The 261,213-nt window shown below is 36.5% G+C and overlaps 1 protein-coding gene across 1 annotated transcript; it reads left to right on the top strand.

Moving 5' to 3' along the window:
• The first annotated feature begins 111,280 nt into the window (after positions 1 to 111,280).
• TLL1 (tolloid like 1) lies at positions 111,281 to 242,056 on the top strand. Its single transcript, XM_027893081.1, has 21 exons — positions 111,281 to 113,081; positions 169,938 to 170,048; positions 173,773 to 173,853; positions 175,617 to 175,769; positions 177,798 to 177,915; positions 187,608 to 187,786; positions 189,630 to 189,735; positions 192,577 to 192,701; positions 199,561 to 199,676; positions 205,068 to 205,170; positions 206,171 to 206,287; positions 207,298 to 207,443; positions 213,513 to 213,708; positions 215,485 to 215,610; positions 218,054 to 218,214; positions 221,078 to 221,258; positions 227,753 to 227,878; positions 229,185 to 229,312; positions 233,576 to 233,789; positions 238,884 to 239,134; positions 240,057 to 242,056. The coding sequence occupies exons 1-21, from the start codon at positions 112,922 to 112,924 to the stop codon at positions 240,189 to 240,191; spliced, it is 3,033 nt and encodes a 1,010-aa protein (XP_027748882.1). The 5' UTR covers positions 111,281 to 112,921; the 3' UTR covers positions 240,192 to 242,056.
• Positions 242,057 to 261,213: the final 19,157 nt, after the last annotated feature.

The raw sequence follows: 261,213 nt of genomic DNA, 5'->3' as shown, positions 1-261,213 counted from the left end.
GGAAGGATCTAACTGTGAAAGCTTGTCCAAGCTTTCCACAAGATGCCTGAGCATTCAGCACCTCAACATGTCAGGACCAGAAATGGGAAGAAAGGGGAAATGATTGCTCCTCATGACTGCCAAATCTCTGTATTTACAAAAATCTGGCACTTCATAAATAGCAAGCTATGTCCTCCTAACAGTTTAATAAACTATAAACGTTCATTACAATGTTTTCTAATCTAAATGTGATGATTAGTTGTTGGTTTGTGGGTTTTGTTGTTTTCTTTAAAAAAATGAGACAGACATTCATTTGTAAAAATCTTGATGGAAGTAGCGAACTATTTCTGTTTATGTCTCCTGGGAAATTGCCCCATTATTTTTCTGCTCCCATAGAAGGGGATACAGGAGAGTTCCCAAGGATTAGACTTGGAGAGCAGACTGTGGTGGTCCCTCTCATCCTACTTAATGCAGTTCACATGTAGGAGGTTACACCTACTCTAAAAGATGATTAGCTTCTAGTGATTTTCCATAACAAGCATAATTTAAATGCTGTGCAGTATTGGTCTGCAGTCAAATGTTTCTGCTAAGGAACTGACACATCATATATCACAGTGTATGCGTGAAGTAGAAATTTGTTTCTATCTTCCTGTCTTTACTCCCTTCTCTAGAATTAAATTTTCAGACACACTGAAGTTTACAGTGATCCTTAAAAAAACAAGCAATTATGTTTAAAGGAATACAGAAAAGTTGTTCTATTTTTATCTGATTCTTTGACACAGACTGTAGGGGTAATAAGCTCTGAGGAACTGTTGTGTGAGTCATCCCAGCAAGAAGATTTGTAATCACAGGGTATCTTATTAGTTAATTTGCATACAGGACCAAAGTTTCTTCAAAAGTTTATAGCAGCAAAGGGATGTGTCTCCCTTAGGCACCCAGCTCAGGAGAATCTGAAACTGGAGAATTAAATGGCATCTGTCAGCCCTTAAGCATTTGTTTGCCTCAGTATGGTTACTACATAAAGTCATCACAGTTTGTATTACCTTAAATTGATTGCAAAACGTTGCCATCATAGAGTTTTCAGATTTCTTCACAATGTGTCCAAGTATGCTAGTTCACATGATTTCAATGCAATTAACTCTTCAACTTATCTGGATCTAATGATGTGCCTGTATTATCTTTTTCTTTTTTTTTTTTTTTTTTGATCAAACATATCCTTTCAAAGTGAATCTTCTGGCAATCCTCTCCTTTCAATCGATTTTGGGTTGTGTATGGGAGCATATGAGTTAGACTGTGATGACTGGCCAGTATAAGCATCCCAAAACCCATATAGCATCCATGGCAGGTCCTCTGTCCAATGCATAGATACCTTGTATGTATGCTGAATCAAGTATTTGCATACCCCAGAGCAGTTTTCTATTCTCCATAATGACTGATGGTATAGTCTGGCTGGCTGGTCCATGGCTCCTAATTCACTTAAGGCATCCTCCTTTGTGCAAGGATGGAAGAATGAGGTGAGCAAGCCTGTGCTGTACAGCACACAATGTGCTCCTCCCAAATCCTGCTGATACTCTGTGTTCAAGGGGTGTGGTGACTGCTGCCACAAAAACTCCTTCCGTGATGACCTGTGTCCTAACTCCCCTATTTTATAAGCAACCTATTCCACTTCCAGAATATCCAATCACACATTTGCCTTAATGAGTAGGACAATGCAAGAAAGTTGGTAAGTGAACTTCTGTTTGTAAGTGTGAATTACTTTTTTCAGTATACATTAAAATAACATCACTATATCTTCGATTACCTCCATTAAATTCAGTTTTGCAAGTAGTCTCCCAAGCGCTATGTTAACATCCACCTGAGAAGCTCCTGGTGATAGTGATGATTTCCTTCTCCCCTGCCCAAGCAGTTTGCTGTATTGAATCTGAACACTGAAGGTAGTACAGATGGAAAATAGAGAATGGGGAATGTGAATATGTAAGAACCAGTGAAATGAGCATTGCCAAAGTCCTCTGCAGAATGCAAAAGGGAGAAGCTTGGTAGTCATCAGTGAGCATTCCGTCTTACAGAACTGAGCACTCAGAGGTTCCTTTCATTTTTTTTTCTCCTTTGTGATACTTCTGTTCATATCACTCTGAGATATCTTGGGGAAACCATTAATTAAGGACCAGGGGAACTGACTGAGTAACCAATCACTTCACTGGCTTGCTGTGTGACCTTGTGTTGTTTCACTTCTCCCTAAATTTTCTTTAAAAGTAAGTTTTTCTTGAAGGATTCCTTAAGTGTAGCTTACATTTGCAAGGGATTTTGTCTCACACAAAAAAGCAGTGTAACAACACCATGACATGACACTTATTACTTGGCTTTATACATTTATTATTTTTCCGCAAATAGCTTTTTGGCTCAGCCAAAAGGAGTGCTGGATGCAAAAACTCAGTGTCAGCAACTTCATATCCTCTCTATTGCCTTATTTAGTTTTCTTGAAAACTATCACTTGTGTTCTTAATTTTACTGGGCACTTGCTAATCAGTTTTCTCATCACAGCAAGACAAATTGTGCTCTGCAGACAATATTCACATTTGTTGGTGGCAGGGGACAAACCATATTGTTTAATCAGATTGGCAAATGTGATCTAGGAGAACATCAGTTTCACTTCATAATCTCTCTTTTCCAATTATTGTTTTATGTTTTCTAAACGGATCTTTTAAAGAGCTGCCTTTCCACACACTTTGGATTCTGTCTTGTCTTGTTTATTTATAGAGCTAGTAAAGCTAACAGAAAAAAAATCTGTTGTAAGGTTCTGCTCTGGTTGGCATTGCTGTATCAAGGAGTGAGGATGGTTCAGTACTGGGCTCAGAGAGGGTGCTGTATCCCATTGTCTCTGAGATACAGAAACATTGCAAAAGTCACTGGATGATCTTCAAAACATCAACAGCAATGTCATTTCAAGACCTGCCAAGTGCAATGACTGGAGGACTTTGTAAAACAAAATGCTATTTTAGGATTAATGGAAATTTCCATGAAATGTGGGGGATATGAAAAAAACCCCACACCCACCCAACCCTTAAAAATATTGCAGGTTTTAAGCTAAATTTACTAGCAGTGTTTTATCAATCTACAGGGATCACAGAAATCTGAGGGAAGATTTCTACAGAAAGAGTATAAGATGATGCTACAGCATCTGATGTCTGAAATATAGAAAATAGCTGGGGTTTTATGCACAATTATATGTATGACATATGTATGTCATTTCTACTGCATATAATGTTTCAAGTGTAAACCGGACAGCCTCCTTCATTCCAGATAAGAATTCCCTTTATTTTAAATATAGCTGCAGCAAAGAAAAAAGATAAGAACAAACATAGGGTTTGGTACTCCAGTAGAAAAAGGTTTTGCAAACCAATAGTAGTCATTTGCTTAATGAGAAACTAAGCAGAATATTTTTGTCAGCTCTGCTGGTGTAAGGGATTCAGGAGCAGTGTGTGGCCAAGGAACATAAGGAAGAGTGACCTTGGTATCTTTAAATCTGTTTCTTTGTTTTTCTTCTCTGCTTTAGTGAAACTGTGCTAATTTGGGGAATTTGTCTTATTGTGATCCAGATGAGAAATAATGTACTAGCCAAAGCTGCAAACCAGAAATTAAATACTTTTGAAGTTGTTAAAATTGTTTTAAATACAGTTTGGAACATGTTTCTTAGTAGTTTTACCCTAAAGAATAAATCTTGAATGTGGTCAAATTGAAAAGGCACTTTAAATCCAGATTTGATAACACTTTGTTTGTTCTACTTACTCTCATCTGTCTTTGTTAGTTTTATGCTGATGTTATTTTCTGCTGTAATAATGTTACATTATCTAATAAGGTTACAATGTAATAATGGGCTGAAGCTATTTCTATTGTCTGCTGCCTATGCAGCTTTTTAATACTTGGTCACTCCTGTTTTCCTTTTGATTCTTTCTCCTGTTGATTTTAGGTCTTTTTCCTTCTTGCATTCTTTTTCCTTCCTCTATCTCTTATACATTTATTCCTCTTTCCCAATAGTTGGTTTTTTTTTTTTTTTAATTTCCCTTTATCTGGAAACTCCTAAAACATAACTATTATCATTGTTTTACCTTTTAAACTTGCTTTTAAAATAATTTATTAATGTTATGTATAGCTATGTATAATATATAGAATTATGTCCATATTTTGATTTAAGTGAAAAATTAAATAATTTCTTTTTGATATGATCTAACAGGATCATATCAATTAACAGGAACAAGTTAATTGACATGATGTAAGACGGTCAAGCATGGGGTTTGCCAGTACTTACAGTATTAGCAGTAAACCTGAAGATATTTTTTTTTCATCAGGGATACTGGATATTAATCCAGAAGAATGCCTTAACTCTTGCAATCAGTGACAGGACTGAAGCAAATGGCATGAAGCTGAGTCAGAGGAGGTTTAGTTTAAATGTCAGCAAAAGGTTTTTCACCCAGAGGGTGGCTGAGCACTGGAATAGGCTCCCCAGGGAAGTGATCACAGCACAAAGCTTGACAGAGTTAAAGAAGCATTTGGACAATACTCTTAGGCACATGGCGAGACTCTTGGGGTGTCCTGTACAGGGCAGGCGTTGGAGTCAATGATCCTTGTGGGTCCCTTCCAACTCAGCATATTCTGTGATTCTGTGGTGATGATAAAGCTGGTATCTATCTTTAAATGGACTGAGAAACAATTATGATCAATGAGTCAGCTTTGCTTCAATGTATGGAAAAATACTGGAACTAAATATCAAGCCAAGTATTTGTAAGTACTTTGAAAAAGGAGAGTAACAAAAGGAGATAAGTTGTACCTAACACAAACCTGTCAAAAATATATTAAATATAACTGGAGCAGATCCACTCCAGATCTGCTAATAGCTCTTGTCAGTAGGGCTGTGGATATTTTCATTAGCAAAGGAAATGCAGTCTAGACACAAGATGAATCATTAGAAGATGAACTCAAAGACTATACTCAGCAGTTTTCTGAGGTCCACTATGAACTCTTTTGATATAGCTCTCCGGATACTATGTTAGAGAGTGTTATTATCTTTGTAGGCAGCATCCTCCTGGGAGAGTCAGCAAGTGTTTTCAGGCAGGGGTTGTGTTTTGAGATAAGCATTGGAGTGGGGTGGATCATGGCAGGAGAGAACCACTATCTTTCACAGGAGGTCAGTTTGGCTGCTACTGACCACAAATGAGCCTGGTTTACAGCTGATGTCCTGCTGAAATCTGTCAGAGGGGAGTGTTGTAGGTGTGACCAGGTATGCAATAGGTTAGGCTCAGAGATGTGAGAGCCTTGGACCTGGTTTGTGGTTTCCATTCTTTCTGCAAGGATGGGCTCATGGAGATGGTCAGCGGGTGAGCAGCCAAAGTTATTAGAATTTGTGAAACTGAGAAACCACTGATGAATCTAGAGGAGGTGTGGTGGTTTTAATCTGGACCTTCCCTGGTTACCAGTTTGTAACCAAGGAAGGGGCAGTGTTCCCAGTATTCCATACAATTTTTATGTACATCGTGGTATAAATAAGAGGGGAGGAGCGGCCTTCGTTCTTCTTCTCTTCCGCCGAAGTTCGGGAACAGTGGGTCCCTGCATTGGTCTCATTTATCTAAGGCTGAGGCCTGCAGCATCCACTGACCTGCCACGTGGAGGCTTGGGGAGTGCTGGCCATGTCTGCCAAGCCTGCTTTCTAAGGGATGTGGTGAGATTTGTTTTACTAGTTATTTTACTAGTTCTCGGGTTTGATTGCGCATATCTATTCGGTATCCCTTTTTGTTTCCTTTTGTCCCTTTTTCCCCTTTCCCTATCCCTTCGGGGGGTGTTTGGATTCCCGTTTGCTGTGTACATAGCATCTTAACTGTAATATACATAAAATATATTTTTTATATAACTAGCTTGGTTTTCTGGTTCTTCAATTTGCATAGTTTTTTTTTTTCCTTTGCCCTGGGGGAAGTAGAAAGGGAGGAAGAGAGGGGTTGCTACTGGGGGTGTGGGCATTTGGTAGGGAGCCAAGTTCGAACCGTCACAGGAGGCAAGAAGGAAGCATGTCAAATAATCAAATAAGTAAAATATTTCTACTAAGGCTGGATAGACCAAGAAGAAAGTGATTAATTGTGCCATGAAAGATTTCTGTTAGATTTTAGCAAAATGGGATGGCTAACCATAAGGTTAAATAAGTATTTAGATAGATTCTTGGAAAAGGCTTTCATTACTAAGGGCTTTAACTATTAAGTTAGAGAAGTATCTGCCAGGAACATCTGACATACCGTTTGATCCTGCTTGGTGGAGGTAGAAAGCTTAATGAATGACTTTTTTATTTCCCTTCCAGCTCTATGTTTTAAGATTTTATGATAAGAAAAAAAGGATTCCAGAGGAAAAAGATAGCTTTATATTTCAGTCAGTGGAGAATGTCCTAAAGAGCTGAAAACCACATTTTGAAAGTAGGCACATGTGAAGTTTGTTTGACAAGATATAAGAAAATTTAAAGATGGGCCCATGCAACTTTTAGAAGATCTCTATCTCCTTTTCTCTAATATGCTAGAAATTAGAGTGGCTGTTCTCCTCCATAATACCATAGCATTGCTTGATTTATAGACTGGCTGATGTTTTACGAAGATGTTTTTCCCCACTTCATCTATAAAAATAGCTCCCTTGGAGGTTTTTGATTAACATGTAACAAAGAAATATTATTTTACTTGTGAGAATATTTTTGTGGTACTAGAAATATTCTCAAGAGTGTGAACTTTATGGGGAGTGTTTAGCAACACAGATTCCACCTATTTTCCCACATTTGCTTTGTAATTTGAAGTCTGAGTTTAAAAAAAAATCAAGCATTTCCACTCAAAATTTTTCCTAGTAAAACCCTATTAAAACCATATTTCTGAAACAAAATTACAGTATGACCAAAATAGTTGGAATGTTCTCACTAAGGCATATCTGCAACACTTGATAGTTATTGGCATTTTAGATTTATGAAGGGCCAGCTGTGAGACATGCACAAACAAGAACTTTTGATTGATTTATTAATTAATTAATAATAATGAGCAGAAGCCTGCACTGGAAAACAAATTGCACCATGTGACAAGCTAAGGAAATGAGTAAATTCCTTGTGCCAAACATGTGATTGTGCATTTGCACACTGAATTCATTTTCTCTCAAGTAGTCAGAAAAAGGTCCATCTCCCAAGTAAAAAGTATTTCTTGCTTTGATTTTTTTTAAAAGTTTGCATGACGAATAAACATGATGAAACTGCCTTTAAGCATATACCAGAAATTAGTCTTGTTGTTTGCTAGTAATCCACCGTCAGAAAGCCATCAACTGATTCATGTGATCTTTAACTTTGAAAATTATATTACTTTTCTTTTTTTCCAACATGCATAACTAATTACTGTATAATTGTTTACAGAACTACCAGGGGAACTACTGAAATTCGTTTTGTTTTTCAAGACAGTTTGCCAGGTCATGCACAGATATTGATATCCATCCAGTTTCCCACTCATAGGGAGTTTCCTTTCTATTTATCACTGGTATTTAGTTCTACCAAATATCTACCTGACTCCTCTTTCAGGTTTGTCTAAAAAGTTAGTGATACTATTTTAAAAAAACATAGCTACACTTTTTTTTTTTAAGTGTATCTATGGTTAATATGAAAAGTAACATTTTATAACATATTGTCTGTTTCTGTGCATGTGAAGACATTATTCCTGGCAGACGAAGTAAATAGTTATGTATATATATACACATACAAATCCACTTTTTTTAGGGAGGAACCATTTAGACGACCAAAGTACTCACAAGTTTCTGTTTCTTGCAATGCCACTGGCTGATGCTGACAGAGTTTTTATAATCAGATTTATCCAAGTGTCCTTTTTTTATTGAAGGAGAAGATACATCTGATCCAGTGCCATTCTACCAAAGAACCAGCCCAAATCATGCCTTATTGAATGTAAAAAATGGATTCCATTGTTTGACTGTAGGTCAAATTCTGAGGCAATATATCAAAAAATCCTCAGGTTTCCTACATAAGTTATACAAATTATAAAACTGGATTATATATTCAAAATATCTTGTTTATCAGAGCATTCTGTTTAAAATTGTGATACTTCAGAATAATACTGTCAATGGGTATACAACCATTTATGATCGCAAATTTAGTAATTAATAAAAATCGCTGTGGATTTGTAGTGGGACTTAAAAGAGTACTATTTTCTGCAGTAATTTATTTCAATCAGTAATAGGTCTGTTTACTTACCCTTAGTGTCCAGTGACACGCTCTCTCATTCTTTTCTTACGTTTCTGATCTAACTTTAGATTAAAAGTAGGAACCATGGTAGGAACCATATTGTTTATGTCAATGTTCCCCTTGATGTCAATAATTCCATACTCCGTTATCCTCATATGTCTGTCTCAGGTTCCATGGGTGTGTGTAATTTTATATAGGTAGTAATCTCACATAGGGCTATGCTTGTTAGCTACGAAAATGTAAGCTTAGAATATAAACAGGTTTAAAGTATAAACTTTTATAAAATAAATAATACCTATTTGAAAAAAAAAATTAGAACTATAGCCTAGAGGACCATCTTTTCAAAATTGGTATTCTAATATGGCTTTCTAAATTTGAAACTGCAACGTGAGTAAAAAAATAAATCAGAACTAATTCTGAGTTTTATCCGAAACCATTTCAGTTAACAAAATGCACCTAACGAGATCAGTGGGCTGTGGTTCATACTCTGCCTCATGCCTATAGTGGTTGAGATATGTAAAATAGATGAACATATATTTAATGGACAATGAGGTTAGAAAAAGTCACCCTGCACGGTTATCAACCAGCTATCAATTTCAGACTTATGCCGTCTTAAACCCCTCAGAAGGTGCTGTGAAAGGTCTAAAGCTTTCCTTTCTGAGTGTTTCAGAAAAATGTTTAAATTGTTTAAAGCTGAAAAATACTGTCTGACAGTTTTGAAGCCCATTTAAAAATCTGTGTATGAATTTTTCTTATTGATTGGCATAACAGCAATCAAGGCTGTTTACTGTAAAATGGACAGAAAAGTCAAATTTCATTTAAAAACAAACCCTCACTCTTCAAGAAAGCAGGTAAAGCAGTAAACTCAACTCTTTAGGATATATTTAGTAAGAAGTCCTGAAATTTAGATAAACAGAACAGTCATAAACATTTAGTTTTGACTGGTTTTCAAAATCCAATATCCCTGTTGCTTGAGGAAAATGTACCAGGAATACTTTTACATTCTAGGTCCTTAGCGTAAAGTGCTGAACATGCCTTCTTTCGTCTAACAAACCTCTGAACTTCTTGCTTAACATATGACAAACCAATCAAGATGTCATTTCTCATAGGACTGAGAATTTCCTTACAGTTCACATGTCTACCAATAAAATAATCCGTTCTTTCTAGTATGGGTCAGATTCTGCACTAGTGATCAAATAAACAGCATGTGATGATGGTGGTTTTTCAAAGATAAAATTGTGATTGAAATACTGATGAATAATTATTATAATAAGTTGTCTTGCCTGAAGCAGTATTAATAGTTGTATGATTCAGAGTTATTTCTGTAAAGAAAGATCCACTCTACTTCAAAATCCCTTGAGATTTTGGGAAATTAGACATCTCTCTCTGTCTCTCCATTTGCTGCCTTGGAAAAAGTTGTCTCAAACAGGTCTGTACTGTTTCTATGCTGGCAGAAAAGGAATATACTGGGGAGCAGGAAACATTTAAAGTATTTGGAAACCTACTTTTCTAGACTCACTTCATTGTGGATGAGGAATAGCTTGAGGCTACCTACCTACTCGTATATTATGGTTATCTAAGATAAAATACAGATAAAAATACGTTATCATCTTATTTATACTAGAAACTATAATCCAAAAATTTTGTTGAGAGAGGTAACAAAGGGAAAGGAAACACCACCATTACAATCTGCTTAGTGATAGATCAAACCAAAAAGCTGTCTCATCAGGTCTGATTCTCTGCTAGATGCTTTCTGGCCATTTGGGGTTGGGATTCTCTCTTATCCCTTGTCTGCCTTCCACAGGAGTGTTCCAGTCCCTATGAAATGAACTTACTTTTATAGGCAAAGTCTTTTTTGGAGCCTTTCAGGGATCCCAGTCAGACCCAGATTTCCCTCCTATTTATCTCTAAATTTTTGGTGGAAAGTTTTCATATACGTCCCAGTAAAGTACTAGGAGTCTGCCCTTCCTTTGGACATAAAAGTCATGTTTGCAGACCAGTCTTTATTCTATGCGTTTGCAAATGACTCTGTTTGGAAGGAAGACTTCATCTTCTTGTCACTGTCTGAAGGTATTGTCTCTTTCAAGGGAAAACTGATGTGAGAGGCTTTGGTTGGTTAACAGAATCCTTCAAATAGGGTTTTCATTTTGCTGTCATCTCAGTTATGGTTATAGGGTTTTTTGTGTTGATGTGTGGATTCACAAAATAATTCAGGTTAAGAGTAAACTCAGGATGTTATTATTCAACAGCATCATTTCTTTATAAACTGCATATGTTCAGGGTAAAGTGCCTCCATCCTCTGAAACTTGTAATCAATCACCTATAAACTGTAAAAGAATGCTTCATATATACATATAAATGAGATCAATGCCTGCACCCCACAACTTGCTGTTGACTGAGCCTAAACACATCAGTAATTAAACACCACAGGACCATAATGTGTATGAGGCAACCACAGTCAAAATCTGTATTGGAGAAAGAAAAAATGCTTGGATAATATTCTTTTCAGGTAAATTGTAACAGTGATTACCTATGTGCTGTAAATCTAAGACCTCTGTATATACAAGAGAACCACATATCAAATAAATCTGAATAAAATATAAATAATATTAGGTTCTCATTAATTTGGGGTGGTTTTTTTTTTTGTTTTTGAGCATCAGTAGACTTTTCATCAAGATATGTAAATAATAAAAAGAATGAAATCAAGATGTGATAAGAAATCCCAGATAAAATTGCTTTCAGAGCCTGGATAAGCTTTCTGCATTGCTTTGGTCTGTGGGTCTGTGGGTTGTTTTTTTTTCCTTTTTTTTTTTTTTTTCTAGTACACCCACATATCTAGTTCTGTCCAACTTCCAAATCTTGTACAGTCTCAGAATAACATAAAATCAATACACATCCAATATTATTGCATTTGCCTCAACACAAAAGAGCTAATGCTGCTGACAGTCTTTGAAAAGCTTTCCAGTTGGCCCAATATGGAATAAATTATCCTGAAAAAGAAGTAGAACTCTTTTCCAGCAATGCTATTATTGTAGTACTTTCCATCAGCAGTACCTTTAAGTATTTAATAATACATTACAGTATTATAGGCTAATGGAAGATACCACCTTCATTACAGAAAAACTGGCACATACTTTGTATCTCCAACTTTTTCTAAGAAAATTACTCCTCAAAGCAGGAACTGTGATTTTTCTATTGCAGCTTCAAACATTGAGTCTTCAAGAAGTAAACAAATTTTATGTGAAATGCCTGTGTAACCTCCTTAGGAAGTAATTTAGGAAGAATAGGGAGTGTAGCATTATGTTCTGTTTCCTAAACATAGGTGCTGTGACTTTGTTTCAAGAGGGTTCTTAAGCACGTGTCTCATTTTAGTTCTTTAAATCTATTGATGCTAATATGACTTCTTATGTAGTAGCACGACACACACATGTGCTAAGGGATGTTCTCTTGTCACATAAGGACAAAAAAAAATCTAGTTTTGTGTGTCTTGTTCCTTCTTCCGTGTTCTGTTTTTTCTTTGCAAATGTCCTTACCTTTTGATCCTCTGCCTCACAGATTTGACTTCTCGTCTTCTGCCCTTCTGGTACTTATCTTCCCATTTACTTCTCCAGACAGGTCATCATACACATTTTGGTGATCAGAGGTATTAGAGGCAATATGAGCTTGGACAATATCTATTACCTCATTATTGTCCCCACCTGTCCTGCGTTTCTACCTCTTCAGCAGTGCCAACACGTTTGTTTGTAGTGAAACACCTCAGGGTGAAAGAAATTTAATTGACATTATTTAATAAATTCTGTTTGTGGGTAACTCACTTGCTTCATAGTGCAGCCTCAGACATGGCTGATTGGCACAACTGAGTTGCAGTTAACTGTAGTTAACCACTGTACAGCAGTGGAAATAATTGGACAGTCATGGAAAGGGTCAGAGCAATCTTGGGTAATTTTGACAGTGCTCTGTACCTCAGAATAAGGCGTGAGAGCAACACTGCTTAAGAAATGAACACTCCCTGATTTCCAGATAAGTTGTAAAGTCCGTGGGATAACTAGTGATGTAGCTTGGGACAGCTTGACCTCTTTCATTTGGGAGAAAACTATCTGTACAGCGGTCAAAATCCAAAAGGTTGAGTCTACTGATGATCATAAATGGTTTAAAAATATTATTAAATTCATAAAAATGCAGGCTATCAACAGATGGAGTTTGCTTGCTCATCACATCTTCACGTTTTTTTGCCTATAAAACACTGAGATACATCCTGTATTCACAAGCCCCTTTTTGAGATCCCATGTGAAGTCAAGCCTTAATGTGGTGATTCCAAGCTACAGAATTGCACTGAAAAGTCTGAGGGACTGTTAGAGATACTGTAGATCTCATACTAGGGTGAAAACTATCATCTTATGTGACTCTTTAAACACGCAAGTTTTATTCCTACTCTTTTTGGACTTTTTTCTAATGGTATAGGCAGTGATTGTGAGTGTATATATCTGAGTGTGCCCAATGGTATTCACCTGAAGCTTTTGCTAATAGTACTGTCAGCACTGAAGAAGGATGGAAATTCCTGAAGTCTAACTTTTTAGAGTGAAACTCACCAGGTAGTTACATAAAAAAATATAAAAAGGGATTGTGCCTGTTAAGAATCAGAAACTTTTCCCACCAAAATGTATGATAATTTTTTAATAGAATTATTTTATTATTTGTATGTTATCAACAAAACAATTATTTTCAAACTTTTATTTAGTTTGGATGTTTAGAAAGAAAGACAGCCACTGGATCAAGTATTTATTCTGGCCAATTTTCAGCAAATGTTCTTCTACATATTTTTTAAATAAGAAAAAGATTTTTGTAGATATAGTGGTTTATGTTTTTAAATGCTCTTGGCAGGAAAGATAGGCATGGAAAAGACATTCTATATGAAGCTGTTTGCTCTCAGATTTTGCCATTTGTTCTCAAGAGCTAGGTATACAGATTGGGAGTGCAAAAGAATAGCAGGAAATAAATTAAAACCCCCAACAAAGACACAAAAAATTATGCCATAACAAGATAATTTGTGGGAATTGTAGATCAGATGGCTGATGACTATTACCAAAGGGCTATTATTCTTTGTCAGTTAGTGAAAGTCAAACATTTAATTTCCACTTATCTAGCATTGCTTTGATTTTGGTTTGCAACCAGAGCATGGCTATACTTAACAAGATTAAAATTCACCTGGGTAGTTACACACTATGAGGTTAAAAGGGCATTGAGAAAGAGATAGAGAGGGAGAAATAAAAAACATCAGTGGTATTTTAGAACCAAGAATGGATGGGAAACTGCAATAAATTTACAGTGAAATTGGAGCATAACCAGAAAGATGAAGACAATATTCTTTCTCTTTTTCCTTTTCTGGGGTGAATATAATTATTTTTTTCCCAGATGCATTCTTCTTTATTTTAGGAAATTCTGGTTTGTTGCACTCACAGAAATGTTGATTATCTTTTATCAACTGCTTTTATTTCAAAGTTATTATCCTATATGGTCTTATATGCTAGTATATTGCATCCTCTTACATTGCAAGTAACTGGAACACTTAAGACCTCAGACCAGGAGAAGTTTAACAATTTTCCTAATGTCAAATATGAAATCCTTTTTGGTATTTTGGTAAAAGGAACCTTCTATAGCCTTGATTTGAGTTATTGATTGATTTGGCTGTCTTGCCTATGAAACTCAGCTCTGCCTGTAATACTGAATCAGGAATGAATGACTGCAATGACTGGTATTAGGAGAAGAAGAAAGACATGGATAATGCAGAGGTATTTTCTATGATTTCCTTTGCTATTGTTATATATTATTATCATACACAGAATGAATGCTTTAGTCCAGAGGTCTAGTTCTGTGTCTATATTGTGGTTGCAGTTTATTGTTTGAAACTGAGAACACAGAACAGGTTTCCCAGGGTGCCCAATCTTTGCATACAGAAAAGGTGGCTCCTCTAATGAGCAAGCTCTAATTATCCAAGTGTTAGAGGAAGAAGATTTCTAGCTGAGATGCCCAGAGGTCCGAAGAACAGCTGTTCTGTAATGAATCAATTTTAGAATTGCCATATTTGAGATTTTCCAAGTTTGGATCTAAATTTTCTACAGTCTTTGGATTTTTAAAGAGTTCTGTTTCTACCAAGGGTGTCTGCATACTTTCTCCCAAAGAACATAAATTTCCTTCAATAAGCTAGCTATTTGTCAATAGCAAAATATATAATTTTTCTCCCAGCATTTCTAATTCCTTCCATTGTTATAAAATTTCTGAAGATTAGCATCTTCTTATGGGTTATAATATCAAGGACACAAAGTATTTATGTTGTGGTTGCTTTTTACTTATCCGCTCTACCGATTCCTCAGTTCAAGATTGTATCGTTTATTCTTCCTGATGGCAAACGGATTCATTTATTATGTACTTGGATTGGTAGTTTAGGGCAAGGATGCATGAAATTGTTAAGAATGATATCTGAGGGAAAACTAGCTATATCTATTTGGCCGTCGACCTGTAAATGACTAGACCTGTTTATAATTTGTCGAAATACTTGGTAAAATTTCTGCTTAACCTTTTTTCTTCCTGTTTTGTAAAACAAACCCCAATCTAAAGAAAACAAACTACTTTTGACTAGCAACAAAGAACTGTAGTCAATGAAAAGTAAAGGAAAGGAAATATAATTGGAGAGCTGGAAGTGAAGGGCTGGAAAAGCTGGAACAGGAGAAATCTCTGAATATTCTTACTCATGAAATTCTCTCAGTTTACAGCTTTCCACCCAGATACTTTGCAGAAATGTGATCACATTGGTTTTGATAAGACATATGCTTGCTATTTTCCCTCATCCATTTTATCTGCTTAACTGTTGATAGGAAGCACAACCCATGTCCTCTGTATTTGGTGCTAAAGTGAAGCTGCAGATCTAGCTGATATTGTTTAGCTTTCTGCTGATGGCTGCCTTCCATTTCACCCAAGGGGAGTTCATCACACTGTTCTGATAAATTATAGTTGTTGCCAATGGATCTTTTCCATCCCTTTCTTCAGCACTCCAATCCAGTTGTCAATTGAGCATAGGGAAAAAGCTGACTGCCCAAGGTCAGGACATTTTCCTCTTGCTGGAGAACTGAGAGTGATCAGAATAACTCTGCCTGAAGAGAGGAACTTACCCAAAATACTATTATTAAAAGATCTTTTCATTCCACTTGACATTTGTGCATCTACTGGTGGTAGCTAGTGTATAACTCTGAATCCAAAGAAACCATTTTGAAGCAAATTACCTCTAGTGGAAACTCAACATTTTCCTGACATTTTGGACATTGCTTTAAGTCATGTGCTTGCCTTTAACAGTAAACTATTAGATACCATTTTGCTTCAAGAAAAAAAGGTTTTTGTTAAAGATGGGTACAGTCAAGTGTTTTCTCTGTAACAAACCAGTGTGTCACCTTAAAGACAAATCTGAGATTAATGCTGTTGAAATAAATCTGAAGTATGATTCCTATCCTATCATGTAATCCTCTCAGCTTGGGGATCTTGTCATGAAATGTCAGACTTTAATGAGCCAGAAATTCAGTTTAAGTACTGAATAGCAACACTATTAGATACAGAACTCTAATTCAGACTTCAGTACCTCAAGACACTGTTATGTATCTTTTGAGTTGTAATAAAGTCTCTAAAAATAATTATTTAAATAGCAAAGAAAATTAAAGGGTCACCAAATACTTGCTCAGTATTATTTCAGCCAGTGAATTTCTGGATCCTAAGCACTTGCCATAGTTTTGAGGTAGTGTTAATCTTGAAGAGTTTTGTCAAAAGAGTCATAAATATCCTTTAAATGTCAGAGCAATCAAGAGTCAAAGGAAAGATTCCAGGTGATTTCTCAGAGAGTTGCAAGTAAGAGTAGCCTCCCTTTGTGCCACTAACTCAACTATACCCTGCTGCTGGCCAGCTTAGTAGAAGTTTGTGCTTTATTGATCTGCAGTCACAACTTTCTGCTGAAGATGAAGAGAGAAAGAGTTACTTTCCAACATTGTCATAAAGTTTTCCTGCATCAGACCTATGCAAGCAAGTTGCTTTGAAATTTTTAGTTCTGTTAATGACCTTCCTATCAGTTTTTTGGTCTAAGACCTTAAAGCTTCTGCCAGAGCCAAACCACAAATTTTAGCAATTTCACATGACATTTTCCTTTCTTTTAATAAAAATACCGAAGTGAAAAAAACATTTTTGCTTAACTCTACTACTGCCATATGCTGAAAACATGTGAAAAGTTAATGTGAAAAGCATAAATTTAAAGAAAAGCTTTTTAGGATGGGATTCAAGAGCGCACCAGCTAGTGAAAAAAGGTATTAATATGGAAACAAGGTCAGAGCAATACTGATTTCTTACAGTGTACTAATAAACCTTTTCCTGCTCTCCCAGTGGTTTAACATGAGGTTGATTTCAAGATTAGCATCCACATCAAATTGAAATTTGACCCTAAACTTATGCTTAAACTTATGTCTGTGGTATTTGCTTGCTAGTGCTAGACTTGAATTCAATGCCAAGTGACACATTAGTTGTAAAGGCAAATAATATAATATTTGAAAGGTAATTCACAAATGTAGAGAGTAAATCAAAATAGCAGTCCAGTAAAACTTTCTGCGTGATTTTATTATTCTCAGAATACACCTTGCTAAAGCTGAAGGATTATAAAGGTGATGTTGGAAGACTGGGTGTTACCTTTACACTGAAAAAAAATATTCCTTTTACAGACTGAATTCTAGTCTTATAGGGCTTTAAATTCTTGTCTTACGAAGAATTTTAAGCACAGTTTTAAATCAAAGCTGATTGTTAAAAAATCTCTAAACAGTGTTCTATGGGTAGGGATTGTGTTATGAGGAAGCTTTCTGCCAGCAAAGTATTGCTTTTACCAATGCTCTTGAGATTATTTGGGACTGACTCTGCATCAAGAATATATTTCTCTAAATCTCAGTCCAATTTCTATTACAAGTTAAAAATTGTTAAGTATCTTTTTCCTCCAGTTTCAGTGAACAATGGACCAAGCACAATTGTTACTCTTGTATAGATGCCATTGGATCATACTTAGTTTCCTTCTAATTTTGAGTAGTAAATCCAAAAAATGCAACACAATACAACCCTTACAGTTAAAAATTAATTCCTTTTGTATGTCATTATCATATTTCTTGGCTGAGTTTTTAAAAGGTAAGCCAGATTAAGTCAGAGAAGGTTAAAGACTGAAGTCCTATGTCAGAAGAACTGTATGTGACTCTTTGCAGTAGGATGCTCTCCTTTGTCCCACAGCTATCTGTCTCCACTTAAATTATCTGCCAGCAAATGCATGCAGCTCATATTTATTACCATGAAAATTGGTAATTTCCAATCCCTTGCCTGAGGCTCAGTAAGCATATCACATTGCCACATGCCACTTTTTCTGACCTTGTATCCTGGAAAACTTTGAACATCTAAGTGGCTAAGTCAATCAATCAAGAATCAAATGCTTCTGAAAATAAAACTGTTATGGACAGTGAATAATTTTTATTTAGTACCATTGGTATTGATTTTTCATAAACCAGCTGTTGTCAGTTTTGCACACTCAAAGATTGAGCATGCTAATGGGGTTAAGCACACAGCAAAATGACTAGGTATACTGTATTTTAGAAATGCAATTTAAAAAACATTATAATGAATCCTTAAATCATGACAGAGGCATAAAATATGAGTGAGTCTGGCTGCTGGTTGTGAATTGTGGCCCATGTACAGGAAGATGTGGGTAACTAGCTTAAAAATTGAATTACAGTTTGAGACTTTAAAAGCCCAGTAGATGATTTCTGTCTCCCAGAGAAATAATAAGAAATCCTTCAGCATTTTAAATGCAGATTCAATCACCAAGGACAAAATTTACATGGAAAAGCTGCTGTTTTCTACTTTAAGAGAAGAACTCTTTTCCCGAATGGGTACTAATGCCCAGTGATCACTCTCTGGGATAGTAAAGCCAAGCAGTTTTGTCTGCTCCCCACCCCTGTGTCGGCACAGGAGACAGGTATAGCTAAAAGCAGAAAGAAAGTCTCATGAAGTAATAAAAAATCTAGCAAGGTCCTGGACCTGGTTTCTCCAAGCAAGTCTTGTGGGTTCAGTGCAAATTTCCCTCAGTTGCTCTATGTTGGCCTAGCCCATCTACATCCATCCCTTGTCCTTTTCCCAGAGTGTGACTGTGCTGCTCTCAGTCTCTCATGTGTGACCTGTACCTGTCTGCCACGACAGGCACTGGTGTTGAGTTTGTGAGGAACCATCACGACCACTCCTGCCCTTGTGGGGCGGACATGCCAGGGGTGGCAAAGCACTAAGGCGCTCCCCACAGCAAAGCTCTAAGGGAAACGCTTTATCAAAAGAGTGTGTTAAAGTGACTATGGTTTTACCTGTTTCTCCCTGCAGCCTTCTCAAACATTTAAGCGCTCAGTATGAAATAGTTTTACTGTTATCTGTATCTTCTCAACAGGATTGATTATTATAGAATCATAGAATTATTTTGGTTGGAAAAGACCACTCCCATGATGGGGTTAATTGCTTTGAAGTGTAAATTTTTTATATTAAAGTCTTAAAGCTAGTAACAGTAAACACATTAGGTGTTTATGTAATTACAGAATTTCATTGCAGAAACAGCAAGTACATTCAAGAAACTTTTATTTCTTTTTGCATTGAATACAAATGAATATACAGCAAAACGTTACACTAAACCAGTGTGATTTGTTCTTCCAATTAAGTTTAGTATCTTATAAGAAAATAACACTTTTGTTATCTTTGTATCCCTTTCTCCTTTCATATGAATTTAGGCTTAGTTCCTTAAGAAACCAAAGAATTTAAAAAAGAACCAGTTACTCCATGATGCATTCTCTATTTTGTACTTTTATTCAGTACAACAAAAGGGCTTAGGAAATTTCTTTCTTGTTTTAAAGTCCTTCGTGCTGTATAAAAAGGACAAGCATGTTGCTACTTAGATTTTAGCAAATCAACTAATTTTCACTTGAAAAAAATTACATTTGGATTTGATTGTATATGCTGGTTTTACTTAAAAAGCATTTTAGAAAAATTATTTATTTAAACAACCTTATTTTTACTTAGTCGTTCAAAGAAATCTACTATTTATTGAAGGTGTCTATGTGGATAAAATCAACAATTTTATTATTAAGATTGTTCACAGAAAACCCAAGTCACAAATGCTAAGTGAGCTCATGCTTCTTCAAATACCTATTCACAAAGCTTTACTCTGGACCTTAAGGCTGCTGCTCATGTCTTATCTTTATTTAGCCTTTTCAGAAGAGGTGAGGGGAGAAAGATCAAACTTTTCCTGCTGAGAGTATAGGCTTTTTTCATCTCACTACCTTTCACAGAACTGGCAGGAAAAATCCAAACTGGTGAGGAAAAACTGCTTTTGATATTTCTGGGTAAAATCTTCTGTGTTGTCTATCTTGTTTTTTCATCCAATGCACTTTTATTTTCAAGACGAATAACTGTCACAATAAATAATCTTCACAAGTTTCAGAGAGCATTATTTGCTCCGTTGAATCTTCTCAATGATCTTCACTCAAATTTCAAAAACTTTTCACAGAGGTGGGGAAACCTTTTGATTCCCAAAGCAGGGGAACAGCATTGCTGGTATAGCAATCGAGCCAGCTTCACTATAGAAAGGAATGCAGTTCTCCAGTTGCTATGATGGAAAAAACCCCTACAAGTAATTTCTGCTGTCATTCTTGGGGCTGTGGTTTCTTTTCCATGGTTCTGTTTCAACCTCTCTGACCTTGCAGCTGCTGCAGCCATGTTATTTGGTCTCAGAAATGAGGCCTTAGAATTTTTTTCCTTTATGCTGTGAAGACCATGACCCATTGACTTGTTATGATTTCTTGAAAGCTCTCCATAGAATTTAATCCAGTTCTTCACATCTGGAAAATAGAAACAGAGCTGGCTGAATTTTCTTTTTTTGGGGGGAGGGGGTGTTTTTTTTTTTTGGTTTTTTTTTTTTTTTTTTTTTTGTTTTGGTTTTGTTTGGGTTGTGGTTTTTTTTTTTTTTTTGTTGTTGTTGTTTTTGTTTTGTTTGGATTTTTTTTTTCAGTGGGGGAATGAGGAAGGGAGGAGAGGCAAAGGAAAGGATCAAGATCTGGGTTTTAATTACTTCTACTGCTTGCTGAATTACAATTATCGATTTGTAGAAATTTAACCTAGACAGAGAGGCCCTGTTTTATTCTTCAGGAGGTTCAGGACTAACAGTAGGAAAACAGTTTTAGGATTATTTTACCCGCTCGGATGTGGAAGCAGAAATGCAGAAAACAGACAAAAAGGTAGCAGAAGATTCAGGGGCCAGACAGGTCCTTTATGAGTAGCAGCACAGCAGTGTCTGGTCGTTGGAGAACATCCCTCTTCCCAATAGAGGGGTCAGCCTTTTCAAGCTACCCCTCTGCCAGGCTCATTTCTGTTTCCTAGGAGGGTCCAAGGTAATAATCACTGCGAGTTTATTTGATAGGGCTCAGTGCAGCCCTTTATCTCTTCCATCAGTGTGTCTCGATAGAGATGTGCAACTGATGAAGCAGGAGGCGGTGCTCCAGTGTCGGTAACTATCTAATCCAGGAGGGAAGCTGCATTTCAAGCAGAAAGTACAACAGGAGAGTTGAGACACAATTATCATAGTGAAGCAGAGTGAAATTCAATGAAGATGAAAAATAAATACCCTTTAATAAATATCTCTTGACGTTTCCTTAATGATAGAAGTAACTTTATGGTACAAAAATCTTCTTAGCAAGACACAATTATATGGCTGTCAGCTGAAAAGAAAATAGCTCCACATTAAAATACCCCTTCATCCAGATTAAACACAATGTTTTGAGGTTTCTAGAGGTTTCTGCTACAATAAAATTACTCTGTCAAAAGTAGTATCAAGATCTCATTAGAAACGTTTGTTGGTGGGAATAGGCTTTTCAGGTGGCTGCATTCCAGTCAATCTTTCTCTTTCGGCTTACTCAGAATGGATTCAGACAGGTAGCAGGAAAAAAAGCTTTGAGGTTTGTGTTTGGGGTTTTGTTTGTTTATTTGTTTTTTTAATGATTATTTTTGGATTATTTGAAATCATTCATTCATCTAGCACTTTTTCAATATCTTCCCCCAGTTCAGCACACATTCCTTGGGGACAAAAACTAGTTGTAGTGGAAGCCAGATCACATATTTTACAGTCTAGATGTTTCCATCACACTGATTTGAATATGAGGCTTGCAACTGCATTGCTGCTTGACTGTGTGTAGCAGCACAGGACACCATCACATACTTCTCCAAGTATTAAAATAACCAGAAACAAGAGAGGGAGAAATTATTTACAAAGGAGAAATCTCATGTGGTTGATGTTTATTAATGCTGTCTACAAGCTGAAGTAACCTATAAATCTACAATGTTGATGAAAGTTTATTTATTACTGTGCAGTCAGTGAAATTATAATGATCTGGGCAGTAGTTTTCTTTCTGAGGCAGTAAGAAAATTAGATGTTTTACTGGCAAAAAACCTGGAGCACTGGGGAATTACACAATGAGATCTGGGAAATTTAACAGTTTGTTGGTAGTATAGAGGTGGTGGAGCTAGTCTGGGAAAATGAGAGTCAAGAAAAACATTTCTAGTGAAAGAAAAAATTATGATACCACATAGAGTTTAACGTCCACATAAGACCTGAACTTTGACTTGTGTTAAGAAAAGACAGGACTTAGCTGCGATGAAGTGATATTCATTTCTGTATAATTAGACGTGATAATGTTTGCATGAATACATTTGGTTCTGAACACCAGAAAAGCAGAAAAATTCTGAAGAAATACTTTAAGAAGTAAATGGAATGGTCAAACACAAGAGGAAAAAAACCCAACTGTATAGAAACCATTTTACAGGGCCAGAAACCTTGATCATATGCTGATTACTGCTTATTGAGCAGCAAATAAGGAAGTATGTAGGTTCACTGGTTATTCCAGAAATCCAAATCTTATTAGTATAAAGTGGAAATAGAAACAATTTTGAAAAGACAGAACTGAAGTAAATGGAAGGAAATTAAAAGCCAAAAAAATTTTTTTAACTAAATATATTTTAGTTTTCTTACTTACAAAAAAAGAAGTAACTAAGTTTTATATCAAGCAGTGTGTTCTACATGTTAACATTATTAGGTATTAATATTCAATCTATTTGGACAAGAAAAGCTCAAAAAATTATATTTCTAACCTGACTTTCAAAATCATATAAGGATTTTGTTGATATTTTTGTTCTGTCACTTTCTACCTTTTCCAGTAAGTTGGACATCAAAAGTAGTGTAGCTGAATAAACGTTAGAAATATAAGAAAAATATTTTAATTTCCTTTAATGATATCAATAAAAAGTGGGTTACGGGATATGTCTGGATATATCTTAGGGAGTTTGAATTGTGTTTTAATGTATCATACTGGGAGTATGGATTAATTAGAGAGCAGAGAATTTCTCAGGCAAGCCATCTATTATTTTTATATTGTACCTTTATTAATGAGAAATTTTCTGAGTGAAGATTTTCAACAGAGCTTATTTAGCACTGTCAGCGGGGATGCCTCTTTCATTTACCAGTGGTATAAGTAGCAGGTTTAGTTTTTGGGGTTTGTGTTTTGTTCTTCACTGATTTGATCAGTTCTTATTCGAGATACTCAGAGTAATGCTATAAAAATACAAGTGTTGTTAGAGGTGTCTCTGAAATATCAGATGATCTTAATCAGATATGAATAAATTTCTGAATATTAAGGGTAGAAATATTTTCTCTAGAGACAAGTTTGTGAACAGCCATTGCATCCTTTGTGGTTTGAATACTTTAAACTTCTTGAAAATTTTGGCTAATCAGCACTTTTTCATAACAGCAAATTCAGGTTTAGTAAACTTATTGTGCTCAATAATTGCATGGAATCTGCCATTTCTGAGGCAGAAGGATAGGAGCAAGCTGTGCTGTTGGTTGCAAAAGTACATTTGCTTTGTGTGGTTTTGGAGCACAAGAAACAAAACATTAGCATCATGTCTGTGATGTGATAAGGCTAATAAGCAATTCTGCTTATTTCAGGCAGTTCTAGGCCATTACTTCCCCCTAAATAGAAAAGAGCAATGTGATTTAATTGGTACGGAGCTAATAAGTGAAATTCATTTATCTGGGAAAGCATTTTGCTCTGCATTCGATTTTGCTCAATAATAGCAGCGGACAATTCTAAAGGGAAAGGGCTTGTTTTCTTTTGTCCAGAGTTCTCTATATTTTTATTTTGGTAAAGGAGTACGTTAATGAGTGTTTTATGCAATCCACAAAAGTGAAGTTAAAAATGAAATTTTAATCTAAAGTCTATAAAAGCAAGCACACTTCTGAGATTCAGTCCTACAGTGAAAACTGTTATCACTAAAACGAATAAAACTGAAATTATTGTTGCTAGGATTATGGTAGCTTTTGCCCTTTTGGAGTTTCTAAAATACGTGCAATAAGGCAAAGACTTGTGCAACTATTTCTGTATAAAGTCTAGCATCACTTTAAAACATACGCATGACTCACCCTGACTTTTTCATCTCACACAAGTATTATAACTGTGTCTTAGGTGATCAAATTCAGATGTAATGAGGTGATTTGCTAATAGTATTGTAAGCGGCCAGAAAGAAGGGCTTTTTAACCATTTGTGGCACTTGTGTCTTTCCGTCACTTTACAAGGAAGATGGATTGTGCTTTTCATGCAGAAGGGTTGGTGACAGTGCTCTAAATAATATTGAAGAAGACTGCATTATTAACCCAAGCAGGTAAACTGATGTGTTGCAACTCCTCCAGGATGATTCTTGCTTAAAAAGAGAGAAGAGCTATATTATAAAAGTGTTATAGTCTCTTTACTGTCTCCTGATTTTTGTGAGGCTTTATGGTTTCTAGAATTTTTAACTATGAGGACTAGGATTGAAAAGGGTGGTTACATTTACTTTGTTGTTTTAAATAAAATCTCAGATTCTGCTACGATTACGCACTTCCTGAAGAAGTTTGTTTGCCAAATGCTGACCACTATTGCAACACGGCAACAGAAAGCAGGAGGAAGCCCTCTGCTGTGAGGGGTCTGCAGTCAGAGGAGGTACTGAGCACTGCTGAGAACTTTCCTCTGGCTGGGAATGAAAGTGCTCCCCTGTCACAGAAACAGGGGAAATATTGCTCTCAATAAGTGGAAGACGTTGCAGGAAACAAAGTGACATCTGCATCTTTTTGGTACTGATTTTGCATACACAACAGTAGACAGTCCTCCAAAAGGTGAAGGAAATGCTTCAAAAGTCTCACTGTTATGGATGGAAAACGAATTAGCTGAACTGAGTCCTTCCAGTCTGCAGTTCTCCCATGACTAGATAAATAACAATAACAAAATTAAAAACAGTGTTGCCCTGGGGACAGTAAGTCTCTCAAGATTACTAGTTTGTATTTTTACTGCGTCAGCAAGGATGTAGATTTGTAAATATCCCAGACTACCCAAAAGGGCAATAAGTTATTCCTCTTTTGTTGTTTTCTTACGTAATATACTTCCTTATTTTCATAGAGAAGGAAACATAATGCTGAGAACCAGTGCTAGAAGTTGCCTACTCAGAGTCTTTCTCATAAATATGAGTGAGTCAGAAGTTGCCAATTTGTCCAGGAAAAGCTATGTAACACCACCACACAGAGATGAAAGAAATGTATTTTCTTAGGGATGCCTTGTACTACTAGAGTTTTAAGGGCTGATTAATTACAAAGGTCAGAAGTTAATCTTTGTTTTCAGGATAAAACCTCTGCTTTGGGAAGAAACTTGAGTCATTTACTGTCAGCAGTGAAGGCTTGGATTGCATTAATTTATAGTTTGTATTCTGCCACGCTCTGCGGTGAAAAATACCTCCAAAGTGCTATTATATTGAAGTGACAGTGTCTGAGGAAAAGATGTGTAACGAAGTCTGAGCTAAAGGATGTAGGCATCATTCTGGACTCATTAAAGTCAAAAGAGTTCTACTGTTAACCTCAGTACAGTTATGATTTCCACCCACCCCACCTCTACTTGACAGCTGCCAGTCTTAAAATGACAGATCAGGCTGGGTTTTCCAATACAATTTTTCTCAATTTGTAACTAAATTCCTTCTGTGTGTGTCTTGTTTATGACATCATGTTAGCTGTAATATCCAGGAAGCTTTTCAACTGCCTGACACTGAAATACTCCTTTTGTGCCTATGGGACTCTGTGGACTCAGTTTAGTTGCCTAAACTTCCCTATTTAGTGTCGTATGGACTGCTCTGATGTGTCTGAAGCACTTGTGCAAAAGAGATCGAAGGAAAATGCAAGAATATATGGAAATTTAGTTCAATGAGCCCTCGATTACAGAGTGTGGGTAATGTACACTAGAACGCTATCCCACAAAATTATGCAATTTCAGTAAAGCCTTTGTATTTATGATGCCTTTTTTGATTTAGAGTCTTTCAAATATTTGTTTTGAAAGTACATTTTTCTTTTAAAATGAACACAAATTATAGCAAATAAAAAGGCAATTTAAAGTCTATACATAACATTGAAGTCATGGAAGACAAATTCTGGTTTTAGTTTTTTAAAAATTAACTTCAAAAATATTAACTTAGTTTCTGTCTGATCACATTTCTCACATGTTGCTCTTTAGTTGAGGGCCTGAATTCACCCCTTTTTCAGCCTTTGACTTTCCTACACAAATACTGCTGCAAGATTTCTTTTGGAGTAATTCTCTTACACCTTCTTCCAATTTGAAGGACTATTTTCCTCTCTGTCTTGTCAAGTTTGAAGAAAGTAGTTTGATCCAGAACATTGCCCCATGGGGTTGTCAGACTTCTGTCTTGTCTACAATATTGTATTATTTATCTGGGCTTACGGCAAGGAGAAGTGGATTCCAGGGGCTGCCGAGTAGTGGAATATTAAAAATAAATCTGCAAGTGGTATATCCAACACCTTTAGCTCCTAGTCAGATCTGAGTACTTGGGCTTTAACTAGATGGAATGAGTCCTGAGCTTTTGTCAAAAAGTGAACATCATGCTAAAATAGATATGCTCTGGATAATGACATTTCAGGTTTTATGGTCTTCTTGTGAAGTTCTGATGCCTTTTAGCAATAATTTTGTCTTCAAACTAACAGATTCGAGGTTCCCTCTTATTTTTTTCTCTTGAAACTGGAGTTTTATCAGGTTGTCTATGTTGCTCTTACAGAAACTTCTGTCAGATTTTTGCCAAGATAAATAATTCTCTTAGTAATATAAATTGAAAAGATTTAGTCTCATTCTAAATGATATAATAATCTGTTTGTCTAAACAGCCCACTTTCTTTCAAATCTGTTGTATTGATGTGAATTTTAGCCTGTTGTGTGATAGATTAAACTTAAACTAACTGCCCTCTAATGCTTCTCAAACTTCCCTCTCTGTTTCTAACCTACAAAAGACGTTTCAACAGGGGAGTTTAAAATGACCCTAGATAGACATATTATTTTTTAATTCAAATTTCCAAACTATTTCCCATTTAGTGAAACTTCTCTCTCTAATAAATATCTCTGTAAAATTGAGTTACTTTTTGATCAGTGCTTTCAACTGGTGATACTATTTTGTAGAAATGCCAGCACTGTTAAATATTATATCCAGATGTTTTTATTTAAAACAATTCTTATCAATTTTATTTGCAAAAATCAAAAACATAGCACTCAAGTCAATCTTGTGGGATAAGACAAAGTTATAAATTCACCAAAAAAAAAAAAAAACCAAAAATGCAATTTACAGTGAAAATACTGAATTTTCTCAGTGTAGTTTTACCACATATTATTCATACTTTGTCAAACTTTTAGCTAATGTGTGTTAACTGAAGTGACCCAGAGTTATTGTCCAGTAGATACAATCATTCTTATCATCTATTTCTTTTTTTTTTTGTTCTTATTTTTATTAGGTTCCTTCTTTCTGCCTACTTTGCTGTGCACCATATTAGCATGATCATCCTCCTAGAAGTTACTCACATAGCTAGTCACAGTTTAATCCTTCTAAACTGCCAGAATCCCATTGTATTCAAAAGTTTTCTGAGTCGGAAGTGGGTTTTTTTAATATTATTTTTCCAAGGAAGTAAAATATCTTCATCAGGAAAGGATAGCTCTTTGATTAAAAGATGGTGTGATTATCACTGTGATTCATCTAGCCTCTGTAATATGTTCTTACATCATCTTCAGCCAAATCTGTTTGTTTTGTTTTCTTTTAAGAAATAGATCTTTTTTCGATTAGAAAAAGTAAGTGCTTTACATTCTTTTTTTTCCCCATTTTTCTATGACAGCTCTGTAGGAATCTGTATATTCTGGCTCCTAATCACTCGGAAAAGGGAGAATCGATTCACTGAGGCAGTGGCAGAAAAATTTCAAAGAATGAGTCCCTAGCACACGTTAACTGAGAAAATCATGCTTTTTGAGAGATTTCAGTCACAGCCTGGATACTGGCATCTGTATTTACTGTTCTTAGTGGGCCTGTATTTATTTTTTCCATATAAAATGGAATAATAGTATTAATGTGTAGTATTAATATTAGCAAGAAATCATGAGATGAAAGAGTCCATAAAACTGAAAGCTTCTGAGTATATTTAAGTCCTGATTTTTATTTTTTTTTTCCCCTTTGGAGAGGAGTGAATTTCCCTACTAGACTGAAACTAGGTCAATGAGCAGATAATTTATTCACATGACTATAAGAATTCTTTTAGAGTTGTTGGTTTTACAGTTTTTCTTGTTTATCATGATATATAATAATGATATTGTGACATGTTCAGCTAATTTCCAGTGCCTACTAGGTATGTAACAGTTAACCACCATGCATATAGAAAAGAGGGAGCAGGTCTTGCAAGGTGCTGTATAGTGTAAAATTTCCTTGACGCCAGTAAAGTTCAGCACTTTTGTTGCCTCCCAGGACTGTAGTGGAATATATGAAAATATTTTATTGCTCTATTTTAGTATTTATAGTTTTGTCTTTCATGTGATGGGATTTGAAACCACACTACAAAGTGACAATGAAATGTGAAACTTTCAAGAGGTTGATTTTCATTTTCAAGGCATCATAGTGTTCCCATTTTAAAAAGTGGTAATGCAATGCAATTAGTATCTGGGCTGCAGAAAAGAAACAGAATTATTCTTCTGAATACAGAATACTCATAAAAAATACACAGTCCAAGGAGTTTTTATTGGTTGGCAGCCACAGAACTTGGTTTTGCCTGGATCAGAACTATGTTGGCTTTCTGGTATTCTCTCTTAATACTTAATACTTAAGTTCAACCTAATCTAATTTTGATGTTTAATATTCCTTTGTTTAAATAGTATCTTATTTTAAGAAAAATATTTAAAAGGGTATAATTGCACCCTCAGGTTTACATTAATATCCTGTGAAATAAGATACATGTTAAATTAGTACTGGTTAGAAATTAACTACTACCATGAGGCCTCTGTATTTCTCTGTTAAACTGCTAAAAAGGTAAAATTCGAGAAAATAGCTAACTTCCACCTGTTCTTACCAACACAGAATTTGTAAAACTTTCAGCAAACCTGATGCTATTCCAATGAAATGGAATGAAAGTATTCCTGAAAAGGAGTACTATGTTTACTGTGATTAATAGCAGAATGAAATAATCTCTTGTAGAAAAGCTACACACGAAATCAGACTCCATCTTCAAAAACACTGCACCTAATATCCTTCTGTCCAGCCCCTTGGATTTCTTCCTGGAATCTCACTGCACCCTATGAGAAAAATTCAAAAACTGAGATACCATATGAAAAATCAGGCTCTAGGTTTGTGCTTGGTCACTTAACTCCGGGGACACCTAAGTCAACCACTGGTTTATTTGTTACTGACTATATATTTACATTCACAGCATATCACACAATCAGAGAATAGTTTGGGTTGGAAGAGCACTTTAAAGGCCCAAACTCTCTGCAGTGAGCAGGGTCATCTTCAAGTAAATCAGGTTGCTTAGAGTACCATCCGACCGGACCCTGAATGTTTCCAGGGATGGAGCATCTACCACCTAGAGAGGCAATGTTTCAGTGTTTCACCACCCTCACTGTAGGAAAATATATTCCTTTTATCTAGTCTAAATCGACCCTTCTTCAGTTTAAAATTATCCCTTGTCCTATTTCAACAGGACCCTCCAAAAATTTTGTCTCCATAGTAATTTTATACTATCCTATCTAGCGACAACTGACCAAACCTTACTTGCCAAACCTGCCTTCTCTCCCTCACCTTCTTTCTATCCCCTAAACTAAGTAATGCTCTTCCAGAATGCTAGAAAATATTTCTGAGTTATTGGAGGAGAGTGTTGGAGTAAAATCAAAGCCAAATAGGAAATATTGAAACTACTTTGGTTTTGTCCAACAGATGTTTTGATTTTTTGCCTGAAATCACAAAGGAACTTAAGTGCTGTTCACAAGGTGAGGCATAAGGCATAAGATATACTTCTTAGGTAGTATATAGGCCAAAATAGATATCTGAATACAAGTGTGGGAGGAAGGTGTTCCAATTTTCAGATTTTGGAGTAGTACAACAGTGCTGTTTCTTCTATAACAGTCCTCCACTCTTCAGTGATTTAGAATTTGATTTTACTTTCTAAGAACATGTCTTCTCTTTCAAATTAGTATTCTAACTGCTTTAACTCAAACCCGAGTTAATGATGAACATTTTACCCTTTTCATAGGTTATGTTGCTAGATAAAGAAGCATCATTCTGACCTTCATCCTCTCCTATTTTCCCTGTATGTTCACAACAGGACAGAGAGAACATCCAAGCCTGGATCTCTTTAGTAAACACACTCAATATTTTCCTTTCTGTGCTCTCAGAAAAGAACTACATTTAAAAAAAATTAATTGGGCTGGCAGGCTGATTTTACATTCTTTAACATGGGCAATTTTCATTGGAAACATAGTAATTTTTTAACATAATGGAGTTTAAAACCCAAATTAAAACCATTCAAAACTAATCTCTCCATAGCAAGCTGTAAATCCTCTTCTTTTCCCACAGTGTATAAGAAAAATGTTTGCAATTTTCTATGAAATAAGTACTTTCAAACAAAGTAGTACTATTTTTGATCTCATGTACGTGACATTATATGTTTTTAATTGAAGAAAGAAAGGTAATAGTAAACTTACTGTGTTATGCAAACCAGACCCTTTATATATGCAGAACAATTGTAACTTGAACTTTAAAAGTGTAGAAAGATCCCTTGCTTTTTATTTGAGCTTATTAAAGAAGTCAGTATCTATAAAGTGGACTAAATGCTCCTCTGGCAAGAAAAAAATTGTCCTCATTTTAGGCTTCTCTTGTTTCATTAACTCTTACAGTAAATGTTTGGAAGATAAAAATCACTGAATTCTTCCATTCCTACCTGATTTGCTCAATACAGTGTTACACAGAATAAAATTTTCTACATTACTTTTACAAAGTAATTTCTCACTTTTTTACAATAACACTTCCCTTGTTTTAATTATTACTGACTCAAACAAACTGATGAAAATGAAATTATTGGGGATACTCCATTGCTAAACAGGCTATGTTCTTTGTGAGTTTGAAGGCTAAAGTGTTGCCAGAGTGAAACTTAAACTTGTTTCTTCTAAACATCTGTGCACTCAGAGTTACCAGTTTTGTGTCCCTTTGACCTGTTTCATTTGAACTTTGCTGGAAATGAATTTTCAAACTACTCAATCAAACTTCAGGGTTTGAATCACTACTGGGTGATGATAGGTAATTGGATGGTGAACTTACCACAGGCATGAGAGTACCGGAGCTTGTATGTTCTCGAAAGAAAGGACCAAAAAATTACAGTTTGGGAATGAGTGATGGTGGAATTTCTCTCTATTATAAAGAAAGCAGATTTTGCAATTTGTTCATTTTATAACAGTTAATTTTTATATTAACAAGTGAAGTCTTCTTACATGTCATGAATTAATATAAGAGATGATAATACAGAAACATACTGGGATGGATGAAACTTTCTTATTTTTAGCAAGTAAATAAACCTATCTGAGCAGAATTTTTGAGCAGACAAGCATGAACTTATTCTGCTCTTTCAGGACTTGTGACATGCAAGAGACAGGACTTCTGGATGGCCTGACCTGGGAGAGGGCAATCCTTGCCCACAGGCTGCTTGGCAGCTCATCAGTTATTGTGTACTCAGTGGTGAAAATAGCAGTGTGGGATAGATGATGTAATATACACAGACTCATCTTGAAAAGATGAGCTCTGCTAGTTCTGCTACATTTATTTCTATGTGATAGAGGCAGGATTTGCCTTTGCCTTAACAAAATCTGCTTGTAAAATCATTAGTACTGGAACTATCCAGTTCCACTAGGAAATAGTTTCACCTATATTTTCTGAAACTTGGGAAACATCATCAGCCTTGGGTTTCCCCAAGGTTACAGTAATTATGTCAAATTCTCCTGGTAACAGTCCTACTTATGTGATGGGTTTGCCAGTATTTTGAAAGAGGTACCCAATCTGTCATGTGTTTGCAATCTTGTTTCCATCTAAAATGACTTGTGTTAATTATTTGCTGCCTGATACGACTCTCAGTCTTCTTCTGGGAATGCATTATCAGTGTGTTTCTGTGTAGATGTAAGTTCTTAAGTAAAGTGTGTATTGCTCCACAGGGAGCAAGACGGGTGAGAAGTGGGTGAGGTTTATTGTTGCAGTGAACTATACTAATGGGGATTCAAAACATAGCGGAAAATGACACTTTGGGATTCATTCAACAACATGCATAACCTTGGCACTGATCCCAGTGTATCGGTGTTGAACTGAATAAAGCAAATATTGGATGCTGAACGGAGCTTTCTGAAGTGCCTTGCATGTGTTTCTGCTTTCCATGATAAACATTTGTGGATCTGTTTTTAGTTAATATTATTGACACAGATTAGGTGAGGAAAAGAGACCCAAACTCAAAAAACATTCAGAAGCTTGCTTAAACTATTAGTTTATCCCTTCTAATGCTCTGAGATACTACTTCAGTATGCATTTATTTCTGTGGAAATACCAGATTGTCTGATATGTGTTTCTTAACCCAAGCATGTGTAATAGCACTTCTGAGAGAAAAGCTTGCTGTGTGATTGATATATTTTTCTGAAGATCATGAAAAACAACAAAAAGTAAGAAAACCCTTTATAACTCAAAATATAACTTTGAATCATTTTTCTTTAATGTTGTATTGCTTGATTAAAAGAAAAGGAGGATGTGCAACTGTTTCCCGTGTTCTAATTAAAACAAAAAAGATCTAAACGCTGCAATGTTGCACTGAACCTCCTTTTTAGAATTCTTTTTGTTCTTCTTTCTCCCTCCCCACTGAAGAAGTCCACTGCACTCCAGTCTCTGAATGTTAATGTCAGTGCAGGTTTTCCCATTATGGAAGCCCATCTGTACAGCTTTTCATCCAGTAACTGTGTGTTCTTTTCTAACTGAAGCAGAATGGCTTTGCTCTCTGTTGCCTTCTCCCACACAGGCACTCTGGGCTGCGATAGCATTTGGCAGTTTTTTCAGATGTTTCTCCGTAATTACTTGTGCCTGTTTTCTTTCTCATGTTTGCCTCTGTGAGAATGGCTTACAACTATGTTTATAGGAACAATGCTTTGTAGAAAAGACCCAAAAATAACTTAGATGTGATATTGCTAATTTATTAGCTGCTATTGTGAATTTGGTGGTAGAGCTTTAGTAGGAGCATTTGTGCAAACAGTTCATAATATGAAACCTGAATCACAGTGTCTTCAAACCCCCTAAATATGAGTGGCACTGGTCAACCTGTCATTGCAGACCATCCTTGGTAGGTTTGACAGCAAGTGGCTTTTAAAATTTTCTTACTATGGACATTAAGATAGCTAATAAAAACACTCACCTCAGCCCTTCTTGCAGAAGAAAATTACCTCCAACGCTAAGCAGAGACTAGCATTTAGTGTGTCCTGCCTTACTTTCCTCAGCAGTCTCCGTGCAGCTGTGGAATTAGCATTGTTGCAGTGCTAGTCCCACCTGGACACCAGTGCCAGTAATAGTTTACAAGGGGGATTTGCAGGACACAGAAGCAGCCATCCCTTCTCTGTCTCTGGGCTTTCTCTGCAGCAGCTGTTTTTGATAAGAGATTGCTGTGTAAATGGAGGTTGAGCAAGGATTACAGGTGATGACTGAACATCTCTCTGGAGGGATGTACACAAGAGTACAGTTGAAACATGACCTCTCCATTACAATACCTCCTGTTTGACAGTTTAAAAAGAATCCCTTTTCAATCTTGTTTTCAAACGTGCTGTCAGTACATGAGCTGATCAGTGAGCTGCCAGCCTATGTTTCACTTAATTGTGCCCTTGCATCTTAGAAAAGCAAATCCCTCCTAATTTTATGTCTTAGGTGAAAAGACTATTCCTTTTGTATTGTTTTCTCAGCTGAAAATATGCAGAAAAATATATAATAATGCATAGAAATCAGAACCATCTTTGAACACACTTCTTTCTCTACTGAGAATATCAGGGAAAATACATGGCAGAGGGAAGTCATGTTAGAAGGTGCTTACATAAGAGTAAATGTTGAATATAAACCATATTCTCCTCTCCACTTTTCTAAAGCTGCTAATGAGAAACAGCTGCTGATATGAAAAATACTTGAAACGCATTCAGAATTATTTGCTCTGTATCTATATTTGATAAAATACAATGTTCTGAGGTTTAGAGTCTAGAAACAAAGTGTCCTGGGAGACATGCAGTTTTCTGGAACAGAGCACAAGCAATAATCATAGGAAGGTGTGTCTCTGGAGTAGAAGAAGAAAAAGCTCATGAGGAGAAACAAACAAGTAGGGTAGACATATGTGGCAACCTATATGCATTCACAACACCTGACCTCATCAAACTGTGGTCTCTTTAGTGGAAAACTTGCTAAAATGAAAGCTATTTTTACAGTTCAGTTAGATGTGTGTTATTGCACCTTTAAAAGATGAATATTTACTGGTTTGTAAGTTGATTAGTCTTTTGATGGTATTTGAGTATTGAGCAGCAGACAGGGCATACTAATGGTTTCTAGCCCTACTCAAGCTGTTATTACTGACATGTTCTTTCAGCAGTATACATAATCATTTTGGCAACCAGAGTGTGGCCAATAGTGATTCTGGCTAATGGGTGTAGGAAAAGTTCATCAGCTAGCTAAATCCTGTCAGAATTTCCATTACACATAATTTTGCTGATATTAGTTTGAGTACTGGTTTGTAATAGTTCCTTTTGCACCAAATTATGCCATGGATGACTCTGGTTTTGTTTACAATTAAAACCAAGTCATTTGGGATCTGAAAAACCATGTTTCATGTTTCAACTTCCATTTTATATCTACACAGTCTGATTTTTTTTTATTTATTTTGTACTTATGAGTTTTGGTTTTGATTGCAATTTGATTTTCTAGAACCACTCCAACTAGCCAAGACAGTAATATTTATTTTCCTATTCTGTTTTTTCTTTTCATCTTCTTTAAAGCTCATCCCAAAGTAATTGTAAGATCAAATTTGAAAGCTTAGTAAATCCATTTTCCAAGTAATTTGTCTATGAGGAGGTCATTCATAGAAAAGTATTAGTCAAATGCAAGAGTTATGTGGGGAACTGTTTTCTTGGTGTAGTACCTTTCCTCATAAGGGACACCATCGCTCAGTGAAAATCAGTATGCTTTTGCATGAAAAGTGAGAAATATATCCTTCCTCCCCTTGTTCCTGTGGCCCCACAACAGCACCAACAGCGCTGGAGATCCTTACCTGCATCTCATCTGAGTCTGGACTGAGCGGTGCTTGCCTTCAGTAGGCTGACCAGGACACTGAGAGCTCAAGGCTGTGTTTGAGATATATATCTTCAGGTCCTGCTGAGCCTGCAGAGACTGCCAAAGCTGTGGGAGAGCCCAGGCAGTCTCTGAAAGACTCATTTTTGAAGGACAGGATCCAGCCTCCTCCAGATTTCTCATAACTTTCCTGTGAGGAGTGGGGTGGCTGGAAGGCGGCTTTCTACCTATGGAAAAATGCATCTTTTAGTTCATTGGTGAAATACTCAGAGTGTCCTGGCTTTTCAAACTCTGGTTGATATATGGACCTCTAGCCTCAACACAAAGGATCATGGATGATCAGAAGCTGTATCTCTAACATAGGACTGCATGGAAATTTTGAGCTGTACCCCCTGCTGATTGCTATCCCTTGCCCTATGTGCCCTGCATGTGGCTTTCACCTTCAGACTTGCACCAACATTGTTCCAGTAGCTTGTGTGTGTCAGCTCTGCTGATGTCTTCTCATCTTGCCACTTGGAAATGCTCTTAGAATAAATTCTATAGATTTAGTTAGGGCCTATTGGGCAGGATTCTGGTCTGCCAGTCATGGCACACAATGCATGTAAGGGGAGGGACTGGGGATGGATCTTTGGTTGCGTTCTGTTTCACTGGGACATGAAGGACACACCACATTTTAAGACACACTGGCATATTAAATTTGGGCAGGCTGAAAAAAAAGAAATTGCAGCAGGTTGTACTGATAGGTTCTGTATTTTTGGCACACATGTTGACTTCTTGATAGCACCTGCATTTCCTTTATACAATAAGTCTGTATTTCTCCTTAGACTGAAGTCCAGATAAAAAGGAATAGAAACATACTGGATGGCTGTGGAGATGGGCATGTGATACACCACTGTGGCAGTGTAAATGCAGCTCAAGGCCTCTACTGCATTTCAACTGCAGGCACAGGTGGCAGCTGAACAGGCCAGCACTTGCAGGATTCTGCCTAGTTCTTTTTTCTTTTGTATCAGATGCTCAAGAAAATTTCATAGTTGTTAAGCTACTGAACCTGATTTCACCAGCCATTTGACCATAAACTGGAGCAAATATCAAGGAAATCAGTCTGACCGTAAGCATTTGGTCCCACAGCATAACAGAGCAAGGTCAGTGGGGTAGTCAGTCAGAGGCAGGTAGCTGTCATGAAAATCATATGTGACATGCAGGAACACCAGGATACACTTCTGGAACCAAAATTGCTCAAAGGGTTTTTCATCATAGAGCATTATGCAGTGCAGATATACTCAAAACATCTAGGTGCAGGCAGGCAATGTTTAGTAAATTAGTCCCTCTGTGTTTTGACCAGTGCAAAAGTACTTAAAATGCTTTGAGTCTTTTGGGGTTTATTGAAATATTTAATCCTATAAAGTGTGTTCATTGAAGATTTTGTTGTCATCTCTACAGATGCAGTTCTCATCAGTATAATACTGAAGGTTTCTCTTGGGAGTAATATCTGAATGTTTTACCCTTACCTTCCTAAGCAGAGAGGCAGCAGGATTCAACCCCTCTCATTTGCATTTAATGTCTTTAGACTCTTTGCTATCACATTTTTAAGGACATCACATGTAAGATGAATACTCAGTGACAATTTCTGTATTTGTGTATTCCCAAGCTTTGAACACACTTGGAGCTAACCTTGTGCTTCAGCATCCAATCCGTTTATAATGTATTTCACAGTCTTACTTTTCTTGATCAGAAGTATCTAGCTGCTGCTTGAGGCATTTATAAATTATTCATAGAAACACATACAAAAATTATATTGGATCAATATTCACAACACAGCAAGGTTTCAAATAACATGTAGGCATTTTGCTCTAAGCTATTAAAGTCTGTTCCAGTTTTGAAAGAACTATTACTTTAAAATCCTCATAAATTTGTGGGAAATGATAGTATTGATCCTTTTATTTTTGTCTTGCTGCACATTCAATTTGTATCCTAGAGAGTGCACTGTGTGACTTTTCCTGAAGCAAAAAAGACAGGATCATTTATACAGAAAGGAGCTATGATATATTGCATATATAAAATAGCTTTATAGTTGGACAGTGATTAAAAATAAAATGTGCATTGAATTAATCTCATATTACTTTGTTCCTACACATTGTCAAGAATCCCTAAGAAATGTGCTTATCAAGAATTGACGGAGTATTATGCAAACATTGACTTTTTATTGCAACTCCAGTCTGGATTTATGCCAAAAAACCTTTGTTATATTGTTATTTTGAGTAACGAGAGGCATTTATAATGCACTGAAGCATGAACAAATTTTGGAGGCAACTTTTATATCTCTCTAAGGTCTTTAGTATGCTGAGACTGTGCAGCTGAAGTCTTCCAGGCCCAAGGATTTCCACAGCAGTTACATTTCAGATTTAACATATAAATTAGGGATTTTTTCACTGTATGGAGACATATTTTAAGCACTCCCAGTAACTTTAAAATGGTCTAGGATTCTAGGTTGATTTGGAACCTGAGCCACAGTTTCCTGGAAAACTAAAAATTATACAAGCATGCACAAAAAATCCTTCTAAAACAGAACCATGAAATAAGGTGGTAGCATTTCAGTGGAGTAGAAGGTCGAAAATTTTATTTTGAGGAAATCATAGCCCTTTTTCATCTGCTTTTGCAAGATTTTGGTAAAACAGGAGCAGTACAGGAGAGACTTGAACATTGGTCATTCTAAAGCACCTGTGATGTTAGACAGCTCATTTTTGAGCAGGTTTGCATCCTCAAAGCTGGAAAATGATTTTCAGACTTTTCAGTCTCAAGCAATTTGCCAGAGGAATTGTGGAAGAACTCATGTGGTAATTTAGAATGAACCCACATACATCTGTGTTCAGTCCTGCCTGTTTTTCATAGGAATTTTGTTGGAATTGACATATTCCCAGGAGGCAGTTAATTTTCAAGGAACTGGCATTTTTGTTGTTAGGCATTTAGCTCATCGTTTGATAAAAGTTTGACCATAAGTTGTGGTTAACAGCTTACTCTTTCTCTCTCAATATGTATAAATAGTTCCAGAGATGCTGATGGCTGATTGCCATATAGCAATAACTGTTTTTTTAATTTAAACCTGCTGCACAAATAATGGCAAATAATGTCCTCTTTTAATAGAGTTCTCATTTTTAATGACAGAATTGTGGACAGAAAGAAAATGAGTGGGCCTAGGCTGGAAAGATGGGATGGTCTTTTGCTTTCTTGGTAATTCTAATATCAGTTCATTTGATGACTGTAAAGGATGTTTCTCTTTTTCCTCAACACAGCTTTAATAATACCTTGACAAATTTGAAATTGTTTACACCAAAAAATTATCTGCATTACTAGGCCTTTAGGGTAGGATCCATATAATTTTTGTGTATTCACGCTTGGGTACTTGTGATATCCAAACAGCAAATACTGCATCTGTAACAGTATGCATGTGACACATCTGTATGTGGTGTCACAGTAGATGAGTTATCAAAATTCTGTGCTCTCTCTTTTGAATAAATCTCAGCATAAATACTTCATTGCAGAGTGGACTGGTCACAAACTAAAGTTCTTTACTAAATTCCTGTAAAAAAGAAATAATGGTTTTGGCACTGGAAATTCAAATGCCTGGCAGATGGACTGTGTTCAATTTTCAAGCCAAAGGATGGGTATTTTCTTAATTGTCAGTAGCGCAACTGAGGCCAGTGCCTAAAATTCAGGAGGAGCCATAAGGGGGCTGCCCTTAGAATTAAAATAGGGAATATTTTATGTACAACTACAAGGAAAACATTATTTTCTGTTAGAGTTAAGGAAACATTAATTGGCTTATTTTTTCATCTCATCATTAGTTTAAGCAAGTGAGAGCTGACATTCAAATGGTGAGGAGATCAAGGGTTCCATTTGGTCAGTTATCTGACTGACTAGTACCTTCTTCACAGATAACCACTGCATTTTGACACTGACATTGTTGAAATTTTCAGTTTTGCTGGTGGATGTGGTTAGTTTTCATAACATTTCAGGAATATTTTTCTGATAGGAACAAATAAGGAATACTTGAGTCTAAATTAGATCAAGTTGAAAAAGTAACTGCATGTTCTCACGAAATAGTACAGGCTTATTTTTTAGAAATATCATTATAAATACTACTTTCAATTCTATTTTTTAATGGGTAACTACAGTAAAATGAACAGAATTTTTGTCTTTTTTGTTGTTATTGTTTGTTTTGCTTGGTTTTTTTGAAGCCCTACATCTTCAGTTTTGACTTTAGTTTTTGCTTTCTTCCCTCATTAAAAAAAAGAAGGAAGTATGTAATCTGGGACTTTTGGTATATATGTTGCCTTTATTATGACTTTTCAAAACTTTTTCAAGCTTAGAAAAATAATTATGGGAAAAAGAAAATAAAATTTGTAACTTTGCCATTGTGTACTGAAAGTATGGAGATATTTTGAAAAGACGAAAGAGGGAAATATGAGCATTGTTAATTTTATTTTAGGTAGTATGAAAGTAAACAGGGTGCAACACAAGTTTAAAAAGCTGATATTTAAATGTTTGTGTTTCCAATATTTTGTAATTTTTTTTTAAAACCCTTGTTTGAAAAAAAAAGTACATAGCTTTAAAATTTGCAAGTATTTTCTAAATGGTTTTACGACCTAACACATTGTAGATGAACAGGAACCATTTTAGGATCATTAGGTATGAGCTTAACTTGGTCACCTTCTTAGTGCTGCCAGGTTCAATTCTTCAAAGACCAGAAAGTACTCAGTAGTGACCACTCAGTAAAGTAGCTCCATTTATATCAATTAAGGTATAGAAATCTAGCCCAGCTGCTAATCTGACCTGCATTTGGTGCCTGTTACTGACAGCTATGAAGAGGTTTTATTCTTCCTATCAATGAAGAACCTCACAGTTAAATTGAATCTGTTGTAACATAGAACACCAAAGAAATTAAATTACTGCCATGACAAAAAACCTACCCAAGTAATGGCTTATGAGCCGTGAAGTAAATTATATTTGGTTTCATGGCAAGACAGAAGAAAGAGACAAATAACTGAAATATATTTCTGCCAGACAGTCTCAACAATTTTGAAGAAAAGGAAGAAAAGCTTTTTTTTTTTTTTTTTCCTGACAAGAGAAGACCACAAAGAACTCTGTAACTTGTCCCTGTCTCTGTTTAAGCAGCCTATTAATGCGGTGTACTGACACTTGATACAGGTTTTGAAGTGGTGTTAGCCGCATATTTGCAATGAGAAGAGCTTTTTCAGTATCTTATTTTGTTTTGCAAAATGCAAATTACTTTCACTGAGGAATCAGGGACTTTTGTGTTTTGTTTACCACGGAGATATTTTGCTCATTTAGTCTGAATAAGTTTTTTTTTAGTTTAGTTTCTAAAGCTACCTTATACCTAGCCTTAAGAAAATTCTGGCTACAGTTAGGTACTGCAATGTAGGGTACTAGAAATGTGACATACAATTATGAACTTAAATAGAAAATGAATGTGCAGGGGTAAATATTGACTGCTTATGTAGTGCCTAGTTTTGAGTAGAAAAACTTTCCCTTAAGACATTCAGAAATGAAAATGTGATTGAAATTTTCGGCCTTTTCATTGGATTTTTAACACGTATGAAACAAAAGTTTAAAGCAGCCATAAAGTTCACGCAAAACGGCAACATATTTCACAGAATTTCAATACCAGTAGAGCTTATCTCTTCCTGCAGAATTCACCAGGGCTGTCTTTCCATGCAGAGCTACTCCACTACAGTGAAAAAGCTGTATTCTGGATATTTCAACTCCACCCCACACTGAAGTCCCTTAGTACAGTATTCTTTGGCTCTCGTTTACTATCCAGAAGCCAAATCATCTGTGTTTGTGTAACTTGGTAAAAGAGAATTTTTAAAGTCTATTCAGTTTAAAGGAGCTTCTGCTTCTAGGTCAGACAGACAATAATTCTTCTCTTTACTATAAAGCTTTACATGCTGGATCAGTAATTCTAGGCCATTTGAACAGTAATATCTGAACATTATGGTATCATTTATGTATTCCCAAGGAACTAAAATGATTGCCCGAAGAATGTTTTCCAGTCAGTTTTCAGTGAGATCAGGGTTTTTTTTCCCCGAATAATTCTCCCTTGAAAATTTGAGGCAACATAAATGAGTTGCACATGTAAAGACTCAGATTCACATGTCAACTTAACTCAGCAAACACTTAAATCTCAGTTCACTATCCAGCTATTGATACATGAATGTAAGAATTCATTTGTTAATACAGATGTCTCTAGAAAAAAATGTGCCTACTTATTTGGAATGATACACAACTATTTTTGCACTAAATTTATGTAAGTAATAAGCGTGTATATGATTATTTCAACAATAAATTTCTAGCAGTTCTACATTAAATATTCATGTTTCATACAACTCAGGTGTTTACGTCTTGGATGAAATCGATGGTTATCCTTTCCAATCAGAAATGTCTAGGTTATTCTTGCTCTATACAGGAAAGGAGTTTTAAACTCCTAATGAATTCCATTTTTTTTATTGGTGATACCCCTCTATGTCAGTCTACCACATGATCAATTTATGAAGTAGGAAACTGAGACTTAAAAGGTGACAAGAAGATAACCGTATCCATGCTATTGAAAAAGATTTTTCATTAATTATATTTTAACTAGTCTTTAGATCTCCCTCTGGCTGTACAAAGAACAGCAAAGTTTGTGTACTTCGAGGCTACAAGCAACCCTAAGAACTCAGATCTCTGTTTTTCAGGAAAACAGAGATTGCTCAGCCATTGATATTTAAAGCACTTGTCTCAAGTTTTGATATTTAAGAATGGGCAACCCAATTATTGCTAGAAAACAGAAAAAAAATGGTTCTGGAATATCTACCATCGATGTCCAGGGGGAAAAAAGCAACAATCGAGCATCTCAGATCTTGCAGTCTTGTCTAGAGATGTAAAGTAGGTTTTCTAGTCCATTAAAATTTTGCTCAGATATTTTTAGTCTGAACTGGATGGATGCCATGATTTTTCTAATTTCTGGTCGAAACTAACCAGAAGTTCCAAGAACACATAGTTTTGGAAACATCTAGCATGCATGGTCTTGCCTAAAGGAAAGTTGTTATACACCCTGGCTATCCAACTATCTGGTGCAATAGCTCTGTTAAACTGGCAGGCTTGTCTGGTTTCTCTCCATGAATGTCATTTTCAGTGGGCAGTAGGAGGTCCTGAAATCTTTCATATCAAATCCTGAGTGACCTCATTCTAGGAGAATTTGTATCATATCCACTGTCAAGCAAGAATTCATGCTCATCAGAGATACAAAGCTTCAGGCTACCCCTGGATTTTTCAGATTCTGAATCCTATCTCTTCAACAGATAGCCTCAGGTTAAATAACCTGTAAAAAAATCAAAGAAGAAAAGTGAGGAAGAAAGAATGTCTTCATTCAGACTCAACAGTCGGAGCCCGGGAGTAGCAAGGTTTACTTGGGCCCTGTCCTGAATCCAGTGTCCCTTGAGTCTTCAGAGTAAAACACTAATCCTGGAAAGTTGTTGAGGTTTTGGGGATTGGTTGGGTTTGGGTTTTTTGTTTGTTTGTTTGTTGTTGGTTTTTAAAGTTGTTTTTAATTTTTTTTTCTCTGGGAAAATTTCCAGCTAACCCTTCAGAACAGTGAATTAAAATTTAGATGATGCATGAAGGTCCTGTACTGTCTGGACCTGTTGATATTCTGTAAATTCTCAGTTTCTCTAAACAGAAAATTGGTGTCCTCCAGGGTGTTACCAAATGCTTGACCTCACACAGGAACGTGGAAAAGAGTTAATTGCTACTTAGAAGTAGCAATCAGCCAGATACTAGTGACTGCACTTCATACCAACCAGTTTATATATTTGGAATTTTAGAAGTGTCAGTTTCCCAAAATGTAATGCCTTGTTGCTGTAAGTGACAAGGACCATAAAATCAAAAGCAAAAAATATTTGTGAAAAATGGCAACCAATTAGACAACCCATTAGAAGTGCAAAAAGACAAGATTTCATAGACATAAAGAAATTATTCTGGGCAGAAAATAGCCTGATTGTAAGAAAGTGTTAGAACAGTGCTACCAGATAGAAGACAAAATAAAACAAGTTTTCTGATGAATTTTAGTAATTAAAGACAATGAATATAACTTAAAAGTTTAAAAATGTGTCTGACTAACATGAAACGTAAAACCAGTTTCATACCGAGACAATCAAAAAACAGTTAAAGGACAAAGAATGAAAACAGTAATTCCATTTCTAGAAGTAGATGGTAAAACAAAGGATCATCAATGCAAAACAGATAATATAGTCAGTAGATATTTCTATTCTGTATTTGGAAATAAACTGCACCTATCAAAGATTTATGGAATAGATTGACACTTTAAAACAATCTGAAAGCTTACCTCTTGCAGTAGAGGGGAGAATAAAACAGTATCTATTTCCTCACCACCCCCCAGAGCAACAACTAAATAACTTAAAAGACAAAAACTTTAAAAGAGCTAACAGGGTCATATGACAAACCAGTAATGTTTGTTTCATTTTTGTTTTGGTTTTTTTTCCACAAACCTTATAAGTTATTAGACTATTATATGATTTATCCTTTAGTTTAGTGCCAGATTCTACTTATTTCTTTTTTAGGAGAAGTTACTCTAAAGAAATTTTATTGAGAACTACAAAACATACTTATTTTATGGTTCTATCTATCCCATCCATTGAGGCATATTGCTCAACATGCTGAAGGGTTGATGAGTTGTATAGGTCACTTTCATGAGTGCTCTTGATCATCTTTGTAATCTTTGTACCATCTCTGTACTTGATCATCTTTCAGTAATTTTCTTATAAATTTATTATTCTGTTCTAAGAATGTTTTGGTATCGGGGTGGGGGATTTTAGTTTGTTTGATCTGAAGTTGGAGAATTTCCTACATCATTTCAGAGCCGAGACACTGAGTTTCATTGGCCAGTAGACTGTAACTAGTTAGCAGATGTCAGATTGCAAACCTCTCCTATGAAAGTTGTGGAAGTGCTAAATTGGCAAAGATTGAGATGAAGTCACTGTATTTAATTGAAGCTTTGCCATAATATCCAAAAAGTCCATGATCAAACATATCCCAATGCATTATGCAGCTGCTCAAATATATTACTGCTTAGGCAGCAGTATGTTTTTATTGGATTCAGCCCATGTGAATACCCTTCCTAGGGGTAGCATTTTACACAAATTATATTAATTTCTTCCATGAGTTGTTAGGCTGGAAGTGAAGTCTCCTGTAGGAGAAGTAACTATGATCCAAGATCATGGATTCTATTTATTACATTTCACTTAGGAAAAAAATTTAAAATATGTTTATTGGATTACTGAATAAAAGTCTTCAGAAATATCTATGGCACAGGAGTTTCCTCTCCATTTTCTAGTCATTTCAGCCAGAAATATCCCTGCTATGTTGTGCTTAGGTCCCGACCTTCTTATATTTTATCATAAAAAGGATGTTCTTGCCATTGAACCTCTATTCAGCATGAACTATTGCTAAACCTTATTTCCACTGTAAAAGATTTCTTTTCATTCCTTCCTACCATGTCCTTCTGAGCCACTGACATGTACTTTGTGATCCCTCGTGGCTCATGCTTTATCACCAGAAATAAAACTGAAATAGCTCTTCACATAATTTTGCCTGATAAATTTGGCTGTATTTCGCTGAAGTAAAAAAAAGGCAAGTTTTAGGTGAAGACTCTATAATGAGAAGCCTAAGTGGTAAAGGCCTTTATACTCAGCTATTAAAAGGTTACGAATAGCTCTTTTTGTAATGAGTATAAAAATTAAATTAGACAGTGGGAGTGTTATGAGTTGCACCTTGCACCTCACAGCTGCATTCACACGTAGTTGCCATTTTTGTATCATGTCAGTCATATTTTATACAGTATGGTGTTATGTGCCACTGCTTCATCACAGGTGAAGCATAGAAAGATGTAAGACCGAAGAAAATTAATATCTAAAGGAAAATTAAAGGGTTTAACTTGGGTAATGCTTATAGGAACTCTGTTGCTAGAGATATGATATTGTGTAATTATACTCTGAATATGAAATTAAACATAGAAGCAGGAGACTTGCCTGAACAGGGCCAGATTCCCGAGACAGGAATTTACCTGTAACCAGAAACGCTGCCAGCATGGATATGACTATGATCTATCTGCATGTAGGACTGGACTATGGGAAAGCTGAAGGCAGTAATGCCTTTTCCAGCTGTAAAAGGCATGTGCTCTTCTGCAAAAAACTACTGTAAAGCAGAGAGCCATATTGCTGCAGACAGGAATTTTATCACATGCTTAAATATAAAATAGTATATAATATGCCTTCATAAAATAATTGTACTCAAACAAGCAAATATGATTTATTTTTTGAAAAAAGGTTAGAAGGACACTGACAAAAAAAAGTTGGTTAATTATTTAATAAAGAAATTATTTTATTTTCTTAGCTACCATTGGAGAATGTGGCAAGTGTTATGATTTAGCTGGTTTAATGTTTCATTTTCAGAACTTTCCAACAGAGTCCCTTCCTGCCCAACACATTCAGCTGAGGTTCCCCTGGGTCTTTTGATTCATGAATACAATTGCCTCTCTGACGTGCGTGGTGTCCCTGACCGTAGGAAGCTTTGGCATTAGTAGGTACAATTCCTTCTGAAGTCCATGAGACATCCATTGAAGCTGAGAGCTGGGTTTTACTCCTGAACTGTTATATGACAAAAAGTTCTCCCTATAGTGCAGCTGAGAACACATTACATCTTCAATCTTTGTTTGCCTTATAACTAGAATTTTATTTGCACCTTGCTGTGAGTATGTTACCAAGGTACAGGCATGTAGTTGCGAAAGAAAACCTGGGAAGTGACTTTGTGTGCTATCTTCAGTACTGTTTAGCTTTGATGATTTTACATATGGTATTGCTTTCTCTCTAATAATTTTATCTTGTGCATTCGACCTTGAATTTGACAGTAATGTATACAACATTTGTTGTGGCTTTTTGTCCCAGATGGGGAAAATCTTTGTTATAGAACAAGAAAAAACCCCCACAATCTCTTAAAAAAACAGAACTTGGCTTTGATCCAGTCAAAAAAAAAAAAAAAAAAAAGTTCTGTCATTATTAGAAAACCCAAGGCGTTCATTAAATTTTCACTGATTCCCAGAAAAAAACATTTGATTTCTGCTCAAGTTGTTGTTTTAAATCTGTCTAAAATTTAAATAAGATTTGTCTGAAAAAAACTTGTTGAACTGATGTTTTATTTAGATATTCTTTATCTCTTACTGAATAGTGATTCTTCCCATGAATTATACTTATGGGAAATAGTTTATTCTTGTATTTAGGCTCTTTTATATATAGGACATGGAGTAAAATCAGTAGCAGTTCTCCTGCAAAATACCTGTTGCAACAGGACTGTGTTTTTTTATCTACCAGACTACCAATCAGTACTTTCAGGATTTAAAAACATATTTCTAACTTTAAAAGGGCATTAAACCATTGAAAATTATTTAATGAAGTCATTAGACTTTCCATTTAGCACTAGGTACTCAACATTGTGCTTCAGACAAAGTGACCTCAATATAAATTGGACCAGAAAGAATCAGAAAGAGAAATTCTCTCAAAACAAAAGACAGAAAATAGGGGATTTCTTTCTTGCATGGCCAATTGCAACTAAACCCGTAAAACAGGCTAATAAATTTCACTAGATTAAAAAAAAACCGACCAACCAAACAAAAAACCAAACCAAACCAAAAAAATTCTCCAGCCCCAAAATAACTAACCAACAAATATACAATACCTTGAATATTCTCAATGCTAATTACTTGCATTTTAGCTGCAGAATATATCTATTGTCCTTTTTTTCATTCTCTATCTACAGCATCTCAGTTTTTCCTATGAATTTTTCAAGCTGATGTTTGCAGATAATAATTTTTAGAACATCTTTACTTCCCTTTTGTGCAGCTTCTCCCAGTTGTGCTCTCCTGCCATTCTTCTGATGATCTTGAAGGCTCTGCACACATATTCCAATTCGCTGAAATTTTTTTCTTCCATCTTGGAAATTTCCTTCAGCCTGTGAGCATGATAAGCTCAACTAGAAAGATGGGCAGACAAGGTGGCATTTTATTACATTGATTTGATAACTATCAATGTTATCCAGTCAAGAATATGGAAGATGGTACTATTTTTCTTTCTTCCCTACTTCTCTCTTGAAATCTGTAGGACTCTGCACTACAGTCTCAACACTGATCATAGACGTGTTCACTAAGTGCCATGGAAAGGGTTGGTGAGTAGTGTTCAATTAGATGCCCATTATAAAACTAGTAGTGGGGATTTTCATGTTTCAGTGCAGAAACTGAGTTTATATGTTATCACCAAAGAGCAGCTAGATGGAAGAGAGATTTCAACAGTGGCTGCATGGAGATCGTGTCTAAAAGGCCTCAGTGTTTTAGATGTTTAGCTCTTGTTTGATTTAGTATCATATAAACACGTAATTCCTGTAAGAGGCAACAAGTTTTAATTAAATTACAGCAAGGTGCAAACCCCTGACTTCCAGTGATTTTCCAAGTAAAACCGAGGGTCTTAGAATGCAGGTCAGAAAATACTGTGCTTTTTCCTGCTGTAGCTTGGTGTGGAAGGGCGATTGGAACAGAAAGGTCTTGTCTTGCTTCCACCCCAGGGAGTTATTCTTGTTGCCTTGCCTTGGAGATGGCTGTGATTAGGAATGCCCTATTTTATGAACTGGGATCTTCTCCCTGTTTCAAGAGACAGTTTATTATTATGAAGACTGATAAACAATACACGTTATTTTTCAACATGTAGAGCTCCACTGGAAAATAATTTGGCCATCATAGATAATTATTTTGGATGATGACACATTTCCAGCAATAAGTCCATCATGCATGGATATTTCCCATGGGACATCTTTGAAAGTGCTTGGACTATTAGGTGATGAAGATACTTTACAGAACACCCATTGTATATTGTGTTTCTTGGATAGCAAAATTAAGCCTCTTTTGTTCTTGCTAAATCACCCATTACTACCTTTTAATAAGAGTTTTTGAGGAAAAGTCTTGTTTGAAATTACCACATAATGAATTGATAAATCTTGAGACAACACAGCTAAATCCTGCCTTTTATTTAAAAAAATATATCTAATGTGATTTTCCAGAGGAAACTAAATACAAATGTAGGACATCCATGTTCCACGTGATTGTTTTTCATTATGGTCTTTGATAGCTAAAGGGATTCTTTTTTTTCTTTTGGTGATTACTATACCCAAATTTTGAATTAAATATTTTCAAATGAAGAAGTATCTATTTTTATGTTACAGTTCTTAAGTGGTCAAACTCTTCTCCTCAATAAACTTTGTTTAAATTTCTGTCACTTATTTATGTGCATTTTGAGCATTGAATCTCTGCAGGGTTGTCTTTGAAGAAAAACTACAAACAACCCTTGGGTCTTATTTTTCAGCATGGATTCTCTTCATACATGAGATGGATCTCTTTTTCCAAACAAATATTTACTAGTAGAAATACATGTTATAACAGATCTTGTGAATATAGATGTGTTTTGAAAAACTTTACTTTCATTTGTGCTGAGTTAAACAGTGTTTGTAACTAAAAGAAACTGCTCCAGTAAAAGCACAACTTTTAGTCAGCGTGACTGGGGCTGACTAAGTGTTTTTAAAAGGCACCTCCTAAATTAAGGTCCACTTTTCCTCCTGCCCCTGAGCAACCCAGGTCTGCCAGCAAAAACTGTCAACTTAAACTTTGCCTAACATTAGTTCACACGGCACTGTTTTGCTACTGTCAAGAATTTGCTATTTTGTAATATCTAACAGTTGTTTTAGTTAGTCTGATCACACTTATTAGTCAGAAGGTAGAGGCCTACCTTCAGTTTTCTAGATATATTTATTAGTTGCTGTGTAACAATGCTGGTGGTGACCACTGAAGCTGACAACCTCCATTCAATAAATCAATTAATTTCTTTTTTCTTACTGTTATCCAGTTATTTGGTTAAAACATAAAGAGTTGGCTCTAATATTACTTGATTCTAGTATTTTTTACACTTCTGTAACCTTTAGGCTTTTACATGGACTTTTTTTAAAAGGTTTTGGATTTAATTAATAGTGATTTGAAAGTTAGCATTTCCATACAAGGATCCTGATACTGCAAATGTTTTCAGAAGTTATCCAACTTGCCTGGGCACTTAGCAGAGAAGTTAGCAGGGTTGTTTGATGTTGCTCCATATGACAACTGTCATATGGAAGCACTATATTTTCTTAAATGGGAATTTGGCTTTGTTTTACAGAATGCTTATTACACAATTTATAGAGGACAATAAATATGAAAGGTCTTTTCTACTCACTATAAAAAATTCTGTATGGTTCATTTCAGTATATACATTTATTTTCTTGCTTGTTCTCAAGTGTTTTTAAAACAACAACCTTATGAACCTCTGTATTTAAACATTAATTAGATTTTTTAAAAAATTATTGACTATCAAAGTTGTAAACTGTCCACTTAATTTTTCCATTTGTGATTAAAGAATCTTAGGAATAAGTGTTTTTCAGGAGTCATGCAAAATAGTCATCAGAGCTTGGTCAGAAAACAAGTTGTCGCAGTGACCTAGAGATGCTGTCAGTAGGAGGGAACATATATTTTAACCTGACACATATTGCCTGAGTCCAAATCTAAAACTAGACTAGAAGGAATAAGAGAGCAAAGAAAAACGTTAAGAAATCCTAATGTAAGTTCGCTGGCAGATTCATTTTTTCTGAAATGTCAGAACTGAATGGCACTTTTCTACTTTCTCTCTCTGTAGTTTCTCTGTCTCCTTGCTGTCCAAACATGATGAGCTTCTACATATAAAAAAGATGTACTAATTGAGGTCTGCTGCTCCTGAGACAGTGTCATAGTTTGTAGGGCCATGTACCTTCTCTGGAGGTAGGAAATGTTGCTCAAACTCTCTTCAAGTTTCTCTAGCTCAGAGAAAGGAACGAAATAGAATTTTTTACTCTTCCCAGTGCACAACATAATTAGATAACCATATTTCAAAGACAGTCTCTATCAGTCCTGCAGTATTGCTTGTGGATATAGGAAACTTGATACTTAAAAACCATTGGAACTGAAAATGAGGGTGCAACATAACCAACCAGCAAAGGTGGTAAAAATTTACTTTCATTTAAAGTAGAGAAAGGTTGGCAATTTTCTTGATTTGTTTAATAGGCATCTGGTCTTCATCTTTAAATTTATCTTTTATTTTTAAAAATAAGTTTAAAATGCCTCCTTTGGTGTGTGTAGGAGGAAGGTTCTGAATTGTCTTAGTTAGAATCTCACACCGGTTTTTGCCTATCTGGGGTAAAAAAGGATTTATCTGTTTGTTTGTGTTTGTTTGTGTTTGTTTGTTTGTTTCGGGCTGACCTAAGATGTTTTCAGTTTTCTGTTCAAGCACTGGAACAGAAGTCCTTTCCAGACCTGCCCCACAGCTCCAGCCTTCTTTGAGTAACTTTAAACCAGAACAGAACTATGAGCCAGATTGTCTGGACCATATTCCCAAGAACAGCCTGACTTTTTTTTGAGTCTCTTCACATAAAACAAAACCAGTAACAAAAGAAATTCTTTCCTTTTTAATTGCAATAAAGAGAGCAGGAGGTTAAATAAAATAAGTGTATGTTGAATAGCGAAAACTGGTAGTAGAGGTAAATAATTCTCCAAGTTTGCATAGAGTAGAAACAAGGTATTACAACAAAATGATATATTTTAAAACACGGTTTCTTTATGCTACTTGTCAGCTTGAATTTCAGCTTCAGCAAGACTCAAGATCTTGCTGAAGAAATGTTTTTTTCCATGTAGTTTGTGACAGCAGAAAACAGCAGTATTTGTGACAAGGAATTATTCCATAAATATCTCAGCATTTTTAATGTAAGAAAGGAAGCAAATCATGGTCATATGCATCTTTTGTCTTGCTTGGAATTATCTCTATCATGTTGGAAGTTTTTATTCGGAAGTCTGTGTTGACTCTTATGATTAGGGCCAGAAATCCTACAGCTGACAGGAAAGTGACCTATAAATAATGATCTATGATGGACTTGTCAAATAGTCACTAAATGAAATATTCTAGTACTTGTTTCCTTTGCCTTGTTTCTCAGTTTCCTTCTTGTTTGATATTATTCCTTCTGTCATATCCCGCTAGCTATTTGGTAAGAGTGGGGTTTTTTTGCCTTGTAAATATATTCCATTTTCACCAGAAAAGTACAACTGGATATATTATTGGAATTAATTTTGCAAACTAGAACTCCACTTGAATACAGCTGGATACAGTTAATATCAGATTTCCAAGTGAAAGATAAATAATTTTTTTTTTAGAGTGAAGGTTTATAAATACACTGATACAAATATATTATAAAACAGAACTAGAAGGAGTTGCTCAAAAAGCAGTATGAATTGTGGAGTTTTGAGCAAATGAAAATGTTAGAATTTAGTAAGTATATAAAAGTGCAGCACATCCAATACACTACAGTAATAGCCTGCATGCCCTAGTAATAGTTGCAGAAAATCAGCGAGCTCGTGGTAACAGCCCACGTACACACTCTTAGTCAGTAAAAACCAACAGTTTTTCAGCAAGGAGTAAATTACTGTATTTCATTTGCTAGCAGTGAAAAATGTGCACATAGGATGATAACATCAAGTAGCTGATGCTCTCTGACTTTATGTCCCAGCTTTCTGCATGTAACTTGTGTGGTCATGTCTCTAATTATAAGAATCTGATGCTTCTATTGATACTTCTAATTGATAATTGCAAAAAGGATCTGTGCCAAAAGTCTGTCCTCAAAAAGCGTACAGACTGTGTTATCAGGGTGGAGACAGATGTTAGGAGAAAGAAATCCTGGCATCACGATAGTCCATGTGAATTTTTTCTATTGAATTTGCTGAATCCAGGATTTCACCCTAGACTTGTAGTTAATATCGTTCTTGTTTACTCTGAGTAATGAAGCAAACAGAAACGCCCATGCCAAGTGTGCTTGGTTAACACACTTTCAACAAGCCTGCCAAGAGTGAACTCCCCTTGCAACACAGTTCAGTAAGCATTATACACATTGTATTTGCAGTTGACACTGCTTAAGAGTCCACAAGAGAAAGATGAACCATAAAAATGGAGGTTTGTGCCAACTACATTTCTGCAAAACTTGCAGAAAATTTAAGTTGACAAACAAATTAAGGTGGGCTTAATGAAAAGTAATCTCAGCTGTTTTGGCCTTTGTTTTGGTTTATAAGCTTGTGTCATCTACAAGAAAAGCTGGCATGGCAGCAAGACCCTCATTGTTGTACCTGCCAGTCTCACTTTCCCTCCTTTTTTGAAGCAAAGGTGATTTACTACAGGAAAAGGAATAATAAATATGTCTAAGTGGCTTAGTATACTGGATACTTTTGCTTGAGATTATGTTTGGTTGATGGAATAAATCACAGTACTTTTTTGTTTCCAGTTGAACCTCAAGGATTACTTTTCTTTCATTTATAATACTGCTCACTGTGTTTGAATTACTCAATACATACACTGTTCACTCATACTGAATTAAAAGTTTTGAGTCTACATCATTTTCTGTTGACCTACAGTTGAAAATATGCTGTGATCTGTGCCATTAATAATCGTTACAAGTAATAACCATTACTTGTAATGTCTATGAAACAACTGGAGTGACTAACATAGGTCTTTGAAGACTACTCATGTATGCAAACTGTATTTATGATTTAATTTGCTTTAGCAAGGTTGAACATCTGCTCATTAAAATGTCACTTCTTGGCTGAGCTGAAAATGATGTTTTTCAACTGCAGAGCTGCAGTTCTTCTGCTCATCTGTCTAGTCACACACTAACCACAAAAAAAGAGGTGTTATAGTTCATAACTGGAGATGGAGCTATTCCACTCTTACTTCCCTTTTGTTTAGCAGGCTTTGAGAAATGAGGAGACACATTAATAGACAGGGATAGCATGCTTGCCGGAGTGTTTCTTTCCTTCTCTAAGCAGTTCTACAAAACAATCCTGGAGAAAGATAGTACAATAACTGAAAGATAGCTGATAGAAACATAAGGTAGCTGTTATAAACAGAATGGCCATAAATGTGAAACCAGTGGTTTCACACTTGTACTGCAAGAGTTTACTTTAATGGCCCTAATTGTATTGGGTGAAGTCAACTACATTTCAGACAAACTCTTCATAGTGGGCCCAATTTTACATACTTATTTTCATTAGAAAGGGTGTAGATTCTGCATTATGATCTGGATGATCTGAATAATCAGGCACTGGAATGGGCTGCCCAGGGAGGTGGTGGATTCTCTATCCCTGGAGGTATTTAAGAAGAGACTGGATGTGGCCCTTAGTGCCATGGTCTAGTAACTGTGGTGGTAGTGGATCAAGGGTTGGACTTGATGATCTCAGAGGTCTTTTCTAGCCCATCTGATTCTATGATTCTAATAACATGCAGAGTATTCAGAAGAACATTAACTGTGATGACAAAAGAATAAAAGCACACGAATATTCCCAGTGCACCAAGAGTGTCCTTTCAGATTGTTCAGGTATCACCTAGGCAACTAAAGCAGTCCACTCCATTCAATACCTGGTTTCTAACTCCTCATCCTTGTGTAAAACAAAACTCTTAACAATATGGCAACCACCATGTTATAGTGAAAACATCCTAAATTTATAGCTTCTCATCCAGACAGCTGGGTAATATTAAGAGTATATAATGAATATATAATGAATAGCATATAGCAAATTAAGAACCCATAATGAAATATGCATGCAGTGCATGCATAATTTATTCTGTAAAAAGCCCTTTACCTAAACAATAATAGATGGAAATAAAGCCTTTGGATTTATCACTGTTTACCTCCTTGAGATGAATCCAGCTTTCAGGATAGTAGCAAGCAATTAATTAATTTAGGATATTTCTATAAGCTCAGGATCCCAAATTATACAGGAGTGCTTTGCTTGTTGTCCATCTGTTAGTAAACGACACATTATTTTTTCCCTTTCAAAATGATGGCTGAACATTTCCTCATTTACTTGTCTGCAATTGTAATCTTTTATAAAAGGATTCAAAAATCCTTGTTTTGTATGCTTAGTTAAGAAATCTGAGATCCTGAACCACTTCTCAGACTCCTTTAAAACCACATCTAGTAAACTGTTAGAGATTAGTAGCACACTAGAAATTGGTAGATTTTTAATGATGCAGGAAATAGATCTTTGATTTCTTAGTCTTAGCATTTCAGAGTTTGTTTGCAAAAAAAGCAGATGTGAGTTTCAATGTGGCCTCAGTACAAAAGATTCAAAATGCATTCCCTTTTTAGCAAGACAATTTTAACAGAAGATTTTCTGATTAATTTACAGCACTTGCCAAAGCTTTTGCATATTTCTTCAGTTCCAATATACTTGATTGAATAGTAGCCTGCAGAATATTGTCAAATAAACGCACATTTCAAACAAGAGCAGGGGGAAATGTAATTTTCCACCCACTAACAGGCTGACCATATATTCAGAAGTGGTATTTGGCAGGAGCTTGATTCAGTAAGTTGTGAATAGCCACTGCATGCTGTTTTACTATACCCCCTACACAGGTCTGCATTGAGGACCTCCAAATTCTACAGTTGCCAGGGGGACCTAAATTCCAGGATTGTAGGAGTCCAATATTTGAGCTCATCAGAAGAATTACCAAGCTAACTATGGCCCAGGGAGAAGCAGAACTTTAATCAAGACTGAATTAATGCTGATATGATGGTTTGAAATCCAACTTGAAAAATAAAGCAATAGCTGATCTGGCCCTATATGGTCTGATATTGCCACCCTACCTGAATTGGTGTTGACAGCTCATATATTTATTGCACCTACATGCCTTATTGCTGTCATTGGGCCAGAGGTTTGACACTTCTGAAATCTGAATGGGGAAGGACAGCAGATCATATCTGAAAATAAACAATAAAATGAAAACTGCTGAGGCAAAGGCTTGTTTACCACATCTTCAGAGGAGCAGCTGGAGGTTGCCGAACATGAATGTTGTAAGAATTATATGGTGCTATTAATACTCAGCAACATCTTTCTGCAAATCTGTGCAATGAAACTGAGCACTTTTCCTCTGCCTTATGGGTTTAGAAACCAACATGTACAACATTAAGCACAGATTTTGAAAAATGAGATTGAATCCCAATTCCCTCTTGTGGCAGAAAACCATGTCCTCATAGGACTTGATCTAGAAGAAAAAACAACCCAAACACAAACCCAAACCACTGGAAAGTCTTCCACTGATTCCACTTGGATTTGAAACAGACCTGCAAGTCAGCTGCATCAGAGACAGAGGCATAACAGAGTCTATCAGAGATCTATATTCTCCAGCTAATGGCCAAAGCAAAACAGTGCAACAGTAACAACTTTAGACAGGTATAATTTAAATCAAAGGAGTGATCTTCCGTATTATTTTCTGCCTTTCAGCATTCACTGAATCACAGAATCACAGAATGAGTAAGGTTGGAAGGGACCACAGTGGGTCATCTGGTCCCACCTCCCTCCTCAAGCAGGGTCATTCTAGAACACATGGTACAGGATTGTGTCCAGACAGTTCTGGAATATTTCCAGTGAGGGAGACTATACAACCACCACAACCTCTCTGGGCAATCCCTCCCAATACATGGTCCCCCACACACTAAAATTCTTCCTCATATTTGGGTGGAACTTTAGAAACTGTTGTAATGTAGTAATATGATCCGATAAATTATTAAGAAAATAATCCTTATATATCTGAACTTTTAACCTTAATGAAAATGGACACTGTGAGGTTGCTGCTGGAGGGAAGCACCTGATGGAGATTTGAGCACAATGAATTGTAGAGTGTGAGTTCCTCTCAGTGATGGTGTATTGCTTAGATACAAGAGCAGCCCCTCTGCAACTTTTCTCAGCGGCATTTGAAATGACTTAATCTTGAGAACTGGTGTGAGTCTTCATGAGCAGCACTGGTCTGTGTATACAGCCTCCCACCATGGTGTTGCTCTGATATGTGCTGATGTAATTTCCTTTTAATATTTTATGCCTTTTGTGGTATTTCAGTTTTTATCTTCTGAAGCTATTGAAGGGTGTAATACTCATGGGTCTTATGGAGGATCTCAAAGTGCAATCAGCATTTCAGGAGCAAGGATGCTCTGCTGCTTCCTTTATTCCACTCTAGTGCACGGCGTCTCACAGAAAACTCCTGCTCCGGTCACCAAAATCCACTGAAGGGCTCTTTTTCCTCCCTAACTTGAGCAGAAGTAGAAAAATATCAATTAGAAAGTGTATTGATGCTTTCTGAGCAGAACTCCTGAGTGCAGAGTGCAGTCCAAAAGAGACTGCGAGGAAAATACTTATTTATAAAGAACGTTGAAGAGAATAAAGTAACAGTACAATAATATGTGCCCATAGGCTAATTGCATTGAAACAAACACCTCATTAAAATTTCTAAACCCGGTTATGCCCTTTGTAGTTCTCAATTTTAACACCTTAACAATGAAACTCATTTTGGCTCTCATCAGTTTGGTTTCTAGTTCAGTGCAAGGCCATCTCCAATCCTCATGCACTATTAAAAGTACTTTCCTTTAAAAAAACTTCCATGAAATGGAAGTCTAAAGATTTAGGAACATCAGCACTGTGCTGCTGACATTTGAGACTTCAACAATACAATAAAACATTAGGTGGGGTTTCCTTTTTGGGTCAGAGGTCTTGAGCACAACTTCTTCCATCCTGACAGCAGCTACTTAACATTCAAGCCACACTAAGGGCAGGTAATGTATTAAGAACAATGAAAAATCCATCCGAAAACATTTTGGAAAAACAACGAACAGGCTTTAATTGCCTCAATTGTGTTGGTCAAAAAATCCCTGAAATCTACTAAATCCAGATCTAGCCATGCCCTTGTCAGTTGTTTCAAGGTTGCCAAACCAAACCCATCAGTACTGAGTGCTTTATTTGTATTTCTATGCTAATACATAGTACAATTCACATGTTCATATATTTATGGTGCAAACGTAATAGAATTCCAACTGGCGTGCCATACAGACAGTTTAAAATTGAGTAAGCTTTATTGAAATCAGGGAGACATTTGAGGTGTAGCATGCTGTTAAGATAAGATAGCAGCAGAAGTCCAAATGAAAATTGCAAAAAATACTTTTAAAAATAATTTTCTTATATTTATTTTCAAATTCTTTTTAGTGGTTTGATTTGTTTTATCTCCCTCCATAGCTCATAAGAATGACATCTGTTCTTACTGATAGCCTGCAAAGTGCACATCTGCTATCAAAATTTCATAGCAGATACCTTCTGTTTTCATCATGGCTTGCTTGTTTATATACTAAAGGTGCTATGTTTGTTTTTGAATATATAAGCTCTTTGAAGGAGATATTTGTATAAGATTTTGGTGTGACCTGGCTCTGGACTTAAGATCTCCTACAGTCTTTCTTTCTCTAGTTACACCTATATTTGTATGTGTGTGTGTGTTCATAAACACATATAATAAATTTATAAGCAAGTTACTGAAGCTGAGTTGTAAGAACATGTAAGTGAAATTAGTTTAATTTTGTTTTTCATCCTCAAAATAGGCTTACTTTGGGCATACATGGAGCTTAAAGCCCGCATGATATTGAAATCTGACTCTTCTTCATCTACAGCAGGTGGTTCAAAGAAAAACAACCCTTACTGTACTTTAGCTTTAGGTTGCCTATTTCCACAGAGATCCATAAACTTTGCAAAACAGATGGCTATATTGACAGCTTGCCAGAAGCCTAGGGACCACACTTAGTCTAAATAAAACAGGAACAAAATCACTATTTATTTCTACTCATGACACCTAAGTGAATAACTGAATTAAACTGAACTGCTGTTCTTTAAACCTAACCGTGATGAGTTTTATTATAAAAAACTGGGGGCAAGGGGAGATGACAGTCCTAGTTTAAGACCTTTTCAGGTGGTATCTTAGGTAAACCTTTCTCAGTTAAAAAAAAAGAAAAAAGGGACCTTAGTAGAAACCATTTAATCAAGCATGCTGGCAATGTGTGCTTCGGTTCTCTAAAGCAAGGAAATGGGATTTCCTGACATGGTGTGCCAGTGCAAAATTCATTAAATGCTATTGAGGGAACCCCTGGCCCACCCAGTGCCAGGAGGCTCATTTAACAGTTTTGCTAACATGGTTTTCAGTGCAATGTACACTGCTTCTCTAAGTCATTAACCTCTACTGTGTTCTGAATATACTGGATACAGGGAAAAATATGCTGTAAGCACTGCTGTATATACTGTATGTGACTAAGGCCGACAGATTTTCCTTTATTGAATGAGAGTCAAGCAAAAAATAGAACATGCAGTCAGCAACTATTGCTTACTATAGCTTTTTGCTGACATTTAAATGTGGAAATTTTTTTTTTAATTTTGTCTTCAAACCTTGAGCCGTCTATCCAACCATGAATATCACCAAGAAGAAATGTCACCTAAGTCTTAGAGTCACATCAGAACACAACATATTGTAGCTGTAGTTCTTAAAAGGTTTTTGAGCAGCTGCTAAAACTGAAGGAATCAAATGTATTCTAAACAAATGAAGCAATACAGACCAAAAAGTTTTGTCCTAGTGGGAGGTTGAGTACACTTTGTATTATATAGTGGGGATATTTTGTATCCCCATTACTTCTTCTGCTTTCCACTCTGGTTCAAACAGCAGGACTTCAAGGCAAACAGCCAAGACAGATTCAGCTCTTTGCTAAGGCTGATTTCACGAGCCTGACATCCTTCCACAGGCTCCAGGGTATACATTTGCAGAATTGAGCTTGATTGACACTTCAGTATGATGAAGCATAAACTCAATATTTGGATGCTGTGTTTACTGCTTGCATGAAAAAAATGTGTCTTCTGAGCTGCATGAAGCCTCGTGCAGCCTGACCTAGAAATGACCTTAGGAGCTGACAGTAGAGGTTTCTGGTTAGTTTATTAGGCAGTGAAGGAATCTGTTTATAGGGTGAAGCTTGGGCTCCTGTGCAAAGTACAGTCAGAAGAGGCAACCTTTATTGAGTTCTTTCTTTAACTTTGAAATCCATGTGTAGAAATTTGTCTTTTAATGACTGATGGGATTTGCAAAAAATCCCATTGCTGTCATCCTAAACATGTATGCAGTCCCGGCCTGCTAAAGTACTCATGGCTGCACCAGTAGAGTTGATGATAAGCTCCTGTTTTTCCAGTATACCACACATCTTGGAGAGGTGCTTTTTTTCCTTGATATTATGAATGGTTTTCCTGAAGCCAAGATAAAATATCTATGGGCAGTCTTCATAGTAGGTAGGTGCCTGATCCTGCCTCAGAGAGCATTATTACTGAGTTGCTGAGAACTGATTATTCTGTGAGTTATCTACCAGATTTTGCAATAATCTAGTAGATAATAATTCCTGTCACAAGTGCTGTGACCCCTGAGCTCCCACTGCCCTTTCAGCTCTGTAAGTTTTATTGTTAAGGAATTTCCAGCCCATCTCCATTCATTACCTTGGAAACATAAACAGAAACATTATTGAAAATGTCTAATAACGAATTTAGCCTGAACACCCTACTGGGAGGTAGAGGACCATTATTATCTCCATTTTACAGCTGAAGAATAAGTTCCAGAGTTCAAAGCTGTCCACCAGATCTCCTTCAGCCAAGTCTGTCCTGCCTCTGTCAATAGGCTATTAACTTGAATTCCTCTGCTGACCACCAGTACAACAGAACCAATGGCAAGATAGGTGATTTCCTTTGTAATCAGATTTAAAACCTTTGAGGGTCACTCTAAATTAAAAGGAATGGTTTAAAACCCGTGCATAAACTTGCCAGCATTTGCTACAGGTTTCTGCAGCATCACTTGAACAGTCTCTCTCTGTGAAACACTACTTATTAGAAAGTAGAGATAAGTTGGTGGTGCTTAACATACCATATCATCTCTATATGCAAACTCCTTGCATATCCCAGAGCAACAGTTTAACCTGACTGTGACAATTGCACTGAGAGCCATGTCCTTGTCACTCTTTCACAAGAGAGATGAAAAAGTCATGGATATCTCAGTTTTTCATGTAGCTATGGCTATGCTTATTCTAAGCATTGAGAAACCAAGACACTGGCTTAAAGACAATGAGATTTTAAACAGCTACTACAGTTTCAGTTCTATGAACCTCTCCGTGTTTTGTGTGAAGATGATTCATGTTTTTTAAGTATTTCGGGTTGGGTGGGGTTCTTCAATAAAGAAGAAAGTATTTGTTATAATCTCTGGAATCATATTGCATGGATTTCAATAAAACACTACAACTCTACTAAAGTTGCAAGATATGGAAAAACCTCTCTTTCAAGCACCTTGAGCTCTGAGCTGGTTGTCCCAAAAAAACAGATATTGCCAGTAGCATGAAATTTAGAAAATATATTATGAGGGAGAATGGAGAAAACTAAAGTCCCATTTTAGCTGAAACTCTTTGGCAAAGTATAAGACAAGTCAGGCAAGTTCAAAGAAAGCTTGATTCCATATGCTCATGCAATGAATGCTAGTCAGAAGGAAAACACAGAAGGTAATGTTGTTTTGTACAGTTTTAGTCTATTTAATACAAGCAAATAGAATGAACTGTTAAGTTAGTAATACTGTACTCTGGGTAAGGAAGCATAGCGGAATGTGTGAGAGACATTTGGAAAGGATTGAAAAGAAAAATTCTATTTGTGCCCATGTGATAGCAAAATGATCCCAAACATAAAGCTGAACTAATATGGGACCAGACTGTTCAGCGTGGCAACCAACACCAGTTATAATAAATGCACTGGATGCAGTTTCAATGAAAGCTGAGTTGAGTACCAACCAAAAGCTCATAGCCTTTCCCATAAAATAGAGTCTTTAATGTGACAGTGAAATACTAGAAAACCCCCAAAAGAGACAAGCAGTTTAAAATTCAGGACACACTAGAAGAGTACATGAACCACTTATGAGTAAGTTTAGCTTGAAAGACACATATGAAGGTGAAAATGATAAGAGCATCCAGGGTTGGATTAGAAGTCCATTTGATCTGAGAAAGGGGATGTGTGTTAGAGTGGAAGACAAATATGGTTAAGTGAAAACTTTTGATAGTGTTTTCTTGGGACGAGAGTAATAACTAAGAATAGAACAGAAGTATTCAAGCTTTCCATGCATTAAGTTAGTGGGGGAAAATAAATTATGAAAACATTAATTAAAAAGAGAAACATTTCTATGAAGAAAAGAATCGGGCATGCATACCTTCTTAGATTTTTTTTAGTTTTTTCACCCTGTCACTAAAGCAACAGAGTGTTTCAAGGGTTTCACAGAAAAAAAAAATTGAATTCAAGGCACTAGGAAGCCAGTTTCTCAGTGACAAGAAAACCAAGTGGTTTAAATTATTTTGGAAGGAATTTGAGCTGCTGCACAAAAAAATAAATTCAGGGTGTACCTATGAGAAAAATTTAAACTGTGAGTTGTGTAGTTACTGCTGGCAAAAGACGTGGCTTCTGTCTAACCAAAAAAGGTTCAGTGGCAAACTGTGCAAAAAAAAATTTTAAAAAGTGTTTACTATACTTCCTCAGAAGAGTACCCTGAGTGTGTTATTTGGAATAGATATCTAGAGTACAGGAGAAACAATTCTTAATAAAGAGTTTGAGAAATGAGAGTTAATTAGGCTGCAGCCAGGAAGGATGTGGAATATAGCATAATTAACCTTATTCTATTACACTTGTGCTGGCAGCTAGGTTCAGGAAGAAGGCTTGAAGTGGCAGGTACTGGACAGTCTTTGGAAACATGAAATTTGTCTCAAACTATTCCTTGCCTGAATCAGTAGGTCTGAGTGTTTGTATGCATGCGTCAGGATAGTCTATTGCAGATACGGGCTTGCCTGTGGAGAAAACCACTGGTTAGGCCAAGTACTTATTTGAGCTGTGATCCCTTTAAAATCTATCTTAAATACTTGGCTGGGGGAATTCGAACTCCTAGTTAGGAGCCAGAGCATATCTGGAGTGGATAGGGGCTGGAATGGATGGGGGTAAGACTGAAACTTTGGGACAATGAGACAATTATTTTGCTTTTCTGTAGAATAATTTACCAAGCTCATATATATTATGAGTGGGGCTCTATAATTCTCCAGCTTTCTGGTGATGGAGCAGAAATATGCCAGAATACTCTTGGGTGGGCCTAGAAGCAGCAGGGCTAGATTTGTAACCCTGATCCATGGACAAATTGACTTCTGGAGTAAAGGATTTTTGCTAGACAGGCACATGTCGCCTGAAATATCAGCATCTGCAATTTCAGCATTGGGGGGAAGAGTTGTTTCTATCCTAAAAGTTGTTTCTAACCCTAAGAGATACCCAAGAGAAGTAACGTGCTGAGCTGGAGATGGGCTACTAGATAGAAAAATCAAGGAAGTGTTGTCATTTCCTGTGTTTACAGAGCAGTATACCTTAGATATGAATACTACATGAAATATGAGGAAGCTGATGGCACTGACCAGGAGCAGGAAGTGCTGTTCTTGCTTCTCCATGGCAACATTTACACCAGACCAGTGAATAAATGTTCATTGAAATATTGGAAACTTACCCCAACAGCTCAGTATCTTCATCACTTTATGCCACGTTCAGGGGAATAGTTGGTAACAATGCATTCCCCTAACTACCACGCTGCCAGGTTCTCTACTTGAAGCTTTTCTCAGTCCCTACTGCGTGAGCTCTTTAAATCTGCTTTAAAGCTATAAAGACTGAGATATACACATGTTCGGGGTAGGCTCCTGTTTAAGTGCCTTACTGGATGGCTAGTCACTTGGACATATTTTCTGTAGAGAACAAGGACACCTGTAACCACTGCAGTCACCAGCACTGGTCAAAGTGAGATCCCCTCCTCCGGAGGTAAACAGTGAATCCTTATCATAACGCATGTTTACTTAACTTCTCTTACCAAGTACCTGGAGGGTTAGCATCTCTTCCTTTCTCTTCCACAAATCTAGTTCCTGTAAAAACAAAGCTTTTCTATCTGAAAATTTTCAGTGTATTAGACCCAAACTGTTTAGTTTTTTGGGATGAACAAAAACCAGATCATCTTGGCAAATGAACCATGGACCAAGGTCACCTGCCTAGATCTACACTGAACATCTTACTCGTGTTTTCATTGCAAAGGCAGTAATTGTAACCTCCACCATATTACTCCTCATGAGGTAAAGTCCTTTACTCATGCTGGGTGGTAATCACAGCCTAGCTTTCAAAAAAGTTTTCCTTGGAAGTTGTGTCTAGCAAATAAGAAATTCCTTCAAGCACTTGCAATCTAAAAGGACAAACAAACCCCAAAAGTTGAGAATGCCAGTCTTTATTGTATTTGAACTCTACTATTTTTAGAAGCTATAAGCCTCTGATTATAGCTATAAGCTATTCAGCTATAAGCCTGCTGATAACAAGGAACTTGGTGCACTGTGAAAGCTGTACTAGGAGAAATGACAATGCATACTGACAGATAATACAAAGTGAAAGGAATGGAAAGCTCATGGGAGTAAATTAAGACATATGGATTCAAGAGCAGAGCTGAGAATCTGGCACTTGAGGCAAAACTTAAATGAATTATGAAAGTCTCCTACAGTAAAGGATGCAGCTGTTTCATGTTATCCTCCTAATCTTCCATCTCCAGGAGCAAAAGATCTTTAATGAATGGTGCCAGACTTGTTCTCCTTGTCTTGCATGTGTTGAGCAACACTCATAATATGGAATTTATCCAACATTTCTCTTTCTGAATATCCTAAGTCAGTCTTCCTCAGACTTCCTGTGGTCTTCCCCTGGGGGGAAGTTGTCTATTCAGCAACCTTGCCCTCATCAGAACACCTATACACAGGTTAGGTCCAACAGTATCTCTTGCAGTTTTTAGATGGTAATTAAAAAAATATCAAACCATTGATAATGCACATTATGTCCTTCCTAATTGCTTCAAGATCTTCTATTTCCACAATAGAAATACCAGTTAAAACTGGACTTTGGATAAATCATTAACAGGACTACAGTTGGGCCACATAAAATATTCACCTCATTTTTCTGATAGAGGGATTAAAGTAAAGGACTTCAAGATCAACATTTCCATGCAGCTGAGGGTATTCTTCACAATATTGGTCCAACTATTTTAAATACTTTTAACTTTGAGTATTCCTGCTGTTGTCAAGACAGAACATATGCAATAATGCATACAGTATTCTGATAACTAGCAGTTTATTAATCAGAGATAAAGTATTGTATGAAAACTTATAAGAGAAATACACCATGTGTTCATCTCAGTAGATGCTGGTCTGAATTCTGTCTAAACTCTTAGTTAGTGCTTGGCTCAAAATGAGAAGATGATGATGTTAAATGCAAATGTTGCCTACAGCAAGTGATTCTCCCTGAGCTTTGAAAACTTCTATTTCAACAGTTTAAATAGGAAGGAAAAAAGGGTCTTGACTAGGTTTGGATTTATCTAATTACTTATTCAGTGATAACATATCATATACTATTAACATAGACTTTATTATTTTTACATCTAATTTATTGCTGCCCAGTCTAATCTCTCTTTACCATGCCCACACAGTCTAGATACATTGTATTTTATTTAAAAATAAAAATGTTTCTTATCAGAGGTAGTCATCTCCATTTGGTTTCTTGCCTAAATAGGTAGGTAGCAAATTTGTTTGAGCAAATAGTACATTTATTTATCATTTTTGGTACTTGGAAAACTCCACACAATACATATAACACTAGTACAACTATTCATGAAGACCCCTAGGGTCAGGAAAGACTATGGACACTCTGAACACTCATGATAGAACTAGCAGAACGTAAAACTCTACGTACTTCCAATTCTTTTTACAAGTCTGCTTGTTTTAAGAGGAGGGTTGGCCAGAAAACAAGAATTCTATTTGGAAAACTATTTGAGGTTTAAAATATACAACAATTATGCTGTGGAACATTCACATGACCTTTCAGAATTTCTTATAAGTATTGATTCATTCTGGCATAACACATTACTTGGGTAGAAAACATTTCTTGGAGTATGGGTGATTCCACACTCAAAGTTTCTTTCCTCTAATATATAGTGGTTTTCTTTTCTATCTGTCTTACTATTGGTATTTTATATAAAAATATATAAAATGAACAAGATAGTATAGATCTCACAGAACAGAAAAAATTGAGCCAGGTAGAAGATGGAGTCTGAAGCCTGAATCATCTAGAACCTCTTTGAGTGGTTGAGCTATTAACTGTTTGGGATACGGCTCTCTGAATCTGGCAAGCCAGTTCATTCTGGACTGGAAAAAAAAAAAAAAAAAAAAAAAAAAAAAAAAAAAAAAAAAAAAAAGCCAATAGTGCTGACATTGAAATCTGCATGTTGATTTTATAAATTGTCAATAACCAAAGAATTTTTAAAACTTTTGATCAACCTGGTAGGGTTTGTCTTCTGAAATAATAGTGAAACAAGATTTAAGAAGTTGCTAGGTTTTTTACAATTTTTTTTTTTTTAGTCATTATCTTTTCCTTCTTGCTTAACATGACTTGAAAAATATTGAGGACAGACATAATTCTTGTCCAAGCACAAGACTTGTAATTACTACAGTCCAAGACCAGAAATTAGATTAAACTATGCATCTGAAGTCGGTGTGAAAATACATTACCCAAGGCTTATAATGTATTTCCCTTCCTTGCTACACTCAATGAAGATTTCTTTCTGATTGTTGCCTGGTTAAGTTTATTGCTGAGTGTGAGGAAAGAAAAGAACTACTTAGAAATTATAACTGCAATAACTTTATAGTTTATAGATTCTTGTAAACACACTGTAAGCATTTCATATCCAAAGTGCTGATGTCTTCTGAAAAATTCTCTCTCAAAAAAAAAAAAAAAATTCTATTAGTCCTTAATTGTGGGTGTGGAATATTTTACAGTTCTGGCTCTGACCTGAACTCCATTACACCTAGTGATACTCATGCACTGACATATGAATACACCCTCTCATCAGCATCCTATTTCTATTTGGCTCAGTTAACTCTTAGAAAAACAAATATTTCTAAACCAGCATAATTTTCTTTGGTTCTGGCATGAAATAGCTGAGCCACAGCATCTGATGATGTGAAAGTGTTCAGCTTTCCCTGCCTTGCCCATGTCAAGCATCAGTCTTCCACATGTTTTCGTGACACAGTCTTGTAGGAGTCAGCAGAGTGCTGTATAGACTTTGGCCCAAACAGCTGGATGACTGGCTGAATTTGCTCACTGACTTCAAATCGCATGTTATCAGTGAAACCTTTGCTGCTGTGTTTCCTGTCATTGTGTCCTTAGGCTGACCATTTCCTGTTCATGTCCTTTAAGCAGAGAATATGCAGAAGATCAGGGTCAGCCCCGATGCTGCAAACGCTTCACTTATGGTTTGGGAAGATAAAACTGTTATTCTAACAGGGTTTGAACAAGCATGAAACTTGCCTACACTTCTTTTTTTCTAATCAGTCACAAAGAACCGATCATAAAAATTGCCTACATCATCAATTTTTAGCCAATATTGAACTGATTTTTTAAAATGTGGTGTGTAGTTGCAGCTGGGCAAATGCAACCTATTGCAATCTGTGGAGGAACCAGAATGTTTTTAAACGACCCTATACTGTAATCTAAGCCAAGTAAATATAATGATTCACCCTGGGAAGATAAATTATTGCCTGGAAAAATGCCAAAGCATTTTAATTTGTAACTCCAACATGTCTCTCTTGGAACCCATTGTGAAATGTCTGGGATACGAAGTATTTCCCAAAATGTTATATAACTTCATAATTCATTGTGGTTTTTTCCTCTTCCTCATCCAGCACACACATACATATGCTTAATTTAGACAAAAAGTTTGCTTTAAATAACCACCTGAAAACACCATTGGGAAAAAAAATTACCTCAGTTGTGATTATCAGTACCATTCAAGATTTCAAGTTAGAGCTGCAGCAGGTGTCAGGGGGCTACTTGTCACCACAGCTTGGAAATGTGACAAATTGTCAGAACTGGTTGGATGTCCTAGGCTGTTATTAGCCATCTGTTTTCAGCTCTGGGAGGGTCAGCTGCCTGGACTTGACCAATGCTATCCCTCAATTAGAGAATTTAGAGTATCAGCCAATTTAGAGCTGATTTTGTTTGCTTTTTATGAAGGGAATATGCATCACACAGCGTTGAGCAGACTTGTTTCTGGGATTTTGTGGAAATTGTGGTATACAAGCTAATATTCAACTGCCTGAATCTCCTCTTAGCACAAAGTGGTTGTGAGTCTTTGCCTCTGTGCCCTGCTCTGAGCACCCTCACTTTCTGTGACATCTGACACGTCAGGACTGCTGTGTAGTAGAAGCTTCTATTTGCCAGTTTATGTTTGGTTTATGTCATCCTTACAGTAATCAGACACAGGGTTACTCTTGCAAGAGTCCCTCCTCAGCTCCTGGTGCTTTCAAGTGGTCATTTGTTCCCATAACTGTTCCCAAAAAGTCAGTCATTCCTCTGAAATTTGAAAGAGCAGTGGCTAAAAAAGATTATTATACTATTGTGAACTATTCCTCTAGCAGACTACTAAAGTTTCATCAAGATTCTAACGTTTCAAGGACCAAACAAATGCTTGAAAATAGGATAGAAGAACTGTATTTTGATAGCTCTAGCAGGCTTTCCCTTTTTTCTCTGAAAGATACTTGAAAACATTCTGTAGCTAACTGGAGTTACTCTGCATGCCACGGGAAGTTGTGATGAGGTAAAGATAAGGTTAAACAGAAATAAATTATTTATTGGATTCTATACTTCTTTAGCTATCTAAAATATTTTCTGGTATTCATTAGTACAGAAGAATATTAATAATTTCACTTATATTTTTAAAAGTTACTTAGACTACTAATGTGTCCTTGAAGAAATTATTGGCACACTTAAAATTCTAAAAAATCTTATAAATGACATTTTACTATACTAGAAGAGAAAAAAAAAATCCAGTACATATGATTCTCGCTTTTTGTGCTATTTGTTTTTTCCTTGGGACTATGAATGGGCAATCAAAATGATGTAATAAATGTAACCCTCTTCTATTGCTTATAATATACTTTCACTTTTAAGTAATAAAAATAGACAGGAACATTTACTGTGCCTTGGAATGCTATTCAAATTCACTCTCACACCTCTTTGCTGTCACTGGCCAGCACTATAATTGAAAGTAGCTATCATGAACTGAGTCTTTACTATAACCTCCTCCTTCTCTGGTTACAGCCTTCGGAGTTCTCTCAGGGTATACTAATGCAACATAAATTGACATGTGCCCTGTAATTTTTTTGGAAGATCAGGCAAAAGAACGCTCTTCTTCTTGGGAATTGCGTAGGACACATTTCTAGAACAAACCTGGATCATTCATTCTACTTCTACTTGTACTACAGTGCACCTCTGGCGATCAGAGCCACAAAAGCTTTTGAAATCAATAAAGTAACAGTTTATATATTTTGTATATGATGCGTGTCAAAATATATCATGGGCAATGATACAGATCAGAGACAATAGTTCCATTGAAAGTTTCCACTAAGATCATGTAATAAATCATGAGTGGCTGGAACAGTTTAAAGAATGTTTAGATAGAATTCAAGACCCTCTTAACTAAAGGTACCAACATTTTACCTTTACAACAAATGGATTAGACCTATATTGTGTGTTCACATGCAGCTCTGCACATGTCCTAACTGTTTCTCAGTGCAATTCTTGGTTTCGTGAAACTATATGTAAGATTTAGTGATCTTTCTTTGGGGGTTGAATCGCAAAAATTTTTTTGAAGTGGCATTTTTCTCCTCACTGAAGTTACTCAGTTCCCAGCTTTCCAGCTTCTTCAGCGTTCACAGAAACAGATGCTGGGAAATTTCCATTTGCCAGCACTATGAATGTTGTAAAAGAGTGTGACTACCATGCTATCACATGTCAAGTGAGCCAGGTTTTCCTTGGAAGGTAAGGTAAGCAAACATGGATACAGCAGCTTAGCACCTGCTCTCAGCACAGCACCCAGAACATTTTCCTTTTCACAGGGATGAAGAGCAGAGAGGCAGAAGCTACTGCCCAAGGGGAGGGGATATGGGTCTGCACTTTGACCAGTGCTGGGTGAGGATAAATTAGGCAGCCAGTGGAGGAGGGAGAGAAGGGGCCAAGCTGGACTAGCCTTGCAACTGCACGGTTTTGTAGACATACCATGTAAGTCTAAGCTGTGCTGTCTACAGTATATAACAGTGGCTGTCTTAATGACAGTTCTAGTCAGTGATGGTATCATGCAGAACTGTATGCAATGGATAAAGAATGACATGTTAAGTTGATGTCCTAAAACAAAGGTGTCATGATGACGTGCTTGGCCATGGGTTGAGTGGGTAGGTACTTTTCTATTTTCCCTGTAGCTTTAACTGTTTTCCATTCCTATAAGGAAATTAATTTCAGAAACATTTATGTTCACACTAAACAATTTTTTTTAAAGGAAAAAGATGAAAGATAGTTCAGAAAAGTGAAAATTGAACTTTTTAATTATTTTAATATTCAACCTTATTGTTAGTTATGTTTATTATGGGTCGTGGCATAGAATCATAGAATCATAGAATAGATTGGGTTGGAAAAGACCTCCAAGATCATCAAGTCCAACCCCTAAAAATTAGTTGCAAAAGAAGATTTGTGACAGGATGAAGGGTAACAGTTTTAAACTGAAAGAGTAGATTTACTTTAGATAAGTAAATCTTATCTAAAGTAAATAAGTAAATAAGTAGATAAGTAAATTTAGGAAGAAATTCTTCACTGTGAGGATGGTGAAGCACCAGGACAGGCTGTTCAGAGAAGCTATGGATGCCCCATCCCTGGACAGGTTGGATATGGTTCTGAGAACCTGGTCTGCTGGAAGATGTCCTTGCCCGTGGTAGGGGAGCTTGAAACTAGATGATCTTTAAGATCCCTTTTAACCCAAACCTTTCTGTGATTCTATGATTCTATAGAAAGGTTCTCAACAAAATTCTATAATTTTGTACGAATATATTCTACAGCTTTTTACTAATACATGAAAGTGAATTACAGCTTCCATCTCTAATACTTTGTCCTATCTAGGTACTCTCAGTCTATTCTAAATAGTAATGGAATTGTATATATAATATTCAGAGCCTGTGCCTATGCCTCTTGGATCTTCCTGGGGAAACCAAGGAGGGAAGATTTTTATAATAAGTGTGTATCAGATAATAAATGAATTCTCACTTGTAGGACTCTTGCTGAGAAGCTGAGGTTTAATCAATCTGTGTTATTCTCATATACAAAAATTTTAGAAAAGCTTATTTAAATGGAAATGAGACAAAAAAGAAGTGTATCACATAAACCAAGTAATTGTCTTCTTGTCTCACTGGATATGGTGGTATATGTTTGTTTTAATTCACAGGAATGTGTGAAAGCACACTTAAAATCAGTATGACTAATCAGAACTGTAATCGGATTTTTTTTTCATTGATTTCTAAATTAAGGATACATAGTAGGTTTTTTCTACTCTTCTATTAGTGCCGTTCACATACTAATGAACCTGTTATAATATGAATAATCCCAAGGGATTGGAAATAGAAAATTAATATGTAAGAATGGAGGTGGGAGAGGTAAAGTCATCTTATGTGTGTGTACATATGTTAAACAGAGTGTCTTTCTTTTAAAAAGACAAGTTAAAAGAGTGATTTCTTTTCCTGTTGTTATGTAGTAAGTAAAAGTTTGTCTGGTTTTAAAGATCTGTTTAGTAAAAGATTTGGCTTATTGGAGAGAGGAGTGTCCAAAGTTTTCTTTTCTCTGTTGAAGGATAACTAATTTATAATGCACTCTCCCCTCAAAGGGAGTAGATTTATATTTCCTAGTAATAGCGGAATGTCTGGACCACAGAATGAGTCTTAAAAACCCTGTTTTGAAGAAATTATTGCCAGTACTAGGTTGTCACAGTAATGTTTCTTTTTCCTTCTATTTTTCATGCATTATTTGGGAGGACCACACAGCACAGGGAGCAGTGGTGTACCGTAGCTGCCACTTAAATAACTGCAGTCTGAGCAATTGTGAGCATAAGGAAATGGAAGGTATTCAGACTGGAATTATTGGGATTTACCCTCCAAAGGCTGCATAGATGGTCATGCTTGCTTTCATTTTAGTCCTAGTGGGTTTCCCGTTTCTGCTGTGATCCGGCATCGTAACTGGAGGGATACTCATTGGGTGTTACTGGTCACTGGTTAGGCTTGAGTGTTATTCAAATACAGACAGTTATGTACCTGTTGCAACTTGGTTTTTTTATGTTTTAAAACCACAGCTTGATCTGCTAGGAGTCCATAAATACAAATATCAAATTATAGGGCTTTATCTCTGAGTTCAGAGTTTTTATAGAGTAAAACAAATTTTCTTTTGAAACTTGGTCAAACAATTTCAAATATAAGTGTGAGGCACTTTTGTAGAGAAGGGCTAAGTTTCATTATTAAAAATAAAAAGCCTGTCAATCAAATTCAGCATGCTAGAAATCAATGAAAACCAAAAAAAAAAAAAAGTGTCAAACCATGCCAAAAGTGTTAAGCACTAATTAGCCTAATTTCTATATTACAACATTAATTGCAACCTGGCTATATCTGTGGTGTTGGGCTGAACAAATATTAAACATGGTATTAATACAAAATCTCTGCTGGGAACTTTTTTGGCTTTTTATTATTTTTAACTGGAAATTTACAGGAGTATAATAGTAAAGAGTAGAAAGTCACATCTCATAATTGCATTTTCTGTTCCAAATGAGATCCATATTAAGGGTTTCAAAGTTTATTATCATCTGTTAATAATTTGAACTCTAAATATGGATTGACCATAGCGTAATAGAACAAATCAGTGAACAAAGAAAATAAAGTAGTATAAATGTCTCCATGTGGTGACTATGCTTACAAGGCTCTTTACATATGAATAGGTCTATCTGTATGCAAAAACATACCTTGAGCTGTGCAAATTATGCACAAGCGCATTTTATGAATTGAATCTCATAACTCTAAATGATATCGATCCAAAGGCACTTTATTCTGCATTTTGCTCTTATACCCTTGTATATAAAAATATATATAAGTGGTTATATTTAACAACCATTACGTATGGCAATTAAGCCCTTAAGCACTGTAGCACTTCAGATCCACATATATATTTCAGAGCTATGTGTGTTGTACTACTCTTACATGATGAGGAAGCAATTTCTGTCTTTTCATGAATTTCTCTTTATTCAAACATGCAGTCTTTTATTCTCCTTTTGTAGCTTAATTACATACTTCAATCTTCTCTCCAAACATCTAATTTCATTGAAAGTGTTTGTAATTTGAACTTGACATATGCAGATATATTGGGGAAAATACACTGAATGTTTGGACTTGTTAGTGAACTGGAAAACTGATGTCAAATTTATCTTTTGAGAAGTGTGAATTGTGAATTGAAAGTGTAAAAAGGATGGTTTAAATTGTCTAGTTAATTCAAGTCCCTTGAACCAGTTCCAGTCATCTTGTCATTTTTTAAATCTTTGCTAAGATTAAAAGGTTTTCATTAAGAAATGCACCGGGCAGATTTTGCTCAAACTGTCTATAGCAGCAGCTGCTTTTCCTTTATGAATTATCTGTAAAGACAGACACATTTGGGAGCTTTCAACAGAGGAGAAAACTTATTACTTGCTATAGTGGCAAGTTTTCCATTTCACTATGTAGCAACACTTAGGGGTCATCCTGTCCCCTCCCAGAGATATGTTTGCACAAGAATTGTTTAAATGCAAAATAATAGGACAGGGAATTCTGTATTCCTACTTTGTCTGACTGCGATGCAGCAGATGAAATAAGAGTGTACTGGGTGACTAGCTGACTCTCCCTGAAGACAGGAAATAGTCTTTGGACCAGTTATGGTTTATAGGCCACAAACTACTGAATAAAGGATGTGTTTAAGTTGTTCATTTCAGCTAAGATTTAAGATTTCTATCAAACTGTTTCAGCTAACTGTTTGCTGCCTAATGCTTGTGGTCAGTGACCAGATGGCTGCAGAAGAGAAATCAGAGGTTTGAGAAAGCCCTAATGAACATTCCTAGGAGCAAGCCTTTGTACAAGTACTCATGAGATTTCTTGTTTTTTGCAAGCATTTTGGCTAAAAAAATACTCACATGTTTTCTGAAAATAAATACGAAAGGTCATAAATACCACTGAGGTGAATTCATTGTTTTACTGTAATACATATCTCAGAGTACCTCACAGTATTCACCCATGTCTGAAGAGTAACAAGGGAATCCTAGGAATGCAAATGTTCTTTATCAGCAGGGAAACTAGCAAAAAAATATATCTGTTGTACACAGAATCATGCCTCTAGATCTGAATCTGCCACGTCTGCAAAAACACAGAATAAAAGTAAAGTTGTTGAAGTCAAATTTTGTTATGCCTGGGAAAGGCTGAAGTAAAACAACATTAAAAGTAAATTACATTTAAAATGTACAAAAAACCTGCTGTATAGACTGCTAAATGCTACTAAGGGACTGGATGTGTTACAGCTGCAGATGTTGATTTGTAATACTGGGTCATGCAAATGTTTTTCTAGGGACAAATACACTATAGAACTAAAATAGGACTAAATTTTAAAAAGTGTGATATAGTACAGCTTTCATTTGTCTAAGGTAAAAGCACTGACTAAGAGGAAAACCATTAGAGATTGACTCTTTACCTAACATTGCTGATGTATGTGATCTTTGAAAATTATCTTCAGAAATTTAATTTTAATAGAACTATTGCTGTTGACTAGTTCCTACGTGTATTTTAAATGATTCATCACAGTCTTGCAAGCAGAGCAGGCAAATAGGAGCTCTGGGGACTTCCTGGAGCTCATTGACTAAACACTGAACACCCAGTTTTTCTTCATTCTGTCAGATGTTTTGTGCAGACTGCTGAGCTGCTTCTAAAAATTAAATTAAATGGAAATTTCAGAGGCCCTTTAGTTTTCAGAATGAACTCACATTTCATAAGAGGCTGTTAATACATTTATGTATCATCCTTTTGTCTGTAAATGAGTCTTCTTTTTTTCTCCTTTTCAAAAAGAAATTAAAATGTAGTAATTCATCAAAATAACTTAGTTTACAGAGATGCAGAATTACTGTTGCTCTTGTATCCTCAGTAAATGAGAAGTTTGTAAGATTCTTTATAAACCTTTTTAATGAAAGCAGAGCAAGTTAAAATTTGTAGAAAATATTCGACATGGTGTACAAAATGGGAATTCCATAGCATTACGTGCGAGTAAGGATATGTACAGAAATAAATATTCTTATAAAAAAAACTATTGATTTTTTCAAAATCTGACATGTTATGTCATTCTGTCAGCTGCAACAATATACTGGCCATGGATGTATTTTCTGAATCGCTCCTTAAAATGTACATTGAGTTGGAAAAAGTGAAAATCAAAATCATCAGGGTGACATGGTGAAAATTATTTACACCTTGTATTCAGATAGGAGCAAAATAACCATTTCCCTTTGACATTCTTACCTTTTTTTTGTTACTCTACGTATAGCCTGGGACATTCTTCTTTGAAAACCATTTTAACACTACTTACTATGTGCTTCAATGCATGCACTATTGATATCAAAAGTTCATTGTTTTAGAAACATTTTATTAGGATTCAAAGCCTTTGAACTTTGTATTATCTGCCAAAACAAAATGACAATCAAAAAATTCTGCCCCCCCTTTTTTTCTGTCCTTCCACTTTCTTTCAACTTCCTTGCTTTTCATTATTAGTGTTACTCTGAAATGACTATCACAGTGGAACATAAACAAAAGATTAGGTATCTCATCTGGATTAGCTTCACAGCCTCTCTCCTTTTCACCCCCAAAACTCAATGACCTGCTAAAATATGGTATCAGCTGAGTTTTCTTTGGCCAGCTTGGTTCACTTGATTTGACACTAGCAAGATCAGACTACTGCAGACTGTCAGCATAAGGGATATCCTTTGAAAAACAGAAGCTTTTCTTCTTTAGGGTCAGATTTTTTTCCTAACTCCTTTCTCCTTTGTATTTTGGATTCCCCTTCCCATCTTCACAGAAGGAAAATATGTCTTTATAGAACTGCAGTTGCCCTCATAGTGTTGCTCTATAAGACAGCAATTATATATTGAACACCTCATCAGAAATTACAAATCTGTTTCAAAAATAAAAAGTGAGTAATGTAATTTTTCTATATTTTAGAATTCAGATCTCAACATTAAGAATTTTTTTTTATTTTTAGTGTGCAGATGTTTAAGCAACTGGAAGATAATTTCTGAAAGTTATGTTAGTTTCAGATTCTGATATTAGCATTACTTTTTGTAAACTTCATTAGAGAAAGGAAGGACTAAATAATTTTGAAATATTACCCCGCTAATCAAGCTAAAAATGTGTGTATGGAAAAGCTGTTCTCAATGGAAGACTGCTCCTTACCAGGGGAACATGATATGTGTCTCTCTTTACATCCACATTCAGAAAAAAATGGCGAGGTAATGATTATACTTGCTGTGATAATGACAAGTACAGTAAAGTTCTGCCCCTCCATCGAGGATACCACCTTTTCCCTTTATAAATGTGTGTCTAAATGTTCTGCTTGGTCCAGAGGGCATCATGAATTTTGAACAGGGTATGGTTTGTCATTTGATTCATTCGTTCTGCTCATGCAATGGCACTGATATCAAAGGATTTTAGGGAAGAACTTAGTTTATGGGATTTGACTGCGATGGAGGTTTTCAAACCTCTTCCACAAGTCTTGAGAGGAATTACAACCTAGTAATTTATTTCTTTTGTAATTAATCTGGAAATCAAACTGTGTCTGTACAGCTCAGAACTCTATAATGGTAAGATATGAGACTAGTTGAAATGGAAATAGTGCTAGAGTTCACAAATTCAGGGTTAGAAGAATCCAAATTAGAAATGGAGATTGAATGGCTTTTGCCGCTTTAGGCAATTCATGTAGAGTTCAGGCAGCTGAACAGATTGAGTAGGAATTCAATGGCATTACTGATAATAGAATATTTTCAGTTGAGCTTTCCTGGATAAACACAGATAACCATTTCTATTTAGTGATATTTTCATTATTATTCTGAAAGATATACTAGCTTTTACTGAATGCTTTGCAGCTCTGTGAGATAATGATTTGGATACAAAAGGGAGACCTATATATAAGCATATAGCCTGAGAAGCTCAGCAGGGTGTCAAAGGATAAGCCGACTCACTAATAAGTAAGGGACATGAATTTTATGGCTGTTGTGTCTATGAAATCTCTTCAGTGAACTGTGTATGACACTATCATGTAATGGTTATAAAATATTCAAGTTCTAGCCTTTGGAAATGTTATAATTTACTGAAAATTAACTTAAAAATAGAAGTTATTTTAGATTAGTAGATAGCAAGATAGCTGGAAACAATACTGCTATAGAATAAATTTTAATCATAGAAACATAATACAAAGAACTGTAATATATACATACAGGAAAATATGTTTATTCTGTCTGAGTTTATATGTCCCATGTTATGCAATTCCAAAAGCAATGTTAGACAATCCCATTTTTTGCTTATAGGACATTTTTTTTCATTTATAATGACATTTCCAAGAGATCTTATCAGTTCTTAGGTATGAGGTTTGGTGATTGTGGGTGTAAGTATTATATTTTATAGTATATAAAATTACAGTAAGTTGCAATTAGAGAACAAGCTCCTACTTCTGACTGCTTTCTGCAACACTGCTCTAATAGTGTCACTTCGTGACAAATCTATATGCAGGAAGAAAACCGGGCAAAAGCTAATTGCTACTGAGCCTGCCAAAAAAAACTATTAACAAAGGCTCCTGCCTCAAGCCACAGCATTAATAGGCAGACACCAGTTGTCATCTTGCAAATGACTTGTTCTAGCCCCTCGTTCTAGCTCTTGATCCTTCATCCGTAGCCCCATTCATTGGCTCCATTATTTCTATCCTGCTCCTGCTGTGGACCACCTGGGCTGGCTTTGCTTCAGGCCTATGTACACTTTCTCAGTTATTCCTGGTTCCATGCCTAATTCTTCCCTTGCCTGCCTTTGGGTTGTCCTTTTGACTTGCTCTTCTGGGACACAGGGACTTCCTCCTTTAACCTCTGACAGTAACCTTGTTTTGCCTTCTCACTCCAGTTTTACACCTTAGTTACATGGGCATACAGTGTCTAACTCTTCAGTTACCTGTAATCCAGTCCATGCTTAGCCGATGGGCTTACCTGACTATGTGCCACTGCGGAAAGCTCTGTCCTCTCGGTAACTGTCAAAACTAATCTTGGTCTCTCTCCTCAGTAGCTCACCCTCACAGTTAAAGACACTTTTACACAAGTAATTAATACATGATGGGAGCCACACAGACCAACTGTGCATTCCTGTTTCTCAAATAAAACAACAACAACAAAATTGCTCTGTTTCATCAAAGTTGGTACACAACCTGACCACGGAAAGGACCTGGAATCAGATATTCTACTCTACTCAGCATTAAAGGTCCTCATGTTGCCCAGGCAGATGTGCTTCTCTGCACAATATGTGTCTTTGTGATCAGGAATTTCCATAACTTTAAACACAATTTAAAATGCATTTTCATATTAAATTTGTTGCCAAAATTCGTATTAGAGATGTTTTTTTTCCTTTATGCAGGCTTTCCAGACACATCTTTCTTTTTTTGAGATAACTGACACTGGGTGTGAACTGCAAGTGTTTAATGAGAGTTGCATTTTGCTAGTCGTATCATTATAGCTAATCCAATAAGCGCTCAAGTGGCTTGATTCAATTACAGTATACTGCATGCACAATAACCAACACTTTCAGGGAATAATATATTTTGAAGAGATTCTGTCTATTCAATGTGTCCTCTGAAGAGGTAGACTACTGAACCAATGGTTGCTAACATAACATACCTCTCCGTTTTAATTTCTTTTTATGATGTATTTATTTTATGATTAGTGAGGGGTATCCCTGGCCACAGTGGGGGAGTTGGAACTTAATGATTTTAAGGTCCCTTCAACCCAGGCTATCCTGTGATTCTATATGATTCTATGACTTTTTGTTTGTAATCTTTTTGAAGTTACTGTGAAGTGCAGAGATGCATGCACACATGTGTAAAACATTAATAGGTTTGCAGACTGAGTGACCAGTAATCAGGATAGAAAATCTCCCTCTTATATTCTACTGCTTCTGATCCTGGAAACGAACTTCAAGAGAAAAAAAAAACCTGCTGTGAGTCACCAGCCGTAATGTGATAGTCATATATACCTTTCAATTGGATGAGAACTGAAGAAGGTAATACGCTAATTTTTAACATGTTCAACTTGAAACTTCACTAGTAAGCCAAACACATTCATTTTTATTGCCCATAATAGAGAATGAAGCTCTGGCATATCAGCAGTTGCATCCCAGAACAACTCAAAGTAGTATTTTGGATTTTATATGAAGACTATTATGAAGCGGTTTAGATTTGGGGAGAATTTTTTCATTAAATTGCTTTTGGGTAGTAAAAGCTAACACTCACACAATAAACAACCACAAAAGCAGAGTTAAATTTCACTTAGTTTTAAGATAAACTGTAAGAGTTGCGATCTTAATAGTTTTAAGAAATTTTTGATTACAGATAATGCAGGCAGGTGATCAGATACTCATGTTTTTCAAAGTGACAGACTTATGGGAAGAAATATAAACAGTGAGAAAAACTGACAGAGGCTTGGTTAGGACGTTTGATCTATCAGGGGCTCTCTAATACCTGGAGCAAGGGCTATTCATAAGTATAATTGAAAAAACCATGATCTCTGTTGTGGACACATTCTGTTCTCTATTAAAGCTTGATTGGAGCTGAGTTTTCATTTTCACTTGACGGGAAAAGATACTAGGATAAGAAAAAGAATTTACTATACCTTACATCCCCAGGCATTCTCAGATGCTCAGTGTTATACATGAACATAGTGTTATACATGAAAACACAATAAGACAAAAAAAAAAAAAAAGAAAATCAAATATTTTCTTTGCTTTTGGTTTCCATGGAATTGGGTCCTTAAAATAAGCCTCCTCAACGCCGTTATTAGAAAAGGATGAGAGGGAAAAATAGTAACCATGTCACATAGTTACTGGTGTCCTTCTAATTAAAAAATATAGCGAGGTGTGATGGTTTTAGTCTAGGTCTTCCTGGTGACCAGTTTGTAACCAAGGAAGTAGCCAAGTACCCAGTATTCCATACAATTTTTACGTAAACCAGAGTATAAATAAGTCGGAGATTAGAGACTTCGCTCTCTTCTCTTCCGGCAAGGTTTGGGAACAGTGGGTCCCTGCGTTGGTCTCGCTTATCTAAGGCTGAGGCCTGCAGAGTCCACCGTCCTGCCACGTAGAAGTTTGGAGAATGCTGGCCGTGACTGCCAATCCTGCTGTTCTAAGGGACGTGGTGAGATCTGTTTTGTTAGTTATTAGTATAGTTCTTGAGTTTGATCTAGTATACCTGTTCGGTGTCCCTTTCGTTCCCTTTTGTCCCCTTCTTTTCCCTTTCCCTATCCCTGTGGGGCTGGACCCCCTTTTACTGTGTATATAGCATCTTAACTGTACATAACTGTAATTTACGTAAATATAGATATATTTTTACATAAGCAGCTTGACTTTGGGTTCTTTAATTTTTATAGTTTCTTTTCCTTTAACCTAAGGGAAAAAAGGAGGGGGGAAAGGGACTGCTGTCGTAACTTTTGAGCATTTGGCAGGGAGCCAGGTCCAAACCGTCACACAAGGGCCCATAGTGGTTTGTTGGCTAGTAAGTCTGCTGGTGGTGCCTACTGGTGATCAGCTCATATCCTTCTCTCTTTTTCGGCCAAGTGTGTTATGGTCACAGAAAACAATGCTGAAGACGCAACTTCTAAAAATATAATTTGATTGCAAAGGTAGATGTTTCATTTGTTCCATTGAGCCATTGCTAGCTTGATACATTTCATTTATTCTCTGTTAAATAAATGGAAAATACAAAAGGAGTAGCTTCCTGGATGATAGTTATCCCAGGCTCTGATGAAGCTTGTTATTTTCCAAAAATACCTCACAGAGGAGCAGATTCTGAAACTCTTAGATTAATAAGACAGATCTAATAAAGGTGGATTGTACTGAATTCATGGCACTTTGATGGTGTAAATTGATAAAATTTAGAAAGAGAATCCCATTTGAAGCAAAAGTATTTTTAATAAACACCATAAAGTCTGGAAATATTGTACTTACTGAGCCTGAAATAATCAAAATGGCATAGCAATATTTGTTACAGATTTAATGCAGTTTATTTTCAAGTTCTCAAATTTAATATGCAAATTATGATAAACATGTAACATTTGTAGATAAGAAAGAGAAATGTTTCTGATAGAGAGTGCCTTTTAGAATAACCGTGAACATTTTACTCATACAATCAAAAGGATAGGATCACAATTTCTACAGCAATTTAACACTAGTTTTAACTATTTTCCAAATGCTTTTGCACACAGAGTGTTAATATCTTCCAGTTGTGTGGAGCTGTAAAATGACTTTTTTAAGCTATAAAATGAAAATAAACCTTTTCATTTGCTGCTGTCCTTTACTATGCCTGTAGATGAAAGGGAATATGTATTTGTCATTATAATAATTTTCATTTCTTATAGTTATGTGGCTAATCCAAAGCCTTTATTGCAGGCAGATCTGGCATGTTGCTGGAGAGCCTTCTGTCTAATTCATTTTCCCCTTGAGCATAACATGATGTCAGCTGTGTAACTGTTCAAAACTGGTACTTGAGCTGAATCCTTTTACTTCCTTGTCATCCTTGAAGATGTTTCAGAAAAATAAATCTCGGTTACCAGTGATATAATTGTACTTGCACCATGCTACCATATCTAATCTTGAACTACTGTTCGCTTACTTATTCTGCCTAGAAGATGGTGGGGATAACAATGGATCATAAAAAGCCGATTTCCTACCCTTGGTGCTCTAGACTGTCTGACTCCGGTCTCTCATGTCAGGCTGTACCGATGCAGGCCCTAGTGCAACCCTCTCCAGACAAGGCAGTGAAGATCTTTACGTTGCAGAGCTGTAAGAGTGTTTATAGTTCTATTTACTGAACAGTTTCTGCAGTAATTTTTTTGCTGAATTTAGGAAAGACGGAAAGAGTAGGCAAGTTTCATTTAGCTGCAAGAAGCATATATTATCTGTGGATGGTTTTCTGTGCTGGGTACATTTCTGATCATAACGTAAATGCCAGTGAGGATGAATGTGTAGTTGTGAGACAGCTGAAGAGCCATTCTTGCCCTCAATTCTGCATCATTTCATAATGTGACCTTTTCATCTGTATTACAGAATCTTTATAATTAGAGACAATTTCTTAATGTTTAAAAGAAGTGGGAAAATAATATTTAAAGGAAGAAGCAAGTATGTCTTAAGGCTCTTCTCTGCTGCAGGTAGGAAAAGACAGAATCAGGATTTGGAAGTATCAAATAAGATCTGTGCATGCAGGGCTAAAAGTAGAGAAATTTATCAAATACTGGTTAAGGATTTTAAAGAGCTGCCTGGCTATTCCCAGACTGAACATGCATTCATGCTTTGAAAGTCGGAATTTGCTACTTGTGAAATATTTTCTTTTTTTCTTAATATCCCACTATCTACAGGAGATAACTTTAAACTTTGCTGTTTTGAGATTATACATGGGGAAATAATTTTGCCAAGAAGTTTTCCATCTCTGAGTGTTGGTGTCGCAGCTGAAAGCATGGTCAGTCTCATTTTGATCAGCCTCATGGCCAGCCTTCTTTCTCTTTCTTCCTTCATTTCCTTTCTATTGTGGAAGAATACAATAGAAGCTTCACAAAGAGGAAAGTACTTGTAGTATTTAGGGTGGACCAAACACTAATTCAAAGACCAAAGAGGACATTCATACAAATAGCCAGAAATAAAAATTATGCTCTTAACTAAAAATATCTATGCTTGTCATAGATGTACCATGTAGCAGTAGTCCATGCTAATTCTTTTTCCCAAGTTCAGTTTTTCATTATAAATAATCAGAGAAAATCTAAAAATATTTTAAAAACTAACAATAAACAGCAAGCTGCTGTTCATGATACGATCTCAGCTTCTTTCTCTCCCCTTTGTTTCACTTTTCTTATTCCTTTTTTATTACTTTAATCACAGATTGCATCCAGACACTGAACAGTGAAAAATACATTCTAGAAGAAATAATGGAAGATGCAGGCTGACAGTCTCATTCCCTCAGCAGCTTTGCTAATGGTTGTTGTTAGGATGTCTTTGCTCATTCTGATCAAGGTGTTTGGGGTAGGTGGAATCACTACAGTTTTCTAGGGGTAGATTACTGCAACTGCTGGCTAGAGATATTTTGCTAAACTACTTAGTATTTTCAAGGTATTTAGTTCAAAATTTTTTTGGACTTCTCTGTGCTGCACTGCAGAAAACACCAGGGACAAAACCATATTAATCAACTCTAGAATGATTTTGCTGATTCTAAAGAATGTATGAGCATTGAACATTTTGATAAAGGGGAATTCCACAAATCTCTTCTGAGACAAGCTTTGGATTTTGGTACTACAATGACTTGCTCAGACTTTTTCCTTATATAAGTGTGTGTCTTACCCTCTAATGAGTGTGAAATCTCACTGATTGGATAAGTAAGTAATGAGGAATCTATCACATGCAATAAAGACAGGGCTTCTGGCTGCTACAATATATCAGAACAACAGCAACACAGGAAGTGTTTTGGTACAGATGTCATTTGGTACAGAGTGAGTGTGAGTGCAGGGAACACTGCTGTTTAGATCATAAGAAGAACAAGAATATTTTTATAGTAAATAGGACCTTCATCTCTTCCCAGCTAATGACAGAGTTACTTTGATGCACAGACAATGCTTATATGGGGAAATTAGACATTACAATCATTCTTACCTATTCGTGTACATTCCTGCAAGTTTCTGTTCATTCATTTGTAAACAGCTGAATGGTCCCATTGTAGTTACCACTATGGGAAAAAACATTTGGGAGTTAATTAGGACAAGCTTTGTAAGCCTCAGCTCCTATTGCTATTGCTTCTGTAATCCAAGCTGCAAAAATGCTGGTTTTAGAAGTAGTAGTGAGTCAATATTTCAAATGAAGTTAACATGATACTCCTTTTTTTTTTTTTTTTAATATATATATAATTATTTCCTTTTCCTTTTCTCTGCAAAGAAAGCATATGTCTTTGTGGTTCCCTGTGAGCTCTTACAAGGATCATAGCAAAAACGAAGATTGTATTAAGTAAATATCTGTTTAGAAGAAACCACAGGGAGCCCAGCAATACATATCCTCCAGCACCCCAATGGCCATCAGATCACTGCTATCATCAGGTACTGATTCTCACTCTCTAGTACTTCAAAAAATTTCATTGATTTTCCCCTTTTGTTTACAAATCACCCTAAATGTAATTTTGTTGCCTTTGCAAACAACTAAGAATTTAAAATCAATTTTAATAGCATCTTGAATAATACAATAATATCCAAAAGTGTGTCAGTTTTTAAGACTGTTGCATGCAAATAAAATCTGAAACATTCAGTAACTGAAGTATTAGCTAATTTAAGATTGCTTAGCTTAAAAGGAAAAGGACTCTACTTCGGGATAACAGCTGTTTTTGCTCTGATGTCTACATATTTTTCATAGTTTGAAGGAAAAAAAATTATTTTTTTTTGCTGCAAGAATTTTGAATAGAGCAAATTGGTGCAGTGTCAGAACTGAGTTTACTCGTCTGCCAAACCACTATGAGATCATTATATAGCACAGGCAAATTTTTTTATCACCTCAGGTTTAATACTTGTCATAGGTTATTTTTTAAATTAGCTTGTAAAATTCAAAGTTAAACTTGTAGATTAAATTTGAAAAGAATTTGTTTGGTGGATCTAGATATATTGGGAGGGGTCAAGAAACCTTTTTCTCAATGTGAGTGCATTATCAGGCAAACCTGTATTGCCCCATGCTGTGGTAGGAAAGCAGATAAGGTCTTTGCCATCTGTTCTGGATGTCCTGAGTTTAATTCTCCATGGGAGTTAGTACTTGGTGCTGGTAGGAGGGGAGAAATTCACTTAGGAAACTGTTTATCTTTCCTTTGGAGAAAAAAAACTTTTAAAAAATAACATTATTTTAGTCAGAAGAGATTTCAATTCATTTCTGTGCTTTCCTGAGGTTTTCCAGTCAACTTTAAATAAACAATTCTTATAAGAAATAAATTACTATAGGAGAAAAGTCTATTAAAATTTCACTTTTATTTTATGGCTTGAAAGCAATGTATAAATATCCTGATTGCATTACAGTCATGTTCGCAAATTTTACATGTGTGTTACTTTCTAAACCTTAATGATATCATGATGATCAAGCCTCCATTCAGACAAAAAAAATTAATGTTCTGATGTCTGAAAGAGAAAGAGCTAACTGGTGATATACACCAACTACAATATTCTTTAAAACCTTTTTAAAAATTATTTTATTGTTTTACTTTCTCCCCAATTAGCAAACAAATCTTCAACCTGTTGGTCAGAAGAAGAAGTCTTTACTTCTGCTAATTTTCTTCCAAATAACAAACAAATGTAGGACACTATACTCATTCAGTCTTTTGCTTATCTTTCCCTACCAAAGACATTTTAAACAGATGATCACAGACATCAGTCATTTAGAGCTACTACCTGCTGAGTCCTTCAAGTGGGTCATGTGAGTGTTGAGTTAAAGCTATGGCAAAGATCCTGCTTTCTTATTGTATTTCTACCTTTATCATAAGGTTCACAGACATATCTTTATGAAATATATGTATGTGATAAAGGTTTTGCACATAGGTCCAAAGCTTTGGCACTGGCTGGATGTTTCAGAGGCTCCTTTATACCAATGTTCTTCTTTTACAGCCAAAGTTAACACAGTCAGATTAATATTAAGTGAAGCTGTTTGTATCAACTAGTTCTGTCTACTGCACTGTCTCAGAGTTTCAAGGCTTTGACTTCTGGGATTGATTATGGGAGGAAGTGGTAATGGTATATGAGCTTATAAGTGATTCTGTCTTGCATATTGATCTTCTCTGACTAGACACCTTCAGAAGAGAGTCAGGAAAATGATGTGGATGAGTTATTGGAGGAACAGGAGATGCAGTTGCAAAGCCCTCTAAGTCCAGTTCCACAGCTGTTTTGTTCAAACTGGGAATACAGAGATCAAAGGAGCTCTGCACTGCTAAGCAGGCTCTCTGGAGAGAGGGAAGGAGACAGCGAGGATAGAGGGATGCAAACAGGAATTATGAGTCTGCTGTTCTTGCTGACAGGGGAGGATGTGTGATATGGATGTAGATCCCAGGAGATGTAATATGAAGCAATTGGAGTGCTTCCCCAGCTGCTGGGGTACAGTAAACTGTAGGGAACGATAGAGGGTGAATAGGTGTTGGGCTGTTTTAAAATTCTCTTTTCTTGTACATGCTTCTAATTGGGTAATGCTTTGATCCAAGGAGGCTGCCTGGTACCAGCAGCATAGCTCCTATGAGGCCTAGAAATTAACTGTAAGCCACCACCACTGGCATTGTCACTGGTAGGAGCTGTCTGCAGATATAGATATCCTTCTGAGTGGATTGACAGTGCAATTGCACTGAAAGGGAAGTGACAGTTCCAGTTATGAGGTAGGTTGTAGGGAAACTGAAGTTATTTGGCATGGTTTTCTAGTGGCACTAGAAAGCTTTTTCTTCAGGAGACAGTGAGAAAACATTGCTGAAGAGAGACCTAAAACAGAAAATTCAAAATTTCACATTGTACATATATATACATACACAGGTATCAATCTGGTTTCCTTATACTTCATTTTTCATTAATAAATTCTCTCTATTTTCTAGGATTCACATGTACACAGTGGCTGAAAAATTGTTACTTTAACAAGATGTTAAAAAGCTCTTAGAATTATTTTTAAGGTGTGTTTTCAATGAAGTAACATTTTAGTATTATTTCTATTGGGTTTGATCGTAAATAAAATATAATAGTTTGATGTAATAGTATTCAGGGTCACAAATTTACACAATATTTTTTTTCACATTAAAATAAAAGGTCCAGATCCTTGCTGCTAAGAGGCATAAACTGAAATAAAGGACCAATGACTTTACAGTCCAACAGCAGGATCTGTTCTTGTAATCAGAAATTTCTTTGGATAGAAAGACCTTCCAGATGCCAAGAAAACATAAATGTTTTGGTTCCCATCTGGGTTTAAACTCATGGGATTTATAATTCTAACTTACCTAAGTGCATATAAAAATGTTACCCTTGTGTATTAAAAAATGCAACCAAGGGCCAAATACACTCAAAGTTTAGATACATCCCTAGGTCTCTTTGATTTCAAGGCAAATTGAGAGCCTGGAGGCTCATGAGAATTCATTTAAACACCTAGTTCCAGACTTGCGACATATCTCTCTAAATAGAATTAATGATAACATAATGCATCTGGACCTTTGGACAGTTTCACATCTATAACATTAACTACTTGTCGAAGTTAAGTGTAGTTTATTTTGAGGTGACACAGATATTAGTGCTACTGGGACTTTTTTTTTTTTTTCCCCTAGAAAATTTGCCTTTCAAATTTCTCCTGGGTAATTAATTGATTCTTTTAAGTTGACAGGATAAACAACATGATAGACTTAGTTAAAATTACTTAAAAATATTTGAGTAATTTTCAATTTTGAAAACGTTTTTCATAATTATATTTTGAGCCTGTTTAATTTCTGTTGTGTGCTCTGCCAGTATGGAACTTTATGAATTAAATAGATTGCAATAATTTAATTTTTAATATATTACAATATAGCATTACTGTAACATGAGACTGAAAAGTTGTAATGTAATTTGTATAATTCAAGAAAAAACCCAGTGACTTAAATTAGATTGCCAAGCACCTGTACTTACATTGCCTGCATTTGCACAGCTAAGCAAGCCAAAGGATTAGTTAACAGAAGGAAGCTGTGGTGTACTTGTGTGTGCACACCTTTGCTGCCACACTCATAGATGTATTTATTTATACTTTCTTTCATGGTTGATGAGTGTGGAAGCAGCATGTGCTGTAATGAAACAATATCTCAGCTGCCTGAAGATGAGATGGGCAAACCAACTTCACAGTTTGGATGTGGAAGGACTTGAAAATTTTTATATTAAAATCTTCTTATAAATGACTTTACGTAAGAAAACAGGTAGAGATGGCAAGACCATTTGCTGATCAGTTTTGGGGCTGGGTTTTTTGAAATAGCGGCTATCAGTTGTTATTCACAAATCCAAACTCATAAACTGGATCCAATATGACAAATATTTTAACTTAGAATGAAACTTTCTGGAACATCTAAATTGTTTTGACTGCACGTGTAAGAAAGCTAGGTTGAGATGCTCAAGAAAGAGGGGTTCCTCCTCTGAGTGTACATCCGAGTGTTAACATGGCTACTTGGGGTATGTGAAGAGGGTTCACATTGCTCTCTCAGCCTGGTAAGAAGAAAGTTTTCCCACCTTCAAGGCAACTGCCTTAAGCCTATGGCAGTCAGGCATTTTGAAATGGAGACCTCCTGGGAAGACATCAGGCTGCTGGAAGGAATGATTCTATAGTTGTGTTATAGTATGAATAATACCTTAAAAAATTGAAACATCTTATCTGTTTCAGTTCTGTGTCTGTACTGACGTCAGACCATTTGTCCCTCTGTTCCCTAACTCATCTTGCATGACCTTTTGAATAACAGCGAAAGAATATTGGTATTGCTCCAGTTTTCTGACGTTGACTCAAGTTATTAAAAAGTCTCAGTCAGAAAATAAAAACAATCAGTTGAAATCCTCTCAGATTCTCTTCTGGGAGTCCTATGTGGAATTTAAAAATATTTAACTCTAGACAGCATAAGGTTTTTTACATTTTCTGTAGTTGCTAGTCCACTCAGAAGAAGTTCATTCTCCCTAAGATGGAATAGCTCATCCTTCTTTCCAGACAGAAGACAGCAGTGCACAAAATAAGACTTTTGAATCACCTGTACTAGTAAACACTTTTTTTTTTACTTTAGTCACTGCCAAATACACAGACTTTCTAACTCGTCTCATTTTTCTTTATCAATTTTACCTAAGTTTTTGATTTTATGTAGTTTAGTTATCTTTCTCCGTTTGTAAATGCAGTACTCTCTAAACCACAACAGAGTAGCTTTGTGCAGAGTTATGGATACTGCCTGATAACCTGATGGTTGTAATATCCTCCTGGGAGGGTGGGGCCTTTTTCCAAATCATACTGCTGGAGCATGTGAGCTGCAAGTAACCTTTGGCTATCAGATATAGCCACAGCCATTTCTGGACACACTGATTAGCCTTTTTCCCGACTAACCTCTGCCCAAGTCCCAGCATGTAGAGCAGAAGGCCCAACAGAAGGGCTCTGGCTGGAAAATCACGGTGATATTTGAACTGGAAAGTACCTAGAAGCTGAACCTTCCTTCCTTCTGATGGTCATTTGCAAGATGTTGCCTGACACCGGTACTCACCCATTTTGTTTTGCAGAGTTGCGCTTTGCCTTCCCAGATTCTCTCAGCCTGCCCTCCCCCTCAATCTGTATGCCCTTTTCATGAAATATATTTATAATTAAAGTCCTCTCTGCTATTCTGGTTTACACAATCAGTGAGGGTCAGTGAGGAGTTTTGAATTTACTGGAATTAGTGCGCACATTTCAGCAAGCCATTTGCTGGAAAGGAGGGTCAGTACAGTTAGGTCTTCATCCATGGTCAAACCAAAGAGAGGAAACAATCTTGATCTCTGCTTTCCTTGTGAGGTCTGGCTACTACTGATCACTGTGCAGATGAAATACATCCTGGTGTCAGCCTCTCTATCTGAATCACCTTACTGTTCTCCGGTTTATGCCAACAAAATAAAACCAGCATAGGAAGTACCCAAAATAATAGCAGTATGAGTGCATATCATAGTAGACTAAAAAAATTATTTGTTGCCCATACAGAGCTAAAAGTGATTTTGATGGTTTTTGGAAACAGGCATTGATAGTATATGATAAAGCTAGAGATAATGTTTTGTTTGGTAGGATATGTGCTTTGAAAGCACAGAAGAGAAGAGACAGTAAATAAATATACTTCTATTATATAGCCAGCTTTATAAATTGGCTTTTTAGTTTATTGATTTGTGACACGTGGCTCATTTCTGGCACTTTCTGTAGGTGCTCCAGGGAGCTGTGTTATCAAATGTCCTCATGTATTAATGACAGTTTGTGTTGGTTTAGGCAGGAGCAGATTGAGGAGAGGATCACAATCAGGGCTTGTGACAGCCTTTGTTATATAGAAGGAAAGAGTCCAGAAAAAGATAGCTGTTGGATATGAAATAAAACTCATCAAAAGAAACCTGATACAGTAAGGTTTTAGATATTCACAGTTAGAGACCTAAGTAGACAAGAACACAAAACTATCTTGCCCTTTCAATCACAGAACTGTATTATGTAAGTTGTCTCAGTGTATACTTCTGCCAGAAAAAAAAAAAAAAAAAGCTAAAATCTACTATGTATTAAAAAAGCTAAAATCTACTATGTATTGTTGAGTTGTGTTATTTTCAGGTTTGATAATGGGATTTTGTTGCAAGTTTGGAATTTTATTATTCTCTTTTTATTGCTTGACACAGTGAAGGGGGCGAAGTGTTTGCACTGAAAAGTTCTGATGTCTAGTTGCTAGGATACTGCTTTTTTCCAAGTCTTTTATCAAATAAAATGGAATGTAATACTGTTTATTTTTTATTCTGTCATGGATTTTGCATCAAAACACAGTCATGAAAACTAGTGAAGATTTGTTTAAATCCTACTTTTTTACTCTTACTAAAGCTCTCTTAGCAATTCAGACTCAGTACCTGAACAGAAAACAGTTGTTACATTTTAGCCAAAAGTCAGTTGTTTGTTGGCAGACTAGATTTCAATATATGAAAAATAATTTGATGTATTTTGTTTGGACAATTCAGTGGCAGAGGCTTTGATAGGTCCTGAGTAAAAAATTTCCTCAGAGATGGGTTTCTTGCAGTGTGAAGGCATTTGTTCTTTTAAGAAATATAACACTGTCTTTCTTGGAGACTGGTATTGTCTCTTGAGTATTTTCTCTTGAGGATTGTACTCTCCATTTCAGTGTTCTTTCCATTTCCTGAGTCTCTCTTTCAGCTGATGCTCATTACTTAGTAGAAGGTCACAAAGTCCTATGAGGAGCAGCTGAGGGAGCTGGGGCTGTTCAGCTTGGAGAAGAGGAAGCTCAGGGGAGACCTCATCACTCTCTACAACTACCTGAGAGGAGGTTGTAGCCAGGTGGGCATCAGTCTCTTCTCCCAGGTAGCCAACAGTAGGACAAGTAGCACTATCTTAAGCTGTTCCAGGGGAGGTTTAGATTAAGTATTAGGAAGGAGTTCTTTACAGAGGGAGTGATTGGGCATTGGAATGGTCCAGGGAGGTGGTGAATTCAGGATCCCTGGAGGTGTTAAAGAAGAGACTGAATGTGGCACTTAGTGCCATGGCCTAGTTGATAGGGTGGTGTTGGGTAAATGGACTCGATGAGCTCAGAGGTCTTTTCCAGTGTAGCTGATTCTATGATTCTGTTTCTATATACTAGAACTTCGTGTAACTCAAATGTGCACTACTACTACAATGCCAGTATACGTTTCTTTCATTCAGATGGGCAGATCTATATTTCTGTTACTTTGCTTTTCAAGGTACATCATGAGCAAAAGGCTTTATAGGGTCTATAAGCTACAGCTCTCCTTATTTCACTGAAGTAAGAGGATTCAGTGCCTCTGAAAGCAGGCATTTATAAGCTTTAGTTATAAAGTCCATATTCTGAGGCTCAGAAGAATCCATTAACCATTTGCTAAATATTGATTGACTTCAGGAGGAGAAGCTTACAATAGTGTACATTTAGAACATATTTTTAACACTAAAGAAAATTGTTAAATTAATTTAAATGCATTAGATGAGTTGAAGCGGTGAATTAAATGGTTTTGTAATTATTAAAGTATTTACAAACAAGCATGACCATAACCTAAAATCTGATATGCTTAAAGATAAGTCAAGAGAGTAGAATCGCAGAATCACAGAATGGTTGGAGTTGGAAGGGCACTTAAAGATCATCTAGTTCCAAAACCCTTGCCATTGGCAGGAACACCTTCCACTAGACCATGTCTCTCAACCCCCATCAAACCTGATCTTGAACACTTCCAGGGATGAAGCATCCACAACTTCTCTGGGCAACCTGTTCCAGTGCCTTACCACGCCCATTGTAAAAAATTTCAGCCTTCTATGCAATCTAAACATACCGTCTTTCAGTTTAAAACTGTCACCTCTTGTGTTGCTAGTGGTAAAAAGTCTCCATCTGGCACAAGCTTCCTGAGCCTTTGCTTCTCCAAGCTAAGCAGCTCCATCTCTTTCAGCTTTTCTTCCCAGGAGAGGTACTCTAGTACTCTTGATCATGATCATGGCCCTGCTCTGGACCTGCTACTAACAAGGAAATTTTCCTTTCTTCCAACATCTCCACCCCATTTCTTCCTGATTTGTTCATCATTAAAATATCTTCTGTGCTTTATGCATAACTAAATGTTTGAACTGTTTCAGTATTGTATTTCATTGAGTTTGTGTGAGTGTTTTCCAACTAGAATTATAGTTTAGTTACTTCAAAATTCTTCCAAGAACAGCATCTACACCAGAAAGAGGACCAGGAAAACACCTGTTTTTTAGAGGTTTTAGTCCTACCTTTTATCATCAGAAGAATCTTATAGTAAAACTAGCAGTGAGACAAAGCTGATCATTCTTGCTCGAGGTCAAATCTGTGCTGCTTCCAATCTGCTACACCACATTAACGAACTCACCTCACACACTGAATGTTTTTGAAAAGTCTCTGTAAAAGGTTCCATTTAGCACTAGCTGAATGAATTACTAAATGCATATTTATGAATTTTGATCATCTTCTCACTTAGAAAGCCTAGAGTGCTTTGGTGTGTATCTTGTGTTTTAGTGAAAATATATAAAAATATGTTACTATTTTAGAAACAGTCCACTGGAATAATGAAGAGATGTAAAAATGCTATGATAAGCATACTTATCTAACCAGCATAATTTATTTTATGTAAGCAGTCAAATCCTGCATCTTTAACAGCTTGTTTTAACAACTTAATTAAGGTTGGATTTTCTAGCATTTGGATAGCTGTCCAAGTACAATCACATAAGTCGTGACACTACTTTGTTCACTCTGTGGTCTGTAAAGCATTTAGACCATGTTAGCAGGGGACCGTGTCTAAGCTTGTAAATCCTGCTTGGATGTGCTTCATAGAGGGGTTGAGTGGATCAGCTTCTGAATCTCTGAAGAACATTGAGACAAAAAAATGTTGTGCAGCACTTGGTCAGAGAGTGAGTGAGCTAGTTCCTGACTGTCTGCATCTGACTGTACCTGCCTGGCAGAGTTCAACACGTAACATAAGGGGTGAAGTCAGAAGGGTATCTAGTGCTATACTACCATTACCCTAACATTATGTGTATCAGCTGTGTTGCTGGGTGCAATTTCTTGTTATAACAGGTAAACATAGATTTTTGGTGTAACTGTGTTTGCTTAATTCTTACAATGAGTCTGTACTACTCTGAATGCTCAGTGCATCTAAGTCCAGTCTTGAATGGCAACCATAAACCCAGTGATGTCCTTTTGCACTGAGGGCTTCCTATCTGCTTTGCTGGCAGTTTTGGTTCTTAAGAAGGGAAAAGGAGTCAAAACACAAATGAGAATATGACCTGCTACGTTTTGTGTAAGAAATTATCTAATACAGGATCAGGCTTTCTGATATGAAAGTTTGTACAGCACTCTAAGAAAAGGTGCCTTGGCAAAACTCATGAAATGGCACCCTAATATGCCCCAAGGCTCAACTGATTTTCGTTCATTTTTTCACCATCAGTGCCACATTGCTTTGTTGTGTTGCTGTGCTACTCACTGCTCATGCTTTACTGTAGTCAAACTGTATAGAAGCTGATACAAATCTTTCTACTTCACAAGAATGTCATGAGCTTTAACTGGCAACGTTTGCAAGGTATACTGTGATTCTGGGAGGAAAAAAAAAAAGTGAGAACCTTTAGAAATTAAAAAAATAACATGCCTTTCTTCAGTGAACTCTTCAGCTGTGAGTACCTGAAGTTGCAGCAACATCCTGCATTTATATGATTTGTATGTGGACATTTAAACAAGGCACTATTTTCAGTATTGCTGAGCAGTATTCTTAAGTTTATAAAGCACTGTGTATGACCTTTACATTGACAGCCTCACAGACATTTATTGAACTCCTGTGATGTGCCTGTAAGCTGCAACCATAGAGCTCACTTTCTAAGGAAAAGAGTAGTTTTGAGTGCTGTCTTGGTCCTCACAGTTCAGAGGCTCTCAGAGGACTGAAGGCATCATTAGACTTAGACATGGTTCTTGGAAGAGGATGTCCAAGCACAGATGATGGAAAAATCTCCAGAAGTGAGGAACAAAAGTTTTTGCATGAGTTATGCTCCATTGACTCTTGTTCCCAACATTAACAAGTTCAACAAGAGTTGAGGAACTTGTTCAACATTGCAGTCCCCAGAAGTTTACATTTCAACAAACATAAAATATGAACAAAGGAGACCAACAAAAAGAACAGAGAAAGGAAGGATATGGCTTCAAACAAATGAAGTTAATATAACTGAAGAAAGAGAGGAAGAGTAAATCCTTTAAATAAGCAATATTAGCCACAAAGCCCCAGATGAATATGGGAAAAAAAGAATAAATGGGAATTATTCATAGAAGCTCACACCCTCCTCCAGAGGTTGCAAATTACTGAGTGTGCTGAGGCTCTGAAGCCTCATCTATTCCTAGCTGTAACCTCAACACTGATTGTAACTGATTGTAGTCCTTGTGCCCTGGGTGCACTAATGTCATTAGGGTCCCTGAGTAGCCTCACCTAGAACCCCCCCTTCCCCACACACCCTCTGCCCACAGGGCTCCATTTAACGGGGCTTGATTTAAGCTCAGACCTGAGCCTTCAGTCCTTTCTTGAGCTGTCTCTCTGTCTGTCTGTCCATCCCTGCTTCTGTTGCTGGACTTCAGACTTGCATTGCAAGTTGCTAGCCCTACCCCTTCTGATTCATGTTGTAGTCAGCTCTAGTCTTGCCTCCATCTGCTTTCTACTGAAATGCCTGGATAGGTTCTGTTTCCAGTGCCCTGTTCTTGTCCACGATGTTCATGTGCTGTGGGACTGTACCCTGTCTGGTGCTGGGATTGCCCTGGGCTTCTGCTTTGGTACTCCTTGCAGAGCAGCCCTGCCTATGCTGCTGCCTGACAGCACTAGGCATTAGAGTACTGGTGTGCTGAGACAGAAAACACGTGGTGTGATTGTCCCAAATCTATTTCTCTGCAACAAAACAAAGCGCTTTTTGGATCTAGAATTTCAAGGGGGAGGGATGTTTTTTCAAAATAATCTCTTACTGTGGAATGGCTGTCAGCTTGCAGAAGATTCAGCTCTTGGGACAGTCAGAGAATAATGTGGGTTTCAGGCCTTCAGCTTCAAAAAAAGTTGTACATGTACCAGAGACTTGTGCTGAGGAAGGGAAGAATGACAACCATTCTAGGAGACATTAAAAAGCTTAATGTATTTAAATTAGAATACTACAAAGAGAGTTAAATTTCCTTCAGAATGGAATGACCATTTTGTGTCCAACTTGACAGAGCATTCAGGAGGGAAATGACAGGGAGCAGGGTCTGTAGGATCTCTGTGTTTGTCAGGTAGGCCTGTGGAATATGGATAGGCTCATCAGCATCCCACTGAAGTAAGCAAGCCTGTGGTGGGAATCAGAAGGCAGGATTTCAAAATAGTTTCATCTGGCAGAATTTCATTAAAATTTAAATGTCTCTGGAAAACATATAAACATTAATGGATAGGAAAATTGAGAATAGGATGTTCAAAACAAAGCAGCAGTGTTGTTTTCTGCTCTGGTTGAATCTACTGGTAATTATCCCTGCATACCATAGAGTAGTAATTGGTATAGTTTCATGTGGGTATTTCTTTAGTTTGGAGTTTTTGGTTAATTTTAATGTTTTTACTCATAACTAGTGATGGTTACATTTGGAAAACAAAAACCTCCTAATCAGTCAAGAGTTAAGAATTGAGACCGTTGAGGCCATTATAGTTTAATCCCCATGTACATTATAAGATAGTCTTTAATTACATGATCTCATCCTTTGTTTTCCCACAGGACTGCCTCACTCAGTGTGCAGCATGAACAGTGCTTGGAATGAATCAGCACATCACAGTGAAAGAGTCTGTTGTTTGCAAGTCTCATCTCAGTTTTGTTGAGGAAGTTGGGATATGTGTTTTGAATGAGTTGGGATGTCAAGAAAAGAAAGGACAATCTTGTAGCTGAGGAAACTGTATGTTGCTCAGAGAATGAGTTCCTGTCACTGTCTTTGCCAAAAATATGCTGTGAGGTACTGTTTTGGGGGGGAAAAAGCGAACAGCTTTTCACAGGTATCCATTAACTGTGAACATCTCATTTTCCTAGAAATCTGACAGCATGGGTCCACATCCTGTACAACCAATATGAAACAAAGTGTTAAGTTCAATGATTATTGTTCATTCTTGCACTTTAGGGAAAATATAGTGGGCAAACAAATTAAAAGCTGTTTTGCAAGGAGGTTGCATAAATGTACTTAAAAGTTGGACTGCAAGTTCCAATCTGCCCAGATATTTCTAAAATGTGAATATTTTTTCTCTAAATCATAGTATCATAAGATCAAAAAAAGACTTTTTTAAATTTCTCTGACATCTTCAAACTCTATCCCTTTCAGCTCATAAAGGGATTCTTCCCTTTTCAAGATATTATTGGTTTCTAGTCCTTATGATCCGAAGTAACTGAACTGAAAATCATTGTACTGTTTTACAGTGGGAAAACAACCTGAGATTCCCCAAATGTTATTTTTATTTTCTAAGTGATTGATCACTTAGCAAGTACTTCCATTTTCTCTTCACCTATTGCATGAAAAAATGCAACTTACATGACAATACATTTAGTAATCTATAAATATTTCTTTGCATGTGTGCACTTATTCAATCCATCATTACTCTGCATCATTTTACCAGTTTGTTTTAAGGATTTGAATGTTTAATTTTATTTTTTTTTTTTTAGTAAGAATTTGGATTTTGGATTTACAGCAAACAGGTAAAAGAAGGGACAACAAAATTTGATAGTTCTGCTGGATTCTAATAGATTTTATGACTCTAAAACTTTACCTTGCTTTTTAAGTAGTTATTCATCATAGAAGAGGTAAAATCATAAACATATATTGGATGTTTTTACTTGAGTTTCTATCCACAGCAGTCAACCTTCATTCAGGATAATAAAAACCGAGTTTATGGGAATATTTCAGGGTTGAGGAGGGTCCGGATGTGGCTGTGATTGTGAGCATGGAAGTGTGTGTACTTAGCACAAGTACCCTGAGCCACAGCAGAGTCAATCCAGCTGAGTAAGTGAGGCTTCCAGCCAGGGGTACACTCATAAAAGCACAGCTGAGCTGTGTGCCAAGTCGTAAGATGTAGCTTAAATCAAACTCCTCAAAAACAAGAATATTTGGTTTAGAGAGTAGAGAAGGACTTTGAGAAGACCAGTTAAGTCATAGAGCTTATTCTGTTGAGTTCCTGCCTTATAGTACAAACAACTTTGAATCTCACAATAAACATCTGAATCTTATGAGGGATCAAATCACAGCCTGAAAAAAAAAAGTATAATTTAGGCATTGTCTACCTCATCTCCAGCTTCTCTTATTTAGTAAGAGTAATACCTGTGGGCCATTTCCAAACAGTCAGAGCCATCTGTTTCCTTAAAACTTTCTTTGGGTGGACTCTGAGAAGTGCTGCTTTGATTTTTCCTATATCCTGTATCAACTATAGCAGTCTGATGTAATTCAGGTGGAGGACAGTATTTCTAAATCTGTCATGACAATAGAACAGTGTTGAAATAAATTAATTCAAAAATAATAGTCAGCCTTTTTGGCCCATTGTTACCCAGAGATGTACAAAAGCAGAGACTGTGATAGATCAGGTGACATCAGCTTTTTCTTAACACTAATATTAGTACCTAGCCTGGGGATACAGAAAGTACTGTGCAATTCATTGCCTTCTTTTTGAATGATCAAATCGCTTTTCATGAGAAGGGCTATAAATACTCACGTTGTTTATTCTGCAACCCAAGGGCAAATCTATGATAGAGACAAGATTTTGCAGCCACAGAATTACAGAAAACTCAGCATTCTGCTGTGCCATTAATAGGAGCTCCTAAGTACTTCTGAGATGACCTAAAAATAAGTCAGTGTACCTCTACAGTGTTATGGACAAAACTTATTTATTAGAGACACAGCGGGAGGGGGGCAAAGAAGAAAAAAACGTATATGTAAACAAATCTTTAGAAACAACATCTTCCAAAGAGTGTGGGTTTTGAAAATATGTAGGTAAAACTTGCACTTAAGTAAATGCCCAGTCTGAAATCCTTATCTAAATTAAATTCTCTAATTCAAAAATGTTGGTTGTGAGCCAGCCAACACTGAGAAGTCCCTATAATCAAGATGCTTGTCACTTCTGCTTGAAGGATAGTTCTAGTCTAAATAGATTCTAAGGCTACTACTGCAAAAAAACCCACAAACTCTCATCTATTTCACTTAGAAATAGATCGCCTAAACCTGCCCACAATCAGTGCCTGTAAGGTAATACTTGACTTTTACCAATAGATAATGGTGTAGCACTAATGACAAACCTTGGTTCAAACCCAAATGCAGTGAAAGACTGGGCTACTGGGATCTCCCTGGGACACAGACTCTATCATATTCTTAGACCAAGCAGATATGTTCTCTTTTGAGCTCCCTTTGAAAAGTAGATGGGATTTCTTCCTCTGTTATTCTTTTTGGGTTGTGATGTCAGAATCCCTCTCCCAGCTTTAATGTAATTCTTGAGCAGTTTGTAGACTTTTTTTTTTCTTGTGTTGATGCTATTTTTATGTAGTTAGTTTGTTTTCCATTACTCTTATAGCAAGCTAACTTATCCCTTCAAATGATTTTGAAGTGCTCTCTTAATAGTCTCCTGGAAGAGAAGCTCTCTGTTCCTCTGATAAAAACAATGGTCAGGATTGTATGCCCCACTTCAAGTAATTTTCATATATACTTGAGTTTGTAATAATGACATAGTTTCTCTTTTTTTTTTTTTTTGATTGGAAATATCTTGCCTCATAGATGCTTGGATTGTGTTTCTCTTTCATGGGTATAGGAGATTGATAATAATTTTGTTTGACTATTTAATTCACATCTTTCTTCAAGCACTCTTTATGCCTGAGATCCTGAAAACAATTCTTGTTTTTACCCTTTTTTACGATCTTGCACTTTGTACCATTCATTTTCATCCAATTACTATTACATTGGCTCCCAAGGTCATTCACTTCTAGTGTGATAGTACAATTGCCTTCTGCATGGATAATTCATCTCAATAACGTATTATCAACAGATTTCAGTAGCATACTTTTCTTTTGTATGGTAAGTTTATGAATGAAAATATTAAATATATTTGCCTTATGGTGGCTTTTTTGAGAATTCCACTAGAATTCCACAGTTTTCCTCTATAGTCTGTGTAAAGAAGGTAGATTCAAACTATATTTAACATAACTGAATTGTTGCTCCTTTCAACATCTGAGAAACATTTGCAAAGGTTATGTGATATAAACACATGAACCTTGTGTTTATATCAATAAGGATGGTATTTATACAAAAAATAACTGGAATAGAAAGGTTTTAAAACCGAAAATGGGTGCATAGAAAAACAACTTAGCTTTTTTTCTGTTCATTTGCTTTGGTTGCACCTATGCAATATAGTATTGAATCTCTTAGTCTAAAATGGATGGTAAAATATAAACTAGCAACATAAAAATTGTCTTTCATGTGGAAAATGACAAATCTGCTAGTCTTCTTTCTCTGAGAAAAAGAAAAAATAGTTCTCTACAACAATATAAAGCAATGCTGACACCTACAGAGAATGTATGTAAATATCAACTTAGAATTTGCATTTTCTGAGAATTCCCAGAATTATTTGGTAAAAGAACAAGTGGTTTAAAGAAAGCTCTTAAAACTGTTAAGAAAAAAAAATCTTTATTTTATGCTTAGGTCTTTGGTAAATTAGATAAAACTTTGAATATAAACCATATGCTTTTAAAAGTATACAATTTACTTTTAGTAATGTACATTTCCAGTTGCATAAAACTATTTTTAAACAGATTGATTCATGCACCAGTGAAGGACCCAAGAGCCACGAACCAAGACATCAGCATGATGCACATTGTGCACAGAATCAGGTTTACTGCCTCTGATGGACTGTTTGCCCTTCCCTCCCTCACTGTGACACAACAGGATTACATTAGTATTACAGGTTTGCAGCTTCTCTGCTCGGCCAAGCAGGCCTATAAAAACTTCTGTGAAATAGGTTGCCCATATGTGGAGCAAAGTTAAAGAAAAATCAGCCTAACAGATCAAGGAGAGATTTTTGTAGAAGAGACACAGCTCTTTTACAGTTTGTTCACTAATGTACGGGTTATGCAAGCTGTGATATCCACCACATTGCTGCAGAAAAGTGGACTTCTTTTTTTTCCTTAGAAGCATATAATAAGTGTTTTAAATACATAAAAGTAGTATAACAATGAATTCTCTGTAACAGTCATTTTCTCAGAGGCAATTTATACGCTTGACAGTAGGTTGCTTAAAGTGGTTATTTAGCAAAGTGACGAACAGATAGGAGGCACTAAACCATGTAAAAAAAATTTGGAAAAATGGGAGATGGCAACTGCAGGCTCATCTAACATTCATGTTATCTACATTCCCATTACGCAAATTTCAAACATCTGCGAGAATTTCAAGTCCCAAAGAAAATTGTTTAAGTGAGTTCAAAGTAGGTTTTAAAACCTAAACTGCTGAAGATCTTTGAACTTTTTGGTTTTGGTTCCAAGTATGATATGGACCAACTCAACTTGTAAGCAAATGGAAACTTCTAGGAAGTTTGAATAACTAGATGGCTTGACTTCAGATTTACTGGGTTTTAGGAAGTTACAAATCAGAAGGCAATATTATTCATCGAAGGCAAGCCATAATTATTTTATCTTATATATTATATATATCCAGATATAAACATCTGGATAAAATCCCCTCATTCTAAGCTTCTACTGTTTCTTTGGAAACGAAAACATCACAAGATACTAATATGTGTCTTTGAAAACCAGGTACGTTTCATATCCTGGAATCTTTTCATCTGATAGATAGCAGTGCTTCACCAGTCAGATTGTCAAGATCTTTCCATTCAAAAACTGATCTATTTTGACTAGTTAATGTGTATTATAATTTCGGTTGAATGATCAAAATATTAAAGTTCTTACATGTTTATTTTTAGCATTACATAGAATTGTTTGCATGTTTTATTCATAAACGGTAGGAACTAAAACAGCAGATTCGCCCCTTTTATACTGTAACAATGGCCATAAAAGTGTGTGTATGTCTAAGTGCAGAAAACAGTTTGATATATAACATAGTCTGTACATTCAAACATATTCTGATACATGTATATGAATACCAAGTTGATCTTAGTTGAGGGAACTGAACCAAGTTTAGAAACACCCTTTTCTCTTCAATAAATGCATGTTTACATTCTCAGCTTTTAATTCATGTATGTGTTTAGAACAGAATCAATCATTGTTTTAAACTCTATTGTTCTGGTGGATCTGAGCATGATGACAACAGCAAAAAGCTTAGCTTTGCAATTTTGAATGCTGTCAGACCAGCCTCTCACCAATGTTTTCCTAACACCAGCGGGCAAACAAATACTGATAGTTGTTATTTGCAAAGGCTTAGGCCTTACGTGTACATAATTAAGTAGAAGCACAGCTGGTAATTTCATTTCTTTCTTTTTCTGGGGTGGTATGTAGAAGACGGGTGCTGTCTCTTGCCTCTCCCTCCATTGCCTTGAGAGTTTACAGCAGCTTTGTGTGTGAAGTTGCAACACAATCACCGCATTGTTTCGAAGCGACCAAAGGCAACGCGTTATTATGTTTTTATAGTAGCTTTCAGTCATTTAACGGGGGAAACGGAAACCCCTAGAGAGATGTTTTGCCCGCGACCTGGAAACAGCGGGTGCCTGGCGGGAGCCCGCCGGCGCTGGCGGCCCCGGGCCGGCGGGCCAGCGGCGGGGGCAGGGTGGCTGCTGCCCTCCCGCCCGCCCCGGCTCTCACTAGGGGTCGCAGGACGCCAAAAAATCACAACTGGATGGGGAGGGCAGGGATGCCAGGGATGCACGTTACCTTCCACGCCATGGCTTGCAAGCTGGGCAAACTGTTGGGAAAACAGGCAAATGTCGAGACGATGGGGCCGCGCACTGCGGATGCTCTGGCGGCTTGGTAAAACCCAGGTTTGCTCAGGACAGGAGGGAGTCGAGTCTAGGAAGAAAACTACATCTAATTATTATTAGCTACATGTGTCGGTTAATCTGTAAGAAAGGCCTAGTGCTGGTACAGGTGAGACTGGTTTTGTTGCAGAGCTTAAGCTGGATATTAACTGGAGACTTTGACAGGCAGTATTTTCTATACTGGGTTCATTAAATACTCACTGTTAAAAATTAGTAATAAATTTTATTTATAAGTACAAGTCTCTTCTTTCACACAAAACTCTGTGAGCTGCTTCTGGTGCTTTATCACTTCTCTAACAAACTACCTTTTATAAACTCAATTATGTCTATGCTGCCTGAAGGACTACATTAAAAATGTAGGCTACACCAACATGATTCCTTGTTAAAGTTCTGATACTAAAATATAATCACAGGTTGGGTTTCAGAAGAGAGTTTTCCCACCTAGTTTGCCATTCCTTTTTAAAGCAAAACTCAGGTGTGTTCCTGTGTCTCTGTTTCCCAAACAAATAATCTGTTCCTGTGGTGACACTGAGGTGGGAAGTTAGGAAAAGAAATGTAACAAGTGATAATAACTGAAGACCCAAATTTACTGATGGAGACAATTGGCAAACTGATCTTTTCATTAAAGTAAATGAAACTTGCATAGGAGCAGAGACTCGTTACAAATACATCAAGCAACCATATTCAGAGTCAAATGAAATATGTAAATATCAAAAACTGTATTCAATAGTTTGATATTTAACACCAAATGAAATAATTTCTTATAAAGATAAGAATAAAAATGAACAATATTGACTGTTCATAAAAATGAACAAAATTGACAGTATCAATTTCTAAAGAGAGTGACAAAGTAATAGCTTTCAGCAAATTTTGGTCACCACAATATAAGAAAGATATTAAACTATTAGAGACCATCCAAAGGAGGGCAATGAAGATGGTGAAGGGCATGGAGGGGAAGACATATGAGGAGCAGCTGAGCAGCTGAGGTCACTCCGTCTGTTTAGTCTGGAGAAGAGGAGACTGAGGGGAGACCTCATTGCAGTTACAGCTTCCTCGTGAGAGGAAGAGGAGGGGCAGGTTTTGATCTCTTCCCTGTTCTTACCAGAGACAGGACCCAAGGAAATGGCCTGAAGTTGTGTTGGGGAGGTTTAGGCTGGATATTAGGAAAAGGTTCTTCACCCAGAGGGTGGTTGGGCACTGGAACAGGCTCCCCAGGGAAGTTGTCACAGCACCAAGTCTAACAGAGTTCAAGAAATGTTTGGATGATGCTCTCAAGCACATGGTGTGATTCTTGGGTAGGGATGGTCCTGTACAGGGCCAGGACTTGGACTCAATGGTCCTTGTGGGTCCCTTCCAAATCAGCACATTCTGTGATTCTGTGATCTATAAGAACATACAGAGAGAAGAAACAGGTTTAGGAAAGAACAAAAGTAGTAGTAGAGGAGTTTCTTTCAAACTGAAGGATGTTTGAATCATTTAGAAGTCAAGATTTATCGCTTTAGTATAGTTTAGTCTTTAATCAGGAATATTTCTGACTGATTTCACTACTAGCATTTTGTAGAAAATTTGAGTGTTAAGGATTTTGATAATATGTCTTGTTGCATTTATCTGCAATGTCTGTCCTGCAAACCGCTATTCATGTCACTCACTGAAAAAGAGAATCCACACAAACACAAATTTGGGTATTATACATGGAGATAGGAGTGTTTGTAGATGTTGGGAATTAAGTGCACTTTTTACATGGTAAATTCAATTCTTTAACAAATAAAATGCATGTGAGCATGTATAATTAAAATAAAAAATCTTACAAGTTGTGGCAGTTCTACGTAATACTAATGAGAAGTACAAACATACACTTTGATTCTTATGATTCACACTTGAAGATTCTGATTTGCTGATATGTTCAGTGTTTTAAGCCTGTACTCATAAAGTAAGGGCTTCAGTGCCTAATCTGACAAGGGCATTCCTACCAGGAAAACCAAACCTAGAAGCCTGGAGAATGTATAGTAAATCTGACTATTCAGAAAATCTATACTGCTTGTGCAGTGAGACTGGACTCTGTATTAAATGCCACACAGAACTGTGCATGTGTAAGTAGTGCCTGGGACCTCTTCACCCTTTTCTTGGAAGGATGAAAATTTTATATAAATGCTGATTCCAGTTCCTGCAATTCATTTTGGAAGTGCTTTGCTCTCAGACTTCAGTTTGGGTTCTTTATGTTGTGAGTACGTGTGTGTACATGTATATGTGCCCACAATTGCCAATAGCTATCTCTAGTTGGTTGTCTGTGACACCTCTGGTATTGCAAATTATATAACTTTGAGGTGAGGGAGTAAAAAATGAATTGCAAGAGCTTAGTACTCTAATTGTGCTGAAGGAATATTGTATTGAAATGGCTGCAAGTTAAGCTCAAATTGTAAAGCGTAGGTACGTATGTGTAATAACAGAAAAATATGTACTATTTACAGCAAATATATTGTTTTTGTCTGCACAAAACTATTACCTTTGTGAGTGAAAGAGCATTCATCTTTAAAATATAGTATAATCCCCAAATTCTCCAGACAGAGCTTATTAATTATTGCTGCTTGGTGCATCAGTGCCTTCTTTCAAAAGACGCTTTTACTGGAAAATATTCTGTTGTAGTAAAGAAGAATTGACAACAAGCATAGTACAAATAATTTCAGAGAGAGCTGGATAATGTGGATGCAATTGGGTTTGCCATTGACATCTTATGACACCGAAGATTAGAAAAAGGTACAAAATAAGACATCTTAGGTATATGAGGTGGTGGTTTATGTTTTGTTTTGGGGTACTTTTTTTTTTTTCCTTCTGTTTTTGGGGTTGTGTTTTTTGATAGCTGCACCACAAAATTCAGTGGGTATCATGCTATCTGTACCTACCTGTATTAATGAAATATATGTTAGACAGCGTTGAAAAGGGTAAAAGTTCTGTGCAGCGTATTACCACAATATTACCACAAATAAAACACTAATAACTACAGGACAATATTTCTGTCATTGCTAATTCTTGTATCATAGTTTCATACTGCTTTCTGTAAGACAACTGCCATTCTTCCTCCCGGCTGCTGGTGATAGGCCTTATTTATTTTCAGTGATCTAGAGTTAGAAGAATACATTGTGTCTATGTAGAAACCCAATTAGGGTAGGGTTCCTCTATATTGTTTGATTCTTTATGGTCACTCTCAGTGTTACATGTTTTCTGTGGTAAGTGCCAGAGATAAGTGATAAATTATAATGTAAACTAAACCAGAGGTTTTTCATCTAAGGGGCACTAGCTCAAAACCGTGAATCCTCTTCGGCAAGGTGCTGAGTTGCTCCATCTTCTAGAGCTGAATGGAAGATCAAAATGCTCAGCAGTCTTTCAAGATTAGGCTCATTAGGGGCTTTTTTCTGCCAAAAATGACTGACTCCCAGCTACGTGACAGTATGCTGAATACTGGAGGGTAAGATTAACCCTCTACACCTAGTCAGTCTAATAACAATTGTCACTTCTAAGTCTATCAGCAACACTTGTTCATAGAAGAACAGGTCTAGGAATAGTAATATCATTACTATTACATTATTACACTTACATTACCATATAATTGCCAAAGAAACTATGTTCACCAGCTACCAATGTCTAGAATGGTGACTGATAAGTGACCCTGATCAGCTCTGATGCAAGTCAAAACACAAGTTTGCTGTCAACTTTGACAAGGAGCAGCCTCTTACAAAGTTGAGAATTGAATCCTGAATGCTTTATCAACTTGTAAAAATAAACTGCAAACTCCAAAACAAACAGGTTTTAGCTGTTCGTTTGGTTTTGTTTTGTTTTGTTTGTTTGTTTGGTTTTGTATGTTAGAAAAAAAAGTAAACTAAACAAAATCAAGTTGGCAAACATTTAGATGCCAGTTTTTCATCTGGCAGCTTCTATCTATATTCTGAAGAACTGCAAGCTAAGCTCTGCTAAGCTCAAAGCTCATAGACTGTTTTTTAATTAAGGGAAGGTCAGGATGCCTCCTAATATTTGGAATGCAGCAGTTTTTAGATAAGTGAATATTTAATATGACCTCTTACACTATCCTCCTATAGCTTCTAGCTTTGAACATTGCTTTAACAATTAAGCTCTTCTGGCCTTGTGTTTAAATAGCTGTCCACAGCTACTGCAAATTGATTTATTGCTTGATGAGGATCAGGGATGCTGAGCAAACACAGAACAGTTTCTAATTTAACTTGTGCACCACTGGTTTTGTTGTTGTTGCTTGATTACTTGTTTTAACATCAGTACATGTTATTAATGTAGTTTTGCTCTTCTGCAGTTTTTAGAGTATTAGGAATGGAGAGGGTATAACGCAAATCATGTTATAAACACCGTCTAGTTGGTTATCTAATATCAAAATTCCTTGACACTGTCTGTTGGTAGATATTGTTTAAGCTGCTTATATATATCTTTGCTTAATTGTGAAAATTTGAAATAACATTGTCTATGTTAGTATTTGCTACAAGCTGGTTTTCAGTTTTAAATTCTTCTTCATCAACCTGCCTTTCAGAAAGTTAGCTTAAATTGTCCAGGTATTTGAGAATGAAACTTGCAAATAGATGGGTTTGATCTTAATTAAAAATCATAGCAGTATTTTTGGATGGGCTTCAGTATGCTCAGCCTGCAGGAAATGTAGTTAAATCTTGAGCAGAATAGAAAGGAGAGTATCAGTCCTTATGTCAAGGGATATATCCTTTTTTACCTTTAATACAGCCACCCTTAAATACATGCAGTTTTAGCAGCTCTCTTACCTGAGTGACTCATCTGCAGTGATATATTACATGATAATTTTGAGCTGTGCCATGCTTGGATCTGGAACTTAACTGAGAAGAAGCAATGATTTCAGGTGCTTAATCCACCTCAGTTGTATCTGTAGGATGGGGAGGGGAAGGTTGTTTCACTTGTATGGGTGGGGAAGAAGGACTGATCTTGCAGCACGGTAAAATGAGCACAAAGCTCCTGAGAAAGAATATGGGGTGTGATTAGCAGAAATCTGCAACGGGAATGGCGGATATATTTTGGGACAATGAAATTTTTTGCATAAGGAAACCAGGCCTGAGAAGTAACCAAGTGAAGAAATGGATGGAGGGTAGCAGACAGCAAAAACGGCCTGAACATCAGTGTAGGGGCTGCAGTGAGGACAACTCTGCAACTGGGAAAAAAAGGTCAAGGAGCAAGATTGACTTCATGGTGCACACCTGGAGTAAAGAACAGACAAGGAAGGTGGATGTCAACATAACTAAAAGTTATATTGGGTGAGAAGACATAAGAGAAAGATCAACCAAAGGGATCAAATAAAGGCAGTGAAAACAAAACAACAACAAAAAAGAACCCTGCACAGCTGAAGATGAATCTGAGAGTGAGAAGTCCCAGAACAAAATTAAAGACAAGTGCAAGTAGGGCAGCTGGAACTGGGATACGAATCAAAAACTACCATTAACTGGATAAGAAAAATAAAAGTAGGATGAGCAGCCAAGACTGAAGAGACAATGAAGACAGGCTTGAAATAAAAAGCCAAGATAAGGCAAAGCATGGACATGGGAAGCAAGCAGATGGGAGTTTGCTATTTAAAAAACACCCTCTCCCAGAGTTTGGAAGGGATCCCAAGATTCCCTCTTCTGCCAGTAATAACCAAGAAATCCAGTGGTGAAGACAGACACATCTTTTCAAATGCTGGGCCAAAGGCAGCAGTACCTATTCATGTTAACAGGTACTGTGTTGAGGAGCCGAAGATTCAAAACAGTGGATGAATCATGTGAGTATTGTTAAAGGTGGGGCTGTTGCTGGCAGGAGCCTGGTCATCTTTATTCTAGAAACTGAAGGAAGTGTTAAAGAAAAAGAATTATGGGAAGAGAAGCAGTGTCCAAAGACTTGAGAGAGCTGAACAGTTTAAAATTTGTGTCTTAGCCCTTGCCTCTGCCAGTAAGTTCCTTGATAAAGTTGGCTCAAGGCTTTGAAATTGCACTTCTTGCTAAATATTTGCTTCTCATTTTCAGATGCCTGAAAACTCCAGGGTTTGATTAGAGGTAGTTAGATAGTCAGTGAGTGATATTACTGCAACTGAAAGCAGTGGGAACCAGGCCTTGAAGAAATAAGCTTTTCTGTAGTGCCAAGTCCTGACAGGTCTACAAGACATCAAATCAGGCAATCTATAACTGTTTTCCAAATGTAATATTCATATCCTGTCACAATATCCCCTCATCTGAGGGGTGTATTATGAAACTAAAATAATTAATATTTTTGAAGCCCTGTAAATACTGTAGCAACAAGCTCCATAAAATACCCATGAGGAAATTAATAACTGTATTCAGAGTAGGATCTGAATAAATGTGTAATGAATAAAGCATGGGGCATACTTACAAAAATAAAGCAGCAAACATAACATTGAAGGCTTTTTGTTAATCAAGCATAGAGGTCTGTAGAAAAAATTTTATGCAAACATGCAATGAACAACTTTCATAATACATGAGTACATGTGAGAGAGAAGGGAGAAATAAGATTTGTCAGGTGAGCTTACTGCAGCTAAGATCATGAATGCTTGATTTTTAACTTCAAAATTTTAATTTCTGTTTATAAAATTTACTCAGCATGCCTTTATGATTGTGTATATGTATGTTTGTTTCTTTTAAACAGCTCATTTGCTACAATGCATTTTCAGCCTCAGTATTGCCCTACAGAATAAGCATTTGGTAAATGGGAAAATGCTTATATGTAACTTCAGCTGTTTCAGAAGTGCTCTAGGTACCTCAGAGACAGAGAATGTGTTTATCAGGAGATAAAGCAGGAAGGTAACCAGCTCCCACAGAACTTCTCTGTTTTAGCCTCCTGAAAAATCCCATGAGTCCTTGTCCCAAGGAGCTGACCCACCATGGTCTTCAGCCTTCAAAGCCTTAGGCATGTGCTGAGCTTGATGTTTGTGAATAAGCCCATTGTGTCCACCCACCTAAAACTCCACACTAGATGGAGGCCTAAGCAGGAGACAGATAGCCAAAGAATGAGGAGGAGGTGTGAGCAATGATATTTCAGATGTATTTTTTTTAGTTCTGTGATTGTGTTTGTTTTTTGTACATACTTGTCCCTTTTTAAAAAAGTTTTTTGGTTCTTTGGGTGTTTCTTTTTTTGTTTGTTTGCTTGTTTGTTTGGTTTTTTTTGGGGGGGTGTTGTATTTCTTTGTGAGTATATGTAGCAAGAGCTGGAAAGCCTCCAGCTTTCTGGATTAAAAAAAAAAACCAAACAACAAAACAAACAAAACCCCCAATACACCACCACCATTTTTAAAGTAAATGCGTTTACCACTATCTGTGTCCCTGTAATATATCCGCAAATCAGGAAATTTAAAGGAGAAGGGAAAATGCTTGGAGCTTTGTTGTTGCTGTTGTTGTGTTCTGTTGGTTGGTTTCCTTCCAGCTTAAGCATTCTGTCTTCCTGGCTATGTGTTCGTTTCTTTGGAAACGGCTGTAGGATGGATTTTTGATTGACTGCGTTGTCAGATGGATTATCAGAGTTGTGAGCTTTTTGGAATGGTAGACATGAATGCATGATGAGAAAAAAATATTTTGTACTTAAAATGTTTCAAAATTTTGCATCATGAAAGAAGTTAGGTTGAATAATTAACAGGTTAATTAGGGGAAAAAGTTTTTTTTTTTTAATGTGAAACAGTTCAGTTACTAGGAAAAAAATTCTCTTAATATGAGGAAAGCTTTTTACTAATGTGACTGATGGGAATATTAATACCTAAGAAATGTAGAATAGTTTCTGCAGTGCTGCAATGCTTATTTTAAACAGTAATTCTAATGTGTAGCTGCTCTGGATTACAAGCAGAAAACAGCTTTTACCCTGACCTATACACACATTTATTTGTTACAGCACTTATGTGCCCAGATTTCTGCATGACTCCCATCTAGCATTTCTGAATTTGTTTCCTGTCTTAGTCAGGGCTCTGCACGGCCAGCTGTCTTCAAGACTGTGAGCACTTGATGCTGCTCTGCCAGTGCTGGTGATGCTGAGGTCGGGGGCAGATTGAGGCTGGGGGTGACGTCAGTGCCTACCTTGCTGGGAGAGTTAATCTCCCGCTGGAGAGGCTATAATAATCTCCTCACTTGGGAGACTGGCATGTTGAGGATTGCATGTTGTACATTCCTCTACTAGGGCTGTAAAGCAATCAGCAAAGTCAGTGTTTCTAAAGCTCTATTGACAAACGTGCTTGCTAGACAGAGATTGTTTCTTTTTGGGACGGGGGTGCATAGGTACACAAAAGAAAATTAACTCTTTAAAGGTGTGCACACAAGACCAAGTAAAATAACAAAACCAGGTTACAGAGGTCCACTATGTCAAATGAGCATGTAATTTATAACATTGCAAGATAAACTGTCTCCTTTGTGGACATTAAAAAGTAACAGAAACTAGATTTCAGATTGGTTCAGACTGATCTCTACCAAAACACAGCCCACCAAACCATGACACTGTGCAAGCAGAGATAGTCATCAACACTGACACTGCTCTGATGAATTGACAAGGAAGGGTCTATGGTAACTTCCTTGGAATCAGTTCCAAGTGTCTGAGGTGGCTGGTCACAGAAAGTACGTTGAGGAACAGGGGAAATGAGCAGATCACAGTTTTCTCAGGCTTTTCTGTCATCCGGTGTGTGGTGCTTTTTGTGGGCCTTATGACACCCAACAAACTGACCTGCTGGGACAGAGAAGAGTGATTCCTTAGTGAAGGCTGCACCTTTTCAGTGGCAGTTTCTCTTTTTGGCTTTCAACTTTGAAGCAACAAGACTGAATTAGGAGTAACATGGACACAATGTGGATGCCAAAAATGCAAGGAAGCACAACACATGGATGCTCCAAAGACAGTGATGCTACTCGGTGCCAGACTCCTTAATATGCTCTATTATTAAACTGTTATTAGCTCTGCCTTAACTGACCTTTCCAGTTTTAATGGTATGACCCGCTGAGAGTGCCTATCTATAGCAACACTAACCCTTCATTCGCAGAACGGTAGAGACGCACCGTCTCTGGGCAGGCAGTACACTTTTTGTCATTCGAAAAGAGGCTTTGCGCCTTGCTCTCCCCACCCCCAAACCCCCATCGCCTTCCCCCCGCCCCCCGTTTTTTGGGAGCAGCTAGGTCTTGATAGGAAGTTGTGCCCAGCCCCTGGATAGCTGCGGTAGCAGGCTGTGCCTACCCGGAGTTTGCGTAACTGCTTTCTCCGCGCCCCTCCCGCCCCCGCGGCACCTGGGGCGGTCCGCGCCCGCGGAGCCAGGGGGCGCGCCGCCGGCTCTGCCTGCGCTCCTGACACAGGCAGGGGAAGGGACTGTCTCCGGATTTCCACCCCTGCCACAGAGGGAAGGTTACCGGGAAGTGCTGCGAAGAGAGCGAGCCTGTGCGGGCTCGGAAGCGAGAGAAAGACGCAGTCGCCTCTCCGCGGCAGCCCTTTCAAAAGTCCGTGTTAAATGTGACACCCCGGCGAAATGGGAGCAGAAGAAACACCCCTCTACCCACCCCTCGTCGTCCCCCCCGCCCTTTTCCATGGAAACTCGTAAAAGGAGGAGGAGTAGAGTTTGCTACGGAAAAGTCTCACCTTGGTCTGAAACAGTTTCGGGCGTTTCTGCAGGATCGGAGCTGCCCTTCTCGGGGGAGGGGAGGAGGCAGGCAGGGAGATCTCTAACTACCTATATACATTTCCCCCCCCATCTCCGCTTGATCTTGTTTTATTCGAGCAGCACGTATCTCCACCCCTCCTCCCCCTCCCTCTCCAGGTTGATCGGCTGAAATGAGGCTTTGCGCGCTTATCCCTGCTCGGGCTTTAAAACAAAACCCGGCCCCGCGCAGCCGGCGGCGGCTCGGGGCGCCTCGGCGCTGAAGCGCGGCGGGGCCGGGCGAGGCGAGGCAGGACACCGCGGAGCGGGGCGGCGGCTCCCGCGGAAACTTCGCTTGGAAAATAAACCTCCACCACTCTCCTGGAGATCCACGTGAGAGCAGGAAAACCCGACTGCAAGATCTCCGCGCTGCTGCTGCATGCTGCGATTTTACTTTTTGTTCGCATTGATTTTTTTTTTCCCTGTTTGTTTGTTTATTCTTACTTTCATTTTGGAACCGGTTCCCGGTTGCTTGGCTGAACTTCTGGAGACCAATGGACCTTTTATATTACCTTCCTCTGTTTTAAACAAACTGTGGGCGCTTAAACTTTTCTCTTTCCCCCTCCCCCTCGCTCCTTAACCCCCACCCTTCAGCTCATGGGGCTAACACTGCAAAGCAGCCGCAGCAGAGGGGGAAATACACAGACACTGATTTATTTATCCGTCTCCTAAATTGTAGTTAATTCTTTTCAACACCCATTCTCTCGCTCTCTTTTGGCTGTCGGGTGTCGATCTGTGCATTGTTTTATCTGATCTCGATCCTTTTGTTGTTGTTGTTGTTTAAATGCCATGCATTACTTATCTAGAGAGAAAGCTATATGGAGATAGAGGCGTATAGTGAATGCGCGTGTTTCCATAAGACACACTATCAAGGGAGCAGATCAGAAGCAGCCCGGATCCTGACCCTGACTGTATGAATAAGTAAGCAGGATGCTGACGACTGTGTGTTAGTTGCCTGTAAGGTTTTCGTAAGTTAAAGGGGGACGGAGGAGGGGGGACAGACCAGAGACAGAGCTTAGAGTGTTTGTGCAGAGGGGGGCGAAGCTCTGACACTTTTGCTCCCTCCAGCATAGCTGCTGCCTCCCATCACTAGAGCTCCGCGGTTTACTGTAGTGCACCCTCCCTCCCCCATCCCGCCCGTTCCCTTTTCTTTCCTTCCTTTTCTCTTTCTTTTTCTTTTCCCCTCTCCCTGTGGTAGTTTGCTGATGTGCAACCCGGATCCATCTTCTGATAGCATCAGCGGGACCGGGGTTGGCGGCGCGGCGGGCGCGGGCCGGGCGCGGAACGGGACGCGGGCAGCCGCCGCCGCCACCTCCTCCGCGGGAAGTTTGGCTGGGGTTTGACAGAGGCGAGGGGACGCCCTGACAGACAGGATCTCCCAGCCTGAGTCCACCCCCTGCGCCCACCCACACACCCAGAGACTTTTCCCGACGAGAGGGCAGGAGGGGCAGCGACGCTCATGCTCCTCACTTTGTGTCGCACCCGTCTGACTGGGGCTACCTAGGGAGTACCGTCTCCCGGAAGAGCCCCCAGGTGGAGAAGGGGAAAAAAAAAAAAAAAAAAAACCAACCCCTCAACAAAACCTGTGGTTCCTCCATCCCTTTCCCAAGTCGGCGTGGACAGCCGAACCGGCCGCCTAGTTCACCCGCGCCCTGCCCACCACCTCTCCGCCCGAGGGATGATGAAGATGCTTTGCTGGAGGATGGCACTGTGGTTGGCCGGGTGGACTGTCTGCGGGAAGCCTTCCTGCTGCTCTGGCCTTGATTATGACTACACTTACGATTTCACTGAAGAGGATAAAGCCGAGGCGATAGATTATAAGGATCCTTGCAAAGCTGGTAAGTGACTTCCACGTCTAATGCAGCTCCCCGCCCCCTCCCCAGATGGTGACTTTGTCTCGGCTTTATTTACGGCGGGGGTGCGTGAGGGGGGAGTCTCGGTCTCACCTGCTCCCTCCCAGGGCAGAGGCGGCGAGCGCAGCCGGAGCCCTAAGTCCAGCTCCCTCACCTGGGGAAGTACCTGGGACCTGCTTTTCCGGGGACTTCCCACTTCCTTACCGCCTGCGGCTGGGGTGGGAGAGGGGCGCGGTGGCGGGCAGGGAAGGGCAGGGAAGGGCAAGGCAGGATCGGCCGCCACCGCCCCGCGGCCCCGGAGGCGTCGAGGCGGCTGCAGAGCCCTCGGGCCACCCCGCCGCCGGAGCCGCGGAAGTTGCAGAGAGCATTGCGGCAGGACTTAAAGGTTTCGAGGCGGGACCATGCCCCGCAGCACCAGCCGAGAGCACGGAGTTGCCGGGTCGGGCTCCGCCGGAGACTGGCGGCTTCTCCTGGGGCCCTGCCCGCCCCCGCGGCGGGCGTGGGTGCTGCCTCCGTTTCCTTCTCCCCTTCTTCCATCTCAACCTGTCGCCCCCGCGGCCAGGCACCCCTTCCCAGGGGCCGGGGCGGGCCCTCGGCGCCTTCTGGGTATGGATAGGATAAGTGAGGATCCCGAGCGGTAGGGAATGCGTGGGGGATGATAACTGTTTGCTGGTGTTTCAGCCATGCAAGCCCACGCGTCCTTCTCTTGTAACCTGACAAGTAGTTGCTGCGGCTTGGTGTTTTACAGCGTGTGTGCGGTGGGGCTGCTGCGGTGTCTCCTGCGTGCTCCGTGCCTGACCCACCCCTTCCTAAACTGCGAGGGAAGAGCTGAGATACAGCCTGTTCTCACTTTGCAGAGCAATTGAGTGTTTTTCTAGAACGTTTATCTAACTGATTTAGGACTGCAGCCTCCTTAATGCCAGGTACAATTCTTCACCCGTTAAAGTTATCAGTAACAAGAACTGACCTCAGGAACCGGGTTCACCGGTATTTAAGTAGACAAGTGTATCTCGGTGATGCTCCCCCCTCCTCCCCCCTCAATGTGTTATCAGCGACAGCGGTGGTCTATTCCCTACAGCTCTATTGTTAAACAAGTGCTCAAGTTTTCTAGCAGTCTCCTTTGCCTTAATTAGTTATTTTATATTTTGAAAACTAGTTCAGCCAAGGGTTGTATTCGCTGTCTGTGTGGTTTTCTTTAATTTATTGAAGAGAATGTGGTGTACATATATGTCAAATACGCAGACACTGTGTTTTTCTAATCACAACAGTACTTTATTCCTAAGTGTGAATTGTTAGGTTTTCCTTGCTTACAACTGAGGAATGTTCAAGTTCAAAAAGAACATAAGCAACTGCAAACAAAACATCATTTTCTCCTCAATTAGTACTCACAAATAAATATAAGTAACTGGTCATAGTTAACTTGACTCTTTTCTTCTGGTCTGTAATTAAGGAAGTTCATGTGAGTCAAGCAAGAAATGTGTATTCACTCTGTTTGCTGTGCTATTTTTTTAGTACTTCTTGTTTCATTGTGGGAATAATTAGCAATTATAATTCATGAGACTAAGTGTTTTGAGATTATGCATGGGAAAAAGACAACAGCAGATGACTGCAATTTGATCAGCGTTGCCAATTCTCTGCCATCATTTTGTTTTGACTGGAGAAGAATTTTGCCCATTGAAATATTTCATGGAAGTTCTTGCTGCTGTTGCTTTTTCACAAGTATGTGGTGTTTAGATACTACTACAGGAATGAAAGACTAGTAGGTGTGTGAGGAGTTAGCTGTATGTAGTTCTTGTTAGTCTTAAAAGCAATCACTTTGAGGTTTTCTGTTCAGTTTGTTTGCTAGTATATGGTACTTCTCCAGGAACGAAAATGCGCACCACTGCTGCATGCTGGGTTTGTACCATGTAGCCATCATTTTTAATAAAAAATTGAAAGTTCTATGTATTAGTGAAACTGATCTCCACCAGTATTTCCCAATCTACTTTTCCTGCTAAACCTTCCCCAAAGGCTCCATTAATCTTAGCCTGTAAAGCACTGATACCTGATCAAAGATGATGGGAATAGAGGGTGCTCAGCCTCTTTTAGCAGCATAGCCCAAATGTGTGTTCTCCCTAGGTCAGGTCTTATCGTCTGGGGTGGATTTTGGACTTCCATGAGTAAACTTACTGATATCTGCCATTAGGATGTTTCCACAGTGAGGCCCTAAAGAAGGACAAAGCCAGGCTTCGCACTCAGGGTGTGAGTTGTTCACACTCAAATTTGTGTGGTCGCTCTCTGTGCAAGATAAAATATCTCCTTGCTGAGATTGTGTTCTGGGTATGCAAACTTTGTATCTTAGGTATAATTAACACCTGCTTTTACTGTTGAGGGCTTTCAGCTGAGGCAGCAGAAGTACTTTTTTTTTTTTTNACTTGGCAAAATGGGGAAGGCCTAAGGTCAATTATGGTTTTACCTAGTTACATACTTCAAAAACTCCACTGATACCCATGCAGATTTTGTAGACGTGCTAGAATAATTTGACCTACCCTCAAGATGGATTCATCTGTATTTTTGAAGTTATTTGCATTCAGTTTTTCTCCAGTGAGTAGGGTTTGTGGCTTAGTTTTTATTCCATAAGCTGCATGAGAAAAAATTTGTAATCTTGTGACAGAAAGCACTGCACATGGGGCAACAGATCTATAGTTGGATAACATTATAATTCAATACCTCTTTATAGATACAGTCCTAACTCTGTTAAATAAGAGTTCTTTTGGTAGGTCTCTTTTCCTGTTTTGTGAAAGTGATGGAGAAATTTACCAGAAAAAGGATGTGCCAGCCTCTGAGGTGTTATTTATGGGTATTCTGTGGGATTCTTTTTTGGGTACTATGAATGTATTTTAACATTTTCGTAAGGAAGGGATCATTTTAGTGAATGTGCCTAGACTCACACTGTTCCTTCAACTTAAAATTCCTAGAAGCAGAACAGTGCAGGATACTATAGAAGCTGAAAATTTAATTTTCTTACAATATTTCCATCTTTGTGTAAAATCCAGAGATAGCAGGTTTTTGTCGGATGCCCAGTAGGGTTAGGAATTGTTTCTGGAACTGATATTTCCATCTGTGTCTAAAACAGCAGCTATTTTATGCAACAACCCCAAAGTGCAGTCTTGGCAGTGCACATTGGGATCTCTGGAGTAAGGGCTTCGGGGAAGAGAAGAGCCTGGAGAAGTGCTGTGACAGTGTGGAGGAGAAGAGTGTTGGAAGGAAGCTGTCAACATTGTGTGGAAGAACTTGATGAACAGTGTGGCTTCCTGTGTGTTTGTCTGTAGACCTTTAACCTATGTATGAATTTTGGGTCATGCTGCATCTTCTTATAACAAGTATCCTGGCATGCTATAACAGCGGGATATGATGTAACACAGTTTCTGTGCTTCTGATGTCTCGGATATTTCCTTGTGTCTCTCTGCAGGATATTGCCCTCGGTGTTTACCATTTGAAGTTCAAGTGTAAGTCATTCTTAGTTCATCTTCAAGATCTAATTTGCCAGAAGATGTGAAACTAGGAGTGCTAGAGTACTCTAAGGAACTCAAGGACATGGATCAGCAATTGTGTAAATCAGATATTGCTTCAAAGAATAAAATGCTGAGTTAGATTTCAGTGGGCACTGTCAAACTTTTCAGATTGCAGCATGCACCTACATCTGTTGGCAGATTCCTGAAGTTTTTCCTTTTTTTCCTTTCTTGCCATGGTTTATGATATATTCAGGATATCTGTTGAGAGACGCAGAATTGAGATAGGTAGGAAGAGAATTTCCTCTTGTTCATAACCTGCATTTAGTTGATATTCAAGGTTTTTTGAAGGCTATTTGTTTGTTTGGGGTTTTGTATATTTAGTTTGTTTTTCAACAACTTTGTTTTCCTAAAACAAACCAAACAAAAAAGTGTAATCTGGTGTGATCTTCCAGTTAAAATATTGTGAACTGTGGGAGATTAGGCAACAAGTCTTAGCTTTGTTGCATAGCCACATCATTGAGGTCTGTTTCAGCCTCTGGACAGCTGTCTGTCCTCAGGTAAGCCTCTTCTAGCATTTGTTCTGTAAGGTATTCCACTTCCTAAACCAGAAGATTTAGGGAATAAATTTGAAGTTCAATTCCTGGGGCTATTATTTTTTTGCTTTTATAAGCCTTGTGGTTTTTTTGCACCAGAAATTCTGTCTGGGGAAAATGCTCTCAGGGAAAACTTCGCTGAAACTTTTCACTTAGTTTGGATGACTTTCTTTTCCCTCGCCGCCCCCCACCCCCCCTCAAACAGTTAATTGAGACTTTTTTCCATTCAAATGATGCATGAGTTGCTTTTAGGGTTTTTTCCCCAGTGAATCTAGATAAAAATGTCAGAAAAAGAATATTGAAGACAAGCAAATTTAAAGCTTCATAAGTTTTAAGTTTGATAACATGCCGTTATTTGATCAAGAACAAATTCTGTGTGCTTGAGAATCTGCTTGAGAATTAGAGAAAATTAAGACAGACACTCCTCACTGTGTTCATTTCTCCCTCCTGTGAGAATCTAAGGAATTCATTTGGTTACTTTGCAACTTTATAAATAATAATAAAAAGTTTGGATTGTCCATAGAAGGAATATTAGTCTTTCCCACATCACTGAAGTGTGAAACCTAGTGATGTACTTTATTTGTGAAGTTGTTGAACATGAAAAATTGATGATAAATATTAAGTATAATTATGCAGTGTAATCTATAACAGCAATCTAACTGTTGTTTACTGATGTTGTAGCGGTAGCCTTCTATACTGCTACATTTTGTTTTTCTTTTAGTTTCCCTCTTGTGTTCTGGGACGTGTTCAGCTGTAAGTATGCTAATTGTGCAGTCTGATAATAAGAAAATTCTTTAACTCTCTGATTATATGTTTTGAATCTGTTGCATGATTTTGATCTTTCATCTTTATAGTTCAGTCAAGAAGTAGATTCTTAAAGATATATCGTGCATTTTGCACTAATATAGAGGTTATGCTGCTAATATCACTTGCCAGATTGACAGAACTGTGGCTGTTCATGTAGTACACGCATAGTGTAGGCAGCTGAAACAGAAACAAGGTTTTCTGAATAGTCTATCCCAACTGGTTTCCATCCTGTTATGAATAATCTTATAGGGTAAATCAGACTACAGAGAAATTTAGCTTCTTAAGTATATTTTTCCAGAATTCTCCACCATTGCTTTATCTGTGCTGCCTTGTAATGTGATATCTCAATAACTTTGAAAGAGAGTTGTGGGAACATGAAGTTCTTTTTCTCCTCAACTTCACTGAAAAGATTAATTCAATATGAGACTCTGGGAAAACTACATTAAATGAATATCTTTTATATTCTAACTTCGTGGGTATCATCCCACACCAAAGGCTCAATTTCATGTCCAGACCACTTTCCATAGGGCTCTATGTCTGAATATATTTCCAAAGTGTCAAATGAGTGACCTGCAAAGAGCAGTATTACATCATTGCAGACCAAATCTAATTGACAAATCTAATTGAGCTTGGAATCAGGTCCCCCAGGCAAACTCAGTAACATTCACCACACCTGGACCTCTGCCTTATGTCATTCTTATTGCCTCTCTGAACAACAGGGTTGATAGGCTTATGACATAATTTCATTCACTTCTTCTTGGAGAGAAAGTCATGTCTGTGGTACATGGTAATGAAGGAATGTCTGTGAAATAGAAAAGCTGTAAAACTGAAGAGTGAACTTCTGCTTTTCACAAGCTTGTGGAGGAAATTTTTTTTTTTCCCCCTCCTGGATGCATTATAGTACTCTAACTCTAAATTTTATAATGGTGAATAAATTAAACAAGGGGAGAAATCTCTACTCTTTGTTTAGACAAGATGTATTTATCCTTAAACTGAAATAGTTTTTTGTGGTCTGGCTTTAGACTAATGAAAAATATTATGGTCTATAATTTTTTTAAAAATATGTATCTGAAGGAAAAATATATTCTAACAGTATTCCAGAGCAAAACTAAGCTTTGGATTTTCACAACTTTCAGTTGGATGAACAGCATTTCATAGTGTTTTTCAGTTGTTTCTCAGTTTCTTTAGGAGCTTTCTAATCTATTTGTTTCAGTCATTATTGAATGCACTCCATTCCCCCCATTCTTAACCACAAACGACCTCTGTCCACCTCCCTACTACATTCCTTCAGGGTAATAGGAACTGAAAATGTGACCAGAGAAATCTTTGGATTTTTTTAGTTCTGTCTTGTCAAGCTGTTTTTATTGGCTAAAAAAGACCTAATGGCCAATCTGCTAATGTGTTTTAATGCATAGTCATTCTTTGTGCCTGCTGTTCTTCTGCTTCTTTTCCTGTAATTTCTTTATTTGTTCCCATGGCAAGTTCCCTTGCCTCTGGATTCCCTTCCTCCACCAAATACACTTTCTACTAGCTTTTTGGCTTTTTCCTCTGCTGCCTGACCAGTCATCTATCCCTCTGGTTTTTTTCCCTTGACATACTCTTCTCTTGCTTACAATTATTATTTATTCCCTCCAAAAATAACTTCTAGCTCATCACAGATCTTCTGTAAGATTGTCCTCTAGTGCCCTGAGAGTTCTGTAGGAAAGAAACTGGGCACCTTTACCCGCAGCTGGAAATGATGAGGAGAAGCAGGATGGGTGGGCTGTGTGTGACCAGCATGTTCGCAGAGGCCTCATGCTTGGAGTGCTCAGTGGGCTGCAGTGATCTGTTAAGCATTTCATGTCCAACCCTGAAATATCCACCTACAAATGTTTATACAGAATATGTACGCGAACCTTTTTTCTCTGTTGGGCTCATGTACCTAAATATCAAGATCTGAAGATTGTCCTTGATGATCAACAGAAATAAGAGTACTCTAAGTACTTGAAGTGTAAAGCTTGTATAAATAGAAATGCGTCAGAACAGGTTGAGCTGGGGAGTGTGAAGGTGGAGGCTGTGCTGTGGACATATGTAGAGTGTCGGTGTGAGACCCATGTGAGTGACTGCTCTTGCAGACTGTTATGGAGGCAGTTCCTACTCATGCAGATACTCTCATGATGTTTATTTGGAGTTTTTGCCTGAGTAATGGTCTGCAACTGCAAATTATGAGTGGCTGTAAGTGAGCATCAAGTGTTTGAGAATATTTCAGCACAGTCAGATAGCTCTTACAAAGCAATAATGCTCCAAAATGTAGGTTTGTGGGTTTTCCTTTCGATGGTAAAAAACAGAGTTTGTCAAGACCAAAATGGCAAAAAATCAATATTGTTCTAAAATAACTCCTGATTTTTTTTCCTGAGGCTTGTGAAATTTGATGCCTAATGGGGTATGCAGTGTGTGTTAAACCAGCTTCTTTGCTATATATACTTCAATGGTAAAAAGTCTATCAGTAATTGACTAAGAATTGATTTTAAATTTTTTTTTATTCATTTTGATGGTTATAAAGGATATCTGATCAGGGAATACTCAGCAAAATCAGGACATAAAAATGCAAAGGAAAGATGTTTATTTTAAAGCTCATTTTCAGTGCATTTAAATCTGAATGTAAAAGTTATCTGTCTTGCTGTTCTTGTGAATTTAATTTCTTTTCCTACAGAAATTGAGTGACAGAGATACATCACTGTATTTGAAAGGTGTCAGGACGTTTCCAGTCACATTGTGATCCTTGGATATTTGTAAACTGTGTGGTGGAGTTTAAATACCAGCTATTGTAAGAAGTGAGGGGGCATGGACATCAGATGTTAGGATTGTATCTAAATAGCTGTGCAGGTGGGTTACATTATCATCATGCTGGTAGCAGCAGTTAAATATATTCCTAGTGACAAATATAATTGTTATTAAACAGAAATGAATCAATTTTATTGGTATCTGGTGTTTTAATAAGTACTAGTTAGGTACGCTCATGCTCTCATGGGCATTGTATCACTAAAGACCTTTAACACTTTTCCGCTTTCCTGGTAGAGTATAAAGAATTTTGGTCAGGGCACAGTAATTGTAGAAATAGTAGCCAAAACACAGAGCTTCTTATGTTTCCAGATAATGCACTCAGATAAGCATAGAAAATAATTTCAGATGGTTCTTATATAATATCAAGATTTATTTAAACAGTTTACTTGAACAGCCAATTATATTTGCTTTCATGAGGAGTAGTTTTAGAACAACTTTGTGAGTGTGAGAACATGATGATGAACTGCCCAATTTCTCCATCTGGTAAAATGTCCTTATATTTATAACAAATTTGCATACACCTTAATTTTTACTTGCTCTTGCTTTTCCCCCTTACTCAACTTACAATTGTGCTCTAACTTCAGCTTTAATTGCAGGTAGGTTATGCTGCCCTACTTCAGAACTGTTTCTATATTTATAATTCTCTACTTAAGCTCTTGTATAAGCATATAGGCAAATGGATAAATTGAGTATTTTATGTTCAGGCAATGTCCTTAGCCCTTTCTAACGATGAGCATTTTTCCATGAAAAATTACCAGTGCCATGTTGAAGGCATGACCATCTTTTCTATGATCTTCAGTTTAATATCAGGATTTTTGATCTGTCCCTCAGCCCATCCTTGTGTCATCATATAAACTGCTCAGTCTTTCTCTAACTATGTAGCTATTCAAGACTATTGATTCAGGACTGAATTGTGGAATCCATATTCTGTTGTTACTGATATGCCATAATAGCATTATGTTCTGAAAACTTATATAGAATAATCTTTTTTGCCTGGAAAAGAAATTATTAAAGAAAACCCAACAAACCCACAATAAACCCTGAGACAAAAAAAATATAATTGAGCCTATAAATCTCTAAGAAATCAGGTTTGTATGGGTAAATGTTTTATTCCCCAAAGTTTACATTAATGAAAAACTGTTTAATGAAAAGAGGCTAAAAAGATTTTCAAGTTAGAAAAGCAAAAATGAAAGAGAAGGGACATAAACATGAACAATTTAAGAAATTATATAAGAAGATAAAATAGATTTTTTCTCCTAATAGTCTATTAAATTCGGAAGTGGAAAATTCCGAACAAAGACAAGGAGATATGGGGGAATCTTATACAGCTTTTTTTAGATTGGAATCTATTAAAGGATTCTGCTGAGTCAGTGTTTGGATATATGATATGACATTTACATAGATATCAGAGCTCCAGATATTGCTGATGTTTAGTATTGATAACATTTTCAAGTGCATATATACCTTAGGCTTCAGACTTCAAACCAGTATTTAGTAGGTGGAAACATGGATGAACCCTGATGTGTGGCAACATTATCCTTGTCTACCTACTGCAAATTCTTGTTTCTTTCTATGAAGCAGCTGGTGGTAACTGCTGTCAGAGACAGGACCTTGGATATGATCCAATGTTGCAGTTCCTTTGTTCCTCAGCCTATCCTAAATGTTATTTTAAAAACTCATGTCTTGTAGCATGCCTAAAAGACAAATGCGATTTAGCAGTTTTGGGAAGTGAATGAATTTTGAAGCTCAGTATGACTGTAAACACATTGACCGACTATATTTGATGAAAATGAATGTGTGCAAGCATACAAGAAGAAAACTGCATTTACCTATGTTTAAAGATTGTCGTTACGGGTCCAGTGGAGCACTTACACATGTGTTTATCTTTAAAACACATGGATGCACATACTCACCTGACAACCTAAGTAGCTATCACTGATACCTACAGAAATATCTATACAGGATCTTTAAAGCTGCACATACAGATTGTGTGGGTGCCTTTTTCTCCCTTTGGATTTTTCTCCACTCATAAGCGCCCAAGTTCATTTGTGTGTAAACCTGATCTAGAGGGCATTGAACTCAGTGGGAATGCTTCCAGCTGTTATAGAGATAATATTTATAGGTGAATAAGTAATGAAGTGCAGAGCTGACTGATTTTCTTCTGTGTGCTTGGACTCTGGCTTACTTGTATTCATGTGCTCACATGCACGTGCCTGCTCATGATTGCAGGCACATCAATGAAGGCAGTTGGATTTTTGCCCCAGTTTCTGTAGTTGTCATCACTAGCACAAGAGTATCATGAAATCTTACATTCGGTGACCTTGTGATTACAGGTTCTTTCTTGCTGGACTGGGGTGTGAAAAAAATCCAGCAGCTTGAAGAGCATCTGATTTTCTTTTTTTTTTTTCTTCCTCCTTACAAGAAGCCTCAGGATAAGACTGAATTTTGATTACTGCAGTAATTTCTCAGACTTTAGAGATGGGTTTCTTCTTGTTATAGCTGAATACTTTAATTGTTCAATCTGCTAGATGGCTAAAGATGCTGACGAACATGATGGTTGCAGTTGCATATACAGTTCCTTATCTGTATAATTTCAAGAAATGTAAAGGTGAAGATAGTAAGCCACTCATTACAAAGTACAGCAGGCATGTGAAACTAGTGTCAATGTAGTTTGTACTAAGATCAAGAAAATCGTGTACCACTAGCTGAAGTTTGACAAGCCCTGAAAATCTCTTCAGTAATTTACAATATCCCAAAATTAAAACGTTTCCTAACCCAGGGGCTGCTAGAAGCTAAAGGCATCCTTGGAAAGCTAGGAGAAACAAGTGTACTTATATCCCCACTTATTAAATAAATGGAGGAATTAGTTGAATAACAAAGTAAGACGAGAGCAGAAAGTGTATTTTTCTTTTCCAAAGCTATGTATAGTTTGGATGGATTGCAAAAACTCTAGATTGCTGTGTAGAACTAAGTAATCTTACAAAATAGCCTAACTCAGTGCAAATCTTGCCTTTAACCACATAGTTTGTGTTTGGAAACACAAAGTTTTGTGTTTGGAAAACTTCTTTTTTCTTTCTGATGTTGTTTCTTCCACATGTTGAACTTAAATCATTGTCAAAGTTAGAACTGTAGGTGATAAATGAGTTTAGACTTGACTGAGGGTTTTTGTTTGAAGAAAGGTCTTCACTTGGCTTTAGTTATGGAGTCTCCTGGAGTTGCTTGCTAAGGGAAAGGAAGGAGAAAGATCTCTGCTTGTCATGAATTGATTCCCTTTTTACAGTGTTTAGGTCCTTTGATCACTACACTGAAGGAGTGGTAGAGAGCAGAAAGTGTGGGAGAGGGGTTTCCGTTTTTTTTCGGTCTTTCATCTGCATTCTTGAGTATGAAACCCTTTCACACGTGAAGTACAGGTGAAAATAAAGAAACCTAATTCAAGTCTTTTTGAGTATTTTCATTCATAATGCATTTAATCTGGAAGAAGCTGAATTATGAATTGTAGTTCTGGTGCATCACAGTCAGTGTGTCTACAGAAGCGAAACTGGAGTAAAGAGAATTTATAACATATGCTTCCTTTTGCATTATGGAAGAGAGCCAAATACAGAGATGCCTCCTTGATCAGTAATGTGTTTATGGAGATATGCAGATCTTGAGGGGGCTAAAGCTAAAATGTTAGAGAGAAATGCAAGGTACTCAGTGTTGATTTAAATCAACAATGTGTAGAGCCAGCTAAAGTTATAGCAATCTTTTTTGACTTGAAAAAATTGATCTTTCTTGGTTGACTATTTTTTGAGATTTTTCAAAATGTGTCTTAGGTTTATTTGGTATGTGGTATAACATTTTATCACATATAATGTATTTTTGCTGATTCATTGATCTAGTTATTTTAGGTCCAAGTTCGTATAGGAAATCAAAGGTTTCCTGAATTACTTACATTCATAATTAAGTCTTTCTAAACATTTTGTTTGTCTTTCCTAAATATGAGCAAGCTCAGACTAAATAACAGCTGTAAGGCAAAAATCAACAAAAGTGAACACAAATAGTAATACTCAATTCTAACTACATAATCTTAGTGAAGAAGCAAAATTATGTGACACTTGGTTTCTACTCACATAATCTGGCTCGACTTCATTGACCTAAAATATCCTAGGTTTTAGCAGTGGAGAAATTCTCTTCTCCTTCCAACAAGTAGATGATCTATCATCAAAATCCGCAAATACCTAGATGAGATTTTTTATCCACTTGAAAGTGCTAAAGAAAAAAGTGAATAACCTCATTCTTACATGCCAATCAGTTGTGATTCCTTTTAGTTTTATGGTGTTCTAGTATCAAAATAAACCCGTTCCACAGCTGGCTGTCCATTGGAAAGGAACACGATGAAGACCCGCTGATGCACTGATAGAGTTACAGGGTGTACTTGCCCCACAAGTCACAACCAAACAGACACTGCATCTTTCCTTCCTACCATCTTCATAATCAGTTCCGCATTTAGTTTTCCTTTCTGTTTGTTGCCTGAAGAGTCTCAGGTATTTGTGTTTAAGGTTGGATAGGTGCTTAGGGATGTCATGGAGAATTATTCAGCATCACAAAGTGCTGCATGGGTTATTTGCCAAGGGAAGCCAGGTAATCAGGTAAAACTGAGATGCAAATGAGAGGTGAATTATCCCATGGTGAACTCTCTGCAGCAATAGATAGAGGATTTCCAGCAGAAACTTCTGTGAGTGCATTTTCTTCTGCAGATCAAACTGTACTCTGTCTTTAGCTGCTTCTAGGGTAGTGAGTTTTAATTAAAATAATGATACACATATCAAAATTCCTAGTGGTATTGTGTTCCAACCTTTCATTCAGTTAAATATGGATGAATTATTCTCACACAGACCTTTTAGTTTTGCTTTTGCACTCTGCTGTGGATTGTTCCATGACACTTCTGCCTGGTAAAATGCCATGGCTTATAAAGATGGTTTGTCAGGAAGTTTGTTACACTTCTTCTTTCTGTCAGATCAGTCTAAGAAAAGATAGCTGCCTTCCTTGCAAACTTTGAGTTTCATCTTTTTGGACTATCATAGCTAAAATAGCATTGCCTCATATCCTGCCATGGGATATACAGGAGATCCCATAGGTTGGATGTGGAAGAGTCTGCATTAATGATGTGCTGCAGATTCTGAATTGTGTTATGTAGGCCATGGTGTGGACTGTACAGCAGGGAGCTGTGCTCAGGGCAGGGGCTCACAGCAGCCAATGGAGGGTGTTTTGTTTAGGTGTTTTTTCCCTTTATGATAAAGTAGTGTCTTCATTTTTTTTATCTGACTTGTGTGTCCTGACATATTTATGTATTAATGTTAAATGGGTTATGTTTATGTGCAGCAACCTATAAGGCTGAATTCTTCACTTAGGCTGCAGTTCCCTTCAGGATCTCTTGTTACTTCTAATGAGAGGAATGGCATGGTGACATTCACTTTATTGAAGTCAGAATTTGAACCTGAAGAACAATTATATTTAGGGTCACTTTACTGAGACTTATAGGAGGTGTATTTTTTTGACAGTCCATTACAAAGGAGGCAAGAGGTAACCAGCTAATTAGGGTGTAATATGTCTTTTGGTTTTTTGTAATGTTTTAAAATATATATATATAGACATTGCAGTGGAAGAATCTTTCTGAAGTGACATTATGCTAGACTGATTTTCAAGCATAATGAGCTGTTTTAAAAGAAACAAGTAGTTGCTGTTCATACACGGTACAGAAGCAGATAATCCATGCAGTTTAACTAGGCCCGTTGAATTGGATGCAAAGGAAAATTAATTTAAAAAGCTTTTGTTGTTGTTCCCCCTTTGCAGTGGGAAGTTATATAGAGAAAAGATATTGTAGCAAGAGTGAGCATAGAGGAACTGTTCTGTGCTGCGAGCCAAAGGACATCATTAGGAACGCTCCTATTATCTGGAAGCCTGACTTCCTGTCTCAGTTTCCTCGTGGGTCTCAATGAATGGCAGAAGAAATGGAACACTTTCCTGCTTGGCCAAAAACTCTGCTAAATTACTCCTTTGGCTCCACGCCACACTATGCTCGGGAATAAATCCTGCAGCTCCCCCCTGAGTCTGGAGGGTACTTGCTGCAGTTTCTCAGGGCTGGTGGAGTGAATTTTAGGAAGTCCAGCCTTCCCATGAGTAGTGTAATGCTTCAGGTGTCTTTTTGTACGTTCTCAGAAATTCTTTGTCATAGAGAGCAATAGATGCATTGACATTTGTTAATGTAAGCTTTCATGAGAATGAAGGGATGTTCAAGAACTGCAAGTATGTTAGGATTTTTGTATTTGGGAAACATTTTTACTACAATGAAAATAGTGTAGCATACCTTGCAAAAAGTGCCAAAGACATGCTTAAAATAAGATACTTTTAGAAAGGCATTCAATTCAATAACTAATTTTCTGATTTTTTTCCCATAGTTTGAACAGATCAACTAGTGTGTGCACCAAAGTTGTGAAATAGAGTTTTACTATAAGGTATAAAAATAAGGTAATAAAGATTTTTGTATATAGAATAAAAGATAAGTTTCAGACATCAAGTGCAATTGATGATGCATCTGTCATCTTCAAATATGCAGAGGATTTTTAAAATAATTTTTTCATTTGTTTTTAGTTGTGATATTTGGTACATTTTCTTTAACACATATTTAACACATATTGAACCCCAAAACTTTCAGTATGTTGTCTTAGCTCTGATTTTAGTTAAAACCCCAGCACCAAACCTGTGGTTCAGTTGTTACTGTCAGTTTCTATACTTTGTATTTTGACTACAATTGGCAAGGAAGAAACTCAAAAGAAACTTGGCAAAATATACCCCATTTCCCAATAGCCTTTCTCTATAATAGAATTAATAATGTGCTTAATAATTTTTTGGCTTGTTTTTCATCTAAGTGGAAAAATATTCTTAATTCTCTGGGGATGGGAAATGCTTACCATAGTTAGCATTCTATATGTGTCATCTTTCAAAGGTGACAAGCAGCAGTCCAGCTGGAAATTTTGATCATATATGGAAAAAAATACAGCAAATACTTCATGCCACTGATGTATTTCAACAAGAAAGTATTGATCAGGCTGTGAAGACAGGTGAAGACAGCAGTGTAAATACATGTGTCCAAGTTATTTTAACTCCGTATTTCTTTTAAATAACTGTATTTTTATTTTTATGTAAGAGGACCTATTTTCACATTTTGTGGTCCAAATGAATTCCTGAAGTTAAATGTAGATGTTCTTTCTAGAAGAAAAACACAAGCTAGCAACTTCTGCTATTATATGAACAAACAGGGCAAAATTTGCCTCAACCAACTATATTATTTTCATCCTGACTTTTAAAGCAGGATATGGGTCTAGTATTGAATGTTTAACTTTCAACCAGTCTGACCCATTATGTTTTACCAGTATTACACGTCATCATATTATTTAACTGTTTAATATCTGTATTCACTATGTCATATTTATCTAATGGTATTTTATCACATTTATAGTTTACCCTAGAGAGTTTTGCTTTCCTGAGTTTGTGTTTGATTTGTTGTGTTTATTTTTTTTTCAGAGAATTCTACCTTAAAAAAAGCTTGCTCAGAGTATCTTTATGTCAGTTTTCTGACACTCAGGTAGAAGGAAGTAGGTCTTTACTAGATGCAGAGTACAGTAAGTTTGTGAGAGGGCGTAGTGCATCTGTAAGTAGACTGGCCTATGGATATATTTAGTTTGAATATAGCTGGTAATAAAATGTGGTATTGATGTACCCAGTGATGTGTCTGTGAGGAAATTTTGTCACTGCATCACAGGCTTATATATAAAAATTGAGATGAAAATATTTGAAAACAAGACTACCTGAAAGAGATTGAAGTTTGCCCTGACTGGAGCTGTCAAGTTTCTATTCAGTGGCAAATCAGAGTAGTAAGAAACTGGGTAATTCTAAAATTATTATTTCAGTTGTTGCTTGTATAAGTGACATTGCATTTTAATTCTTACATGTATGGGTAGATGTGGCAGTTTGAAATTTTTTTGATCATGAGCTTAGACTTAAGATACTTCTTGTACTAAAACATTTGCAAGTTTTGGTTATAAAATGTCTGCTTCATTTATGCTATTGAAATGAACATAATGTGGTTACAAAGTGAGACTTCACTCTCAGCTCCATGAGGTCAATTAAGCTGAGGATGTTGAGACACACAGTTGCAGTATATGTTGACACAGTTTGATAGATAAACTGTAAGTCGAAAAAGTGCATGAACTTGGATTTTAATTGTGAAGATTTTATGTAATTTGGTAATGTAAATGAAAAATGGGAAATTGCTGTCATTATGTGTTCTAGATAAAATCTTACAGAAGCATTTGCCAGACACTTTGCTGGTTTACAGAATAGGCTGATATTAAATTTAGAGTAGTAAAATCTGCCTGGGGGACACTGTGTTTGAAGACGACTTTCTTTAAAAGCTCACTGTTCTATGAAGTATGCAGATTTCTTCCTGGAAACAAAGTATGTCTTTGTTTCAATCCAGTTACTGTACTCGCAGAAATATGTTTGTGGTATAGGAGCTCATTCTAGTGCAAGTACTAGTGAAAATGTTGATAAAGGTAACAAAGACGTTACATAAACTGTTTGATCTGTTGAATATATTGTTTCATGCCTATTTCTCATAAAGAGAAAATAAAGTCTCTGTACAGAATAGCTTTACCATTTAACATTTCTTCTGTTGCATAATGGCTGAGTTTTGTCCTGAGTTAAGTCAGGGGGAATTGACTTAACATCCACTGGCAAAAGTCTTGGAACTCTTGTACATTAATAGTTTGGATGAGATTGAGTTGACTGCAAGGGAAAAATGAGCTGTCTCCCATATCTCATGCAAACATGAAATATGTTCACCTAGTAATAAAAGGAAAAAAGAAGGTTAGTGTTGATGGACTATTTTGTGGCAGAACGAAAGCAAATTCTCCGCTGAAGTGCAATATGCATTTGCGCTGAAAACCATGTTTTCATATACCCATAAGACTGTGTCTGTGCCAAGTTGTCTGCCCGAAATTGTAATCACCAGCTCAGATTTTTGCAGGCGCTTGATGTGTATTAACTTTTGATTTGATTTTTCCAGAGCACATTGCTTATGTTATGCACACATATTAAAGGACAACCTCTTTTAACTGTACATACAGTATTACACTCTGTACATTTTTTTGCTTCTGCTTTAAAGTGGTAGACAACCATGGTATTAAGGTCATTTTCAGGAAACCCTTGTGTGCACTGAAGTGTTGAATATTAACTTTGGGCTGCTCAAAAATAATCCTCACCAGTTGGGCTTTCTGTTTATGTCTGAAAGCTGTTTCCAGTTGCTTTATGTCAAGCAATGTAAAACAGTGAAACAGCTGGTTGTTTCTGTGTCATATCTGTCATCTACAGTCTTGTCTTGCTCTTGGATGTAGCTGCACAGTTCTTAACTTTCATGGGCAGCAAGCAACATGCCTGTGCTGCCTGTTGCCAGTGCACAATTAAAATAGTCACTCTCTGGGGACTCCAATTCCTTCAGTAGTTAAGATGGACCAAGAGAAAATCAACACAGATCTGGAACTTGGTGGGGACTCTGGAAGGTTGGCATCATGGGAAGGCAATTCCTGTTGTTCAACCTCTTAAAACTTGGGCATGAAAAAAGCAGTGAGAACTGAGGCACGTGCTGTAGGAGAGTGAGAAGCTGGATGGAAGCGGGAAAATGAAATTATGCCTTTGCTGTGCAGTTGTTGGTTAATTCTTAGAGAAGCTAGAATTCATTATAGCCCAATTAAATGGTCCCCCACATAGCTGGACACTCTTCTTGCATGTGAGGGACAGGTTTTTGGTACAAATTGCATATTCTAAAGAATATGGGTTCCTCTTGACAGTTTAATTGCTTTTCCAGATAGCTTTAGGTTCAAAAGGGAGTGTAACAGCTCCTCACTTTCAAAGATGCATATCTTGTCTTCCATAGTGGTCTGCCTTGTTTCCACTCAGAACAATATGTAGTTTTGTTGTTAATTTTTTTTTTTTAATTAAAAAAGCCCCTTTGTCTGAGTACAGATCCTCTTTAGGTTTCTCCGTTAAAATATTTGGCAGAAGTATTTAATGAATCCCAGGATTTCTGGTCCCTCATCTTTTAGGAGGAAATTGCCAGAACCCAATCTTTTGTTTTTGCTTTTGGTGAATGGATATTGGACAGATGAATTTTTCGGGGTTTTTTCGTGGTTTTTTTTTTTGTTTGTGGTTTTTTTTTGTTGGTTTTTTTTTTTTGTTTGTTTGTTTGATCAGATGTGTTCATTCCTGAACAGTCTCTGAAAGCTTTTATTGCTCTCTCAGCCCATTGCAGACATTCTTCCCAGGATTGCATCTCATGGATTCAGGCTGTTGTGCACCAGTAGTCTGAAACCAGGCATCACCTTTCAGTTTGCCCAAGGTGCAGGCTTGTTAATAGAAATGCCAGCAATAAAAACTTGAACCCTGACTTTGGAATAATCAGCTAAAGTTTGTTTAGTGTAGGTCTGACCTTTGCCATGAGTACAACACTCTGTAAAGCAATAGCAGATAAGTTACTTTCATCTTACAACCCACACTTATCTTTGTGAAACAGAATTGCTGTGTAGCATCTGCCCTTTATCCAGTATTATTTTGTTTTCCAGTGGACTTCCCTTCTAGAGCTTGTGAGTTATAAGGTTGCCTCTGGTTTTGTTTGATATATTTAGAAAAGTTCCTATGTTATGCTTTTTATCTTTTATTATATATACTGACTAGAAGAAAAAAATTTTCATCTCAGCCTGAAGCATAATTTGGTGTGATTGCTCAGCTTCTGATCTCACTACCAAAAGTGTCGTCTTTTAGGAGTTGATAAAAATATTTGGCTCTGTTTCACCTCAGTCACTCTTGGCAGTTCTTCATCTGCTCTTCTGGGGTTTCCATCTGCTCTTTTATTCTGTATTTTTTCCTTCAGGCCCCAATTCAGCAGCAACAATTGCGAATAAGTGAAAACATCACTGATTTTTCTGAGAGTATGGGCTTGGATGCAGGTGCTATTCTGCATCTCTGTCAGAACTTTCCGGTAGTTTATCTCATTGCTAAAATGGAAAATATGACAATTCCCCGCAGCTTTGAGTATTTCTTTGTTCTTCCTCCCTCACAGGTGTCAAATATTTAACCCAGAGCTGTATACATTATTTAAACATGAAACCAACATGTCTAAAATTAAATATGTCACAAGGACTAAAGAAATTTTTTTTAATCTAATGAACTTCTCAAATTAAAGTCCATTTAGTTATAGAACAAAGCTTATGAACACATGTAACACTAGATTTATTAAAAAGCTTTTGTTAATTTTGTCCAATAATTTATTCTTGTTATATTATTAATGCACTTTTAACTTTAAAAAAATAAATTCATAACTTGTATTAGGGATTATTGATGCTAAATAATCATTTGCTCTCAAGTGATTTAGCCAGCACTCTACAGTATAAAGAATAATCAAACATACATGACTGGCTGCTTACTTATGAATTTCACTTTCAAATGTGCTTTTCATTTCACACGCTCTTTTATCTTTTATCCAGGAATTTTTTACAGGAAGCACAATGAAAGTTTCCTTTATCATCTAACTAGTGAAAATGTAATTTTAGTTGTGTAATGCTTGTGTACTGAAAGGCGTATCATTATAGTGAAAATCCTATATTCGTTACTCATAGGAGACAGCTTGTCTGACTAAATGTAAAGCTCAACTGGAAGGTTTAGAAGGGAAAGTAACAGAAGAAGAAAGAAGTTAGTAGTGAATACATGCATAATGAATTGGTTCATTCAGTGCTTTCCTCTTTTTTTTTTTTTTTTTTTTCACCTGCTCTTGCAGTGTGCACTTTGTCATACTGAGAATTTAATTAATGGTAGGGTTAAAAAAAAAGTAATAGTCCTGTGTCAGCCTAGCACTGACACTTATGACAGCCTCCTATTGAGTTAGCGGTTTTTTTCATATAGAATGCTGACAACTTATCATGTAAAAGCTTTTTAATAACTTTAATAGTGAAAAAGATTATTGAACATAAAAAGTGGTTTAATGAAAATCTTTACATTATCCATTTACTGAAGCATGCCATCCACAAAAGCTCTTGGTTTCCTTTCAAACAACCATTTCGTATATTCCACTAGTATTTTTTGCTCTCTCAGAACTATTGTGTAAACTAGAGAGATTTACAGCAGAATTGTATGTGAAAGATTTTTTTGGTTTAAATTTTATCTTTCTTTCACTTTCAAAAATAGCCATGAACACAAGTGTTGTCATTTGACCACTAAAATAGTTAGAATTCAGCTGCTGGTACTGGAGAGGAAGTCTAGGGAGCCTAAAACATCCTTTAAGCTTAAAAAAAAAAAAATTACTTATGTGTATTAGCAAATCCGCTATTCATGGTATTTTCAGGCACCGTGATGTTATTGTGGCAGACAAAACGAGGGAGAAGAAATGTTGCACTGATTCATCTTTCATTCCTTATCCCCAAATATTCCTAAGTCAGCTTTTAATATTTCTGACTGACTCTGAGAGTTGAAGGCAGCTGGTTATTGCTTTCCCAAGTAACTGTGCCTAGTGTTCTTGAGGCAGCTGCTAGAAGAAACAGGAGTGCACCTGGGGGCATTGCATCAACAACTAACAGAGTTTGCAAACCTGATGGCTACTGCTGTGAGCCTCCTAGACACTGCAATCTTTCTTTCTACTGTACCTTGTTGACTAAGTATACCGTCTTTCTTCTCCACTTTAGAGTGTAAGAAGACACTTGGTATATGGAGTCTGTCTGGGAAGCTTCTTCTGTCATATTTTCCAAAATCAGAAGGGGAAAACTGATTCTTCCTTTATCATATGGGAAACTTGTTCCCAGATTTAAGCCCTGAGGGTTTAAGTTAAACTTGGCAACACTTGGTGAGCCCGTAGTCACAAGAATCAATTACATATCCCTTCTGCATCATCTCCTGTATTCAGAAGTGACCCAGTTTCCACACAGTTGGTCCTGCCATAAATGGAATAATGCAGGTAGAGTCTTACCGCTGCTGCCACCAGTAAGTCCTGAAAGGCATCCATCAGCCCACTTAGTCACCATCAGTAAAGGCTGGTAGATGAACTGTTACCTGCGTGGCCATGAGGAAAAGCAGGTAGGGAAATCAACATGGGGAACCTTTCCCATGCAGGTGGCAGAGAAGAAAGTGTGGAAAAAAAGATTCTTTTCCTCTCTTGCTTTTGGAGAAAGTATGGCAGCGGCAGTTTGAGTTCCTGAAGACAAGAGCTATTTGCAAGTGAGGAAGATGTTTTTGAGGAAAGCATTTGTATAAAGGCTGAATGGCTTGTATTACAGCCTAATGGGGTGAACCAATACAAATAGCCTGGTGAAGCAGAAGCTCTGGTCGGGGGTCTGTTTACTACTTCATTTTTAATCTTTGCTTAAAAGCTTGGAGAAATTTTACTATTGGTTTCTATAGAGCCAGAATTTGTCCTTTCACTCTTTTGCTTTTCGTGTAACTAAAGAGTGGTTGTCATAAATACTTATTCTAACTCATTATAAAAATTTACGGTGGTTCAGTATCACTATTTGTAATATACTGGGTGTCACTGGATTACAGTGTAAGTCATTACAGTAAATCATATGCATGTAATACTACCTGAAATACATTGTTAGGCAGGTGGTAAAGTGTATCAGTTGAATTGTTTGGGGTTTTTTTGTGTGACTTTAACTAACTTTGTGGTTGGACAGCTGCTATTTATAACTTTGCAGTTATGTCTGTCTTGAGTCCAAGAAATTCAGTATAGTGGATGAAAGAACAATATTGGGAAGAGGGTGATTGCTTGGATAAGATTTGAAGGCTCAAAGGAGGCAGAACAGCTTCCCCATGGTTTCTGTTTTTGCTGTGAAGTACGTTGTTTGTAATCTTAGCCTAGTTATTTATTCTACCTTATTCATGTTGATCCAGGGTTAAAAATAGGACCTTTTAAAAATGATTTTGTTTCTATAGTACCTGAGAGCCTCAAATGAAATGTATCTGGCACTCCATCTGGAAAAATGATCTCTTATAAACCTCACACAGGCAAATTCTCTATTTGAATGGATGGATGTTTGGCCTGAGACATCATCTTCAGTGACTCAGTGCATATACTGACATGTTGCTATTGACAAAAACGGAAATTCTGAGTCAAATACTTCTTTCAGGGACTGTGTTAGGAGTTGCTTTGGGATATCTGTCCCTATAAACTCAAATGATATTTACGGTTCTTTTGACAGTATTCCAGCACTGGTTCTAGGTGGGAAAGCAAACACCTGTGAGAGATATCTGTTGCTATGTACTTTATTCCAGAAATTCCCACTTTCACTGCTGTCTGAAAATATTGTATGTATCCTGATGTTCATGCAAATGCTCCGGTCTCTGATAGAAAGCAGAACTATTTTACAAGCTATGTTGGTCTTATGGGCAGGTGTATTGGCTGAAAAACATAAAGAAAAAGACTAGTAAGCTTTTCAATAAGAAAATATGTTTCTGTGAAGCTGATATTGTTAATAGCTTTTCAGTTGGTTTTATGAAGTAAATGGAGTTCACATACAAATGCTGTGGTTTTCTGCTTTCACGTTTGTCCCTTTAGAAAGGTGCATTATGCAAGTTACAGGGTTTGCATTGCTTTGCTTCTTTTTTTCCCCCCTCCCTTTTGTCCCTTCATAAGCGTGATATTTATCCAATGTTCTCGAAATCACTTCTTAAGTGACTCGAAACACTGATCATCCTCTTAGTTTCTCAGAGCCCCCCACCCCAGTCTTCCTTAGCTTGAGAACCAGCTTTGCACCATAAAACCGCTTTTAACTGCACACAAGACACAAAATATCATCACAAAAGAAAAAATATGCAACATGTATGAAACCAAGTGTGAAAACAAGAAAATCTTATTGCATAGCCCCTTGGCCCTTTTAGGCTGCTTATTATCTATAGAGTGCCTTGCCCATCTGTGGCAAGAGATCAGGTCAAATAAATAAATAGTAGTTCAAACCCTTGAGTTCTTTACTCTGGAAGTAAATTAAAGTAAATGAGAATTTGCTCATGTGAAACACTGAGTATGTCAGAGCAATAATAAGGTGAAAAATACTTTATCCAAATACACTATACGAAATACACTGAAGAGCTATAAAAGATCAGTGACAATCCCTGGATCAAACTGAACACCGGCAACCACAGATGATACCAGAGGTGGGTGTGGAGCTCAGAGAAGAGTCAAAAATGGACTGGGATTTTTCCCTCCATCAAAAGAACTGTATTTTGCCTATGTGCAAGTCATGCAGGAGGTAATGAAACTTCTACTAGCTTTTTAAAAAATCTTTTTGCAGAAGTTTTTTGATTGTCTCATCTGTAAGGGATAGTCTGCAGAAGACAAGGAAAAGATTTCCCAGACGCACCAGAAAGGTGATAGTAGTATGGTATCTGAGCTCTCTCAGTTGATTTAGGATAAGGTGACAAAGTAGGAAAACCTGGGGAAAACTATGTCAAATCCTTTGGCTACGCCAAAAAAACGTCCCTGAATGCTGAGGCCAGCTGCTGAGCTGCCAGTGTGTGGGCTATTAAATTTTGTCTCTCTCCAAATATTATGGCTATATCTCAACTTCCTACTACCGGTCATTGGCTAAAGGTTGTCTCAACTGCTCCATCCTTCCTGGGAGTTGCTCAGGCACAGTGCTAGTTGGATTGGACCAATTTCATACCATGAAACTTTTCAGCAGTTTACTAGCATATGTGAGACTCTGTCATGCTTTATTTTGCAAATCTGTATGTAATTTATGCATATTTATAAAGGTATTGAATCTACATAATGTGTAGTTTAAGTAAATGTTGTCCATGTGTCCCTCTCTGCTGTTAGGAAATTTAGATGGTTGTTATTGATTACCAAGTAGGGACAGTGAGGTGAAAGGGGAAAAATCTGAGAGAAGATAGGGCAGGGATGGGAGGTATAAAATAGGAATAAAGGGAAAGAAAAAATCTCACTATTATGTTTATTGCTCTGGATGTGAAAATGCAAGCAAGGTAATAGAATAGTAAGGGAGAAACCAATAGATTAATGAACCCCTCTCTCATATTTTACACAAATACAAATATCAGAAGAAGCGATTTTAAAGGAATTGGAAAGGAGGGTATAGAGCAGTCTGAAAGCTACTATAAGACACTATAGCTACTAAAACCAACATAAGACTCAAAGAATCTTGAGACCTCCTGAGACAAACTACACATGAAGGAAGTGTATAGGGTTCTTTACAAGCCATTTTGAGTTGTCCAGCAGCTGGCAAGGATAGTGTTAACAGGAGGAGAGGGGAAGCCACAGCTGCATGCCCTGGGCACAAGGACTGTCAAGCACCTGTCAGTGAAGGAAGTGAGGTGGGGCCCTGCCTCATTGAATTATTATTTTCTCCCAAGGCATTATAACAGGAGCAAATGCACTGTCACCCACACAGGCTTCTATTATACCGAAAAAGGCAAGGGCTACTGGAGAAAAGTTCGTTGTGCAGATTGCTTGTATGTCAAATTTGCTTTCACAAAGATATTATTTTGTTTTGATTAGGCATAGACTGTGGCAAATGAAATCCCTTTTGCTAAATTACTTGCTGAATAATGCCTTTATTTTATTTTTCTGTGTATGTGTTCAAGCAGTGCCTGCATAGATTTTGGAAAAAAATATTAGGCTATCCAGCTGTGGCTTGCGTAAGTGGTAACTTTTTAGTTCTGTGTAGTGTCATAGTGGATATCCATTTCTTCACATTCCACCCACAGAATGGTTAAAGGTCTCTTCTTCCTTGTCATGCAAATACAACTGTCCTAACATCTGTTAGCATAGGACAAGTTAGTTAGGAGGGAGTAATCAAACAAAGCCTTGTGTACTTAAAAAGCAGCTCATTTGGGGTTTGTGGTCCATCAGGCATTCTTCTCTCAGTATCCTTGAAGCCTACACATTTTTAAGAGGCTGCTGTGATGCAAAGACCTTGTGTACACAGGAAAGGTGTAGTGATTAAATTAAGCAGGATTAGAGATCAGTTTAGTTAGAGGCATTGCCTTCTTTAGACATTCTTGTTTCAATTTAAGAGCACCTTATGCTAATGTTTAAAGTTAAATCAACATAAACCATTCTTACACCAAAAACTCCAGCAAACTTGGTGTGTAAGTAGCATTAATTAGTCAAATCAGGTGCTAAAACAACACTCTCAGACACAATTGAAGGTTCTTATATGAAGTTTCTTCTCCTTAGTGCTTTATTGTAGACACAGTAGAAAATTATGGATTAAGATAGGTTTATTAGTTTTACCTTGATAGTATAACTAAGGGTAGATTTGGTATGGAAAAACAGGTTGCTAGGCCTCTTCCCCCTTAGCTGTAAGTGGTGCCTAGTGCTGAATAACTCTTTATTTATCTACTGAGGGGCTCTGTATAGGATGATGGGAAGACAAAAAAATCTGAAAACTTAATGAAAATGATAGTACACTGGTTGCCACTTAATGGATTTAGCTTAGAGATGAAGTAGTATGTAATAAAATGTTAATTTAGCTTCTATAGTTTGGAAATTTGTTATTTGACATTAATGTGAAGCACTAGGTGAATGTAGTGAAATCACAGTGACATCATGTAGAATATTTTCTGATAGGGAAGATTTTTCTGAAGTAGCATTTGTAAAAAATATGCTTCTTTTTGTTTACCCAGTTAAATTAAAAAGTGTCTCTTAACGACTATGTATGAGTAGTTGCATTTTTTTATGTCTAATTTACCGCAAGTATTTAATTTTAGAAGTTTTTTGAATTTTAGAACATATGAGCAATAAAATGCACATGAAGATCCATTGGTGTGATTTGTGAAATATAGTTCTCAGCTGAGCTTTATGTTTCTTACCATTTAGCACAGCGTTTTTTCAGGATAAGCCAAGAGAGAGTCTGAATGCTACCACTGAGGTGCCCTGAGTTGGTAGAGTAGGGAACAGGCTAACACAGGTAGTGCTTCCAGTTAATTTAAATTATTTTGGTTTTAGATGGAATTAAATGCTTTATAAAGGGTGCATCTCAGAACTGAACTTCAAAATCATGCTTAACAGACACTGATCTGAGCTTCTGTTTGGGTGTCTGATTTCTACCAGTGATGTTTCCATGTGTGGAATGAGAGGAAACCTGAACAAGGTAGAGTGTGTGAAATGTTAAGGAGGCTGAATTGGTTATACCATTCCAAAGAAAGACTACAGAAGGTAGCTGAAATATTTAATTATTAAAGCATCACATTTTATAAAAACTGTAAGCATGTGCTTTAAGTTAAATCTGTTGTTTTCTAGGTACTAGAAACATGTTTACTTCTTTAAATTACATGGGTACTTTCAGTAAGTCCCTTAATTTTTACAGTGAAGACTCTTGTTTGTCAAGTGCTTTTTGATCCAGTTTAGTTGAAAAAACAGAAATCTCTATGTGAATAAGGGCCTAGTGAGTTAAGATATTTCAAAAATTTCTGTTCCTAACCACTTTTAATGGAGTTCATACTTGTATGTTTGCTAAACCAGAAATATAATAGCTTGCTCTTGTGGCTACTGTCCCAGTTGCTCTGCAGCTGTACTCCAATTATCTGAGTAGCTAAGGTGGGCCTGGCAAATGCTGTTAAGTAGAATTGGTAGGAGTGGTCCAGTTCCTCTGACTTTCTAAGCATGTTATCAATCAAGATAAGCAGATTTTTGTCTTGTGGGCACTTAGCTTGAGTCAATAAATAGAGCTTCTGTTGTCATCCTTGGACAGTTCTGTTGGATGCCCTTGTAACTAAATATTTGCAGGATCACAGTTTATCTCAGTACGTTAGTGGGATGTGCAGTGTTTGGTTCAAATAGTGATTACACATCCCTCTCTGCATTGTGTTCCTCACATCAAGCCTGAAGTTATCTTTGTTTCAGAACCTGATTAACAGCTTGGGGAACACATTTCTGCAGTTAGGGGAACTGTAAAGTAAATATTTACATGACCAAATTTTTAATTTGTGCTTAGTAGGTGTATGATTTGTGCTTTGTAAGTATATATAGAGCTCGATCTTTTTGCATATTTAGAAGATAAAAATGAAGAGATATTTTACTATGGGCAAATGCCACCCTTGCAGCCCTGTTTTGTTTCTTTTTTTCCTTGCTTGATTGATTTGTTGTTGTTTCGCTTTGTAGAACTAATTAGACAAAGTTGTTATTGTTAACTGGGCTGGAAGGTAACTTCTAATCATAGAATCTTAGAATAGCTTTGCTTAGAAGGGACCTTAAAGATCACGTAGTTTCAACCCTCCTGCCGTGGGCAGGAATGCCACTCCCTAGATCAGGTTGCTCAGAGCCCCTCTGACTGAATTAAAAGGTGAATAATAAATTAAATTATGAAGCTACAAATGGTCTTAAAATTGTGTCTCTTTCAAATTTCACTGAGGGTACATCTCAGAAGAATCTGGTTCTTTCTGTATCTCATCCTGCATACCACTCTGATTAGGTATTCAGTTAGGAATAAACTTGAAAGGATTCCTGGTAACAGGCTAGTGGGTGAATTTTTTTCTCATGGATCCACATGATGGATTTTGACACTGATAATCCACACACTTAATTTCTAAGAATATTTTCCAGATTTAGAAAGTGCTGATCAGCTGTGATACTGGTGGTTTTTGTGTCTAAGAGGAGAAATTGTTAATAATTTACAGTCAAGAAAATAAATACATATTTATTATTACCTTTTAGTGATTTTGAATGAATGTATTCTGTAAGTTATGTTTTGTTTCTCTTTACATAGAATTGTCTCTTAAATACCAGCTGGCAGAGAGGTTGCCAGTTGCCTTTTGCAGAACAGATGATTTTTCACAGCAGTTACTTGATTCATTCCATAGCTGTCATTTTTCAAAGAGCAGATTACAACAAACATTCCTAAAAGTAAGGATTTTCTACTTGACCCTTATCAGCACTGAGGTTGAAATGACGGAAACTTTCTGAACTTGCTACCTGTTGTGGAAGAGTTTCTGATTTCCAGTCCCTTTTGTTTATCACTCATGATACTGTTTGGATTAGAGCACATCTCTTCCCCCTCTGCTCCTTTCTATTCCCCTTTGAAATGTATGGTTAACTCCCTAACACAGAGGGAGCTTTCCTTATGCTTGAAACTGCCATTTCTCTCTGGTATATGTATTATTTTTTCCTGGCTCCCTTCTCTCCCGCGGCTGGTGTCTTCATCCTGCGTTGCAGGTTAATTCCTGGACCGTCTGAGTGCAACTGCAGTTGTCCTTGAGGGAGCGCCTCGACCCCTTGCCATGCATGCCTTCCTCCCATTGATGCTAATGGGACTTAATCACGGAGAGCCTGGGTTATCACTCTGCAAGTGTACCTGATCGGCACGGGGTTTTGTAGCTTGCCCCTGAATGCCTGCCTTTCTATGCAGAAAGGGAATGCGGTGTCAGTTTTGCTATTATTGGGAGCGGGGGTGGGCAGTTGTGGTGATCCTTTTGATGCTGAGCTTCGTGACCATGCCTCGTGCCTTCTCAGTTTCCACTAGCTACAGTATAATTTTGTGAAGTCCTTGGATTGGTGGTTTTCTGGCTTGTTTGGTTTAATCTGATTTTGGTTTTGTTGTTGTTTTTCTTTGAGTATTTTATTGTGTTTTGGCTGGGGTTTTTAAAATTTATTTATTTTAACTCCCTCATTCCTGAAGCAGTAATGATGCTTTGTTGCTTTAAAGTGCTAAAGATTATACTTAGGTTTCCTGATTTTAGTGTTACCTTTCTTTAAATATTAGTCCCTTTGTCAATTATGCACTAGTGTATTTGCCTTTCAACTTGATTCTTTCTTTTCGGGGATTTACAATGTTGTTGAGTTAAGGTTTCTCACAGTAGATGGTAATGGAGAAATACAGTTAAGTAAGTTTGTTTAAGAGTGCTGATTAAGTAAATGTTTCTGAGACTATTGCCTTAAGGCATGGTTTAAGGGGGATTCATTTGCCATCATGTAGTTGAAAATGTAGTTTTATTGAACTTGGGTTTTTCCTACTTGATATATTTTAGAAAAAAATGTAGTGTTAACTTCATTGTTCTTGATAAAATGGATTAATAAATTGTAAGAGGATTAAGCATTTTAGCTTCTGGCCTTTGCACTTAATTTCAGAATACCCTTCTGGAGAGAAAAAAATCCCCAACAGCGAGTGTTTTATGCTCTGCTTTGAAGTACTGCACTTCTGGAGATAGTTTCCAGGTAAACTAAATGGTTTCACCTACAAGAGTGTGTCATTTGAAAATCCATTTTCCATTAGTAGGAGAGTGAGTGATTCTTCCTTGTATTTAGGCAAATTAGTAATTTAGTCGATAGGTTAAGTTATTCTTTAAATTAAAATCATTGAAGTTTTGCCAATTAAGACTTGGTGTGATATCATAATTTACATGAGATTTTGTTTTTCATCCAAGGACATTAAAACATTTTCTAAATGTTAACTAGGCTGAGCAGTGTTTCTCTGAAACATATAGCTCATATTTCAGAAAAATATCAACTACTACTCAGAGATATCAAAAGATGCTTTTAAGTCTGGTAACATACTCTTGAATCTTAAGCCTTGCTTAAACTTTGGCAGAATGCTGCTGTTCAGACAGACCCCTTTTCAGAAGCTTTACAACTAAGGAATATGTAATTTTCATCAGCTTTCAGCTTCATAAGGAGTCCCAGCATTGTGCTTTTGGGACAAATTACTCTTTCTGATTTTGTATGTTCTTGTTGGTTCAAAGTATTTAAATAGTGCAAGGGCTGTGCTGTGGTCTACTGAAGTGATGGGTTTTTATACATGAGAAGAAGGGTATATATGGATATGCATTGCCTTCCCTGTGATGTGTTGGGAGAGGGCAGGTGAGCCTCTTGGGAGATGAGCGAATGGGATCTGAATGTTTGCACTTTTGTTGGAAATGGTCCCTGGAGAGAACAGTTAAGAGCATGCTTAAATTTTGTCTTGAAAACACCAAGTTGGAACAATTTGAAACAGAGTGAGGGAATGAACTGACAGGGAGAATAGATAATCATGTGTCACATGCTCAAATTTATTTGCTCTGGTCCCCTTTTTGGTTAGCAATATAAAACCAGGAAGACCATGAGAGCACTATGTCTTAGTGTCTCTGAAACTACTGGTGTAACTGATAAAATTTTTGACAGGCCCTTAGAACAAACTTGTCTAATTGTCAGAGCTTTACATGTGGCCTAATTAATTTCAGAACTAACTCGAACTGAGAATCAAGATGTGGGCTTGAAATAACAACTGCGCTAAACTGTGCTTTAAAGTAATTATCAAAACCAGAATAAAAGTAATGGAATTAACTGTGCTGCTTTTTTACACTCAGTATTTTTTTTCAAGTTTGTAATTGTTTGGTCTTTTACTTTTTAGATAATTAGTCTAAGAATCTACAGGGAAGATTCTGTCCCATGTCTAGTGTGGGCTTTTGTTGCCAAAATTACTAATTACCAAAGGAAGTGGTAATTGCACAGGGGACTGTGCAATTTTTGACAAAGATTAAGTCATAATTTTGGCAAGCACCTTTGGGGATTCAGGTTGCTGAGTAGTATCAGTAATTAATAAGACACATACATTGCAAAAAAAAAAAAAACCACACACACAGAGAAAAGAACTTGAAGCTATTGATTTGTCTCAGTTTCAATTCAGTGTTAGGTTGATGATTCAAAGTCTAGAAACATCATTTAAATAGACAAAACAGAGGTAATTTGTATCTTAAACAATGCAGTGCAGTTTTTCAACCTCAAAAACATTAATTTTGAGTATTTTATATTTTCTTTATAAAAATCACCTGCTTGTGTATGTACAATCTTGTATTTTCTGATTTGCACACATGCCACACTTCCCTGGTGCTCAGAAGATTAGTTACGTTACCAGTACCTCTTATGCCTTCACTGGAGAATGTAATTATGCTGAAACTAAGAAGGCACAACATTATGTAACCATTTTGTGTATTGCATCTGAAAAATACTCGGGAGGAAATGTACTAAAGGTTTAGAAACAGTGAAGATAGCATTTGTCTCCCTTAAGGTTAACCTTCTAAAAGACAGGTGTTTAGTTTAAACTGGCCATCTCACATCCTGCTATAATGAGTTGAAGAGAGATGTGTCATTATCAGCCAGTCATTAGATCTGCCTGTTTTAGACACCTGTGCTAGGTGTGCATGGCCTTGGTCTGAGATGCCTGTTTTTCTGTTTCTTCTCACTGGAAAAGTGAGTATAGATGTGTATGATCAAATGAGATGTGCTTTGGATACTTGAGTTTGGAGGAAATATCTAGAGTTCCCAAAGAAATGGTCAGGTATTCTGTTTCATTAAAACTGTGCAATTGCCTGTTTACCCAGTGAATTCACGTAGCTGATGACTTAGCACTACGCAGACAGATACATTTTTTTTTCTGAGTTACCCTTGCAAAGGACAACCTCTTGGAAATACAGTTTCTGTGTGCTGGATGTTTCTCCACTACTGCAGTTTTGGTGACCTTTTTTTTCCTGCTTTTACTTTTCCCTGGTTTTGCGTGTGTGATGGGTCTTAGTATTTGTGCATTGAGGAATGGGCTGCAAGAAATAAAAATGATTTTGAGGAACCCTTTCCAAAGATTTTCTGCGAAGTGTCCATTTTGAGAATCAAGTCGTTCAATAATGAGTGAGATGAACTATTGCAGAGCTGGACAGGTGCTTTGAAGTTTGTCCAGTTACTGCAATTCACACAGACAGAGAGGAAATGTTAAAATAGAGCCACTGAGGCATATCTGAAGTTCCCTTGTCTTTCTTTACTTCCCGTTCAGTAATTCAGCAAAACTTTACATTAGACTTGGAAACTTTTAAAAGATGTTCTTAACTCAGGAGGTAAGTCCTGGCTCTGCAATCACATTCACTTGTGAAAATACATATATTCTGTTTTGGAAAGATATAATGCTGTTTAAAAAAAGAATGATAACAAATTTATTCCTCAATAATTCTCCCTTGTATTATGTATTTCTTCTTGAACCTGGCACTAGCTTTGTTCTCTTAGCAGAAGTAAACATGCTATGTCAAACACTTTTTCTTCTTTCCGAAGAAAGTGTAGGTGAAAAACAGGCACTTGTTTTCATAAAAACGTCAATTTTTTATGCTAAAGAAGAGAAACACCAAAACTTTTCAAAAAAGTAGTACCACCTCCTCATCCCAAAAAGCAGATGAAACAGCTGATAGATTTTGTAGTCTGGAAGGTGTTTGGTGATGTGTCTGGTGAGGTGGAACTGTGGGATAGCCCACTTTGTATCCAGTGCAATGGAAGTGACTGGAATATGGTAGTTCCAAAAACTGTCTTACTAAACTATAGGAAGCAAGTAATAGGTAAAACTGTATATTATTCTTTTTTTGGTTAGTGAGTGCTAACTTTTTGTATGTATAGGCAGTAAAAATATCTTTTCAAAGAAGGCTTCCTCATTGTATGCATATCAAACTTACAAATCTTTGACGTTACTTTTTTGAGATCAACCTTGCTCTTCTATATAGTTATTGGGTCCTTCCTGGAAATTAGTTTTTGATCCACACTTAATGCACTTCATGCTGTGTTTATGTAATAGCTAGTAACTGCAGTCTTCCTTTATTTAAATTCATTTTGGAGTCAAGAAAGATGATAATTTGAATAACTAATTATATGAGTATTTATAAATTTTCAAATAATTCAAGAAGCTGAGCATTCAGTTCCAAAGTTGCAGAATATAGAGTTGATAGAAGCACCAAACTGAGGCATAAAATTAAAATTGTGTAGAAAAAGAAAGTTTACATAAAACAAATGTTAGGAAATAGTGGAAGTTGGAGAAAGACTACATGTCGATTACATGTTACTGCTTTCAGTGTTCTCTGGGCGTTCACAGCCACATCTGCCTGTGTGTTCATCTATCCATCACTTACTTGGAACGCAAAAATCACTTTGGGCAACAAAGACAAATCTACAAGATCTGTGTGAATCTACAAACGCTGTGTAAATCACCAACTTATCTTATAGTTAGCATTTAGAAGAGGGGAAGCCAAGGACAGGAATTATGCTTATATTGTCATTTTTGGCTTAAATATTTGGTAAATGTTTGTGACTTTGCTTACAGAGTTTTTCAAGCTATCAAGTACATATAATCAAAAAGCTATAAATAAACCCACCCCTATTTCCTCAGAATTTTTGGACAAAATCTGTCTTTGACAAATATTAATTACACTATATTTCCATGCTATAGACACAAAATCTATGGACAAATAAATTTATCACAGTGCTTTTTTCTTAATGTTATGTGTGTTAGGAAGGATACAGTGCATGAAATGCCTTACATGGCAATTCTGGGCTGTTTTGAGGAAGGCTCTGATGAACCTGCCAATAAAGTTGTCCATTATTTGTAGTGTTAGCATGTGCCCACTTGATAATGGACTGAGCTTCACAAACACACTTCACATAAGCTTCTTTATAGTTAAATAGAAGTGTTGGCTGATCACAACAGGTGCTAGACTAGATCAAAGTTACTGATTTCAGAGCAGAGTTGGGCTTTGCTGCTAAAGAACTATCCCTAGCACTGTCAAGTGCCCCAGCCTGTGTTTTGGCATTTGTCCACTTTGTCCTCCGTGCCTCATTGTAGACTTAAAGAATGAGAACCACAATCCTCAAATGTAAATACCTACAAATACACTGTCTATAATTTTTTAATTAGAGTGGATTACTACACCCATATGTAGACTTTATCTTGCCTTTGGTATTTTAAGATTCCTTTGAGTATGGGATACAGAAAGACTATTACATTGCAAATCTTTGAAATTTGGAGGGGGAAAGGCCCTAGAGCTGCAAGATCACCTTTTCTTAATCTCATTCAATTCTATTCAGACTTAGTTGAGTTTAAACTGTTTAGACAGCCCTTTTCCCTTCACTTGATTATTTTTCTCAGGAAACTGGTGTCAACCTGCCAAATCAATGCCTGAATGTGGCTGTTCCAGGGAGAGGGTCCCAGACTGCCGCCAAAGCATTAGACTGTATTGTGCTGTGAGCTGACAGAGCTGACAGAGCAAATGTGAGTTGGAGGGAAGCAAGTTAGGGAAGTTCTACCTCCTATCCTTAGCTACATCTCTTCAGCCTCTCAGAATACCTCCTGGGAGAAAAGGTTCTCACAATTTCTGGGAAACTTGGAGAAGCAGACAGCCTGGCCAGGCTTTCTCCATGAAACCATAGTCTCAGCAACCCTTCTCCCTCCTTTGGGGTCACAAATATGTGGCATGGATCCCACCTCCAGAGTGGGAGAAAAGAGCGGGATAAATTGAGCCAGGGCTCCCATGACTGCTGTTTGAGTTAGCTCCATGAGCCATCTCCTGTTCTGAGATAAAAGCTTGCCTCTATTGCTGATTAATGCCCTGCATATCATCTGACAGAAGTCTATGCTGTAATTTCAGGCTAAAAACCCTCATGATGTATGCATGGTCCTTGTTGCTGTCCCTATTAGAAACTGATTTTTAACCTTTTAAAGCAAAAACTAGGAAAGTACTTTAAAATAGCTTTTTTCTGCGTTGTAGCAATGTATAGTAGAAGTGTATTATGCCACAATCCTTGATGTTGCAAGTTATTTTCTTTCCAAAAGAATCCTATAGCAGAAAAGATTAAAGGTGTCTGTATAACTGTTATTTCTTAATTTAGGTTTCTTTGCTGTAAAAATTTTATAGTAGTATATAAAGATATGAGGCCCAAAGCAAGAAGCACAGTGCAGAACCTTATTTACCTGTCTATTAAGACATTACCTTGGGTGAAATATCATGGGAGGGATGGAAGAACTTCAGCTCCTCCAAAGGATTTGTTTCAAATGTACACTGTAAACCAAGTTTGTTTAAAAGGAAAACTAAACATTACCACGAAGACTGTTATATTTGCAAAACAGCCTTAGTGCTATATCTGTTTCTTAAATTCATTAGTTAAGGTCTTTTGGCAGATCTTATACAAAAAACTCTGTGAGTTTTGCTAGTGGGATAGTCTTACATTTTATAGTAATGAAATGTCTGAGAATGGCTAGATACTTATCAGTTTTAGAGAAAATCCTCTTAATGAATTACGCTATCTCTTTCTTTTCAGAAAGAATAGTTTTTAAATTCAATTTTATCTAAATGAAAGGTCATCTTAGCATACAGTTCAGATTAATTTTTCTTCCAAACAAAATACCATTAAATTTTAGTACTGCCAGGTATTCCTGTCCATGTTATTGTGAGGAAAGGCAAGATGTGAATATTTGGCTGTTAGCTTATCTGATACAATCTTTTCTATTAAGAGCAGAATGCACATTGCCAACCTTTTGTTATCCAGTTTCCCGACTGCAGCGCAGTGTCAGGTTCTGCCAAACTGGCTTACGTTTTTCAAGTGCTCACCATTGACTTCAGTTATCTTTTCCTGGTAGTCTGCATCCTGCCACTTAGCTGTAAATGTCACACACTCTTCTTCATTCATACTTCCTACTAAGAGTTAGTTTTATTGAAATTGAGTACAGAAATATGCAAGTGAGTGGGGAGGGTGGGGAAATGTAATTTGTTCTAGACATAGGTGCTGTTGAAGAACCTTTCATAAGGAAAAAATAAAAATACAATTCTTGATGGTTGTACCCTGTCTGGTGAGTGGAAAAATGAGAAAATATCCATAAATATTGTCTGAATGTAGAAGATTTAAAAATTTATTCTGATACCATAAAACACAGTGTGGACTATTTTTTTCCCACTTGTATTTGTGTAACATGTACCCAAATTTGGCTTTCATATTTTACCTGCAGGCATTGATTTTTCAGATGTAATCTGAATTACATCTAAATTACATTCTCTGCTGTAATTAAAAAGAGAGGACAGAAATAATAGAAATGGAGCAGAAGTCAGTATATGAAATGCTAAAAATTGTTTCCATTTAACTGGTTGCAGGATATGTTCCTTTTATATATCAGTGATCTGCTGACAGATTAAAACTATGCTGTGAAATATGCCATTAAACCAACTTCTTGGTATTTCTGGATAATACTTCACTATACATCTCCAAGAGTGTTTGGCTTTTTAGGACATTTTACTGCAAATAAAATCTTGTTATATATCCATGAAGAAAATATGTAACATTAGAACAGTATGATATTTTGCTCCAGCCCAAATGAAAGACAATTTTCAAAATGTTTCCTTAGCAGGAAAGAAATTCCATGTGCTCAGAGGGAAAAAAAAATCAAACCAAAGTACTTTATCATGAAAGCAGACTGCCTTTACATTATTCTGAAGAATGTCAAAGCCATAATATTCAACAGCATAGCATCCCTATGTGTGGTAACTGTAGGTATTTGACTGATAGAGAAGGAAAGAGTGTAGATGCAAGTGTTGGAAAAGATGTGTACGTAGTTGTACACTAGAGTACTCTAATATTTATTGGTAGGAAATCAACCACTTATCTTGGGTAGCTATTTAATAAGTATTTGTTATGTTTTAAAACTTGGTCAACATTTTTTCTAATTTCATTTTTTTTTTTTTTTTTTTTTTTAATGGCAACACAATTTCTGTTAAGGGTTTTCTTTTCTTTTTTTCTCCAAACTCAAGCTACCTTCTCTTCCGAACAAATCAGACCAAAGGCACAGTGAGGTTCTTTCTCCTTTCCCTGCTGAGTGCTGACATGAGATTTTTGCTTTGTTGTATTATATCTCTGCTGAAGATGAGGGCCCTTGTGCGAGCTGCAATTTCAGTAAATACCTTCTTCAGTCGTGCATTGTTAATATCGTTTGTACAGTGCTCCATGTTATATTTCCCCTCATTGGTTATCATAACACAGAATTACTTCAGAAGTTTAGTTCTGCCCCAGCAGAAAATACCAAAGATGCCATTCCTGAAAGCTGCTTTGGCTTCACTGACAGATGACTTTGCCAGATCAAATAGGATGGTAGGAAAAACACAAGTGAACAGATCAAAACTGCTCATTTATCTGTCCATCACGTATAGCCAAGAGATTTACGCTTTTCAGATGACTTTACTACAAGTCAAATCTTGTTACGTGTCTTTTTTGTGATTACCCTAAACTCAAGGATCATTAGATTACTGTGAATCTATACTGTCATTTCCTGTGCCATTCAGAAAAATAATGGATATTTCTGTCAAGGCCTCTGCAGCAGCTGAAACCAGATGCTAAGAATTTGCCCAGTCTTTTCAATTCAGAATTTTGCAGGGTTTTTTCAGGTATTTTGTAGGTCTAAAGTAGAAAGTGGTGGCAAGTATTCTGGTCTTAACATGCAAAAGTATTCCACCTGGTACTAAACCTGGTCAGAAATGGAAGGACCACATCTTGGAATGACAGTTTTTGTTGCTGACTTGCTGTTTGCCACAGTCTAAAAAGTTTTTGGGTGAAGCTAAGTTCTTCTGCAGCATGTCAGGCATCAGGGACAGCCAACAGAAGCCAGATCTGTGAAACACAGGCTGTCTCCTTGGTGTGTTTATACTGACCTCTCACTAAGTGGTGAGAAGGAAAATGTTCTGTCAGTTTGTGTGTGCCAATTAAAGCATCATATGAAACTGCCTTGTGTGACTGCTGGGATTAATTTTCTACATTTGTTAAACATCACAATGTCTTACAACAAGAATTTTTTCTTATATGGTATGGACAGTAAAGATCAGGTTTTCTGAAGGTACTGGAAGGTGTATATTTGAAACTAATATTAAAAATTTTGATTTGGTCAAGTTTACCCTCTGAAAGAGACGAGAGATGTTTTACATTTTCTTCAGAGATGAAGTTTATTATATCTGTCCGTTATTTTGATAGCCCATGCTGGATTCTTGTTTTACATTCAGCTGTCTTGAATTTGGGATGATTTGCTCTTCCAGAACTTAATGTTACTATTTTCTTTGTTCAAGAAACTACTTAACCTTTGCTGGCTGCTACTTTTCATAAACTCACTTAAGAGTGATTTTGTTTTCTCATGGTCTCTTTCCCAGATACTGTCTGTTTTGTACTGCCTATAAGGAGGGGCTTTACTCTTCTGTGGAACCTGTAAAGCAATGACACTTGCTCCTCTTACCTTTATATCCAGGGACTGGCTTTGTTTCAAATGCGGTGTTTTGGACTGGAGGTCAGTAGACCATAAGATCAGTATTTTGAACTGGTAATTCCCTTTTAGTGACCATCATGTCAAGCACTTATCCTTCCTTCTAACTGCTGACTAAAATTCTGTCCATTTCCTTGCATTCTGTTGTTTTAAGATGACACAGGATCTATTTGCAACTCATTTTTTCTGAGGTATGGAATACAGTCTTATTCTTGGTGAACTTCCGGAATCATGTGGTTAATATCTAAATTACTAAAACCAGTAACAATCCAGGGTAGCTCAGTAGTAACTGTACCTTTTGGGGGAAAAAAAAAAAAAAATTAGTGACTTGGCAGAGCGCTTCTTTAAAAAAAAGAATCTATAGACAAAAGTTAATGAGGGGTACTTAGGTTATGATTATTGCTGCTCTGTAAATGCCTTTCCATCTGCAGTATGCCTTATTCCACAGTGGTGTGTTATGTTCAGTTTGATTTTTCCTGTTACCAGTTTCTGTTAGCTTTGTCTTTTTGTCGGTTGAACTAAGAAAATCACACAGTGAATAAAATTTTTCTCTTTACTATTTTATTGATGATCAAATCATATAACACTATTTCTGTTACTTTATAGATACTGACTTCCTCAGGTCTCTCATTGTACCCTGAAAAATCATTTGCACAAATCCTTTATGAACCCATTCCATTCTGCCAGCATTCTGTAGAGAGAGCGTATATGAAAGCTGAACTAACTGTTCTGGCAATAGCCTGCTAAGTTTGTTTACCAGGTAAAATACTTACTGCACTTCTGTGTCATACATATGTTAAAATAGTTAATACTTTTGGGCCCACAATGTTGCACTGAAAATCATGTTTACCTCGCTATTCACCATATTGCTAATTCCATGTCCAATTGCTTTTTGGGTCATTAACAATTTCTCTTGTTTCTATAAAGCTGCATCCCCGGTGTATCCTGGCCTTTTTCTGTTGTTTTCCATTGCTTGCCAGCTTGATAAGATACCAAGCATTTCTGTTTCATCTGTTTGCTTAGTGCTTCTTTGATGAGGTGGACAGAGGTGAACAGTGACAAAGGGTACTCTCAGTTGCAGTGAAGTCAAAGACATGCACTACTTTTTGCCTGCTGTTGAACCAAACCATTGGTTTTAAGGTTGTATGTCATTCAAACTCAAAGTCTTTTTGGGGAGTTTCTGTCTTGTAGGGCACCTTGTGACTTCCTTTAATCTGACCTACATTCTTCATAGGAACATGCACATGCGTGCACCTGTTCTAAACACATGAGCTTTCCAGAATGCACCTGAGTTGGCTGTTAACTCTTGGACTGTTGTGGTTTAATTTTAGCAAGAAGTCCAGGTCACTCTGTATTTAAGACTTGTCTTTCTTGTTGCATACAGTTACAGTAGCCCCATGCTATTTGTTGATTTTTTTTTTTTTTATAAATGTTTCTCTGTGTTCTTCTAGTTGAAAAATAATTGCATGGCTTTAAGCTAAGACATAACTTGTGAGAAAAAAGATGCAGATGAATTACAATTCTTTGTACTTAATTGTGGTCAAAAGGCCATTTTAATCAATTTGAGTGATTTTGTCTAATGTTAGTAATACGAGGGTAATGGTTTCAAGTGTGTATGGAAGAAACATTTAGTTTCTGACATAAAGTGTGATATAGCTGCCAAATTAAAGACAAAGTTAATAAATTTTACATTAACCTAGAGATTTAAAAGTGTTAAAGTAATTGTTTTTATCTTTGAGTATAAAGCTTTTCTGATAAGTTGATTCCTACTGTCATTATACCTTTTTAAGGATCCACTTATTTTCATTACTTTACTAGTAATTTTAAGCTATAGCTATCTGTATCTTGCTATGCAGTAAGACTTCAGTAATTTTGTTTTAACTTTATTATTATTATTTGATAACATAAAATACATTATCAACTAAATGCTCTTAAAGAATTTTATTGCATGTTAGGAATTCCAGTAATACTGTCACAAAATTTTGCTCTCTGATTTGATATATTTTAAACTCATATAGTAGGACTTGATATATTTTAAACTCTACATTTGCTTTTATGATATTGGTTTATGAAAATTGAGTGGTAGCATTAACACATTTTTAAAAAAATAGATCTAAAGACAAGTAAGAAAGATCATGGAAGTATGACAGAAAAAGTTTTCAGCAGGAATAGTGAAGGCAATGATTTTCTTGATAAGTTATGGGAATTTGCATGCAATAAGGTTGATGTTGCCAGCAAGGATCTGAATTTGGTATCTCAACCAGTTACATATTTCTATATCAACAAAAATTCACAGTGAAATCCTTTTGTTGTGTTATTAAGTGCTGTGTTGTTAAAAGAGTGAAATTCTAGATGATCTATGAAAATTTTGGTTGGATATATGATTGGACTTCTAATTTGGATGTAATTATACAGAGAAACCAAAAGTGACTTGGAAATAATAACAGCTCTATTAGTTCATACGTTAGGTTATCATGTTTTATAATTTCTTCTTTCACCCGCTGTTTATGTTTTGTGAGCCAAATAAAAGAAAATTCCAATAAGACCTTAACCAAAACCAGAGACTTTGATTTTAGTTCTATTTTTGAAGCATGGAAAATAGGAAAAATCCATTTACCAAATGGAAAACTATGTAATCATTAGGAAGAAAGATTATTTTCATACTCCCATGCTGGAACTAATAATATTCAATTCCATACTTGAAAAAAATGTATTTGTTGATCTAGCAGCAATAGCATAGTGCATATTTTCATGGTGGCACATGAAGCTTTGCTGAGACCAGGGGCTAGGGGTGCTCTTTGCAACCAGCGCTGTTTGAGAAATCCCCTGGGGCAGCTCTCTGGGGTGGTGTGTGAGATTCTGTGCAGTACTGGGTCCTAGGAGATGGACTATGGTCTGGTTATCACCATTAGTTAAAAACTAGTCAGCACCACTCTTTGGTCAGTACAGGCTGTGGAATGAGAGCAGTGCTAATTACATTTTGCCTTTCAGTTTTTTTGTTAGTACTGAAAGATCCACGCAGAGTCAGCAGAGAATGTTATTTCCTTGAGATGTTTGTCCCGTTCTATCAAGATAACTTATTTTAGTGTAAATCCAATACATATCTTTTGAGGCATCATAAATTGCCATAAATAGATGGGATCAGTCAAGTCACTCAGGTTAAGGACTGGGAATAGAAGCATTGGTTTTAGAGACTCAGAAGCTTTTTGGTGTTTTCTTCCAAATGGATTGAGTTGTTGCGGATGGTATAACACTGACACTTGTTTTGTAGGTTTTTGTTTTAGTCTCCTAAAATCCATACTCCACAGAACTTTAATTTACTATATTTTCTCAAGATTTATAGGATCCTTGCAATCCTTTCTATCCTTTTGCACTCTAAGATTCTAGCTCACTTTCTCTGTGTCACAGAAATGTGACTTAGCCACAGCCAAACAAGCATTCAGAAAAAAAAAAAATCCAACCTCCAAATCTCTCCTGCTAACTTCAACTCTGATGCCTTAAGTTCCTGCAGAATGCTTTCTTGTGCTGACAGATGTTCCTCCCATGTTTTATGAAAACAAATGAAGTCATTTTAGCACATGAAGATGTCTTCTGTTCTCAAACTTTGTGTTAGGTCATTTACTGCTCTCTGAATCTCCCTTGTGCATTCATGATTTTCTAACACATTCATCAAAGTTAAAAGCTTTTGGGATGCCACAAAGACAGTTGTCTGGTATGTGCACAACCTAAAACTGCGTTTCTTACTTTTGTCTACCAAAAAGAAAATTAAGTTCTATAGTACAGGATTTTTCTTTTTTCTTTTTTTGGTTTCATATTAGGTTTTGTAGATTATATGATAGTTGTCTGTATATCTGTATTCTTCCTTATACTTCTAACTTATATATAATAATACGTTAGTTGTAAGATTGTGTCAGTTCTTCAGTTGAAAATGAGTATGAAATTCCTGAAAGATTATATTTCTACTGATTGTATTAAAAAGCTGACTAAGTATTGTGTTTTTTCCCTCTTCAGGGATAAAGAGAAATATACTTCAAAACTAGTGAAAGAATAATTTATAAACCACAAGTTTTCATAGCCATGAAATTACAGATTAATTTTTATATGGCATTTAGATTAATTGTTCACTTAAATGTATTTATATCAGTAATGGTAATATTATGATACAAATATTTTAGAGCCATGTTCTTGGGGACTAACTTATAACTGCATAACTTATAATTTTGACAGTAGGGTTTTGATATTACAGCTCTCTAATAACTGAAGCAGTATTCATGCTACCAATCCACAATCTGAACTATTGTCTTCCTAGAAGAACTTCAAACAGATCAATTTCTGTAAAACTATGATCTGTTGATATTTTAGTTGTGAACTAAAAATTTAAAATTTAGGTAACTGGTATTGCTTTCTAAACATTGGGAATAACTCACAATCATTCACTTGAAATCTTATCTGTCCCAGAATACACTGTACTATTTGAGCACTCTCATAGCCAAAGGCCAGTGCCTTAAACAACACTGCTTTAGAGTACTGGCTCAGCAAATCCTTCTGATACGTTCTTTACTAGGAATTTTATTTTCAGTTACTTTTATGTTAACTTGGAGAAACACTTAAAACAAGTATGTATGTGAGAAATGTGGACTTTTAGGATTATGATTTACAGACCAGGATTCATATGAGAAGAGATAGTGGGTAGAAAAGGGCATATGTTTTATATTGCTGGGTGTTTTTTTCCTCCCACATGTGGAGCACAAGTGTCTCAAATACTTACCGGAGTATGACTTTTGATAATATAGGATTTGTCTCCAGCACTATGTCCAAAAGTTAAATGTTTCATAAACATATTAATAATACATATGGTCTGCTTAAGGGATGAGTGATATAGCAACATGTTTTCTGAGTGCTCTGTACTTGGTAAAGTACTTTCCCTTGTTTTTTTTATATTCATATGTATTTCTGAATAGCTTGCTTTGAAAGCATAAAAGAATAAATAAAGAAAAAAAGATAATCTAGGAGTTACGGAAACTATTAAAATTCTCCATTTCCTAAAATGTTAATAGTCAAGGAAATTTGCAATATTAGACCCTTAATGCCATGGGCTAAACAGCAGTCTTCTGAAAAGATTAATATTTAATTTGGCATATTTGTTCTGAATGTTAGCTATATTAAATATTTGTATTTTCTCTGAGCTTGAATGAAGCTTAGTATTCTCAGCATCTTGTGTAATTCCTATTTCCAGAGATATATTAAGAGGTTATTTGAGGTCACCACTGTGTTGCTGTCAAAAGACACAGTCTTCATAGCCAGCAGACCATGCTAGCCCTGGGTGAGCTGGCTAGAATCATCATGTTTGGCTCATATACTGTGTTTCAGCTGCTGAATTGTATTGAAATTCTTCTGAAAATACTCTGAGACTAATTTAGGCAGTAACATCTTTATTAATTAAGAAACAAATGCATTAAAAAAACACTAAATACTCAGTATCTATCTTCTTTGTATTCATGTAAACAGCAGCTGCAATTAAGACTGTTGTAGTTGAAGTGGGAGAAGTGGCGTCTGCGAGGGGGGTGGCAAATGGACCCTTGGTACGCTGTTCCTGCTAACATATGGGCTGCTATTATAAAGCAGCATAAGAAATCTGGTGGTAAGCAGTACATAAGGAACTGCAGTGGCTTAATGAAGGCAAAAAAAGAAGACTAATAGACATGGAGAAAAATTCAGGATCTGTTATTTGAATTGACACTTCAGTATGTCAGTTTGACATGCAAACTAAAATGCCTTTTCAAATTAAATCAACATTAGGCTGACTTTCTGAAAATGGAAAGCCTAGCCAAGGTATAACTGTTTTCTTTTAAGATTTGTGAAATTCTTGAACCTTCACATAGCTACCATTTTACATGCAGAATGGTCTGTATTAAAATTCGAGGAACTCAGGTGTTTTTCGCCATTGAATTGCTTTTATTTTAATTTGCTTTTGGTGCATTGGTCTGATAATTAGTTGTAAATAAGTAGCAAACTGTAAGTCCTTATGTAAAATACCTCTGTAAATATGCACAATTTAGCCTAATCACTTTTGGGACAGCCTGGGGTTGGCAATAGTGGTTGCAACCTCACAGGTTTGGGGACAAAGACAGTCTTGCAAAGAAACTATAGGGACAGAGGAAGGATGAAGTTATTTTATTGCCCTCTCCCTTACCTCCCCCACTTGAGTTCTGTGGATGATACTTGAATTACCAGCAGTGCCAAAAACTAGGAAATGACTAAGTTTGGACTCGATGCAATAATTCTCTTCAGACTGGGGTGGAGATTCTGCTGGCTTGCAGCAGAGTACTTGCAAAAGGCTAATACTCTTTACTGTTTAAAAACAAGGATGTAAAAAAGTTTTTAGAGCCTACGCTGAATAGTGTTTTTCAAGAAGGAACTAGTAAATGCAAAGCTGGAATGAGGTTTCATTGTATCTATCAAGAGATAAAGTATTAGAATGATTGTATAAATTCTGTCTCAAATACTCTCATGGCTAAAATGGCTCAGAATAAGATCCGTAATATTCATATGTGTGTACCAATAAGTCTGACTAATAACTTGATATTAGGCATTGAATAACATCAATATTTTTCCATTGTGCATTTACTGTCACCTTGCTAACTCTGAGGATATTTTTTCAGTTTCTGTTTTACTTGCTGTGTCCAAAAAATAATCAGCAGCTGTGCAGAGTCTCTGTGGGAAAATAAAAACCAACCCCTTAAATTGCAAATGTTGAGAAAAAATCTGTATTCAGAGACAAGCAAGCAGAATAGTTGGGGTGCATGACACTCTTCATTTCTGTTTTAAATCATGACATAATTTGGATCATAAAGAGTTAAACAATCTTCAATTTTTATCTGTATTGACTAGAATTTGTACTCCAGTAAGAAAAAAATGTGGTAGAAGACAACTATTGAGTATGAGGACAGGAATATAGAATTATCTTGATCCAACACACAGAACTTGCTTGTATTAAGCATTGGATCACGGCCAAAAAAAACAGCATTAGGAGCTGTTTAGTCCCTTTCCTTGTCTTTTCTGCAGAGCCAGGTCACAGAATGGTGTGCTAAAAAATGAGATGGAGTGACTTAAGTGAGGTTCCTGACAAAAATGATGGAAACAGGAAGCTGCAGCTGATAATGGAAATCACTTCTGAAGACTAAAATAAGGGTTTATTTATATACAGTTTAATAATTCTCCATGTTTAAATTTAAGATGATGCAAATGGAGGAACCTTTTTTTCATGTGGTATGATGAGAACCTTGATCCCGAGTGCCAGATAATCCCTCAGATATGCACTTTCCTTTCTGTGCCATTTGGCTTCCTGTATAAATCTTTGGTTGCATTTAATGATTATTCAGGGATTTTCTGTTTTAGAGGTACTACTTTAGCCTACTTGGGATTTAAGGTCTGTGAGAAAATGAAATACATTTTTTTTCATTTCCCAAAGATGAGGGAAAGGTACAGAAGGGGAGGATTTCTGCACAGATCAGTGCTGCTTTACTATAACAGTATGGTGACATGCTTATTACATTCTAATGACAAGTTTTAAAGAAAGTGTAACTGTATAAATATGTGTCCTCTTGTTATCATAGAACAACAAAATTATTAAGGGAATTATCTGGCTTGTTATTGAGTTCATTATCCAGTTGTACTCTATACTAACAACCTGTAACTCTAGAGAGAAGGTGTCATGGTTGTGACATTTCTTGGACCGGTATTACCAAAGTGAGACAACACAATCACTGGTTACAGCCAGCATGGCTTCATGAGGGGAAAGCTCTGCTTATCAAACCTCATTTCCTTTTATGAAAGGGTAACCCACATAGTTGATCAAAGGAAGCCAAGGAAATCCAAACTTTTTGGATTTCAGTAAAACTTGGGATACTGTCTCTCACAGGATCCTTCTGGACAAACTGTCCATCACGCAGCTGGATAAACATATCGTGGTGGGTGAGCAGTTAGCTCCTGGGTCGAGCACAGAGGGTAATAGTGAATGGGGTGACATCAGACTCGCGACTTGTCACTAGTGGAGTTCCACAGGGCTTCATCCTAGGCCCTGTGCTCTTCAACATCTTCATAAATGACTTGGATGCAGGACTTGAAGGGATACTAAACAAGTTTGCACAAAATTAGGAGGAGCTTTTGACACTCTTGAAGACAAGAAGACCCTTCAGAGAGACCTCTACAAATTAGAGGCCTGAACAATGAACAGTTGTATGAACCTGAACAATGGCAAGTTGAATATGAGTCAGCAGTGCCCTGGCAGCCAGGAGGGCCAACCGTGTCCAGCGGGACATGAGGCAAAGCATCGCCAGCTGGTCAAGGCGGTGATTGTGTTCTGCTCTGCTCTGCAGTGGTGCGGCCTCACCTTGAATATCGTGTGCAGTTTTGGGCTCCACAGTATAAGAAAGATATTAAGCTCTTATAGAGTGTCTAAAGAAGGGCCTTGAGGGGAAGCTGTATGAGGAGTGGCTGAGGTCACTTGGTCCATTCAGCCTGGAGAAGAGGAGACTGAGGGGAGATCTCATTGCAGTTACAACTTCCTTGTGAGGGGAAGAGGAGGGACAAACCCTGACTCTCTGTAGTGACCCAAGGGAATGGCCTAATCTTGTGTCAGGGGAGGTTTAGGTTGGATATTAAAAAAAAGTTCTTCACCCAGAGGGTGGTTAAGCACTGGGACAGGCTCCCCAGAGAAGTGACCACAACACCAAGCCTAACAGAGTTCAAGAAGCATTTGGATGATACTCTTAGGCACATGGTGTGATTCTTGAGGATAGTCCTGTGCAGGACAAGGAGTTGGACTTGATGATTCTTATGGGTCCCTTCCAACTCAGAATATTCTGTGATTCTGTAAGATGAAAGACTGTAGCTGTTTGACTTCTGCATAATAATGGTCTTCTTAGCAACCATTCTTTTGCCTCTTTTTGATCTTGAACTTGTGTGCCTTTCTTTAGTGATGGGAGAGGAAGTATGGACCAGATTTGTAGTTTTGACGGTCTTTGCTCAGAGACTGTGTATCTCACAACTTTCTACTTGATGTTAGTTTGTTATCCTGCAGGCTTTTTTGTATGACAGTCATATGGTGAGTGTCTCCTTACCTGTTCACTGGTTAGGATGCAGATGCCTAATTCCAAACTCTGAAAGTTTTTCGTTTACAGCTACCTCGTCTGTAAAGTGCCTCTGCCCTCACTGGGTGCATGATTTTTGCCTAAGTGAGCTTTACTAGTAGCATTGAAACCCCACTTCCTCATCAGAAGTTACACTAATACGTGTGGGTTGAGGATCACAACTGTTGCAAAACTATAGGAAGTAAACTTAACTTTATTTACAGTGTTTGATGGTTTGTTTGGTAATTGTGCTGTAGTTTCCTACCTTCAGACAGCGCTGTTGCCTTCCATCTCTTCTGAAAGCTCAAGTCATCAAACTGGAAATTAATTTGTGTTTTGAACAGAGTGTACTACACAATAACATTTCTCCTGTCCCCAGATGCATTCATGTAAGCTTTTAGCTCTGTTTTTACTTTCTGTTTAGAAGGAAAATAATATTTCAAAACTGCCAAGTAAAACAAGAAAATGTTCTTGCCTTTTAATAACAGTGCTATGGTGATTAAGTTCAGTTTCTAGAACAAAGAAATCAGTACTGTGCTCAAGTCACACACAGTTGTTTCATGATGATGAAAGTATTATTTTAATTTAAAAATACCTAAGTCTGCTCTGAGCATAAAATGTTGTTAATCATGTGAAAAAAAGCTATGAAAAGCTTTGGTAGCTTATGAAAGCTATGGTACTTTACTTATGAGATGTAATTTATTTTGTGAACTTAGAGAAGCTATTCTGCCCTGAAGTTTAGACAGTATGAGGAAAACAAAGAGCTGTAAAACACCATTTATGTTACACAAAATTCTGGGAAAAGGACATACAGTTGATTAATATGGGTGTAAATGCAAAGAATAAAATAGTTTGTTTAATCTTTTGGCTTGTTCTATGCATTATCAGTTAGCTTGGTAATTCATTTGATTTGGTGGTGCCATTCTGTTTTCTTGGTGTTTGAATGAAAATGTCTAAGGCTTCCCTCTTTGGGGAGGCCCAGTAGCAGCTGCTGTATCTATCTCAACCCTAACAGATGTTTCATGTAGGTGACACACTGAGACTGACAACTTTCTTTCCAGCAATTTTCTCCATCCTTCTCTGTGTGGCTTATTTTTGAAATTATCCATTTTCCCATTCTTTAAGGAACAGAATTAATTCAAATCTGTTCTTAATTTTAAAACAAATGGTTTTTTTTTTCTTTCATAGTTTTATATGTTTATGTGTCTTCTATATTAAAAAAATATTTCACTTTAGGAGTGATAATTTTGCCTCATGGAGTCCATTCTTTCTACTGTAAGAAAGCTTAGCCATGTAATTAATTTTGTAGATATTGACCCTAAGGCTATTCAGGGGATAATAAAGTTTCAAAGTAAAATGAAGATGAATATTATAGTATCATAGTGGTCACAAAGGACTAACTGGGGTAATTATGACTGTTGTGATATTATAGATCTGAATTCCCCCCAAGTGTATTTTTCTAGCCTCCTTAATAAAGCTAGCTATAGCAGAAGACGTCAGCATTTGCAGGTGGCTAGGGACAGCAAACAGATCCTCGTGACCCATCAACCTTCTTTTCCTATGCCAGAAGCTGCAGTCAGTTATCACTAAATCAAAGTTTAGCAATGTTTTCTGTCAGAGGTGACTTGCACCCTTTCCAGAAAGAGGGAGAATTGTTTCCCTCACTGCCTCTGTTATTCCAGTGGCAGAAGGAGTGACAGGCGCAGGAAAGGATGGTATTTTTGATGTGGTTTCATATAAAGCAGATCAACATTTGTTGTGTTAAGAAAAATTAGCTATCACTGTCCTATGGTTCTGTCAGTCACGGATCTTTCTGAGAGCCACTGGTTTCTTGCTCTTGCTTTCCTTTCGAAGTCATTGATAACTGCTCTGAAAAAAGGCTTGTGAGCCAATTTTATTTTTTTTAACTTTTGATCCTTTCTACTTACTAAAAACTTGAAACAGTAGAAAATGATAATAAAACATATTAATAGTAGGATTAGTAAATGGATCTCCTTGAGATTATGTCTCTTTAGGTTTGTTTGCCAATATCTGGCCTACTCAGTCATCAGTGGTGAAGAAGTTTCTTAGCGTAGCTGCTTGCTTTGCCAGTGGAGTGTGCAGAAACCTTTACTGTTTGCTGAGCAGTGTCCTTTGCGCTCAGTTCGGTGTTTAACCCATTTCATGCGGAATAGATTTTACAAAGTACATGTAGTGTTGATGATGATCTTACTTAAAAAAAGAAAAGAATTAGTGAAAGTCAGGAAGCTTTCCAGGTTGAGCAGCTTAACCAAGAATGAAACCTTTCATAGAGTAGCTGTTGCAATATTAAAGAGCCTGTCCTCAAAATACCTTTCAGTAAGTTTAGGAATGAAGTTTGTCCTTTTACCAAAGATTGGAAATTCTGTCAAAATTGTCTGTACTCTTTTTAAGATTTTTATTTTTTATTGTATTAATTTTAAGGGAATATGAAAGCTCTCACTAAAAAACAGTAGTAGAAAAAAAAAGGCAATTGAAGAAGTCCCTATTTTGAAAATAAGAACAAAGAAAAAGCTGAAGTTAGCTCCAAGTTAATGGATATCTGTAACTCAAGATTTATGCTGTGTCATGAAGAAACATCTCTAGCAAAGTAGTGTCCCTTGTCACAAAGATCAAGCTCAACAAATGTCTCTTTTGGTAAGTTAAGGTTTTAACCTGACAAAAGGTGTTACAATTATTCCATTTTCCTTATGAGTATTGCTTTATATCAGAGGTGTTTCCTGCTTTGAAAAAAATTAGGACATGGCCCAATGCTGCATGCCGCTTACCCCATCTGCCCATCTGCACTATGGTGTGATTGCCATGTACTTGGAAGGGTTGTCTGGAACCAGTTGTATCTATAGGATAGTTGATGCCTCTCCAGCAATTATTTCTCTTCTCCTGCCTTTGGTTCTACAGCTGTTTTTTTCTGTCCATAGTCAGGTTCATACCTGGTTGTTTTTCTGTCCTAGTCAGTTTGGTAGTAGCTTCCTGCAGAGCTTGGAAAACAGTGTAGAGGAGCTGCAGTGAAATGCTACACATCTCAGAAGGGGCTCCACGAGTGTAACTTGGGAGCAATGATAGGGATTTCCCTGTTGTATGCTGTTTATTTGCCCTGTCTTGTTCTCATTTTAATGATTTCTAGGAAAAGTGTATTACACTTGAGTATCTCAATAGGGATGCTGCCTGTCAACATCCTACCTATAAATGTGAACACATGGTCAAAGAAAGGAAGGAAGCTAAAAGTGCTGTGCGTGGGGAACATAAAGAAAATTTCCAAGAGTGGGTAACATGAGACAGTGTGAACTGCAGGTAATGCTGTCAACATGGAAACAGTGTCATTGAAGATTTGAGTAAATTGCATTAAAATTTGTGCTTCTAAGGCTACATCACTGCCATATACAAGCTGGCTGATTTCAGGATAATATTATGTGTGCCCATGTGAGCTATTGTCAAGGGATGTCACATTCAAAAGAAGGGAGGAATGAATTTCCAACTGGTATACAGTCTGGAGATGTTTAAAGTATTCTGCCATCATTACTTTCTTTTCTGATAGAAGTGGAAATGATACATTCCTTAGGGAAAATTGTTTTCTAGTTGGGAGTTTGAAGTGGGAATTTGAAAAATAGAATTGATATGAATGTTGATGAGTGTCCTATTTTATATAATTTACTTTTACAGTAAGTGGAAACATGGATGCAGCCTGTTACATCTGTTTTCAGGTGTGTTTCCATGAGGTTTTTCAAGTATATCAAGTGGTTCCACTAAACACTTGCTTATGGCCATGTGCAGATTTGAAAATGCTGCATGGTGAAATTCGTGAAATAGTTAACTTTCTGTTTTGATGTGCCTGTGAAAATAGACTGCCCTGGTCTTTTATTTAATGCTGTAAAGTTTCATTTAACTTTTTTACTGACATGTTTTCGTTCAATAAAAAGTCAAAATTATTTGGATAATTATCAAACACTTGATTAGATTAACTTTAATTTCACAATGGGAATACACAATCAAGTTAATTATAGTAACATTTGTTGTTTTCCTTTTATTGAGGTGAAATTGTCTTTATTTACTTGGCTCTAATCTTCTCTTTTTCCATTCAGAGTTAGAGTCAGTTATGTAAGCTGTGAATGGATTGTATGGAACAAAGTGACTCACCAAGACAGACTATAATGCACATAGCTGTGTTGTTTCAGGGAAGTACTCAATGACTCAGCCATGGAAGAGTCTGCTCATTAGAACTGCTGTGTTTGTAGGTTTAGATGAATATCTGTCCTGAAGCTGGGCCAGCACACTTTTTGGCACCTCTTACTATATGAATTACTGGTCAGACTTTGAAGTGTATTGGGTATCCCACCCCCATCAAAGGCTGTTAAAAGAGCTCTTCAGATTTCAGCTGTGGTTTGCAGTTAACTCTAATGTTTTTTTGTTGGCCATTTTTGGCAGCTTCTGTGAATATATGCTTTATAAAGCATAAACTTCCTATACTTTCTGCTTCCAGTAGCATACCAGAATTTGAGACTTTGTTTTCAAAATGCTTTCTAATATTGCCTTTATCCTCTCACTGGTATATCTTTACAGTGTAGGAGTAATCTCCCTGTCAAAACAGAACAAGAGAATACCTGTGTGGCTGATCACAGGTTACATCCCAGTTTGAGAAAGTCTCAGTTGAACATGTTTCTAGCCTTCAGAGTCATCAGAACAAATCAGATCCCAAAAAGGGTTTCTGAGTGGAGGTGGTCTCTGGGCTCTGTGATGGGTAGTCAGGTGCTCCTGAACTGCCCCAAGGCTGAGCTGGTTTTATTCTGCTGCGCTGCTGTACTGTAGAGACAAACACTAGCAATCTTTATTTACTTGCATTTTATACTTTGTTACTAATAATGGTATGAATGCTATCAGGAATATACTTTATTAAAAAATTATTACTTATGAGTTTTTAAAAGTGAAAATTATAGGACAAATTGTGAACCAAGTTTGAAGTAGATAATTTTATTATTGCAATTATGAGAAATAGACTCCTATATATATTTTGCAGACTTACGTGCTAATTGATATTTCAAATCCTAGAATGGGCCATCCTACCATATGTTGCAGCATAATGGTTTTAACCATATGATTTCTTTCTTGCTCCATTGCCTTCCAACTGTCTTCTGGAAAGTTATGAAAGATTTTTTTTTTCTCATTGTATATGCTCATCGATTCATACCATGTATGTACATCTATAAACATAAAATAGTTTTAATCTCTTTTCTGAAAATTAATTTATAAATTTATTTATTTTTATTTCCTCTCTTTAGTAGCATATTTTATTCTTTTAAAACACTGGATATTTTGCTGGGGTGATGGTCTTTTTTTGGAAGAGAGTGGATTAGCAAAGATTGGTTTGCAGATGGATATTAATTATTTATCATGAAATAATAGATCCTGTTAAAAGTAGTAGAATGTAGCTGTAGTTCCTGTGCTTGATCTGTGTGTTATATATAATCCTATTTTTCCCTTCCATTCACATGACTTGTGCAGTAATATTAAGGTGTGATTCTCTGGAGATGAAAAATATCTTTTGCAACTTCCTTATTCTCCTGTTTGTTTGCTTGTTTACAGGTAGCAAACTTAGCTGTTTTACATGGCGGTGTTTTCTCTTATTTAATAAAATTAGACCGTTTTGAAGATGGTGTTTGACTGAGGGCTTTTGAGTTGTGTGAGAGCAGAGCTGCATGTGCTAGTGAAGTGTTTTTTTCTATTTTAACAGCTCCACAAAAATCCTACTCCACTATTACAGAAAAACATGCCTTTACTTTGTAACCACTTTATGTTCACCTTTCCGAAATTGCTGCATGTATTTTCTCTTTTGAATTTGTGAAAATGCATAATGTTGTGGCCATATAAAGCATATAAAATTATAAAGCAAATAAAAACTAAGTTGTCTGATATTTAGCATGACAGGGTATGTATCTCTTTTTCAAGTATTGGACAAAAAGTTCAATTTTCTTTTTTATTAAGAACTTTTATGTAATAAAACATATTTGAAATACTTTTTCCCTGAAATTGATACTATCTCAGATTTTCAACAGATATTTCTTAAGTTTATTATCAGTCTTGCATTTTCAAGTTAAACAAGAAAACTATCTGTAACATCAAGTTATTGTGATCACTGAGTAGATAGATAGGATAAGAGTTAATATGAAGCAGCCTTAAATAAGTTAAGGTACATTAAAGTTCTGTTTCAGTCACTTTAATGGCTTTTCTATCCTTTTGTTTCTTTCTTTTTTTTTTTTTTTTTCCCATGCCTAGTTGGTTGACTATCAAGCTCTTGATAATTTTCTGGATGAAACTTAAATATCTATGAAAAATGAGGGAGGTGAACAGCTGAACTGGTCAATTCTGTCAGACGTTCCTTAGAGGGAGCTAATAAAGCTCTTAATCCTAACATGCTTTTAACAAAGTCTTTAACATCATGCCTTGCATACCCAAACAATCTTCTGCTTGCTTTCTGTAAGCTTAAGATTGGTTTGTGACATGATGAAGTATATGGACTGACTTCTTCAGATAGTTTCAGGCCATAAAAATTTTAAGACAGGAGATAAAAATATGGTCTTCTCTAGTTACAAAGTACTTTGACACTTACAGTGGCATTCCAGAAAATTAAAGGATTCTTTTAACAGTTATGGAAGATACTTTTTTAACTTCTTTTGATAATTCAGGTGGAACTGTGCTTCAGGCTTTGAAGGGCAGAATTAATATTCGGTGCAGACCTTTCATTGGAAAGAAGATGTAATTTTAAAAAGACAGTTATCGCTTTTTATCAGTTGCTGATTGCTTGGACTATATTGAAATTAAATAGCATCCAGTTAACTGTTGTTTCTTTTGCTAGGTAAAGTGAAATTAATTCAGAATATGAGAGGTTTAGTTCACTAAAAGTAAAGTTTCACTTACTAAATTATTGTAAAGTCAAATGAGTTCATTTTATTAAGGTTTCTACATTACATTGTGTTTGTCATCTTCTGCAAAATAGAATTGCCTTGAGTAAAAAGAACCAGTGGCTTAAAGAAAGTTCCAAACTTTCCATTATATTATACTTTTAATCAAATAATCTTATATATTTCTTTCTTCAGTATTAACTCATATTTCTTTAATACATCAGATAACATAGCTGCTCTTGGTCATATTGTTATATTATTGTGGTTTTATTATTTTTAAACTCAACTTTGTCCTTGGTTGCTAATCAAAAGCTAAGTAGTGGTCCAGATATTTAAAAAAAATAGCATAGCTTTGCTTTCCTTTCTAACACAACAGACAAAATTGTTACACATTACCTGAACACTGACATATATTTTATATATTTGCACACAAATTCAATCCTTTTCTATCAGACAAATTCATAGGTTTTAGTCTTTGCTATTTCTTTTCTTCTTAAGGTGAGTGTTACCACGGCGACGTGGTCAAAGTGATAAAGATGCATCATCAAAACTATGGTGGATGTTTTCCACCAATTTTTTTCTACTTGATTATTATTATTAGGAAGTTTGATTTGCCTTGGTTTTTTTTTATTTATACATCAGAATTACACACAGAAACAAAAATGATTTCTGCGACTACATTACTGTCAGTGGGGTATTTTTTTGCATTGTCTATTGTTAATTTGGAATCTTTATTAACTCTCAATATCACCCGGAAAGAAAAATGGGTTTGTTATTAAGCTTTAGCACTTCCTCAAGTTTGGTGTGGACAACCTGTGTGACCTCTGCTGGGGCACATTGTATATTTATAGACTGAAATGTTAATAGTTTCTTCTTTTAACCATTTTCTCTTCTATTTGTTCAAATTTGCAATCTTTCAGTCTGCTTATACAGTGGTCCCTGTTATGAATGACACTCAAGAGAAATCTCTAGAGGATGTTTATAAAAGTAGAAGTAAATAATTAAGTCAGACAGAAACTACTGACTTTGTTTCCTCACTATTCAAAACCCTGAAAATGTGAAGGTTTATTTTCCTAGAAGCTTAAGGGAAAAACCACCGAAAACTGCCATTAGCTCTGTCTCTTGACCTGATGGTAAAAACCATCACTGGTGAGAACAGGCTATCTGGAGGAATAATGTAGCCAGTATGTCCAATATGAGCATAGGAACAGTAACCCTTGGATAGATAGTGTTCTGAATTGTGCCAGAAGTCACTGAACAGTTTCAGTAATAGTCTCAAATATTTGTGGTTTCTAAGAAATATCATCTTGTGCAAAAAATTATATACATTGGAATATAAATATTTGGGGAAGACATAAATTGTTTGTTATATTCTCAATTGAAAAGTTTCACTTTCAGTTTGGAACACTGTGTAGATGATCTGGGGTATCTGTAAAGTATTTCAGAAGGCAGACCAAAGGCATAGACAATGTGATTTCTACTAGTTGTTTTGTTTTCAAGAAAAATAAGGCAGATAGGAGGAAATAATGTAATATATGGAAGTTCTTTAGAAATACCTATCTTCTTGCTTAAGTAAAAACTCTTTTTCATATGGATTTGATTAAACACTAATGAATGTGAACATCAATAAATTAGAAGAACAACTTTTGCAGCAACATGAAACTACTGAGAATATTATCAGATGAGTGATCTCTAAAATGTGACGTAAAGAACAGACAGAGAAAAAGAATACTAGTTAACAATAATGTTTAGGATAAGTTTGAATGGAAGACGACCAGAGAGACTGACTTGAAAACAGCTGGACTATGGACAAGGGTTAGTTGCATGAAGTGATGAAATCCATTTGCTGTAGAACGGTGTAATAAACAACCAGCAGTTAATGATGTCTCCCCAGAGGAAGGAAAGAGGTAAAGGAGTTGAAGATGACACTAAGATTGAACGTAGGGGTTTTGTGACTCTGAGGGGACGAATAATAGAGCTATTGACAGAGGCAGTGGGAAAAGGAAGAATTTGGATGAAGATAATAAAAAACCGCTTCAGCTCATGTTAATTGGTACATGCTCTGTTGACTTCATTCACAGCAATTGAGGATACGGCCTGTTAAGTTCATCTTTAATGGTGAGTTTAAGTTGTCAGGGAGACCTCAGGATAAAATCTCAGCAAAAAATAGGTGGGGATGAGAGATTGAGGTTATAGGTCCTGAATTCTTGGAAGTAGGCCTGTATCATGGTCCACTGAGCTCTAGTGGCAGCTTAGGGAAGATGAGTTAACTATGCAAAAGTCATAAAGAAAACAGGAAAAGAGAGAAGAAGAAACCCACCAAAAGAGCCAAAGGAAGGTTTGAAAGAGACTGGAGCTTTGAAAAGTAAAGAATTTGAAAGCATCCTGATAGTGAGATTAACTAAAAAAAGGAAAGTGTACAAATACTGTGAGATGAAAATGAAAAATAAAGGTGGTTTTTACTCAGTTTAACAGAAAGCAGATAAACAATTATCTGAGGGAAACATTAAGTAATATAGAAAGTTAGTGAAACATAATAAAAATTCCTTCAAATAATTCCCATTTTCAGACAGATGTTAGGAAATGTAAAGGTTGTGGTTTTTAGTAGTGTATGTTTTTGACTTCATAGTTCAAATGTTCACGTCTCAGTGTCTTATGCATTGTTGTGTTTACTTACATGCTTTATTACATGTTAAATACTAAAAAATTATTATTAGATAGGCATTACATTTAAATTATTGCATTTAGGCAATGTGCATAAAAACTAAATAGACTGTAAGATTCTGAAACAAATTATTTGTCTTTTGCTATGTACTTTTCTTTCTTTCTTCATATAAAAATATAGATCAGTAAGCAAGTATATGTGATATATATTCACCTTATACTTTCCCAAAGGGTGTAAACTTGGCATCGTATTCTTCAGATTCGTTTTATTGTCCAAGTAAAATCTTTAATTAAATTGAGCTCTTTTTTATTTAAAGCTGTCTTTTGGGGAGATATTGCCTTAGATGATGAAGACTTAAAAATATTTCAAATTGACAGGACGATTGACCTTACACAGCACTCCAATGAAAGACTTGGCCATAACACAGGTATGCTATTTCAAGCTTGTTTTAACTTATTTTTCCTGTTAGCTAATTGAGCATAGAACCCAATTTGTGCTTGTTAACATACAATGCACTATTGCCAGAACTGCCATCTGATTAACACAGGCAGCTGGATATTCAGATGCATAGATAAAGAGATATTATTTATGTGTACATATGTGTGCTTGCAAGAGAGAAAAAACATAATCCATGTCTAAATGGGTGTCTTTCTAATGTTTAAAAATATTTATGCTTTCAGGATCTGATTTGTTAATTGATAACAGCATTTGTAAACTTTCAGGTTACGATACCAAAAAAAGCCAAGTTACTTAGGAAAAGTCTGGAAAAAATGCTATTAGAGAATTTATAGATGTATAATTAAAAATTATTTTCTATTCAGCATGTTTTATATTGTTCTGAACTGAGGTACTGTTACTTAATCCTGATATGTGGAAGTACATTTTTCAACTGAAAGAAGCTATTTTAAATTTAAGCTTTCAATATTGATATCTTTAAAAATATTTTTACTCTTCCTAGTTAGACATAGTGATTAAACTATTTTGATGACAACTTGAACATTTATTTTATCTCCTTTTAAATCCACTTGTCTTTTCAAGGCAGGTAGAGTGTTGGTCATTTCTAGATCTAGACCTAATTTTAAAATGTTAGAGTCAGTGGTCTCCCTGCCCCTCTTCCCCCAAACAGATAGTTTCAATTGCCTTTAAAGGTATTTCAGGCACTAGTGTTTTTGACAAAATGTAGAATAAAATTTGTCATTTCCCCTTGGAGTAATGCAGTCAAGTGATTTGTTTGGCCTAATGACTCCCTTTTCTTCGTGCTTTTCTAATTTTTCTTTTTAACTGCAAAGTTGTTCTTTTGTTAATGGCTAGAGAGACAATAAACATTACTAAGCAGTTTTAAAATTATATTTAATATTATTTAGTTTTTCCTTCCTCACATGTTTTGTGATAGGCACATTATCTCTCCTTGTGGTTGGTATCCTATTCAGGGTATCGAGTCACCCTGTTGAGGATTACTAACATATTTGGATCAAATTTTAACACCTGTATTGCACAAGACGAGTCAATGCAACTGTGATGGTCAGCAGGACTAAACTTTTGACAGCAAATCTTCCTGAGGTTGATGACTTCACAGTTGCCCTCAGTGAACCCTCAGCATTTTTACTTTTTCTAAAACCAGCATTGAAGAACTCAATTTTAAACTACACTTGTGTGATTTTTTTTCTACATTTACAGAATTCTTGGTGCATAAACTTGGAATTTAGCCTATTTTTGCAAACTGCGCAGCCTGGTGTGCTTTTCTCCCCCTAAATTTCTGAAATAGCAAACTGCCAACAACTAGCTTGCTAGCAACTTGTTATTAGGTAGCAACTGGAAAAGGAATGTAAAATGTCTGTAATATAGCTAGCAAAAATTTACCTTAGTTACAGACACAATTGTGATTAATTGTAAGCTTGATTTCTGAGCATCCTCTGTAGCTGGTCTGCACAAACTAAAGGTGACATCTGGTAGACAGGTTAGATACTTGGTTGTAAACCATCAAGACTGAGTGGTGGAGACACAGTTGTCATTGCAACTCTAATTAAAATCCTGAGGCTCACAGGCCCTGATTCACGTTATGTGACTGCTCCTTTTGGCTTTTGGTGAGGATTATCTGTCTGGATTTGCAGGGTCAGATAATCTGTGAGCTTCCCAGACTATGGCTCTGTTATTTTATTTTTCATTTTGTCCAAGTAAAATGCATAATCATTGTAAACAGAAACAACAGTAATGCTGATAAAAATTTTATGTGTATACTGAGTCCAGACTGCCTAAACTGTCTACCTTCTCCTTCTTGAACTGTGAGAGGACACAGAAAATATGATTTTTTTTTAGGAGCTTTTTTTAGTCTGTATGGCTTGGCAAGGCCTAATATTATTCGTATAAGACAACTTAGTCTAGGTGAGATTCTTTTTCTTCTTTGGTTTTTGCTAAATTAAATGCACAAGTAGTGGTAAGACAAAAATGAGAGGTTTTTTTTTCTTTTCTCCTAGAAATATAGTATAATAGTTTCCTAATGTAAATAATGGATTCTCTGGAGATTTCTGTTGTTTCTGACAGTTGATGCTTTTAAGGACTTTTTAATATTCCTTTATAATCTTTAGCTATATGCCTTACTTTATAAGATGAATGTTAACATGAGAAACAATTACATTAATGATGATCAATGTTATATTCTATGCAGTATATGCTTTAGTTACCATATAACTTGTTGGAAAGGAATGTATTACCTCATCTATCTAAAATGTTTTAAAAAATTTGGAAATTTTTTCTCAAGGGAGCCAGCAACTATGTGACAGTGTAATCCAAATAATTAGGCACATTGTTATTCAATGAGCAACCACACACTGACTTGCCTTTTATGGAATTTTCTCATCTGCAATATGATTTTAAGTTGCTGTTTAATAAATGTGTTTCCTACGTATATATTGAAAATTTTAATAGGAATTTTGGAAAGGTCTTTTTAGTGGCAGTTGGAGGTGTCAATGATCTGTTTCCATGTTTTTACACTTTCTATTGTAAAAGTCATTTAGAAATTAACTTGTCCTATAACAGATTGTGAATTGTAAAATACAACCTAGTGCAAACCTACAAAAATCACAAAACTTTCTGAACAATTCTGAATTATTTAATTGACTACTGCAGTGTTGTCAGTGTTCTTGCTTCTGGTTTACTGGTGATTGAAAAGGCACTTGCAGCCACAAAAGGTTTATGTGTGAAGAGGACATGTGTCAGTCTGCATGCAGTAAACACAGAAATGTGTTTTATTTCTGTAAATGGGATGGTAAATGTTAAAATAAACTACTTCATAACTTAGATTTTCATTTATTGCTGAAATGACACAGATTATCTATCTATCTATCTATCTATCTATCTATCTATCTATCTATCTATCTATCTATCTATCTATCTATCTATCTATCTATCTATCTGTCTATCTGCCAGTAAGGTCTTATTGCAATATACACCAGCTTGTAATGTTTCAAAACCTTTAGAGTGCATTGATATCTATTTGCATGTTGGAAAAGAAAAAAAAATCTCTCATGGTTAAGTTTGCATCAGTTTTGTTGGAGGTTTTTTATCTGGTTTTCTTTTGTGTGTGGGGAAAGGTTGGAGTTTTTTTTGTTGTTGTTGTGTTTGGGGTTTTGTTGGTTTCTTTTGGTTGTGGGTTTTTTGGGGTTTTTTTGTTTGTTTGTTTTGTTGTTGTTGTTGCTTTTGTTTCTGATGAAACTTGGGCTGTTTGCTTTCCCTCTTTCCCTCCCTTGAAATGAGAAAATTATGGCGCGCACTCAGGAAATTTCTGTGAGGGTAAGCCTTTTAGCTGTCAATCAATATAGCTCTGAGGATGTCAAGGTCACCAGAAACAAAAAAAGCTGCAAATAATGATTAGATGATGCAATTGTCATGACTTGCCTGACTAACAAAGACATGTTGACTTACATTCATGGAATGCATATTAGAAAATTTTTCAGCTAATAATGTATTTTTATTGCATTATCAAGAATACTTGAAAAATTTTTATGCTAATCATTAAAAAATATTAAGTTTCCTTAAGTTGCATTGCAGAATTTATGGGGGATTTTATAATCTCTCCAGGCTGCATAGTTGCCATAGGCTTAAGATTCCATGTTTTTAACTTTGGTAAATTTTTTTTTCTTGTCTTTTTAAAGGTGGCTTTGGAGAGCATGGAATGTCAAAAAAACACGGTGCCCTCTATCAGCTTATTGAGAGGATAAGAAGATTTGGCTCTGGTATTTTCACTGTTTAAATTAGCAAGTTGCCTGATGTCATAGCGTATCATGAACATAATTGATGATAGTACTTTAACACTTTAAAGCCTTCGTGTCTTGCTATTGGCATAAACAAATTATAAAATAAATAGTGCAAGAATAGTAATGAAGATTTTAGCTCTTTGTTGCTTTTTCTTAGGGTTCTACTTCAGTATCAAATCTGGAAGCTAAAATACATAGTTTTAAATCTTGTATTAAAAACTGCTTAACTTTGTTGTATGGCTGTGTTCACAGTTATCAGCTCAACTAATATCAATGCAGTGTCTTTTCATTGCAGGTAGGCAGTGCTGCATAGTTACTAATTTTGTTTGTTTCCTTCTTTTTTTCTGGATCCAGGTGGGGCATTTTGATGATTCATACTGTGTTTGAATAATTTGTAGTGTGTTATGCTGAACAAGCACATTTTTATACTAATCATACTCTTGTCAATATAAATGTAGTTGAATTCAACAGGCCATGGAAGTGGAATTCCCAGTAATACTGGTTGAGTTGACTCACAATATTTAATGCAAGGAGATGCCACTTTAATGTCATGAAACCTCAATTTCAAAAAGAAAAATATGTAAAACTTCATTGCAATCGTACATTTTGTCTAAATGTATCTTGTAAAATTTACCAGAGCACGGTAACTGCCATTGCAGATGTGCTTTGATATATTTCATTTTTAGAAGACATTTAAAATTTTAGTATTGCACAAATTCTTGTAATCTTTCACATGCAATTTGGCGTAAATTTCTTACCTCGGGTTCCAGAGTGCACTAATAAAAAGAATTTGAAATGGTAAAACATCTATATGAAGATCTGAAGCGGTTCAGTAATGATTGCGTATTAAGTGTAACAATAGTTTTTCTGTAAAGTGCCTACTGTCTGTCATGTAGACTGCTGCATAATTCCCATTAACACACTTATTTAATTGCAAGGATAAGTTACTTGTTTTACCTGAGTGTGTTGTTTTGTGTATTTTTTTAATCCCTGGAATTTTCTGTATTGTTCCTGATATCATTTGTTACATGCAGGTTGTTACAAAGGCAGGCTTTTCTTCCTGTGTGTTAAAGAGCTTTCTCCCTGTATTGTGCTGGAGCTTCTCCCCTTTCTTGCTTTGCTGCACTCTCAGCCCTGGGGCTTTGCCAAGGTTCCTTACTGTGATCCTGCCCTGGAATCCTTCCTGATTCTGACACAGTCATTAACACTTTGGTGCATCTGGTATCACAGGGGATTCTTACAGTGGGCAAGTGCACTCTTCAACTTCTTTCAACTGCACTGAGTAGGATTTGCTGATCACCTTTCAAGGGATCTGTTTGTTATGAACCTAAAAATTGCTTCAGAAGAAGCACCTGTTCTGGTGTGCAAGTCCTTGTCTCACTATCTGCCGACATCCATAACAACTATCCTTATCCTCTTCTGTTGTCACTGTAGGTTTCAGCTGATTTAGAAAGATTTGACTGTAATGGAATCAATGGTGGTAATATCCCTGAGAATGGTAGATATTTTTTTTTCTCTTGTAAAGAAACTCCAGCCATGAGTAATTCTTATCCATAAGATTCAGACTTATTTCAAGTCTTTCTCAGAAAACTAAGTAATGATAGACTGTCACATGACAGCAATGTCCTACTTTTAAGAGGCATAAAGAAATAATCTGAGTTTGACCTGCTGGAAAATAATTGTTCTCTTTTTGAGTGTGTGTGTCCATGTGACCTCATTCAGTATTTTAATTATCATTACAGGTTTTGAGCAAAATAATACATCTAAAGGAAGAACTACTGCAAAATTCTCAGGGAAAAATGAGAAAAACCGATTTCCTAGAGCTGCTACATCACGAACAGAAAGAATATGGCCAGGGGGTGTCGTTCCATATGTAATAGGTGGAAATTTCACTGGTAAGCTTTATGCTTTGGATGGAAAGAGAAAATATGATTTTTTAAAATTACCACCTTCTTTCTTTTTTTTTTTTCTATTAATTTTTAGAAATAAAATCATGCTATGAAAGTCAAAAGAAGGGTTTCTGCTGGAACTGGCCTGAAGTATATCTGTTTTGAAAATCTTAGTCATAATTAATAGTTTTCAAAAGCAAGCTGCATAATAAAAGTATATAACTACATCTTGGGGAGGGGAGGCTCCTTTCCTTTGCCTAATGTTTCCTGTTGCATGTTTGTTTCAAAGAGCAAAGTAACAGAATGTCAAGAAATCTCATTTTTGAGAGATTTTTTTTTTTTTTTAAATGCAGGATATTTGGCGCAAGTATATATCTAATTCAACTGGTGTGACATGTATTCTGCTAAACTGATTTCACTCAACAAACTGTATCAAATGTGTTTTGTCATTCCTCATTTTGGTTTTCAGATGGGTACACACAGACATTATATATGACAAGAAGAAAGACTGGCTGCTCTATATATAGAATTCTTGGCAGAAACTGTAGAAAAAGTTTAAAACATTTGTTATCCCTGAAAAATGTAAATGGATCAATATCAATGTGAATGTAAGAGATAATTTTAAAGAGAATGGAGAAAAAAACCTCAAATATAATGGGAAAAAATATGTAATAATATCTTATTTACTGTGCATAGTAATACAGGGAGCCGAAAGAAACATGCAACCGCTCACACATTTTGTGTATATGGAGAAACCATTCATTCCTTTCAAACTAACATCTACAGTCAAACTTCCAGTTTGTGAATATACATAGTACTATACCAAATGTGACCTTTGCTTTAGGATTACTACCTTCTGAAATAATCATAGTAAGCTAAATGAAAGCATACCAGATTAAACATTTTACCTTTTTCATAAAGAAAGGTAAATTCTAAAGCTTGTAAAACCTTGCTTAAAGATAAAGGAAAAGGGCAAGATCGGATGGAATAACTTTTAATTTTTAGAATCAGATATGATTTGAACTTGCCATTTTTACGGACTTTGAGGTTTTGTCATCTTTAAGTTTAAAAAAAGATTTGGGTTTTTTTAATTATCCTAATCTGTAACCTTCAAGATGGATGCATATAGCAAATTCTTGCCAAATAATAATGGGGTTTTCTTAAGCAATACAGCTATATTCTCAGATACTGCCCCTATGTCAGTAAACTCTGTCTTTTGTCAGGCAATGAAGTTACATCGCTATGCTCTCTGAAGTACTCTGTACCAGCTGGCTTTGTGTTCTGTGCTGAGAACTGGCCTGGCTGCATCTACATGTAGGGTATAGCTCTGACCTTTTCTGAACGTGTTTCTCATTTTTAAAACTAGCATCTACTTGTGCTTAGCATTTAACCAAACTCCTAATTTCCCACTTGTGATGTATCATTTGTTTCCTGAAAGATTTTGATGCAAAGAAGAAGACACTTATGCCTGTTGAGATCAGCCTTATTAAAATCAAACACTTTGACTGGTATGCCTATTTACCTGGCTTAGACTAAACTGGTCTCCAGAGTGGAAGGCTGTGGGATTTTTTTTTTCTTTTTTTCTTTCTATTAGATAGATAGCTAGAATGCAGGGTTCCTCAGTTTTCTTTGTTTTTTTTCCTTTCTGTTGTGTTTTCTTTCCCTCAAGGTGGTTCACTTGATGTTCATCTAGGAAGTTGCTTAGCAAATGTTATGCTTGATGCAGGCACATAAGCAATACTGTATTTCTTCTGTCTTCCTCTGGTGTAATATAGTTGTGGTTTTTACTGCAGGTTTTATATTTACTAGAGTGTGTCAGGCAGTATTAGTTCCCTTGCAGGCACATATGCTCTGATGAGATGGTGGTCTGAGTAGGCCTTTAATTGGAATCTGGCAGTACATGGGACTGCTGGGACACACAGGGCTTCATGATTCACTGACTCCTTCCAGGCCTATATTCCTAGTATCGATTGTAAGGAGGAAGATGCAGTTAGAAAAGTCTCTTATTTTCATCTTGTACAATTGTCCTTCCAGGCACCCAGCGCGCCATGTTCAAACAGGCTATGCGGCACTGGGAAAAGTACACGTGCGTTACGTTTATCGAACGGAGCGATGAGGAAAGCTATATTGTATTTACATACAGACCATGTGGGTAAGTGTGAGTGTGTGGTAACAGATAGTTGTGCTTTCAAGTTTATGTTTCAAGCATATGTTTTGTCACGTTTCTCAGCTTTGCAGTTATAAGGGAATATATTCTTCACAGGAAAATGAATAGTTACTGCATTTAAATAATGCCCGTGTTCTGATCAACTTTTAAGTTCATTGAAAACAGTATGTGCAGTAACTTTGTAAAGTTACACCTCTTTTGTCTATTTCTAGATATATATATTTCTTGCTATATATACCAAGATACGAGGCTTTCATGTTTGGTTTTCTGTCATGCTCCTAGTATTTATATGTGTTGTTCTAAAGGTATTACAGGTTTATCATTTGTTTAGTCTTAGCTTTCTCCATGTCATTGGTGAATTATGTATGGACTGCTATCCCGTATCCTCTTTCCACCTTAATTGTTGTTAACTGTAGTTCCATCTCTCATATTGCTAAGACTACCCTTGCTCAGATTTGTTTAACCACCAAATTCATGACCATTTTGCAAATTCCTTTTTCTAGCTCACTGATGTGTAAAAGTGAACAGAACAGGTTTTATTACTCAGAGATTCGGCTTTCCATTAATCATTTTTCCATTCAGATATTACTGTTCATGAATGCCTCAGTCAGCTATATTTGTTATTTATTCCACTCAGAATCCTTACTTTTATATAGCAGTCAGTGAACTTCCTGAGTCCACCATATGTATTTCCCAAGAAGAGTGCACACTGCCTATGTCAATTCTGTACTTCTGACAGTCACCTCCTATTTGGGTTGTAGGATCCCCAGGGAACAGCTCTCTGTCTTACTGACTTCTTGATCATAGAACCCTTTGCATGCCTACTTTTGAATTGCGATAGGATAGGGAAGTGAAAAGAAGTTTTGGGACGTCCTTGCATTGTAGAAATGATCCTGAATGTATTTAATTTCTAACCTGTAAAATTACATGTGGAATTATCTGTTTAAAGTACCCATTACATTCTTCTTAAGGCGTAGGACAACATAATAAAACCTAGTCCTAGGCTATTTTAGAAAGGGATCACCTTTGCCTCTCAAAGTCTCTGAGCTGCAGATCCTTGCAATTGAGGAGCTTATTCTATGGTTGCCTGTCATGTCCTTATGCCACTGTTGGTATTCTGTAGACCTCTGTTAAAAACAGTGAAATGAAACAGACTTTTGTTCTGAACCAGCATGACTGTTATTTTAGTTAAAACAACCCGTAAGTTAGGATTCACTCATAAGATAGGATTCAGGGACACATCTGGAAGAGAAATGGGAAGCAAAAAACAATTGGGATGGTTCCCTTGCACTCACGGAGGCAGAAAGCAATGTATATTTAAACAGAAGAGTGTGAAAGATATAAGTGGTTTCAGTCACTTTAGAAAGAGAAGTATGAAGATATCTGCCAAATGTAAATTCTACAACTTCAAAATACCCAAAGCCAAATGACAGAAAATATCTCCAGCCAAAGAACTGTTCCTTAGGCTGGTTGATGCTTCATGAGATCAAATCACTTTAGGGGGAAGGCTGAATTATAACCAGTTTTAAACAGAAGGTTGGAATATACTCAGTATCTACTTTCAGAGTCAACATTATCCTTTACCAGTAAGGTTGTTTTATTGGTGGGTAGTTTGCAAAATACAAATAACTTACAAAGTCTGTAACATGTTTAAAATAAAAACAAAGAAGAGTGTGGCTATTAACAGTCCATCAGTGATGAAAGAAAACTGGACCGAGAGAAGGTACAGTTAAATGGTGGAGTTTTTTTTTTGGGTCCCCAAAAGTGGTTTCAGGAAGAGCCAGATAAATCAGAGCCTGTATGCTCCGGGTGAACAGGAACCACTGTGCACTACCCACCAGCATACAGTGCTGATGCAGAATTTTCCACGGAAAGAGCCCAGACTAAAGTGACACCAAACCAACTGCAAACACTTTGTGCACTACATGACCAGTCATGTTAAAATTATTCTCAGTTCTTTCCCATAGCACCCTACTGTGTTGTTTTGTTAGCACATTGTGTCATTATTGTTTGTAGTACCATGGCAGCTAACATTCTCAAATGACGGAGATTTTATTGTACTTAGGACTGTTGAAATAAAAAACTACATGATAAACCCTGACCCAAAGAGTGCACAGTCAAACCATAACACATTTAATGAAACAAAGTCACATATGTGAAAATTCAGGTGGCTGTATCTGCAGATGTCTCATAGGACAGCATTAGCGCACTAGCAAGGGAAGTGTTACTGAGCCATTGTAAACATTAGGGATAGTTTGGAGTGTAATGTATTACATCTTGAAACAGTTCATGGGAAGATCATCCCAGAAGGGCAGTGATGGAAAAAGCATATTTGAAACATAACAGCTGGTTATCAGAGATACATGACCTTCCTAAAGTTGAGTGGTTACATATCATCAGTGAAAAAGAGATAAGTTTTGATTTTTAAGTCCCGTAGGACTGCAGGGAATCTCAGAAAGATGTCTAATATATTCTTAAGACAGAAATAGCTGTACCTAAGTAATTGCTGATACGTGCTTGTCTAACTGGTTTCTAAAAACCTACAAAAATGAATATTTCACAGCCTGCTAGGAATTGTATTTCTTCAGCATCTGTAATATAAGAAATATAGGAAGTTGAGGGCAGTATTTTTTGGTCAGACCTAAAACAGCTATTTCTTACTGCAGTTGAAGTATATTAACTTGTTTTTTCTGCTCACTATGGCCATAGAAAATTATTTTATTTTCTTTTCAAAGGGATCTGTTACATAATTTGAGACTTTTATTATGTCCACCCTCAGTTCTATTTTCTTTTGGGCCTAGAAAACACCTACTTAATTTAATCTTTGCTGATAAATAGTGTTTTTGAGGCCTTTGATCACACTGGTTTGCTCTTTGAGAGTCTTTTCAACTAATTCACATCTTTCTTGAAATATAGGACCCCATAACTAGGGCATGTTTGTCCAGATGAGTCATTACTTCTGCTGAGCCAGTTCAAGAGATATTCATGTATCTTACAGTCATTCCTTCCCCTTAGGTACCTAAGCACGATGGCTCCCTGTTTCTCAACAGCTGCCATGTTCAGTGCATGTTCGGCTGGAATGTGACTCCAAACAAGGGCCAGAGCTCTTTTTGCAGCACTGACACCCCATCATTGGCTCCAGTGTGTACCACGATTTGCGCATGTTGGGACATCAAATAATTCCATATTTACCTTTTCAGATCTCTTCTTAAAGCTGCTGTGAGTTCCAGCCTTGTCTTCATGGTGTTTATCAGTCTTTTCTCAGATTGCAAGTTTAAAAGGCATCTTCTCTATCTTAACTCATTATAATATTCCAACTACCTTTATACCTCCCTGGGTATCAGACTTTTCTGATTTGCTTTGGACAGCTTGTTTGGAAAAATGTCAAAAACCTTACAGCTAGATCCCTCCTTCCCATCAAAATAATTTATTCTGCTGAAGTCTTAAACTGTAATTATTTATCACCATGGGTTTATTTAACCTGAGTTTGATAACAACTTATTGTTGAAATACAGTTTTGTAGTACAGCTGAATCACTAACTTGGTACTTAGAAATTTTGTGAATACTGATAGTCATTTGTACCCACGAGCTCCAGATGTGAGAATAAGTTTATAGTATTAAGATATTATGGTTTTGATTCTTCTACCAAGCAGGCAGTGTATACTACCTTTAATATCTATTACAGTAAATATTTATGCATCTAGTTGATTAGGGCAAATAAAACTCTAATTGGTAACAAATTTAAAATACCCTTTGTTCACTACTGCTTCTCTATCCTTATGTTTTTTCCTATCAAATTGAAAGTGCCTGAAGATACACTCAGCGTACTTCTCTGTATGCAAAACTAAAAAAGGGTCAGCAAAGTGGGATGGCCTCAACTCACATGCTCTTAATAAATATCACTGAGTACAAGATCAAGCTTCTTTTTATATAGTGAAACAAAAAAAAAAAAAGGAAAAAAACAACAATTAGTCATATTGTTCTGGTAGCTCAGCAAGCCTTTGATCTCAATTAGTGGAAATTTTTGTTCTCCACTGGAATACTTAAGCACATTTTATGACAAAATTTAGATGACATTGCAATCAATATTGTATCCCCTTTACGAGTATCTGACAAATACATCTGAGATAGAGATTTGATTTTTCTGTTTCATGTGCTTCTCTAAACATTGTAGACTGAACAACTTCTAAATGTTTTAACCTCTTTTGAATTTTTTTTATTGCATAGGCATGTAGTATATAATAAATGAATAGGCATAGCAGGCAAGTTTGCAAAACAGGTAAAATTATTGCCCGAGGTACACTTTTGCAGCATTCTTTAGCTAAAGAATGTGTTACAAAAGTTGCTCTGTAATTTTTATGAAATGAGAAGAAATCAGAGTTTTGCTAAATAATCTGTGCACTGGGGGAGGCTGACTCATGCTCTCAGGTGTTGATTAACCCTGGCAGCTGGCACTCCTCCTGACCATAGCAGCTGGCATAGCTTCCCTGCTGGGTCTGACGTGGCCTGCAGGATGTGTGTGAGCAAGGGACAGGTGACTGGTTGCCATAGTCTACAGCACAGTGCATTAACTCTCTGAGGGATGGTTTATGTTAATACACTGGGATGGGCAGCTGTTAGCTGAGGATGGCCTCTGTTGGTTGTTTGTTATAGTATTGGGGCAGACATCTCCATGAGCAGGTAAAGAAGCAGTAAGCCACTTCTGCCATCACAATAGGTCCTCTTAGGGCAGTGAATCAGAACATTTAGTAACCACGATTGTATCTTGATCCCTGACAAAAAGCAAATTCATCAAGCCAGGTCATAGCCAATATCTTCTTTGTACAGATGGAGTAATGTTTGGGATTGAAAGAGATATTTTCATCAAGAAAAAGAAACTCTGCTTCCAGAGTGCGACTTTATTTGGGAATTTTGTGAACCTCTTTTTCTTCCTTTATGTAATGTAGGTGATGATTTGCAGTCCTATTATGCTTATGAAATTCTGCAGTTTTTCATCCACAACTTCATGGCAGTCACTGCCATGACAAGGTGATGTTGTGGTCTATGATGATTTTTATATTATCACATTCTTAAGAATGCAGCTTTTTAAAAGAAGTGCAACATTTACCCTACCTGATTCTCTCTTCCTTCATATTAATTTAAGAGAGTGAATATGTTGCTCCAGTCATTTCACTTTCTCTCTGTCATTTATTTCTCATTGCTGATCATCATTGATCAGCTAGACTGATTAAATGGAATTAGAGATTCATAAATAGTTACTGTCTCAAACTGCTGTCTGGTACAATAAAGATTAAAGAGATGAGCTTTAAAAGCTTCAGTTGATGCAGTTTAAGTGGTGTGACAAGTGCTCACACATCACCGAGAGGTCTTTACCTTTTGCAAAACACACCTGGGGTCAAACCCATAATATCGCAAATTAATTTACTTCATAGATTTTTTTTATTTTTAGTTTTCCGTACCCTTTTTCTCAGTGCAATTGTTGAAGTGATCAGAATCTTGTAGCTTAATTGGATGAATCTGGTGTGCTTGACATGACACTCAACCTAGCAAATCCTAATGACCCTCTATAAGTGTGCACTGCTGCTGCTATTTTAGGACTTGTGTTAATTCCAATTTTCCTTGGCATGTAAAGAAACAATAAATTTCTTTATATTTTTCTGTAAAGTACTTGAAATCTGTCAAGTAACCAGTATAAATATAACCAATAAGTATAAGAGAATTACCATACTCCTTTTCTGGCTGCTTATTTTTTTGGAGGAAGCCAGCATTAAAAAAATAATTTCCAGTATACTGGGGCTTAGATGTAAGGTGTTAGACAACCTAGAGAAATACTGTGTAAAAGATTTTGGTTAATTTTTTTTCTTCTGAAAAGAAACATCTTTCAAATGTGTCAGATGAGGTACTTTTAGTCACTAAACACATTTGATAATGCACAACTTTTCTTGTGTTTTAGTACTGTAATAGTAAAATGTCAGATTATTTTGTCAAACACCCAAAAATCTATCTGATTTATGAAATACCACTAATAGCTTTCAGAGTTGATCTGAAACACCTCCGTTTTCATCTTCCTAGTATTTTTAATTGTATTTGATACTTTGGTTAATTAGCTATTTATATACCATATTTTCTTATTTATGAATTATCTCAATAGCTTAATGTTTTGTACCAGCCATTTTGTTGTTCTGCTATTAGTACACAGCTATTGGCTGACCTTTTCCAAGATACAGTGCAGAACTCTAAATATTTGGACCCTCTTTTGTTCTAAAAGAAGCAAAAAGGACAGGAAGAAATAGACTGTAGTTAAATTCTTGCTTTATTCTTTTGCCCTTGTTACAAATAGTGTCAGTGAAAGCAGAGCAGGAGACATCATAGAGGTTATTATTTAGAATTTATTTTTCTATTAATCTCCGAAGTATCCTGTGCAATAATTATATTGGATATATATGGAATTTTTTAAGCCACCAAATATGTTTTTGCCAGCTGAAGTATGTAGTGTGTATGAATTCAATAGCATAAGCATATTAAAACTATTGAAAATGTGTCAAATATTCTACAATTTCCAGTCTCAAAAACCTTGATTTTTTTAAGCCATAAATTAATGTTCTTTAGTTCTGCATTGCAATTTTTCTCTAAAGAGTTTCCACACAATGGTAAACATGAAGACTCTGCAGAAGTGTTTAGACTATTTTAAACAAAAGGATTCATTGTGCCTTTTCATAATTATGTTGGTTATCCTAACTTTATTCTTATCAATCTCTTGCACTGTGATCATGTGTTGTATTCAGATCATAAAGATTTTTAATTACAAATTAAATTCCAAGATTTAAACAAATGCGTTTAAATCTGTTCAGTCTCCAAGGTGTATTTTGCAGGATTACAGGTGAATGGAAAACTAGATAGGTTAAAATTGGTTATATAGTTGAGCTTGGAGGGCTGTAGTAAAACTGTGACTGAAAGTGCACTATCACAGGGGCTTAACCTGTCCTTTTTAACATCATTATCAATGACACTCGAAAGAGGTGACGGTTCGTGCTCTCATCAGCTTTGAAGATGACACCAAGTGGGGAAGGGGGGGTGGATGATAGGCTCAGTGGTAGAGCTGCCACCCAAAAGGCCCCAGGCAGGCTGGAGGAACTGACCAGTGGGGACTGTATGAAGTTCAGCAAGGGCAAACTCAAAGCCCTGCACCTGGGAAGGAAGAGCAAGATAGGCCAGGCACCACTGAACTGGGAAAAGCTCTGTGGAGAAGGTCGTGGGGAACTGAGCTGGGCAGAAACCAGCCATAGGCCCTGGCAATAAAGGCTATTGAAAGCATCCAGGGCTGTCTGAACAGAAGCACAGCTGGTGACTCAAGGGAAGGGATCATCCGTCTTTACTCACCACTTGCTAGGTTACAGACAGACCCTGCATCCGTTGCTATTATTCTATCAGTGTTTATAATAATATTTCTATATAATATTGTAAATAGTAATTTTGTGTTGATACTGTTTATATTCAATGAGGGAAATACACAGGTGTTCTTTATTTCCTTTTACTGTGATGTGGAAAAGTAGTCTGTAAACCTGCAGCATTGATAATGGCACAGAATTATAGCAGGGAGTCTGAATTGCCATTGTTTTTGTTTACCTTGAAATGAGCTATTAAGGGAAGACACTTTAAGAAATAAATTAAACATGGTGTTGCATAACTCTAGCTGAAATACTGAGCATAATTCAGTGCTTTGACCTAAAAAGTTGTTTCATACCTATCCTTGGAACTATCTAAAGCAGAAAGAAAAAAGTTATATTGAGGGTAGGACTACTTGAGAAGCAGTTGAGATAGCAAAGAATGATTGTCATGTGAACAAAAATTTTTCCCAACAGTAATTTTCTCTAGCAACTCTGCTAGACTGTTGTAGTAATAGTTTCCGATGTAACGTAACTTGTGTGGCCTTTTTGATTTTAAGATAATATTTTTTTTTGGTGTATATATATCCTTGATTTTAACTATTACTGCAAAAACAGTATATGCTTACTGAAAACAGATATTGTAAGCTAAAATGCCAGGGTTCTACTTCTCCAATACCCATATTTTAAAATTTTAGTTATATTAAATACTGACAAAATTCAATGAAAAAGACTAACCAGCCAGCTAACCAAGTGAAAAGTCTGTTTGCCACCACAAAACCTGAAAAGGGGAAACAAGCAAATGTTACCTGTAGAATTTAATCTGCTATTGGTATTGCTCCTGCAGCTGATCTTCCTTTATTGCCCAAGGAGGCATCCTATCCTGAAGGACAGGATCATTCTCCACACTAACATTGACCTCCTCAAGGACCAAATATATCCTACCATGTAAATGCTGCATCAGAAGTATGTCTTCATACTTCATACTACAGAAAAAAGGAGAAAGGAAAGAGTGGAGGAGGTGCTCTGGTCATACAATTCCATTTCACCTGGCAGACTGCAGAACTCACAGAGAAGAGATGGGAAATCAGGCTTCTATTAGGGAGCATAATGCTTTGCTGGCCTGAAATATTTAACATCTTCAAAGGTGCAGGAGAATAAGCTTATGAAACCTGAAATTGTGTTCCATTTCATAGGATTTGCTTGATTCTCCTTTCTTTCCTTATGCTACCATAGTCAGCAGACCTCTTTTTCTAAGGAAAAAGGAGGTATCTCAGGAAAATGCTGATGGTATGAATGCTTAAAAGGGCATCTCTGTTCCATAAGTTTACATTTGAAATTTTATCATGGAAATGCAGTAGAATAGGAATCGAACATGAGAGCAGTTGCAAAATAGGTTTTTGAGGTTTTTTGGGTTATGTTAGTTTTTTCTTGTGAAAATATAGCTTTCTGTGACTGAGGTTCCTATTACAAAAAAACAGGGGTGTAAGAAAGAAAACAGGAGTATAAGAAAAAAACAACTCACAGATATTGAGAGCGTTCAACCTCCTAATATCCTGCTCTTGCAAATGATATTGTAGATTACCCATAGCCAAAGAAAGAAAAAATAAAAGGGATTGCACAGTGGCATCACAATATTCCACCTTGCACTCAGGACATCTTTGTTCTGTATTTTCAATTTCATTCTGAATGAGTCTTTTAAAAGACCCATATTATTTCACTTGCATAATTTCTGCACCTTTTATAGGTGGATATCGTGATGGTAGGATGATGTTTCAGATAAAAGTATAGCAAACTTATCAGAACTGAGTGACCAAGAGATCAGTGAGTGCTAAGATACAAAGCAGAAGTAAGGCACAGAAGAAAGCTTGCCTTCACTTATTCTTTCTGCTTCCTTCTGCATGCTTCTTCAGTGTGTTAGGGCAAGAAAGCAGCGATAATGAATAGGTGAGATAGTACTTCCAGTCAATTTTATTTTTATTGATTCTTTAGAAGAAAAAAAGTTCCTGTGTCGTTCTGTAACAGACTGTCACAACAGTTGATCATAGCTAACATCTTTTAAGAATACCTTGAATAATAATAAAAAACCCCATTCATGTGTCCCTTTTTGGGTATTTTGAATAATAAGTTGCTTTTGAACAAGATCCAGATTTGTGAGACTACCAAAATTACATTGTGCATTATTCTGCTGAATCTTTATATGTTATTTTCTGAAGTTTTAACTGAATTTGCTATGTGGTTTGTCAAGATATGTATGAAAATGTTTATCTTCGCTTGTGTTTTAATTACAGGTGCTGTTCTTATGTGGGTCGAAGGGGAAATGGTCCTCAGGCTATATCTATTGGCAAGAATTGTGATAAATTTGGCATAGTTGTCCACGAATTGGGTCATGTGATTGGTTTTTGGCATGAACATACACGACCAGATCGTGATGACCATGTCACCATCATTAGAGAAAACATCCAGCCTGGTGAGATATTCTGATAAGCATTTTGGAAAAAGAAAATTGTCTGCTTATTTTTTGGTGTTTCCTTAATCTGCTCAATTCTATTATAAGTGAATGCTGAATAGAAATGAGCCTTTTTGCCTTCTATTCTTCTTAGTTTGACTGATCTCAAGTTGACTCACAAATAAAATACTACAGTTAAAATATAATATTTTCCAAAGGTCTGGCCAAGTAGCAAGCTGTTAAATAGAAGGCTAGAAGGAGCAAATTAATAATCATGCTCAAAAATTGAGAAGAAAACCACTGCTCTTTAAGGCCCTTTAAAAGTCAGGTTTCTATGCTTGAGAAAGGGCATTTCTTTTGTAATATTTACAGAGTGATAAAGTAAAAATATGTCAATAGCCTTCAGCTGCCCAAGAGGCTTAGACTTGGGAGGTAAGCTGAGGACTTTGTGACAGAAAGGCCCAGTTCCTGCAGTTTACACATTACTCACCTCTCTTTCTAGTCATTGACCTTGGTGTTTTTGAGACAAAGTGAGAACTTCAAACTGTGACTGTCATCTCTGTCACTCTACTTGTTGTACCCTCACTTGTGTTGGGTAAGCAAGATGAGAGGGAATTAGGCATGTTTTATTTGCAATGTTAATAAATGTGTATGCTTTTTGAGAAACACTGATTTTGACTTACAGGAATTCTCTGCTCAAAAAGGGGTGAAATCAGAAATTGTCCAGTGATAGCTTAGAGTGTTTGTCTGTTCCTATGGAAAATATTTTAAAACAAAATAGATTTGTGATGCAATGGAATATATGAATTAATTTGAGATGCCACTTCATCTAGGACTTCGAAGGAGACTATAAGCTGATACACACTCCCATTAAGTCTCTGAAGTCCTGAAAGGGCGTGCATATTTGAGCCTTCTTTCTGTTCTCTCTGTGTTATTGACTTGTGTAGATGCCATAAATGCTCTTCCCTTTTTTTTTTTTTCTGTGACAGCAAAAAATCCTCAGCCTCCTGCTCTCCCTTTCAGTTGTCTCTCTAGTTTCTGACTGAAATCACTTCTTGTGGTGTTGCATAAGCTTGAGGATCACTAAATGGGATCAAGAAACCATAACCACTGAGCCAGCTGTGGTTTTTTATATTATGCAAAATATATTGGTTAATAATATTAATGTCACTCCAGTTTGTTTTTGCAAGACTCCGATGGGAATATGAACTGGACTTAGAAGTGCTTTATATCTCTAATATACTGATAAAGGCAAAGAACTTATGCTTTGTAATTATGAACTAAGTATAATTCTTTTGTTCCTCTTCTGCTTTTGTTAAATTGCGACAGCTGGCTCTCAAAAATTTGACTTTGTGTATTGTCTGTATTACATGGAGGCTCAGAGAGTAGCCTTTGCTGAAGCAGTTTCCAGTATCCAGTAGTTTAGTACTGGTTTTAGTATCCAGTAGTTTAGTACTGGTTTAGTGTCCAGTTAGACCCTTAGTATCCAGTCTAATGAGTCTACAGTGAGGAGGGTTCTTCTGGAGTCTTTACTGTCAAAATTATTTTATTGCAGAATTAGGAATCAAACCAGCATTTTCTGTAGATTCTATATGAAGGGCAAAACAGTGGATGGGACCTTTATATACTGGTTGAATGAGATTAGTCTTTCTAAATGCCAAATATAGCAGTTTGTTGTGTATTTCAGAAGATGTCTGCCCTCTGGGTTAAGAGGGCATAATAAAGTCACACAGTTACTCCCAAATAGCAAACATTTATGAGTGTCGGTGAGTAATTAGGTTAGGATCTTTGCTGTTTTTCTTTTCCCGTTTGGTTTTTCTTTACAGAAGATATTAAAGAATCTCTACTTATCAATCATTTGTAGGTCAGGAATATAACTTTTTGAAGATGGAGCCTGGAGAGGTGAACTCCCTTGGCGAACCCTACGACTTTGACAGCATTATGCACTATGCCAGGAACACCTTCTCAAGGTTGGAGTCTCAGGTTATAACTTTTGACTTTTAATTCTATTCCTCTCTGTGAATGCTAAGAACTATGCTTTTTGAAGTATTTTGAAATCACTTAAAAGGTCCCTTGCGATATAGTATTCCTGCAGCAGTCAAAGGACAGCTTGTTTATTTTAAGTCAAAATAATTATATTTTAAAACACATTTCTGTTCAGTTTCAAAGCAGCCTATTCATCCTGCTTCATTTCTTTGGATTTTCAGACAAGATAATCTGGAAACATCACTTTACATAATACTCACTTTCTTTCTGTGTCCACAAAAATTTGAATTTAGAAAGATCAAATGAGTGAAATGGTTAGGAATGCTCATAGTAACATGATCTGTTCTCAAAAAGAGAAGTTTTCTTTGATACATATTGTTTCATAACTACGGATTATGCAGTTAGAATACATTGTGGTATTCAGACATCTACCACACAAGCCACAACCTTTGCTAAGGATGGCAGTCCACCATTTCTGACAGAGGCTGCAACCTCTGTTGTCTGTGCAGATTGTTACTGTCATCAAAACCTTACAATAAAGAGTTCTGCTTGTTTTGCCTTGTCCTGTTGAAGGCTGATCCGTTCTCGACTCCACAGTAACTCTCGTGGGGCTCTCCCTGAAATGCTGTAGGGTTGTGGGGAGCTGTACAGTGAGCTGTTCCCATAGGCCAGCCCTACTTGAGAATTAGTGGAGAAATCTTTCACCCAGTCTCTTATTATGTTTCATGCCAATTTACAGTTCAGCTAATTATTCTCTAAAAATATCAGATTAACATAAAATTAAAAGAAACCTCCAAAAACATCGAACAAAAATGCTAGTGTGAAAAGTTATGTACTAAGTATTTGTTTTTTGTTGTTTTTTTTTTTTTTTTTTCAATTCATGCATTTTAAGGCAAAAAATACTAGGCATTCTTGACACTTTGAACTAAACTGAAGACTGCCAGAAAACTCCCAACTCTTTGCAAATTTGTTAGGCTTGTTCTCCTGAATATAATTTAAAAAAAATTCAACCAAAGGCTGTATTACTCAGCATACACATCATTCACCCCTGGAAGACCATGGGGATGAGCTATATGAGGTAAATATTAGCCACATTGCTTAATCCAGTTACACGTACCATTACCTTAAGGAATAGATTAGAAGAACCTATATAAAATTGAGTAATTGAACAAGATGGTTTCCCCCAGAGCCCTAGGGCAATGAAAACATCAAGGTAATTTGATTTGTTGGCCCTGTTCTCACCACTTTTCAAGCTGGCAAAAACTGATAGTGCCATGAGTAGGCATGTCCTGCCCCAAGGTACAAGAGATTGTTACTTCATACGGTTTAAAAACAGCCAGCAAACCCTTGAGGTCAGATATTGATTTACATAAATTCATCCTTGAAGCATGAGTCATGCACAGTGTGGGATATTGCCAGCTGTTTGTTAGACGTTGTTCACATGGATAAGTGGTAGAAATCACAAAATATCATAAAGTACACAATAATTTTGTGCATGTATTCTTTGTTCCCTTATTCAAGTTGTGAAGCATTTAAGAGAGGATTGTTTTCACAGTTTTACAAAGTATGAAGAACGTCAGTTTCAGGTTGTACTGAAATTTAGTGGAAAACGAAATTGTAATTTATAGATGCAAACACTTTATAAAGAATAATGTGCTTTATTTTTAGAAACTGATTAATGCCATAAGTAGTTTATTTCACTGATTAGGGTAACGTCTTGAGATGACTTTTTCTTTGCGAAATTTCTAGTGATGTCACATAACATCTGACTGGATAAAGAGTAGTATGTGTCTGCAATACTCAAAATGCTTCATTTATTATAATTTAAAAAGATCTATATATTTATAAATGGTATTCTTAACTACAAAGGTCCTTACTGTTCATTTATTTTTGGACCTCTTATGTCTAAAAGTAATGGTTTTGCTTTGCAATAAAAGCCCTAAAGTATAAAAGAGTATAAAATAATTAAAGAACAAGAGAACATAGAAATGTATTCTTCTATTAAATTCTATTTTATGGGATTTGAGGGCTTATCAAATTCTTTAACATGATAATAGAATGTAGTTTTGTCCCTTGCTCTTCTAAAATTTATTTGAACTACCAAAATATTTCAGATCATATATAAAAACTGGGAAATTTTGAATAAAACTGCACATTTGTAACAAGTGTGCTTCTTTATAATGTCTTGTCATTTAGGGTTAATGTTATTAAAATTACATATGGTAAATTGATATAGTTTTATTGTAAAGCAAATAGAGGCTGGTAAGTAAGCATTTCTGTTTCAAAAGCAGCAGCAGCAGCTAGATCTGTTATGATACCAGAGAGAAGAATGATTGGCAAGTGTGCCTGACTTTACCTGCTCTTACATGTGTAATTCAGGCTTTAGGACTTCCCATAAAAACTTTGTTAGAAATAGGAACTTTCTGATTAAGAGTTTTGTGATAGGGACTAATTTATGTATTTTTATATAATTTTATAATTATTTTATTCAATATAGCAAGAACTTAACAGCAGTGTCTTTTGCCTGTGTAGTTTTAATAGTAATAAGAGATTTCCCTCCTCTTGCCTAGCAGAAGCATAAAAGCTGATATGTTAATTGATGTACTGAAAGAAGATTCTTTTCTGGTAACTTTGCATAAAGTTTGACAACCTGAAGAATTTTATGGCGTGTTTTCTGTATTTAAAGTTCTGCATTTTACCCTCTTATTTATGCCAAATGTAAAGACCAGATTTAAAAAGCAACATTATACATTCGTGAAACTCAGTTTAATGACAGAAACCTGATAGGGGGTTTTGGGGTCTATTTTTATTTTTATTTTTTTTAGGGGCATGTTTCTGGATACCATTCGCCCTTCCCATGATGATAATGGTATACGACCTGCCATTGGCCAGCGTACTCGTCTAAGTAAAGGAGATATTGCACAGGCAAGAAAGCTGTATAGATGTCCAGGTATTGCATCACAACCAGACAAAAACCCACAAACTGTTTGACTTGTTGTTCAAGGGGAATGATAAATTTTTTGAGTCAGCTGCTCAGTAGTCTGTTTCTGTTTTGGCAATGGATGTAGGCTGATCAAGAATCAAGTCATAAAAAAAATCTTATAGATAAGGTCTCTGGAATTCCAAGCACCTAAGGACAGACAAACTGTATGAAACGACACTTTGTTCCATGATACTTCAGTCAGTTTTCCTTAGCTGTTCCATAACTAGGGAAAAAAAAAAGTTTAATATCACTTCAGGTTTGCTTATTGACTAGAGTCCTTTATTTGAATTCAAGTAGAGTGCAGAGGAGCAAAATGAATTATTGCAATCAGCTCTAAACCCTTTATATTTTTTGAAAATTTGACAAATAACAAGCCAGGACAAGTAAGTTGTAAACTCCTTTATGGATGAACTGGTTAGATCTTAGTACAAAATGTCTACAGTTTTAGCAGATACATTTAGTTATTTTAATATCTTCTACCTATAATTTTAATGCATATAAGTTTTTTATCTCAAAACTGTTATGGTAGGATTGCTGTCTGTCTCAGAGACATCAGCAGAAAGCCTGGAGTAACGCAGAATCAACCCTGGATTCGTGTTGTTCTCTAGAGCTTATTCTTCACTAAGTGCTGCCAGAGTGGTGGCAATCTTAAAGTGGTTTTAATTTCCTTGCTTGAGTAATGGCTGATACCACTGTTAAACTTTGGTGTCAACCAAAGAAGTTCAGAAGTGCCACCTCTCAGCCAGAATTTGCTAGCAAGATTCTCATGGGAGGCTAGACATACCAGCCACATAGGTTTTACAGCTCTACTGCTCCTCGTGGGAATTAATGAACTCTCAGTAACAGTTTTAAGTTAGATATATGGCTACTTTTAACCAACTGATCAATACAGAAGGACTAAAGAAAGGGATCAGGACTAAAGTAAAGTAAATTTGTATCAGCAGCAATGGAATCTACTGAAGATCTGGGGATTCAGATTCTGATGTGCATTTGATGTACACTTTACAGCTGAAATACGCCTTTCCTTTGTGCTGTAAGTATGCTGAATCATAGTCTTCTATATGCTGAGAACATGCACAGAACTTCTGGGCCTACTGGAGGAGAAACCATTCTAATATATTTTCTTTAACAACTGCTCCTTTTGGGAACAATTTTTGCTCTTTCCTTATGGTACAAGAGCGTGTTTTAATAACGACACTCTTGGCAGTATTATTTTGAATGAAAGTATACAGAGAGCAACAATTTCATAAACACAGAGAATACATATATATTTTGATAAAGGTAAAATTTTGGAGAAAAAAATAGTCTATAGAAGTAAAACCACTGTGAGAATAGCTAGTATCTTATGATCATATTGACTCAAGAAAGAAAAAACGTTACTAAAGCCTGAGCTGTTTAGTATTTATATAATACTCTAACATGGACTTTCAGTCAACTATAAAAGATGCCATGTGCTTTTTTAGCTAATGCTCAAATGGTTCTTCAAAAAAATGTGCTTTTCATATATGTAATGAAAACGTGTACTGATGAGTTATTCTTTTCAATGTCTCAAAAGTCTTGTTGATAGTTAGTTTCACAGTATTGTAAAACCACAGTTGTGCAGCAGCAGCAGCGCGCACTTTAAAAGTAAGCTATTTTTTGCAGCACCGGTGAACACAGGTCAGATCTATCATAAAACTGAACTATAGTTGAAGGATCATGCTTCTTTTCTGGCACTTAGCTTCAGCAAACTTTGGGATAAAAGATGTTGGTTTTCCACCCTTACTTAGATGAGCCATGCCATAAAAGAAAGTGAGTTTTAAGAGAGACAAAAAGGCAGAAGGTTTTTCTACAAATATTAAATAGCATACTATTTAAAATGCTATTTTTTCAGTTAATATTTTTAATGGAAACTGTGTAGCTGAATAAGACAACACAAACATCCAATAGAGAAGACAAGTCTATGAAAGTTGTACAATACTTGTGTTCTAATAAATTTTCCAGTGAATACTGAGACTAAAAATTCAGACAGACATAAAGCTTTTGGTTTTATGCAAATAATCATGTGAATCATTATAGTATATAGCAATAAAATCCCTGACACTGTGTTGCTTTTAGAGGTATGTTTTATTTCCTCTTTCAGACAAGAGATAATAATTATTCATTAATAAAATCTGCATTTTTTAATGTTTTCATTTGTGTTGCTTTAAATGTAATGCAATGAAAACACAGAAAGCAATGACTTCATCAGTATTTTTCAGAGATGCACACTTCTATGATAAAGGATTTTGTGGTATTGTGCATGTTTTGTTTGGAGTTCTGATTATTCCTGCAAATGGTTTCTGGTCCAAGGCATTTTCTAGGGCCCATGAACATGAAGTTGAGCTCAGGGCTGCTCGTGAATAGAAATGATCCTCACAGCAGTGAGGCACCTGAGCCCTCCAGGGTCTTTTACTAGTCAAGATATTCAGGGTCATTATTCAGGAAAGCGTTTAGTGGCCAAGAAACAGTTTTGAGACTGGGGAAGCCAAGGTGTGAGATTTGATAACTGGCCTTTTAGAAGGTAAGTGCCAGGACTCAAAAAATTAGCAACGGCAATTTTAGTTTGTTTTTAACTTTTTCTTAGGATTTTTGTCAAAGGAGAGCGTAGTTGCTAGTAGGGATCTGTTACATTTTCATACCAAATTGTAGTGTTACACAATGGAATAATAAGGAGAAAGAAAGCAACTAAGTTGAGAGTCATTCCTTTAAAAATCTTATTTTGAATTTTGAGTGTCTTGGTATTGGAGGACAGAACTTGGATTTCAAGGCTGGATGTATTACAGTGGTTTTTAGACAGTCTAATGGAGTGAAAGAATGTATTTTCTTCTGGTGATGCTACAAAAATTTCAACACGGGTCTGCCTTTATAGTTTTATATGGAAATTGTAGTTGATTTAAAATTCACATGTAGGAATTCATAGGAGCAGGAGAATAAGAAAGGCAAATGATGGAGAAGGATACTCTTATGCAGAAAGAGAGGACAAAAAGTAAGTGGGTAGAGTGGGACTGAGTAACATATGTCTCACACTGGTGGGAGAAGGCCGTTTAGAGGAAGAGTTCAGCAAATTTACAAATTGCCTGGGTTTGTGACAGTGTGTGCAGAAGAGAACAGATGAAGAATACCTAGCCTGTCTCTTTTTTGTGATCTTCTCACAGTTCCTCAGTCTTGCTGCCATCTCTCTCAACTTTCAAAAGTCAGCCTTTATTCACTGCATAAGGAAGATTAAGATTTTTAGGTTAAGACCATTTCACTTTAAAGGGAATCAAATCAATAGTAAGACACCGAGTTGTAGTAAACTGATTTAAGTTTTTGATTTAACAAGTACACGATCAGCAGTAGATGTTTTTAGGGCTCTGTGGCAGCTTTATATGCCATATATGTACAGTTGTTCAGGGTTGTGTCTAAGTAAGAAGTGTTGAAGACCTTATTTCTCTTTGGAAAAAGGTAAGATTGAATTAGCCATATATGAGAGTATGTATTTGCTAGTGCTATGTACAAAGGAATGAGAATTGGTTCCCTAAGTGTCCTGGAGGATCTGGGCTTTGTCATTTGCAGATTTCACTGTGATCCCTGATGGAACTTGACTGTGTGTGTGTAGGCCAACCCAGAGAGGTGTTATACACAAACTCTGTAATTAAATGCTGCTGCAGACTTTACTGGTGCAAATTACTTTGTATAAGCGTGTAATCTACCTGCTGCCTGCAATCTTTACAAGGAGAAGAAAGAACAGTTTCCTTTTCCTTACCACAGAAACTCTTATCAGAAATCTAACTTTCTCAAGCTATAAAATAGAGAGAAGATCAGCTTTTTTGCATACTCCGTGTGTGGGAAGAATTTAAGTGGCATTTCTGCAAGCGGTCTAACCCAGTAAAATTGATATAAGGCATGACATTTGAAAGGGGGGGGAAAGCATCAGAGAAAGGCAATGTTAATTATTAACAAAGGAATAAAAATGTGCAAATGCTTTATAAAGCAGAGCTGTATAAGATTGAAGTTGTAGCTGATATCTTCTGATGTGAGATATGCTAAGATTAGTTCTTAGGAAATTTAAATAAGTGGCCCTTACCACTCATTTTCCTTCCACATTTCTTTCCCAAAGTGGATTTTATTACTAGTGGACTGTTACACTAAAAAGTTTATAATATTCCATTTTATAAGCTTAATAATGAATACTACAGTTTCTACAGTCCAAATACAAAGAAAACCTTTATATTCTCTAGTGATAAAATTTTGAGTGTTTCAGTTACCATTGACCCATTGCAGAGAAATGTACTTTTCAACAAGAAATTAAAAAATATTACCCTGTCTACAGCAGCTCTGCAAGCCACACTGGAACTCAGATCCCATAGATAATTAATTCAACTGTTGATTGGTATAAGCTGTTCTTGTTATACTTCCCTTGAGTAATCAGAAATTTTAAATTAAAAAATAAGTGTGGCAAAACAGATAAAGCTTAAGTGCATTTTATAAATTCTAATTGTGTTAATTCTCAGTAGAAGTTATGTATTCAAAAATTTTCTTATGCATCTGTTAAATGTAGACATTTTTCTGAAAATTTTGATTTGATAGAGACCTCCCAAGCATTTAATATGGATATAAGGTAAAACGTTGTATTAAATAATTTTATTCTATAATACATGGGGAAAAAGAATGTTCCATAGCTCCTTTTGCAACTTAAAAGCCATAGTTTTAAGTTATATACATCTTCTGTATATGGAGCGTGGAGTGTTCCTAATATTCTGAAGAAAATAATGCTGCACTCTGTATAAGAAAAAAATTCTGGAACATTTTTAAGATATAAAGCTATTATACTTGTGTTTTTTTATTTTTATACAGGGTAGTTTAGGGACTTCAGTAAAGTAAGAAGTCTTCCTCCTGTCTTCTTACTTATTACAGGGCTGCATTTGAATAGATGTCTCAGACACTTGATAGCATTTTGTTTGGTTGCATACTTCACATTACCTGGCTGTGTGCATTGCATGACTTCATGGTCAATAATTGAGAGTCGAAGTTACAGTTAATTGAAAAAAATTCAATATGAGCAGAAAAGAACAGAAATGCAGCATTCCCCATCGCTTAATGTGTTCTCTGCTCAAGGCTTGCTTAGTATTATTGGTGAAATAGATAAAACCAGAGCAAATGGAAATTGTACTAAAGCTTGAAATATGATTGTACGCCTTTTGAGAGAGGTTGATGCAGTCTTCATGAAGGCATGGGGGGGGAGGGGGGGAAACAGAGAGGGCTCTAAAAGGGATGAGGCTCACTTTTAGTCCTCTATGAGACAATGATTTTACTGAAGGCTTTCTCCAAAGTGCTCTACTTATGCGCTGTAAGCTTATGGCATAGTCCACTAGCGTTGGGGAAACCCAGTACAAGGCTCTGCAATTTATTTAATTTTGCATTCATCACTGTGTTAAATTGTGGTTAATTATAAATATAGCCTTTTTACTGAAAAGGCTTTGTTCAGAAATGTTGTTTGCTATGGATGCCTGCATTTTTTTGAAGATAAAACCACATTTTTTAATTGAAATGAGGAGAAGAATATATTTTTTTCCCCTGTTTCATTCCTAAAGGACAGAGTGATGGTGGGTTTAGTCATTACATTTCTGGAGGGCTGTGCCAGTCTTTCTTTCATCATCACGATAACCATTTGAGTGTCAGAGAGCATATTTAATGCCTTGAATGTAATTTACGCCTGATATTACAGTGTAGTTGTCAGATTACATCTTCGATGCATTTTAATAAGACAGCCTTTACAGCTGTGTTGTCTATCTTTGTCATAAAAAAAATCCCTTCCTTTGTCCCCTTTTATTTAAAGATTTTCCAGATCATTTATAATTCATTGGTATTTTGATGACACAGTTGTTCACCTGCTGGTAATGGTAGCGCTGTCATTTGAAAGCACTGCAGATCTGATTATGCTGTCAGTCATGGGATAATATGCTCAAATTCTTATCTTGTATCACACCTGCAAAATTAGTGGGTAAAACAATTTAATTAAGGTCAAAAAAAGATGACTGACTGAGGTGTGACACTCTACCAAAATCTGTTTTAGTGGTGGAGAATGGCAGGACCTTCCAATGTTATATTTTAGTGTGAAGAGGCTTTACTAACCAGTCCAACAACAGCTAGCAGCATGATTGACAGGTGAGAGATGGGTGCTAAAAGCTTCAACAATAAAGAATATAAAAGCTCTTTGGTATTTTAGGACTTTATATTTGCTTTGCTTTTAATATTCATATATCTACAAATCACTCTTGCGATAGACTTTGTTGAATATAGGATTTAGTTTTCTATACCAATATAGATAAGTAAGTTTAGGTCAGATCAGTCTCTCATGTGGGTAAAGTACTACATTAAATAAAACCACTGACAAAATTTCAGTGTGGTGCCAGTCATGCTGTGCCAGCATTTGTTTTAGTTCCTAAAGGACGTGTCTATGTCCAACTTTTTTTTTTTTTATTACCAAAGTAGTTATATGTACAATGTTGCAGCATTGTTGATTGACAGCAATGATATTTTTGAGTCTGCTGTAATTTTGGTTATATCAGTAGACAACACACAAGTGAAATAGTTCATGGAATAAAAATACCCTGTGTAAAATGGAAGGAATGTCAGACTGGCTTAAAATCATTGCTTTGAATAAATCATAAACTAACTGGGTTTTTTCCATTCTGCATCTGCAGTGAATTAAATGTATTCCAAATAGATATTGTATTGATGCATTTTTCTCTGGTGTTGGTTTTTTGTTGTTGTTGTTTGTTTGTTTGTTTGTTTGTTTTTAACTATAATTTGTTTCTTTCAGCCTGTGGAGAAACGTTGCAAGAATCTACAGGCAACTTTTCTTCTCCTGGATTTCCAAATGGTTATCCTTCCTACACACACTGCATATGGAGAATCTCTGTGACCCCAGGAGAGAAGGTATTTTAACATTTCTTTAGTGTACACAGATACTATTTTCAAAGTAAAATGTTACATTTCTTTAGCTTTTCATTAAGTTTAAAATATGAATAATAATTGAAAATAATAGTATGTCATAAAAAATTGGACCATCGACTATGTACTATTGACTTAACTTTGCTCTGGAGTGTTAGATCCACATCATCTATTTGATGGATGTCCTTGTGAGATGAAGATATGGTTTCAATCTGCTGTATGTTTGCATCATGAAATCCCTTTAAAAATGGCTCCCAGTTCAGTTTGTGGTTCAGTGTAAAGTGGAAGAGGTGGTTCAGGCTACTGAATAGTTGTTTTTCCAGCACGGGCTCAGGCAAACTGGTTGAGTGGTGTGGGGCTGATAGCTGGGCTATAACTAAGGAGGCTTAGTGTGTTGAATAAGACGTTTCTAAAATGAAACAGTAATAACATGAAGTCAAGAAAGTGTCATTGTAGGTGTTCCCTGGTATTGGTTCTAGTGCATATGGTTCTACTTTCCGGGGATCAGTTTTACAGGGAAAAAAGTGGGGAAAAAAGTGGGCTTGGGGAGAGAGGTGTGCCATCCTAGTGAAAGCAAAAGCTGTTGTTCTTGTGTACACTTTCAAAATGTGTTAGCTGAATCTTGTTTTAAATTACTGGTTCAAATATCAGGCTGCTTCAAAATAAATTAGGATAAAGGGAGTGATGAAAAGTTTCAGCTGAGACGAGTTATGAAGGAAAAAAAAAGATGTAAGTTTCATTACATGAAACAGTGGCTGATATTAGGAAGTCAAGTACTATAAACTAAAATATGGACTCTAAAAAACAAATATAGAACCTAAAATGAGACTCAGCACTGGACATTCCAAAGAGTGCATTTGCCCCCAGATATTTCAGTCAGTTTTTTCAGTGGTCTTCCACTATATGTATATCAGACATAGTTTTCTCCTGATTGTATTACTTTATTCCATGTTGCTTTCAGGTCAGCATCCTGGTAGATGCCAAGATATACATTCTTGATGTTTTAATAGATCCTGAGGATCTGTAGGAGCATTTGCCACTGTGGGGTTTGAAAGCAAAATCATTTGGAAAGTGTTTGCCTTCCTCTGGGCAAGAGCCAGAGACAGGAGGAAAAATAGACACTGTGCTGGGAGGGCATGGGTGGCTGTACAGTTTGTCAGGGAAAAACAAATAAAATCAGATGAATAAGAGACAGTTTGCATAAAGGATGCAAATTAGTCTAGATAGGTAATTTTATGTTCCCACTATTTGTGTTGCTTTTTAGACATTGGTGAGATAACAGTGAAAATGGCTTAGGTTTCTTTTCCATCCCTACATCAAAAAAAAAAAAGTTTATCTACAATTATTTGCTTTTGAAAACAATATTAATACAAGGAGTTAATGTTCATGCTTAAGTATTCATAACATACTCCAATTTTGTGTCAGCCTATCTGTGGACACTAGTGTAATGTTAATACATTTGTATTACCATTATGTCTTGAGTTTGAAACTACCACTGGAACTCTATTATGTTGTAAAAAAACTTAGCAGGAGAAAGCCCCTGTCTTGAAGTCAGCAGTGTAAGTGGGCTAGTTCCCCTCCCATTTTACCTGCTGCTCCAAATGGGGAAAAGACTAAGCAGAATTTTCTAATTGAAAATTGACAAGTCATGTCTGTAGGGCACTATTATGATCTCCAGCTCTCATAGTCTCCATATAGTTCAGCAAGAACGAAGTAAATGGTATTTGTGCTAGAAAGTCTGTTTTGTCCATGCTATTCCCACAGAATACTGTCTGTCTTGAGGTAAAGGACCTTATATAAAGGGCCCCTAGCCATGATGTCTAAATCTTAGCTAATGCATGTAACGTGGTACTTTGGATATGCATTATGCTTGATCCCAGTTTTTCTCAGCAAATGGTGATAACACATTCACATAATGTAGAAAAATGAAAATATATTTAAATTTTTGTTGCTTTGCTGCTTTGACCCTGATAAATCTCAGGAATGTTGTGTGGAAGTTAGAGTACATGTAAGTACATCACATCATGTTCTGAAATGTCAGTAAGCACTTTGGTCACCTAAAAATAAACTGAAAAGGCGTTGTCTAGCTCTTGTCTCTTATTTATTGAGATTTAGCATAGATGTTTAAGCATAGTTCAGAGGACTTTTATGCATGCTGCTTTCTTCAAGTAAGGACTCTTCTAGTCTTTCATGGCCAGAAATTTAATGAAGGGTGGGACTGCAATGGTATGCATTAGCTGCAGAATTCCTCTTACTCATAAGACATCATAAATTGCCAGCCCAACCTAAAATGTGTGCGTTCCCATGAGTAAAACAAGGCAGTCCATTCACCTTTTATTTTCAAGATTTGAGACTATAGGGTAAACAGCTGTACACAGTATATCTATACACAGAAAAATCTCTGAGGGAGGTCATGCTGTATGCCCTCCTCCAGGGCTAATCCCTCCTGCTGGTGTGTCGAAATTTTATTGGCATAGGGAGATGCAACTGTGCCAGTGTCTTGTTTGAATCTGCCCTTTTGAATATGTTACATTACTTTTCAATTTTTCTTAAGGTTTTACATGAATGATAAAATGGGACAGAAAAATCTTAGATAGATTGATATTGGGGAAAAAATGCCACCTACAGAAAACTTAGTACTACCTGGTGTTTTCTGTGTATTTTGTGCTTTCTTATCTCAGGCGGTAGGAGTTATGATATATTCTGTCTGAAGCTGCAGTAGCACAACCTAAACTGCTTTGTAATCAGTAATTCTTTAATTGTGCTGACAAATACCCATTGATTGTTTTTCCTCTGGAGCCTCTTAGTCGTCCTGTTGCCTCAAACAAGCTCTGCCTTGTCTGTAGCTATGTTTAATACTCTGCAGAACTGCAAATCAGAATCTTAAATATATTTACATTTGTTTGGTTCCTGACCAGAAATCATGCTGTGACAGATTGGGGGTTCTGCCTATGTACAGGTAATGCATTCAGGTCAATGTTAAGAAATTGCTGTGTCATCAAATACCTTGGCATGTCAGAGTGAGAAAAGACTGTGAAGGTTATTTCATGTAGTTTCAAAGGTGGGGGGTGTAGAGGAGGCTCATGAAATTTTAATCATTTCCATTTAGGTAGCAGCACTTTGAGACATTGACATGATCACACCTAAGTAACACCATCCATTCCCTAACCCGTTCCTGGCAACTAAGGTTTGGAAAAAGGCAAATTTCCAAAAAAAGAATAGAGAAATCTGATGTTTCAGCTGTATCACAGAAAGTGGGAAAACTTGTGGCTAGACTGGTGAGAGACCTCCAGGCTCTACACAGCTGAAGCAATGGAGGAGATATGGGTTATGGCTTCCATAGCTTGCTTCCAGCAGAGTCAGCTGGGTTAGCTTAAGCAGCTCTGGAAGGCAGCCTAACTTAACCCAGCTGTTTGCATCTCATCTGGGCAAATAAAAAGGCTCCCTCTTGTAAACCCTTCTGACCACACAGATGGGGTGAGGTTGTTGTGGGTGGAAGAGGATGAGGCTGATGAGGTCAGCAGGGCTTTTAAGTAATGTGGCTAGATAGAGAGATGCCTACCTATGGTTTGAGACAAAAAAAAAAAAAAAGGTAGGAGTTTAGAAGGAATCTGAACTGCAAAGTGGATGATCTAAGGAGAACAAAAGTTATGTGGTTGGTGTGGCCTCTTTATTTGAAGGACAAGTTGAAGGAGAACAAGTCTGCAAAGGACAGCCAGAATTGCTCTGTGAATAAGAGAATGATCTCTCTGCCATTCTCTGAGGTAGATTCAAATAGCTCTTGGAAATGTAACAAGAAACTGAAGCAGAGTAAAGCATATGAATGTTTGTACTTTTAACCAGATCTGTATATTTCTCATGGAGAATTACATGGTAAGTAGGTTGTTTAGGAATTCTGACAGTATTTGTGTGTTTATTTCTTCAATACATATTCCTGAAAGACTGCCTGAGTAGTAAAGGCAAGATGTCCTGTGGTTTAAATATCCGGGAAAGGGTGCACGTAACCTAGAAGAAGGTTGAGAGATGGAGGTAAACTATCCTGTCTGGGTTCATTGTTCCAGTTATGGTGTTATATTTTTAACTTGCTGCTGGACTAAGGGTAAATTCCTCTCCTTTCAACTGACACTCACAGCTGTTTCATAGGCTGCCATGGAGATGTATTTTTGCAGTGTAAGGTATTGGCCACTGTGCAGCAATTCATGTTTGTTCTATAATGGCAGGTTTCAATTGTGAGTTCCTAGGATCAAAGCTAAATAATAATACCACTTCTATGCTCAAATGTGAATAGAGAAGAATTTTAGTTAGGTTGAAATAATTATTTATATACACTGAGGAACTGATACCGAAGAAGATGAATTATTTTTCTAAATACACCTAAATCCAATGAAAGGTATTAACTGGAAATGATCTTATAATACAAAATATGAGAAACTTTAACTTTTCTTGTTTGGATTTCTCCCTGTAATTGCAGGATGTAATAGCAAGACTATACCAGCCAGTTGAGGATCTAAACTGTAGCTATTGTATCAATGTGTGATCGGGATAAGTCCTATTCCTGTGTTAAAACTGTAAGTTTCTGGCAGTTTAGGATTAGCATTTCTAAAACAGGGATACTGTAATTTAATGTAAGGGTTGTCCTCATAGTAAGTATTGAAAATAGGCCTGTTTAGAGATGTTTTCAATAAAATTGGGAGTCTGAGTTCAAAAGTTCTAGAAATTTCTCACATTTCTATATAAAACTCTATATAAACTCAGATTTCTATATAAAAATTATTATATTTTCAGTAAAATCATTAAGGGACTATGTGCCATTTCTTTTTAGTGATCTTGCTTTCAGAATTACTGTCAACCATTGTCAATATTTACATGTCTAAAAATAAAATATCTTGTCAAAGCAGTAGTGGAAGGAAGCACGAACTGAAATAGAACAAATTTTATATTTCTTGCAGCTGTCAATGTTGGTTATAGTCAGAACCTAATGGAAGAGGAATTGGCAGAATTACGAAGTACCATACGTAAAGTTGTATTAGCAAGTTATTTTCCCTTATTAGCATTCTCAAGTTTTTACTTCTTAGTGAAAAGCTCCCCATGAGCAATTAAATGTGAGTAGTTTGTCTTGAATTTGCTCAAGCGTGTAAGATTAAATGTAAAAAAAAAAAAAAAAACAAAACAAACAAAAAAAAAAAACCCCAAACCTTTTTAAGAGCAACTTTTACTTACTAGAAGAAATAACTGAGGAGTTAATATTAAGTGTCTAAATAGCTGGAGTCCCATTATAGATGACCACTCTGGCTTCAGTTCTGCAGAAGGTTGTTGTGATGGTTTTTCTGATATTAATCACACTTGATTTATTTAGATGTTCTCCTCTGATTACAGATTGTTTTAAACTTCACCACCATGGACCTTTACAAGAGCAGTCTCTGTTGGTACGACTATATTGAAGTAAGGGATGGCTACTGGAGAAAATCCCCTCTGCTTGGTATGCAACTCTTAAATGCTACACTTTCTATTGTTACCACACTCATTGAGCTCACTGGACTTGCTGGTGAATCCACAACAAACCTCTTGGGTTTTAGGTGTCTATAATGTATCTAAACTTGGGGATGGGAAAAAAAAAATCCTCTAAATGGCCTCAAATAAGTTAGTTATTTACTTCAAGCCTTAAGCCTTCCTTTCACGCAGCTGCGTGTGAGCAAAGATGCAAACTACAAACTGTGCAACTTCTTCCTTTGCTTATGGATGTCAAGATATGAAGCTTCCAGAGGTTTGTTCACAGAAATGGGGTAATAGTTTACAGACATCTGTAGATCATGTAATGCTAAATCCATGGATCACATGATAAGCACGTTCACTGTGAATGAGAGCACCTGGTACAGAGTTGCTACTGCCTAGATACAGACAACAGCTTTTAAACTGGAATGTCTATTTTCTTGGCCTTGAACAGAAAAGAAGGAATAAGCAATTAAGACCAGACAGTAATTATACTTTTCTCCCATTTCCTATCACCTAGAAAACCAGAAATTTCACACACCTAGGCAGAATTTAAGAGGATAATGTAGAATAGAGTCATTTAGATGTTAGTTTTTAAATCTCTTTGGCCCTTAGACACAATGAGCAGTATTACTGTGACCTAGATTGCGCTCCTCTTTTAAGATTAGTACCCACTTTCCCCTTCTGTAATGCATGTGTTTGTGTGTATAGAAACAATCTCTAACAATAATTTTTTTCCTTAATTCCCCTAAGGTTTTAGACTTGTGAGCCTGACTGCAATAAAAAGAAGTAGTGAAAGCTTTCTAATAAAATCTTTGTATATTAGGTCCTGATCTGCAGAAACACACGTGCTTAACTATAAGCATATGAGTAGTTCCACTGAGTTGGTTCTGTGACTTCTGCTTATAATGTTAAACACTTGTATAAATGTTTGCAGCATTTGGCTTCAGAGGCGGCAGAAAATGCAGTTACTGGTTGCATGTTTTTAGGCAGGTTTTGTGGTGACAAACTGCCAGAAGTCCTTGCGTCCTCCGACAGCAGGATGTGGATCGAGTTCCGCAGCAGCAGCAACTGGGTTGGGAAAGGTTTTGCAGCAGTTTATGAAGGTAAGCCTCTTATAGCATTAAAAATGACTTGATTATGGAGGAAAAATATTAACCGGATACCTTGGGATATTAAAAAACAAAAGTAGAAAAAACAACAAACCAATATGAAATTGGTATTTTATTACTGAGGTAGTAGGTATTAACTTTCTAGACAGGGCGTTTTGAAGCTCCTGCTGTGATCAGATTTCAGCTGAGCTCTTTTCCAGGGAAACCACTGATACTATCCATAAGCATTTTTTACCAGTTGTTTAATTAACTAAGTGAGCATGTTCTTGTGCTTAGTGCTTGGAAAGATTTCTTTGAGTAATTTCTGTGTATTCTTCAGAAAAATCTGACTTATATTTTCCATATGCACTGGGATTATTTAATAGAGGCCCTCTCACACACCGAGTATATTAGCAAGTCAGCATTCACTTATTTAAAATAGAACCTGTTTTCTTAAATAATGAATCTATGGTAGTAAATGTTATTCAGAGATCATTACATGATTATCAGAATGGACCCTGAAAAGTGCATTTACTTTTCATTAAAATACTTTTTATTTATATTAGCTGTTTCTACAAATTCAGTCTAAGGTTGAAGTGATAAACTGTAGGTTAAAATGCATAGACTGTTATAAAATGACATTTTTGTTTCTTTTACCTCTTTCTAAAGGTTAGTGAATATTAATGAATAATGTTTACTTAAAATATTTCAAGAGTGGACAAACATTTAATTTATTTTGACCTTATTATATGACCTTACATTCTCTAAAATGTATAGATTCAGATTATCCATGATTACAGAGTCTTCCTGAACACTGTAGACATGTTTAGAGCTGTTAGAAATGCTGATATGTTCTAACTGAAAGATATATAAGGGTTTAAATGGATTGCATTTCTCGTAACTCATCCCTTGTAGATTTAAGTGTTTTCCAGAACAATCTTATTATTATTTTTAAAAATGGGAGCATATAATACAGTTTGGGTGTGGGAAAATTATTGACAACAAAAATTTTGTGCTTTTATCAGCTATCTGTGGAGGTGAAATCCACAAAAATGAAGGCCAGATCCAGTCTCCCAATTACCCTGATGACTACAGACCAATGAAGGAATGTGTGTGGAAAATAACAGTGTCAGAAAACTACAATGTAGGATTAACCTTTCAAGCATTTGAGGTAAACCCTTTTAACTAATCTCAGGAAAGCATCTAGTGGATAAGTGACAGTGATATTTAAGGGAATACTTATTAAACCTGTGAAAGATTTAAGAGTTCTCTATGAAAAATTAACTCCAGAATTCATGAAACCTTCCCTCCCGCAGAAATTTTCAAGATTAAAATTTTTCATGTTTTCTATGATATTTGAATGACAATGTTTAAAGTATTGAAAATAGTCAAAGTTTACCAGATACATAATCCAGTTCAGCAGGCTACTGTAATATTCTGTTAAATAACCAGGATTTTTTTATCTTTGCTAAATCTTATGGTTAAAAAGGAATATGTGTCTTGAGAAACAACAGTGGTTTTTGGCTTCTGTTTTGAGAAGAAAAAAAAACCCAAACAACTTAGATTACAAACCTATATTTAGTGAGGGAAGAAAAAAAACCATGGTGAGTCATACTTTTATATCTTAAGTGTACATCTCTCTGAGTATAGCATTGCAAAACAGTGGTAAACTATTATATAGCAAAGAAAAAGTAATGTTTCACATGCCTTTTTTATTCCTACACTATACACTGACTTGAAGTTTTTAGATAAATTTAGTAAAACACTTTGCGTTTACTTGTTTGGTTTTTTTTAATATACTTTAACAGTAATGACATGAGGCACATTTTTTTAAAAATCTAAACCTTTTGGCTTTATGGTGTACATAAATGGAGATATACTAAACATAACTACAATTTCTAACCTGTCATTTTAGTCTTATGTACAGACTTCAGGGTTATGGCACACTTTTGCAATGACTGATGAAAGATCTGAGCATGAGAGTAAGGGTTTGGGACTTTAACAGCAATTATGAATATAAAGTATAGAAATTTTAAAAATTTCAAAGATTCTACGTAATTTTTCCTTTTTTTTAAATCCTAAATCAGTGTCACTTCTAGTGCAGATAAGATCAGCTCACCCTGCCCAAACGTATTGCCAAATGCCCTTCGAGTCTGCATGACTTGGCTCAAGATTGCTTAACATAGTGTGTCAGTCTCTTTATTTAAGCACTGTTAAAAAAGAACGTTTTCAATAATTTTGTGTAATTTACTGGCTACATATGGAGCTTTTCTAGTCTTCTAGTGGTGCACAGCATTTTTTTAGTGTGATCACAAGGGAAATGGCACTATGCCTCTGCAAAAGAGACTTGCTGCAATATTTGATCTCCATGCAGTCGCTCAGCAATGGTTTACACATGCAATACATTATCACTTGAGCTGACCTCAGTTCAGTACCACCTCTGGGAGAATTAAACTTACATCTCTCCTTATCTTTCAGGACCTTTTTGTAATCACTAGATTTTGGACTATTTACAACTGTGAAGATGGCATGTTCATGCCTCACCATATAGGCAATAATTAGAAGCAAAGGACCTGCAAAACAGCACAGTTTAGTAGGCAAGTGGGTAAGGATGTAGGAAGAAATGTCCAGTTTTTCCCCTAGACTATTATGGCACTCTCTAGAGGAGAAACATGTGGACCGACACCTCATAAGAAGAAAGAGGAAATTGAGCAGGAGTACAGTTCAGCAGTAGTCCCAAGTTGGTGGTTCTGCTGCATGTGTTTTGAAAGGAAAAAATAAACTTTTCCAACAATAGGGACTTGAAAGCTACATACTTTTCCCGGGAGAGTTTGAACTGTAATTCCAGAGTGGCAAGATGCCCTTGAGCACCAAATGAGATGCCCTAGAAAGGCACAAGGCTTTTATATCTGTCGTTGCAGAATTTCTTACTGTCTCTACCACTGGGCTCCCTGCTGAGAATGAGAGTTGCTTTGGAAACTACTCTGAAGTGCCTTGCCTAGACACTCACCATTGGGTCTGATTTCCATTTCAGCTCCAAGTGCTTGAACATAGGTGTTCTGTTTTTTGATACTAAGTCCCTCTCTGGACTGAATCCTTGGTGCGCTGCCCAGTAAAACAAAAAGTTGTTTAAAAAATCACAGTTCTTTGTGCCAGCTGAGACTGAAGAAAGCAAATGTCAGGCCAAAGAGTTATTGCAGTGTGTTTGTGGGAAAATTACTTCTCTGTCCTTTGAAAGGTACAGTTAAGTAAGAGGAATTCTCATTATCCATATGTAATACTAGAAAAAATAACTGTATAAATAACCTTCACTCAGAAATGAAAGTGCTAGGGAAGCTGAGACTTCCAAACTGTGTCAGTGAGTCATCTTATTTTGCCTGCTGTGGGCAACGCCTTTTCCACTGAGTGTGGGATTACTCTTTCTCATTTAGCTGCTATAATTTCTACTGTCTGCATGGCAGTAGGGATGTTTGGACTGGTAACTCCATCTCTTTTTGATTGTTATAGTCACCTTTTTAATACTGGTCTTTCAAAATTGGCAGGTTTGGTGTTTGTTTGGTTTTTTTTTTTTTTTTTTTTTGGGGGGGGGTTTGTTTTGTTTTGTTTTGGGTTTTGTTGTGGTTTGGTTGTTTTTTTTTTTTTTTAAAGAACTTTTGTTAGCACACAGTCTCACCAGCTAAGGCAATCCAGAGGGTTTGTAGAGCTGATCCATATTAATCTGCCTCATTTGAGTTGCCTTGTTAATCTTTGTGCAGATAGTGTTCATTTAAATTATTTTTACATAAGTCAGGGAATAAAATTTATCTGATCTGATTCCACTAGGCATATACACCACTTTTTATGATTAAAGTCTACAACCTGAGGCAGATATGCGTACCTGTACTGCAGTTTGACTCTGTGAACAAATAAATTAACAATGACAAAAAGTAATCGGAAGATTTTTCCTGAAATAGAATTACTCCCGGATTTGCTCTTCATATCCCTTTTTATCTTTTTGTTTGTTTTTGTAGGTTTGGGATACTTTTTTTAATTTGCATTTTTTACCTTTTTTTCTTTCTGTTGGAGGAGTGCTGCAACCAAAAGTACTCTGGAATTTTGAATCAAATATATTTTAGTCTAAAGTCATTGTAGTTTGGTTTTTTGTGGGTTGGGTGTTTTAGTTTTTCTGTGATTTTTTTTCATTTTTGTTTGATTTTTTTCTTTTTTCTCAAACCTTGAACTACATACAAGGAATTTTCTTTTCTTTTGACAAAGAATGTTGAGAATGTCTCTGGCTTGCTATTTCTCTGGGAGATTTCTTAGTGTTTTCCTACACTTATGTGCCTGTCTTAGGAGTTTTTCTGTAATTTTAACAACTTAGTTCTCTAATGCTATTCAAATTTAGAGATTCCTCACAGGCCTTCAGGAGCCAATGGTATCTTTCATTTTCCTGTAGGAATTGCATTTTTCTGTAAAACATTCTTTTTTTTTTTTTTTAATTTGCTAACATTTCACATATTTCTTCTTATCCACGTATAGTATCAGTCTTGTGAAATTTTAATCTTCCAGTAAGTAAGGTTTTTGGGATCAGTCCAGTTACAACCAAACTCCCTAGGGGTCTCTTCATTAACTAGAGGAGATATTTTTGAAGGAACAAATAGGAAGTAGGAAGAATAAGAGAGAGAATAGGAAGGTTAGAAAGTATAGGAGGAAGTAGGAGGAGTAGAGACTATTGCAAGTATAATGGATTTTTGTATGGCAGTGGTCCCAGGTGACAGTACCATGTCATCTTGAAACCTGAGGTACAGATAAGAAAAGCACATTTTATATTAGTTCTTTCTCACTGGTTATCAAGTGCCTTAAAACCAGTTATAATTTCTCAAAACTGCAATACTTATCTGTTAGGTTATATATAGGTGTAACACTTCAATCCCTTAATATAATAATGTTAATAATAGTAATGGCATTATTTGCACTAGTAATATACTAAAATTAAATAAATATGTTAGAATGGCTACTTTTTTTAAAAAATCAATACTACTTTGTATGTTGGTTGATTTTTATAGTCTTAGGAAGTTTAGCAACTTACTGCTATGCAAAATATATTTTTAGCTGTTGCCTTCTGCCCAAAATAAAGTGATCCACTGAAAATAAACTACTAATTCACCTCAGTGGGAATTTGGCACATGCAACTCAGAACTGCACTGGGCTGGGAAAACCATAATTTCCATGTTGCCCATAAAACATGGAAACATGGAAAAAAGTGATGTTAATTAAAAACCTTGAGTAGCGAAATAACCACAGACCTGTGGGGAAAATGCACAATTCTTTCATTGATCTTAGTGGTCTTTGGACCAGTTCACTTCTTCTTACATCAGAGTGCAGATGATTTTTACAGCGTTAACAAGGCAGACTTTGTTTCAAATTGGAATATGATATAATGTGTTTAATCTTTATTATTTAGATTAGTGACTATTTGGAATTGATGCTATCAAAAACTTACCAGTGCTCAGGTAGATAAATTCCTGAGTGCATTAGCTGTAAATATGGAATTGCCACTCAAATAAGCAATAGGTGGTTGCATTGCAGATCTTCATGACTTTTCTCACTCTCATCCAAATTCAGGTCCAGAGCAATTCCTGAGCAAACATCTAGGAAATTACAGTAAATGGCAATATGGTTTGTGATGGAGAAGTGACTGGGAGAAAATTATACATGTAAATGGTTAAAGCATTGGAACATTGAAAAAAAGACAGGGAAATGTTAAGTGCCATTAAAATCTAATGAAATCGAACAGCCCCTTCCCCCAGTTTTCCCTCTCACATAAAAGAAGCAGAAATCCTAATGTGCTAAGTGAAAGCTCCTTAATCTCTGGTGGTTACTAAGCTTAGTGTTGGTCATAATGCACAATAAGAGCAGACCAGCAGCAGACACTTGCACTAACCGTGCAGCTTAGGTGCAGGAAAAACTCTGGAGATAAAATGTGGATTTTGCTGGATTTGGTTTTGAATATGTTATTGTTTTAACAGAATTTGGATGTGCTGAATTAAATTTGAGGCTTCTCCAAGCCCTTTTACCTGACTGTGATCCTGCCACCCTGCCCATTCCCCCCATTCCTAAACCTGCCTCATGATTCAGCCAGTTAGTTGAACAATAGTATTCTTACAGGAATTATTTTTGAATAATAGTTAATTCTTTTATAACTAAGATACTATATTGTATGAATGACATAAGGTATTCTGGCAGTAAAACAACTCAGCTCATGAGGGTTTTTAACTCTGTTGGGAAAGATACTCTCTCAGTAAAGATAAGCATCATAAATTATTTGGGCTCCGCATAGGGTCATATCTGGGCTGCTACTGCTTTCCTCTCTGGTGCAATTCCCACTCTGACTGACTCTGCAAATACTATTATGTAAAGAGCACAAGGTTTGTTACTCAAGTAGAATGCACACATGCCCACTCACATATTAGTCTGTGTTTGGATGTCATCCAGCACAAAGTTTAAGTGAGAAGGGAAATTTTCAAGTGTTCTGTTTTCACTAGGTTTTTCCATCAGTACAGAAAAGATTCACTCATTGACCCAGAAAGTCAAAAGACAACACCTGAAATCAGGAATCATGCAACAGAAACTAGACACATCAGATGCAGAAAAATGATGACTTTTTTTTTTTTTTGTCCTCTGTTCTGTTGACTACTTAAGAGTTGATAATTTTACAAGTGTGTTTGGATCTAATCCTACAGATGCCTCAAACTCTTTATACTCAGCAATTTTTTACCTTACCTTTCAACATCAGTGAATAGTGACAAATGCAAAATTTTTAATTATGTGGAGGATGAAGAGTCTAAAAATCTTATCATATTAATAAAAATTAAGCTTTTTAATATTGCAGAAACAGTGGATATTTATGACCTGTTTAACTGTTGAACCATTAATATTATTTAGTTGAGTGTACGTGAGAAAAGAGGACTCGAGCTCAGAGTAGAAATTTGACAGAACATTAGGAAGCTTAGAGGTGAAAGGGTCTTTTTTTAGTTACTTTTTTCTAGTTAGACTGCTGTGTCCTTTGTAACATTTCAATAATTTTTCTTACAGAAAACAAGCAGAGTTAAAAGTTCAATGATACTTGTTCATCTTCCTGATGTTTGAACCCTAAACAGAGTTACTGTCCTTAACTTTGAAAAATTTCAATTCTGATTATTATCTGATTGATATTTGATATTTATGGTTCAGATATCACTTTGATAATTATGTTTTACAGATTGAAAGACATGACAACTGTGCATATGACTACTTGGAAATTCGAGATGGAACAAATGAAAACAGTCCTTTAATTGGTCACTTTTGTGGCTATGACAAGCCAGAAGACATTAGATCTACCTCTAATACCCTGTGGATGAAGTTTGTTTCTGATGGAACTGTTAACAAAGCAGGCTTTGCAGCTAACTTTTTTAAAGGTAAATGTTAAAGCATATTGGAATTTGTGAACAGCCTATCCCTTCTTTTGTACTAGAAAAATTCTTACAGGGTATTAAAAATATTTCTTAATCTTTTTCTACTAATAGCAGTTCTGTAGTCTCCAGCATATTTTTTACCCAGGATACAATGTAATCAAAACAAAACAATAGAGGTATTTGAATCTCCTTGTAAATTGTATCCAAAGGATGAAGGAACATAACCAGTGCAACTTTCTACTGTCTTCAGGTTCAGTTAATCAGTTTAGTTTTGAAACGTATATAATCTTGTAAAAAAGTGGCTTTTTTTGACCTGTGTTATCAAATATAAACATTATAATTGCAAATGTTTTTTCTTCTGTTAAAGGAGGGGGGTTTTTTGTTTGTTTGTTTGTTTGTTTTTTGTCTAAGTGTTATGGGTTTTTTCTAATCCATTTCCTGCATTACACTGCTTTATCAATTTATTACTTTCTGTAAGCAAGGGAAAAAAAAAAAGCTAAGAAATTATAGTGAGCAATGACTTCACTGTCACAGCGAAGGAAAGCAGGGAGACTCAATATGAGTGTCAAGCAAGCTTCGTTTATTCATTATACAGTACAGCTTATATAGGATACATAATGAGATAATTAATATTCTGTAACCTAACTCTGTGATTGGTAACAGCCTTAACAGTCAGCTGCAGTCACACACTGTCTCCTAGAATCTTACATACTAACTCTATTCTTAGCTCCAATATTTATATTTACCACTAACTTTCACATATGATTGGATGTTCACCTCTTATTTACATTCTTTTCCATGCGGCCAGACTGAGGCCTTGCTGCATTCTGCAACACTTCACAGTCTTCCTTCAGTTTGGGGTGTTTTTTTGGGAGAGGAGGGTGCAATACAACTGCAACTATATCTGAAACTTTTGATATGTCATAAGTGTAATTCCCATCCTGTGCTGCACAGTTAAAGCCACTGACAGTGGTGTGGCCAAGGCGTCACCTGAAATACAGGTCATGCCACCAGAAGAACATTTTTTACTCTTTTAAAAAGACACAGACTGTGGCTTTTCTTACCCTAACTGATAGTTTTCATTGTAAACAATTATAACTTTAAAGGCCATAGGCATGAGTGTGGGAGCTCTGTTTCATTCCTAAGAAATTGCTTATCCTGGTGTGAGGAAATAGTATTTTAACATCTGAGGAATATTTTAGCAATGAATTTCATGGGTATACTTCAGAGCTATTAGAGGGAATACACAATTCCTTTCCCTTCCCCTGCCCTTATTCATCCCGTTCCCTTTAATATCAGTAGAATGAAAACCTGGGATTTGAGGATTCTGTTAATCTGTTTTTGAGTATGAATTCAGGATAATGCACAGATTGATTCTGTGGGAGATAAAGTGCCCTTCAAGTGACCCTGCTGTGGATTTTCTGTCTTTCTTTCTATACTTTATACGACCTTTAGATTATGGCAGCCTGAATTACTGTATGCTGCCCACAAAGTGCTTAGTTCTGCAGCTGTCAATAGGCATTGTTAAAAAAAAACAAATGAAAAAACCCAAACAAACAAAAACAAACCCAAAAAACAAAACACACAAAGGACAAGTTATTTTCCGCACTGCGGGTCTCCTAAGCATTTGAAAAATCCTCTAGTCAGCAACCACAGCGTGTTATGCAGTACACCTTATAATGGCATGTGTACAGCTTTCTGGGTTAATATTGATCCAACAGTTACATCCAAGAAAGGTAATTATTTAACACATTTTTGCATTCTTCCCTGTCTTGGTAGAGGAAGATGAATGTGCCAAACCAGACAATGGTGGCTGTGAGCAGCGCTGTGTAAATACTCTGGGCAGTTATCAGTGCGCCTGTGATCCTGGATATGAACTTGGTCCTGACAAAAAGAGTTGTGAAGGTACAGTGTGTTGCTCTCCTATGCGATCTTCAAGCTCTCAGGGTGCCATTGCTTGAATGAAATGCTGCATGCTTCATATGCTCTGTCCTAGCAGTGTGAGATCTAGGCAGTCCGACCTGGAAAACCAAGTTCTCCCTTTTTAGTAGTGGTGCCAGAGCAGTGTCTGTCTGCAGCAGTTGTGTTCATCCGATGTCCGTCAGCAGTTAAGCTTTGTAGATATTGCTGTTAGTTTATCAGGAACAATGCAAAGCAGGACTTCATACTACTTACTACATTTTTCATACTCACTAAAGCAAAGTTACTACTGTGCATAAGGAGGCAATTAATTACTAGTGGAGTAATGTGCCACTGTCTCAGAATCAGAGTATTTAACAAGCCCTCTGGGTGTGGTGTGCCTGGGAAATGGCAGGTCTAAAAAGCAGGTTCCATTATTCTACCTCAAAGTTCAGAGAAATCATTCTCACTCCTAGTCAGATTGTGGACTTTTCTTGCTGGAAACAAATTCTACTTCTCAGGGTGAGAAAAGTGTGTTCACACAATTGTCTGGAGAAATAAAAATCTGATAAGTGGAAGTCTGTAAACATAGGATTGAACTTTTGCATTCTATGCATATTTCATATGAAAGGAAAGAAACATAAGCTCTTGATCATTATGCACCAATTATTGTTTGGTTTTTATTCATAGACACCAATAAGGGATAGCACAAATTTATTCTTAGCTTATCTGTTTGATCAGTAAAAAGAAAATAGAAAAGGAATACCTCCCTTGTGCTCAAATAGTAGAGTAACTCTCACAAAAGAAGTCCCTTCAAGCACTGCAGTGCAGTGTAGAGCAAAAACCCTGAGCTATCCCTTAAAGTGTATATGTGATTGTTCCATGTCAGGTGGCACTCACTGCATATTGATAGTACGTGGGATGGCTGAACTAAAATCACTATCTAGTCACAGTGAGCTTTATGTCCTAATTATAGTTTGGGCCTTTGAGGGCTGAGCTAGATGTATTAATTCTCTCATGATGCCAGAGTAGAAGTTAGAAACTTTGCCCTATGCTTCACTGCAGTGTCGACAAGCGCAGAAATTTGCTTCATGGTCTTCTAACCAAATCTCCGCCGATGGCAGCATAGTAGAAAGCTTTAAGTTTTGGGTTGTTTTTTTTCTTTTCTTTTTTTTTTTCCAGTATTTCCACATTTTTCACCATTGCATCAACAATCTGTAGAACAACATTCAAAAGCAGAAATTGAAATCTGGCAGTAGTTGTCCTGATCCAGACTGTATCATTTGAGGGGACGTCTTGTGTCATCTGAGTGCAGTCTCTAAATCTATGTCTGGTGTTTTTTGATACACTGCGGTGTGAGCCAGGGTCTCAGTGCACCTACCCCATCAGATTACCTTTACATGTATACCAAGAGGCATGCTGCATGGAAAGCTAGGGCCCAGGCCCAGGGGGAACACTGGTGTGTGTCTGGGTTGGAAAAATGAACCTTGACACAGTAACTGGGAGTTCTCCCAGCTGTGTTAGATGAAGTAGATGCACTATGTGAGATCATCAGCTAGATAGGAATAGCCAGTTTGTGAAGCATTCAGTGTTAGCAGAGAGCAGTTGAGTAGAGCTTCCCTGCCCCCCCCCACCCCAGCTCTTTGGAAAGAGATTTGTGGATGATTTCCAGTGCTGCCATAGCACTGTAATGGTATCAGTGTGGCAGAGTGTGATCAAAAACCGCTGCAAATCCCATTACTTTCCTTTTTTATATAAAAAAAAATTACACAGATGGAAAAGATTAATGAGTTTATCCCTTTCTAGCTGAACTGCATTCACAAACATAGTAGGGTATTTTTTTGTTGTATGGATGTCTCTATTTGGCATATGTTTGGAAATAATGTGCATTTTCTCTATTACTTGAACATCTGTACTTCAACAAAAGTAATTGTGACTGAAGTGTACGTGACTGCTATTCCATAGGAGCGACCCTATCTGGTAGATTATGGGAGGCATATACAGCTGTATGAGCTGAGACAGGTAGGGGTGAGTCTGTATCAATAATCAAAGAGAGAAGCTGGGGAAATGCGAAATGCATCTTGAGTAGTCTATCTGTCAGAAGAAGGGTGGTCAAGGTCCTGGGGAGGGAGGTGAGGTCAGAGGACTTGCATGGGAAAGGCTGTGAGAGAATAACCAGAGTCTCTGGAGGGAAAGGAGAAGAATGAATATGATAACGCCTTGTGTAATCCTGAAACTTATCTCTGTCCACAAACCTGCAAGCTGTTCAAGATAGAAACTGTCTCTTTCTCTTTGTTTGCACCACGCATGATAAAGCAAGATTCTGATTAGTCTGTCTGGGCAATACAGCAGTATAAGTAATGAGAGGACTGATTCTTCTCAGAGTGCTTCTGTTTACAGTAAAACATGGTTTCAGTCAAGAAATGATGCTCTCTTTCTAATTTTACAGCTGCTTGTGGAGGACTCCTGACAAAGCTAAATGGGACTATAACCACACCAGGGTGGCCCAAAGAGTATCCTCCAAACAAAAACTGTGTGTGGCAGGTGGTCGCCCCAACGCAGTACCGAATTTCAATGAAGTTTGAGTTTTTTGAGTTAGAAGGGAACGAAGTAAGTAACTGTGTACAAAGAGCTGCACAATCTGTTACACGCTGAAGAGTTTCGCAAGCATTTGAAAATAGATATCGTCTTATAAAACCCTTGCTGACCTTTCATATGCTGACAATAAGCATAGATATTCTTGTTTTAGTTTTGGGAATGTTTCTGGATTCTTTCAAAACAAACATGGAGAGAATAGCTCTCTTTTACATATCATCTAAATGTATATGCATTACAAGAAATTTTAAAAAATGTTCTCTGCTGAGTCTCAGCTGACTTTTTTTATCAACAAAGTAAAACAGAGCAAATGGGGCTGAGGAGTATTGGAAAGAATTCAAGAGAAGAGAATCTGGAGAAACCAAATCATCTTTACAGGCTGACTACAAAGAATACACATAAGCTGTGGTTAGTAATGGAGTGAGGGAGCATTTAAATCACTCACAAGTATCTCATTGGGAGAATATTTTAAAGCAAGCAGTACCAGAAGTAAGGCACAATAGAATTGCAGCAGTTTTTGAGCTAGGCAGCCCCCAGAGGCATGGGGGGGTCTTGTTCCCAGGTAGGAGGAAGGACAGAGCAGAGGCCTCCATGTAGTAAAGGATGCTCCTTATAGCTTTAAACAAAGTGGTGGGGGTTACAGTGTGTTTTTTTTCATGTAAAACATAAAATACAGATTTCAACATGAACTTTTCAGCCTTTGTTCAGCTTAGTAGGCACTTCTCTGTCATAACATTGAGTTCCCTTGTCACACTCCAGCCATAATGTGCTGTAGCCATTGAGTTTCTGTGCATGTTCCTCACGTGGCATTAAAGATGCAAATCCCAGGATGTTATTTCTGACTTAACAAATTTGTAACAACATATTTGGTATAAAGATGGCCTGTCTTTTGAGCATGGGATTTAAAAGGGCAAAACCTGCATTTTAATTTATAACTAAGAATCAAACTAGACATGCCTTCTGTGAGATTTTTTTTTTCCCTCTAGTATTTGGAGTGGGTTCTAAAGTCCGTGAAATTCCAACTTTCAAGGATATATATGTTACGCTCATGCTATGTTATAATTCTTACTAGAACTGAAAGAGGTGTAATAAAAACTTAAAAATTCCAGAGAATTAGAATTTATTTACCATTTGAACAAATCATAGTTTTCTTTCCCGCACTTTCTTGGTACTTAAGATTTGCAAGGAAAACACTTGGGGTATGATGAAGTTAAATCAACAGTTAAATCATAGAAGACATGTAACTTAAGCAGATTCAAAAAATTTAAATGTTTTTCAACTTTCAGAACTTCAGTTTGATCATCTTCTGTGCTACTAAATCCTAGCTTTATACTGTTAAAAGGTAGCACTAAGGATGTGAAAATCAGAAGAAACACCTGGAAAATTCTAATATATTGTTTGAGTGCAGACAAAAAAAGTATGCATTTATCAAGTACTCTATTTTTTTTTCTTATAGGAGCTCCATTTAAGGCCAAATTTAATATATCTTTTCCACTATTACAATTTTAATGTTTTACCTTTACATTTTACATTTAGCTTGTAAATTTTTTTTTTTTAACGCAGTGTAGTACAGAGTAAGTTAGACCTATCTGATTTACATTTCATTTCTAATCTAAGGCTATGAAAACATAAAAAATCACCACTATTATATTGCTATTATATTATAAGTAGTGACCTGTATTTGAAAATCACATGCACTATTATGAATTTATCTTCCAGTAATATAAATCAGCATGTGTGAGTAGCTCAAGTTTTAAAAATCTTTGCATTCTTTATATTGTATAAAATTAGTTGCAACTGAATTAGTCACTTTCTGACTCTGCAATATATGAAAATTATTCCAGTAAAAATAAAAATTTAATCTACATCTTCCTTGTATTATATTAAAAGCAATTGGAAATGTTGACAGTTTTTCCTAGGGAGAGAGAAAAACAAATGCCAAAACATCCTTTTCTATTGTTCCCTTCCAGTTTCTCTGACAATTCCTTTTTGCCTAGAAATTATGATTTATCAAATACAACTTGGATTTAATGGACAATATAAGCTCTGTATGAATCCTCCTGGCTATTGTTTTTTCTTAAGCTATTAATTGCAGACAACTGGGACATTTTTGATTAAATGATTGATAGTTGAGCCTAAGAAGCTTAGAAGTTTTTGGGTGGAAGGCTTTAGGTTGGCCAAGGGATTATGCATTGAAAGTATTATTATGAGTAGTAGGCCTTTCATAAGGCTTTTTTATTACATTATTTTACTTTATTTTTAACCTTTTAATGAAAATGGCATGCATCATGCATCAAAATTATAGCTAGGCTACTGTTAAAGTACAATGTATGGTTTTAATAGTGCAGATTTGTGTATTTGTAAATGAGTTAATGTCTTAAATACGTTATGTTAAAAAGTTACTTTGTAAGTTTTTAAGTGAAAATTAATATTTTTTTAAAAATCTGTGAGATGCAAGCAGTAGAAAGTTTTTAGGTCCAAGGTATGTGGTTTATAGCAAACAAATAGGTATCATTTTTAGGGTGAATGTTTTCAGATTTTATTTTACTGTCAATGGAACGTTCACTTTTTAGATTAAGTAAAAATGCTACTAAGCATCTTGAAATTTAGATGTGAAATACAGATTAGTATCTATAAAAACATCTTTCTGAATGTAATTCTTAGCATAGTTATGTGTTAGTGACCTAAAAATGTCTTACATAAAATCAGTGAATGTTTGGAAGAATTTACAAATGTTTTCAGAGTCAGGGGAAAGTGAAAAAGAATATTATTCATATATTATTAAGCACCGTATACCAATCAGAGTTCTGGCATTTGCAAACAATTTCATGCTTTTATTTTGATTAGACAAAATTTCTTCTTTTCTTTCTGTTCTCAGGTTTGCAAGTATGATTATGTAGAGATTCGTAGTGGCCTTTCTTCTGATTCTAAGCTACACGGTAAATTCTGTGGTACAGAAGTGCCTGAAGTTATCACCTCTCAGTACAACAACATGCGAATTGAGTTTCGGTCTGACAATACTGTGTCAAAAAAGGGCTTCAAGGCACACTTCTTCTCAGGTATAGAAAATTACTCTTGTACATTTACAAATGTCTCTGAGCGTCCACTGACTAGGTGGAGCGAACACTCGGTATGAAAATGATTGGCTTTTTTGTTTATGGCTTTCCTGATAGGTTTGAATTTGTTTTATTTATATAAGCATAAACCCTTCTCCTGTCTTAAAATACCCTTCTGAATTGTAATGTCTGTAGAAAACACACTTAACATATATATATATATATGTATATTTATATATTGAAATAACAGCAGAGGCAAATAAACTTTGTGAGATACAGAGGAAGAAAATAAATTTACTATATTCCTACATTTTTATTAGACTTCTTTTATCCCAAGTTTTGTTGCTAGATTTTTCAAATCCCAGTTGTAATATGACACCAATTGCGTACTGTGTACACTTGTATTTTTTTCTACTCAGGTCTCTTAATATATTCCATTTGTTGGGAAATTACCACTGTGCTACAACATTTGTTTAACATTATGGGTATTTCTGTGCCAAAATTTGCACTTCTTAATGTTTTGCAGAAGAACAGAGTTTAAGATCTTGCTCTTGCAAAAACCTGTGTCTTTTTATTTACAAGTGTAGCTTTACTGAGGCAGATCAGAGTGGTGGAAGTTTATATCATATAAGGACGTATACTTTTGAATAAAATTAGACATGAGTGAAGCTTAAGATGGGAGGAAATATTTGCACAGCAGTGGTCTCTGCAATTACCCATTGAGACTAGAATACAGTAATCTGACTGTGGAAGGATACCACTCAGTGTTTGTAGAGAAATTTTGTTTTGTGCTATTCCTGTGTGTTTACACACACACACACGCATGGATAGGTATGTTATCTTGTGTAAAACAACACAAAAAACCAGTCCTATCTGCCCACCTCCCTAAACTGGGTGTCAAGTAGAAGAATTTGGGAGTTGAATTACGCCCCACGTTGTTTTGATAGTGGTTAAAAATCTAAATCTAGAGAATCCTTAGCATGTAGTAAAATATATTACCATTATGAGCCATTTTTTGCTAAAATATTTTATGAAAACTGAAATGAAATTATATTTAATTGGTTACTGTTAATAACTCATCATTATGACTAGGTAAGAAGAATTAGTATAATGTATAAGTGAGGTAGTTTGGAAAGGGAAAAATAACTGTTAAGACAAACATTTTAGACTTTGAATGTTTGTTATTATGACTATTTGATGTTTTTATTAAGCAATTATGAAAGATGAAAGGGGGTCTTTCATCTCATGCAAAGACATTAACAAACATTTTACCTCCTTCAAAGTATATTTTTTTTCTAGTAGTCACATTTCTCTGGTCATACAGATGCATCTTTACATACAGTAACAGTGTTTCCTTTTAAATTTGTTGTTTACATTAGCAAGAAGCTTTTGAAGTTTACTTCTATTTGTAGTAAAAATGTGTGTGTGCACAGAGCTTCTTCCTAGAAGAAACACTTCGTGGGAACTCTTAATCAACAAGTTATTTTATGTAGGCCTAGTCGTTGTCACATATTTTGACTTTTTACAGAAATAAGGATTGATACGTTCAAGTTCTAAAATCTGCAAATGAAGTTTGTTAAATCGTTTCAAGATCTATAGAGCTATGCCACATAAGATTGGCAGTGGTGACTTTGTAATTTGTGTAAGTTCTGTGGTTCAGAAGTTGTGTTTTCTGGACTTGCTAAACATTTATAAATTTATAGTCAGTTAAATTTTGGTTTTCTTTAAAGTGATAGTTTATCTTCACGTATCTACTTATTTATTTTATTGGTTGTTTAAATGATTTTTTTTTTATTATTGTGAATGGGTTCAAGGAAGAAATCACACCAATGCTGTATCTTGGGGAAAGACTAGACTATAAATCGTAGAGTACAAAGCATCAGCTTGTAATCTCTCAGAACTGTTGTCCCTCTTGTATTTTTCAGTTCTGGATGAAATTTTGTTACCTTTCCCCTACAAGGTGAAAATAGGGTTTTCCTGGTAATTGAAAAAAAAGAAATTTAAAAGACATCATTGATCACCAGAAACAATTAATTAATCAGGGATAAATTTGAACTGATGTGTTTTTTTTAATTAATAGAAAGATGTGATCTGTCCTTGATATAATATATATCTAATCTCTTTCCAAAAAAAAAGAGATAATTTGACATTAATAGTCTTTGATTCTATAAGGACTGAATGTTTCATATTGCATTTTTGCCATAATCTCTTCTCTTGTTTCATATGAGTCTAAATACTTTGTATTTTATTTTTATTCTTTCTCAATTCTCTTCTAGTTTTTCTAATTTTTTAGCAGATTCTATTCTGTTAGGTTACCTTACTCCATTTGAAAATATTTGACAATTTTTTAATGCTTGAAACAAATCAAACTTCTGAACTTAAAGTATCTAGAAAGAGGATGACATCTTCAAATAATTCATCAGACAAAAACCTTAGGGCTGTCAGAAAACACTGAAACTTTCTTACTCCTGAATTTATAGGCATAATAGACTATTGAAATATCAGTGAAGAACAGACCTGAGACTTCAAGCAGCTTGACTTTTGGGAGTTGATAACTGATAACTTCTCAGCTCATGAAATGTGGGGGGTTTGTCTATTTTATATATATATATATTAGTCTTCAGAATGCAATTATTTTAGAATTATATGGGTAGAAATGCTTAGGTACTTGCTGAAGGCATTTACCAATTTTATTAATTAAACAGTTATAAAGACATATATCATGAAAAAAAAAGTAATGAGTAAAACACTGTATCATGCAATCTATTCGCCAATAAAGGACGTTTGCAATGCTCAGCAAGAGAGAAATGTGGATATGTCAGATTAGTGTGAAGATTAGGAACTGTAATATGTTCCTCAAGCACAGCCAAATAATTTCTCTTTTTTTTTGTAACTCTTTTGGTGGTGAATTCTGTGGCCACAGCTAGAGCTGAGAAAGCATGGCCCAGCTCCAGCTTAGAAGACAGAAAGCAGTTTTTGGGTGCTTGAAACCTACTGTGATAAACTGTGAAAGCAAACAGTGACATAGGGCAACAGATGACCTGCATTAGTAAGGTATTTATGTTGATACAAGACAACATGTAATTACATTTTTGGCTGTAAAATAGTGTTAACAGCCAGACAGGTGCTACTAGAAAGTGAGAAAAACTTTTTTTTCCAGTATTCTGTAAAATTTTCATTAGATGGGACAGTTCTGGAAAAAGCTCATTTGGGAGGTGTTGCGGGGATCTAGCTGATCTACAGAGGCACTATTGTATATTTATAATCAAGTTTATTGGATAAAGAGAGGAAACTAGGAAATAATGATATATTAATTTTTTTAATACTTTTAATAAATGGTTTTAGAATAAATAAATAATAAAACTTTGAGTAATTAGGGGTTTATTCTTCTCTTTCTCTCTGTCTTTTTCCATCTTCCTTCATCTCTCTCTGCTGCTTTTGTTACAAGGCAGTGAGCTAGCAGTCAGTCCCTACAGGACCTAGCAATCTACTGGGCCTGTAAGCCTAGGGTAGCATAAAATAATACCAAAAAGATAATAATAATAATATATATTAAAAAAATCCACTCTTTATTTTTTTCTGTGATCTTTCTGAGAAGATAACCTAAGGATCAGTGATAATATGTCATTAAACTGCTTCACTTTATTATAACTTTCAGAGTTACTTCAGTGTTTTAAATAAACATGATTTTTTGTGTGATCATTCAAAACATACATGATGCTTGATGAAATAAGGTTTGTTGGGACATTTTTTCTTGGGTGATGATTCATTGAGCAATTAAAAAGAGAAAGCTAGAATGTTTGTAGCCTTGAGCACAAACTCATCTCTGGTGCCATCCTGGTACATTTTTTTCCACAGACAAGAAAGCTGCCTGCAAAGAGAAAATTTTTGTTTTTGAATCTTGCGAGGATTTGATACAGGTCCCTACAGGCTGAGTACGTATTATTCACAGACTGGTGGCCTCTGAGGGTCTCAGAGGTACGGCCATTTGTCCTCTGAATGATGCAATCTAACATTTTGTTGAGAATGGATCTTTCCCTCTTCTGAGTACTGAAATGAGAAAAGAAAGAAAGTATCCATTCAAAACTGAGGGGGACTCATTTCCATCTGTCAGCATAACAAATGGCTTTGTTTTTACATGGCAAAACATTTGTTCTTGGAACTAATACAGACTAATTGTTTTTTTTTTTCACGAATTTTGAAACTGGGCAATCAATTTGACAGAAAGTCTGTCCTCAGTTATGAAGTGTGAGGAAGGCTTGTTCAACAGTTGCATCCTTGATTAACCATGTACAAGTAATTATTGTAGTTCAAATGTATTCCAAAACTTCTCCTTTCTACCTTCTGTCCATTATTTTATTCTGAAGAGATCCAACATGAGACTGTTTGCTTTATGCACTTGTCTTATTAGAGATTATTTTACAGGAAATTTGCACAGTTTTGTGGAAGATTAAAATGAGCAGGGCTTTTATTTTGAATTCATGCACCTACTGTGTATTTGAAAGCCTAACTTGAATGCATTTTGAACTTGCCTTCCTTTCATTTTGTGATTTTGTTGGAAAATTACAAACTAATTCTTAGGAGGAAAAACATTGCAGAGTTTTGTTCATACTATTTCTAATTTCGCAACTGCTTGTTACTGTTCTTCACTTGCAATGTGGAATTAATTTATGATAGTGCTTGCTTTTGCAGAGGTGAAAGATTATAGCTGTGGTTTGAAATTACATAGATTTACTACCTCAGTTTGGACTTGCTTTGCAAAGTGCATAAACAGTGTATTGTGGAGCTTTTATGCTTCTTTCATAATCAAAATGACAACTATAAGTCTCTGAATGTATGATTCTGGGAGGTACCTATGTTTTCAACTGTTTCTTAACATTCAAATCTGTTCACATTTCTAGAAAGCTTCCAAAAACTTTCAGTGCAAACAGATTTTAGACTTAAAGAAGGAAATGCAGTGGATGCTTGAGTTTGACTTGCAGAATTTATCTATAAATATACCTTATCATCATGTATTAAAAGTAGAAGCTGATTTTTATGGAAAGATCTGCAAGTCAATGGGTAAAGTGTTGCGTTTTGGCAGAGTTGCATGCACTTTGGCAGAGGAAGATGATGTGTATGCAATTATAATGCAAACTTCCTTTGTTGTGTTACTAAATATGAGCATCAGTAAGGACAGCGAAAAAATGCATGAGTAAGACAATAAGAAGAGAATTAAATTATCCAGTGTCTTCTAATCTATAGAAATTCTTATTGTACCTCCTAAAGTCTGAAATATCACATTCCTTTGAAATTTGAAGAAAATGTTTGCTGCTTTTCAAGGTACATAAGGCTAAAGAGGGTAAATGCTCTGCACTTTAAACCTGTAACAACCAGACCCCTGGGATGACCACGGTTTCTTTGCTCTTTTTCCTCCTCTCTTTTGCATGTTGAAATGACACATTGTGTAAAATAGAGGGTTTTTAAAATATGTGTGTATTTATATATATAGGCATATATTTTTATATCTAAGAACATGTGTATATATATATATCTCTGTGTATATAGTTATATGCATGCACATACATGTATACATGTATGTGTATATAGATGTTAGGAGCAGTCTGCCTTTTTTAAAAGGACCAGCCTCACCTAAAACAGGAACAGCTGAATGACAGAGAAGGGTGGCAGCTGAGGCCTCTTGTTAGAATGACAGCCTGTTAATCTAGTTTGGCTTTTTTCCATGCAATGAATTTGTAGCTGTTTAATGCAGGTCATATTTCCTCTGCTACTCTCTGCTTTATTTCTAACACACTAAAAGCTCTTTTGAAGGATTATATGTTAATATACAGAACTGCATGTTACATTGTATATCTTGAAATAACTAATGCAATTTTTTTTTAAGAAATGTTTTTCTTTTTGTGATGTTCTGTAATGTCCAGATTCATTAAAAGTTAAGTACGCTGTCACTCTGCTGGGGAAAAAGAAAATCAACCTAATAAGTTGATGTGAAATCCTTCTCTTCTTACATGTTTAGTAATGCAGAGGTTGAAGTCTTGTTTGCCCTACATGTTCCTTTGAACATACCACCATTAAATTGTGGAATTTGCATAAAGTTGGAATGCTTTATGTGTTGACCATAAACTACACCACCGTTGTTAAGTAAAATAAAAGTTTGGATATTTATGAAATTTTACCAGCTAGACCACTTGAACGAGTAAAAGCTGGTAACTCTCTTATCTCCTTTGTTCTAGCTTAGGAACTCCCTTAGGATCTAACCCTCATTTCCTAGAAAGATGAGACAGGCTCTTTGTGCTGTGGTGCAAGGTTGTAGACTGAGCAGTGAGTGTCTAGAACTTAAAAGGTTCCATGAAACTGCCTTACTGATGAGTGACTGTGCCATAGATACGTTTTCTAGACTCAAACTCTCTGTTCAACGTTGGGGTTTTTTTTTTTTTTTGGTGACAAGGTCTACTGCTGGTTGTGATGCTCACTCGACCTTCTTGTGTATTTTGTAGACAAGGATGAGTGTTCGAAGGACAATGGTGGCTGCCAGCATGAATGCATCAACACAGTAGGAAGTTACGTTTGCCAGTGCCGAAATGGATTTGTGCTTCATGAAAATAAACATGACTGCAAAGAAGGTAAGTAGCAAGACTTTAGAATGGTTGATTACACAACTGTCTTGCAGAAAGCTTTCTGCAGCTCTCCTTTCAAACAAAAGAAAGGGAAAAATAACTTGGTAATGGGTCTTAGACATTTTAGCTTAAGCACTCCAGCACCTCTCCCCTTTCTGATCACCTCCATCCCCAGCGTTTGTGTGGGCTGTGTTTGACATCCACTGGAATGCAGTTTGGAAAACTTGGGATCATTGGCAGAGAGTGCTACTTTAAGGGTTCTATGAAATGTAGAACATTTAAAGTTCTGATAGAGTATTATCTAAGGCTGTATTAAACACAGAAGTAGCGTTTCTGGAGAGAAGTCTGGTAAAGCTTTCATTCGCTCCTATCAGGAACAGGTCCTCAAAGTCAGATTGAAACCATCTACCCTTTCTGGATATATTTTGGGGGACATATTCAGACAATCTAAGTTCCAGTCAAATCCCTATGCATCTTTCTTTCTGTTGACTGCCTCGAGGTGTGGTTACCTCCAAGAAATTATAGGCTTTGGAACTTAAGTAGAATTTAGATTATCTGCAAATGAACCTCAAGTGTGCAATTTCACGTAAACTACTGTCATTTCTCAAGTTTGTTTTCTAGCATAGGTTTAATTTGACTAAAGACATGCTCTTTGTGAATAATCTGCATTTTCACTGTTTTTGGGATGATATTTAGAAAGTAATTTGAGATTGTTAGAAAACTAAGTACAAAAATGCCTTCTTTTAGTTCTGTATACTAGTGGTTCAGTTACAATGTGAATGACTAAACTGTTCTTCTGAAATACAGTTTAGTCTTAGATGTTCTCTAGTAGTGTATATATCTCTAGAAACTGTTGTTTAGAAATCAAATGGTTGCTCTATAGCTGCAATATGAAAATTAGTGCGAAGAGAAAAAAATTAATTGTTCAAGAAATTTCTTTCGTAGTTGGAGTAGAAAGATTTTTCATATGGATCATAGTTATATGTAGGATGGGGAAATAACAAAATATTTGATTCATTTTTAATATATATATCTTATGTTTATTCCTTTATAATACTTTTTCCAAAGAAAGGCCATCTATTGTAAAAAACAGTGTATGTTTCACAACAATCAATGAACAAGCATGCTAGGTTAATGCTATGAAGTGTGTGCCTGAGGGGAAGAACGTGAGTGTGCACTCTGAAGAGCGTCCTTACCTGTCTTTCTCTAGATCCTTTCCATTCAGTGGGTGCCCTGAAAAATATAGTACTTTTTTGGCTACCTCTGAATGCAGAACCCCAGACTAACTGATGCTATATCACTGTTGGCACAGCTGAGTGTGAACAGAAGATCCACAGTCCCAATGGTATCATCACAAGTCCCAACTGGCCTGACAAGTATCCCAGCAGAAAGGAGTGCACATGGGAAATCAGTGCCACCCCTGGGCAGAGGGTCAAATTGGTGAGTTTCTGGTAACCCTTCCTTTTTATCTTTTCTTCTCCCAAACCAGCTTCTCGAATCACTGCTCAATTATGTGAAACTGTTACTAAACTTTACCATCAGTTTGCATTCCAGAGGTAAATAAACTGTTTTAGAAACTTGCTGACTCCTGTCCATTTGTGGCCAAGAGGGACTACTCAATATCATGAGCTATCATTCAAGTTTATGGTGATTGGGAATATTCTGGACAGCAGAAGGCAGGAGGAATACTTTTCCTCCTGTCAGACTTTACTATATTGTTGTTGCAACTTATAAAACTTCTGCAAAGTTTTGACAAATGTGGCAGAGGCCATTTAAACAAACTCCAGAAAAAGCAAAATTTGAGTTATGAGCAGTCCCTCTAACACACACCTCTTGCATTTCTGGTCTGTAATTTTTGAGGAGGAAAAGAAGATACAAAAAACCCAAGAATCTGGATTTCTCATTTAAAAGTGGCTCCAAATTTTAGCATAAGTAGAAGAAGAGCAGACTGGACTAGATTTATGAATTTTGTGTCCAGCTGACTGAGGACAATACTGGTGGCCAAAGACAGGCTAGCAGAGAGCTTTACAGGTCTATGGAGGTTAAGTAGCCTCTGTACAAAGCTGAAGGCATGGTCCTACCTAGGGGGTTTTTACTTTGAGCTCAGTCCCAGTGTTCCTTCACTGTCCTTCTGTACTTGGGGAACAGCCACAAAAAAAGCTGGGCTTACATATTTTAAAATGTGATAAATTGATTTTATGACTGTTTTGGAGCAAATAAAGTTAAGGAGAGAGCTGTCTCTGCTTAAGAGAAGTAGAAGCAATAGCCAGTATTGATGCAGGGATGAAAGGGTTGTTGTAATCTCATAACTGCTGACCTTAGCCAAACCCTAACCCCTTGTGCTGGTTTGGGCTCGGGTAGAGTTAATTTTCTTCATAGTGACTAATATGGGGCTATGTTTTGGATTTATGCTGAACACAATGTTGATAATGTAGGGCTGTTTTTGTTATTGTTGAGTAGTACTTACATAGAGCCAAGATTTTTTCTGCTTTTCCTACCACCATGCTGGTGAAGAAGCATGGAAGACTCAGAGAAGACACAGCCAGGACAGGTGACCCCAGCTGACCGAAGGGACATTCCATACAATATGACATCATGATTAGTATATGAAGTGGGGGTGAAGGAGGAGGAAAGGGGGAATGTTAGAAGTATGGCATTTGTCTTCCCAAGGAACCGTTATGTGTGATGGGTCCCTGCTCTGCTGGGGGTGGCTGAACACGTAGTTGTCCATGGAAAACAGTGAATTAATTCCTTGTTTTGCTTTGTTCGTGTGTGCAGCTTTTGCTTCCCCTATTAAACTGTCATTATCTCAATCCATAACTTCAGCTGGCAAAATTTCAACATTCAGATAGAATTTTCAAAAATATCTCAGTAATTTGGAGTCTGAGATCAGCTCCTCTGTGCAAGCCAGTAAGGTCAACTACCAAGTTCTGTGTGTATAATATCTTTAAATTGTGTAGTACAGCAAGGTGCCATATCAATAATATTAATGTATTGAGGTTGTGTGTTATTAAGCATAATTCCACAGTGGATCAATACTTTTCCTTGGACTTTCACACTATCTTTAATTTTACTTGTCATAGATTATTTGTTCAAATTGAAGAAGGAGAGAATTGATTTTTTCATGGTAGTAAACCAATGAATTGGGGTTATACTTGTTTTTTTGAGAGGGGTGTTTGTAAAGAAACTAATACTTTGTTGTGATTGCTCTCACTCTCTGATAATCATTGAAAAGTCTCTTCCTGAATAGGCTAGAGTTAAGCGTTTGGTGCAATTAAGAAGCCTATGAAAAAATAGATAAGCACTTCAGAAGTTTTAAATGAAACATGTAGATAAAGATGGTTTTGAAAATGCATGTAGCAAAGAGACCAGTTTTCACAACCTAGTCTGCCGGATGTTTATAAGAGACAGACTTAAGTGTCCCGTTCAGGCAACTATCCATAAGTGCCAGCAACATATCTACTCAGCTGAGTGGTATAGATAGAAAGGACTCGATGTTCAGAAGCTATATGTAACATTTCTGAACACCATTCCCACTAAGGACACAATTAAAATGGGGACTGTAGTAATGGTGGGGTAGGAATTCAAAAGTATTTGTCCCAGGAAGAGAGGATGTGATTTAATTTTATTAACAACTGTATTAGATCGTTTGTGAAGTCTGTTGACAGCAGCTATGCAGTTATGTTTAAGGGAAGTTTGTGTCAGTTCTCTTTCAAACCTGCTAGGAAATGACTGATTGTCTAAGAAATGGAGACTCTCTTTGAGTGTTTTAAAATACCAGGCATTTTGAGCTTTAAAAAGACTATGGATATTATGATGTAATTTTCCTTTAAAAAACAAAATTCCTTTGATTCGCTTTGCAATTGCTAGAATCAGTTGCTATGCTCACAACACATTTAGGACTGTTTTGTGGTCAACTTTGTGCGACACAATATAATATGATCTGTGTTTGTGCACGCTTAGGAATCCCAGTGAGAAGTAAAATATTAAAAATAACAGGTGTGTCTTACAGGTCGCGGTGAGATGTGCTTCCTGGAGAGTGGTTGTTTTGTTTGTTTTTTTTTTTTTTTTAATGCTGATAAGTGAATAAAACTGATACTATTTCCCTCTAAAAGAAGATGAGGCTCCACAGGGTGCTCTTGGATTACGTCTTTCTCCCAATGAGTCCAGGTTGACTTGACTCGATACTATGTGTAACTCCCTTAGTGAGAGTTAGTCTTTTAGCTTTCTGGGTTTTTTTAATTCATCAGATTTTATTTAGGTGTAAATGAAAACATATACTTGATGTCATAAAAGTAGGATGGCTGACCACAATTTAAGAGTAGCGGGAGGGACTGCTGTATAGCTGTTTTCATTGCCTCTGCAGTTTCAGTCCTTTAATGTCAAACCCAGAACTCTCCTGTGAAGTTGGCCTGCATTCACTGCATCATGCAACTCTTCCCAAAACAAAGTTTTATTCTGAACATTGCAGTTCTTTGGGCAAAAAGTGTTGTGTTAGCTCTTTAGGTCAGCTGTTAACATAAATTACCATCACATTTCACGCTGTCTTGTTCCACAAGGCATTTGGTAAGTCATTTGCTTTGGTATCCCTGAGAGAATGCTTAATTATGATATTTGCTCAGTATTTGATCGGTTTTACGTGTTTTAATTATTTTTCTTAATCTTGTTTTTGTTTTTTTTTTAATAAACAGTCAACTATATGACTGCTCATGAGAGAATTTATACTCAGTGTTTTTATACTATTTTAATTTAAAAAATAAATACTGAATTTCCCCTTAAATAGTAGGTTACTCTGAAATTTACAAAGAGGTATATGTATATTTCTTTTCACTGTTTGGGGTTTCCTGTTGACCTTTAGCCCGATTCAAAAAATCTTATTTGAAAACTGTTAATGTCCCCTTGAAATAAATTTGTTCAAATCAGTCTATTCTTGGAAGACACCCTTCTGTTTCAAAGGAGGTTTTAGTTGTGTGTGTGTGTTAACGGTTTCTGTCAGGCCTGGCATACACTTTTTGGGAATGCCTGAAGTTTTTTCTAATAAATAACCAACATAAGTTTGTTATTTTTCACAATGCTTTTGCTAGCAAAAGGTGACCTGAGCATGAAGGGCGCAGCCTGAAATATTGTTACTGTTGTAATAATAAAAAAAATAGATTCTTAGATAATAGATTAGAAAATATAACTTCCATGTATATAGAAAATATAACTTTCCCTTCATGTGGAAATGTCATTCTCAAAGGCTTTAGTTGCAGTGTAATGTAAGTTTTAAAAAACAGGGATAGAGGTCATTATGTTTTGCAGATGTTTCAATTGATCCTCAACTATGGAAAGAAACAGTAATTTTTGACTTTTTGCTGTTTCGAATGTTGTGTGAAATGTGGAATAATCCTACAAACAGTGCAATTTCTATAGAAAGACCACTGTATTCTTGATTTATTGTTCTCTTAAAGATATTGGTTGGCTATAAAGATTCTAATGCCTTTCTATGTGAAGGATGATGCACTCTTGAAGTTCACTGTCTTAACTGTTATTCCACTTTGTCAAGATCACTATGTTACTCAAGCTACAGTCTTGTAGAAGCAGTAATGTTAAATCTGTTATCTTAACTATATCTTTGTATTCTAAAGCAGACTAACATGCGTACCATGTAAGCACAATAAATGCAGTAGCATAGTGAATAATTCTACTTTCTTTTTCTCCTAGACATTCAATGAATTTGAAATAGAACAACATCAAGAATGTGCTTATGACCACTTGGAAGTGTTTGATGGTGAAAGTGAAAAATCACCAATCCTGGGGCGCTTATGTGGCAGTAAGATACCAGATTCTCTTATTGCTACTGGAAACAAAATGTTTCTCCGCTTTATTTCTGATGCATCAGTTCAAAGAAAAGGCTTCCAAGCAACGCATTCTACAGGTCAGAAATCGGGATGTGCTTTACTAATTACTTGCCCTTTGTTCTTTAGTGGAGGATATTCAGGTACTTCTTTTATAGAAATGGGTTGAGTTCACAGATAAGACAATGCTACGGCTGAATCTAATGAAACCTTAAGCACAGTAGGAAAATTCTGAGATTGCAGAAAGTATTCTCCAATATTTTAGATCTCTCTTTCTCCCTGTCTCTCTCTCTCTCATAGGTAAGCAATTAAAAGATTTTGAAATAAAGTCTGATTAAAAAATGAAAGAGATTTTCCTTAGGATTCATAATGTGAGTTCCTAAAAGATTTGGTAGCTTTTCACTGTATTTGTAATGACAACACTTAACTGGGACATGTAATGCACCTCCATTACTTCCCTGTTCTAACTTAAACAAAAATCTGGGGTTTTGTTTAAGCCGTGTAAACAGCTATTTCCTGTAGTACTAAAAAGGAAAGACAAGCTGAAGAAGAATAAGAAAAAAACAATACTGAAACTTTCTTAGGACCCTTAGAATATAATGTTCTTCATATTTAACGTTTAATTTTCTTCTTTGAGAGAAATCGCTGAAATTGAAAGTAGTGGTTTTCAATTGCATTAATAGAGTTCTTGGGACATTTTCAGTGTGTACGTTTCTTTCCCCGACGTTGCTTGGCTTACAGTGGCCCCTAGTGCTGAATCTCTGAACTTCCCGTGCCTGTTGTAAGATGAGGGGATTTGGCCTTTTTGGCCTTTGTTTTCATCTTCAACCATAATATCTGTCTTTACTTTTCAAAGTTCATTCTTATTCATCCAATATTTGGCATTAAATATTGATGCAGAAAATATTTCATAGATATCTGTACTACTAGATAAGGTTTAATGACAGGTAGCAGTTATTAACAGAAGAGAGTAACCAAGATGACTACTGATTTTTGATGTAATTTGATATCACCCAGAATATTCATCAAGTTGAAGTGTAGCACTCAGCTAACAAATCCCTATATACCAATACTGGCATTTTCTCTCTTTTTTTTTTTTTTCCCTTCTGCCTTGTTACAAATAATTTTAAAACTTTAGTAATATAATTTCCCTTTCAGAGAAAGACAGTAAACAACAGTACATGAACTCTTGGCTCTTGTGATCTGGACCTTTAAAGTGAAAAACTTAGCTACCTGTAATTCAATTGGTTTTTCTCGTGGAAAATCCTCTTTTACAAGCATGGCATATTTTGCCTTCCCTACTGCAGTAACCCTCACATGCAAAATTAGATAAAAGTTTTTTTTAATTACCTCAGGGTATATAGTTAAAGGTCCAAATTCTTGTTAGAATCTGGTGTTGTAAAACTACCATCTCATTTATTCTACTCACTTCAGAATTGGAGCAGTCAGCGTGTGAAAGAAGTTCAGATGTATACTCCCTAACTTCTAAAGATTGCGAGTTACATTACGACTTGCTGAGTTTTATGTGCCTTAATAGGCACAACAGTGCTTTTCTGAGAAACAGTGAAGAAGAAAATCTACCCAGTTTTTCAGAATGTTGTAAAAAATTATAAAGTTTGTCTCCTTAAGAGAAGACATTTATTTCTGTGAGTTGCGGTTGCACAGACTACTCCCTCGGACAAACATGCACCACCAGCATGTCTTTGGAGATAGCATTTAAATGAGAGACAGTTCAGATCTTTCAGTCTTTTCCTGCAGTGTTGAGCCAAACACTGATTCTCTGTGAGAATTTTACCTCGGTGCTATGGATGCATGTGAATGAATAGACACCTAATAAGTGAATGGACAGTGGATTGTATTCCCTTAGTCTATCTTTTCTAGCAGATAATAATTGGTGGCATGCAATAAAACGAGGTTGGTTGATCCTGAGTAGCTCTGCAGACAGGCAGGGAGTGCTGAGGAAGCTGCTGCCTTCACTTTTGACCTGTTGGCAGAACTCACTCAATAAAAGGACTGGTACAACATAACAGCAGTAAAAGAGTAACTGGATGCTATGCCTAGAGATGTCTCTCTTCCTGTATTCCTGGCATCTTCATGGTTTAATGGTCTCTTACTCCAGTAGATGCTGTTGATGTTGAGCTCCCTTTTGAAGCACTTTTTGGCTTGAAGTACTATCCAGTTTCAAAATTTCCATTTAATATTTCAGAAAATGGGATAAAAATGTGGCAGCACATGAAGTAAAGTTTCAAAAACTAGAGTGGATAGAAAGGCTTCCCTGAGTGGAGAAAACTTACAAAATGCTGTTTTGAAAGTGCAGCATAGTTTTAGAAAGAGATTGTCATATTTTCCCCTCTCAGAAAAGGTATAACCCATCCAGGAGGAATTAATAAAAATGCTCCTGACAGAACATTAAACATCATTGCTCAGGGAGTGATCTGTTTGCCCTAACACAGGCATCTAGTTCCCTTCTGGACAGCATCATTTATGATGCCTGGCCTCCAGCCACTGCTGCAAGAGGTTACAGATCTGCTGTAGGTCCTATTTCTATCTGTCAATGCTGGGAGGATATGTCAGACGAATTTGGGCATCTCAGATGTCACTCAGTTTAAGGAGTCTGTGTTGCTTCCAAAATAACTGTAATAATTCAGTACGGCAGTGCTGAATCACATTTGTCATCTTATTTCACTAGTTCAGATGTTGTGGGTTCAAGCTTTTCCCCATCTGTCTGGCTTGTTAAACATTCAGGACACTAGTGCTTGATTTTTCTCTTATGTCTGTAAGAAGCCTAAAAGTCCTTAGAAAGGTCAGGAAACGAGAGGATTTTTGTTCCTTAACTGATCTAGAGAAAATCTTTCAGCTGAAACTTAAGAATTTTAAAAGTTGGACACATTTCTTTACAGTCAGATGTGTACATTGTGCCTACAGCAGAGCAGCCACACCTGTGCGTGGAAAACATGATGTGTAGTGCCGTTAGGTTAGTTCTGGTACCCAGGCTAAGCAAGAGGTGTTGCGTGGCACTGCTCTGTTCTGTGCCTGTCCCACACGTCCTAATGCAGTTCTGCACTGTGAAGGCTGAATGTAGACTTCTGAAACCACAGCTTAGTCCTTATGAAGTACAAAAGTTGACTTTTAGTTTCTAAAATCAATACTTTATTCTGAAATATGAGGCTATAATCCAGGGAAATAGGCAGGGAAATGGGAATCGCCATTTTCTGTGGTCATTCAGTATGACTACAATTTTTCTTAAAGCTAAGGTCTACTGTAGCAAGAAGAGGGGAAAAAATACAGACATTTCATTAAATATTTTCTCTGTAGCGGCTGTTTGATGTCTGAGGCGGTGAGATGTTTCTAATATTGACAACAGTCCAGTAAATAAAAAATGAACCCAAACAAAAATCCTCCAAACACCCTCACCCCCCTTTCCCCCAAAACAAGGAAGTAAGTACATGAAATCAAGGATAGGGAAAAACCCCAGTATGTTAGAATATCTATGAGAAATAACTGTTTATCTTATTTGACAAATTTTTATCATGTGTTCCCATCTGTTCTTTAAAAGCAAAAAAACCTGAAATTTCAGATTAAACAACAGGTCATGCATAATGTATTACTTATGTAGTTTATATTTCCTGGTTTCATTTCTTGATTTCCTTATTAATAAAACCCTCACACTCTATAAAAAAATAAGGATTTGGTAATTACCAGTATTAATTCCCAGCTAAAATGTGACTTGTCACATATAGCATTATGTGTTTAGTGTTGGTAGAGTCAATGACACGAGTCAAATTCATTGTCTCTTCATCAAAGCTTAGAAATGTTTGAATATTGCAGTTTGTTTCAGGTTATTATAAAACGATCAATCAATAATATCTACCTTTGATCAAAATGCAGGTAGAATTATCTGTTAATTTACTTATAAAAATTAAATCCAAACTTGTGAATCTCAGATTTTTGTTCAAGCTCATTTGCACTTGATGCTTTTTGGGTGCTGTAAGAGACTATTTATTCTTGATGAGAAACCAAGACTGAATTACTTTGTTTGCATTGAAATCTCTCTGCTTGTAAAATGAAAAAATCTCCACCCGTTCTTTTGGAACCATAGTAAACAATTTATTTTTTCCTTTTAGTACAATTTTTCATCTCTTTTTGGTTGCTATATATTTAAGTTACTGTAGAAGCTGAATTCACTGGCTTAGGATAGAATAGTTTAAATTTTAGCTTCTAAAGATATTTAGAAAGAGTAAAGTCCTAACTACTGTATTTATTTTTAGTTTTTTGCTCAATGCATTTTCAGCAATTTTTGTTCTCCAGCAAACTGACTAAATTTATTCGACTGTATTTGAACAGCTTATTCAACTATACAGTAAAGCTGATTCATATTTAAATTATGAAATCTTTGAGCAGTTATAAACAAGTTCTAAAGCCCCACATCCATTTTGCAACTGTGTACAAATAGAGATTTATGCTGAAATAATGGTTTTGGCAGAAGGCAAGGATCTCCTGGCAAAGGCTTGACTCAAGAGCAGGCTTTCAGTTACAAGACCTTCTCTGGTAGTAGCAACTTTCTCCTAGCCAAGTCTTTTGCAGGGAAAGGCCTGCTCATGACCATGAACTACACAACAAACAAGGTAGCAAACTTGGCAGTGGTGCTTCGAATTGAGCTCGCTCTCCAGGTGCCACAGTATGGTTAAAGCTGACATTCCTGTGAAACATGAGATTTTTGCACTTAATTGCTGACTACGTGTGTGCTAGAGCTGGTCTTCCTGTGTGGCTTGCAAAAAATGTCATTAATATATGTGGAAATGTCATCACTGAAATGTGGATGCCCTACTTACAGCACCTGTCTTGCTGGCCACAGGCACTTCTCAATGCCTGCTCAAAGACTGCCATACTGCTTGAACCACATTCCTTTTAGCTTTGGTGTTCCCTGTCTTTGTCTTTCACTTGATAATTATGAACTATGTTGAAGTCTCTCTAGTTGTGAAATGATTTATGTAAGAAAAACTCAGAACTATGGCTTTGTATTTCTACTGGCTAGTATTTCACTCTCAGCTTGTTTGATTAACCTGCTTGTGGCATTATAGTGCACTCAGCCTGAATGAGACTGGGCATCTATAAAGAGAAAACTCTAATTTGCACTGCATAAGCTTCTTTGCCTTTTTTTCCCATCTCTTTAGAGTGTGGTGGTCGGTTGAAAGCTGAAACCAAGCCCAAAGACCTGTACTCACATGCTCAGTTTGGTGACAACAACTATCCAGTTCAGGCAGACTGTGACTGGCTCCTGGTGGCAGAGCGTGGCTATCGGGTTGAGTTAATGTTTCAGACTTTTGAGGTTGAAGAAGAGGCAGACTGTGGTTATGATTATGTGGAGCTCTTTGATGGTCATGATAAGACAGCAGTGAGACTTGGTCGATTTTGTGGATCTGGGGTAAGTAACCAGGTATAAAACGTTTTCTTTTATTTGTATGACAAAAAGAGGAAGAAAGGAGGAGGAAGGAAAGGGTCAAGAAGCGATGAGGTACACTTTATTACACCTTATAATGAAGGATCTAGACTATCTGCTTCAGGTTTTGATCGTTTTGGTTTTTGTTGTTTTGGTTTTTTTAATATAAATTTACAGGCTTGTAGTACAGTCAATCCCTTGAAATATTTTCAACAATAAATATTCTTACCTATTTTTGAGCAAAGTATTGTAATGTTATGTGAAGCTTTAGGTAGCTGGCAGTGGAGTGTTTATCAACACACCAAAAACATGTAGCAACTTTTTCAAGGTTGGAAAGTACCATATCAAAATTCTTTCAGTTTGAATGAAGAAACCATATTTAACAATGGGAGGGGTGCTTGGGAAGTATTTATAGTATGCTTATGTACTACTTAAGTCTGATTTTAGGGATAAAAAAGTACTCTTAAACTGGTGATTAATGTGGATCTTAAGAAAACCCTGAAATCCTATATGCATCTCTGACATGTTTCAACTGTGAGACATGGAGGAATTTGCCAGGTGACATCGTGAAAAGACTGTGTCCTATTTCTCCTTTTAGACTTTCGTTGTGAAAGCTGGTGCAGTGATCCCACAAGTCCTTATCTATTCTTTATATGTGTGCCAGTGCAAGCATGCTTTCATACATATACCCTTTGCCTAGATAAATAAATTCCTAGCCTATAACGGAGAACTGAATAAGATAGAAGTATTCTGTCTGATGATGTCAGATAACATCTTGTGAGACACAGTGGAATTACACGATGATGCATATCAGGAAAAGAGAAATATCTGTAAGAAAAACGTGTGAATAAAGAGGATAAATAGACAGAGTGGACAGGTAAATTATTTTTTTATTAATTTATTTTAGCCACCAGAAGAAATTTATTCAGCCGGAGAAGCTCTTCTACTTCACTTTCACACTGATGATACAATCAACAAGAAAGGATTTCATATACGATACAGAAGTATAAAATATCCAGATAGTGTGCACACCAAAAAATAACACAAGAACCTCTCTGTCAGAAAAGGAGAGTGAGAAAGTAAGAACGCACAGTAAAAAGGAAGGAGGGCATGTCTTTTTTTTAAATTGAAGTTATTAGCACAAATGTTTAATATAAGTTCAGTTGAATTGCTGACTTACAAGACCAGAGACTGAAATAAAATATAAGAACAAAATCACCTATCCCAGTGGAATAGTCAAGATGATGATGTCCAGGCTCTGTACTTGACTGTCTCTGCAAAGCTTGTGAAAGGACTGTGCGTGCAGGGAGAATATAAAAGCTTTTGTTAATGGTTTGACATTTGCTAGAACTGCGTGCAGATTCAATCAGTTGCATTCGAGGGAAGTGACCCTGTAGACCGTTCTTCCTTCTGACAATTGTGTGGTGTCTGGGAGGAAAAAAAGCTCTTTTAGGTCACACACTCAAAATACTGTCCTCCTATCTAGTTGCTTTGACTTTGTATCCTGCATAGAGTGTGTACAAGGACTTGAAAGAAGATATGAAATGGGAAGCTCTTCCCTCACTGTTCTGTGTTTTTTACAAATTCATCTGTCATATCAGGTTATCAGTGTTTTAAACTGGAAAATCCTACTTCTGAAACATAACTGATCTATAGAGTATTTTGTTTTACTAATAACTGAGAAGTCTGAACTGTTACATCAGTCATCCCTAGTGACCAATCACTGGTTGACTGGATTTGAAGAGGTAAGCATCTGAAAATGCTTGGTTTACTGGTTAAGTAAGCTATCTCTGATGATGTGCTCTTATTTTGCACTGAATATAGAAAGAGACTGAGTTGAAAACCTGTCCTGAATCAAAATCAATATCCATGCAAAAGAGAAATAATCAAGGATCATCTGAAACTCCTCCTACTGAATTTGTTTTCAGCAGTACATTTGAAAATACTGCTAAGCTTTATTTCTTCAAACCTTTTTGTGAATGAGCTATATGCCTGGTTTAGCTACTCAGATGTGAAGCTGTAATAGTATCCAAGAGGGAAGTTTCCCAAAGACAGGGTTTTTTCTGAGAGTAAGTATATCCGTGATGGTTAAAAAGCAAAATAGAACAACAGACCCAGGATTAGTTTGATATCAAGAGTGAATTCCTATGGTGCTATTCTGTGAACATTGAAAACAAAAACAAACCAAGAAGTTTTAGACTTTTGAGCCAACAGTTTGCAGATCATGAATGTCTCACTATACCTGGCTGCATCTGGAAAAGGAAGGCTTTACTGCTCCGAGGGAAAGTGGGTTGCAATGGCAGCGCTATTCCTGTGGAACAACTACTACTATTGCCTTAGAATCCTTGCACACGATCAGACGGATCTTCCTGTAGATACACCTCTAATTTGATAAATAATTGGACAACTCGGTCATCTTAAAGTACATTAACAAAAGGATCTTCAAGCAAAAGCCCCATCTTCAGAGCAAGATCATCTGCTGTAAATACACTGACCTGCTTTTGATGTAGAGACATGTTGCATTTAGAACTGAGATATTCTATGTGCTTTAGGCCATACATGACTTTAGTCATAATGTATATGCATTATGTAATTATTGTATGAATGAGTGCTCCAGGGGAGTGAGATGTATTGTATGGGTGAAAACGGAATTGTTTCTTTACGTGCCAAGTTCTATCAGGACCCTGTTTGACTGTAGCAACTTTTCTTTAAAGGCTTCATAGACAGATAACAAGGACTTCTAGTTGGCAAGAATCAAGTTTAAATGAAGTATTATGTTTCACTTACAAGAAATATTTTTTTGATATCCTTTGATGTAAGTTGCTACTCAGATTAGCTTAGTTTTTGTTTCCTTACTATGAACATACATTGGCACTAATAAACCTGAACTTTTTTATAAAAATAAAACCCAAATGTCTGTATATTTGTCTTTGGTTGTTTTACAGCACTGTTACTTCACGTATATGTTTTCCTTTTTAGACAGCTGATGTGTGTGAAGTTCAAAAATTTAATAATTTCTGTATTTTTTTAATGCTGCTCCACTGTCTTTTTGGTTCATTTTTCAACATGTTTGCACAGGAAATTAACCACAAACATTTTCTCCAAGGTCTTTTACTACAAAATTCAGCAGAGATTTTACTATAGTTTAAAAAAATTAAGTATGTATTCTTAACGTTGTTACATAATGTATCAACTGGGTGGAATTCCAATGCTTAAACTTCTTACAGGAAAAGCAAGCAGCAACGGAAGCAGTCTCTCCCTGGCATGATTAGTCAAAAAGAGTTGGGAAAGGCTGAGGCTGAGAGCAAAACCAAGTTTTCATGTTATCTATTTTCCACTTTTCTGTTCCAGTCTCTCCTGTAATATTATCTCTCTTCTGTTTGCTAAACAAAATATTTTAAGTCTTCCTTATCTCTAAATTTCTCTTTCTTATTCCCCTCAGGGTTACTTTAACAACCATATGATTGAGCCAAAATCATTGTTTTTTTGAAGGGATTTTTTTGTTGTTGATTCATACAGGTCTCTGTATAAATCCCACTGTCCCAGGATAAATAGTGCAACTGGAGTGGATGGAGAAGAGGTTAGACTAGGTAAGCTGAGGGCAACATAGAGTGTATTTTCAAAACCCTGTGGAAGGTGATTCTTTACAGTCATATCAAAGTACTGGTTTTGAGGACTGCACGTCTGGTGTTACTCCACATGGAATGTGTAGAACCCATAAGAGAGTAGCTGCCATATTTTTGAATACAAAGTTTGATTTTGTTTCTCTAATTGTTTATTCCTTTGTAGATCCCATATGCTTAAGAGTGGTGAAAATGCAAAAGGTGTTCTTAAATGTTTATCTTAATTATAAATGGCCCACATGGATCATATCTTTGCATTGGCCGTGATCCTAGTCTGTGCCTCATGGTGCTATCAGATGCTATTAGAAACAGCTATTTACAAGTCTTAGGAGGTTTTTCCCAATGTAATGAAAATGGCATATGTAATGAACTCCTCACTTAAGGGAGTATGCCTTATAAATAGGCTAACAATAAAAGAAATGAAAAAAAAATATTTTGATTTTTGAAATAGTGAAAAGCACTGTGGGTTAACCATAGAAACCCACTTTGAAATACAGAAATTTGTTCACAACATATCCATTAAAGATCTTGCCTTTTGTTCAGCAGTCAACAAAAAAGAAACAAAATTCAATTCTAGCTTTGAGACCTAGTTACAGTGCATTTACTGATAACATTCCCAACAGAGAGAAGATGATACTCACTTATTCTGCTTCCTATTTGACATAAACTTTTTTGACTGTGGCAAAACTGATGGATTTAAATTACTTTTCCTGTAGCATAGAGCAAAGTTTTCTTCTCAGCTACATAAAGAGCTTCTGGCATGTGCTGAGTCTTATTCTTTCATGCTGTTAAATTCAGCATAAGGTGTTATGTTGAATATGCTGGTTCTGTGTGGCTGACTGGCTCTTGGAGAATTTGTCTGCAGCAGACCATATTCTGTGATCAATATCATGCTCAGATAAGATGGAAGGTATGCATGTGAGAGGCTTTCCTTCTGTTCTTAAAAGAAAAAAAAAAAGAGACAAAAAGTAAAAAAAAAAATAGTAAAAATCATGAGTGAGAGCCAGTTAAAATGGTTGCCATACATAGAAGCTGTGAAGGTCAAGCTGAAGTGAATAAAGCAAGGTAGGTGCACACAGAGCAGATATTCTGTTCATTGCTGACCTCTTCAAGTCTACAACATATTTGAGTAATCTTGCCTAGTTATGAGACCCATGAAACAGCGAGTTGACCTAAGCAAGGTTGAGAGCCAGATCAGATCCTTAACACAGTATTGCAACATTACTTTTTCTTTTAAAGCAGATTGCTTTTGAACTGCTGTAAAAATTAGATTGATTGGGTGAAAGCTTTATCCAACTGGGGAATCAGTTTTGCGATTTTGCTATGTTTTCAGGGGTACAAGTGGCACACCTTATTTTTTATAACAGAGGAAATTGTTCTTGACCTCACCTTGCAGGCTGTGTGCTGCAGCACTGTAGAGCGTGGTCACTGTTGAGGCACGATGGAACTTTCTTTTATAATTAAATGGTTATGTTCTGGCAAAATTTGCAGATCTCAGAGTTTAGGGACCTGGTATGAGTATATAGTTTCAGGAAACTATTCAGTCTTAATATAGACCTGGCTGGTAACCAGAGGGGAATTTTCCTTTGACTTCAGTTCTTAAATTGGGTTCAAATGAGTAATAGGAGAGGATAGTTTATATCACAGTAACACATGATCATACAGATTGTCACAGCCTTATCAAAGGACTTGCTCTTATTTTGATTTTATCATTGATGATTATGATTCAGTTATTAAATTATGGTTCTAAAAAAGAAGGAGGAGCCAAAACAAATTGCCTGTAAAAGCAAAATATAAAGATACTGCAGATACAACTACATTACCTTAAAAAAATGTAGTATCCAAAGTCAACACTGTTGCTGATATGTTATTTTTTCAATGCATGCTTCGTATTCTTTAAGAATGCTTTATGCTGTATTGCTTTCACTTACCTGAAGGAACAGTTAGATGATTAATTACATTGGTTAGTGAATTTTTCAAGCAGAGAATGGAAGACAATCTAAGAAAGTACTTGCTTTGGTCCTTAATAATATGTATCCAGAGTAACTACCTGTTTGTGAGAGGGAGTAACACTGAGCTATAGCTCTTTTAGGTTCAGGGTTTTTTCCCCTCTAATGCTCCCAAGTTTTTCTGCTCTAAGCCGAATACTTGGGACAACATTTTAATGTTATTCCATGTGATCTAATTCAATTAATCAAAATAATAGGCAGCTGTTCAATACTGATATTTTATGGGATCAGGATAAAAGTCTGATTAAAACAAAAAGAACAATGGAAAATGCACTTTGCAAGTTATTCCTTGTTAGCAAATGCTCACATTTACCCTGGTTCTCATTCTGACTTAACAAAGTAAACAAGATGTGGCAGTTGCAAAAAATATTTAGGGTATACTTTTTAATAGTTCTATAGATTAACGGTGAAAGGAAACAGTAGCAAGGCTTGAGTATCTGTTTTGATCCTATCTCTTCAATAGTTTTCTCTCATTTGTTTTATTTGTAACAAATCTTATCCAAATCCAAGGTTAAATGATATTTTATATATATATATATATATAAACTGTTTTTATATATAAAAATATTTTATATAAAATATATAAAATGTATTTATTGATATAATATATATTTACATTTATATATATATGTTAGATTTTGTGTATGTGTCTTCAAAGACCTTCAGATGTAGTAATTCTTCCTCTGCTGTTGGGACTCCTGGAAAGGATCATGGAATTTTTACATATATGTTAGAGTGTGTTTACCATGTGATACAAACATCTAGAATAAAAGTAATGCTAATAGTTGTTGGGAATTTAAAGTCTTTTAGAGCATGCTCAATGACCTTTCCTCTCCCTCTATGGTAATACTACAGTCAGTGTTCTCTAGGCACATGCCAGGTAAGTGGCCACACAATGAAATGCAATGAAGGGAAGTTGTGATGAAAAGCACATTTTGGCTCTCATACAGCATGTGATTCTCACACAGTAGAGTAAGATTGTTTATAGCATGTTACAGGAATATATACAGGGTAAAAACAAAAATAATTTGAACAATATATTGTAACTAGTAAAGGAAAACAACTTCTATTACAATATGATCTACACTTGAAACCTGGACATTTTGAGTCAAAATTTATATATAGCTGGTGCTGGCAGTTGTTGAGATGCTTTTACTAAGATGATGTTCAAAAGAGCTGGATGGACAAAAGCTGACTTTGAGATGTCTTGGGATATTAATATGCTTGACTGCTTTACATTGTTGCTGTCTCTTTGGATGGTTGTGATACTATTTATTTTCATTAGTAAAATCCTTGGCCTTGGCTATGTTATATAGGAAGATCACATGGAGGTGAGAATCACAGAATATACCAAGTTGGAAGGGATCCACAAGGGTCACTGAGTCTAACTCCTGGCCCTGTATAGGACCATCCCCAAGAGTCACACCATGTGCCAGAGAGTATCATCTAAATGCTTCTTGAGCTCTGCCAGACTTGGTGCAGTGACCACTTCTCTGGGGAGCATGTTCTAATGCCCAACCATCTTCTGGGTGAAGAACCTTTTTCTAATATCCAACTTAAACCTTCTCTGACACAACTTCAAGCCATTCCTTTGGGTTCTGTCACTGGTTACCCTAGAGAAGTGATCAGTGTCTGTGCCTCTGCTTAGCCTCCTGAGGAACTCATCGACTGCAAGGAGGTCTCCCCTCAGTCTCCTCCAGGCTGAACAGACCAGATGACCTCAGCCACTCTTCCTACGGCTTCCCCTCATTCACCATTTTAGTTGCCCTCCTTTAGACGCTCTCTAAGAGCTTAATATCTTTCCTGTATTGTAGTGCCCAAAAAGGCACACAATATTCAAGGTGAGGCTACATCAGTGCAAAGCCGAGCAGATCAATCATCTCCCTTGAGTAAGGTTGACAGTTCCTATCCAGTTATACATTTCATACCATAATGCACCTAAAATCCTGTAGTATCCTCATGGAAACAATGCTTTTTCGATGATTTTTACATTGTGGGAGAACAACAAAGAATGCTGGACTAGCTACAGCTCTAGAACACAGATGAGGTTTTTTATATTTATAAATCAAATAGACCATGATAAGAGACCTCATCATGAAGTACTTTTCCGTTATGGATTCTAACTTTTTTCTTTCTATTTTCTTTAATTTGAAATAAAGAATTTTACCTATTGATGTAGGTAGTTAAAAATTTTCATTGTTATGATGTCAGCAAAGGAAATGATGTTGTGAAGACACAATAAAAAAATCTTTGGGCTATTTCTAGTAATCATAATAGTAATTCAATGTTTGTCCTTTTAATGTGAATATTCTTTGAGATTGCTGCATCATTGAAATAATGTTTTTTTAAAGTGTGCATTCTAGAGTAGGTAAATCCTGAATTTTCTTAGTCAGCTTGACCTGTAGAAACATAAAAATATTTTAGTGTTAATCTGAGTCTACAACTGTTTAGAAAATGGGCTGATCCATTACGTCTTTAAAAGATTTTTTTTTTTTTTTTAGTGTTATAAAGGAGGATGTTAACATTTGGGAAATTTACTGAGAGCTAAGTGAACTTAGTGTGTGGTAACGTACCATAATGACTGTTAATACTGAGGGAGGGAGAGGCAAGCAGGGAGGGGCAGCTCTCAGTGTTGTTTACAGAAAATCAGACTCTCAAATTCTCTGTTGCAAAGGGCATGTTAGTATTATGACTATGTATAATCACAATGGAAGTTCTGCTGAGAATGTTTCAAAATACTTTTATCATCCTCTGAATTTCCATGTGAAAAATGTAGGTCATCTCCATGAAATCTTTGAGTTGAGTGATACAAAATAAATGCCACAAGGTATCAAGTACATTTATCTTGTCAAAATTCCAAACATCCACTGAGAATATGCTATTCTGCAATGCAACACAAAATTTTCCACTGTGATTTTATCTTAAAAAACCATTGATGTCTTTCTCTTCTAACAATTTTATTTGTATTTTTACTGTTCTGTTCAATTCACAATTTGTTAATTTTGCTCTCTATGGAAACTTACACTTGGATATTGCAAACTTTTTTAAACAACCAATATTTCACATTTGAGGGTGCTTCAGGTGATAATGTTAATTTAGTAAAATAGGTAAAGACTTAATTTCATACGTAGTATCAGTCATTAAACAAAATTGTTTCAATCTGCAAGCCTTTTTTGAGAAAGCCTAATGCTTTTCAGAAGTGAAGGAAACTTTCTGTGTTTGCTTTTAGTGAAAAATGTATGTGAGAATTGTGTTTGCACTGAAGAAACATCAGATTCTAGGGGGCAAGGAGTGGTGTTAAATGTCAGAGCTCTAGGGCAGTTTTCAGGTTAGATAGTTTATGTATGGAGTAATACCAAGATGAAAGTTTCTGGAAGCCTAGTGAAAATATGTGTTCTAATGAAAAAAGCATTATGAATAAAAAACAGACTGTCTGACTTTGATTTGATTTTATTTCAGGAGAAGCATTGATCCAGAGTCTTTCTTGATGTTGTTTTGGCAGAAATAGGAATGAGAGGCTGTTGGGTTTGCCTTTCCAAAAGGGTCCTTGGTCATAGGATCTCCTTTGCTGAATAGACTCTTACACAGGCAAGGTGGTTAGTTTCCCTCTTGAAAAGAGAATTATCAATCCCTCAAGCTGTATTTGTGTGTTTACCTCTCTTCCTTTTCTTGAGCACAGTGTATAGTCTCTGTTTTATGGGAAACCTCATATTCAGTGCTTTTATTTAAAATCTAAAAGAAAATGGCCTTGCAAGAGCAAGATTGAGAAAAAACAGTTTTAGAATCCTTAAGCTTCAATTGCTAAAAATTATTTGAAATTATGATGATGTGCCTTCCTAGAGGACTTCTGAATCTCAGAATAGGATTTGACTATGGAGTAGAACCACTGAGGGTAAACAGAAAAATTGAAATGGTTAGATTAAATATGGTGGTGTTATTGTTTCTGCACACAAGAGAAAGCCTTTCTTTTTATTTTTACTTTTGGTCATGATCTTCACAGCTATACAATTGCAGAAAATATCCCAAATGTGTCCTTTAAAATCCCTTCTTCTATGTGAAGCTGTTGAGTGAAAAACAGCTGTTTGCATCTTAAGCGAGACTGATCGTTTCCAGTGAAAAAGTAGTCTCTGGAAATAGTGTTCAAATGAAAAATGTACATTATTGCCAACATCCTCAGTGCTTGATGTTCCCTCGAAAAGGAGGGCTACAGTTGCCTGTTATGACACTTCATTAAATACTTTGCTCTGATGCAAGCCATCTGAGGAATACCTCAGAATTTGTTGTTCTGTTTCCCACTTCATTTATTCAAATATATAAGAAATACAGTGGAAATCAGACATGAGTTCATAGCAAAATTTATGGTAGAATAACATCAGGAGTGCACATTGAAATGGATCCCTGGCATAAACAGTAGAGTTCTGAAAGACCTACAGTTACCCCAGCCCACATTCACATCTTGCTTGCTTTGTATTTGGTCCTATTTCTTCACTGAATTAAATTCCCACCCAGAAAATAATTTATTAAGATGCTTTTTAAACTTGGTTTCATCTTTCCCAGTGGAAATTCCTTTTGAGTAAAATGATCGCTTTTAGACAATTATAATTAACTGCTCTTTAATTAGGTATGAAGAACAGAGAAACTTTGTTTATACTCACTTCAGCTAAATCTTAGTGGCTAACATGGCATGGTTTTTGACATTGTTTCTTTTGATTATTCCCTTATGGACTCTGAAATAAATTGCTTTGAAGAGGATATGTTGGATTGACTGAGTATCAGTGAGTTTTATATTGGTTAACTGGCTTCTCTTATTTCATTAACATGCAGAAATTTCCATTCTATTCCTACATGTCTCAAATACACTTCAGTGCAAGAGTAGCTCGCCAACTAATATTTCTTTCTCTAGAATGCTGCTACCATTGCACACACAGTAGTACAGATTGCAAATGGGTAGTCTCACTAGCTTGTTTTTAGAATTAAGGGTCAAATGTATAATTTAAAAATGACAAAGTACCAGTGATTGACCTGCCTCAATATACTTTCAGTGCTTCCTTGCTCATTTTTATTGTGCCATGTTTGAGGGTCAAGATTATGTTTCCTTCTATGACAAGGTGACCTGCTTGGTGGACAAGGGAAATGCAGTCAAGGTTGTCTACCTGGATGTTAGTAAAGCCTTTGACACTGTCTCCTACAGCATTCTTTTGGGGAGAATGGCTGCTCAGGGCTTGGATGGGTGCACTATCTTCTGGGTAAAAAACTGGCTGGATGGTGAAGCCCAAAGAGTGCTGGTGAATGGAATTAAATCCAATTAGTGCCCAGTCACCCCAGCCCTGCTTATTATCTTTATCAATGATTTGGATGAGGGAATCGAGTGCACCCTCAGCCAGTTTGCAGGTAACATCAAGTTAGGCGGGAGCACTGATCTACCGGAGGGTTGTTAAGGTTGTCTGCAAAAGGATCTGGACAGGCTGGATCAGAGGGCTGAAGCTGTATGAGGTTCAGCAGGGTCTTCCAGCTGTGTCACAAGAACCTACACAAGGCTGGGTGGAGAGTGACTGGAAAGGTGACTGAAGGAAAAGGGCCTGGGGGTGCTGGTCAACAGCCTGTTGTAAATGAGCCAGCAGCATGCCCAGGTGGCCAAAAAAGGCCAACGGCATCCAGGCTTGGATCAGAAATAATCTTTTAGACTCATTCAACAAGTACAAGGTGTTATAAACGTGTTAGTCTGTCCCCTGTGAAATTTGATGGGTAATTTACCTTGGCTCAACTTATGTAAGTATAATTAAATATACACTTCCAATATTCACTAGTATCTACCTTAGATTCTTTATATTTGATTTTTTTTTTTTTAGGAAACTTTTCAATTTGTCAGCTGTTTACTTCAGTTTAATTCTGAGAATTATTTCACGTTTCTACCATCTTAGATTGGTTTTTAAACATGGAGAGTGTCCACTTCCTCTGCTGAATTCTGCCTTCATGCTTTTTGGTCAGAAGGAATTGCTACCTCCAGACTAGTGATAGAAAATCAGTATATATTGAGCATTACCCATTTAAATAGAGTAAACCTGGGCTAAAGGGAGTCTCCACTAAGACATTACTCTAGACAAACTGGTGAATGAAACAATAGTCAGAGTCTTCAGTCACCACAGCATGACAAAAAAGAAACAAAAATTAAATAAAGAACAGGACTAAACAGCTGATCTTTCATAGGGTTTTCACAAGAAAAAAAACCAACTAGAAATAGAAAATTAATTACAGGAGTGAGAGAAATCTAGTACAGAAGGAAATGGGAGATAAAAGACTTCTAGTTTCTTAATCTAGTACATTTGTGTTGTAAAGAACAAGTGAGTGTTAGGATAAAACTAAGACAGAAAAACACAAAGTTTGTGGTGGTTTTGGCTGTAATAGAGTAAATTTTCTTCCCGGTAGCTGGTATGGGACTGTGTTTTGGATCTGTGCTAGAAACAGTGTTGTTGACACAGAGATGTTTTTGTTATTTCTAAGTGGTGCTTGCACGGATCCCAGGCCTTCTGCTCACCCCAGCCCAGCAGTCAGTAGGCTGGGGGTGCACAAGGAGTTGAGGGGGGAATACAGCTGGAACAGCCAATCCTAACTGACCAAAGGAATATATATCACACCATAAGGCATCATATCATACTCAACAATATGTGCTGAGGGAAGAAGAAGAAGCGGGGGAACATTCAGAGTGATGGCTTTTGTCTTCTTGTTACGTTGCCTGTGTAATGGAGCCTGCCTTTTCTGGAGGTAGCTGAACACCTGCGTGATGCTTAATTGCCAGCTGGGATTAAATCAGGATAATGTTTTATTGCTTTGTCTAGATCTACAAGCAAAGAAAGAACTAGAACAGTTAAATCATGACCGGGAAGATGGCAGAGTACATCATCTTTAAATGCTGTCTACCTCTGAGACTCTGTAGAAGAGGATGACAGCTGCTGCAGTCAACTGAGGAAGGAATAGCTCCAGTGCCTGAGGATTGATGAAGTCAGATCATGAGGAATAATTATTCAATTTTGTATCACAGGAGTGTTTCAGGGAAACTGGAGATGGGAATAGTGGTTGTGGCTTGGCACTCCAGGAAAGCTGCAGTGACATTTATAGAGGTAAAAGCATTTTACTGAGGTTTATTTAAATGTCATTAATGCTGTTATTTTCCCCATTTTTCTATTGATCACACTATATCACCTAACTGCTTTTGGCTTAGATTGGTGGGTGAATGGCAAAGCTTTCCAGATTTGAAACTAACTTTTTTAACACTTTTTTTTTTTTCTGCACATAAAGGACTTAGTCCTTTTTACCTTATTTTATGAAGTCTACAGGCTACAGAACTCTTCTCGTGGCCTGTGCCAGGACCATATGTCATTCGAGATCACATGATCCACATGGGTAAGCTCTGGTCTGATTTATAGAGCTATTAATAAGCATTGGATTTCTACAGTAACTTTATTGCTGTATACCACAGCAGGGCCTAATGGCCATATCCAGTCAATCTGCCTTTTTCCAACGTCTGTTTTTCATCCTACAACCCTATCCAAAGGACCTGTAATGCAATTTAAAAAAAAAAAAATTGCTAATATTAAGTCAATGATTAAAACTGGAAAGAAATTTGTTCCCAAAGTGACTTGAAATAACATTACTATGTGCTGCAAATACATAAATAACAAAGATATAACATTTTGGGCTAAAATATTATTAGCTTTTTACTTAATTGTGTGATGGATTTAACCCAAAAATCAAGTGGAATTTTGATTTTTTTTTTTTTGCCATTCCTTCACAAGACAAATCTTATCCAAGAATTTACGCACATACAAAAGATGGGAAAATGCAATCTTTGGGACATCTGTGGAAATCAGATGTGCAACAATACCTTCCATTGGATTTCCATATATTTCGTATCTTTTACAAAATAAATTACCACCAGCTTTCTTGTGGAATTTAGTTTGACAAATACCTAACAAAAAATTTCTTTATGTGCTTCCTTATCACTCCACATTTGCTTTAAAGCTTCTATCAAAAGGAAAAGTAATTAGGTTTGTTTATATGCAGAGAAATCTAAATGAATAAACAAGTGGTTGTGTGGTTTTGGGAGTTGTTGGGGTTTTTAAATTTTATTTCTCAGAAACAATATTTCACTAGCATTTCCTTTGATTTTCTAAGTTTAAGCCCAGCAATTTACTTTTTCCCTAAAATGCAGTTTATCCATTTGTACCATCAGAAACAAAAATATTTCTCCTACTGGCAGTCAATCTATCTTTCCTCCAATTTTAGTTACATACAGTTTTCAAGGAAGCCATATTTTTATCTGAAGAGCAGTTTTCTTAAATCTGAATTTACAGCACGATATGATTTAGTAATTTACTTTTCTCCTGTCTTAAATATTTATTTAATCTGAAGATTTATTACTGTTATGCCTTTTATTCTTAAGCCTGCACTTAACTTGGACTGCAGAAGGTCCTTTTGTTTTTCTCATTTCCTCTAAATTCAAAGATAGTCCATATTTCTTAGAACTTTAGTTCCTTATTTATCTGTCTGCCAATCATTGTGTCCCTTGGGACCACTAGGAAATCAAGTCTTTTTAGTTCTCTGAACAGCTAAAGTAATGAAGTTCTGCTCTGGGGTTGTGCAGGTCAGCATTTGACCCTTGCAGTTTATCACCCAGTATCCTTCCGGAAAGAAAAAGCTTTAGCACCATTTATCTACTTATTTTTAACACCCAGATCAAAGCCAATATAAGACATCTCTGAAATTTAGTGTAACCCTCAAGTCCTAAAGGAAAAAAATGTCAAGTTATTTGCAGAAAGCACTTATAAATGCATTAGTAGATTCAAAATAAAATATATTCTTAACTGAGACAATAAGCTTTATTTTGTTTGAAGGAACTCTTCACTTCCTCTGTCTCATTCCCTTATAATTCCTTAAATATGTGTTTAAAGAAGTGCTATTGCTGCATGTAGACACGGTGCTGGAGGGGTCTTGAGGCATCAGTGATGTAGAAGAATAAGACTGAGATGGGAAGGGTTGTAGAAGTCCACCATCATTAATCATCATTAATGGGAAAGTGAGAAGCTGTCATTGCACAGTTGCAATGGTTTGGACTTCTTGTTTAAACATTGCGGGTTTTTTTGGTGGTTTTTTTTTTTTTTTTTTTTTTTTTTTTTTTTTTTTTTTTTTTTTTTTTTTTTTTTTTTTTTTTTTTTTTTTTTTTTTTTTTTTTTTTTTTTTTTTTTTTTTTTTTTTTTTTTTTTTTTTTTTTTTTTTTTTTTTTTTTTTTTTTTTTTTTTGAGAAGCTGAGTAGTGTCTCTGTTATGCTGGATGCAAGAAGTAATGCAGCCTTGAACTCCCCTCCTCTTCCAGCTGCACTGGGATGCAGCCACACAAAGCTGAAAACAAAGAGAAACTTCCTGTGGTTTGGCTATGGAGCACTGCTTCATTTTCTTGCTGCCTTTCTGCATTTGGCACACATAAAAGTTAAATGCTCCTCCACTATAGCCATTCTTGGGTCCTAACAACCTGTCAGGAAAAGGCCTAAAAGGTACAACCCCCCTACCCTTTCTCTAAATCAACACCTACAGCAGTGCATTTGGAAGAAAAGACAAGAAAGTTGTGTCCCAGTGAGGGAAGGGATTTGAATGGCCATATGGTAAGGATCCAAAGGGCTTTGCAGCATAATCCATGTAGAGAATTGGCAACTTCAGTCAATATCCTTTGCCAAAATAAAGTAAAAGCCAAAAACATCGCTTCTGTGGTCCAGGCTGCTGACCTGAGCATTATGCTCCAAGGTAAGGGATTTTAATTTCTAAAAGGATTTATGATTGTATCGTAGCTTTATTTGCTTTCATGTCCTGGGATAATGAATTTGTACCAATGAATTGCAATTTGTTATGATTTGAAATAGTAGGTGGAGTGAGTTGTTTGCTGCTTTCTGTGTGCTAGTCCAGTGTCTAAATGCACTCTTTTCTCTTGAGGATTACATTGTGGTTTTGGTGCCCAGTATAAAGAGGAATTCCCACATTCCTGCTTGAGAGAAATTACTCCATTTATTTCTGATTAGGAAGATGGTGAGATACCAAATGGATTAACCTTCATTTTAATGTCATTTCCACCTTCTCCTTTGTACTCTAATGACTAGGGGAAGGGGGTCCTCAACTCTGCTGGCCAGTGGCCTGTGGGGCTGTTTGTGCTGATTTGGATGAATATGAAAGGAAGAGAGAGACGGAGATGTGATCATGAATCCCATCCCCACAGGAAGAGGCAAATCAATTACAAGACTCAAGGACACAAGTTACTGAATTAAACATCTGTTTACACCTACACACAAAGGAGCAACCTTGGCTCATGCTTGTACAGGGTCAGGATGGGAAGATAGTTGATTTTCTCCTGGAACATAAGAGGAAGAAATGAACACAACTAGTGTTCTGGCTGAATGTTCTGTTTGGATGTGGGGAGGGAAAAGGGAAAGTCTTACCAGGAAAAAATAGTGATATAAAGCATGGATTAAGCTGTTCAAGAGTGTTCCTCCTTTTGAAAGAAGTGAGAACTTCAGCACAAATAAACGTTGTTGCACTGTTGCTGCCTCCTTAGGCAAATTGCTTTCGCCATCCTAGTGAAGCACTCTTCACTCCTTCTAATATCTTCCCTCTTTTTATGCTTGGAAGGATCCTACGCTACCACTCATTAAATCCCTTTCAGAGACTGCTTTTGTTTTTTGGCCCCACTCACAGGCAAGGTTAAAATGAGAAAAAGAGTTGTTTTTTTTTTTTTAACTGATCAGATTGGTAAACAGAACGATTGAGATCTATGTGAAATTATTTTCCTTCTGAAAGGTGCTGATGACCACAGTTGCAGACCTGCTATAAAGTGCAAATATCAATACACCAAATAGTTGTTGCTCTTATTTCAGCTGCAGGTTGCTTGCAGAGCATAAAAACTAAGTTACTGTTTGCCTTTACAAAGCAGTCAAGTAAACTTTGTAATGACAGATTATACAAATCTTTTTCCTACTAGTGCACTCTGCTAACAGGAATTGCTCCTTTAACATGCCACCTTGAAAAAAAATACTGGTCTTCCTACCACCTTCGCATTCTGTAGCAAAATCTCTGTTCAGTCATTTAGAGTTCGTTGAATGTGGACTAAGCCAAAGGAATTAGAGAGGGCATCTAAGTAAAATGTCTAATTAACAGACTTCATATAAGAATTTGCCAGGATCCAATCTCCATGGAAATTGTTTTTATGAAACGTATCTAAGAAATATATTCAGATTACCTAGGTATGACAAAGAAATTGAGACTCACTGTGCAAAAGACTCATGTCATCTTCACAGGATATGTCCATAAACACCGCATGGCTATAGCCCAGATTGGTCAACACCCAGCAAAGGTGCAAAGCCATTATGAAGCCACAATCTAAAAGGCTCCTTATTCATGTTCAGAAGGCTACAATTCTGGATGCTTTTTTTTATAGGCAGAGGTGGTCATTCAGTATCCACAGCCCATCATAAGCACTAATGATTTGCATTTCCTATGTCTGTGAGGTAGAATGCAAATGGATTGGGAGTGGGAAAGCTTTAGGACGACAGTGCATCTTCTTGGTCTGTTGCTCTGATCTTTGCATTTGATTTACTTCTTGAAAACAGGCTATTTGTCTCTAAGGCCTGCAGTATTGCAATTAGATGCATGAGCAGTGACTGAACCTCACGACAGACATTCTTACTGTGACTCCAGGCATATTTTCTTGACCATCATTAATGCTACTGTAAAGTCACCCAGCCAAAAAAGACATCCTTGCAAACTGGGGGCCAGCATCTCAACACCATAGGATATATAAGACACATAAATAGATAAAGAAAGCCCCAATATTGACTTAAAGTCAGATTGCAAGAAATAATATTTACACCTTCCAAACATACTTTTAGGCATTCTTTGGCTAGTAGACATTTATTATCTTATAAAATGGATTTGGTTAAAGCGATCGCCAGTCTTTCATAAATTTTTTTGTGCTGGTGTGGGTTTTACAAGTCTTAACTAGACAATGAAACAGCTTTACTATTTGTTCTGTAGACGCAAATTAGATGAGTGTATCACTCCCAGAGATCATCCATGAAGTTAGAGGAAAAGTAATCTGTAAATCATTCTAGAATACATAAATGCGCTGCTTTAATGTGGAAGCCTTAGGTGGTATTTAGGCCACTCCATGACAGTAACACCGGTCTCCCTTTCATTGTCTGTGGAAGCAGTATGAATTTTACTTGAATTTTCTTTTAATGAGTGCAAAAGATTTAACTCAGGGTGCTGAATAAACATAACTAAGAACAACTTTGCAGGCAGTCTTCAGATAACTGAAGTCTCCTAACATCTCATTTAATTGTAAACAGGGTAGCAGATTGAAGCAGAAGTTTATAAACCTTGGCCTGAGGTATGCCATTTTCTTTTTTCAAATGCATCTTTGGCTAGGGAAGAAAGAATAACCTAGGTATTTTTAACAAAAGAACTTGGAAATTTCTGTCCCTCCATCTGTTAACCACTTAAATCATAATCCTATGTGTAATGCTATTACAAATGCATAAACAATCACTTCAGCCTTAAGCTGCATGCACTGCTTAAACAACTTAGGAACATATTACTTCACTAGCAGTGATTACGGCTTACAAAACAAATACAGAGCTGCAGCTTCCTATTTCTCTTCATTACATATGCTGACAGCTTTCAGATAATAAGTACTTTGTTGTCATCTCTGAAGCAGCCAGCATTAAAATGAACATAGTGACTTCCCCCTTCTACAAGTGAGGCTGTATTGGACAAGCTCCAAATGGCCTGGATGCCCTGCTGTTTGTGTCTAATTGTTTTCTGTGGGGAAGACAGTTTACTGAGGGCATTTCAGGAAAGGGAAGCCAGCAGCCAGTGGCTCATTGAGTTTTACACTAGACAGCACGTAGATGAGCTAACACTGTTGGCTGGGTTAAGAATTACTAAATGTTGCAATCAGCTGCTGCAGGCATGGAAGTGATAGGAGAGCTGTTGAGAATAAAATAAAAAAATTACCTTTGATTTAAAAAAAAAAAAAAGGGCAACCCAAAACTGAAAAGGGCTTCTTATATTTTGCTAGGGGTTTTTTTTGACTATAAAAATCTGATGGTGGTGGATTAGAAATAAAGCAGTGAACATCTGTACTGAAATGGTGTGCCTCAACTGTTTCAGTTGTGGCTTCAATCACGCTTTGTCTTTGTGTCTCTTAGATATGAAAAAGTAAAGAATGTGATTTATTTTAAGCTTATTTTTTGTATTACACTGCAGACTACATTGGGAGAGAATTTAGCTGTGAGATGAAGGTGCTTATGAGTTATATGGTGTTTTTATTAGTCATTTAAATCTACCCTAAATATGTCAAATACTTGAGAAGAAATTAGATTATAGAATGCAATGCTGCCTGAAATTAATTGGATTGCTCTTTCTGGCTAGTACATACCCAGCATTTCAGAATTAGGAGACCTTACCAGCTATCACATCATTTTTATTCTACTATTCTATTTTCTTCTTCAGGAAGAAAACAACTCTTGCTGTTTTTTCATCTCCTAGTTGGTTTTCAACTTTAAGCAAATGAGTTACTGAACTGAAATAACCAGATAGCAGAAGGAACTACTGGGGCCAAAAGCTAGTTTAACACTTCAACAGATTCTGCTTTGAGATGATTAGTCAGTGACTTCCTCCAGCTGAGTAGTTCTGCTTCCCTCAAAGCAGTAGCAATGCACTTTTGCACATACAGATGGTTTTTAATACATGATAACAAACTTAGAATTTTATAGAAATTGTTTTAAGTTCTTTTTTTGTTTTCTTTTATATGGAAAGTACATGCATTAAATGGTTCATCGTTTTTTTCTTTTGTTTTATAGCTTGTTTAACTTTAAGCATTGTAATAGCTGTTGCTGTCCTTTGTCGATAGTATTTCGATGGTCTGACTTTGGTGCTAGCTCGTCATTAGGCAGAAAGCTTCAGTCTTGCTCTTCTGCTATAAGTGATGATCACAAGTTTGGCTGAGGCTCAGCAAGCTTTATTATTGTAAGGATAATCCTTAGGTGGTTGTTCTTCTGGGGTGCCAATGTATATATGCCTGGCAGACAGAGGTGTTCTTTTGGTCAGTACAGTGTTACATGATTTCTTTCTTCAGGGATCAGAAAGGTGTTTGCTGACCTAAACCTCCTGTGCAACCAACTCCATCTGCACCGTAGCCCTCCCTTAGCATTGGTCATGACCTGTCCCCTGATGTGCATGTTCACATTCTGTTCTTATCCTTGGCCACGCAGCATCCCATGCTTAATAAATTTATCTCAATTATTTACTTTTGACGAGAATGTGTATCTTGTAACATTCTTCTGACCTTGCTAGCACTTTCATCTCGTATAAACAGTTTATCTATCAGTCACAGCTCTGTGCAGTCCCTTTTGGCTGACACTTACGGCAAAGGTTTTATTTGAGCAGTGTGTGGTCTGAGCTATGTTCCAGTGAAACTGATACCAGTGATAAGGAAGTATACCCTAAAATGGGTGTTGTAGTTATTTAGGATGGTATAACTTTAATTTAGGATGGTTTGATTATAATTAAAACTCTAGGCAAATAATAATGGTATCCACAAAGTAATTGGAATACTTTCTTTTTGTTAAAAGTAGAATGAAATTTATTTACTTATGGTTTTCTATTTGACATAATGGGAGCATCTCTGTTTGTCGTGCATATTGCCATGACAGATACTGTATGGCAGGATTAAAAAGGGATACCATCAGTTCATTTTAAAATAATAGTTAATAGTTATTTGCTAGCTCTCTGTAGAGCAGCACCTCATACCACTGTTAACTGGGGTTTTTCTTCATGTACACTCTACACCATGAATGTTTATTTAAGCATATGCATTAATGTATAAATCATATACAAGCCTAATAAAAGATTCTCTCATACATTTCCAAGTCTCAGCTGAAAAGAAAGTGATAATGTATGCTCATCAGAAAATTCTGTAATATGACAAATAATAAAGAAGCTCCCACATTGATAACTCATTAACTTTATTGATGTTTGGCAGTATGGTTGACTAAATACCTGAGACGTAATCTGAACATGATTTTAGAGATAGAAAGGTAATTGAAAAATTTAACACAGTTTCCAAAAGTTTCCAGATAATTCTAATTATTTATAGATACCCTCTGCATGTATATAACATACATATATTCAAGTACATACATAAGATTTTAGTGGGAAAGCATAATGAAATGTTAGAAACCATCAGATTTGACATTTGATTCAGTAAGATTGAATTGCCACTTCCCCCTTCTCTATTTGCATATGCTATTGGTTAAACCTGTAATTATCATCATCATAGAACCCTTCCTATTCATGGCAAAGAACAGAAAGTGCTCATATCAGGGAACTTTTTAGTTCCCCTGAGTAACCCAACACCTATTTACCGATCAGTTTCTCACTGAAAAGATGTAACACCCTTTTTTGTGATCTGTTTTTTTTCCATTTAATCCTTTTTTTTTAATTTGGAATGACTTTTGAAAGGATGACTTTCTTTTGAGCACATCTGTCTTAGTGCATTCTCCTTTGACAGGAAACAGAATTTAGCTGTATAAGGGAAGTGAGAAACTGTGATGTGTGTGTCACACACGCTTGCCTCAAAGAATAGTGCTTCTGTTAGTGATTAAAGCTAACCAGCAGTCAGTCCTTCAGCAGACCTAAACAGGCAGGGGCAGCAATTACACTCATTTTGTGTTCTTCCTGGCCAGATGAGCAGAGGTAGGTGGTTGTGATGAGAAGCAGGAAAAACGGAAAGAGGTATTTTATTTTTCGAGGAGGGAAAGAGGCCATCAGGTCTTTTCATGGTTTAGCAGCCTGCACGGGGTGTGGTTGAGACCCTGTTTCAGACCTTTATATTGACTTGTGGTGCCATGTAGGACTCAGGGCTGAATTCTTCTCTGTGTTTAAGATGACTGCCCCCTTTTCTTTGGCTTTATTAAAGCAAAACTTTGATCCCATGTTTACAACTTCGAACAAATTTATAATTTTGAGGCACATATTGTTTTCTTATGGCCAGGGTTACTTTAGATCCTTTTACAATATACCTCAGGAAGCTGAGTATTTAATAAAGCAAAAAGACACCTTTATCAAGTGTTACTTCTGTGAATACTGAAGTAAATATATTAGAAATCTGAGGCAACTTTTGATTCTTTCTGTGTTTTGTTGCTCATTATTTGTTTGTTTGGGAAGTAAGAGTTTGCTCACATTTTTAATGTTGATAGTGACCTTCCTGATTTGAGTTAAAAACAAATGGAGCAGAGCAAATTACTTAGGCACCCAAGCATGTTCTCAGCTTTGCCACACTGAAATATTTGTTTATTCTGCAGGGCTTTGGGAAGGTAGCCCAAAGGCTTTGT

Source organism: Empidonax traillii, unplaced genomic scaffold (genome assembly GCF_003031625.1).
Source record: "Empidonax traillii isolate 1590-97213 ecotype Southwest subspecies unplaced genomic scaffold, ASM303162v1 scaffold379:size601899, whole genome shotgun sequence".
Classification (NCBI taxonomy): domain Eukaryota; kingdom Metazoa; phylum Chordata; class Aves; order Passeriformes; family Tyrannidae; genus Empidonax; species Empidonax traillii.
Note: the sequence above shows the minus strand (reverse complement) of the source record. Positions and strands in the feature narration are given on the sequence as shown.

Excerpts from the sequence above, each read along its gene's own strand:
- TLL1 (XM_027893081.1), top strand. The coding sequence starts at position 112,922 with ATGATGAAGATGCTTTGCTGGAGGATGGCACTGTGGTTGGCCGGGTGG. Across the intron at positions 192,702-199,560 it reads AAAGCTGTATAGATGTCCAG|CCTGTGGAGAAACGTTGCAA; the intron begins GTATTGCATCAC and ends TGTTTCTTTCAG. Across the intron at positions 229,313-233,575 it reads CTGGGCAGAGGGTCAAATTG|ACATTCAATGAATTTGAAAT; the intron begins GTGAGTTTCTGG and ends TTTTTCTCCTAG.